The following is a 288,358-nucleotide window of genomic DNA, read 5'->3' on the forward strand; positions in this document are numbered from 1 at the left end:
TTATAGAGCTCAGAGTGGGATTGCTGACACTGATGACAGTAAGTTGTACAAATTTCCCACTTCGCTACGACTTGTTTCGGAACACGTGTCATGATCCCAATCCATTTACGCACGGTATCACACAGTGAAGTGGCTAACTGTTTGGAGAAAAATTCGAGAAACGATCGTTAAAAGGCGTTTAACATTAACCTGATATTGTAATACATGAAGGTTAAATAAATTTTAATTGGGATATAAATGAAACGTATCACTTGAATTTCTAACTTGAACATCAGGTAGATTTCGTATCACCTTCTTTAAAATTTATTCACTATTTCTTATCAGTGGGAACTAGAATTAACATACAGAATTCCACAAAATAAGTTTAAAGTTCCAGCTGAAGTAATTAGTAATGGTTGTGTATATTAGACACAATGACGATATGTCCGTTAAAAATACCGTATTGTCAGACTACGAAAGACATTTTGAAATCTCTTCGCTAGGAAACATTTCTCTTGTATTTCCAGGGACAATATTATATAGAATTTTCTATGCGTGACTACATTCGAAATTAGATTTAAGTTGACTGCAAAAAGAGGCAGAAGTGGGGAGACCTCCTTCGTTTACATAGAAAATTAAGTGTCGTATGTTTTTCTGTGTTGATAACGTCTGTTACTGATTCAAAAACATTTCTGAAAAGTGATAATTTATTAACAAAAAAAGTGAAATGATCGTCTGTCATTTTTCACCGTGAGATCTCATCTGATGTTGTTAGATCGCCTTGTGCAAGTCTTTCTATTCAACATCACGTAGGTGCTTTGCACGTAGATGATGACGAAACACCCTGTCAGCGGGAGAATCAATCTCTGACCCGGGCGGGAATCGCAAACGGGTCCTCTGTGTAGTAATGAGCCGCGCTGATCACTCAAATACGGCGATGGACAGTTTATCAACGTAGTTTGTGTAACACGAAAGTACAGTTGCATTGAAATATTTTTCAAATGGTGTACATTTCCTTTGCTGTTGTAAGTTATGTCCTTAACGAAGTACTGAAAATGAAGCAGCTTCACAGGTGACACAATCTCCTCGGTGTCATTTTCAAATTATTTGGGCATTACTTTTACTCTCATTTATCACCTCCCACTGGCTAAGTTCGTATCTACCTATTTTTTAAAATTTTATCGTCTTATTTATGAGTACAGGAAAGGCAGTATAGTATACATAAGTAACCAAAAATCTATTCTTGAGGATTTTATTATAAAAATTGACATAAAATACAATTGTATGTACGTACAGTTACTTGAGTGTGTAGAGGTATGATAAACTCTTTCATATATATTCGTGATTATAGTAGACAATGGAATACATAGTGGACTATATATTCAGACTTCTGCGACGTAATTGATAGAACTATACAGGTAACATTGGAAATACTATAATTTAAGTAGTAACGAATCTCTTTGGTATACTGCAGTCCACAAGAAAACTTAAATAAGCAGTTATAATACTGTTGTGTTGCAGGAAACTGAGATACTTTACTCTGAAATATTCACCCCATTCTTGGTATTAGGAAAACTGTTGTATTTTACAGTAAAGAAACTGTTTCACACTAAAAGCGTCACTGAGCGCTGTTGAGCCCGTTAAACGGAATTCGAGCATTGTACAGTCACGATGAGGAACAGTGCCACTACAGTCCTACCGTAATATGATGTGCAACACCTTACATAATATTTCATGTGTGGTCTATTAAATCGAACACTTTTAGGTGCGATTACGTAAACTACTTTTGATGTGTAGAATATCGAGTTATTGTTGACTGCATGAACGCCATGTTCTATTATATCAAGAGACTTTTCGTTATTCTTGCTGAATATTTACGATCATACCAAAGTGAGAAAAAGCCTTGTACGAATGCTCGGCGCCAATAAATCTTGCATTTTTACAGAGTTGGCACTTTGTCGAAACGATTCTGCCACGTTGTAACTGTGGCTTTTAGTAATGAGTTGGCTATCACAGTGTCCCCAGTGCGAAAACTTTGTCATACTCTTCTGTGTGGGGTGGTAGTTACTAAGGACAGCATTGTCTCACACTATCAGTACAACAAAACTTTTTTTACGTGGTAGAGCTTCACCCATCTTCTGAGAGCACTCGCAGGAAATTAGGAAAAGTCCTTCACTGGAGTGACCTGTTCGAAATGTTTCCCCCTTGTCCACTGAAGACAGCAGAAAATGTGTCCACAGAGATGTGAAGCACGCAGTATGTCACGTAGATTCCCGCAAGAAATATGTATCGGGGGTGGAGCGCAACATCGGATGCATGTCGTAAATGCGGCCTCTGGTAGTTGAGGCGGGAGAGAGAAGAGACCGCTGAGGTTACGTGACGTGACTTTCAGTGCAGGGCGACTTTAATGGACTGAAGCCACCTGCAGCGTGGCGCTCTATCGAGTGAAACAGAGGTCGCTCCGCGACGAGCGGCGCGTGTCCTTCTGCGCGACTTCGAGCCTAAGAGAAGCCTCCGGTATTTTTGGTCTTCTGCGTCGCCACTTCTGCCGCCACGCCAGTTGTCGCGTGCACCGGCAGAACGAGGGTTCCCTGAGCTGCAAGCCGACGCTCCAGTCGGCGGCGCTTGTGTTGTCGTGGGCGTCCGCCGTTTTACGGCGTCTTCTCGTCCGGCAGAAAGCCACAGAGCGGCTAATTATAGACGCGCAGCGCTGACGAAGGTCGGGATACCACGCTCTTGCTCTCCACTTACTCTCTCCGGCGATCGGACCTCTTCTGCGCGCGTTTGCGTTGCGGCATCGGAAGTAAACACCCGTGGACATCGTTAGTATCACAAGCTGGTATGAGATGGCGCCGAAGGCAGAAGGACTGGAACTAAGCGCCGGGAGCGCGTAATCAAATATTTAGGCCTGCAGATAACTCCTATAGTAACGCTTTTGCTGAACTGGTTGTGTATCGTGCCGAGCTCGCTAGAGACAGAGTACAAGCCCGAATTGTAAAAGTAGAGAGAATTGTATCTGTCGCCTCTTTTTAAAGGCACCGTCCGATAATTTGCCTCAAACGGTTAATGGAAAGCACGGAATGTATATGGGTAACTGAAAGTCCATATCAAACCAGACACTCTCAAATGCAATTATAGCGGCTTGAGTACTTACTCTCTACGCCGAATTGCTAAATTTATTCTTTTCTACGGCACTATCCGATAAACAGGTGTCATTCGGTGACATTCGTTCAACAATATGGGCTGTGAAAGATTACGCCGGAGCTGCTTCTCAGCCGCATTTTTCAACTACAGTTGATTTTTAAACTTGATTTGTGGTGACAGTGCGAACTAAACCTCGCCCTATCGCACAACATCTGCTAGAAATTGTCATTACTTCGCCTTTGTAATAATGTCCTATGAGGCTGCCTGAAACTTCGGCGGATTGTGCATCAAGAAACAACAAACACTTTTCTGCCGTGGAGAATCATTTTATTCTGAATTTGAATTCAGTCTATTCACCGTTCCAAAGGCACGTTTCTCGCAGATTCTCTCTCTAGTATTTACAGCTCAGTTAATTGAAGTGCGGCACAGCGCAAATGTAACAGCGCAGTAGGTGATTAAATCTGTATGGCAGCATGTAGTGTCGGCTTACGATGTAAAAGATCGGTAGATGTTGCTGTAAGTTGACAATGCCAGCGTAGAAGATTTAATGAGAAACTGACCGCCTCTCCCTTACCTCACACAGTATCTCGACTTTTTGGTAACTCTTAACCGGAACTTGGTGCAACATGATTTTCAAACACGTTTGTGCAAGAAGAAACAAAATTCCATGAAGTAAGTTTTAGATTTTTCCCCGACTAGGAAGAACGAGAGTGAGATGTGAGCACATCCGACCGAAACTGACGTCACATTGAAATTCTGTGCCGGGTTTAAATCTCATCTGGATACTTGCCTCTTTTGAGCTCCAGCCTATCGATGACTAGCAATTAAAAATTAGTTTCTTTCCCTGCTTTCTCCCTTACAGACACAAATAATGAATGACAGATTTCATTCGAGGTGGCCGCAAACACAATACATTTGGAGCATAGAATATGTCCTGCTTGTGCTACACCTATTTTTCGTAGAGAACTGGCGCAGTCAGAGTTATGCTGTGTCACTGCGTAGAAGGAGAAGGCGGCTTTCAGCTTCACAGTTCGAAAGTACCTATATCCTGAGCTAAGCGAGGCCACTGAAATGATAATTGCACCTCGTTCGTGCTTAGAACTCTATTATGCACAAAGCCTCCGTGGTAGGCCCTTTATATGACGGCTATTTCCGACACGTCTACAGAGAGGGACAAGTTCGGAGATTTCGCCGACAGTGCGTTGGAGATGCTACACCAGCGGTGCGAACAGCACAGAACTCAGACCATCTGCCCGCTAGGCAGCTCCAGCACCGAGCCGATGCTGCACCCGCTCATCTTCTTGGCGAACTTGGCACCCGAGGCGGTGACGTAGCCGTTGGCGCGGCCGCTGCTGGGCGTCCGGTTGGCGATGCCGCCGAAGGCGTCCGCGGCGTTGGACTTGCTGCCGCCGCAGCCGCCGCCGCCCCCGCCGCCCCCGCAGCCGCGCATCAGCTCGCGCTGCCGCCGGCGCCGGCCGCGGCCGCCCAGCCACATCCTGGCGAAGCAGGCGCGGAAGTTCTCGGAGAGGACGCCGTACAGCAGCGGGTTCACCACGGTGTTGAGCAGCGCGACGAGCAGCGACCAGACGAAGTGGTGCGAGCGCAGGAAGAAGGCGGTGTCCTCGTTGGGGCGGCTGCCGTCCACGTAGATGAGGAACATGATGACGGTGATGGGCAGCCACATGAGCAGCACGACCAACACGTTGAGGAGCAGCACGCGCACGACGCGCAGGTGCTTGCTGAGGCGCAGCTCCTCGTGCTGCGACAGCGAGCCGGCGCGCGCCTGGTGCCCGCCCACGCCGCCGCCCGACGCCTGGCTCGCGCCCGACACCTTGCGCGCCCACGGCATCACCAGGCTGCCCACGAAGCTCAGGTCGCTGTCGCGCCGCAGCGCCTGCGCGCTGCTGCTGTTGTTGTTATTGTTGTTGTTGGTGGCGGTGGGGGTGCCCGACGAGTCGCAGTCGGGCGCCACGTTGACGCCCCCGCCGCCACCGCCGCCGGAGCTGGCGACGCACGGCACGGCCCAGCGGCTGCGGGAGGCCAGCAGCTTGTTGAAGATGCGCTGGTAGTGGTAGACGAGGAGGCCCATGGGGAGCAGGCAGGCCACGATCAGCACCGGCACCGTGAAGCACAGCGACAGGTTGACCGTGTCCGAGCGCGGGAACACCAGCGTGCACACCGACAGCTGCTCCCCGCTCTCCGCCTCCACCGGCTGCTCTCTGAACCTGCAGCACGACGAGGACAGGCGTGAGCCACTTGCAAAGTAATCAGTGCAGACATTGGCACAGTACGCTCACAGCAGTTGCGAGAAGATCACTTGTTGCAGAACAGATTTTTTTGCTGCCCTTTTTTTGTAAATGAACAGTTTCCATTGACTTCAATCACTATCAGATTTGAAACTTACTGGCTGATTAAAACTGTGTGCCGGACCGAGACTCGATCTCGGGACCTTTGCCTTCTACGGGCAAATGCTCTATCCAAGCACGACTCACAAGTTTCATTCAGTTTTACTTTGTTATCCTGCTAAGTATCATGCAAGTTTCGCTGGTAATTTGGACGCACCACGTTTGTAACCGATGCAATCGAATCTGATAATGATTGAAGTGAACCGAAAGTGACGATTTTATAAACGTTATGGGTAGATAGATGATGACAATAAACCTGGTGTGAACAAGTGGTCTGAAACTCCCTATCAGATTAAAACTGTGTGCTGGACCGAGACTCGAACTCGCGACCTTTGCCTTTCGCGGCAAATGCTCTACCAACTGAGCTACCCAAGCACGACTCACGCCCCTTCCTCACAGCTTTACTTCTGCCAGTATCTCGTCTCCTACCATCCAAACTGAGCTGTCAGGACGAGGCGTGAGTCGTGCTTGGGTAGCTCAGATGGTAGAGCACTTGCCCGTGAAAGGCAAAGGCCCCGAGTTCGAGTCTCGGTCCGGCACACAGTTTTAATCTGCCAGGAAGTCCCGTAACAGCGTACACTCCGCTGCAGAATGGAAATCTCATTCATTATCAGATTTGATTGCATCGGTTACAAAAGTGATACGTCGAACTTACTAGCAAAATTTGCACGCTACTTTTGCAGTATAAAAAAAAATAAAACTGAATTAAATTTTTTTAAGTTGAACCGTTTACTCTTGTAAGCGAGAAGTCAAAACTGATAATCAATCATTTGAACCGAAACCGCTCATTTTATTCAATTAAAGGAACGTAGACGAACAATAAAAAAATTTCAGAATGCGATTTTCACTCTGCAGCGGAATGTTCGCTGATATCAAACTCTCCTGGCAGATTAAAACTGTGTGCCGGACTGAGACACGTAAAGTTTCGAGGGTAGGAGACGAGGTACTGGCGGAAGTAAAGCTGTGAGGAGGGGGCTCAGTTGCTAGACCACTTGCTCGCCAAAGGGAAAAGTCCCGAGTTCGAGTCTCGGTCCGCCACAAAGTTTGAATCTGCCAGGAAGTTTCATATCAGCGCACACTCCGCGGTAGAGTCAAAATTTCATTCTAGAAACAACTCCCAGGCTGTGGCTAAGCCATGTCTCCGCGATATCCTTTCTTTCAGGAGGGCTAGTTCTGCAAGGTTCGCAGGAGAGCTTCTGTAAAGTTTGAAAGGTAGGAGACCAGGTACTGGCAGAAGTAGAGGTGTGAGGACGGGGCGTGAGTCGTGTTTGGGTAGCTCAGTTGGTAGAGCACTTGCCCTCCATAGGCAAAGGTCCAGAATTCGAGTCTCGGTCCGGCACACAGTTTTAATCTGACAGGAAGTTTCAGACCATTTGTTGCACAACAGGTTTGTTGTCATCATACTTTTATAAAATCATCAGTTTCGGTTCACTTCAATCATTATCATATTCGACTGCATCGGTAAGAATCGTGATGCGTCCAAATTACCAGCGAAATTTGCATGATACTTAGTAGGATAAAAAAGTAAAACTGAATTAAACTCGTAAGTGGGCTGTTTAGGTTTTTATGTTGATAACATCGCGTAGCGCTCTGTATGAAAATCACTGACTGTGCTGTGTGCAGTCTGTGGCTGGTTTGCATTGTTAGAATATTTGCTATTGTAGTATTGGGCAGTTGGGTGTGAACATCCCGTAGCGTTGTGCAGTTGGAGGTGAGGCGCCAGCAGTGGTGGATATCGAAAGAGAGATGGCTGAGTTTTGAGAGCGAGCGATCTAGACGTGTGTCCGTCAGGAAAACGAAATTTGTAAGACTGGATGTCATGAACTGATTTTATATCTATATATAGGGCCATTCTTTTGTAGGGATTTTTGAAAGTCAGATTGCGTTGCGCTAAAAATATTGTGTGTCAGTTTAGTGATGATCAGAATAAGTAAAGCGAGAAATGTCTGAGTACGTTCAGTTTTGCCCAGCTGTTTGAAAATCAAATTACATAGAGGTTTTCCAGCACTGCCATTTATAATTTTTTTCTAAGGGGATGTTTCAAACTTTGTTATTAAGTTGAACGGGTTACTCTTGTAAACGAGAAGTCAAATCTGATGATCAATCATGTGAACCGAAACCGTTCCTTTTGTTCAATTAAAGCATTCTAGACGAAGAATAAAAAATTGTTTTGGGAAATAAACACCCCACTCAAGTTTTCTTGGTGTGACAGTTAATTAATGTGTTTCCTCATGTTTTTGATTCCATTTCATGCACCTTATTTCGACCACCAAACAAGTTGTACGTATAGCAGCCAGTACCTGAAGAATACTGCGTCAGTCGTAGACATATTGAGCGCGAAATGAAGTCAACAATTCCGCTGAACCAACTTCCTTATTTCCCGTTTATTATCACAAAATTGTTTGGTCCTTAGATTACCGGTTACAGTCAGCAATGAACATCTTCAGATCTGTTTTAAATCATGTCCTGATAGAATGTAGCTTTAGTGGCATCGTCAAAAAATACAAACAAAATTAGCTTAGCATCGCGACAGACATTCAAAATATATCGTGAAGTAGACCACAGAGCCGCCAAAGTCATGAGACTCCTAACTGAAAAAGCAGGAGGAAGATCAGGGATCAGTGTTCCGTCGATGACGAGATAGACTTTGAGGGAAATTTCGGGTTGGTGAAGGAACTCTGCCCTGAATTTTTCAAAGGAGTCATTGCAGTATTTACCTCAATCGATTTATAGAAAACACGGAAACCCTAATTTGAATTGAGCACCATGCGTTTGATGGTTCAGTGTCTTACCATTGCACCACCTTGCTACTCCAAGTGAATAAGGACTCATGCTGTCAAAAAGAGTAGCCTGCAAATTTTGAACAAGGATTCACGTAACGCAGTCCGTAGCCGTTTCCACAGGTGCCAACAAGGCAAGTGGAGCGATATATGCAACTTGACCTGTTGTTCTCTGAGTTGACAAAAATTATGGGAAAGCTATATGCTCATGCACTGATGGCGGTAGTATCGTGCACACAAGGTATAAAAGAGCAGTGCACTGGTGAAATTGTCATTTGTACTCAGAAGGGTTTCCGACATGATTATGGACGAGCGGCGGTAATTAACAGACACTGAACGCGGAATGGTAGTTGGAGCTAGGTGCATGGGACAGTCCATTTCGGAAATCGTTAGGGAAGTCACTATTCCGAAATCCACAGCGTCAAGAGCGTGCGGAGAACACTAAATTTCAGGAATTAGCTCTCCCTATGGACAACGCAGTGGCCGGCGGCCTTCACTTAACGACCGAGAGCAGCAGCCTCTGCGTTGAGTTGTCAGTGCTAACAGACAAGCAACACTTCGTGAAATAACCATCGAAATCAATGTAGGATGCACGAGGAACGTATCCGTTAGGACAGAGCGATGAAATTTGCTGCTAATGGGTTAGCAGCAGCAGACGACCGACGTGAGTGCCTTTGCCGTTACATGACGTCGGCTGCAGCGCCTATCGTGGGCTCGAGACCATATAAGTTGAACACTTTTTTTTTTTTTGGTCATCAGTCTACTGACTGATTCGATGCGGCCCGCCACGAATTCCTTTCCTGTGCCAACCTCTTCATCTCAGAGTAGCTCTTGCAACCTACGTCCTCAATTATTTGCTTGACGTATTCCAATCTCTGTCTTCCTCTACAGTTTTTGCCCTCTACAGCTCCCTCTAGTACCATGAAAGTCATTCCCTCATGTCTTAGCAGATGTCCTATCATCCTGTCCCTTCTCCTTTTCAGTGTTTTCCACATATTCCTTTTCTCTCCGATTCTACGTACAACCTCCTCATTCCTTACCTTATCAGTCCACCAAATTTTCAACATTCGTCTATAGCACCACATCTCAAATGATTCGATTCTCTTCTGTTCCGGTTTTCCCACAGTCCATGTTTCACTACCATACAATGCTGTACTCCAACGTACATCCTCAGAAATTTCTTCCTCAAATTAAGGCCAGTATTTGATATTAGTAGACTTCTCTTGGCCAGAAATGCCTTTTTTGCCATAGCGAGTCTGCTTTTGATGTCTTCCTTGCTCCGTCCGTCATTGGTTATTTTACTGCATACGTAGCAGAATTCCTTAACTTCATTGACTTCATTGACCATCAATCCTGATGTTAAGTTTCTCGCTGTTCTCATTTCTACTACTTCTCATTACCTTCGTCTTTCTCCGATTTACTCTCAAACCATACTGTGTACTCATTAGACTGTTCATTCCGTTCAGCAGATCATATAATCCTTCTTCACTTTCACTCAAGATAGCAATGTCATCAGCGAATCGTATCACTGATATCCTTTCACCTTGTATTTTAATTCCACTCCTGAACCTTTCTTTTATTTCCATCATTGCTTCCTCGATGTACAGATTAAAGACTAGGGGCGAAAGGCTACAGCCTTGTCTTACACCCTTCTTAATACGAGCACTTCGTTCTTGATCGTCCACTCCTATTATTCCCTCTTGGTTGTTGTACATATTGTATATGACCCGTCTCTCCCTATAGCTTACCCCTACTTTTTTCAGAATCTTGAACAGCTTGCACCATTTTATATTGTCGAACGCTTTTTCCAGATCGACAAATCCTATGAACGTGTCTTGATTTTTCTTTAGCCTTGCTTCCATTATTAGCCGTAACGTCAGAATTGCCTCTCTCGTGCCTTTACTTTTCCTAAAGCCAAACTGATCGTCACCTAGCGCATTCTCAATTTTCTTTTCCATTCTTCTGTATATTATTCTTGTAAGCAGCTTCGATGCATGAGCTGTTAAGCTGATTGTGCGATAATTCTCGCACTTGTCAACTCTTGCCGTCTTCGGAATTGTGTGGATGATGCTTTTCCGAAAGTCAGGTGGTATGTCACCAGACTCATATACTCTACACACTAACGTGAATAGTCGTTTCGTTGCCACTTCCCCTAATGATTTTAGAAATTCTGATGGAATGTTATCTATCCCTTCTGCCTTATTTGACCGTAAGTCCTCCAAAGCTCTTTTAAATTCCGATTCTAATACTGGATCCCCTATCTCTTCTAAATCGACTCCTGTTTCTTCTTCTATCACATCAGACAAATCTTCACCCTCATAGAGGCTTTCAATGTATTCTTCCCACCTATCTGCTCTCTCCTCTGCATTTAACAGTGGAATTCCCGTTGCACTCTTAATGTTACCACCGTTGCTTTAATGTCACCAAAGGTTGTTTTGACTTTCCTGTATGCTGAGTCTGTCCTTCCGACAATCATATCTTTTTCGGTGTCTTCACATTTTTCCTGCAGCCATGTGGTCTTAGCTTCTCTGTTGGACGCTAGACGACTCGAAAACCGTGGCCTGGTCAGTAAAGTCACGATTTCAGTTGGTAAGAGCTGGTGGTAGCGTTCGAGTGTTGCGCAGACCCTACGAAGTCATGGACCCCGGTCGTCAACAAGGCGCTGAGCGAGCTGGTTGTGGTTCCATAATGCTGCGGGTGTGTTTACATGGAAGGGACTGGGTCCTGTGGTCGAACTGAACCGATATTGTTGATTCCATACCACGTCGATGTGTTGGACGATGACCGGAAAATAGAGGACAGACACGCGTTAGTTGGTATCACATGACTTCTGTCCCCTTAGTGTAGAACTGAACGGCAGCACTTTATGTGGCCAAATATGACAAAACTTGATACCTTATAGAATTTGATCCCTTGGCTTTGCTTGATAATTTTGTTTAGTTGGTTAGTTGTTATATCCCAGATCTTTTATGCCATTTTGAATTTTTTATATCAGACGTGACAGGTTAGCTAGCTCACGTCCTCTCTCATTTACTCTGTGTATGGACATTTCTGCGTAAGTTATAACAGGTTCAGTATGAAGCTAATGCTGGAGACAAATGAAGACACGGAGATAAGGATTTATAATGATAGTTATATCTGCCTTGTTTGCGTATCGTGTAGATCATAGCGTTACACACTTCAAGGCGACACTGTCGTTTCACCGAGACGCCGCAAGGGATGGCATCGAAGTAGGTAGCATGTAGGCATTTGACAAGAGGTACATTTACATACGAAATGACTCTGTGGCGTGTTTTGACTGCAGCCCGGCGTTTCGTCTTCTGGTCCACAGCTGTTTTCATCAGCAGCAAATTCTCCCGTCTTTCGGCGAACAGAAAAAGCAGAGTATCTACTCCCTCTCCTCACTATTGGCCATAGCTGCCATCATGAAGTACCCCTTCACATTATGTAGTGACTTAGGAGGTACTTTAACTGCTGTTGGAGATATTTCCGGGGCGACAAGCTTAATTGTAAGGAACTGTTACTTGATCAAATATTCTGGTAACATCTAGTGAGACATGGCCGAGATATTAACCAGATGCAAAGATTAATTGGTATTGGAGATATCATCTGGGGATGGTAGGCTTATCTATGAGGGAGTACTACTCTATAAAATATTGTGGTAACATCAAGTGAGATATGGCCGACATATTGACCCGATGCAAAAACTAACGATTTGTTGTTAGCGTAGAGTAAAGTAAAATTGCACTAACCGATCCCTAGCTGATTAATGTTTAAGGGCTATGGCAACCACGGATATAAGGCTTTCGCCACATGAGCTATGTTAAACTAAGCGTAAGCTTTCTAGTTTCGTTATCACTTCCACCGTGAGGAAATAAAAATTGGATTTTTCTTTTTCTTTGCGCTGAGGACACTGGTAGTAGTTCCAGAAAGTCTGAATTTTAACTTCAATTCACTGCACCTTTTGTAGTATGAACTTTAACTGTAGTATCCTTCGACTGTAGGATTAATGAGTAACAGCTGGAATCAGTCCCGCTATAAAAATATCTAGGAGTAACAATGTACGGGAATATGAAGTGTTCAAATGGTTCAAATGGCTGTGAGCACTATGTGACTTAACATCTGATGCCATCAGTTCAATATGAAGTGTAACGATAATTTGTGCTCATCCGTGATGGAATCAAATACTGGGTTTCAATTTCTTAGTCGTGAAACTGCACTTAAACATGCATGAACGAGATTACTTACAAAGCTCTAGTACAATATTTACCGAAATACAAGTGTATTCATTTCAGATCGTACTAATGGGGGAAATTGACGATTTGCAAAGAACAGCAGCGTCAGTAGTCACAGGCAGTAAACACGAAAATTAGTTTAGTAATTGTTTGCGCAGAGATATTAAAGAAGTTATTCTTTCTACGCTCCGTACGTGACTCTATCTGAAAGAAACTAATATCCCGTACAAAAATATCATTTGCCACGTAGTTTATAGCTATTCACAAGGTGTAGGTCACGGTGTAGGAGCAAATGTCTTGAATTCCTTCATCTCTTCAGTGATGCCTCATTGGATAGGTGAGCAGACATGATCAGACCTCTCTTCATTCAGACTGTGCACAGTTTGATGTAATCATTGTCTGCTGCTATTGGTAAACCGAACCTGGTCTACTCAACTTTCTGTGACTACAAACCTATTTGAAGAAAAAAGCAAGAACATTGACGCACAAGTCGAAAAGATCCCGCATTGTCGTAAACTACATGAAGTTGGTTGTTTGTTTTGGGGAAGGAGACCAGACAGCTAGGTCATCGGTCTCATCGGATTAGGGAAGGATTGGGAAGGAAGTCGACCGTGCCGTTTGAAAGGAACCATCCCGGCATTTGCCTGGAGCGATTTAGGGAAATCACGGAAAACCTAAATCAGTATGACCGGACGCGGGATTGAACCGTCGTCCTCCCGAATGCGAGTCCAGTGTCTAACCACTGCGCCACCTCGCTCGGTAAACTACATGAAATAATTATTCTTTTTCTGTCATAAGTCTGATCACACGCCAGACATGGTGAACTTGTGTGCTCCTTACGGTAAGCTAATTATATGTACCCACTGGAAGAACCAAATCAGTCCATTTCTTAGAATAAGCAAATAAAATTGCAAAACCAATAGGGAGTAGAATAAACATAAAGGTGGAGCCGCTATAAGAGCAGGCACGGTGATCTGGAAATGGCTGTACACCGTCCTTTCAAGGTATCTCTTCCTCATCCAAGTGTCACTTGCTACAGATAACGATGAGTCATACCGTGTGTTCAGAGTTCGGGGTGATCTCACTTGTGAATCATGCCCGCAGCCTTGTTAAACTTTCCTCAATGAATCTCAAGGAAAACTGCTTTTAACTGACACATATTATCTTTTACGGGTATACAAGTATGTAACGTGAAAGCATAGGATGTTTGAAACCATAGGATGTTTGATTGCAACTCGACAACTTTGTACATGTCCCCTCAACCGCCTAATTACTCACGCGAATATAGCATTAGTCGACTTTTACCCTCTCCAAAGAATCTGAAACACAGATAACGTACGCAAAGCGGCCTTTTCACGTATTTTAGATTCTGTTCTACTGTGTCATTAGCATGTCCGACAGAACAGACATCTCCAGTGATGACGCGGCTGGTACATACATTTGTGTGAAATTGAGGATAGGAAACGGAAGGGTGTGAATCTGTGGCCTCCAGCCGCACAGGACACTGAGGTGAAGCTATGTCGAAAGTTGAAAATTTGTGCCAGACCGGGACTCGAAGCTGGGTGCTCCATTTCTCCAAGGCATTTGACTTAACCGCCTCGGCTATCGGGCACGATTTTTGTCCGACTCAAATTCAAAACTCATCGCACACTGCAATGCAACGTCCCTCGTCCATTAGTCCCGCACTCGCAAATTATTGATTCTCGTAGGAGTTGGGACGAAGTTAGTGCATCTGCACTGAAACAAAAGTTAAGGAGCCGTAGTGCTGTTACAGAGATGCTTCTAGAGGTTGTAGAAGGGACTTAGTATATCATGTTGTACACAGGAACCCATATTTGGAAACGCCATCCAATGACGCTACAAAGTTTCAAATTTATAGGTGCCGGCGACTCTATACATATAAACACGCGATGATTCCGTGACGATGTTACAAACTATCAATAATGATGGATACATGTATCAATTTGAGATAACGGACTCTGGTTTGGAAACAAACGAGTCGAAAGTAAAAAAGGGACAACCGGTTTGATACTTCTGACAGTGGAATACATGTACAGGTACTGTTGTTGCTAAGACTGTATGGTATGCGACTCTCAGAGGAGACAGTGCGGACCAAAACAAGAAAAACTATCTATTAAACATGGGCTATATATTGCATACCTTCTAGCTATAAACACTTATTCAGTAGAGCAGATGTGTTTCACACTAGGGAAGGTTAACAAGTGCTCTTAGTTCTTCCGGCATGCCGGCCGCTGTGGCCGAGCGGTTCTAGGCGCTTCAGTCTGAACCGCACGACCACTACGGAACCAATCTTACGGCATGTCCATGTTTACTGCACATTTGTTCTTGTCTTGGTCCATATTATACTACCTCTGGAAGTTGCCTATGCTACATTCTTAGCAACTGCAGTAGCGGTACTTGTATTCCACTTTCAGAAGTATGAGAATGATTTTCGCTTATAACTTTCGACTCGTTCGTTTCCGAACCAGGGATCCAGACCTCAACCCGATACATGTATCCATCACCCTTGATAGTTTGTGACATCATGACGGGATCTCCGTATAACATCTACATTAGAGGCGCCGGCGCTCCGTAGCGTCGTTGGACGACATTTCCGAACAAGGGGTCCACCGTCAAACTTGACCTACTAAGTCCCCTCTACAACCTCTAGAAGAGCATAACATGAATTATGAAACACTTCATACATATATTTGCGTCGTGTCCAAATAAACAGACCACCTAGAAGATGGATGCAAGCAAAGAATCCGAGGGTCCTTCATGAAGCTGAGGACAGGAAGACAACGACTGTTGTAAAAAAAGCTGTCCATATACAGGGTGAACCAGAACTCCACCGACAAACTTTCAGAGGTTGTTCGGGGATACCTTCTGAGTATGTTTGTATAAGAGGCCCATGTGTTTCAACGCCTCACAAAAGAGTAATAGGTAACGTTGTTACGATTTATTCGGCTTGTTACTGCAATAACCCTTGTTGAAAATATCTTCGCAACAAAAAAGAGTAACACAGTTACCGCCTGTCCGAGAAACTACTGTGATGAGGTTACCGTCAGCTTGGGAACAACTCAGGACAATGGCGTTATGCCATTCTTCCATTGAATTCGGCGAACGCATACAGGAGGTGCACATCGGCCAACTCTTCATTCGTAAGCCTATCCATAGTACTGATGTGTATCACTATTAAAGCACAACCGACACTGCCGGAAAACAAAGTGCTAGACAGGACCGAGCAGTACTGAATGCAAACTTGAAGCCAACGAGATAAAAAAAAAGGGCCTTACAGACCGTGAGCGAATGGAAACAAGACCCGCTGCGCATACCGTCGACATTTGCACTGTTGGGCACTTTTTTCAGCGCAGTACAGTTACTGGAGCAACAAGTCAAGCGAATACCTCTGTAACGAGCAGCCGGAGACCGTGCATACCTTATACCAAAATAATCAGAAAATATCCTGAAACAATCTCTGAAAGTTTGTCACTAGAGTTCTGGATGTGGTTCAGAGATACAGCATTACCCAAAGGTCGGGAATAGAGTTCTGCTCCACCAAAACTACGGTTCGCTAGTCTTGGTACAGTATATAAATGACGCAGTAGGCGCTAGGATTAGCGGTAGTATTGGTAGCATTGTTAGAGAAAGAAACGTGAATGAATATGTTAGACAAACAAGGACCCGACGACTTCTTTGTTTTTTTTTTAATTGTTTGGTTGTTTGTTTTGCACATACAGGGTACGTTCCGAAAGTAATGCAATTGAATTTCCCGCGCCGCTCCTAGTAGTCGGAGTGGGAGCGGGCCACATGGAGTAGGTGGGGGGGGACGCCAAGCTTTGCCGCGAAACCGGTTTCAGTGCTCTCCGAGCTGTGGAAGCGGCAGGACGTCTATTATTGTAAACCTCTGCGCGCCGACCGTGTCACGGAAAAAATGGAATCGACGATCGAGCAACGTTACGCGATTAAGTTTTGTGCTAAACTGAACAAATCTTTTGAGGAGACTAACAAAATGATTCGTGAGGCTTACGGGGACTCTGCTCTGTCCTACTCACAAGTTTCGAGGTGGTTAAAGGCCTTTAAGGAAGGCCGGGAAGAGGTTCACGACGAACAACGCTCTGGGCGGCCGTCAACCAGCAAAACCGACAACAATGTGGCTCGTGTGCGACAACTGTTGGACTCTGACCGTCGATTGAGTATCAGGATGGTTGCCAATGAACTGAACTTGTCGTCTACTGTTGTTTTTCGCATTGTTACTGAAGATTTAGCGATGAGGAAAGTGTGCGCCAAGCTCGTGCCCAAGGTGTTGTCAGACGACGAAAAGACCAACCGAGCGGAAATTTCAAGTGAACTTTTGCAACGTGTTGAAATTGAACCTGATTATTTGGACAACGTCATCACGGTGATGAAACCTGGGTTTTTGAATACGACCCAGAAACAAAACGCCAAAGCTCTGAGTGGCACACTGATTAGTCCCCCAAGCCCAAAAAGGCAAGAATGAGCAAATCAAAAGTGAAAACAATGCTCATTGTCTTTTTCGACAGCAAAGGAGTGGTCCATAAGGAGTTTGTTCCTCAAGGACAGACAGTTAACGCTGCCTACTACGTGGATGTGCTGGAAAGACTCCGCAAAAGGGTCGTCAGGACGAGAAAGGACATCTCCGCTACCTGGCAACTCCATCACGACAACGCGCCTTGCCACAACGCGCTACGAGTCCGCGAGTTCCTGGCCAAACACCAGGTGCCAACGCTGCCCCACCCCCCCTATAGTCCTGACCTCGCCCCAGCTGACTTCTTTTTGTTTCCTAGGATTAAGTCAGCCCTGAAAGGAACCCGTTTTTCGTCCATAGACGAGATCCAATCCGCCGTGACGAAGACCTTGCGAGAGGTCCCAGAAGACGCCTTCCAGGGCGCGTACCGCTCATGGCAGAGTCGCTGGAAAAAATAAGTAGAGGCCCAAGGACAGTACTTTGAAGAATTTTAAGTGTTTGTGCAAATCTGTTCAATAAATTACTTTAAAAAAAATAATTGCATTACATTCGGAACGCACCCTGTAATTACGAGCGCAAGTCATTCAGTGTTAGTCTATTGTATATTTTATAGGGTTACATAATATAAATTTCATTTTATAAGTAATAAAAATTAGTTGATCGTGCAACTTCTGCGCTTTCATGCAACCAAAGCCATTATTTTTTATGCAAGTACAGTTTACATGCACAAACACAAAAAATATATAATAATTGTTGTTATCTGGCATTCAATAGAACGTTCTTCATTATGATAAAAGTTAAGCGTTTCCTCTTATTCCGCGAAAGTTCTTTGTAGCAGAAACACATTTTATGTGATTTCGGCGAAATATTTTGGTTTTGTGGTTTTTTATTTTCCTTTTTTGTTGAGGAAATAGCCATTTTAGAGCTATAAAATAAATCTGTATTGTTTTTACTACAACATCTCTCTGTTTCACTCTACAAATCAACCATCTTCGAATAAAATTTGATTTAAACACTAAAAATTTCAATTTTGCTGTGACTACCATTTACCTTTAAGTAACAGACAGGAGTATAATTATGTAGAACAAAATTGTTCCGTGGGTTACGAGGCCGTGTATGTATCTTCACTCTGTTTCTAGGCGGTTCATCGCTTCCGGTTTTCAGGGGAATGTAATAATACGCTGGTCTCACACGCAAAGAAAGCGATAGTTACGAGGTAGCGTCCGACTGGTATGCAAGACACCTAACGTAAAGATTACGTGGGTATGACCTTAACTGACTAAAGCTACTAGGATTATACCGTAACCTAGGCCGGAGGCCCCTCGAGAACGATAGGCTGTGGCGCAAACGTCACACCATGTGACACGGCACCTCGTAAGAGTGCCAGTAGCCGTCTCCAGATGAGATTAATAATTCTTGACTGTGCGTTTAAATGCATGCAACCTCTCGATGGCACTCGACAAAGTTAAGATCTTTAGTGAGTGCCCAGAAAGTAACTCACCCCTTTTTTTCTCAGCCGAAAACAACCCCATGAATACGAAACGTTACGTATGTGTTATTTGAGTGAGCACGCCAAGCTACCGTCTCTTCCGAAAGATAGCGTAGCTGCAGGACAGTTTCAAAATGGCGTCTGTAGGTGATGTACGTTACAAGCAGTGTGCCGTCATTTAATTTCTTACTGCAGAGAAAGAAACTGTGGCGAATATTTACAAACGCTTGTGCAAAGTCTATGGAACATCTGCTGTCAACTGAAGTACAGTGAGTCGCTGGGCACGGATGGTGAGGCCATCATAAGGCGGTTCGGTGGAGCTCCACGATTCGCAGAGGTCGGGGAGCCATCCACTTGACATGTTGCAGCAGGCTGATGTCATTCGCGAGGACAGAGGCATTACGACTCGGCAGCTCGCGCTGCATCTGTCAAAAGAGCTGATTCACACAGGACAAGGATGGGTACCGACAGAGAATAAACGTCCTTATTTCGCGCTGGAGGAGGGCTATAGAACGGGATGGAGATTACGTGGAAAAATTGTGTGTGCAGAGAAAACACCATTCTTACGTGTGTGTAATTCTCGTTATGTTCAATAAAGAATTGTTGAAGAAAAATATGCGGAGGATTACTTTCTGGGCAACCCTCGTACATACTGATTTCTCGTTGGTCCTGGACGGGTCAGACGGTTCGAGAAGTGTGGTGGACAAGCTGAATAGTATGACGTCACAAGTTCGTTACGAGGCCCGTATTTTACGAGGGGCCCGATTTACGCAGGCTTATGATAGCTTACAACTCTAGTCGGAACATTTGGCGTCCCACGAACACTCATGCTCATAAATTAAGGATAATTGCAGAATGTGGAGCCACACGACGTGGCACTACACAAAAGTGGCGCTAATAGCATAGGCACCTAGGGAACACACACGACACAGATCTGTAAGTCCACGGTATTGGTGATAAGTTGACAAAACAGTCCCGAAACACATGTGCTACCAAACGCTACTGTTTCCTGCGCATGTATCCCGACATGAACATGGGATATGATCACCATGCACACGTACACAAGACGCACAACGGGTTGGCATACTCTGGATCAGGTGGTCGAGCAGCTGCTGGGGTATAGCCTCCTATTCTTGCACCAGTGCCTGTCGGAGCTCCTGAAGTGTGGTAGGGATTTGAAGGCGTGCAGTGATGCGTCGAACGAGAGCATCCCAGACGTGCTGGATGCTGTTTAGGTCTGGAGAACAGGCAGGCCACTCCATTCGCCTGATATCTTCAAGGTACATCTTTCCAAAGTTTCAAGGTACTCCTCCACGATGGGAGCTCGGTGGGGTCGTACGTTGGGAAGGTGGGACAGACTGCACCCCTGTGAAGGTGGACATACTGGTGCAAAATGACGTCCCTTACACCTGACCTGTTGCAGTTCCTCCGTCAAAGACATGTAGGGGTGTATTTGCAGCAACCATAATGCTACCCCACACCATCAAACCACGACCTCCATATAGGTCCCTTTCAAGGACATTAATGGGTTGGTATCTGGCTCCCGGTTCACGCCAGATGAAAACACGGAGAGAATAACTGTTCAGACTATACCTGCACTCGTCCATGAACATAACCTGAGACCAATGTTTCAACGACCGTGTAGTATGTTCTTGACACCAGGCTTTATGAGCTCTCCTGTGACGAGGGGTCAGTGGGGATGTGACAACGCACCTTGCAGGTCTCTGGGCGAATAAAACTTGTCTGTGCAGTCGTCTGTAGACTGTGTGTCTGGAGACAACTGTTCCAGTGGCTGCGGTGAGGTACCGAGCAAGGCTGCCTGCAGTACACCTGGCCGTCTGCTGGCACTGATGGTGATATTTCGGTCTTCTTGTGGTTTTGTACACTGTGGACGTCCCGTACTGTAGCGCCTGGACACGTTTCCTGTGTGCTGGAATCGTTGCCATAATATTGAGATCACCCTTTGTGGAACACGGTGGGCCCGTGCTATGACTTGCTGCGTTTTACCAGCCTCTAGTCGCCCTAGTATTCTACGCCTCATAACGTCATCAAAATGTGTTCTTTGAGCTATTTTCAACACACAGTCACCATTAGCACGTCTGAAAACGTCCGCAAATCGCTGCAGCGTACTCTGACGTGCACCAACACCCCTCTGCGTATGTGGACTGCCGGCAGCGCCAGTGTGAGGTCAAATGCACCGCATGCTCATACACCCAGGTGATTTAAACCCACAAACCCGCCCACCATTCAGTATTATCCTTAATTTATGAGCATGAGTGTCGCCCCGGGAAGTCCAGACACCCCCCGAAAGTCGAGGCATTTGGCAACAGTACTACTACGAGTCGGCGTGCCGAAACGTCAGCCACACTGGGCAGGCACGCGCACTCACCAGAAGGCGACGGGCAGGAAGAGCACGGCGGCGAGCAGCCAGGTGGCGGCCGTGAGCAGCGAGGCGAGCCGCGGCGTGAGGCGCGAGCGGTACGGCGGCACCACGATGCAGCGGTGCCGGTCCATCGAGATCAGCGTCAGCGTCCACAGCAGCACGAAGCCGCACACGAACTGAAACACACCGAGCCCAGTGGGTCACGCCGCGGGCTCCCACACTACGCAGTCCTCTGCGCTGCTCTGCATTGGACTGCGGAGCTCTTAGCAAACAGGACACAGGGTGAAACTTCCTGGCAGATTAAAACTGTGTGCCGGGCCGAGACTCGAACTCGTGACATTTGCTTCTCGCAGGCAAGTGCTCTATCATCTGAGCTACTCAAGCACGACCCACGCCCCTTCCTCACAGCTTTACTTCCGACAGTACCTCGTCTCCTACCTTCCAAACTTTACAGAAGCTCTCCTGCGAAAGGCAAAGGTCCCGAGTTCGAGTCTCGGTCCGGCACACAGTTTTAATCTGCCAGGAAGTTTCACATCAGCGCACACTCCGCTGCAGACTGAAAATCTCATTCAGGACACAGGGTGTCATTTTTAACGGAGAGATATCTTCACACGTAATAGTATTTTGGGGGGGACCACTAAGGAGCGTTACATGGTCATTACTGTTCCAATACACACACGTTTTAAATAAGGTCTCTTTCTCTATAACTTAGAAACAAAATAAGTGAAAGGAATATTTATTTCGGTGGCTAGAAGGCAGAAACATTACTAAAAATGTTCAAATGTGTGTGTAATCTTATGGGACTTAACTGCTAGGGTCTTTAGTCCCTAAGCTTACACACTACTTAACCTAAATTATCCTAAGGACAAGTACACACACCCATGCCCGAGGGAGGACTCGAGCCTCCGACGGGACCAGCCCCACAGCCTGTGACTGCAGCTCCCAGACCGCTCGGCTAATCCCGCGAAGTCAAACATTACTCTTTCTGAGAAGTTATGGACATTTTATTTTTAGTTCTCTACTGCGTATCACTACACAGGGTTATCAGAAACATTCTGAAAAGCTTGCAAGGCAGTTGCAAGGTGGGTTATGCTGAGCAATAATTGTTGAAAAACATCTGTTCGTTGCGACGTTTCCGGTCTAATTTGCATCTAATTTAGTCAATCACTTTGTTGTCCGTGCAAATTCAAGCGGCCGACCCGATTCGGTGTTGCCAAACGCGTCCTTGTGTGGTTTCCGTAAGCCGAAAAAGAGGTCTATACAAAAATTACACATGGGACCGTACTAAGGATCGACAAAGCCATCGGCTGTGCTATGAGAAAAACTGACACTACGCTGAGGTGACAAGTCATGGGATAGCGATAAGCACATGTACAGACGGCGGTAATATCGCGTACACAAAGTGTAAAAACGGTTCAAATTTCTCTGAGCGCTGTGGCACTTAACATTGGAGGTCATCAGTCCCTAGAACTTAGAACTACTTAAACCTAACTAACCTAAGGACATCACACATATCCATGCCCGAGGCAGGACTCGAACCTCAGACCGTAGCAGTCGGCGCGGTTCCAGACTGAAGCGCCTAGAGCCGCTCGGCCACTCCGGCCGGTCATCGATGAAGATCGTTTTGGACAATTAGAACAAATTCATCTGTACAGCCCGGCATGGACTACCATCGAATATTTATGGCACATAATCGAGAGGCGATTTCGTCCCCAAAGTCCTGCATCGACAATATTTTGGCAATTATGGACGGCTATAAATGCAGTATTGGTCAAAATTTCTGCAGGAGACTTGCAATGACTTAGTCCATGCCACGTCTTGCACGTTGCCTGGGAAAAGGAGGTCCGACACGGCATTAGGAGGTATCTCAGGACTCTTCGCACCTCAGCGTAATTGGATTTGGGGCGCCGCTTAAATTGCGCCGGCAGTTGCCTGACTGACGGCGCTACATGACGAGTTTTTCAGTTATCTCCCAGCACAACCTATCCTTGAACATCCTCACAAGCTATTGAGACTGTTTCTGACCACCCTATATATATAGACAAGATGTTGTTTAATGTTGTTCCAAAAATCTTGAAAATTCATTGACCAATTTGCTTCAGATTTGTACACGATGCTGTAATAAACCCTGGGTATTTATTAATACGTATAATACATAAATATACAAAATATGTAATGGGAAACATTGTTACCAAAATCTCAAAAAGTTATTGACCGTTTATATTTTTACGTGATCTACTGAACACCAAAACTTTGGAAAGTTCTTGACGGATTTACTTGAAATTTTTACACATTACACGTAACACATTTTCAGACAGACATGGGCCATAAGTACTTTATTTTAAAATAAATGTATAGGTTTTCTGTTGAAACTGATTGCGGGTAACAAAATTCTGGTCTGTTCCTTGTTCTGAAAACGTGCTATTTCATTTTCTTTCCTGCAGTCAGTTTTAACTGCGATAGGATGGCATTTTACCCATTAGACCATATTCGCTAAGGATAGAAGCTGAAGTAATGAATTAAAATTTGTGCCACTAAACAGAAAACACGAAACATTTATTCACAGTTTATTATTTTATGATCACTATACTACAACGGTATCTGAATCGCCTGAAACTTTGTAATCCCACCTGCTCGCAGAGTAAAACTTTGTGAATTACTGCACTGAAGCTACTATACTCACAGATACAGCTGCTGGAGAAGTCTCTCTTCATTCTCCATACACCAATAATCTCAACCTATTTGCTCACATCTTAAGCAACTTCGGTTCCCAGTCAAAGTTTTGTTTTCAATAGCAGTAAACAAGGTACAAGGTCACACAACGAATAAGGTGAAATGTTGAAGGGAGTGGGGGGGGGGGGGGCAGGAACTGGATATAGAGAGGGGGCAGGAGGACATAGGCAGAGAGAGGGGGGGGGGGAGTAAAGGGAAGGAGATGGACAGAAGACATGGAGAGAGAGACAGACAGAGAGACAGAGAGAGAGAGAGGGACAGGGAGAGAGAGGGAGATAAATGAGGTGGAGAAGGAGATGGACAACATACTGTACAAAATCGGCTGGGATGAGACATGTTCTGGCGATGGAATTTTCATTTAACCGTGGTCCTGCGGACAGGTTATCTTACAGCGTAACCATTTGGTATCCGCGACAGACTGAAACGCCCTTCTTTGTGCATTCCGATGTGCCTTTGTATGTAGCATTGTAAGGACACCACCTACAGTGTAACGGAAAATGACTTCAGCAGCACATCGAGGAAGTTCGACGCTTCGTTACACCAATAGTTTTACATGCAGAGGTTACAAGAGAGTAATTATCCATCAGCTGATGATGTCAAGTACCCAAAATGAATGTTAGATGACTGTTCGGCGTGTTATTTTTGTGTTAAGATACTGCTGACGATGACGCGCTAGAGTCGCAAACGGTGTAAGACGTACGTTCTTGCAATGCGGTCAACTAAATCGTGAGCAAAAAAGCACTTTCCAAAGTAGATGGCGTGCTCTAGTTCGCCAAAGTCGAACTTCATCGTTACCGAAACATTTTTATATATCAGTCCCCATTGTCAACCAAAGTCGTTTGCATGTGCTGCAGGTACTAGCTGTGGCGTCAAATTCGCTTGCACATACCTCACATTTCTGGCATTTTCTAAATTCAAGGTCAATAAACAATTAAACTCTGAGAACCTGTGTTATTGCGCCACAAATCCATTTTTATGGCTTTTATCAACAAACAGGGATGAATGACAGCGACTGCATTCCATTTTAGGAGTTGGGTCTCACGTTTCTCTTGTGCTGACACTGTGTTCTACGTACCAAGTAATAAGTCAAAAGATGTCTCCATAGAGTTACATAGTTCACAGACACAGTCACAATATTAACAGGCATCGGGCATGTTTTCCCTGTAATGCTGTTACAAAAATCAAGGTACTGTCGGTCAAAACGACCTACTTCACTTTAAAACGACCTCTGAACTGCCTGTGAGGTCTCTTAAAAATTTGTATATAGATTTGGGTCTCCCCACCAGTTTAATGAATGTGTGTTCACAAAAACCAAGTATAAATACGAACCTCATACGAGAATTAAGCTGTCATTAGTTCAGTTTATATTAATTTCAACGTAAAAGAGGTTGCCCTTCTTATATTAAATTTATTTTCATATATATTAATGTGGCAGCAACAATATTCGAGTCAATATTTCCTCCTCTATTCGTTCCACCATCTTCGTAAAAATGAAGTTTAAAAGTATAGGGATATTATGTGTAAAACGTCTTCAAGGAATTTTTGAGGTGATTCCAAAACTGGTCTTACCGAGTCTAATATTTACGAATTTTTCGGAAAATATAATATTATCGGTTTTACTTTATTGATATTTATTCACCTGTTGACTTTATGTCACTGTTGTATGTGTAAAACTGGCTCTTTTATTCTCTGTGACTAATTGACTGAAATTTAGATTTGAAAAAGTCGTTTAACTGAACATCAGTATCGCATCGTAATGTTTTCGTTAATACGTGACACAAATAATTGGTTAGTTGATGTATCGGACGGGGACCAAACAGCGAGGTCATCGATCCCATCGGATGAGGGAAGGATGGGCAACAAAGTCGGCCATGTCCTTTCAAAGGAACCATGCCGGCATTTGCCTGAAGCGATTTTAGGGAAATGACGGAAAACATGAATCAGAATGGCCGGACACGGGTTTGAACAGTTGTTCTCCCAAACGCAGGCCCAGTATGCTAACCACCGTGCCACCACTCTCCGTCACACAAATGAATAGATCCTCCATGAAACTTATCGTCCTCTAAAATCTTTAGTTGTTTGAAAGCCTGAGGTCACGGTATCAAAAGATGGGACGTTGAATGAAAATGCTTTCAGTATTCGAAATATGGGCTTCTTCCATAAGTCCTAAGATACGATTTCAGAGGGATTGTATGTCATCTATAGAATCGGCAGTGTTGTGCTGTTGTTACACTACTGGCCATTAAAATTGCTACATTAGGAAGATGACGTGCTACAGACCCGAATTTTAACCGACAGGAAGAAGATGCTGTGATGTGGTAATGATTAGCTTTTCAGAGCATTCACACAAGCTTGGCGCCGGTGGTGACACCTACAACGTGCTGACATGAGGAAAGTTTCCAACCGATTTCTCATACACAAACAGCAGTTGCGGGCGTTGTCTGGTGAAACGTTGTTGTAATGCCTCGTGTAAGGAGGAGAAATACGTACCATCACGTTTCCAACTTTGCTAAACTGCGGATTGTAGCCTATCGCGATTGCGGTTTATCGTATCGCGACATTGCTGCTCGCGTTGGTCGAGATCCAATGACTGTTAGCAGAATATGGAATCGGTGGGTTCAGGAGGTTAATACGGAACGCCGTGCTGGATCCCAACGGCCTCGTATCGCTAGCAGTCGAGATGACAGGCATCTTATCCGCATGGCTGTAACGGATCGTGCAGCCACGTATCGATCCCTGGCCGGATCTGAGTCAACAGATGGGGACGTTTGTAAGACAACAACCATCTGCATGAACAGTTGCACGACGTTTGCAGCAGCATGGACTACCAGCTCGGAGACCATGGCTGCGGTTACCCTTGACGCTGCATCACAGACAGGAGCGCCTGCGATGGTGTACTCAACGATGAACCTGGATGTACGAATGGCAAAACGTTATTTTTTCGGATGAATGCACGTTCTGTTTACAGCATCATGATGGTCGCATCCGTGTTTGTCGACATCGCGGTGAACACGCATTGGAAGCGTGTATTCGTTTTCTCCACACTGGCGTATCATCCGTCGTGATGGTATGGCGTGCCATTGGTCACACGTCTCGGTCACCTCTTGTTCGCAATGACTGCACTTTGAACAGTGGACGTTACATTTCACATGTGTTACGACCCGTGGCTCTACCCTTCATTCGAAACCCTGCAAAACCCTACATTTCTGCAGGACACGACCGTATGTTGCAGGACCTGTACGGGCCTTTCTGGATACAGAAAATGTTCGCCTGCTGCCCTGTCCAGCACATTCTCCAGATCTCTCACCAATTTAAAACGTGTGCTCAATGGTGGTCGAGCAACTGGCTCGTCACAATACGCCAGCCACTACTCTTGATGAACTGTGGTATCGTGTAGAAGCTGCATGGGCAGCTGTACCTGTACGCGCCATCAAAGTTGTGTTTGATTCAATGCCTAGGCGTGTCAAGGCCGTCATTACGGCCAGAGGAGGTTGTTCTGGGCACTGATATCGGAGGATCTATGCACCCAAATTGCGTGAAAATGTATAATATGTTTGTCCAATGAATACCCGTTTATCATCTGCATTTCTTCTTGGTGTAGCAATTTTAATGGCCAGTAAGTGTATAAACATGTCTAACGTACAAAGAATAGAATTTACGCAACGTCAGGTTAGGTTCAAAGAATCTGTTGCCAGTGGTTGCGATCGATTTTGCCTTAACAAACAATAGTGGACTTGAGATCATATCAAACATAACAATTGTTTGTTTTAGCAGGACGACTTAGGAAACTGTGCATATTCCGACTCCGTATCCAGATATTGGCGCCACGAGCTGCCACTGTCTCACTGTACGTCCCATTGCCACGTCAGCGCCTAATGGGATGCGGCAGCGACAGCGGTGACGGGACAGAGAACGATGCTGAGTCTGGCGGCGCTGGTGCACCCTTCCCAAGGATTCTGCTTGCCGCAACGTATCAGTCGGCGATAGCGCCCTCTCCGACAGAGTGCGTCGCGGGGCAGATAACCTGTGCAAGCAAGCAGGAGGCGCGGCTGCGGCCGCAGATAACGCAGGAACGCAGCAGGGCTGCGCCGCGTCCGGCAACAACCCGCAGGCCAGGAGGCGAGCCACGTCACGTCGTCATCGCAACGCTCCGAGGGAGCCAAAAGCTGTCCTGAAAATCTGCTCCAGCTGCCGGATACACCATTTCCGTGGTCGCTGGAAACAGGCACTGTAGCCGTGCGTCCGATTCCCGATTACATTCTTTTCAGGGTTTCGTACCTCAGTCGGTAAAAGCGGAACCTTTATGAAATCACTTTGTTGTCAGTCTGTCTGTCTGTCTGTCTATTTGTCTGTCCGACTGTAAAAAAACTCTATTTCTCAGGATAAGTCTACACTTATCAAGTTGAAATTTATGTCAAGTACTAAGGTCTATGGTACCTTGACGCTGTAAACAACTCGTGCTTATATTTAATCCGAAGATACTGCCAAATATATCACTTTTTTTTTTTTTTTACTCGAAAACTCATCAGGCCTCATAGGGTACCTCCATGTACGTCTACATCTACATATATACTCCGCTAGCCACCAAGCGGCGTGTGGCGGAGGGCACAATTCACGTCAAAGTCATATCCCCCCCTCTGTTCCACTCGCGGATCGCGCGAGGGAAAAACGACTGTCCGAACGCCTCAACAAGAGCTCTTATTTCCCTTATCTTTGAATGATCATCATTACGCGATTTGAAAGTTGGTGCTAATAATATATGCTCTTTGTCCTCGGTGAAGATTGGTTTTCGGAATTTAGTGAGTAGCCCCTTCTGTTTAACGCGTCGTCTATCTGCAAGTGTGTCCCACTTCAAACTTTCTATGAGATTTGTAGCGCTCTCACGATGGCTAAATGTACCAGTCAAGAATCTTGCCGCTCTCCTTTGAGCCTTCTCAATCTCTTGAATCAGACCCAACTGGTAAGGGTCCCATACAGACGAACAATACTCTAAGACGGGGCGAACTAACGTACTGCAAGCTATTTCCTTTGTTGAAGGACTGCATCGCGTCAGGACTCTACCAATAAACCGCAATCTAGAGTTCGCCTTATCCGTTACTTGTAATCTGATCATTCCATTTGAAATCATTTCGAAAAGTCACACCCAGATATTTGACTGATGTTACCGCTTCCAAAGACTGATCATTTATTTTGTACTCATACATTAATGGGGATTTTCACCTTTTTATACGCAGTAGGTTACACTTACTAATATTGAGAGATTACTGCCAGTCATTACAACACGCATTTATTTTCTGCAAACTCTCATTAATTTGTTAACAAATTTCGTGTGATACTACTTTCCTGTAGACTACAGCATCATCGGCAAACAGTCTAAGGCCGCTGACAGTACCATCAACCACATTGTTTATGTAAATCGTAAAAAGCAGAGGATCTACTACGCCGCCCTGGGGCACACCTGAAGTTACTCTTGTTTCTGTTGAAGTTACCCCATTCAGGACGACATACTGCTCCCTGTCTGTTAGAAAACTTTCTATCCAACCGCATATGTCACTGGATAGACCGTAAGCGCGCACTTTTTGTAGCAAGCGACAGTGCGGAACTGAGTCGAACGCCTTTCGAAACTCGAGAAATATGGCATCAACCCTGGAGCCGTTATCTAGAGTCTGTTGTTTATCATGAATCATGAAATTTTGCGCGAAGCAAGGATTCACAGTTCAAGTAAAGGAAAAAATCAGAGATCTGTTTATTTCTAACTACACCACACAAAAAATATTTCTTCTTTCAATTGTTACACAACTTTGAACTTGATGCTGAATTATTCTCAAAAGACTTGAAATTCCCAGGAGCGATATCTTGCCAGTATCAATGTCGATAACACGCAAAAATCGTCGAGTTCCTAGATCCCCTCGGAAGGATGAACCTTCTATAATCATTATTAAGTTTATGCGGAAAACTGTGAGCGTGAGTTCTACTCGCACCTGGGTAGTTTTTGGCTAGTAGCTGCAACCTACAACGGAAGCAGCCTATCATTAGTTTCGTTAAGATGATGCATTGGGGTACAATAATTTTGTCGCCAAAATAATTAGCGATGCGAGGCATGTAATAGATTGCTTGATGAATGGCAGATACGGGCAACCTCAAGCTCATGTTAATATGAAAATTGTGAGTCGAGACGAAAACCATGCGATGTGGAGCAATGGCTAAAGACGCTGAAATCGCACTCTGGAATACAGTGCTTCAAATTCCCGTCCGGCCGTCCGGAATTAGGTTTTGTGCGGTTTATCATTATCGCTTACAGTAAATTCCGGGATGTGTTCTCCGGAAAGCAAGCGGGCGACTTTTGCCAATCACACCTCGTGTTCCATCTGTAGCAAATTCGTCGTAGGCGGGATAAACCGTCAGCTTCCTTCATTCGCAAGAAGTAGCCTCATTTTCGTTAAAAATTTGATACAATATTGCTTATTTATTTAAACCAAATGTCACCTGCATGTGTAAGTCTTTCTGAGACTACAAGTCGGCGCTTCCTAGTGGAAATGATCTCCTCCATAAGTCGGAACATTCACAAAGTTTTTATCTTTTTAAATCCTCCCACTAATGTCTTAATATTTGAGAAGTAACAGTGTACTACTTGTGGCGAAAAACGAAAAACTGTCATTTTTTTACCTTTTCATTGTTCTGCATCCCGTCGATGACTATGTCATTTGATGCAGAAATGCTAGCAATAGCTCAGGAAAAACATTACCCGGCAATAGTGGTAAATAGATGGCTCAAATTGTTCAAATGGCTCTGAGCACTATGGGACTTAACATCTATGGTCATCAGTCCCCTAGAACTTAGAACTACTTAAACCTAACTAACCTAAGGACAGCACACAACAACCAGTCATCACGAGGCAGAGAAAATCCCTGACCCCACCGGGAATCGAACCCGAGTACCCGGGCGTGGGAAGCGAGAACGCTATCGCACGACCACGAGCTGCGGACAATGTTAAATACACCATCTTCATATTGACCTAAAGCCCATTTTGGTAAAACACAGTAAATGCATACCAGAATATCCACCCCTGTTTTATGTCTGAAGGCGATGTCAACCTCAACCTGAAGGCACACGGCAGTTACAGGGTGGGCTCGAGAACGTTTTTCCACACAAGCGTCTCATCATTTGGGGCCACCGCTCCTTCATCCCCGCTTTTCCTTCGTACACTTTCATTCGTGTCAGTTTTCGCTGCTAACCGTGGTACACAATAAATACGAATGTTGCACCTGGGCGCTCCCGGCGCTCCTCTAATCTTGGCGCCCTAGGCGCCCATTACTATTGTCCTGTACACAAATCTTAAAATTGTGGCGCCTCTGGTTCCCCTTTCAGCTTGCTGTCCCAAGAGGCTTGGACCTTAATCCTTTCACTACATACAGGACATATGTGTTTCACGACAGATGCAGTTGGAATTTGTTGCATATTTCTGCTACATGCCAGTGTCCCATTGATAAAAGGTTGGCACAATTCTAATAATAACAGATCGCACATGTAGGTTGTGCTGTCCTCAAGTTTCATTGTTAACCTTCGTCTCCGGATTGTCACGTCCAATCAGTCGGCACCTGCAAACAGGCAACCCAGTAAGAAGTTTCGCAAAGCGGGCTGCCTTCGCGCCTACAAGGGACACATCGGGTCTACGACTTGTACTCACGAACTGACACTCGTGACGTCACAAACGAAGCCCATATGGAGCACCTGCAGTGTGAGTTACGAACTTCGAGATATGCTCTGTCCACTGATGTGTGCGTGTTTTCAATATATTTACGTATATTTACAAGTGGGGACATTCAGCCGCCAAATAATTGTTAGAATTCATGGCGAAACATTCAGCTATCATTTATTTTGCACAGTTCGCTACTAGTTTCGGTCAGTGCGTTGCTGGCTGTCGATGTGGAAACGCTTCTTAATGATAATTATCGTTGCAGTTATTATTGTGAGAAACGTTTTTTACGTGCTTGAAGTGTTTAAAAGAGCAAATCATTTTTCTTCAAATAATGGTATAACTTTCCTACCGTTTATGCCAGATGAGCTTGATAATGGTCACTGACCGAAGCCAGTAGCGAACTGTGCGAAATAAATGACAGCTGAATGTTTTCAATATGTCTCGCAGTTTTTGCGCAGTCGTCTTCTGAAGCCCTGGAGGTACCTATGAATAATCGTGTATGCCCTACCATCACTCACAACCCACTTCGAAAACGGGACGGATGGAAATTGTTTTTAGACATTAATTAAAATAATAAACAAACCTTAATGTTTTTAAAGAAAATTGTTAGTCAAAGGGTCAAAACGGGTACAAAGCAGTACACACGACAGCTCAACTTCTTATCATGATTTTTTTTCTGACTGTACTGTTGAGAAGCAGTACGCAACTCAGACTTCCTAATCTAGGTTTTACTGTTCTTTCTAGGAGAAGTAAGGAGAACTGTTGACTTGACATTTTGCGCAACCAGATGTGTGTTGTGGTCGTAGAGCAATTCTTTTATGACTTTTATGAAGTTTGTTTCACCGACCTGATGGAAAATGTTCGGATAATTTGTTGTAACACTGCACGTGAAAGATGGATACTACAACTTCTCTGTCATAAATATTCACGCAACATGTCGTTTAACAGTATCAATAATCTTCAGTTCTCGGTATTCAGTTCTGTAGATCCTAGCACTGTTGTAAGTAGGCTGCTTACATTTCTATATTGGTAACGCCACGTTAAGTAGGCTGTTTAGGTTTTTATATTGGTAACGCCACGTAGCGCTCTGTATGAAAATCACTGGCTGTGCTGTGTGCAGTCTGTGGCTGGTCTGCATTGTTGCAATATTGCTATTGTAGTGTTGGGCAGTTGGCTGTTAATAGCTCGTAGCGTTGCGCAGTTGGAGTTGAGCCGCCAGCAGTGCTGGATGTGGGGAGAGAGATGGCGGAGTTTTGAGAGCGGATGATCTGGACGTGTCCATCAGAGACAGTAAATTTATAAGACTGGATGCCATGAACTGTTATGTATATTATGACTTTTGAACACTATTAAGGTAAATACATTGCTTGTTCTCTATCAAAATCTTTCATTTGCTGACTATGCCTATCAGTAGTTTGTGCCTTCAGTAGTTTGAATCTTTTATTTAGCTGGCAGTATTGGCGCTTGCTGTATTGCAGTAGTTTGAGTAACGAAGATTTTTGTGAGGTAAGTCATTCATGAAAGGTGTAGGTTATTGTTAGTCAGGGCCATTCTTTTGTGGGGATATTTGAATGTCATATTGCGTTGCGCTAAAAATATTGTGTGTCAGTTTAGTGTTGATCAGAATAAGTAAAGAGCAAAATGTCGGAGTACGTTCAGTTCTGCACAGCTGTTTGAAAAGCAAATAATGTAACAGGTTTATCAGCACAGTAATTCATTAATTTATCTAAGGGGACGTTTCACATTTTATTGGCAGGACACATAGAAAACGTAACAGACCTACTAAGGAGACTGCCTACTCTACGCTTGTCCGTCCTCTTTGAGAATACTGCTGCGCGGTGTGGGATCCTTGCCAGATAGAACTGACAGAGTACATCGAAAATGCTCAAATAAAGGCAGCACGTTTTGTATTATCGCGAAATATGGGAGAGTGTGTCACAGAAATGAATCAGGATTCGGGCTAGCAATCATTAAAAGAAAGGCGTTTCTCGTTGCGATGGAATCTTCTCAAGAAATTCCAATCACGAACTTTCTCCGCCGAATGTGAAAATATTTTGTTGACACCAACCAACATAGGGAGGAACGATCACCACAATAAAATAAATCAGAGCTCGTACGGAAAGATATAGGTGTTCATTCTTTCCGTGCGCTATACAAGATTGGAACAACAGAGAAATGTGAAGGTAACTAGTTTGCTCTCTCTCTGTGGAAACGCAAGTACAGGCAACGACCGTTTGCAGTCTCTCCTAGAGGTACGAATAGGTATATGCCATGAGACAGGTGAAGAATACTCAGATAATTCTTTACTGGCAGCACTCACGTTTCATCAGTGAGGCAGGAGTCGCTGTAGCAGATTGTTGGAACGGTCTAGGCTCCATCTTTGGACTCGCATATCCCAAACGTACCACGTAAACGAAACCGTTCACGTACCAGGCTAAACTGTGGAGCTGTCAGATATCTATCTAATGTTAAATGTACCTCGACGTCATGTCTAGGCACAGTATTCCGGCACATTTATGGGATATCTGAGCACATTTTTCAATAAATCAAAATTCGAAACTAGTCGATTCCGAAAATTAAAGAAAAACGGCCGTACACGACATTACGCCACAAATATTACAAGCAGTAACCGATCATAATTTTGCGTTACTTTCCATCCAGTATATATGTAAAAGTGACCGCGAGAACAGTTTCCCAACAAAGCGCATGTGTCTGGCACAAAGCCACGCCCAGATTCCCTGCAGCAACATGCAACGTGCCGTGAGGCGAGGCACAGAGTACAACGCAAACTGCATACCGTAATTTCCGCTGCTGTCGCGTGAATCAGGTGTGGAGTGACGTGAGGTTTCAGGAATTTAGCACATTAGCTTACCGCACCCGCGAGGCGCGCTAGCTCATACATCACGTGTGAGAATGTAAGGAGTGGGAAGTTTCGTCACTTTATGCTCCCCAAGAATGAAAAAAAAAGAGACTATTTCGGAATTTTCTGGAATGTTGCGTAACAGCTTGGAAAGTTGGTGAGTTAGTGAAACATAGGGCTGCCATTCGGGGCGAGTTGTGTATAAATTTCTAAGGTACTCAGAATAATGCGAAACACTACAAATTACCTCGTCTCAAAGTGTATTTCCTCTTGAAATGTAGCTTTTTACTCTGTGGACCTAATTAATTCCCTCCTCACGCGAAATACTGCTATTTTATTCATCCGCATAGGATAAACAGCGCGGAGGTGATAACATACTTGCGTGGAAGAAGCCCTATAGCAAACAGTATGAAATGCTGACAGGTGAGCAAATGAAAAGAGGAGAGAGAACTATATTTTGTTACTGTAACATTGAAAAAGTTCTGCGACAGGCAGTTCTTTGTTGATGTGTGCTGCTACTTATGGTTACATAGGAACTGACGACAATACTTCAGACGAAACAATGTTTTGTAAAATGACATGAAGATGAAATCCTATTGCGATTATAATGAAAACGGCCGAAAATAGGCTGTCTGATTGAGAAGGTGGCAGAGTGAAATTTTCTGTTGTCATCCTCGTACCTTTCTTGTTTCTAATTGATTCATGTTCATTTATTGCAAATACCCTTCTTACTTCCATAATCGTTAGCGGTGCTACCGTTTGTAAATTAGTACGGTGGCAAACGCAGGACTGCCAATGACATGCAGAAACGGTAACTATTTCGCATTTGCTATATGCAATGTTACGCCCAAAAGTGTACAAAAATAGGAACATTAATTGAATCAGCGACAAAACAAAACAGGATAGCCAGTTTTAAGTGTCATAAATGCGATATTTTGCACACACCTTTCTGACGGAAACTTTCTTATCTGTGTCCGATATTATTCTTTCCATTACAAAAAAATTCTAACGGTTCTCTTGACTATCCCCACCACGTACAATATTTCCTTTTGCATCCGATTTTTGGCCCATCATTAGATCACATTGTTAATAATACGAATGTTTCTTAACTGTATGAGTGCCATAATAAGAGCTGATTAGCCTTGTATATCTAATAGGAGACGTTTCTAAAACAGATTTTCAAGAATTGAAATTATAGTTCTCAGTCGAGTGAAACTAAAAATCTGCGCTGTTTCGAACTTAACTGTTAAGCTTTTCACGCGGAATTTATTTTTCTGGGACTTTCTGGCATACATTGTGGTCAGATCGATATTTCTCAAAATGTTTCCGGATACATCATAAGCGTCTCAGACAATAACGCTAAAAATAAGAAAATATCAATTGTATACACATTTTAACTTTATTGGAAAAAAGTAAAATACTGAGACAGAACAAAGAGATGGTAACATTACACTGCCTGACTTTGGAAGTGGCGTACGCTCTGCCTTTCAGTCGAAAACTGAAATACTGTTTACGAAAGACAAAGAGAGCAAAGGGAGTATACGGTGTTGCGAAACTATACGGCGCATCTTTTTAACGAGTGATGTAGTAGAACAGTTTCCACTACTGGGTGAAAACATTGCAGCAAATCATATGGGCTAATAGAACACAGAATGTTTTCCTCAACAGAAACTGGATTGTATTTGATACCGACAATTGCAAATGAGTGTAAACCAACACTGCTTGTCAAGCGGCCGTCTCTACAACATGCATGTTCATGCGTTTTATGTAAACAGTGATTGACCAAAAACACTTAGCAATGAATGAACGAAAATTTGGGACGATTTAAATTTACCGTCATGTCAGGATGTCGATGTAACAAATAGCCCCTAAAAAATAGCTCTTGCTGTCTTTCTTTGCAGTTACTGTGTTACTGTCCACGTAAGTGCAACCTATAAAGGATATTTATTGTGGACTGTCTCTTTGGTTCACATCTCCACTTCACTGGCGAATATAGCACTAAGATCAACATTATTTATAGCTCTCCACAAGCGTTAGTAATTCATGGGTAAAATATGAAAAACGTTCGTTAATTATGCATGGCACCGACTGATGCGGAACGAGTTATATACACATGGGTGCGGTCAGACAGTGACCTGTGGTGGTGTGGTGTGTTATGGTATGGGTAGGAAACCGCAGAACGCATTCAGCAGCGGGCTGTGGGCGTGGCTTCACGTGTTACCACAGAACGCAGGGCGCTGGTCCGCAGTCGAGTGCTCTTTTCACGCACTATTTTACACTGAAAGGCCGGTGTCGTTGAACTCTGGTATTAGCGTAGTTTCCTTATTACGACCAACACAAAATACTTTCTAAACCGAAAATTACAAGTTTTACGATATTTAATGAAGTTCTGATATGGCGGAAAGTAACAAGAGTAAAGATGTCCAGACATGAGCAATATTTATCGCACAATACTGAGTACGGCGCAATAATATTCACCGTCCGAGAGCGATCTTTACTGTTTGTGCAATAAATTGAAGGAGACTGCAAGCTTTAAGAATATTGCCAGTTGATCAGTATACTGTGCCATTATCGGGCGGCGCAAGGGGCAATACTGCGTAATAAGCAGCAGCTGCTTCTGGGGCCGAAAGAAATCCAGTTCGCTCTGAACGAACTTCCGCAAAGAACTGAAAAAAGTAAATAACAAAACATCAGGAAGTGTGCTGGGGGTTGTATACTGAAGCACTATGGGGTACTGTGAGAAACGAAATTTGACTGTTGACGAAACGCTAAGATTCTTTGTTGTCCACAGTAGGACAGGCATTTCAAGATATGAATGTAAGCGGAAATATTTATTTTATTTCTACCAGTTTAGAGAACTGGCAAATAAGGCCAGGTCAACTGTCCAGTGACCATACATGTGTTTTTATTTTTTTTCCCTTGCAACAGTTGTAACACCATGGACATATTATCGTACAATTTTCAGTCAGTAATCAGTAAATAATTGTATAATTTCGTTTGCAGCTGTTGTTACAGTGGAGCACTATGCGACTCTGAGCACTATGCGACTTAACTTCTGAGGTCGTCAGTCGCCTAGAACTTAGAACTAATTAAACCTAACTAACCTAAGGACATCACACACATCCATGCCCGAGGCAGGATTCGAACCTGCGACCGTAGCGGTCGCTCGGTTCCAGACTGTAGCGCCTAGAACAGCACGGCCACTCCGGCCGGCCACTTAAATAGTTAATTGTTTTAATTTGTAATTAGTAGAATTAATTCTTGTTGTTGTGGTCTACGAACCTATATTGCAGTGACTAATCCCCGGGTGCATTGTAGTGCTCACTGAAGGTTTCCAGACTTATTTTGGTCTTTCTGCATAATTTTTGCTTGTGTTCTGCAAGGCAAACAACTCGGCCGCAAAACATGAAAGTTCCACATCCCCAAGCGGCGACATGTTCGCTACGAAGGCAGAGTTCTAACTGATGCGTCTCGGGTACAAATAATGCGCAGTAATATTACGTCTTTCGTGACCTCGCACTTTCGCGCAGTGTTCAGGGTGTCCGGGTTAAAAATATAAAATGTAATAGCTTGAGAAGTAATTGAGATCTTTATTGCCAGTACGTTTCCACAAGAATGGTAACTCAAAGTGCATGCCGAATATAAGAAACTAATACAATTCCCCATCTTCTACGGGAGTTTCGTCATGCCGAGACGGCGAGATTCTCACAACAGAAAAGTAAGACAGCACCACTGGTTGAACAATTAGTCTCTATTTGTACATCTAAATCACAATAAAGCACGTGGTAGAGGCGCTTTGCCTTTTGTTAGCCTATAAAGTCCATACATACACCGTAGGAAAGAGAGTCGGTGGAAACCAGTTTGGGGGATGTTAGCTGCTAGAGTGATTCTTGCGCTTTTCTGAACAAAGAAGTTGATTTGCGATCGTATTCGAATGTCAATCAATCCATATTTTCAGCGGTTCCGCTACGGTCTGCGAGTGAAACAAGCCTAATTTCATCCATGTTACCCTCCTTTGTATTTGTTTGACAGAAATATTGAATTGGATACGGTTCACACTTACTCTCACCGAGAAGGAAAACCTACCTTTACAAGCTAAAATGAAAATCGTTTCTGGGAGGGTTTGTGTGTTTTTGGGCTAATTTTAGATTGTCGTACGTAGTTTGTGGACTTCAGTCCTATGACTGGTCGGATGCAATTCTGCACGCTAGTCTATTCTGTGTAAGCCTCTTCATCTCAGCGTAGCTACTGCTCCGTTCATCCATTTGAAACTGCTTACTTACTTGATCTTCCTTTACTATTTCACTAATTTCCATTCGTTACCAAACTGATGATAATTTGACGCCTCCGAATATGTCCTTTCAACAGATCTCTTGTTTAAGTCGAGTTGAGCAATAAATTTCTTTTCTTCTGTTCATTAATTAACCGATATACCCTTTATAATCATCAACAGCGTTCTGTTGTGTCACATTTCACTGACTTCCCTTTTGAGTTGTTCATCATCGACTAATCATTTACGCACAAGGCGACGCTCCAGACAAATACTTTTTAGAAAATGCGCCTTAGAACTTAAATTCCATGCTAGCAAATTTCTTTTTTTCAGAAAAGCTTTTATTGGTTTTAACTTTTGTATCCACTGTGCTTCGGACATAGTCAATTATTTTGCTAGCCAATTAACGAAACTCAGCTACTACTCTCAGTGTCTTATTTCCTAAGCTTGTTCCCTCAGTATCGCCTAATTTAATTCAAATGAACAGTGCACAATCTTTATTTTAGTTTTGTTGATGCTTATCTCTTTTCAAGACACCATCTATTTTGTTCAGTCGATATTACTAGTCCTTCTCGGTATCTTACAGACTGCAGCATCAGCGTCATACCAACTTTTTATATCTTATCCCTAACATTCACTTCCTTTTCCAAATGTGTCGTTGGGTTGGGGATACGGATTTCAACTCGACGGTCAATAAAGCTACTTATTACTACTGGGAATGTGAATGCACGTATCCTAGCACTATAAGGGCGGCCACCTGGCAGCCATGTAACCGAACGTCTGTTCTCGGTCATGGTTCACCTTGGCCTAGCTTCGCAGAAGTCATGTGACATCTCATCGGCATGAGGCTGGGACACGGATGTTGCTCCGCCCTCCTGTGCTGGTTGAGAATCATTCGCTTCTGGACACTGGGATGAGAACACAACAGCTGTGGTGAATCTGAGCCACGCCATATTGGCCACACTGGTTAACTTCACCGCTTTGACATACGTAAGTATTATTTGCTCGTGACCTGCAAAAGAAGCCGGTATCCAGCTTTGCCCTACAACTTGTCTAGATCTTGTTCTCCCATGAAACCAGCCAGGTTCGGAGACTGACGCCTGTTTCTGTTTTTGCTTTGATTAGGAAGTCATCTTTCTACACGACGCGGTTGTCCAGCTTTCAATTGTTGTCACTTTCCTATGGAACCGACCTTGTTCGAAACCTGGATCGCAATTTTGTGCTTTTAATTTTGTTATCAACTTGTCTTTGTATTTCGAACTCTTGGTATTTTTCTATTGTGAAAATTATTGCAATGCTAACTTGGCACTGTTGTACCTACTGTTGGTTGTACTCGTATATTTTACACTAAGATCTCGTGTTTTACGTCGGACTCTTTCTTTATTGTTCTACTCGGGAAATTGCAAATATGTTAATATGGCAGTTCTGTAACTACTGTTGGCTGTATACTATTTCCTGCCCATGGCCGAAAATAAGCACATAAAAAACGTGTTGTCGAAGTCCAGATCATTAGAGATGAGCAGGAACACAGAAGACAGAATGAGATTTTCACTCTGCAGCGGAGTGTGCGCTGATATGAAACTTCCTGGCAGATTAAAACTGTGTGCCGGACCGAGACTCGAACTCTGGATCTTTGCCTTTCGCGGGCAAGTGCTCTACCAGAAGGCAGAAGTAAAGCCGTGAGGACTGGGTGTGAGTCGTGCTTGAGTAGCTCAGTTGGTAGAGCACTTGCCCGCGAAAGGCAAAGATCCCGAGTTCGAGTCTCGGTCCGGCACACAGTTTTAACTTGCCAGGAAGTTTCAGGAACACAGAATGTTTCAAGTGTGGGGACTGAAGTCGGCCGTGCCCTTTCAGAGCAACCATTACCGCATTTGCCTCGATAAATTTAGAAATTACGGAAATCCTAAATCTGATGGCCGGATGGGGCTTTGGACCCTTCTTCCTCCCGAATGCGAGTCTAGTGTGCTGACTTCTGCGCCTCCTCTCTCGGTGATTAAAACATCGTACACTCCCCCGGTGGGAGCAGGCGCCCCTAATTGGCCCGTAACTCAACGCCCGCTATTAGCTGATTGTAATGGCGCGAACTCGCCGGCTGGCGGATCGCGTGGTCTGGCAGACTCAGACCAGGCAACTTGTGGAATGCCCTAGCCCAGCAAGTGCCTTCCTCAGTACGGAGGCATAGACCTACGCTGATGGAAAAAAAACTGCAACACCAAAAAGTAATTAATGTAGAGTAATGAAATCTCTGGAATACATTTGTCTAGGTAAATTTGCATGCATTGTGTCGTACAGGTGCCGGATGTCAATTTGTGAAATGCAGTTCCATGTCTGACGGTCAATACAGGAACAGTTAATGCTGTTTGTGGGTAGCGCTTGAGTTGCCGCTCTCGATTCGAGACAGATCTGATGACCGAGCAGACCAAAACAACATCTCGGCTCTCTGTAGGGCACGTTGAGTTACAATAGAGGTATGTGGCAGAGCGTTATCCTGTTGGAAAGCATCCCATGGAATGCTATCCATGAATGGCAGCAGAAAAGGTCGAATCACCAGACAGACGTACAAATTTGCAGTCAGGGTGGTTGGGAAAACTACGAGAGTACTCCTACTGTCATACGAAATCGCACAGGAGATCACAACTCCAGGCGCAGGTCCTGTTGTGTCCAGAACTCAGGCAGGTTGAACTTAGGCCCTCAACCGGTCTCCTCCTGACCAACAATCCGCCGTCACTGGCACCGAAGCAGAACCAGCTTTCATCAGAAAACACAACAGACCTCCACCCTGCCAGCCAAAGATATCTCGCTAGACACCACTGAAATCACCAATGACGGTGGTTGAGGTTTCTGGCTCGGACATGATCAATCTGTAAGAGATCTGTGTTACTGTGGTGTTAACTGCTGCTAAAATTGCTGCTGAAGATGCGCTGCCCTGCTCCAGGGCCACACGCCACACACTCTGGTCTTCCCTCTCGGTAGTGTCAAGTGGCTCTCAGAAGCCCGGTCTTCTTGCACCATACAGTATCGTGACCATCGCTGCCAGCGATCATGTACAGTGGTTACATTCCGGTCACGACTTTCTGCCATATCGCAGAAGGAACATCCAGATTCTCGTAGCCCTACTGGGCACGTAACGATGACACAGACTGAATAACCAACGACATGATAACGCTCTACGAAACGGAGCGCGGAATGCAAGAAATTTGGACATGTTAGGGAAGCTAGAATATCTGAAAAGGAAAAAGGCTCAATCTAGTTACAGTACTCAGTGAAGTGAAGTGGAAAGAAGGACGTTTGGTCCCGCGAATACAGTGAATATTAACGGCAGCAGAAAATAGTGGAACGGGAATAGAATTCTTTATGAATAGGATAGTAGGGGGTAAAACTGGTTACTGTGAACAGTTCAGTAATTGTGTTGTTCTCATCAGAATCGACAACTGACTAAGACCAACAACAATATTTCGGGTATTGTTCAAATGGCTCTGAGCACTATGGGACTTAACTTCTGAGGTCATCAGTCCCCTAGACCTACAACTACTTAGACCTAACTAACCTAAGGACATCACCGACATCCATGCCCGAGGCAGGATTCGAACCTGCGACCGCAGCAGCACCGCGGTTCCGGACTGAAGCGCCTAGAACCGCTCGGCCACAGTGGCCGGCTCGGGTATACAAGCTGACGTCACAAGTAAGAGATGAAGACAGAGAAAGTGTATGAGGGTATCGAACGGGTAATTCAGTGTATAAAGATGAAAATGTAATAATCTTATGGGACTGGAACGCGCTTGCCGGAAAGGAATAGGTGACAATGTTACGGGAGAATATGGACTTGTCTGTAGGACTGAGAGATGGGAAAAACAGTTCAGCAACAAGTTTCAGCTAGTAACAGCGCGTACACTGTTCAAAAATGAGAAGAGGAAGAGATATACTTTAACAGGCTGTGAGACACGAGAAGGTACAAGAAGGATTTCAGCGTCATCAGACAGAGCTTCAGAAATCGGATATTGGGTTGTAAGACGTACCCAGGAGCAGATATAGACTGAGATCACACTTAAGTAATGATGCAGTAACGAATTGAAGTTTAAGAAAATCCCTCGGAATCTTGAGTGTGGGAAGAAGTGGGATACTAAAGTTCTGAGCAAGGCTGAGATGCGTTTGAATTTCTCTAAAGCTATAGTTACTGCGATAATGCACAGTACAAATGTCAGTACAGTAGAAGAGGAATGGAATATCTCTAAAAACGGTATTCACAAAAGTCGGACAAATACAGATGCAGAGAAGAAACCTTGTATAACACAATAAATACTTAAATTGATCGCTGAAAGAAAGTACAAAAATGCTCTGGAAAATATAGGATACAGCGAATGGGGGGGGGGGGGGAAAGGCCGGATGCGGTGGTCCAGCGGTTCTAGGCGAGCAGTCCGAAACCGCGCGACTGCTACGGTCGCGAAGGTTCGAATCCTGCGTCGGGCATGGATGGGTGTGATGTCGTTAGGTTAGTTAGGTTTAAGTAGTTCTAAGTTCTAGGGGACGGATGACCACAGATGTTAAGTCCCATAGTGCTCAGAGCCAATTTTTTTTTTTTTTTGGAAAAAATAGGAAGGGCGGAGAAGCCAAGGTGAAATGGCAGCAGCACACATGCGATGAAACCGAAATAGAAGCGGCCTCCCGAAGCAATAATTCAAAACGTCGAAGACACAAAAACTATATTTGTTAAACTAAAAGTAAGTCGATATGGAAGACATAGGGCATCTAGTATTATAGTCAGACTTTATCAGAGCTCTGAAAGACTTGCAATCAGATAAGGCAGTAAAGAGAATTAACACAGCTCCAGAATTTTTAAAATCAGTTGGGAACATGGGAACGAAACGATTATTCAAGTAGATATGCAGAATCTATTAAACTAGAGATATACCAACAGACTTCCGGAAAATATCATCCACAATCCGAAAATAGCAAGGGCAGGTAACTGTGAAAACTAACGCACAGCCTATTTTATAAGAAATATCCTGGCAGATTAAACCTGTGTGCCGGGCCGAGACTCGAAATACAGACCTTTGCCTTTCGCAGTTTAGTGATCTTCCGACTGAGCTACCGAAGTATGACTCATGACCTATCCTCACAGCTTTGCTTCCGCCAGTATTTCATCTCCTACCTTCAAAATTTCTCAGAAGTTCCCCTGTGCAAGCAAAATTTCCGAGTTCGAGTCTCGGTCCGCAACTCAGTTTTAATTTGCCACGAAGTTTTATATAAGCCAACATTCCGTTGCAAAGTGAAAAATCCAGTGTGCTCGGGCTGAAAAGGATACAAGACCGCGCTGCAGACCTCCTCTACTGTTCAATCTATACACCCGAGAAGTGGGCTTAAAATATGGTTGAAACGCTGATGACGTTGCTATCCTCACTGAAAGCGAAGAAGACTTGCAGGAACTGCTGAGTGGACTGAACAATCTTACGAATAGTCTGAGAATCAAACGAAGAAATAGTAAAGTAATGAGCAGTAGCAGGACCAAGAAAATTTGTTGAGCACGAAGGAGACGAAGGATTTCTGTTACCTTGAAAGCAAGACACACATGAAAGACGAAGCAACTAGGACATAAGGAGCTGAACAGCGCAGGCAAAGAGGGCATTTCTGGCTGAAAGAATACCTCTAGCATCAAACGTAGGTCTTATACTGGGGAAGAAATTGTTAATAATGTACTTTTAAAGTACAGCTTGTATCGTAATAAGCCATGGACTATGAGAAGACCGGTAAAGAAGAGAATTGAAGCGTTTGAGATATGGCGGTGCAGGAGAATGTTGAAAATTGGGTGGACTGATAAGATATTGAATGAGAAGGTTCTCTGCAGAATCGACGAGGAAAGGAACATATGGAAAACGCTGATAAGAAAGAGGCAAAGAATGATAGGATGAGTGTAGGAGGGAATAATGTCCATAATAGCATACAGAGCTGTTGTTGGGAAGAACTGTGGAAGAAGACAGAGATTGGAATGCATTTAATAAATAACTTATGGAGCAAGTGCTACTCTGAGACGAAGAGGTTGGCACAAAAGAGGAGTTCTTGCCAGTTCCCATTGAATCAGACAGAAGAATATGTTGCGTTTGGGACGCGACTGAGTACACGTTGAGGACTGCTTGAAAGAAATGAAAATACTGATGATTACCCACACGGAAACCAGGAAATAAACTTTGTCTCATAAAAGGGAGGGATGTAAATATTTACCCTGGAAACACAACAATAAAGCTGTCGGTAATGGAAGAATCAGTCGGCCTTAGTGTGCGTGTCTGGTTCAAAAGGGCAAGGCCGGAATGAAAGGTGAGTCGGGTCTCATTAGGGCGCCAGAGCTGAGTGACGGCGGTGGCAGTGGCAGTGGCAGGTGGCGGCGCTGCGGCGGCCCAGGGCATGCCCGGCTACGTGGGCGGCGTGTGGGAGGCGCTGCTCTCTGTGGATGACCTCCCGGTCAACGGGACACCGTCGGCGACAGTGGAGCGACAGCAACGACACTGTGACAAGTGGCAAGCTTCACACGCGCAACTAAAGTGACACCAGCGTTTCTGCTGTACTACAGTGGCACCGCACCACAGGTGCCATTGTGAACACCTTGTTTCTGTGGCATTATTTCAGCGGAGCCATACCACTAGAAGCTAAACCCTGTCCTTAATGACGCCACTAGCTTTCACACACCACTGAACAGCACGATTCAGCTGCTTCCTGGTGGCTGTATTATGAAACACTAAACCAGGATTCTGTCATAATCTTCACGAATTGAATGCTGCTGTCGTTGGTTCGATTTCAGAATTTTTCGTTTTATCACAAAAAAATCGTGTGAAGGAAGCTGTTGACAGGCTGAATTTGACGCTTATTGGAACTAGAAAGATATTTGGATGAATAAAAGCAGAATAAAAAGTGATTCCATGAACAGTAGGAACTATAGGTTGCTTGCCTCCGAGTTTGTTGTGTAAGTTAAATACAAGAAAATGCTGTTAGTAGATAATCCATTCAGCTGTTTTATTGATAGTATTTAATTCACACGATCGATTTAGAAATTATACAATTTCACCCGCAGACCTCCTTGTGGCAGGAAACGTAACAGAAATATTAAAGTGCATAACATGATGCAAACGTAACCACATCGAAAATTTGTAGGGCTACAGAAGAAGCTACGAAGAAGCAAATTATAATACCAGACAAAAAAAGTGAAGCACCGAGAAGACAGGGTGGTATGTCAGTGCAACTTTGTACGTATACATACCATAGGCGGGCATTAGAGTTGAAATTCTCTGTGACAGAACGGCCACCAGAGTGTTGAAATTTTCTGTCAGATTAAAAACTGTGTGCCTGACCGAGACTCAAACTCTGGACCTTTACCTTTCAGGGGTAAACAGTCTAACGACAGAGCTACCCAAGCACGACTTACGACTCGTCCTCACAGCTTCCGTCCGCCAGTACATCATCTCGTACCTTCCAATCTTCACTGAAGCTCTCGTGCGTGCGAAGCTTGCACGACTAGCACTCCTGGAAGAAAAGATATTGCGGACATGAGGCATAGTAACAGTCTAGAAGATGTCTCGAGAATGAAATTTTCCCTCTGGAGCGGAGTGTGCGCTAATGTGAAATTTCCTGGCAGTTTAAAAGTGTGTGCTGGACCGAGATTCGAACTCGGGAGCCTTGGAAGTTAGACGATGGCAATGGTGGCAATGTAACAGTAAAATGCAGCAAAGAAATGTTCCAGTTCGTGAAAAACGATTGCTGTATCAACGGGACCATCATTGGCAAATACTGTCCTAACGTGTGAACGAGAGAATACCGCTTATTCTTGCTCTGCACAATGCTTGTGCTTCTTACCTGCGCACGTAAAGAACACTGGTGATCGGTAATGCCTGGCACGCGAGCAATGTAATAACATGTAGATAAGACAATGTGGCGTATGAACTCTCTTTAGTTCAATAAAACTGCGTAATCCTCCCTTTTTGTGTTATATACTAATCTTGTACCATAAAAACTGAAAAAAATGGATATAGTGAGATAAAGTTTGACGTCCCTCTCTCTACAGACTGCTTAGCTGTCAATAAGTGTCTACGGCAGAGCCTACCAAGTGGAATGTGTACCGTTCCAGCCGCTTCGAAGGTAAGAACTCAGAACTGATCTTGCCCAGTGGCGGAGTGACTCAGGCCATTCGAATTCCGCTAAATATTTAAAAATTCCAACCGAAAGCCATCAGTCCTTCAGCGACCATATTTCTTGAAATATTTACAGCCAAGCTCTGTAGCTAGACTGCCGTGACTGGGAAAAGAACACGAATGAAATATGTGAAATAACATACAGCAAAAACTGCTCGATGAAGATGATATCCATGAGCACCGAAATGAATGTTACACCAAGTGGTATAGAGTGGGTGTTTACGTTAGTTACTTTAAGACGATACCATCTCAGGATTAGTGTCTCCCAGTAGGATATTCGCATCAGAAGTTGACAATCGGAACTGCGTGAAAAGTGACTAAAACTGTTATGCTTCACAGAAGCTGTTTTGCTATCATGAACGTGCTTAAATGAAAACATTCTGGGTCTAACTTGAGGTTGTCGTCATTAGAGACGCAACTCCATTTTGAATGGGACATAGCTACAGACTGCCTGCGGATTCTCTGAACGAATCAGTGCATAATTTTCCAGATATTTCTTAGACATACACGGATAACTTAAATCGGGGAACAGAGGTCCTCTCCCCCAGAACACCACAGTCCTAATAAGATATATATGAATATAATAGAGGGAAACATTCCACGTGGGAAAAATGTATCTAAAAACAAAGAAGATGTGACTTATCAAACGAAAGCGCTGACAGGTCGATAGACACACAAACAAGCACAAACAGACACACAAAATTCAAGCTTTTGCAACCAACGGTTGCTCCATCAGGAAAGAGGGAAGGAGAGGGAAAGACGAAAGGATGTGGGTTTTAAGGGAGAGGGTAAGGAGTCATTTCAACTCTTTGCCTTTACAAATGTCTGCTTGTGTCTGTGTATGTGTATGTGCGGATGGATATGCGTGTGTGTGCGAGTGTATACCTGTCCTTTTTTCCCCCTAAGGTATGTCTTTCCGCTCCCGGGATTGGAATGACTCCTTACCATCTCCCTCAAAACCCACATCCTTTCGTCTTTCCCTCTCCTTCCCTCTTTTCTGATGAAGCAACCGTTGGTTGCGAAAGCTTGAATTTTGTGTGTCTGTTTGTGTGTCCATCGACCTGCCAGAGCTTTCGTTTCGTTTATATATATATGTATTAATCTGTCAAGGCGAACGTGTCATGTTGTTTTGTGGAGCTTCTTCAGCTTAATGTCTCTCTGTCTAGTGGTAAACGTCAAGGATTTCAGAATTTTTTATATTGGAAAGGTTCAGGTGGGTTTACTCAATTTTCTGCAACTGAATGATAGACAGCGCGATTGACACGCGAACTTTCAAAGAGGTGCTATGTTCACATAGCAGACTGCGCGCCAGAGCAGCGAAAAAATTTTTGCTCCTAGTGTGAAAATTTGAAGCAATCTTGAGTTAGACTTTAGGCATGCCGTCCCAAGAGACTATTAAGTTGAGGAGTGCTTCAGGGCTAACGCCAGGCAATACGAAACGTTTACATGTTCGTAACTAGGCCTGGAGTGAAGTAATTTTCTTCAGCCACCTGAAGAATGCCAATACCTCTCCGCAACAGAACAGCCTTATGTGTTTCGCAGCTTCACTTTTGTAAATCGTAGAAGGAAGCATAACGGAAATAACCACCAGTGCTTAATTTATTTTGTACATTCTCGGTGTCTTTGTGAATGGAGTATAAGTAATAGAAAATTCTAGAAGACACACCAAACAGAGGTGATTTTTTTTTCTCTCGGTAACAGAGGTGATTTTTTTTCTCTCATTATGTTTATTTTCCGATAAGCTAGTTTTCAAGGTTCAACAGATTAGTCATATGTTGGCTTTTGCAGTATACTGCCTCGTAAACAATCTTCAAATAATTGCCAAAGTTACAGCAGCGTTGTTGAAGTGAGAAGGATGTGCAAAATTTTTTCATCCTATTCATAGAATATAAATACGTCGAAGGAGAAAAGAGCGTTTGATTGCTGGTTGTTCTAGAACCATCCTCTGTCATCACGTATACGATGTATGTTTGACACAGACGCGCACCTCAGCGCATCATGTCCGTAGGTCGGGACACAGAAAGCAGGGAAAACGCAACACGGCAGGTGGGTTTCCCGTCGATGCAACGGAGACCGCGGAACTTCCGTCTAAATCAGTCTCAGAAATGGGGCTAAAAATAGCTTTTATTGTCGTTATTTTTGTGCTGGCTGGCGTCAGCCCAGTGTTTATGCGACTGACAGGCTCGAAAGATTGCATCGCGAGGGTTCGACGTGCGTCGCCGGTGAGGAGCAGTTCCTTTACGAATTTAACAGCGACGCATGGCGGTGGCACAAAATCATTCCAGAAGTGGATACCAGAAAAACCGATTCTTGCTGGTATTCATTAACACGAGACACTTCGCAATTACTGCTAAGTTTCAAACTGCAAGGGGCAGTCAAATGCGTTAGCCTATTAAAGATGGCCGGAGAACTTCAAAGTCGATTTTCTCGAGAAATGCATTCAATAACTTCAGCAGATTTATATTTGAGTTCTGAACTTCACATACATTTTATTTATTTATTTATTTATTTTGACCCATAAGTCTTCTGACTGCTTTGGTGCGGCCTGCCACGATTTCACCTGCTGTGCCAAACTCTTCATCTCTGAGTAGCCATTGGAATCTACTTCTTCAATTATTTGTTGGATGTATTCCAATCTTCTAATAATTTCCGGGTATGCAGCCGGATCCCGTCGACTGCACCTGGGCTCTTCAGTAGTTGTGTACTCACCTGATGATGGCCGGACGTCTCTGGGCCGAAATATCGTGGCAGAATGTCGACGGGATCCGGCTGCATACCCGGAAATTATTAGAAGAACAAATACGCCGGGAAAATTTCAGAAGTCACGTATTCCAATCTGTTTCTTCTACAGTTTTCACTCTACAATTTCCTCCGTTACCAAGGAAGTCACTCCCTGGTGTCTTAACCGACGTCCTATCAGCCTGTCACTTCTTCTTGTCAGTGTTTCGACATATTTCGTACCTCGCCAATTCTTCGGAGAACCTCCTTATTCTTTACCTTATCAGCCCACCTAATTTTCAACATTCTTCCATAACACCACATATCAAATGCTTCGATTCTCTTCTCTTTCGGTTTTTCCACTGTCCATGATTCACTACAATACAATGCTGTGCCCCAAACTTACATTCTCAGAAATTTTTTCCTCAAATGAAGTCGTATGTTTGATACTATTTGACTTCTCTTGGCCAGGAATGTCCTTCTTGTCTGTCCTAGTCTGATCTAATCCTTGCTCCGTCCGTCATGGGTCATTTTGCTGCCTCGGATGCAGAATTCCTTAACTGCATCTACTTCGTGATCACCCATACTAATATTTAGTTTCTCGCTGTTCTGATTTCCGCTACTTCTGACTACTTTCATCTTTCTTTGATTTATTCTCAGTCCATATTCTGAACTCATTAGACTATTCATTCCATTCAGCAGATCCTGTAATTCATCTTCACTTTCATTTAGCGTATAGTAAAGCCATCAACGAATCTAATCATTGATTTCTTTTCATCTTAAACTATAATTCCACACTTTAACCTCTCTTTTATTGCCATTATTCTTCGACGTATAAATTGAACAATAGGAACGAAAGACTAAATCCTCGTTTTATAGCCCTTTTAATCTCAGCACTTCGTTCTTGGCCTTCATCTCTTATTGTTCCCTCTTGTGTCTTGTGAATATTGTACGTTACCCGTGTTTACCTAAACCTTACTACTATTTTTCTCAGAATTTCCAACATCTTGCACCATTTGACATCGTCAAACGCTTTTTCCAGACCAACAAAATCCTATGAACTAGTCTTAATTTTTCTTTAGTCTTCCTTCCATTATCAAGCTCAACGGCAGGGCTGCCTCTCTGATGCCTTTACCTCTCCTAAAGCCGAACTTATCGTCATCTAACGCATCCTCAATTTTCTTTTCCATTCTTCTGTATATTATTCTTGTCATCGAATTCTTTATGTTGGTCTAGTGATTTCACATGTATAATTGATATTTTCCAGCTTGCAATCAACATCTGCTGCTTCTATGTATGATATTCAGCCTCTGCTCACTCGCTCAAGGTGCCGATGATCAACTTGATTCCCACCAGTAAGTATCCCACAAGGGAAACTAATTTGATTTCAAACACTGAGATTTTAAGGTCGTGACTGTACAATTTACGTAAAATAGTTGTAAGATTATTTATTACTGCGATGTTATAACTTGACCGCAAGACTTGAAACAAAATTTACAACGCTTTCTTCATTACAGTTTAGAGTGTCATCTTTTATTTTGTAATACAACTGTTTATTTACAGATTTAAAAAAATGGGTATAGAATTTCTCTGAAGTACGTACTAGCTTTTGCTGTTAATAAAGTTTTATCTTCTTTCTGTATGAATATTTATACATCTGCATACGTTTTCTACCATACTTCAATGAAATTCGTAGGGATATTACTTAACTCCATTATTTCCCGAAGTTTTCTTCTGTCTGTGCAATGAGAAGTCATCAGATAGTTTGTTGCCAGTCTGTACGTATTCACTGCACGCATGTTCCTTGTCTATTAGTTTCCTTACGTAGTCACGTCTAATCAGTATTACAATACATGAAGGGATATAATAGATAATGTTCAGAGCAAGTTGGAAACTATTTCTCCCGAGGGTCTTGGGAACCGGAAATTACACACCTAATGAGCCGCGACCGCAGGACTGCCGTGCCTTGGATCTCTCAGTAATAGAACAGGGACGCTACTATACAATGTCGATGGAGAAGCCGATCTGACGTTCATGAATATGACAGCAAGCTCATCAAGACACCAGTGAGCTAACGTTTACTGAGACGTCAGTAATAGCCGTTAGACGTGTACTGCTCGAATCATTACAATGTTTTGTAAAACTGATGAATAATTGTTAACATCAGTCCATCAGATCAAAATTAATATCAGTTACTTTTAGTTTTGAAACATGGTTCTGAACAAGTAATCGTACAAGAATAAGATTTCTATAATACAACCAACCGGTTACAATAATGTTTACACTATGTGATCAAAAATATCCGGAAACCTGGCTGAAAATGAATCACAAGTTCGTGGCGCCCTCCACAGGCAATGACGGAGTTCAATATTTTGTTGGCCCACCCTTAGTCTTAATAATAGCTTCCACTCTCGCAGGCATGTATACAATCAAGTGCTGGATGGTTTCTTGGGGAATGGCAGCCTATTATTCACGGTGTGCTACACTGAGGAGAGGTATCGATGTCGGTCGGTGAGGTGTGGCACGAAGTCGGCGTTCCAAAACATTCTAAAGATGTTCTATAGGATTCAGGTCAGGACTGTGCAGGCCAGTCCATTACAGGGTTGTTACTGTCGTCCACAGACCGTGCATTATGAACACGTGCTCGATCGAGCTAAAAGATGTAGTCGCCATCCCCGAATTGCTCTTCAACAGTGGGAAGCAAGAAGGTGCTTAAAATATCAGTGTAGGCCTGTGCTGTGACAGTGCAAGCAGTACTACAGGTGCAAGCCCCTCCATGAAAAACAAGACATCATAACACCACCACCTGCAAATATTCAAACGGTTCAATTGGCTCTAACAACTATAGAACTTAACATCTGAAGTCATCAGTCCCCTAGACTTAAAACTACTTGAACGTAACTAACCTGACATACACATCCATGCCCGAGACAGGATTCGAACGTACGACCGTAGCAGCAGCGCGGTTCCGGACATAAGCGCCTAGAAACACTCGGTTACAACGTCCGGCTGCCTCCGAATTTTACTGTTGGCACTTCACACGGTGGCAGATGACGTTCACCGGGCATTCGCCATACCCACACACTGCCATAGGATCGCCATATTGTGTACTGTAATTCTTCACTCCACACAACGTTTTTCCGGTGCTCAATCGTCCAATGTTTACTCTCCTTACACCAAGCGAGGCGTTGTTTGACATTTACCGGCGTGATTTCTGACTTATGAGCAGCCTGTCGACCATGAAATCCAAGTCTTCTCCCCTCCCGCCTGTCATAGTACTTGCAGTGGATCCTGACGCAGTTTGGAATTCCTGTGTGATGACCTGGATAGATGTCTTCCTTTTTCACATTATGACCCTCTTAAAATGTCGGTGGTTCCTGTCAGTCAACAGACGAGGTCGACCTGTCGCTTTTGTGTTGTTCGTGTCCCTTCAAGTTTCCACTCCACTATCACATCGGAAACAGTGCACCTAGAGATGTTTAGGACTGTGGAAATCTGGCGTACAGACGTATGACAGAAGTGACGCCCAATCACCTGACCACATTCGAATTCCTTTAATTCCACGAAGCGCTCCATTCTGCTCTCTCACGATGTCTAATGATTACTGAGGTCGCTGAGATGGAGACCTGGCAGTAGGTGGCAGCACAATGCAACTAATATGAAAAACGTATGTTTTGGGGGGGGTTTTCTGATACTTTTGATCACATAGTGTAGCGTTACCTTGTTTCAGCACATACTGTGAGTGTCTTCATCAAAGGAACCTATAACAGGTACATGTACAAAGTCATTAGCGTAGAGGAAAACTACGAATAGATTGCTATTATCCTGAACAAATATACACTCCTGGAAATGGAAAAAAGAACACATTGACACCGATGTGTCAGACCCACCATATTTGCTCCGGACACTGCGAGAGGGCTGTACAAGCAATGATCACAAGTACGGCACAGCGGACACACCAGGAACTGCGGTGTTGGTCGTCGAATGGCGCTAGCTGCGCATCATTTGTGCACCGCCGCCGTCAGTGTCAGCCAGTTTGCCGTGGCATACGGAGCTCCATCGCAGTCTTTAACACTGGTAGCATGCCGCGACAGCGTGGACGAGAACCGTATGTGCAGTTGACGGACTTTGAGCGAGGGCGTATAGTGGGCATGCGGGAGGCCGGGTGGACATACCGCCGAATTGCTCAACACGTGGGGCGTGAGGTCTCCACAGTACATCGATGTTGTCGCCAGTGGTCGGCGGAAGGTGCACGTGCCCGTCGACCTGGGACCGGACCGCAGCGACGCACGGATGCACGCCAAGACCGTAGGATCCTACGCAGTGCCGTAGGGGACCGCACCGCCACTTCCCAGCAAATTAGGGACACTGTTGCTCCTGGGGTATCGGCGAGGACCATTCGCAACCGTCTCCATGAAGCTGGGCTACGGTCCCGCACACCGATAGGCCGTCTTCCGCTCACGCCCCAACATCGTGCAGCCCGCCTCCAGTGGTGTCGCGACAGGCGTGAATGGAGGGACGAATGGAGACGTGTCGTCTTCAGCGATGAGAGTCGCTTCTGCCTTGGTGCCAATGATGGTCGTATGCGTGTTTGGCGCCGTGCAGGTGAGCGCCACAATCAGGACTGCATACGACCGAGGCACACAGGGCCAACACCCGGCATCATGGTGTGGGGAGCGATCTCCTACACTGGCCGTACACCTCTGTTGATCGTCGAGGGGACACTGAATAGTGCACGGTACATCCAAACCGTCATCGAACCCATCGTTCTACCATTCCTAGACCGGCAAGGGAACTTGCTGTTCCAACAGGACAATGCACGTCCGCATGTATCCCGTGCCACCCAACGTGCTCTAGAAGGTGTAAGTCAACTATCCTGGCGAGCAAAATCTCCGGATCTGTCCCCCATTGAGCATGTTTGGGACTGGATGAAGCGTCGTTTCACGCGGTCTGCACGTCCAGCACGAACGCTGCTCCAACTGAGGCGCCAGGTGGAAATGGCATGGCAAGCCGTTCCACAGGACTACATCCAGCATCTCTACGATCGTCTCCATGGGAGAATAGCAGCCTGCATTGCTGCGAAAGGTGGATATACACTGTACTAGTGCCGACATTGTGCATGCTCTGTTGCCTGTGTCTATGTGCCTGTGGTTCTGTCAGTGTGATAATGTGATGTATCTGACCCCAGGAATGTGTCAATAAAGTTTATCCTTCCTGGGACAATGAATTCACGGTGTTCTTATTTCAATTTCCAAGAGTGTATGACGTGACTCTACTCACCGTCAGATGAAAAGAGGTTTACGAGCAAAATGCTCTCAACGTATAAAATAACGTCTTAAGATCATACTCACAAACCATAGAAAAATTACAGGTATTGCAAATCGACATGACGATGGTATTTGTCAGTAAAAATTGCTACATGGCGCAGCGCACTGTACGCCTCTAAGGGTTGTGGAGGAAACAGGCACTGGAGGTGTTATCAGACGAGCACGCTCACAGGCCGAAGTTTTCACAACGTGGACACGAAACACGTCGCGCCATCTATTAACAATCGAAGAAATCAGCCGTTTATACTAACCAAAATATTTTAAACAGGATAGTATTCATCTCGAAATTCAACATCCAGTATTGTGGAAAATAAAAAAAATTATACAGGACAATGCAATAGCAAATATTCTATGCATCTTGTGTGAAAGCGAATTACAATACAGTAACTGAAAAGAATAGAGGAAGACGATATTTTAGAGTCTGCTCTGAGGGACATGAGGAGTTAATTTTAGGCGTTTCTAAGTATGGGCTTTATACCATTAAAAAAACTTTTATTACGTAACTGCAACTGTTCATTCAGAACGAAGCCGTCATGAAGAGAAAAGTGTTTAAAAATTTCTAATTCTTCTAGGATATTGAGTTTAAAGCCTATTTTTCTGTGTGCAGGATACTGATATCATGAACGACTGTTTCAAACGTCGATCTCGCAAACTTTGTAGAATATTTGCTATTGCATTGTCCTCTATAAATTTTAATTTTGCGTAATACTGGATGTTGTCTTGCGAGATGTTGACTTTCACTTATATGCTTTTTAATACATTTTTGTCAATGTAAGCAGCTGATTTTTTCGATTGTTAACAGATGGCGACACTTGTCTCGTGTCCACGGTGTGCCAACTTCGGCCGGTGATCCTCTTAGTCTGATGCCACCTCCACTATCTGTTTTATCCTTCAGCCCTCAGCAGCGTACAGTGTACTACATATAGCTAAAATTTCTACTGATAAGTACCATTTCATGTCGCTTTCCAATATCTGTAATTTTTATATTCATTTTGCACGTGATTTTAAGAAGTTACTTTATGCGATGTGAGTATTTTGCTCATAAATCTATTTTCGTCACTCCCTACATGTGAGTATAGTCACCTCATAAATTAGTTATGTGTAATAACCATCCATGGTTTTGCTCCATTTTAATGGTTTTATAATGTTTATAGGTAATTGTTTTTGGTTGTTCTGATGAAGACTCCCACAGTCAGTGTCGAAAATAGGTCAAGTTAAATCTTGTTGGAACCGACTGGCTGTACTATAGAATTCATATCCGTTGCTTTACTACAGATACTACTGCAAAATGATTTAGACAAGTCAGTATGGTGCAAAAAGTTAGAACTGACTCTAAATAATAAAGAGTGTGAGGTAATCTCCACTAGTACCAAAACGAATTCGTTAAATTTCGGTTACACGATAAATAAGAGAAATCTATAACTGTCAGTTCAGCTGAATACCTAGGGACTATAATTAAGAACAACTTAAATTGGAACGAGAGCATAGATAATATTGGGCGTAAGTTTAACGCAAGATTGTGTTTTATTGGTAGAACAGTTAGAAGATGCAGCAGGTTTCCTAAGGAGACTCCCTTCACTACGATTTATCCGTCCTATTCTGGAGAATCACTGCATAGTATGGGATGCTTACCAGGCAGGTTTGACGGTGAACACCTAAAAACTTCAAACAACTAGGGGAGAGAGTGTCACAGATGTGGCGCTCTGTCAGCCACTTAAGTGTGAATTGCAGAGCAGTCATGTAGATCTAGATATACGAAATTAAAGTCTCCCGCCTCGGTTTTCTGCCTGTGTGTCGAAGCTAATCTCAGGAACTACTTTAGTGATTTTGATGCAGTTTTCACTTCTAGACTTATTTACGAGGAAGTTTTGTGTATATAATCCGTTAGCGTTATTCAAGACAGGTCGTGGACTATAGATACTTAATGCTTCCCGCATGAAACAGGTGACTGTAGGTATTTATCGTGTAAACGATATCTATTACTCATCTGAATGCCTATTATTCCATTGAATTTGATTTTGTTTCTTAATCAAAAAATTTTCATTATGTGTTCACCTTCCTTTAGTGTCTTACAAAGGAAATTATTGTTATTAACCTTATGTGATAAAATATTTATTGTTTTATGAGTTCTTTAATTAGGTAAGGCTTCATAAGACCAGTTTTGGATTAATTCGTCATTTACGTTAATTATATGTAAACTTTATAGCTCGAACTACTAGTTTTATCTGTCCCAGCTCTTAAATGTGCTCCTGGCGCTTCTGTTTTCCTGTTCTGGCTTAGAAATCACGCAACGTCCTTGTGCTAAAGTTTCCACCGTTCTGCGCTGCACTACACCACGCTTTTAATACCTACCACGCTGACCGATGTGTCGCGGCAAGTTGCGATGCATATAAGGTACAGATGGAGAGAGGATGAAGAGGCTGAGAAAACATGCGATAGTCTTTTGTGTGTGTGTGTGTGTGAGTGCACGTGTGTGTGAGTGTTGAGATCACGATTCAACTAGATAAACCTAAACCTCTTGCAAAACACGCACGTATGCTCTATAAAGATGTAATCATACGAATGCATTTAGTAGCACATAGGAGTGATGGCGCAGACACACAATAATTTACTTCGTAAAAGTAGGGTAGTGGATTCGATACTACGGCTACGTATAAGGAACTAAGAAACAAGGACTCGCTGGCTATCCGTGACATCAATGGACGTGGTAACAAGTAAATGGTTAGACAGACTGACCCAAAATCAATGGAGGAGACTGAAATTTGAATCAATAAGAAAATTTAGCATATAAACCAATGTTTGTGAAAACTGCAGAGTTAACGAAACATACGAGTAACATATAGTAATTGGAATGTACAGATCCAGAGCAAGTACAGTGCCTAGGGAGATTATAGCGAGAGAGAGAGAGAGAGAGAGAGAGAGAGAGAGAGAGAGGGGTGTATAGATGCATTCAAACTGATAACGAAAGGAGATGAACCGTTTGAGGAAATTAAATGTCTGTATACTGGAAAGCTATCAGTTGGCGCCGTAGAATAAGAAGAGCAAGATGAAAAAATAGTTAATATAGTAATGTGATCAGAATTTGAGAAAACACTCAATCGTGTGATCCAGAAGAAATAAATAGGAGTTGAGGAGATGCCTTCGGGTTTACTAAAAACAATGGAATGTTATTGGATGTAATACAAAAATTTTCATACTCTAAGCATTATCATCATACTACCAAAGAAGACATCTGGATACATGTCAGACTATGTGACCATGAGCCTGACAATCTGTTTATCACCGGACTGTTAGATTTGTTCTCTGTAAGTATAAGGATTAACTTAAAAACCACTACATTTGATCCGTAAGGTGGATCTTATAAAAAAAAAATACGCTACCGACTTGAGCAGTGTACAGAATACTAGAAAAAATAGTTGAGGAGTACTGCAGAATATCAGTCTCCTTTCAGAAAAGGTAACTGAGATGGAATTCTTTCATAGCGGTTAGTGATGGAAGGAACAACAATGAGAAGTTAGGGTACCTTCATAGTATTTGTGGACTTAGAAAAACCCTTTGAAAGGATAAGGTGGATCATATGTTGGATCTCCAGGGTCGGATGGGAATAAAGAACCGAGAAAGTAGAATAATCAACAGCACATTCAAACAAAATGAGAAATGAACAAAGATTTTGAGAAGAGTAGACGACAACTGCCAGTACTGATCAACGCTTACGTCTCAGAAGCAATATAAAAGCACTAGATTCATGTCGGAATTAAAATAATATGAGCGACCTATACGAATGTTAAGTTTGCCGGACGGCTTGATATGGATTAAGAATACTCAAAACTAAGAAGAAGAATATGAGGAGTGGTATAAACGAAAATAACACGGTTAACATTAGAATTAGTAAAGATAGAGCAAAACTGTGCATGATGGACGACGCAGGGATGATATCGGCGATAAATTAGTACAACTGAAGAAACTTTTCATCAGCCAAAGAATTCCAGTCACGTCAAATACTGACATGGACTTGTGGACATGGTCTCTGGAAGGATGTGAGGCACAGAATTGTATGGAAGCGGGCACACTGTCTCTCCAGAGCCAGTGTAAAATGTTTGCTATGGCCAGTTTTACACTATAACCACGTTGACATATAGGTTGCTGTAAGACTATCCCAGAGGGGGATATCTCGATTACTGCGAAAGTAGGATTCGCTCCGGACTTTCCTCTAAATAAGGATCCTACATACATCATTTTGAAAAATAGCTCTCGCATATGAACATTACTGACGTGTCACTCGATTCTTACTTTCGAAATTACAATCAGTCGCCTGTCGTACATCTGCTTTGTACGCAAATTTCTTTTACGCTGCTTCTGTATTCTTTCCCTAAAGAATTTTTCATCGACGTAATATAAAATACAAATGTTCATCTCCACAGTTTCGTGCCGGAAGCATTGTGCTGTGGAATAATCTGTCTCTTAACATCAGAGAAGTTACTTATTTTCCCAACTTATAAACTAAACTGGTAATCTTTTGAAATGACAGTGGCTCAGTTTTCACTCTTCACGTTCACACGAACTAAAATTCTAATCATTTGCAATTCAAATTCATCTCTTTGTCTTTTCTTTGTGGTCCTTGGGAAAATTTCTATTTTTCTGTTACGATAATAAGATACAATATAAACCAATAACAAACGTTAGCTGTTAGTTCACACATATATGTTGCAAAATATGACGATCTATTCCAGTGTAAGAGAGCACCCGAAGGAGGAAAGCTGTCCCTGTTTAATAACCGAATAACTAAATAAAATAACACGTCTCACAATTTTAAGCATTTGTGAGAGCAGCAACCGCAAATAATTTATCAACGTATAAGATTGTAAACGTAAGTGATGAGCTTAAGTGAAATAGTAGAAAATAGAGAGTAGAGTTGTTACAAGGTATAGCTTGTTAAAAGAGCAGACAATGTCTGGTATTTTAACAAGTTATACCTTTCATGAATTACCTCGAAGAAAACGGTGTATTGACAGACAGTCAACAAGGGTTTAGAAAACATCGTTCTTGTGAAACATAACTAGCTCTTTATTCGCATGAAGTGTTGAGTGCTAGTGACAAGGGATTTCAGATCGATTCTGTATTTCTGGATTTCCAGAACGCTTTTGGCCGTGTACCACACAAGCGGATTATAGTGAATTTGCGTGCTTATGGCAGATCATCTCAGTTATGTGACTGTATTTGTGACTTCCTGCCGGCCGCGGTGGCCGTGCCGTTCTAGGGGCTTTAGTTCGGAACCGCGCGACTGCTACGACCACAGGTTCGAATCATGCCTCGGGCATGGATGTGTGTGATGTCCTTAGGTTAGTTAGTTTTAAGGAGTTCTAAGTTCTTGGAAACTGATGACCTCAGATGTTAAATCGCTCAGAGCCATTTGAACCATTTTGAGACTTCCTATCAGAGAGGTCACAGTTCGTAGTAATTGACGGAAATGCATCGAGTAAAACAGAAATGATTTCTGGCGTTCCCCAAGGTAGTGTTATAGGCCCTTTGCTGTTTCTTATCTTCATGAACGATTTGGGAGCCTATCTGAGCATCCGTCTTAGTTTTTTTTTTTTTTTTTTTTTTTTTTTTTTTTTTTTTTTTTTTTTTTTTTGCTAATGACACTGTCGTTTGTCGACTAATAAAGTCATCAGAAGAACGAAACATACTGCAAAACGATTTAGAAAATATATCTGAATGGTGCGAAGATTATCAGTTGACCCTAAATAACGAAAAGTGTGAGGCCATCCAGATGAGTGCTAAAAGGAGTCCGTTAAACTTCGTTTATACGACAAATCAGTCAAATATAAAGGCCGTAAATTCAACTAAATACCTAGGAATTACAATTACGAACACCTTAAATTGGAAGGAACACACAGAAAATGTTGTGGGAAAGGCTAACCGAAGAATGCGTTTTATTGGCAGTACACTTAGAAAATGTAACAGATCTCCTAAGGAGACTGCGTACACTACGCTCGTCCGTCCTTTTATAGAATACTGCTGCGCGGTGTGCGATCCTTACCAGACAGGAGTGACCGAGTACCTCGAAAAAGTTCAAAGAAGGGCAGCACGTTTTGTATTATCGCGAAATATGGGAGATAGTGTCACTGAGATGATACAGAATATGAGCTGGACATCATTAAAAGAAGGCAGTTTTCGTTACGACGAAATCTTCTCACGAAATTCCAATCACCAACTTTCTCCTCCGAATGCGAAAATATTTTGTTGACACAGACCTACATAGGGAGAAACAATCACCACGATAAAATAAGCTTCACGAGATTCGAATAATGGAGATTCGAATAATAGAGAATTGTGAAGGTGGTTCGATGAACCCTCTGCCAGGCACTTAAATGTGATTTGCAGGGTATCCATGTAGATGTAGGTGTAGATGAACTATGTGTGCTATTTTAACAAGCCATACCTTGTAACAGCTTTTACTGTTTCCATGGAGGACTTTATGCCAGACTTTCTACTGTTTGAATCGAGCTCTGTAGCTCATCACCTATGTTTACTATTTTAACGTCATGTAATTTACGTGACTCCCTCAGTGGTATCGAAACCTGGTCAAGATTTTTATATTAAACTTACACAAGCGGTTGCAGTATACTTTATATTGAAAAATAACAACAATTTGGAGAAAGTCAACATACGCGTTCGCTGTGGCCAGGTGTAAGTAAGCTGTTTAGGTTTTTTTATTGGTAACGCCGCCGCCACGTAGCGCTCTGTATAAAAATCACTGGCTGTGCCGTGCGCAGTCTGTGTTTAGTTTGCATTGTTGTCTGCCATTGTAGTGTTGAGCAGCGGGCAGCTGGATGCTAACAGCGCGTAGTGTTGCGCAGTTGGAGGTGAGCCGCCAGCAGCGGTAGACGTGGGGAGAGAGATGGCGGAGTTTTGAAATTTGTAAGAATTGGTGTCATGAACTGCTATATATATTATGACTAGTGAGGTAAATACATTGTTTGTTCTCTATTAAAATCTTTCATTTGCTAACTATGCCTATCAGTAGTTAGTGCCTTCAGTAGTTTGAATCTTTTATTTAGCTGGCAGTAGTGGCGCTCGCTGTATTGCAGTAGCTTGAGTAACGAAGATTTTTGTGAGGTAAGTGATTTGTGAAACATATAGGTTAATGTTAGTCAGGGCCATTCTTTCGTAGGGATTTTTGAAAGTCAGATTGCGTTGCGCTAAAAGATATTGTGTGTCAGTTTAAGCACAGTCTTGTATAAATTGTTCAAAGGGGACGTTTCATATGTCGACCCTTAGTCGAGGATACCTCACTGGAATCTTCTGATTTTTTTCTTGTAGTTTATGTAATTAGTGTAGCTTTTGTTTATTGCTAGCGCGTAATCATAGAATTTCCTTTGTAGTTGCAGTCTTTCATTGTTTTACAGTAAAACAGTTGTGGCATGCATGTAGTTTTGCACAAAGTATTTCGCAGCTACGCTTGCAATTAACTAGATATTATTTTCAGTGATATGTTAATGTGTTCTCTTATTTTTGCTTTTCAAATTGTGCTTTTTTTGTGTTGTCGTGTGAAATATTGTGACAATAATGGCGTGTGAAAAACGTAATACTAGGCTCCAAAGTAAACTGAGAAACGACAGTGAAGACGAAAGCAGTGTGTTAGCGCCACCATGTAATGAATTAACTAATGTTCAAAGTAGTAATTTGGTAATTGTGCAGAGGGAAATGGAGCGGGTTGCAAATAATGGTGTAGGCAGGAAACAATTAGTGAACAGGAAAGCGTTATCGATCGATCGGTCGGCAACAGTTCGCCTCAGGATTCCGAAATGACAGGACACAATATTGCAAATACTGTACATTCAGGTTTTGCGTCCTCACCATTTTCTCAAATAAGTCAAGACACATTTTCTGTTTTTCAAACTGCGAATATTGCCGGTGCAAATGCATTGCCGAATAGGACTAAGGAACATGTTTCAGACACCAGTGCATTGTTATTACAATTAATGCAACAAATGGGACAAAAGCTTCAAAAGTTAGACACAATGGAACAAAATCTTCAAAAGCTAGACACAACGCTTGAACAAACACGTGAAGATTTAACTACTGAGTTACATAACATTGAATCGAAATGTCAAAAAATCTGTAATGACGTAAAAACACAAATTTGTGAGCATTTTCAACCTATTTTTTTCACGGCATGAAAACTCATTACAGAATCACGAAGCAGCCATAAAAGAACTGCAAACTATTGTTCATGAAAATCATGAGACCTTGCAAGCTAAAATTGACTCAGTTGCATCTACCGATTCGGTTATGCAACTTGCAAAAACTCAAGCGAACTTAAAGGACACAGTAGATACTCTGAAAATTGGTTCAGAAAGACACACAGAGGAAATAATTTCACTGTCGGATAAAGTAGCCGAACTTTCAGATCAGTTCACTAACTTATCTACGAAGGTAGATGATGATCTGAATGACACAAAACCTGTAGCCTTCACTGACACTCAAGAGTATGAACAAATTAGGAAATTCAAACAGAATCAAAATCAAATCAACACACAGTACAAAAGAGAAATGCGGGAAGTACAAGATCAGTTGGCTCAAGTAATACAAGAATTACATATTTCAGAGGACAGTCGCGCTCCAACACGGGAAGAGGGACTTATAAATACGGAAAAGCCACAAAATAATAACACAGGGCATTTCTGAAATCATGAAAGTAATTGGCAAGGTGCACCGAATTTTGAGATGGAACCGCCGATACGACGTAACAATGACCGATATGCTACCCGCCGACACGATGATTTTGACTATAAGCTGTTCATTACTGCACGTAAATTCAAAACATTTAAGAATTCTGGCAACGACATTCATCCACAAGCGTGGCTCCATCAATTCTCTCATTGTTTTCCTCCCAATTGGTCATTAGAACACAGATTAGAATTTATGTGTGGCTACTTAGAGAATGAACCAGCTGTAAGAATGCGATCGCTCATTCACGATTGCCACAGTGAAGGAGAATTTTACCATGCCTTCCTCTCAGCATACTGGTCCCAAGCCACACAAGACCGAGTAAAACATAGCATCATAATGATGAAACATTTCGAACAATCTGAATTTTCCAGTCTTGTCAAATATTTTGAAGACATGTTGCATAAGAATCAGTATCTTTCTAACCCATACAGCCCCTCAGAACTCATCCGCATGTGCTTAATCAAATTGCCTGAACACTTACGACACATTATTTTGGTAGGAAGTTGCAAAGACGACACTGAAGCTTTTCAGCGACTCTTACAAGAACTGGAAATTGACACTGACAATCGCAGAACGCAAAAACAGAAGCACAACAATTACAGGTCATATCCCAACTTTTCACAGGTAGCTACGTCCAGAAATCGAAAGCGATTGGCGCTAAGGAAAATAAAAATATCACGAACGCAAATGACCGACTGATGAAAATGATATGATGGCTGACACGCCTAGACGATGCGAAAAAAATCACCAGTGGCGCAGAAAACCGTTTCACTTAGGATCTCGTTTATCGGACACATTCTACATTTACATCTACATACATACTCCGCAATCCGCCATACGGTGCGTGGTGGAGGGTACCTCGTACTATAACTAGCATCTTCTCTCCCTGTTCACTCCCAAACAGAACGAGGGAAAAATGACTGCCTATATGCCTCTGTACGAGCCCTATCTGTCTTATCTTATCTTTGTGGTCTTTACGCGAAATGTAAGTTGGCGGCAGAAAATTGTACTGCAGTCAGTCTCAAATGCTGGTTCTCTAAATTTCCTCAGTAACGATTCAAGAAAAGAACGCCTCCTTTCTTTTAGAGACTCCCACCCGAGTTCCTGAAGCATTTCCGTAACATTCGCGTGATGATCAAACCTCCTAGTAACAAATGTAGCAGCCCGCCTCTGAATTGCTTCTATGTCCTCCCTCAATCCGACCTAATAGGGATCCCAAACGCTCGAGCAGTACTCAAGAATAGGTCGTATTAGAGTTTTGTAAGCGGTCTCTTTTACAGATGAACCACAACTTCCCAAAATTCTACCAATGAACCGAAGACGACTATCCGCCTTTCCCACAACTGCCATTACGTGCTTGTCCCACTTCATATCGCTCTGCAATGTTACGCCAAAATATTTAATCGACGTGACTGTGTCAAGCGCTACACTACTAATGGAGTATTCAAACGTTACGGCATTCTTTTTCCTATTCATCTGCATTAATTTACATTTATCTATATTTAGAGTTAGCTGCCATTCTTTACACCGATCACAAATCCGAGTCATCTTGTATCTTCCTACAGTCACTCAACGACGACACATTCCCGTACACCACAGATCATCAGCAAACAGCCGCACATTGCTATCCACCCTATCCAAAAGATCATTTATGTAGATAGAAAACAACAGCGGACCTACCACACTTCCCTGGGGCACTCCAGATGATATCCTCAACCCCGATGAACACTCAACATCGAGGACAACGTACTGGGTCTTCGAGCCACTCACATACTTGGGAACCAATCCCATATGTTCGTATCTTAGTTAGGAGTGTGCAGTGGGGCACCGAGTCAAACGCTTTCCGGAAGTCAAGGAATCCATATGATACCCTTCATACATTATGTAAAATCCCATACAGTAGTCCAGTAAGAACGTAATATTTCTAAGTTGTTTGTTATGTACCAAATTTCTATTTTCTTTATATATGCTCGTGGCAGAGCACCTGTTGTGCACATAGTTCCGCGTAGTCAGCGCGTACACAACTTTCCCACTAAAGCACGACAGTGCAGGCACAGCGCTCGTACGTTTCCGCACTACGAGATGGCGCTGCCATAGAGACGGACCAAATTCTGCTTCTGCCCATCTGCGTATTAATATGTATGGCAGCCAATGAGATTGCTGCTAGCGTAGAACCTTTTCTCCTCGCGGATCACAGCCGCGCAGTGATACATGAACGCGCGAGGTATTAACACGAGCGTACAGACCTCCGATTAGTCTGTCAGCATTTGTCCGCACCAGTCTGTATCAGTCTGTACGAGTTCTACATTTGTCTGTACCAGTCTATAGTAAAGTTTCAGTCTGTGCCTAATAAGATTACCATATTCCTGTTATAGCCATGAAGATAAACGTGTAGACACTTTTGTCAGTTATCAGAGATATATGTGAGAGTAAGACTAACGTAACAATACCAAAGCACCTTCAGATTGTCAATTGTAAAGAGCATCCAGAACCAAGTTAAGTAATTTTTATGCTTGTTATTATTTTAATAAATGTCTGTGAAAATTTATCAAGTTCTGTTTAAAGTTGGTTACCGTCCATCTGCTACTCTAAGCGTGCAAGTGGAATTTCTATCGTCTGACCTAACGGCAGAAGATAAACACGCCACTATAAGACCACGAGACATATTGCTGACACTCGCTTACTTCGTTAGAGCGACAAGTCAAATAATCTGATGGTGTGTGTATTGAAGGTCTTACAATACGCTCACCACAGCATCCGTCACTTATCAGTTCGGAAAGTATAAACAGCGTGAAAAAAAAAGATGGTTCAAATGGCTCTCTGCACTATCGGACTTAACATCTGAGGTCATCAGCCCCCTAGAACTTTGAACTACTTAAACGTAACTGACCTAAGGGCATCACACACATCCATGCCCGAGGCAGGATTCGAACCTGCGACCGTAGCGGTCACGTGGTTCCAGACTGTAGCTCCTAGAACCGCTCGGCCACACCGGCGGGCAACAGCGTGAAGAAAGGAAGCGCTTTCACATGGCATAAGTGCAAGACAGAGCATTAACAAGAAAGCACCGGCGCAGAGGGTTTCGGCAGGCAGATGCTGTCTGTCAGTCTCGGCCAATAAGCAGGACGGGAGGACACTGCTCGTAAAGGCGGCCCGTGCCTTTGCGTGTGGCTGCGTGTGTGGTGTGAGGCAGCCTTGCGACGCTCATAAACGCCGAACAATGGCCGGCCGAGCGCGCAGCTGCTGTCCGCCGCTGCGCCGGGAAGGTTATGTCGCGCAGCGCTGTGCAGCCAGGCGCTCGTCATAAAACCGCAGGCTGCGTTTCGCCAGGAGCCAGCGGGGGACGAGGTTCGGCGACATCATCTGCTCTATGATGTCGCAGGAAAAGCAATCAGCGGTGATTTATTGTCGCGAATGTCTCGCCATAGCGGCTATCTTGCCAAAACCCCGACGGTGAAGCGAACGGAAACCTTAAACGTTCTTCATCTGTGTTTTCAATAGCGTATTTTATTCGTCAATGATCATTCCGAAGTCAGTTCCATCCTCAAGGCTTCACCGGTATATCTCATACTCCTTTTCACGTCAAAGCAAAAGAACTGAGTAACTGAGCAAGGTTACAGAGCGTTTCCGACAGAAATTCGCGAAATTATGCTAGAAAATATACAAAATTGCGGTGTAACATATGCGCGTTTTGTTAAAAACTCGTTAGATGGCTGTCATTTTTTGATAGGTTTAACAGCAGACGTTATCGCAAATATATTCCTCGTGTTAATTCAGCGCCCATTAGAAAATGTATTGTGCAATATTACTGAAATTCTTGCCACAATGCTCAACGATATTGTGCAATAATATTGTGGTTCGGAATATTGATGATAAAGACGCTACTGCTGTTATTACTGTCCTATTTTGTTGCCAGTAGAAAAAAAAAGATCGACGAAAAATGTGTTCAATGAGCGTCAAAAAACACTCACTAAAGTTTTTTCTAGAACAGAGGTTGAACAGAAAAAATAAAAGAAATGTTGAAATGTGTGTCAAATCTTATGGGACTTAACTGCTAAGGTCATCAGTCCCTAAGCTTACACACTACTTAACCTTAACTATCCTAAGGACAAACACACACCTCCATGTCCGAGGGAGGACTCGAACCTCCGCCGGGACCAGCCGCACAGTCCATGACTGCAGCGCGCAGACCGCTCGGCTAATCCCAGAAAAAATAGACTATCGTAACTTTTCATGTGTTTACGACCCAATATTTGATAGATCAGTTCCAGTATTTTCTGAGCAGAAAATCGTACGAGTCATTCTTAACACTTCTGTCTATGTGCTCTTCTGCCCTGATGTCCAACAATGCCAGCAATGATTTATACGTTTCGATGCACTCTAATAATACCGCTCTTTCGTCTTGATTTGAACTCATTCTCAGCACAACAACAACGAACAGCGAATACAAGGATATCCAGCGTATGTAGCATGTGAGAGACTGGCAAACATATTGTGGGTACTGCCCACATACAATAATACTTCGAAGCAGCGCAATATATTTCAAAAGTTTTTGATGTGTTCAATATTACTGTGCAGCTTCTAAATCTCACTAATACACATTCAGTATTATTGAGCACCCAGAAATATTTCACAGTAATATGGACCGTTTAGCGGCCGCTTTACACACATATGTGTGCACACCCATTTTCAAAGGCGACACTAAACCTTTCAAATGGTATCGCTAATTGAAGGTATGTTTCAACTGTTCACACATCACAAACAACTTACCTCTTAGACGTCTAAGGCATAATCTGCGAACAAATTTTATGTAAATATTCTTAGTAATCTCATTTACTCTTGTTACACATTAAAATAAGCATGAAAATTAGTATCACTGGTTACGAAACATACGTTTATTATTCAAGTCGACTGCTTATATTGTACGCTACACAAGCAGCAATATTCAGAGGTAAAGTCTGAGTTGTTAACAAAATATGCCGTTTTGCGTGTGTTTTGCCGTAATTTCGCGAGTTTCACTTCGGGACGCTTTAGCACTTCCACACACGCGGGCGTATCTGTCCCACTGACATTACATGAAAGTTTCGCATCTGAAGCCCTGAAGACGATGCCTTCTTCGTGTATTCTGTCAGTTGCTAGCTCAAGTGAGGCTCATCACCAGAGCGTGGCACCAGTGAACCATCCGCAGACTGTACTCAAACGTGTAACGATGGCACAGAACCAAGAGAGTCATGTTATATTTTATGATCTCGATAGGAAAGGCACTATGACAACATCCATTATTCAGTGTTTTTCTTATACGTCGTCTAAAGTACAATTTCTGGATTCTACGACATCGCTTCAGCCATGACGGCAATCCGCATATGATTTAGAAAACCATGTTTCTGTCTATGCAACTATGTTATAATGGCTCTGTAGAGGATCTGAAGACCATTAGTTCGTGGTGGAATAAATATTTGAGGATGTCGTGGTTCGCAGAGAACCAGAAGAATTGAAGGTTACGTACACAACAAATTTTTAAAGTGATGTTGGAATTCTCAAAGCGCATCCACACGCGTTTAAGCAAATTCAAAAATGGCTACAGAATGACATCTTCCTGTTTAAAAACAGTGTTTAAAGCCCAGCGAAAATCACACACACTAACGAGATTTTGAAACGTAGAAGAAAATAGAAACTTCTGAGAGATACAGGTTTCAGGAGGTCATTATTAGAAACTCCTGCGTGTTTTTTGTGACAAATTTCATATGAGAATATTATCCTACCTAAAACATGTTGCAGCATATTTGTAATACTCATGCTTTTGTTCTCAAATACTTATCTCCTTTATTTCTTGCCCTCTCCTCATGCCCCTTACCTCAAATTAAAACTGATAAGCGTATACTAGGGGATATGCTTCTGGGGTATTAACAGTGTGAACGTCACTCGCACGGATTATATATGCTATATGAAATAATGCACCATTTATAGGAAACATTTAAGGCATATAACCGTTCGACGAAATGGTAAAGGCTATAACCAGACGGAACGGGCAGGCTTTAAACAGTTCTTTACGGTGCCTGCCCTAATGGGAGAGATAAAGCATACACGAACGGACTTGCGTGGTAAACGCTGTGACTTACTGCTGCTAGTAGAAAGCTGCCGCATGGTGATGGCGGACGTTTACAACACACCTAGTAGAGGGAGTACATCAACATCAGACTACTCTGATCGCAGAGCAACTACCAGCGAGTAATTTAACTCATTACGTTCACGGTATCTTTATAGCGTCTGGTACATATCATTCGACTGAGAAAATAATTTTCTTTATCAAAAAATGGATCACATGGCTCTGAGCACTATGGGACTTAACTTTTGAGGTCATCAGTCCCCTAGAACTTAGAACTACTCAAACCTAACTAAACTAAGGGCATCATACACATCCAAGCCCGAGGCAGGATTCGAACCTGCGACCGTAGCGGTCGCGCGGTTCTAAACTGTAGCGCCTAGAACCGCTCGGCCACTCCGGCCGGCTGTTTCAAAGAGATCGGCCTTATATACAGAAGGATTGAAGCTTCAGTATTCATCTGTCCGTCTTGATTTAGGTTTTCCGTGGTTTCCCTAAACTGTTTCAGGCAAATACCATAAACGTTGCTACCATGAGGCGAGGGCGAATACCAGTGACCTATTCGTCAAATTAGAAATGTCAGTATGTAAATGCCTGTGTATACGAGGGCTCTTCGGGAAGTAAGGTCCTATTGATCGCCAAAAGGAAACCACAGTGAAAACCAGAAATGTTTTCTTTGCAACTGTTTGCTACACCTTGCGCATACTTCTCTGCGTATCCGCCGCCCCGACTTAGACATTTCTCGTAACGTTGTACCAACTTTCCAATACTGCCGTCATATAAGCAGCCGCCTGTGCTTTCCGACAATTCTCTAATCTGGTCTATAGCTCGTTTATCTGTACCAAAACGTTGTCTTCATAGCCAGCGGTTCATGTGAACAGAGATGAAACTCAGAGGGAGTCAATTAGAGGCTGTATTATAGGTTTCACACACTTCCTATCTAAAACGCTGAAGGAGCGTCTTCGTTGCCCCTGCAGAATGTGGCTGAGAATTTCCTTGAAGAATAAAATGCATGGCAGTTATGTGGGCAGCGTAGCTTCAGGCGAAATTTCCCACCAGGTTCTCGTTTTTGGCGGGAAACACTATTCCTTTGGGTATCTTTAGGTGCTCACTGTAGAGCTCAGAATTGAAAAGAGCGATGCGACGCGATCGACGGACATACAAGAGATATTGCCCAACACATATGCGCAAACCTTCATCGGATTTTCCCCGTGGTTTCCATTTCGCAACCGATCGGACATTATTTTCCGAACACCCTCGTACGAATTATGGGTTTTCCTGGTTTTTAATGTGTAATACCATGACATAGCCCACATCCTTATAAAAGTAGTCCATGGAGGACATGGAAGGTGCCTTTCCGAATATTGTAGAAGCTACAGTCCGGCGCCCCACGTATAAAGCTGTAATATTGGCAAATTGTTCCAAACAGGAACAGAATGTACGTAAAGAAACACATGTGCAAGCAGTCGTTCTGAGGACCAACCACATACAGGATACAATTCAGTTAACATTATATATTACGAATCTGTCACTTAAACACTGAGTCGATCTCGCCAAACTGAACGGGTAATTTTGCACATGCAGACTCCAACCAAATCCAAGCCACAGCATTCCATATTCGCAATAAAGAGGCACACAAAAGCACACGCGTTATTTGGTTGGGTCGAAGTACCTAAATATCTGGTTGTCACCCTCGATCGGATATTGTCATTTAAGCAGCACTCCACAAACCTTTACAGGAAGCTGTCTCAAGGGTAAACGCAGTTCACAAAATAGTCGGTAACATCTGGGGATTAAATGCGGATATTCTATGCCAAGCTGTAACTTCACCTGTGCACGAAGCTGCTGAGTACACTCAAAAACGTAGCCCCTACGACTACGACACACGCGCGTCTGAACGACATCATAAGGACTATTACTGTCATTATCAAAGTCCCCTCCAATTCAGTTCTATCCAGTACTGCCAATCCGTATCTCAGAAGAAAAACTGCCAAAATGCAAATTCTTAAGAAGACAGCTGCGTAAGAACTGATATCTATTAATCCATCTGCTCTACGCCTGGATTAACGCAAGCTACCATGGCTCGGACTTCGGCTCGTAGACCTGTTATATGTCACCGAGAAGGGAAAAGACGGCTGGAATGAACATCTACTGCAGAGGGCGCACCTAATTCACAAGCCAACGGCGGAAGTTGCATGTTTTGATCTTCAGCTTTGTGAATGACCAGTACTCAACCTCACCCGGACAGGACAAGGGAGACGTGACCAACCCCTGAAGAAGTGAAGGTATCATGGTCGTGCTACATGTGAGTGTCGTGTGGCAGGAAAACAACATGTGAAAAACTGCCTGCTGCACGCTTTTAAAGGTGGTCTAAAGTACTTGCAGAAAGTCACACCGACTACTGCGATCTGGTTGTCAAATTTAAAAATTAAGCTGTACATCCACTGCGCATGTATATCTTCTGTAACGCTAAACGAAAATAATACATAATAAACGGGTGATTGAAGCTAATAGTATTAGTACACTGAGGTCCCAAAGAGCACGGGACACCTCATACCGTATCGGACCTTCATTTGTCCAGAGTAGTGCAGAAAGTCGAACGAGCGTGGACTCAACAAGTCGTTAGAAGTAGCCTGCAGAAATATTGAGACATGCTTCTTCTACAGCCATCCTTAATTGCAAAAGTGTTGGCGGCGCATGATTTTGTGCACGAACTGGCCTCTCGATTACGTCCCAAAAAATTTCGATGACATTCATATAGGGCGATCAGGTTGGTTAAGTCATGAGCTCGAATTGTCCAGAATGTTCTTCAAACCAACAGTGAACAGTTGTGGCCCAATGACACGGCACATTATTATCCATCGCTGTTTGGGAATCTGAAGTCTGTGAATGGCTGGACGTGATCTCCCAGTAGACGTACATAACCATTTACAATCAATGATCGGTTCAGCTGGACGAGAGGGCCCAGTCCATTCCATGTAAATACAGCCCACTCCTTTATCGAGCCACCAACAACTTCCTCAGTGCCTTGTTGACAACTCAGGTGCATGGCTGCGTGGGGTCTGCGTCACACTCGAAGCCTACCGACTGAAATCGAGGCTCATCTGACCAGACCACGGTTTTCCAGTCGCCCAGGGACCAACCGATATGGTCGCAAGATCAGGAGAGGTGCTGCAGGCGATATCGTGCTGTCAGCAAAGGCATCGGTCGTCTGCTGTCGAAGACCATTAACGCCAAATTTCGCCGCACTACCCTGTTGTTGTTGTGGTCTTCAGTCCAGAGACTGGTTTGATGCAGCTCTCTATGCTACTCTATCCAGTGCAAGCTTCTTCATCTCCCAGTACCTACTGCAACCTACATCCTTCTGAATCTGCTTAGTGTATTCATCTCTTGGTCTCCCTATACGATTTTTACCCTCTACGCTGCCCTCCAATGCTAAATAGGTCATCCCTTGATGCCTCAGAACATGTCCTAGCCGGCCGGTATGGCCAGCGGTTCTAGGCGCAACAGTTTCTGGAATAATACACTTACGTCCCAAACTTGGCTGTGTTACCTCGTTAATGGGCTTCGCGAGGTATTTTCGTATTGTTGATTCTGGTATTTTGAAGCCCCTACCGACTTCTCTGCCCGGCCGAGGTGGCCGAGTGGTTCTAGTCGCTACAGTCTGGAACCGCGCGACCACTACGGTCTCAGGTTCGAATCCTGCCTAGGGCATGGATATGTGTGATGTCCTTAGGTTAGTTCGGTTTAAGTAGTTCTAGGTTGTAGAGGGCTGATGAACTCAGATGTTAAGTCCCATAGTGCTCAGATCGATTTGGACCATTTTGAACATGTCCTACCAGCTCTAGCGGATACGTTAATCGTACATCAGACAGTGATTTCTGCGATTTCACGCGGTGTTGCTTGTCTGCTAGCACTGGCTACACACACGCCGCTTCTGTCGGTCATTAAGTGAAGGGCGTGGGCCACTGCGTTGTCATTGGTAAGAGGTAATGCATGAAATTTGGTATTATCGGCACACTCTTGGCGCTGTGGATCTCGGAATACTGAATTTCGTAACGATTTCCGAAACTGAATGTCCCCTTGCATCTAGATCCAACTTCCATTCCACGATCTAAATTAAATCCCGTCTTGCAGCCTTAACTGAGTACAAATAACAACTCCACCAAGCTCTTCTCTTTTATGCCTTGTGTATGCAATGCTGCCGCCATTTGTATTTGTGCTTGTCGGTATCCGGTGACTTTTGTCACCTCACTGTATATCACCTGGAGACCTGAATCAAAACATAACTCGAGCTGAAGACCACAAAATAACACAAAAAACTGACAGAGGGAACCGACAGACATGACTGTACCGTCAATACTCTGTCTTAATACAGCAAGACGCGTACTGTTCGTGCAGAGTGGCGACTATACAGGGTGTAAAGTATTTAAACCGACAAACTCTGGGAGGTTGTAGGGGACATCAAAACAAATATTTTTCCCTAATGTAATACTTTCCTATGAAGAGTATTTAAACCGGTAGAGGAAGATTTCTCTGGCGGCAAATTAATTAAACCAACAAACATTTTTCCATTTTATTATGACGAACAGACAACACATTAACACAACCTAATTTCAATTACAGTAGATTTTCAAAAATGCCTCCATTGACACGTAAACAAAGGCTACACCGTTGGATCATGTTCTGCCTGACACGGGCAAAAAACCCCAGGAGTGTCCTGAATTGTTCCTGCTGCTGTTACTTTCCGGGCAACCAGATCCTCTTCTGATGCAACAGGAGTTGCATAAACAAGGTTGCGCATCTCTCCCCACACAAAAAAGTCCAGAGGGGACATATCTGGGGATGGAGCAGGCCATGGTACAGGACCACCTCTGCCAATCCACATTTCTGGAAACCGTCGGCCCAGGAATCGACGCACACGACGACTGAAATGTGCCGGCGCCACTTCATGTTGGAACCACATGCGTTGTTTTATAGGGAGCGGGACGTCTTCCAGCAATTCTGGCGAGAAAATTGTAGTAGTGCCTGTTATTTAATAGCTTAGGTAGCAGATACGGCTCAATTAAACAGTCCCCAACAACACCGACCAACACATTAACCAAGAACCGCACTTGATGAGCGCTAGTAACTGTCCCTGTCCAGGTAATCTGCTAAATGACCCGGTCTCACGCAGACGTTGGTACACAGCAGCAAAGGTCGTATGATGCAGAATATGGCGATCAGGATATTGTTGCTGATAAACCTGCTGTGCAGCTCGTCCGTTGTGGTGCGCCAAGTAGTGCGCACCAAACATATCAGTGTACTCACTCCAGGTGTATAGTTCCATTAGTAAACAGAGACAATGCACTACTACACTGGTGGACAGCAGTTGCGTTCAACTGAAGAACGTAATACGGCCTCCACCGGTTTAAATAACCCTCATAGGAAAAAATGACATTAGGGAAAAATATTTGTTTTGATGTCCCCTAAAACCTCCCAGAGTTTGTCGGTTTAAATGCTTTCCACCCTGTAGAAGACGGCGGCGAAATGTCTCGCGGGAGGCAGTCGAGAAATGGCTGTCGGGAGGGCAGCGCCCCCTGGGAGCTCGCAGCGGCCGTTCGTTAATCAGACAGCACGCGCTGCCTGCCTCCTCGCCTCGCGGCGCCGCGTCGCGTAAACTGACCTTGCGGGGTGCCGGCCGGTCGGCTATTCCAGCTGGCCGCAGCCACCCAAGTTCACGAGTCGCAGCGCGCGCGCGCGCTCTCGGCGACCCAGATACGCACGTGGCGGCCGCGGAGACGCGCTGCTAATTTGAGGGCCCTGCGCTGTGCCGCGCTGCCCTCGCTCCTCGGACAGCCCTTTGGCGGGTCCCGTCACTCTATGGGCTCCCCGCCGGAGGTCGCCACCGACACAGTTCCGCTGCCCCTGCCTCCGTGGCCGCTGCTTACGTCAGCGCCTGTCAAATGACTCGCGCTTCGCGTTTCCGATCCGGTCTGTGTTGCTACAACGTGCTTCGCGTAAATTATTTACATACAGCACGAGACCTCGCACAAGATCGTATCAACAAATATATCGACACTGATCATCTTGTGAACAGTCTATCCCTGGTTCTCCTTTGCTTTCACAGTACAGGGTGCGTCAAAAAGGACTTTACAACTTTGGAAAGATTCTCCCCCCCCCCCCCTCCACCTTCTCTCTTTCCTCTCTGACCTCCCTTCCCGTGGAACGTCCTTCCAATTGTAATCCAGTTACTCTCGGTCGGCGGGCCGCTGGTGGCCGAGCGGTTCTAGGCGCTGCAGTCTGAAACCGCGCGACCGCTACGGTCGCAGGTTCGAATCCTGCGTCGGGCATGAATGTGTGTGTTGTCCTTAGGTTAGTTAGGTTTAAGTAGTTCTAAGTTCTAGGGGACTTATGACCTCAGCAGTTGAGTCCCGTAGTGCTCAAAGCCATTTGACCCATTTTGAATGCTCGGCCGTGTTTTTGTGGCCGCCGTGTATGTTACGTAGTGCAGTGTGTTCAAAAATGTGTGAAATCTTATGGGACTTAACTGCTAAGGTCATCAGTCCTTAAGCTTACACAGTACTTGACGTAAATTATCCTAAGGACAAACACACACACACACACACACACACACACACACACACACACACACACACACACACCCATGCCCGAGGGAGGACTCGAACCTCCGCTGGGATCAGCCGCACAGTCCATGACTTTAGCGCCTAAGACCACATTTTTAAAAAATTCTTTGTTGATCTCATTTTGTTCTATTTTGTTCGTTGTTTATGTTCGGGGCGGGCGTCTCATGACACCCGTTCAGGTTGTTCGTTGATCCGTTCACTCAGTTTTTTTTTATTTTTTATTACAGAAGGTAGCTCACTATCTTACCGAACACGCTGAGCTACCGTGCAGACATCCGCTCGGCTAATCCCGCGTGGCGTGCAGTGTGTGTTCAGTGTCGTCGTCCCATACTGAGAACGTCGTTTTCAACTCTCCTATTCCTGCCGCCAGTGTTTATGTGCTACGTCTTCGTTGAGTATCATTTTAATTATATGTGGATTTTGTGTAAACGTCCCTCGTCAAACTACTCCTTTTTTGTATATTTTAAATCCAATAGCTTCCCCCTATCACGTGTATCCGCGTATTTTATGTATGAGGGTTTGAACTTAAATAGTAACAACTATTTATTCGCAACCAATACAAAAGAGTTACATGTCTGCACCTATTACTGTCCTTCAAAGTAGTCACCAGCGTTGTATAAAACTCGTTGGTGCTTCAAATGGTTCAAATGGCTCTGAGCACTATGGGACTTAACTTCTGAGGTGACCAGTTGCCTAGAACTTAGAACTACTTAAACCTAAATAACCTAAGGACATCACACACATCCATGTCCGAGTCAGGATTCGAACCTGAGACAGTAGCGGTCGCGCAGTTCCAGATGTAGCGCCTAGAACCGCTCGGCCACTCCGGCCGGCGTTGATGGTGGAAATGGGGCGGTCTACTGCCTGCCGAATCTCTGGAACAGTTCTGAAGCGAATGCCACGAAGTGGTCCCTTCATTTTCAGAATCAAATCAAAGCCACAAGGACTTAATCCCGGGGAGTATGGTAGATGGAACAGTACTTCCCAGTCCCATCTACCGAACAGAGCAGCCACAGCTTGCGCTCTATGCGCCCGCGTATTGTCGTGAAAATGATGGGTGGGTTGCGCAGAAAGTGTCGCCGCTTATTTCGAAAAGCTGGTTACAAGTGATGCTCCAAAAACGAACAGTAATACCGGGTGATCAAAAAGTCAGTATAAATTTGAAAACTTAATAAACCACGGAATGATGTACATAGAGAGGTAAAAATTGACACACCTGCTTGGAATGACATGGGGTTTTATTAAAACAAAACAAAAAAAACACCCCATATTGCTAGACGCGTGAAAGATCTCTTGCGCGCGTCGTTTGGTGATGATCGTGTGCTCAGCCTGCCTCGGGCATGGATGTGTTTGATGTCCTTAGGTTAGTTAGGTGTAAGTAGTTCTAAATCTAAGGGAATGATGACCTCAGACGTTAAGTCCCATAGTGCTTAGAGCCATTTGAACAATTTTGTTTTGTAAAACACAGTATTTCTTTTACAACACAAATAACAAACAGAATGATCACTCATGCCCAATCATGGATAAATCAGGCGACAGGTTTCGGATGATTGTCAGGATATTGCGAAAATTCTGTAAATAAGCGTAGGAGCCTGCATACAAAATACTTATCCCCATCCTAGAAAATTGCTCCCGCGTTTGCGACCAATACTAAATAGGACTAGCAGGAGATATGTGTCGTACAGAAAGAACGGCAGCTCTACGCGATGGTTGCGCAGTCAGCGAGGCGGATTGCTGAGCGAAGGGGACTGGGTTCGATTCCCAGCCGGTTTGGAGACATCTCAGTCGGGGACTGGGTGTTGTGTTGTTCTTACGTTCATATCGTCATAATTAACTTTCCACTATTGAGATGGCTAAATGGGCACAGCCTGAAAGCCAATAAATTGAAGAAAAAAAAAGGGACAGCACGAAAGGTCATAGGTTTGGGTCACGGAAATGCTGAGTGGTCTTATTTGACGGAGCTTGTCAATAGACGCCAACATTCACGTGAAAGCGTGCTGATAATTTCAGGAACCAGAATAAAATGACGAATCTGGAGATAAAACCACGCACACACATACTCATACACCAAATGAAGACACATCGGAACAAATTCAAAATCGCGGCCAACGATTGGAAACAAAGCAGTGAAACAAACGAGTATCAAGAAATTATCTGAAACGTAAATCCGCAGTTAAACTGTGCCTAAGCCACAGCAGAAAAAAAAACTTTAAGGTTCGCCGATGACATTGTAATTCTGTCAGAGACAGCAAAGGACTTGCAAGAGCAGTTGAACGGAATGGACAGTGTCTTGAAAGGAGGATATAAGATGAACATCAACAAAAGCAAAAATAGGATAATGGAATGTAGTCGAGTTCAATCGGGCGATGCTGAGGGAATTAGATTAGGAAACGAGACACTTAAAGTAGTAAATGAGTTTTTCTATTTGGAGAGCAAAGTAACTGATGATGGTCGAAGTAGAGAGGATATAAAATGTAGACTGTCAATGGCAAGGAAAGCGTTTCTGAAGAAGAGAAATTTGTTAACATCGAGTATAGATTATGTCAGGAAGTCGTTTCTGAAAGTATTTGTATGGAGTGTAGCCATGTATGGAAGTGAAACATGGAAGATAAATAGTTTGGACAAGAAGAGAATAGAAGCCTTTGAAATGTAGTGCTACAGAAGAATGCTGAAGATTAGATGGGTAGATCACGTAACCAATGAGGAAGTATTGAATAGGATTGGGGAGAAGAGGAGTTTGTGGCACAACTTGACAAGAAGAAGGGATCGGTTGCTAGGACATGTTCTGAGGTATCAACGGATCACCAGTTTAGTATTGGAGGGCAGCGTGGAGGGTAAAAATCGTAGAGGGAGACCAAGAGATGAAAACACTAAACAGATTCAGAAGGATGTAGGCTGCAGTACATATTGGGAGATGAAGAAGTATGGAGAGCTGCATCAAACCAGTCTCAGGACTGAAGACCACAACAACAACAAGCCACAGCAACATACTACCATCAGAAGCAACCAAAGAGCACTAAATAACATCAGAAAATGCTGTTAAAGATCGCTAGATTATCCATAAGTAACAATCCATATCAAATACTTTCCCATACAAAACCTCAAGAAATGTTCATCAGTGTCCATTGGTTATATGAACATTAAAATAATAATAGAAACAAATTAATTAGGCAAATAAAATCCAAGTACAGCTCAGGGCAGGTCATTTACGGCAATGGTAAGCGTCAAATAAGGACCATATGCCATGATTTTGCTGGAAAGGGTAGTTTAGTGTTTATATTCTAAACAAAAATTCAGTTCAGACGTCGCCCTAACATCCTCATGTTGCAGATGATATCATATATTAATTTAGACTTTTGGCTAAATTCTATGGGCAGCCACAGGGCACATATAATATAAAAGAAGTAAAAGGCGTATATAATCTAAACAACAAAATCTGATGTGAATATATTTCTAACCTACATAGAATTTGTGTGTGTATATTTAAGAAACAGTAAAATAAAAACGCACTGGGGATGCCACAGCTGTGGTGAAACATGTTTTGGCATTAAAATTGTGCTATTGCAAAAAGGAGGGCCCCCTGTAATTCATTATTACAGGAAACAGCTCGCAACGTATCGCTCCCGCAGGAGCCACAGAACAAGATTATGTTAATTACAACGCGCACAGAAGCACTGAAGCTGTCACTCTTCTGGCACTCCACACACTATCTGATGGAGAAGAAACCCTGACACGCGCCACAATGCTTTGTATTCTCTGCCACGCACTTCGCAGTGGCTTGCAAAGTGTTGATGTAAATGAAGATGGAGATGTAGACATTAAACAAACGTATCTTAGCCTCTCTAAGCCAGCGTTAGTTGGTATTTTTGTTTACTTTATTACTCTGTGTCGTTATGTTTAATTGCTAGAGGCATTATTTTCGGTGTTGCCGTCCTATTACCCAAACCCTGTGGATTTACAGTGAGCCTAGAAGATAAAGGTATCGATGATTGCTTCATCTCTGTGGCCGTCGGATCGGCATTTTGGACCAGGTCAGTTTTGGATGGTTTATGGCGCACGGTCCCCGTTGCAGATTGCATGGCTAAGGGCTTTCAGGGGGCATTAAGAACATGATTTTCACTATGTCATGTAACTGTTGACCGAATTCAGAAATTAAAAAATCTGTGGCAATGTACTAATTAATTCCGTTAAAATATCAACACAGTAAGACAAGTATTAAAGATAGAAACTCCGTCAATGTAACGCACGGCACGCCAATTACCCAGGATATAATTATTCATCCAGTATTTGAGAATGAGAGTACTTAGCGACTCCCAACAAACATTACAGATGATTGCAAGCAACTCTAGGAAATTTTTTGCGCTGAGAACAACCAACACCCCTCCCCCCCCCCCCCCCTCACACACACACACACACACACATACGCACTTCACATAATGATAAAGGGAAAGGAGTGTACCGCATACTAAATTTTTGCTGTTCATCCAGTAAAACTTCAGCATCCAGTATGAAGTTTTATTACCTATTTACTACTAACTATGTCACAACTCATTTAGCAGACGGTATGCAAGTATACAATATCATTGTACGGCGTATAGCTAGGAGAAATAATGTCATAAACTCTGCGACCACCATCGTTCATCTCCTAACATCGAATAAGGAAATTTGCGGTGGCCGCTTCCCGCTGGTGATTCTTGGTTGAAAGTTATATTTTTATGGACGTTGCTGCAGCACTGCGGGGAGAAGTACTAGAGGAACGTAATATGGGACCAAGTGACGGTGCAGTTAATCGGAGCAGTTCAACCGAGCGAGATGATGCAGTACGGAGTAATTTGCCTTGCATCAGTCGGGAAGATGGCGGTTCAAAATACCCCCTCCGGCCTTCTACACCTAGGTTTTACATAGTTTCCATGAAGTGCTGAAGGCAAACGCTAGGATGCTTCCACCGACCGATCCTTCTCAGTCTGAGTTTAGCCTCTCCCTCCGCTGACCCTGTCGTCATCGGGAAGTTGAATCCTTATCTTCCGTTATTTCTTTATTATTTTGGGCGATTCAGCTGTGGTTGCTCTTGTCGTACATATCGAAATCACCCGATATCAAGAGGCCTTACAGGCTGGAAGCGTAATTTTTAGTATTAGCTTATTAGAAATTTTATTTTATTAAACCGGAGACCTAAAAATCACGGGGAGGCTTCGTCCCGCCGTAGCTTTAGTGTTTCACGACCCCACAACAGGCCACAGCAGTCCACCCACCCCACCGCCCACCCACACCGAACCCAGGCTTATTGTGCGGTTCGGATTCCCGTGGACGACCCCCCCCCCCTCCCCCTCCCCACACCCCCCAGCAACGTCTCATACCGGATTATTGTGATCCCAAATGTTTGCGTGGTAGAGTAATTATGGTGTACGCGTACGTGGAAACGGTGTTTGCGCAGCAATCGCCGACACAGTGTAACTCAGGCGGAATAAGGGGAACCAGCCCGCATTCGCCGAGGCAGATGGAAAACCGCCTTAAAAATCATCCATAGGCTACCCGTCACACCGGACCTCGACACTAATCAGCCGGGCCTATTCCTGCCGGGGACCTGCACGCCTTCCCGCTGGGGAAGCAGCGCGTTAGACCGTGCGGCTAGCCTGGCGGGCTTACTAGAATTTAGATATTTTCTTAATTTAGTTTCAATTAAAAACCAAGAAAGAGCAAAAAATCTCGAAGTAGATTGTAGAACCTAAGTAACGCAACGCCCGTATAATAAAATTAGAGCAAACTACACCTTCTTTTTTGTGTAGTAGCATAGGTATTCGGCATACCTCATGTTTTATGGCAGTTAAATAAACGAACAGGCGAGAATAATTTTGGATCAAAATAGACCCAGCAGACATGTGTGGAGAAGAAGCGACCATAAAGAGCTTGACTAGAGACTGCCCCTTCGCGATTTCCCAAACTGCCAAAGTGTAAGCTCCACCGTATCGTGTCTAGAATCGGTAGGAATACAAGGCGCTTGCTTTAACTTGTCACAATTAACAACCTTGAAAACGGCGCATCGTACGAAAAAAATGTTGTAAATGAAATTAGTATCAGTAAAGGGACTGAACTACAACAGTCCATCTCCGAACAATACTTCCCGCGCGGTAAGAGGAGGGGCCTACCTTTATTGCGTAGAGCTGTTCGGATTCTACGCCAAAAATATGTGTGGTCTACTCAAACCATTGTTTGCCACTCGCAACAGATGGCACTGTGTCGATAAATGTCGAGTGTGGACGTTTTTGCAGTTCAGAACCGACGCATCTGATTCTGCATTTCATTTACGATGTAAATGTAAACCTTTGTGTTCTAACGGTTGATACTGATGTTCAAACGTAATTTCTAACCAGATATTGTAACGGCTAAGCATTTTGTGCTGTACAGTTAAATTTGCAACACTAAAGTAAATTTCGGTAATCAGTATCAAGCTTTAGAACATAAAGGTTTACATTTAAATAGTAAATGAAACGCAGAACCAAATACGCCGGTTCCTAATTGCAAATACAGCCGCCTTTCATTTTTGTCCATTACAGCACCGTCTACCACGAAATGGGAAACAATGGTTTGAGTAAACCGCACTTATTTTTTGGCGTAGAATCCGAATAGGTCTCTGCAACAAGAATGGGGGTTTCCCATTTCAAAATGCAAAACACACATACACAAGGCTTTCGATGGAGCACTGTGAGGCGTAATGACCAACTAATCAGTGACAGAAACAGAGAGATATGTGAATGGTTCCGTAACAGCAATGTCGTGTATGAAATAACACTGTCGTGTATGCAGTTTGCAAACACTCCTTGTTATCTTATCTACCTTCTACAGTCGATTACACTTTATGGAACTTTAGGGGAGCGTTAGCACCAATCTCAAAGATAACCGGAACGGGAGTTGGCAAGCTTTTTCCGGAACAGAATGAATCCCCGTACCTTCGCGGAAAAGTGAGAAGAAATGGCGAAGTCATTAAAAGAAATGACTGTAACACGGTAGACGATTCGGAACTACCCGGCGGTATCTATGAGAAAGTCTATGGGAAAGGAAATTTCGTGTCACTGAGTATCGCAGACAGATAACAACCGTACCGTGTCCCGAACCTAGTATTTTGGCATTATTTTTCCTCTACCGAACTGATCGATAAGTTTAGAAGCGTCGAACTGTGTTGAAACTTCGAATGATAGATAATACTTATACAAATTTGGTTATTAGGCTGTATTACTTGTTTACTTTATGAAGAGCGACGGCCAGGTGATACATTGGAATAGCTGTTTCGAATCATCAGCCAAGCTAGGCAATCATAGTTAACAGACGAAAATGTGTTCAGCACGTTTACACACTTATATAGAAAAACTGACCAACACTGACGTAAAGGCCACAGATAAGTTATATGTAATTGAATATGAAATGGTTTAAACTTGTTAATATGTTCAATGTATATACTCAGTGAACTGTGGATGAAGCCCGACCAACAGGCATTACATGCATTGATCAAAGATGATAGTGCATTGAGAATGGCTAGTTTCTAGTTGAAATCTAGATCTGCCAATAAAATTTCAAAAGGACGGCTGATGGTTGAAATATATTATTTACACGTCAATAGCCGGCCGGAGTGTCCGTGCGGTTCTAGACGCTACAGTGTGGAGCCGAGCGACCGCTACGGTCGCAGGTTCGAATCCTGCCTCGTGATGTCTGGGTGTTGTGTAATGTCCTCAGGTTAGTTACGTTTAAGTAGTTTTAAGTTCTAGAGGACTGATGATTACAGATGTTAGTCCCATAGCGCTCAGAGCCATTTGAACCATTTGAACCAAGCCACACACGTCAATATAACAGTCGCTGCGTGCAACAGCCTTCTGAGTGGGGGGTAACCTGATGATATCTGGGATGCCTTGCAACATACTGTTCAGAAGAGATCTTCGCTATGTCGTACTGTTACGGATTTATGGAGAGCCCTACAGGATTCATGGAGTCAATTCCCTCCAGCCCTACGTCAGACATTAGTCGAGTCTATGCCACGTCGTCTCGTGCCACTCCTGCGTGGTGGTGGGGTCTCCTACACAGGGGTCTCCAAACCTTTTAGTCGACGGGCCACATTGAGTCCTCCACGAAGTAATAAGGGCCAAGATCTGCCTAGTGGGATTAAAGCAGCCTAGCACTCCACGATCACCGTAATGTAAGGCTAAAGGAAAGATGAAATCGCAAAAATCTAAGGTTGTGGGAATAGCTAGAACTGAAACGAACTACGATTTTTATTTAATTACATAATTTTGATTGGTGGACGTACCTGACCAAAATTCTGGCGTGTTTTATTCTGGCGAATCTCACCGACAAAAAAGTATGTCACTGCACATTCTTCACGAAAGCGTCCTGCACAGTTAACGAAATCTCAAAATCATTGTTAGTAACACTATTACTGCAAGACGTAACAGAGGTAGAGGATGTCAACGCATTGTTATTTCAAGTGGCGCAACAATAAGTTTAGTTATGTAGTCTTGTAGCGAGTAGCAGAGCCAATGTCGCGGTGTATTGGTCGCGATAGGCCTCGAAACTCAATTGTTGGCAGTATAGGTACCACCCCAAATATTTGGCGGGCCGGATACCGGGGATGTACGGCCAACTAACGCGGGCCGGTTTGCTGGCCTTCGCGGGCCGGTTTCGGCCCGCGGGCCGTAGTTTGGAGACCCCTGTCCTACACGATATTGGGCAGGTCCACCAGTTCTTTGGCTCTTGAGTGTATAAAGGGTGCAAGTTTTCGATAGTTAAATCGGTACTCGGAAAACAACTGAGGACCGTGTGAAATACGTGTGCAAATATTCCATGCTTTCAATTCTGAGATACTCATTGCAATTTCCGGAACTATGACAACTGCGGTAAGCTGCGGCAGAGTCCCGCGTCCGAAAAGAGAAGATACTGCTCAGTGTGCATCTGCCGACAAGGTCGAAGGTCGTGGTCAGTGTACAACGTCCAGACATGCTACGGTCTTCGCCACGCGCCCGCTGATGTCTCGGGAAGGCTGCTGGCGCCGTTGCGTTCACGTCACTGTTGAAAGTGACTGCCGGCGGCCCCTCAGTAGGCCTCACACGAATGCCGGCGGCAGCTGAGGAGAGTAGCAAGGCCAGCGAGCACGTGACCTAGCACGAGGTCATCGTACGTGGGGCGTCGCGACGAACAGGTGGCGGCCGCCGGCGGCACGCCCACACGCCGGGGTTCAAAGGCGGCGCGAGCGGCGCGGCCACTGGCCACTGGGCCGTCACTTCAAACGCCGCCTGCCGCGTGTGGGCGGCGGCCGGGGCGAGCGCCGCGATACCTAGCCAGTGGTGCCCTGCAGGCGGCCAGCCTCGTCGCCAGAGTCCGCCGACGAGCGACCAGCAGCCGAGTCACGCGCACAGCCTGACAGGGACATTGAAAGCCTCGGCGTTCCTCGTTAGTTCAGGCGAGTATCGCCGTCGTCGTTCACGCGTCTGCATTCAGCTCTACTTCACTTGCCTTGACCGTTGTTAATGAAATATATCATTTCCTAACCTCGTCGGGATCAGGCTTACATATTCTGCCTCATCAAAAGTACCCGATCAGCCCTGAGGAATGCGAAACAGGGTACCAGATGTAGCGAAAGGCGTAACCACCAATATACACCACTGGCCATTACAATTGCTACACCACGATGATGACGTGCTACAGGCGCGAAATTTAACCGACAGGGCATTGGCACAAGGCTGGCGCCGGTGGCGACACCTACAACGTGCTGACATGAGGAAAGTTTCCAACCGATTTCTCATACACAAACAGCAGTTGACCGGCGTTGCGTGGTAAAACGTTGTTGTGATGCCTCGTGTAAGGAGGAGAAATGCGCACCATCACGATTCCGACTTTGAGAAAGGTCGGATTGTAGCCTATCGCGATTGCGATTTATCGTATCGCGACATCGCTGCTCGCGTTGGTCGAGATACAATGACTGTTTGCAGAATATGGAATCGGTGAGTTCACGAGGGTAATACGGAACGCTGTCCTGGATCCCAACGGCCTTGTATCACTAGCAGTCGAGATGAGAAGCAGCTTATCCGCATGGCTGTAACGGATCGTGCAGCCACATCTCGGTCCCTGGGTCAACAGATGGGGACGTTTGCATGACAACAACCATCTGCACGCACAGTTAGACGACGTTTGCAGCAGCATGGACTATCAGCTAGGACACCATGGTTGCGGTTACCCTTAACGCTGCATCACAGACAGGAGCGCCTGCGGTGGTGTACTCAATGACGAACCTGGGTGCACGTACGGCAAAACGTCATTTTTTCGGATGAATCCTGGTTCTGTTTACAGCATCATGATGGTCGCATCCATGTTTGGCGACATCGCAGTGAACGCACATTGGAAGCGTATATTTGTCATCGCCATACTGGCGTATCACCTGGCGTGATGGTATGGGGTGCCACCGGTTACACTTCTCGGTCACCTCTCGTTCACATCGACGGCACTTTGAACAGTGGACGTTACATTTCAGATGTGTTAGGACCCGTGGCTCTGCCCTTCATTTGATCCCTGCGAAACCCTACATTTCAGCAGGATAATGCACAACCGCGTGTTGCAGGTCCTGTACGGGCCTTTCTGGATACAGAAAATGTTCGACTGCTGCCCTGGCCAGCACATTCTCCAGATCTCTCACCAATTGAAAACGTCTGGTCAATGGTGGTCGAGGAACTGGATCGTCACAATACGCCAGTCATTACTCTTGATGAACTGTGGTATCGTGTTGAAGCTGCATGTGGAGCTGTACCTGTACACGCCATCCAAGCTCTGTTTGACTCAACGCCCAGGCGTATCAAGGCCGTTGTTTCAGCCAGAGGTGGTTGTTCTGGGTACTGATTTCTCAGGATCTGTGCAGCCAAATTGCATGAAAATGTAATCACATGTCAATTCTGGTATAATATATTTGTCCAATGAATACCCGTTTATCATCTGCATTTCTTCTTGGTGTAACATTTTTAATGACCAGTAGTGTATTACCTATTTGCAGACAATCAGTAACAAATAAATGGATCTGTCAGGCACTGGATGCCACCTAATAACCAATCCATCAGGAACATTTTAATCAATCAAACGCGCCCCTCCAGAATTGACTGTTCGTCACTTGATGCTGAAGTAGAAACAGTAACGAACAACCACAACCAAACCAAAACAGACTCACATCATGTACTGACGGGTTTCGAAGAGAAAAGATTTTTTATAAAACGCAAAAGTCATAAAATCGTAGTAATCAATATTTCGTCTTACTTTGGGACGAAATACGAGAAACAGTTATTTTATGTAAGTCTGCAGGCTTTCGTGGCCGCTGTCACTGAAGTTGAAATATTCTGGGTTATTAGGCCGCGTCATATTTCGTCTAAAATAATCGACGTTTCGACTACTCTGCTGGGATCTTCCTCAGGATCTTCCGGTGTCCGCTACTGCTAGAAGTAGTGGACTCTGATAGATACTGAGGAAGATCCCAGCAGAGGGGTCGAAACGTCGATTATTTTAGACGAAATATGACGCGGCCCAATAACCCTGAAGATTGTATCTTCAGTCAACAGTTATTTTACTTCTGGTTATCCATCACTGTTCGGCAGCTAGCTCTGCGGGCATAAATTCTTAAAGGATTAGTTGTCATGGTTAAATGACGAAAGGGAGAATTTTTTCCCTTGTTCTTCAATTATTTTTGAGCAATTCCGATATTAACGTCCAACATGTACTCAGTAAATTATAATATGATGCCGCAATAATATTTCATTAAATTACGCTTTCGTAAAATGGCCGTTAAATACACAAATCGCAGCTCTCCGAAAAAGCTTTTAGCTTATTTGACTAATGAACAAGATCTGAGAACTAATCTCTGAATTATCTGCGTCTCCGCACAGAGGAAGGCAACTGAAAATCGAGAGATTAAAAACATAAATCACTGCCTTGCTAAAACTCGCAGATGACTAATTACTTAAAGTATGTCGTAAGACAAATGACTTTTACTCACGCTCTAGGCGTTAAAACGAAACTCAGATGGTACACAGGGACCATCAAGCGTTACGGGGGATGAAAGTACACCAATAACACGAGGGCGTATACAAAAGCTGCCACACCGAGGAATCAGAGGCGAAACGAAGAATTGCACTTCCTGGAGGACGGAACCCGACTACCCAGTTCGTTAGTAGACAAACAGAACACATGATGAGTGTATCTATATAAGTTCTTTTAGTTGAAAATGATACTCCTTTTATTGGAACTGGCCAGAATTTAAAGGCTGAACTTAGATAAGCACATTATATACATACCAATTTTACTACAATTGTACTTTTTCTACTATGAATATGCTTAAATAATAAATCAAATTTGACAGTTATCACTAATGTGTATAAATTATATTTGACTGTATGGTCACGAAACCGAAAACCAATAAATAAATAGGTAAAAAAACTTCATCTAGAAATTACGATAGTATGTCGCTGTGACAGTTACTCAGCTGCGAGCATAATCTGTTGTCGCCAACCGGTGGCACTGACCTTGGTTGGGTGGTTGATTGATTCGCGGGAGGGGACCTAACAGCGAGGTCATTGGTCCCAACGGATTAGGGAAGGATGGGTAGGAAGTTGGCCGCCCCTTTTCAAAGGAACCATCCCGGCATTTGCCCACTGACCTTGCCCATTGGTGGTTGATTTTTGTAACCTTTCGGAGAGGGCGTATTCGCGTTTCCACTACTTGCTTTACCCCTTTGTCTCAGATTCATATTTTGTCTCCCAGCACTCGTCCACGGTAATCAATCGACTAAAAGTGTCACCTGGACTGCCCTGACACAACTGCAAGTTGTCCGCTATTCCTCGTTCCGGCAGGGCATCTCACTGTGTGTGAGCAGTCACGCAACCCAGCGGGAGGCGACCTTTATTGTATACAAAATGTTGTGCAAGATGTTGAAAACTGATCCACGACAGACTTTCCTCTTTTTACAGCGTCACATCGAATGCAATGCCCCGGCCTCCGGCCTCCGAAGCGTATACATATCTTACGATTCCCGATTCTTCAGAGAGAGGTGGTCTACCACTTTATTCTGGGTCGCTCAGACTTATTTGACAACACCTGGTGCGTCATATCATAGTCCATTGTGGCCGTACACTTACACGAACATGACATGCATTTCTGTAGCAGAAGACAAAATACCGCTCGATAATCCGCTTTATGAAGTTGCACCATTCTATTTTCTGCTACGATAATGTGACATTGGAATTCCACTGTGTAACAGGACAGCAAACAAACCTATAGTTAATTACATTATTCTTTCGAGGAGATAGTTAAAAGTTAATCACTACTCCTCGCAATATCCATTCCATTTTAAGTGTGGTGCAACAGATTCCCCGCAGGATGGGCGTAATTTCTTGTCATCTTGATGGCTGCTGGCCGTGGTCCGGAACAACGTGCTGGCGCCATTTCAGGCAGCGGCTCGCCTCCTTTGTGCACAAAGATCAGGCAATACGATCGATTTTATATAAGCTGACAAGGGGTTGCCTCTCCTCCGGAAGAGTGCCAACATTCGCCTATCAACCACATGAGAGCTCAGAACCTTCGCTGAATGGGAGAAGATACGACATGGGAAAAGCTTTCACAAGCCTGTGGGGATCCGTGTTCCTTCCTCCCCCCCCCCCTACCCACCATCTTCTCTCTCTCTCTCTCTCTCTCTCTCTCTCTCTCTCTCTCTCTCTCTCTCTCGCTCTCTCTCTCTCTCTCTTTCTCTCTCCGTGTGTGTGTGTGTGTGTGTGTGTGTGTGTGTGTGTGTGTGTGTGTGTGTGTGTGTGTCTATCTATGCTCGGAGTACATGGTACCCAAGCGCTGTATGCCCAGGCCTGTTCTATATGTTCTATGCTATGCGTTGCTGCGAGCAGTCACACCTTGCTAGATGTCTATCAAATAAACCCATAAAACAAGGGGGGGGGGGATACTGTAGCTGTTAGGTAACTTAATGTGCTGCTCAAACCGACGCGACTCTGAAATGCTGAAACTAGGGTCTTGAAACATATATCAACGGTAAGAATATATGCTTTGTTTTCACATCCATGTACAAAAGGTCCACGGATACCTCGTTATGCGACGTCGTTTCATTGAATAGTTTGTAAGAAACATTTACGTTCTAAAAAAAAGTGGATAAGTACGAGATTGCGAATCTGAAAGTTTGGGATTGTAGACCCAGGTGGACTTTTTTTTGTCACGTGTCGCTTCTTTCAACTCTGGCAATGACTTATTACCGTGAAAAATGGCGTCACACTATGATTTGGACCTCACGACTATGTCCTCGTCCTCTCGTGACAGGCTGGTAAGTAAGACGGCACAAACGCAAACCAAGTCCAGCGGGATCAAGTGCAGCTACTCACTGTGGTGTTCAAACTGACTTCCGCATTGATGTTGGCTATAGTTTTTGCGATATAATTCGTAAGGGAGTGATTCCGTTGTGGAATCACCAAAAGGAGTTCCATTTACGACTGAACGTCTTTGATGTTTTGTAGACTTCTGCCTCTGGAAATACCTTGTATTCTTGAAACATGAAAATTGCAGAAAGGTAAGGGCATTTGCTTTCTGGAGAAATATGTGCCGTTAAGTCACTATACTATGGTTTTCGAATCAACGTCCTGGCTACTTGCACACATATTCGTTCTGATAATGCATAGTATCACCAGATAGCAAGAGCAATAAATTCTAAATCACTACCACTTTTTTATCTCATTAGGTTCCTTCAGTACCTGTTTCACTGTTATAGATGACAGTGGCAAAAAATATAAAGAAAGAAAGGAAGGAAACAACACTAATTAATTGCCATTTGTTTGATTCAGTATTGTCCATCCTATTACGTGCAGTTTCCAAACTAGTAAGAGTGTTCCGAGAAACTGGCAACAATTGTTAGTTCTCATCTATAGTGCTCTCCTTTTAGTCAATTTCAAACCGAAAAAACACGGAGATTTTTTACCAGAGTTTGTTATTCACAAAATGGTTCAAATGGCTCTGAGCACTATGGGACATAATATCTGAGGTCATCAGTCCCCTAGAACTTAGAACTACTTAAACCTAACTAACCTAAGGACATCATACACATCCGAGGCAGGATTCGAACCTGCTGCAGTAGCAGCAGTTTGGTTCCGGACTGAAGTGGCTAGAACCGTTCGGCCACAGCGGCCGGCGAGTTTATTATTAGCCTAAATCTCAGTATCTTCACGTTTTAGTCTATAGGTACTGTTATTTTTGCCGTAAGATGGACATGGTTTATATATTATTTATTATTAAAATTCAGGAAAGCTGGAATAGTTTTTCAACGACATTTAAAGAAGTACCTGTTACAGACAATTACAATGGGGGCAAGCTGCCACGCTATAATGAAATCTAAACTTCTCACTTTTGCTCCCCATATTCCTGATGAAATGTTGACGTATTCTTAATTTTGTGGTGGAAAGGATGCTACATCAGCCTGTCAACGCTTATTCTTACCTGCGCACCAACAGTGCATCTTAATTAAGCACTTGGTTTAGTTGAAAATATGTGTTGTTTCTATTCCAGACGAGAAGATATCTGTCACATGTATTGTGAAATCCTCCACTACAGCTGCGTGTGACCTAAACGATGGCGTGGTCAGGCGCAGGAAACCGCATTTACTCACACACAACACTGGCACATCCGTCATCTTACTTTTCTCTGAAGAACGTTCGCGGCTAACTTATCTGCAGCATGTTTCATCCTGAGACAAGGCGGGCTCCAGATTACTTCTTTCCTGCTAGCCTGACGCACATGAGCCAGACCCTCGACGAATCACAAAATACGGTGCAGTGTTTCTTCAATGAACTCACATCAGGTATTTCGGAAATAAGTAAGTCAATATGATAAAGTTTCGCGAGCAGTACGAAGGCGACTTAACAGTGGTCTTGGCAGCAGTCGTCGATTCTCACTTGGTATATGTACCACTTAAGAAGGTGGCAACTGAAGCTTCGTTCTATGATAAGCACATTTTTGTACTTGGGGATAATTTATATTGTTGATCCTACACATAGAATATGTAACAGCGTTTCTTAACTTGGTACACTAGGAAGGAAACATCCACGTTCCTAAGAAAGTTTATTCCTAAATATCTCTTCATCCTCAAGATTTCGCTCTTTTCATCACATTGCTAAAACAAAATAAAGCAGCGGAAAACGTAAACAGTGCGCTGGGTAGAGTTTTTTTTTCTAAAGAAAGAACATTGTGAAATATAAGATTATATGAAAGCCAAAGACGGTAAAAGCACAAGGCATGTACAGATAGAAATATTGACGTAGTTTAGAAACATGATGTCGCCCATCAGACCGAATAGTTCACAAGACAAAAGATTGGCTGTAGAATGTGGCGGCAGTCTCGGAACGTGTATTTTGGAGATCTTTGCTATTCGAAGGTAACCGACCAAAATCATGAAAACGCAACGCACTACAAAAAGACAACACAATAGTCAGCTAAATAGATCTATCCTAGGCAAAAGAAGTCACAAAGCACATGTACTCTCATATTGAGCGACCGATTATAGGTTTGTTTCAGCACAACGAGAAGCATACTCGCTGTATGTAGAGCGGCGAAAGGCAGGTGTCATCTCTCAGCATCACAGAACATCAGTGTAGTCCGAACAGAACATCTAAGAAGGAGTGGTCCTAATCTAGAAGTTAATGTGAATGGATTCCTCAAAACGCAAGATAGTAACTTTGTTTACATTGTCGATGCTGCTGTATTAATTAACAGCTCCGTTTTCATATTGTGAAGTCTGTTCAGCGACCCACGTTATCTGAACCTCCGACGATTGTTTCCTTTGACAGCAATATTCCTACTTCGCTAGCACTCTTACAGGATTTACACGCACTAAACAGACAGCTTACTACAGCGCAGCCATTTAGTATGTTCCGACGGGCACTTCTTGGTATCACCTGAAAATCTCATCGAAGGCCGAAACTGGCCAATTAATCTTTCACCATTAGCAAAAGCTTACAAGCACAGCTGTATTATTGTTTTTACCTTTTCTATGTTATAGAGTAGTAACTATTTCCGAAGTAAGTCTAAAGAAATGCAAGTCCCCCACATGAGTCTCAACACACTGAATGTGCAAGTTCGGCATGCATGCCTCAGAATGGTTCCGTTTTCAGTAGTGGACATTAAGTGTACGAACTCCTCAGCTTACTGCAGTTGCCACACACCAGTAAAAGAGTTTAGAGAAAACAGAATTTTCTCTCGGCAGAGATGAAGCAATCTCCCACGTGAGGACGTCTTGTAATACTAAGGGCACCTTAGAAAGCCCAGCGAACCGCGTGAGATTATCTCTCACGGGGACCAGTGGAGGGAGCGAGAAGAAAGCTCTACCAAAAGCAGAAACAAGACCGCTAGTCACTTCACAGTTACAAAATCCAGCTTACGAACCGTGTAGCATGCTGTGACAACGCGTATTCAGTCCTCATCTTTAAGAGCCAGTACTGTGAGACAGCCGTAGAAATTATATGACTCATATAATGTATCAAAATCGCTTACTCTGGTAGTCGACCCACAGTCAAATCCGTAAATTTCATTAATTACTGAAGAGTTAAATAAACTCTGGGACAAATGACAAAACTCTTCGGCCTGTCACAGAGACGGCGTTGATATCAATGAAACTTTTCTGTTGTTATATTGATACACATTGGTCAGTAATGCAAGTCAAGATTCCTGCGAAGTAGTTTTGTTTATAAATCTTTAAAAGAAGCCGTGTCATGACTGTTATCATCAAATGAATAAACCGGACTACAGAGGCGTGTTTGTGGCTGATGGTATATTAAGAACGAGAAGCCATTCGAAATTGGAGAAGATTCGTTATGATTCTGGGCATTCGCTTTCATAAATTAAGAAGTAGATGACTTAATTCAAGGTGTACCTTCTCGATAATTATCTACGCAAGAGGCGTTCGGAAACTGCAACCACACTTGGAAACACTGATAATGTGAACAATGTATTAATCAAAGATGTGGTAATGAGATGACACTATAAATATTTTAGAAGTAAAGGCGCAGACGATAAGGAAATGCTGCGCTTTATCATCTCACGATATTGCTTCTAGCGTTGATGAGCGAATGTCACGCAAGTGTGGAAGCGATGGGTAGAAGAGGGTAACACTCAGCTTCATGTAGAACCTCAGCGGCTCTACGCGAGTAGCGCCTGAGAGGACCGACATCCTGTTCATTCAGACGTGCACGGAAATACAGCTAAGGCACATGCCTTGGGAATTACAATATTGTTGTGACACGGCAACAAAGATAAGAACTCCGACTGTGGTTCGCCCAGCTTGTAGTGGGGGCTCCAAGGAGAACGGAGAACGATCGTCTCCAGTTTGCTTTCAGCATCGTTACATAGGTCCAACAGCGGCTTGCAGGCAGGGTTGCCACTGCGTACACAATACCATCACCTCTCGTTATCACAGCCGGCAATTTGGACAAGTGCTAAATTTCTGACGTGTAAAGGCCGGTGGTTGTGCCCTGTCTTCCAGATAGCCGACATATTATCTTTCAACAAGATAATTCAAGGCCGCATGTTAACCCTTCTATTTTAATCTGTCTCCATACGAAGGCTATGGAATGTTAGTTTGAGCAAAACGGTCTCCAGGTCTCTCACCGACTGAAGTGAACTGGATGTGACCATAGGTTGGCGAGAAACTGGCACGTCACATCTCTCCACGCACCGCGTCTGATGAACTCTACCGGCCGGTGTGGCCGAGCGGTTCTAGGCGCTACTGTCTGGAACCACGCGACCACTACGGTCGCAGGTTCGAATCCTGCCTCGGGCATGGATGTGTGTGATGTCCTTAGGTTAGTTAGGTTTAAGTAATTCTAAGTTCTAGGCGCCTGATGACCACAGATGTTAAGTCGCTTAGTGCTCAGAGCCATCTGATAATGATGCTTACGCCGCGAAACTAGTTATGTCTAAACAAACAGAAAAGTAAAATAATGCTGTTAAATATTTATTTCCGAAAATACTGGACGTCCCACGGGAAGTACTGCATTTTCATTTGGCTATTAAGAGCTTTAGCGTGCATTTACGCAAATACTCGTGTGAGCTATAAATAATAGTTCTACACACATTGCAATCACTGAAAATACAAAGAGAATTTATTTCTTAAAAAATGCATCACACAAATAGCTTCCACCATTGGCATGCATTGCTGAAGACGTTCACGGAAGATCCTTACTATTTTCTCAATCTTATTGAGGTACGACGTCTATCTTTTGCCGGATTGAGGCTTTCAGCCTATGACCTTCAGGTTTGTGTTCAACTAAAATCAATATTTTTTTGTTGTTGACGAACGCATTGAGATGAAAGTTTCTTTCAGTAGACATCACAAGATTTGTCATAAATGCGCCATTATGGTCAGTTCTGTCCTGTAATGTTCTGCAAAGCCAACGACCTCGCCGCAGTCATAACACCGGTTCCCGTCAGATCACCGAACATAAGCGTTTTCGGTCTGGGCTAGCACTTGGATGGGTGGCCATCCAGTCTGCCGAGCGCTGTTGGGAAGCGGGGTGCACTCAGCCCTTGTGAGGCAAACTGAGGAGCTACTTGATTGAGAAGTAGCGGCTTCGGTCTCGGAAACTTACATACGGCTGGGAGAGCGGTGTGCTGACTACATGCCCCTCCATACCCACATCCAGAGATGCCTATGGTCAGAGGATGACACGGCGGCTGGTCGGTACCATTGGTCCTTCATGGCCTGTTCGGGAGGAGCCTACAGTACTTTTCTCTGAAAATATGGAGAAGAACATAAAGTGCTCTGATAATTCACAGAACCCATACTCAGACTGATCGTATTTAAAGGCTCTTAGTGGCTCGAAAGTTAGAATCCAGGCCCAACGAATGAGACCTGAACTAATACTGTGGGTTTCAAATCAAAAGCTGAAATGCTTAAATCTATCTTTAAATATTCGTATACGAAGAAAACCCCAGGTGAACTGCCCCAATGAAATCCTCGCCCCGCTGAAAAGATGAGTGAAATCAGTATTAGTGCTAGTAGTGTTGAGAAACAGATGAAATCGTTAACACTGAACAAAGCTTCGACAGCCGAAGGAACCCCTATGGGATTCTATACTAAATAATCTTGGAACATGTTCTGAGCTCAAACATAATGAGGTACCTCGAGCAGAATGTCCTCCACCGCCGGCCGCGGTAGTCTAGCGTTTCTAGGCGCTCAGTCCGGAACCGCGCGACTGCTACGGTCGCATGTTCGAATCCTGCCTCGGGCATGGATGTGTGTGCAGTCCTTAGGTTAGTTAGGTTTAAGTAGTTCTTAGTTCTAGGGGACTGATGATCACAGATGTTAAGTCCCATAGTGCTCAGAGCCATTTTAACCATTTTTTTGACCTCCAACACGCCAACAAACATGGATTCCGAAAATATCGTCCATGTGAAACCGAACTTTTCTCACACGACATACTGAAAGTTCTGGATCAAGGCAGTCAGGTGGGTGCTGCATTTCTTGATTTCCGAAAAGCATTTGATTCAGTACCACACCTTCGCTTACTGTAAAAAATACGTATTGGGTATCAAGTGAAATTTGTGACTAGATTTAGGACTTTTTGGGAGGGAGGACACAGAATCTTATCTCGGGCGGAGAGTCAACGTCAGAAGCAACTTTGGGTATGCCAAAGAGAAGTGTGTTGGGACCCTTGCTGCCCATGTTGTATATTAATGACTTTGCATACAATACTAATAGTAAAATCAGGCTTTTTACAGGTGATGCAGTTATCTATAATAAAGTACCGACTGAAAGAATCTGCGTAAATATTCAGTCAAAAAAAAAAAAATGATTCAAATGGCTCTGAGCAATATGGGACTTAACTTCTCACGTCATCACTCCCCTAGAACATAGAACTACTTAAACCTAACTAACTTAAGGACATCACACACATCCTTTCCCGAGGCAGGATTCGAATCTGCGGTGGCGCGGTTCCAGACTGTAGCGCCTAGAACCACTCGGCCACTACGGCCGGCAATATTCAGTCAGATCTTGATAAGGCTTCAAAGCGGTGCAAAGACTGGCAACTTGCCTATGTAAAATTGTGTTCACAAAACGAAGAAACGTGGTATGCTGGTGCTATATTATCAGTGACCCATAGTTGCAACCGGCTAACGCATCCAAATTCTTGGGTGCAGGACTTTGTTGGGAGATGAAATGGAATGATCACATAGGCTCAGTTAATTAGTAGAATACTGGTGATGTGCAATCAGTCTACAAAGGAGATTGCTTCAATATCACTTGTGTGATCCATTCTCGAGTACTGCAGAAGTGTGTGGGATTCGTACCTAATAGGACGAACAGTTGGTATTGAAAGTATACTGAGAGAGTCACAGGGATGGAAAAGAAACTGGACTTGCAGACTCTTGAACATAGGCGGAACTAAACCGAGAAAGTCTAGTACCAAAATTTCAAGGACCAGCTTTAACTGTCGACTCTAGGAATATACTACAACCTCCAGCGTATCACTCAGATAGGGATCGTGAGGACAAGATTAGAGTAATTTCAACTCGCACAGAGGTGTTCAAACAATCATTCTCATCACGCTCCATACGTCATTGGAACGGGAAGAAACTCTAATAACTGATACAACGGGACGTACCGTCTGCCATGCACTTCACGGTTGTTTTCAGAGTATAAACGTTGATGTAGATTGAGGACCGCAGGCAAAGCAAACTGAGAAAGAAATGGGCATACTATCCGTGAGCTATGTCCCTACAGTGTCACTCGCGTGTTCGATAATTGGCGCATGAATGATGTGGTTGCGTAAATGAAAGTATTAATAGCAAGGAAACAGCGTTGACGGAGAAAGGGGTCGCTGAAAGGGGGCCGCGCCTCGCTGACGTATCGGCTTTTGGGAGTCCCTAACAAAGGCGCCGCAGTCGACAAACAGGGCAGGTAAGTGGGTCACAGGCGGCACACGACGCGCCCCCACGCCAGCCGGCCTTTAGCTTCCGGTAGTACCTGGAAAATTAACCAAAGCCGGCCGACGCAGCTGGGTTTCCGATCGACTGCCCCTGCGTGGCGCCGGTGCGTTGCGGGCTGCCGCCTCGCAGGCGCCCCCGGCCTCCGCCAGCCACTGCCTGCTGAGACGCTGCTATTCGCCGGCTCGGAGCTGATTACCGTGTCGCGGAATTTGACGGCGGGGCCAACGCTCGTCGCAGCTGGTGGGCAATTCACTGTGCACTCAATCAAGCACTATTGAACCGTGCATGTTTCTCCGAAGCAGTGGCCGCTCCGGTACAACCTAAACAAGACTGCCTGCAGTGACTTAGATCAGCCTTGTGTCTCACTTAGAACTGGATGCGTCTACTTTGTGCGCACAGGATAAACATCAATAAACCCGAAAACCTGCAGCGACGTATTCCTGACTATAAATGAAGGGAATCTAGGTCCTATGAAGATAAGTCCGGAAACAGACGGTGTGCATGAAACGACAGCAAATCGTCCTGAGACACACAGTACAGAGCTGCAATCCCATCCACGACACAGTAGATGTTCATAGTGCCCTCCATGAGATTCAATGCACACGTTCACACATACCTGTGATGCAGGATATACATAATCGTACTTTAGCTTTCACCATGTTGGCGGGCCACTAGCCTGGAGCTTCTACTAGGGTTCGTCTTAAGTATCCTGTAGAACACGGTCCTCCATATTTGGTGTACGCACAACACGCCGCCCCATTCCTCACCCCCCCCCCCCCCTCCCCCTGCACGTTCGTCTGCCTGAAAGGGCCAATTATCCATTATCACACAAACGCCCAGAAACTGTTGTATGATGTGGCTGGTGTCTGTTAGGGTAATTTTTTGGTATAGCCGTGCTGCCTTTCGACCATTTTCATCTGCTTGGCCGTTCACAGACACCACCTCGGCTTGTTCCCGACCTGAATACCGGACCATTCTGTTGCTTACAGTACGCTGCGTCAATCACACAGCCTGCAACACGGAACCTTGTCAGAGCAACTGTTGTACTTCAGTACTTACTGTGTTCATAAGACCTTTCTTCCTCCATTTCCAGTCAGGAATGCGTCCCAGCAGTTTGTCTGTTTTGTTAATGCTCGTCCTGTATACCCTGTGTAATAACCATTACTAAGTCAATAGCCGGCAGGAGTGACCGAGCGGTTCTAGGCACTACTGTCTGGAACCGCGCGACCGCTACGGTCGCAGGTTCGAATCCTGCCTCTGGCATGGATGTGTGTGAAGTCCTAAGGTTAGTTAGGTTTAAGTAGTTCTAAGTTCTAGGGGACTGATGACCTCAGATGTTAAGTCCCATAGTGCTCAGAGCCATTTGAACCAACTGGAAATTACAATTACGTTTTTCAGAGAATATTTAATAATCCGTATTGCTAAACACGTAAACCGCTCATCGGCGCTTCTGCTGCGTACCCGTCCAGTCCCTCCTGATGTGCCGCACCTATAACGGCTCCATTTATCAACTCGCTTTCACTCCGGGGCACACTGTTGGTACTATGCACTTGTTAATTACTCTGTTTTATGTATATGAAAAGTCAGTGTGGAATGTGCTCTCATTACATTAATATTATTTACAGAACGTATGTGAAAAAATAATGTGATCTTTGGCTATTATGTTGCTTTCCCAAGCGTCTGCTGGTTGTGCAGATTACCATAGTAACGTTTTTATCCTGGTACACAGAAGATCGGAAGACGACACGTAGTCTCTGTGGAAACCAGTCTTTGAGGAAATGATATATAAACATAAATATTACAACATGCGATCTTGGCTGCCAAGTATTCTTATTTACTACATCTAAACTGAGTAGGTTTAGAAAGTAGTACCAATGCCGCATGAATATTGCAGAGACATGGTGCACACAATGGCCCAGCAAACTTAATGGAAGGAGCTGTAAGTTTCGCTAGGCGATGGCCTAAGGAAATTCTTTTCAATGGGTTTTTAACTCTGTATCTCGTTTCCCGATGTGCCATAAAAATAAGATTATGCTTTAAAATGGGCATTTTCGCGAGCATATGCAGATTGATCATGCACAGAAACTAGAGCCGCTTGATCGCATGTGACAGTGTTGGTACTAAGCTGAGTTTACAGTTGACAGACACCTACCTCCGCAGCCGAGATCGAGAAAGCACGCATGAGTTGTGGCGTTCGACTTTCAGGTAAGCTGATTCAAATTATGTTGGTGAATGATATTTTCAAAGAAATGGTTCAAATGGCTCTGGGCACTATGGGACTTAAGATCTGAGGTCATCAGCCCCCTAGAATTTAGAACTACTTAAACGCAACTAACGTAAGGACATCACACACATCCATGCCCGAGGCAGGATTCGAACCTGCGACCGTAGCGGTCTCGCGGATACAGACTGTAGCGCCTAGAACCGCTCGGCTACACCGGCAGGCTGAAATTTTCAGTCACAGAATTTGGGCGGCAACGGGAGGAGAGGTGGAGGTGAGAAACTGCTCATCACCGGCCTTTGCGGCAGTGTCATGGATTAAATTCCAACTTCTCCGCAGTGAAATGAAATGAAATGTCGTGTGGCTAGGGGCTCCCGTCGGGTAGACGGGTCACCTGCTACAAGTCTTTTGAGTTAACGCCACTTCGGTGACTGGCGCGTCGATGGGGATGAGATGATGATGATGAAGACAACACAACACCCGGTCGCTAAGCGGCGAAAAATCTCCGTCTCAGCTGGGAATCGATCCGGGCCCCTTAGCATGGCATTCCGTCGCACTGACCACACAGCTGTCGAGGTGGAATCTCCTAGTGTCTCATGAAGTATGAGCATGTGACGTTCTTGATGGTGATCGTTCCTTCGGTTGGGTAGGTTAAGCTCGGCGATCCCCTTGCTGCTATTCTAGAGGAGTACACTATGTGCCGGCAGCGGGTTCCACCGTCTTATTTCTGTCAACGTCATCATACAAGAAGCCACAGTATACGCACATCAGTTACGCCCACCTACACTGTACAACTTTGTGTATGAAAAAACAGTCACATATCCGAAAGGAAGGGGGCCATGAAGGTGGAAGAAGAACATCCTTCCTGACAGGCAGATGAACCCAGCCCATAATGCCATACGACTTCTTTATGTTTTATTATTATTTTTTAGAACTGACAAAAGTATACAACGCAGTTATTCTCCAGAGAAAACATTTCGCCTACAACTCTTTCCTGGTAGCAAATTTCTGGATGAACCAAAATGTTTGTAATTGCTGGCGAAATACCATTGTTGGTATCCTTTGTACGTCCATCCCTGTAATAGCTGTTGACAAGACTTCGGCGGTTCAATATGAAATGAAAATTAAAACACATGCAGCCACCTCGACTCGTCGGTGGATGATCGAAGTCACAGTTTCGAGCAAACCAGAGATCTATGGACAACAGTTATTTAATATCGGCAGCTGTTATGACTACACGCTTTTTTGGGTTTCTTCCAATTTCGTTGATCAAGGGACTTGAGGATGATGTAATGGAACACCGAAACTGGTTGCGTCAATAAATTAAATACATAATATATGGTTGCAGGTGTTTTAAATATCATTTCGTTGTTGGTAATGTTGGTGACCGGTTAGCGCCAACATAGCGGCGTGAAAAGAAATCGGTTGCTGCGAGGGGAGATAAAAGAGGGATGAAGAAACAGGGATGAAAGAAAGGGGATGAAATCGTCTCCTGACAGACACATCCAGAACTGTTTCCTCATAGGGGGTTTTACGTCGTGCTGCTGGCGCTCACAATCTGTGTTACTATAATTTGTATTGACTAGTGTACTTCTGGTGGACGAATGTAAACTGTTTACTTGTATTTACTATTGTACTGCTCATGAACGAATGTAAACTGTTTCGTTTTCTTTCCTTCTACAGTACAGTAATTTCTAATTTTTGTATAATGTTGTATATTAGATTCACTTATTACTTGCTTATCGTAATGAATGTAATGGAAAATGTCTGGTTAGATGTAAAAAAGACCTGAGGGCTGTAATATTAACAGGTGACATAAATAAACAGATAAATAAAATCAGTGTTAAGGAAGGTGAATCGAAGACATTTTGCTGAAAGCGGTCTTGGAAAATTCAATGCATCTATGAAGGAAGTATTGCTCCAGTGTCTGGAGCCCTTATTCAGGAAGCATGACGACATTCATCATACGAATTGAGAGACGAGGATGTAACCATTGTCAATGTGTAACAGAAAGGCTGGTGGAACTTCACTGAGATTTCCTGAAGTAAGCCTTCGAGTTCTGACGGAATCCTGTTGGGTAAAATTAGAGAATTTGTGTCCAAGGAAGGCTGTGCGAGAATTCTGGTGTCATCGTATATCTCGCGTACGGGTTATGGAACAAGATATGAGAGATCAGAGCTGATACAAAGGTATATAGGTGATCTTTTTTCCTCGCTCGATAAGTGACTAACAAGGGCAGGAATTCATTATTATTGGTACGACGTACCCACCGTCACATACTGTACTGTGCCTTGCGGAGTACATGTGTAGATGCGGAACCGGTGTTGAACAAAGACTTTTTACAGTTAACCCCTGTGCACAATGTTCGACATGATAGTTTCTCCATTGCTAATCCTATCACGTCATTTACTTTAAAGACATTTAACCGCCGAAATTACTGTTACATTTTGCTCTTTTTTAATCGGTGAAAACACTTTTAGGACGTCCTTGACCTGGACCAGCCTGAGAAAAATGTCCGTTATATTTGCACATAACTACTTTACTGACGAAAATTAAGAAGCGTACTCCCTGAAGCTCCAGGAATTTTCGATAAATTTGCAACGTTGATAAGCGATTCACTCTAAATAATTTCATCATAGCACGGAAATCTAGGTTAACCATTTGAACGAAACACTCACAAAATTTCTTTAAAATGCAGTGCAAATATAGATTTTCAACAACTCATTTTGACTTGTGTTATTGTATAACAAGAACCGCCGTAACAAAAGCGAAATTCCATTAACATTAACGACGTCTCTTTGCCATGTCGCGAACATTTCACTTTACCATCTTGTCCTCGTTTGTGTGTGTGTGTGTGTGTGTGTTTTGTGCAAGTCTAGAACGCTGTTCCTCTTGAGAGTAAGCTGTACGCCACTCTCGGGAACTGGATCACGGACGGGGCGTTATTAAGCGAGGTTCCATGTCTCGGCAACACGCTGCACTGCTTGCCCCAGAAACGTCACCCATGTTAGCATAGGCTTCCTGTGGACGTAGCAGCGGGACTCAGCCGCCATTTTCTTCCGTATTGTTTGAGGCCGCTTTCACTGACAGTCACTTTCTTACGGCATTCATGTATCTTGCTGGAGCTAGTACACGAAACAAGGTCTCCGTTTTGAGTTACTGAAACTCTTACTTTTCAAATGTTGTCGAAACTGCTAAGGAACGATCACTTAACATACTTTAATTAAGATCAGAGAAAGTACAAACTACTTACACAATATTGGAATACGTATCACCGGCGGAACTAATTTATAGAACGAAGAATATTATCCTCGGAGTTACATCATTGTTTGACAATAATTATTGTAACCCTTTGATGCATACAGTTTGCTAGAGATTGCGGCCGCTATGTATATTTTTGCATTATCTGAGTATGTTTGGGAGACACCCAACGATGTTATCCCGAAATTTCTGTAAGTGCAATGAAATTTAATGTTGTCAAATTGGAGCAAGCGATCTAGTTTGAAAAATATTTTGTTATTCAACTCAAAATGATCTTAATTGACGACAAACGGTCGCTACAGGTCTATTTGACTTCTTACCTTCGTAAGATCATACTGTATATTCTCTTCCCTTTATCTTCCACGTATCAGTATATTTTATGACGTTTCATATTGAACTTTTCATTTCAAACTTAGCGTTTTTATCTTGCCTAGAATCTTAGTTCTGATGGTGACTCATTCAGTCGAAATCGGTACAGTCATAATTCCATCAAATACGATCAAGCGAATTGTGAAATGCATAATGTACGTTGACTATTTCAGAGCAATTTTCCGTTCACGAAGAAACCAAGGCGATCGCGTGAAACACGGCGAAGTTATTAGAAGTAAAAAAGTGATGAATTTCAAATCTCGTTTACAAATTATTCAGCACTTTATGGGTTGTGAGTGATCGTAACTAATGTACACGAACAGTCGTAATCCGGTTTCTTGTACTGAGAGTACCTGAAAATATATCAGCAGGCGACAGTGACCGTAAAGCTTTCATCTTTTGTTGCTGGACACGGTTGGATTCACTGCGTCGCTGGTAACTTTTTAAAGCGTTGCCCTCGAACATCGTGCCTGCTTATTCAACCGACCGACTTTGCTATCTACCGTACAATATTAACGTTGTAACGTCTGTGCTATATGTGAGAAAACTGAAGGAAGACGACAGTGCGTATGCATGCCGAAGCAGCTGCAGGCTACACTGTCGTGTTACTGGCGCTGCTGCCTGGAGTCTGTCGCCGTCCGCCAAGTGCGAGCATCCCTACTGTGGCCACATCCTCACGGCCGAAATTGCTCGAGGTGCACGAGCAGCTGACGCCCACATCTCAGATTTAATTAACGGACTGCATTACCATTGCAGATTATCTATCCCAAGGCTGCAACTGGTGAATATCAATCACCTTCCTGGGAACCTTCGCATCTCGTCCTCAATGAAAGTCCCTGACTCACTATTCAGAAAAATGCCAATTCTCTCTGCAGCCAACTGCTTCTCTCCATAACTAAATAGACGTATGGTATTTACTCACTTTGCGTCTTCGTCGTTATGGGCACAGCATATGTTTGCCGTGAGCCACGATAAGGAAAATCAAATACAAAGTAGTACCGAGAATTTTTTTTTTCGAGTACCTCTGTCAAATCAACTAAGTACTGCTTTGAAGATGTTCTACTTGGCAAACTGAAAGTAGCAATAAAAAGCAAAGAATACGTGATTTGAGGCGGTTTCCCTTTACATTATTTCCTAAAGGTCGCTGTGTTCTTTGACGGCGATGTCTACATTGGCTAAATCAACAAGGATTGTTTATTTCGGATTTGTCGCTCTTAACTTAATGGATGGCTCTTCTTCGATCGTCAGTAAATTCTTTTTCATGTAGTTAATATCACATTTCATCCACGGTAAGTGTGGAACTTTGCGCATTTTTGAAGATGAAATAATGGAGAAAAGCGAATCTTTAGAGCTAGAAATGATTTTCCAGTGTGAAAATCTACATCTACGTGATAGCTTTGCTATAGACAACAAAGTGCTTGGTAGAGAGTTCAATGAACCACCTTCAAGCTGTCTCTCTACCGTTCCACTCTCGAACGGCGCGCGGGATAAACGAGCAATTAAATTTTTCTGTACGAGCCCTGATTTCTCTTATTTTATCATGATGATCATTTCCCCCTACGTACGTAAGCGTTAACAAAATGTTTTCGCAATCGGAGAAGAAAACTGGTGATTGAAATTTCATGATAAGATCTTAAAAAAATGGTTCAAATGGCTCTGAGCACTATAGGACTTAACTTCTGAGGTCATCAGTCCCCTAGAACTTAGAACTACTTAAACCTAACTAACCTAAGGACATCACACACATCCATGCCCGAGGAAGGATTCGAGCCTGCGACCGTAGCAGTCCCGCGGTTCAAGACTGTAGCGTCTAGAGGCGCTCGGCCACCCTGGCCGGCTCATGATAAGATCCCGTCGCAACAAAAACCGCATTTGTTTTAATGATTGCCACTCCGATTCACGTATCGTGTCTGTAGCACTATCTCCCCTATTTCACGATAATACAAATCGAGCTGCCCTTCTTTAACTTTTTTGATGTCATCCATGAGTTCCACCTGACGCAGATCCCACACCGCACAGCAGTACTCCAGAATAGGGCAAACAAGCATGGTGTAAACAGTCTCTTAAGTACACCTGTTGCACGTCCAAAGTGTTCTGGCAATGAATCGCAGTCCTTGGTTTGCTCTACCCACAACATTATCTATGTGATCGTTCCAATTATGTTATTTGTAATTGTAATCCCTAAGCATTTAGTTGAATTTACAGCCTTCAGATTTGTGTGACTTATTGCGTAATCGAAATTTAGCGGATTTCTTTTAGTACTCATGTGAATAACTTAACACTTTTCTTTATTCAGGGTCAATTGCCACTTTTCGCACCATACAGATATTGTATCTAAATTATTTTGCAATTCCTTTTGGTAATATGATGACTTTTACAAGACGGTAGATGACTACATCATTTGCAAACAATCTAATAGAGTGCTTAGATAGTCTCCTATGTCCTTAATAAAGATCAGGAACAATAGAGGGCCTAGAACCCTTCCTTGGGGAACGGCGGGTATTACTTCTGTTTTACTTGATGACTTTCCGTCTATTACTACGAACTGTGACTTTTCTGACAGGAAATCACGAATCCAGTTGCACAGCTGAGGCGATGTTCCATAGACACACAGTTTGGTTAGAAGAACCTTCTGAGGAACGGTGTCGAAAGCCTTCTGTAAATCTAAAAATATGAAATAAATTGGACATCCCCCGTCGATAGCCCTACTACTTCATGAGTATAAAGAGCTTGTTGTGTTTCACAAGAACGATATTTTCTGAATCCGTGCTGACTATGTGTCAAATCGTTTTCTTCGAGGCACTTCATAACGTTCGAACACAGTTTATGTTCCAAAACCCTTCTGCAAATCGACGTTAGTGATATAGGCCTGTAATTCGGCGGATTACTCTTACTTCCCTTTTTGTGCATTGGTGCGACTAGAGAAATTTTTCAGTCTTTAGGTACGGATCTTTTTGGGAGCGAACGGTTGTATATAATTGCTAAATGTGAAGCTATTGTAACAGCTACGACAATTTACAACTACAATACCGCTCTTTTCCACTTCTACCTTACTGTGTTTTGTCTGCCACCTCTTAGACGGACACCCATTCTGTAGTTTCCTGAGACCCTCAAACCTAAAAAACCACCGAATCCCTCCCACACAGCCCCCGCTACCCGTGTAGCCGCGTCCTGTGTGTAGTGGACTCCTGACCTATTAAGCGGAACCCGGAAACCCACCACCCGATGGCGCAAGTCAAGGAATCTGCAGCCAACACGATCACAGAACCGCCTGAGCCTCTGACTCAGACACTCCACTCGACTCTGCACCAAAGGACCACAGTCGGTTCTATCGACGATGCTGCAGATAGTGAACTCCGCCTCAGTCTCGCAAACAAGACTAGCAATCTTTACATTTCCGCTAACCACCCAAACCAGAGAGAAAGTGACACGCGTCATTGGTACCGACATGAGCCACCACCTGCAGTTGGCTGCACCCTGTACTCTTCATGGCATCCGGATGCATTCTTTCCACATCCTGTATGACTCCCCCCGGTATTCACACGGAGAGCACACTGGCTTCCTTCCCTTCCATGGCAGTCACGTTCCTACAGGGCCCCATTACGCGCCTAACGTTGGATCTCCCAACTACCAGCAAACCCACTCTCTGTGAATGACCAGACATTGTGGGCTGAAAAGCTTCCTCTGGAACAGGGCGGACGATTGTATCCGGCCCAGAGACCTTCGTCAGCCATAGATAACGCCCAAAACCTGTTCTCAAACGATCTGGGGAAGCCCTACGATTGGACACTCGGAAAGTCTTTCGTTGCCTGCCAGACTTTGGAATGGTCTCCCACTCGACCACTTGTGAGGGGTCAACCTCAGTGCAGGCAGCACCTGGGGCGGCCTCAGCAATGGACCGATTGGGGGACACGTGGGACGGGCTCAGCGTCCCTCGCATCCCACGTCCGACCCACCACAGTGATGCCCCTTGGCAGCAGCCTCAGGCTGTGTGACAGAAGCCAACACTGCCTGGAGCTGTGAGCGAAGTGTCACCAACTCAGCTCGCATCTGTACAGCAATCACAGTTCCTATCCATTAGTGAAGTCGCTCCTGTCTGAAGCTCGTAAAAATGTGTAACAAACGAACGGTGTACTCGGCTTATTTGCAGCAGGAATTCGAAGTGCTCTCTCACTGACAATCTGTCCAAAACTAAGCTATACCAACCAAAAGAAACAAAAGCGTGTACGATACGAGGGTCGGTACAAACGTCGATAACAAAGGTGGTACAGTACGCTACAGTGTTATTAAAATAAACGGTTGCGCCTAGTAAGAACTCAAACACGCAAGAAATTACAAAAATAAACTAGTAACTACACAGATATCTGTAAACGTAAGTCGCTCCTGTTGGAAGCTCTTAAAAATGTATATCAAATGAACTGTGAACTTGCCGTATTAGCACCAGGAACTCAAGTTGCTCCCTCACTGACGGTCTAACTGTAATGTGTTCATTACTCAAGTGCTAAAAACTCATGTGAATACACAAAACTGATCTGACAAATCTGACTCACTGAAGTGGTCTTTCACCGTTGTTTATGGCAGATCATTTATATTTTACAGAAAGGAGGACTTACTTGCTGCGTCGATGTACTCCTACTGCTGTTGGACGCCATCTCCGTAACGATATTTCTGTGATGTAGCATTCTTCTAGAGCTAAAAGCTTAGAAGAGGAAAGGGAAAATTGAGACCAGAAATACCCCCAGTCACACAATTTTATTTGGTGTGTGTGGTGTGCGTATTGTAAGACCTTCCGTACACACACCATCAGATTATTTGACTTGTCGCTCGAACGAAGTAGGCGAGTGTCAGCAATATGTCTCGTGGTCTTATCGTGGCGTGTTTATCTTCTGCCGTTAGGTCAGACGATAGAAATGCCACTTGCACGCTTAGAGTAGCAGATTGACGGTGACCAAGTTTAAACAGAACTTGATTAATTTTCACACACATTTATTAAAATAATAAAAAGCATAGACATTACGTAACTTGATTCTGGATGCTCTTTACAATCGACAATCTGAAGTTCCTTTGGTCTTGGTACGTTAATCTTATTCTCACATATCTCTTGTACTAGACAAAGTGTCTATACATTTCTCTTCGTGGCTATGTACAGGAATATGATAATCTTATTAGGCGCAGACGGAAACTTGGCTATAGACTGGAACAGACTACTGCAGACTGACTAATCGGAGGTCTGTACACTCGTTATAATATCTCGCGCGTTCAGGTATCACTGCGCGAGTGTGATCCGCGAGGAGAAAAGGTTCTACGTTAGCAGCAATCTCATTGGCTGCGTTACATATTAATACGCGAATCAGCGGAAGCAGAATTTGGTCAGTCTCTATGACAACGCCATCTCGTAGTGCGGAGACGGACGAGCGCTGCGCCTGCGCTGTTGTGCTTAGCTCTAGTGGGAAAGTTGTGTACGCGCTGACTACGCGGAGCTATGTACACAACATCGTGCGCATTATATATGTGTAAAATGTAGCTCTACGGTTGCTACAAGGGAAATTTTGTAACCAGAAAAGTATACGTCGTTTCGTTTGTTCTTGTTCAAAATGGGATTTTCATCAATTGGACTTTTAGCCAAGCAGCACGTGACAGCTCTTTAGTTTGCAAAAATGCTAGGGCCTACGATGTTTCTTCTTCTTCACCATCTCTATTTCCTTTTCCTGTTGTCGCTGTGGGATGACACGTAACAGTGCAACTGCTTTCACTTTATATTGGTGACTGTGTGGCCCTACGACCCGCATCCCGCCACGCCGTGAACGTGATAATAGTGCTTGGTATTCCAGCCGGAATAGTAATTAATCAAACGGAAGGGCGGAAGGTAGGGCGGGCGGTAGCGGAGGGGGGCAGGCTTCCGGCGCCAGGTGAGGACGCCGGGGGGAAGCTTCCCCTCGTCACGCGTGCAGCTGAGCAGCTGCAGGCGAGCGTGCATCTGCCGCTGGGGCGGGGGGCGAATCACGTCAGACGGGCCCAGCCACATTATATCCACCTCGAGCCCCAGCAGAGAGCACAATAACTCGGGGCGGGCAGCTGGCGCCACGGCGAGACGGGTGTGGCATTATCCGCCGAATGGGCACATTCCGGGCCGGCATCTAGCAGCGATATTACGGCTAGCGCGGGATTATGAGCTCCCTAGAATAGGTCACCGGGGCGATCCGCCTGGCCTCACGGCATCGGAGGGTTTTCCATAGCCCTTTCCCTATTCTCATTTCGCCAGCTGCCATCATCGCTTGGCAAAAGATAAATGTAACCCTCCGATGTTTGCTTGCTGACTCTCGCAGCCGTGTTTCATCACATTATCAACCGTATTCATACGCGTACCTGAATGGTTCAAATGGTTCAAATGGCTCTGAGCACTATGGGACTTAACATCTGTGGTCATCAGTCCCCTAGAACTTAGAACTACTTAAACCTGACTAACCTAAGGACATCACACACATCCATTCCCGAGGCAGGATTCGAACCTGCGACCGCAGCGGTCGCGCGGTTCCGGACTGAGCGCCTAGAACCGCTAGACCACCGCGGTCGGCGGTACCTGAGTGAGTAGCTGATATGGAATGATCACAAAGGCTCAGTCAATGATCTTTGCAGTATCATCGTTCACATTATACTCCGCCTCTACAATTAGGTCTTGTAAAAATGGAAATGATCGTATGGCGCCTGTGGCCGAGAGTTCCCAGGCTGGACGTTCGGCCTCCAAGTGCGAGTCTTATTGAGTGCGACGCCACATTGGACGACTTGCGCGTCGACAATGGGGATGAAATGATGATGAGAGCAGCACAACACCCAGTCCATGAGGGAGAAAATCTCCCAACCCAGCCGGGATTCGAACCCGGGTCCCCGCGCGTGGCATTCCAACGCGATGACTGTGGTGTCACCGCCACACACCACACTTGCTAGATGGTAGCCTTTAAATCTGCCGCCGTCCGTTAGTATACGTCGGACTCGCGTGTTGCCACTATCAGTGATTGCAAACCGAGAGCTGCCACACGGCAGGTCTAGTCTAGAGTGACTCCCTAGCACTCGCCCCAGTTGTACAGCCGACTTTGGTAGCGATGGTTCACTGTCTACATACGCTCTCATTTGCAGAGACGACAGTTTGGCATAGCCTTCAGCTACGTCAGTTGCTACGACCTAGCAAGGCGCCATATTCAGTTACTATATGTCTTCTGAGCAGATAATATTGTGAATCATGTACCGTCAAGAGCGACGTTCATCATTAATGGATTAAAGTGAAGTATCAAACTAATTACGTCCGCTTTCTGAAATCTCATTCCTTGTCATGTTCCAGACCTCACGTCAGTATAGTTCTTCCCTCCTCACGCTAGACTGCGTGAGCTAAAACGCGTGCATTTCGGCCTCCACTCATAACACGGTGTTGGCTCTTCCGCTGACACGAAACTGATCATTCAGCTATTGGGGCGGACAACAGTCTTGTAGATATGAATGCACGATGCACTGTCAAGGAGGCAGCACGGAGAATGAGTAACTCGCGACAGTGCAGACAGGGTGACGTCAGTGCCAGCTTAGGTTTATTGGTAGGATACTGGGAAAATGTAGTCACTCATCAAAGGTTATTGGTGATTACTTACAAGCCACTCTTGCGACTCACCCTACAACGTTGCTCAACCCTGAGAATCTACCAAATAGGAATAAAAAATGGTACAGAACAATTACATTGAGCCGGCCGGAGTGGCCGTGCTGTTCTAGGCGCTACAGTCCGGAGCCGAGCGACCACTACGGTCACAGGTTCGAATCCTGCCTCGGGCATGGATATGTGTGATGTCCTTAGGTTAGTTAAGTTTAATTAGTTCTAAGTTCTAGGCGACTGACGACCTCAGAAGTTAAGTCGCATAATGCTCAGAGCCATTTGAACCAATTACATTGAAACGTAGCAGAAATGGCGGTAAATCTGAGTCACGTAAGAACACAGAAGTTATGAAAAAATATGATGTGGTGAACACTCGAGGACAGACTTCCGTGAACGCCTACTTACAAGGTTTAAGGAACCAGTCTTAAGCAAGGAATGTTGGAGTAATCTACGAGCTTTTAAGTACAGCTCTGGTAAGGACTACCAAAACAAACTTAGGCTATTTACAGCGCGAACAGAGAGTTTTAAACAGTCCTTTTCGCTTTACACCATACGTGAATGGAACCTGATGACACCCTAATTCGAGTTACCATGGGGAATACCCTCTTCGATGCACTTCACGGAGGTTTACACACTATGAATGTAGGTTCAGATGTACACACAGACAAAGATACCCCCCCTAGGAGGTTCAAGTCCTCCTTCGGACACGGGTGCGACTGGCACCACCCAGGGAAGCCGCACCGTACACTGCATGCAGACAAGCTCCACACATCCCCCACACAGTGAGCTGATCTACGGCCGATCTCCCACTACTGTATAACGATCTTGATTGTTCCAGGAATATAGCGGCTGCAGCAACTGGGATACATCGCCATCGCTTGCCACGGTAATGATGTATGATACCCATACTAACAAATCCAACCTTGCATGAACTATCGCAGCTAGTAAGCCGCTACTGTTCTTACTAACCATCCCACTGTCGCAAAGGTTTTTTTTTCCCACGGCACGAGCCTTGGCACTTTTTTCCCTCTGCTCTTCAAATCGCTACCCTCCCTCGCGTTTCGTCCACTATCTATCACCTGATGGACCGTGTTAATGCGTAGTCTTACCCAGACGCACGGATAAATTCACAGCCCAGCATCCTGTGATCCACTTACTAGAGCCGGCCGGGGTGGCCATGCGGTTCTAGGCGCTGCAGTCCGGAACCGCGGGACTGCTACGGTCGCAGGTTCGAATCCTGCCTCCGGTATGGATGTGTGTGATGTCCTTAGGTTAGTTAGGTTTAAGTAGTTCTAAGTTCCAGGGGACTGATGAGCTAAGATGTTAAGTCGGATAGGGCTTAGAGCCATTTTGAACCACTTACTAGATAACTAACATGTTGACGGAGGTGACAGTATAAATTTTGGTTTGGTCACCACGTTGGTGCGGGCGTGGAGGGACCCCATCTCGGGTACGTTTGTTGTCTTTAGCGTATGTTAGATTAAGTAGTATGTGAGCCTAGGGACCCATGACCTCAACCGCTTGAGCCCATAGGAATTTATAACAAATTTTCAGTTTTCCAGAAAAGCATTGATGTAGTCATAGATCTATTCAAAAGCATTCGCTGCTGGCCATTTAATTGGCAAAATCATGGAGGCGGCCAGGAACAGAATTTAATTAGCACTGAGTCCTTCGATATGAAAATGCCTTGCATTTCAGCGTAGCTGAACGAAGTAATAACGCATTCTGTACAAGGAGAGATTCCGCAGCGGGCGTCCCAGTCAGATATAGCATGTAAGTGTGGTTTGTTTGTGATAGATGTTAAAAATAACTTAGATGGGAATCTTTGGACTAGGGAACCTGCATCCGACGAAGAATGTGCCACAATTCAGTTGCCAGTATTATGTCTTTCGCATACAGATCGCGAGAATCAGATAAGGAATTTTAGGGGACGTACGGTGGTATATAGATATTTATATTTCACTCGCTCAATACACGAACCGAATTGATCTAGAAATCACTAATACTGGTACGAAGTAGCCTTCGCCACGTACTGTATAGTGCCTTGCGGAGCATAACCTCTGACGAATCAAAATATTATCAACACCTGCTTAACAACATTTTGCTAATCTTAGGAAACCATTACAACAGTGATTCTGAGAGACGTGGTTTCGACAAGTCTTAGATAGGTCTATGGAGATGTATTGCATCAGCCGTTTACGCACAGGTCACGCAGTTACCGTGATTTACGAGCCGATCGTTAGTGCGTGCGTCCCAGATGTGCACCACCGCAGTCAGATCAAGTGAATTTGGTGACTATCACATCAGCGTGAGTTCGCTATCATGATCCTCAAACCAGTGCAACACGGTTCTGGCTTTGTGACACAGACAGTTAGCCTACTGGAAGATGACATCGTTGTCGAGAAAGATATCAAGCTTCAGACAGTCCGGAGCTATCAGCCCAGGTGAATGCTCCCCACAGCACAACACTGCCTCGTAACTCATCCGTATTGTTGTTGTTTAGTTCCTAACTAGTACGTATCTTCACGCGAGTTTCCACCAGGCGTTCGTCTGGTGACGACCGTCGACTTGATGTCACAAGAAACGTGATTCATCCGACAACGTGACACGTTCCCAGTGATTCACCGTCCAATCTCGATGACCCCGTGCCCAGAGCAATTGCAAATGCCGATGTCACTGAGTCAACATGGGACCAGGAAAGAATCGTCTGCTCCTGAACCCCACGATGAACAATATGCGCTGAACTGTGGACTCTTAAGCACTTTTGCCTGCACCAGAATTTTCCCCTGACATCAATTCTCCCAAAGGGTGGACAAGCCTCCGACTTCCATGTGATGTGATGAGGCGTGGCCGTAAAACGCCTTGTCGCCTAATCGTGGTTTCATTGTCTTTCAATCATATTCCATAGATGGAAACGACTGCAGAACGCGAACAAACGACCAGCTTATCCGTTTCCGAGAAGCTCTTTATCAGACACTGGGCCATAACAATCTGCCCTTTGTCAGGTTTACTTATGTCAGTGTGTAACATCACAATAGGTGTAGTTACATAATTTAAAAATGAGTGTAAGTAATTAATCTCACTCCCAACAACCGCATGCTCGTAGAAGCAAGATGGGTCTACACATTTTTTTTTCATTCTTATGTGCATGTCGTGTGTCCTGATTTCCATTTTTCACCCTCCTGAAAGTGTGTGGCCAACTGCGAATGATTTGAATGCACTAGCAGACGAACCAGAGAAGTGGCGGGTTTCTTAATCTTCTACCAACCTAAGCCGCCCGTTGTGGCCGAGCGGTTCTAGGCGCTTTAGTCCGGAACCACGGGGCTGCTACGGTCGCAGGCTCGAATCTTGCCTAGGGCATGGATGTGTGTGATGTCCTTAGGTTAGTTATGTTTAAGTAGTTAAGTCTAGGGGACTGATGACCTCAGATGTAAGTCCCACAGTCCTTAGAGCCATTTGAACCATCTACCAACCTAAACGGTGTCGATGGAAGGCAGAGACCAGAACAGGAGGGCTTGGCCAAAGATGAATGAAGGAAAACGTTTTCGTAGCAGAGGTTGGTCATGGGTCTCCCGCATCACCTCAGGCTGTTCGGATAGAGCTCCGCCCGACGCTTACAGGAAGGAGTTGTTCCGAAGACAGGTATGCGACCAGACGTTCCCTCAGAACGTCTATATCGGACAAGGGACAAAATGTATTTGAACCTGTTAATAATAATTTGTTGATATCAACTATTCCTTCTCGTACTCATTTTTTGAATTACCATTTAGGTTCTGCTTATAATTTTTTTGTTCAGTTAATCAGTGTCATAATAGGGTGATTTCCGTTAGACGCGACCACGCGGTCTATAGATTCAAAGCGCAGCCCAAGCCTCAAAGTTACTGCTTACCATATTATTTTATCTGTGCGGGACATTAAATTATCAATAAAACTGTACAGAGCGTATATTCGGCAAAATGAATCGATTTGATTCCAAGCGCCTCACACAAAGATATGCAGCCACCAAAATCCTGTTCGATGCCAACCGCGAGGTGCATACAATTCTTCCCACTAATAAATGCTGTCGACATTTTGTTTGCCGTGTGAATTAGTGCATGTGAATGTGTGTGTCACAAACCTGAGCAGTGACCACGTGCTCCCCAGATTTTCCCTCACCACAGGACTCTACAGATTGAGGCCAACGTGGCTTATTCTCGCATGAGAAAGCCTTAGGATCGTATATAAATGAACCAGGAATATTTTGTCCATCGATTAAATACAAAAAATTACTGTTAACATGCGAAATATTAGTCAAGAATAAACATTTTATCATTTGAAGTTATTTCCCTGATCGTTAATTTATTTTCAATACTCCCAAAATACTGTCACATCTGTAGTATTGACGATTTCGCTCCTAAAATCCGAAGTGCTTGGCTCGAGTTTAACTAACGGTTCGTAGCTTTCTCTGACTGACCCATAGAATACGATTGCGTTATCCGTTGCGACCTTAATAAATTGAATCAGTGAAGGAATTGTTCCTAAAATTTAGATGGGCCTAAATTTATTTCAAATAATGGGCAAAACTATTCAGAGAAGGTTACATCGCCAAAGAAAAATAAGAGCGAAGGTGGACAGGATATGCCATCATAGCAGCCTGGAACAAAAGAAATAATAATAATCAAAAGAAGCTCCTGCTAATGAAAGTAAGTAACCATCCATAGGTTGCCACTCAATGAATAGTAAGAAAACCAGTGATGAGTTAAAAGTGTATTTCCCCATTTTTCGTCCCGTATCGTCGCCACAGTGATTCCACATTTCGTCTCTGGTCCTCTTACATACTTGCCTTACCACGTTAGGTCCCGCAACACCACCACGCTGTGTTCTAGAGTAATAAAGTTTGGCTCATCATTGTGTGTAAAGGTGAATCGCGTAAAATGTGCTCATCGAATGGACTCCATATTGACGTGCCAAGTAAAAATCGACTATCGAATGCAGAGGGACTTGCAGAGCGTAGAGAGCAAAGCGCGGTGAGGCAGTTTCCACGTACCGCTTTCAGCCGCTGCTGCTCTCGCAACTTCCCCCGGCAGCGGCATTCCAGGACCGTGCACTCGCCGGCTGTGTGATAACAAAGCGGCAGCCTATCAAAACACCGGAAGGGTGGCGATGGCTGGCCCGGCACTGCGGAAGCGCGCAGCGCTGCTCTCTCATCAGCCCTACCACAGCAAACCACTTCATACAATTAGGACGATATTCAATAAAAGGGAAAAAGCTATTTGCAGTAAAGAAAGCCACTTCTGACAACTGCAGTGAACAAGATTTGCAAAGGTTACGTAGAGTTCCAGAAACATTCAGTGGAGATACACTACTAGCCATTGAAATGGCTACACCAAGAAGAAATGCAGATGATAAACGGGTATTCAATGGACAAATACGTTCAACTAGAACTGACATGTGATTACACTTTCACGTAATTTGGATGCATAGATCCTGAGAAATCAGTACCCAGAACAACCACCTCTGACCGTAATAACGGCTTTGATACGCCTGGGCATTGAGTCAAAAAGAGCTTGGATGGCGTGTGCAGGTACAGCTGCCCATGCAGCTTCAACACGATACCACAGTTCATCAAGAGTAGTGACTTGCGTATTGTGACAAGCCAGTTGCTCGGACACCATTAACCAGACGTTTTCAATTGGTGAGAGATCTGGGGAATGTACTGCCCTGGGCAGCAGTCGAACATTTTCTGTATCCCCGTACAGGACCTGCAACATGCAGTCGTGCATTATCCAGCTGAAATGTAGGGTTTCGCGGGGATCGAATGAAGGGTAGAGCCACGGGTCGTAACACATCTGAAATGAAACGTCCTCTGTTCAAAGTGCCGTCAGTGCGAACAAGACGTGACCGAGACGTGTAACCAAAGGCACGCCCATCACGGCGGGTGATACGCCAGTATGGCGATGACGAATACACGCTTCCAATGTGCGTTCACCGCGATGTTGCCAAACACGGATGCGACCATCATGATGCTGTAAACAGAACCTGGATTCATCCGGAAAAAGTGACGTTTTGCCATTTGTGCACTCAGATTCGTCTTTAGTACACCATCGCAGGCGCTCCTGTCTGTGGTGCAGCGTCAAGGGTAACCGCAGCCATGGTCTCCGAGCTGAGAGTGGATGATGATGCAAACGTCGTCGAACTGTTAGTGCAGATGGTTGTTGTCATGCAAACGTCACCATCTGGTGACTCAGGGACCGAGAGGTGGCTGCACGATCCTTTATAGCCATGCGGATAAGATGCCTGTCATCTCGACTGCTAGTGATACGAGGCCATTGGGATCCAGCACGGCGTTCCGTATTACCCTCGTGAACCAACCGATTCCATATTCTGCTGAGAGTCATTGGATCTCCACCAACGCGAGCAGCAATGCCACGATACGATGAACCGCAACCGCGATAGGCTACAATCCGACCTTTATCAAAGTCGGAAACGTGATGCTACGCATTCGTCCTCCTTACACGAGGCATCACAACAACGTTTCACCAGACATGAGAAATCGGTTTGAAACTTTCCACATGTCAGCACGTTGTAGGTGGCGCCACCCTTGTGTGAATCCTCTGAAAAGCTAATCATCTGCGTATCACAGCATCTTCTTGCTGTCGGTTAAATTTCGCGTCTGCAGCACGTCATCTTCGTGGTGTAGCAATTTTAATGGCCAGTGGTGTAGTATTTGGCAAGGTAAATCACTTGTATCCTCAGCACAAGGGCGAAATTCTCTGATGTCTTCGTGGTAATTACGCCATATACAGCGTAGTTCCATGATGATTTTGTGAACTTTCAGGAATTATGGAGAAGAGTAAGTGTATCAATTCGAGGCAACCGATCCTGGTCTGAAAACATTCTGACACCTCTGACACTGGAATACATGTCAGGTACTGGTACTGTGGTTGCTATGATTATAGGATAGGTAACTTTCAGAGATGGTATTGTGGACTGAAAGAAGTAAAAAATGTCAATGGAACATGGGTTCTAACATTCATATCTTAAGAGCTATGACCACTTTTCATCTTCGCTGCTTTGAAACCCATATTTTCTATGGAACAAGTGTCAGTTGCTCTTCAGGTGAAGATGAACTGTTTACGATTTTTTTTTTCCTGCTTTGGTCCACACTACCATATGTGGCAATTACCTACCCTACAATCATAGCTACAGGGGTAGGGCAAAATAATATGAACACCTTACATATACACAATATTTACTTGCTAATAAGGAGCTGGGCCACTATTGGTTTTGTGGACAGCTGCATCTCTTCGCGGAATAGCGTCTTTCATTCTTGTACCAAAATATGGGCCAATTTCTGGAACGATGTTGGGGTTGCAAACGTGGTATTCGTTCTGTGCTCTAAAACTCCCCGTAACTTTTCAATTATGTTGAGGTCTGGCATTTGTGCTGGCCATTTCATTGATCACTTGCGTTCACTGTCGCAGAACAAAGTGTGTAAGACACTGAAAGGGAACCTCTAAGACGTGTCACGTCAGCTGCGCACAGCAGCCGAGTCACAGTATTTACACGTGTGTAGCGGTACCAACTTGCAGCACGATGTACTATATTGCATGATGTTCGCATTTTCCCGTCCACCCCCTGTACATCAGTTCCGGTACATGTATTCTACTGTCAGTGGCATCAAAACGATTTTCATCTCTTGCACCAGTTTGATACATTTACCCTTCTCCAACATTCCTGAAAGTTTGCGTTAATAACACGATATCACCCTACTTATGTACTGCAAGATATAAGATCTTGACGAGTATAGAAACGCGAGTTCTCGAATTTTCGAGAGAAGACTCTCTCCTTGGCTGCAGCCAAGATGATGCACAACGTTCTCTTACTAATGTCTCCGACTTTAGTCTGCTGCGAATCTTTGTGATGGTCTGACGCTACTTAAAAGGAACCGAAACGAATCATGACTCTCGTCTTTGAATCTCTGCCTGTTCTGCTCTGCTAAATCGCCTCCAGAGCACTCGAACCAGTGTTCAGTAGAACTCCGCCTTTCTTGCGTCAGTGCGTCTTCATTCACGATGACTGGATCTGCGTCAGTCAGCGATCATATTTTTCAGTAATCCGCAATATCAAGCGAGCTTACACAGTGGTTAATGCATTGTATGGTTTCGCCAGAATGAAGTTCAAATCACCGTCCGGCTCCGCAGATTTAGTTTTGACATTGTTTGTCCAAATCCTTTTAGGAGAATGACAGGGTGGTTTCTTTGAAAGGACATGGCTTATTTCGTTCCTTTTCCATCTCCCATCCGAACTTGTGTTTCACTTCTAATGACTTCTTTGTTAACTGTAAATAAATTAAATCTCATTTTCCTCCTCCTTATCTCATTACGAAGCAAGTAGTTTCAAAATAAATTCTGGGGAAATAGGCGAGCGCTACCTGGAACGAAATTTGCAAGTATTAACTGGCAAGTAGCCACAGATTGAGTGCAGCCACAGGCTTGTCAGGAGTACTGAAACTCAAAGACACCACCGTCTACGACCGCTCTTTTAAGACACATATGTGTATGAATAGATTGATCACCTCAGCAAACTGTATCCTTATAGAATTCGTTGCACTTTTTTAACCCCTTAGAACAGTACGAAAGCAAGAAACGACATAACGATACAGGAAAATAATAGTCTCAGTCAAGATTAACATAGATATAGTTACCAAGGTAATGGAAATGAGCGTTTGGCGTCATTGGCCGGGAGGCCCCTTGTGGGTCTGAGACCAAAGAGCAGTGTTGACTGCAGTAAGAACTGTGTGTTAGTAGGAGTAAGTTGTTGCTAGCGAGCAGTCGTGTCTGGTGTATCGTGTTAGCTGGGCCGGTCGTGTGCAGCGAAGGCAGAGCCTGAGGGTTGTAGGATAAGGTAAAAGCAGCCTCGCGCATATGTAGTATTGTTACATCAAGTCCCATGTAAATGTTTTTTAAAAAAAATCTGTTAATAATAATCTTTCTCATAAAAAGTAACTTTTGACATTCATCTCAATTTAAAGAATTCACTAATTTCTCCAATCCTTGGCCATCCCGATTATTGAAAAGAAAAATCAGTTCTTTCCTTTTATATAAGACAAATCTATCGGCCAGCATTGCACTTAGCTGCGCCAGGAAAAATCTTACCTTAAGTAGATCGCCGGATAACACATATATATATCTGCTCCTATAAGAAATTTTCCTGGCGCAGCTAAGTGCAATGCTGGCCGATAGATTTGTCTTATATAAAAGGAAAGAACTGATTTTTCTTTTCAATAATCGGTATGGCCAAGGATTGGAGAAATTAGCGAATTCTTTAAATTGAGATGAATGTCAAAAGTTACTTTTTATGAGAAAGATTATTATTAACAGATTTCTTTAAAAACATTTACATGGGACTTGATGTAACAATACTACATATGCGCGAGGCTGCTTTTACCTTATCCTACAACGCTCAGGCTCCGCCATCGCTGCACACGACCGGCCCAGCCAACACGATACACCAGACACGACTGCTCGCTAGCAACAACTTACTCCTACTAACAAACAGTTCTTACTGCAGTCAACACTGCTCTTTGGTCTCAGATTCTCTTACAGCTTATATATCGCAGGCAGCGCGAGAGGAATACATCGAAATTACTTCAGCTCGAGTGCGCTAGCAACAAATTCTTTAGCTATGGACCTCTTACAATATTTTTACACATCATGTGTATACTGTCATATTTTTACAAAAAAATACCACAGCAAAGCAGAAAAGTAATTGAACACTAAAAAGATTAATGTTTTATAGTATGAAGATGAGCTCCATAAATCATTCTCTTTCATTTAACATGGAAACAAACCTAAATATCCACGATAATGTAATTCGATAGTTCGAATGGCTCTTGGAAGTAAGACTTGCTTCTTAGATTGGGTAATTCATCGTCATTAGCTGTCACATAACCTGTAACATGAGATAACCACCTGAGGTACGTGCTCAGTCGGAAAGCAGGGCTGGCAGTCAGCTCACGTGCTAGAAGCGCGTGGCTGGCATGCACGGCACCTCCTGAACACCGCCGGTGTGACGGCACCGGCCCGAATTACCTCTGGCACGCATCTCAGTGCTTCTGACAGTCCGAAAAACGTCCAAATACTACTTCTCAATTGACGCTAAAGCCTTTGGTTTAGTACTTCAGCTTTCATAAAAATATAAGCTCTGAAGTGCAAACTGCCTTATCTAGACTGCACACGTCATCACTCTATAAAAGTTGTATTTTCAGGCGAAACGATACCAGTGAATAACGGAATCATGACAGAAGAAGAAGGGTGGGCTGTTGTGGTGGTGGTGGTGGGTGGGAAGTCGGAGGGAGGATGGAGCGGGAGAGGAACGAGAAAAAAAGATGAATAATGGGTGGTTCAGTAAGGGAACTGAATAATCAAAAGCGTCTATTTAGCAATTTGTACTCTTAATTTGTCACTTCTCGTAAGTCCATCTTGATTTCGAGTAAATATTCTGTGGAGCAACCCGATAACCATCATTAGCAACAGAAGACTTTACAAAGATGTAAAATGTATACTCTTAAGCAGAAGAGAACAAATTATGTAGATATTCCTAATAACTGTTCGGTGCACACAAATGCAGACAGACATTGTGCATCTTGTATGCCGTTGCACACAACCCACAGAAAATTTGGTTTTGGTACTGGGAATGACAAACGACCTCTGCATTCAGGCTGTTGTAACATGTCTATAAACATCCCGATATACTTTCTGGCCTTGAAGCGATATCATCGCTTTCGAGGGCTCGCGATGTTCGGCCGAAACTTGTTTAATGAGTTTTCTGACGTATCGGGCAAGGCAAGTGGATAGCATTGTCAATCATCCTCCATTTATGATGGAGTGCGGAGGGTGAATCTTTGACTGTGCCACCCTCTAGTGTTGGCCAAACGTCAGAAAATTCATTAAAAAAGTTCTTGCGACAAAAGTTAACAGGTAACCACGTCAGTGACCACGGAAGATTCAACAGTTGCATTCGAAGCCTTTCATTCTGGTACTCTACATATACTTTTTAGCTATCTTTCTCTGACATTTATACCACCAACTATGATTGCTGATAACACGTGAATAAAGAAACTGATACGAGCACTTGTAAAACACAGTGTGACAAAAATGGTTGAGTTACCATGTTGTTGTACATAGAGCAAATTGGGACACGATCTTGAAAGGTGTTACTGTAGTTTGGATCCTTCCGTGATATGAGAGAATATAGCTACTTTTTCCTTGTAATTAAGAGTGATTTGAAAATGACATGAAATACTGATCTTACAAATGTGTTTCAGAGTGACGCTTAGTCGAAGTTAGCTAATTGCACGATTAAATAAACGTCACGTTACAGCCTACTGTGGACCATGTTTACGTTGAGTAACCATCTGGAAGCTGTGAATCCTCACAAATAATTTTTTTTAAAAAAAATTGTTGGTTCACAGTATACGAAGTTTCCACACAGCAGCTCACATACCTATAATATTATACTCGCAGATAACGCAAGGACAGTGAAACAAAAGGCACTTAGCTATGGCACAAGGGTTTCACTTACGCTTCTGTGTCGTGTGAAATAGAAGAAAACAGAAAAAGCTCTATTCTCTACTCACTGGACCGTCAATGACCAACATTTAACATAGAAAAATTTTGAAAGTTGTCCGTGTGCACTGTAGCACGTAACAGAATCGTTACAATATTGACACTCTGGTGTTTACTTTCTCACTGCTGTATTCAGTCACATGGTGATCCACCCTTCAGTGATTTGAATGACAGCGCCTAGGTATTGGTCAGCAATCTCTACCTTCATAAGTTTTAACATTGTTCTGTAATTTTAAAATTCAGTACTTTTCATTATTCAAGTGCTTCTGGTTACGCGAAGGGCTATCTCCCATTTCCATAACCAAGAATACGTACGGAACCACAAAGAGGATAACATTGTTAAAGTCATATTAATGCTACAGCGTTTTAGCTTCATCAGGTAACAAAAATTACATGTATTCAGCGGTCATGTACGCAGAAATTGTATTGCCTTGGGGAAGTAATCTCACTGGCGCTCTACTTTGCTTCGAAATTCAGCAAAGCACCAGCGACCGCGACTAACCGGGACGTGCGGAGAATGTGGTCTGCGCAGCTGCGTCGCCTGTCAGCTAACTCGACATCACAGTATGACGCACGGCCCAAGAACAATGCACCCCGTAAACCGTCACAGCGTCACCAGAATAGCAATGTCCAAATATAAGCAAGGACCTGTTGGTTTCTTGATGCACTTGGAATAGCTAAGAAGACAGGAGTGTAGCTTAGGATCCCAGATTCAGCGTCGGGCAGTTTCGAGGCTGCCTCGCACTCCCAGTTCACTCCAAGCGGATGGAGACAAATCTGTAGTACTATACCCAGAACGGGTGCTAGGCGGTTTCGTGTCTGCCTCATTGCATTTCAACCAGTGGCCGAGTCAAGGAAAGAACGGGATTTTTTCTCCCAATGTTCAGTACTAGAAAGATCAGTTCGTAAAATATTTTCGTAGATTGGGTACCAAAACTAACGAAAAACTTTCAGAGACAGTCTCCAGTGGCTCTTTGCTTACATAACATTGCCTTTGAGAGCATAAAGTATGAATTTCCACCGTAAAAATAAACTGGCCGTGTATTCACTACTAAATAATGTGTCACTTGCACAGTAACATATTACCAAACTTGAGTCGAAAGTAATCGATTAAATGACAGGCAAAAGATATAAACCTCTAATAAATTGGTTACTGAGCGGGATGATTCAGTGGTTAAGTCGCTGGATTCAAACGGGAGAGGACTGGGGTTCAAATTCTCATTTAGGTCTGCAGAATTACATTTTCCACTGTTTTCTTAATCGCTTCAGGCAAATGAAATTTCATGGCTTCTCACTGTTTTATCCCATCTTCGCGGCCAATTTCTAACGAGGACGAAGTCCACGGTGAATTTATCCTATGCTTCACTTCTTCTTTTTCAAAGCGCTGTGTTATATCTGTCCTCGTCGCTATACTTTACAGCTATTTAGAATGGTGTCCATTGCTACCACCAAAGATGATGTCCGCTACTTAGTCAAGACGTTTTATAAAGGCGATCCTGTAGTTCGTTTCACGATGAGAGTTTTATGAAGCAATCATCAATCAAACATTCAAATACTGCACCTTTACTTGAGACTTAAACTCTAAACAAATGCTGTCAAAACAAGTATATTTAACTGAAACGATATTTCGACCTCCATGAGTCCAGGGAGGAGATATGTAAACTCATTTCATCCAGTCTACAAGAGCTTGGGCAACGACGCTAACGATGCAAGAGCACACAGTGAAAATAATGCTAGACAGTGTTCGTTGCGCAGCCCGAACGACTGTCATCGGGGGAACAGTGTGTCGAATTACCAATTAAAAGTGTGTCCAATTACAGCGCTACAGATCTCCCTCGTGACCTACTTGGTGACAGTATTGCTGCGTAGATTTGTAATCACGTCGCACGGATAACTCTCAGACACATTACCTCTCAAGCACATCTGAGAACACGCAGAGCGCCATGGTGCTGCAGCATCAACAATTTCTAAAACATTCCTCAAGCTATGTGAATTTTTTGACGTAGGACTGTTTCTAAGGTTCAAATGGTTCAAATAGCTCTGAGCACTATGGGACTCAACTGCTGTGGTCATTAGTCCCCTAGAACTTAGAACTACTTAAACCTAACTAACCTAAGGACATCACACACATCCATGCCCGAGGCAGGATTCGAACCTGCGACCGTAGCATGTTTCTAAGGTTATGACATCTCAAACGACGATTTGAAACAATAGAGATTATTTACTTTGTTGTTTCTAGGCGTTTATCACCTTTATCATTAGTATGAATCAAATTTGGACATAATTGTATCATATATTAGATTCTTATTCTGTTTCTATTAATTTTTATTTCATTGATGATTTCTCTCTGCTTGATTCCACCGCCCAAATTTTTCAAGTGATAAAACAATTTGATAAAGTGATAAAACCATTTGATCTTCCACCTTCGCGTAACACAATAATAGTTATATAGTATTCTCGTATTCTTTTTTTCTCTTTATACGTCTCCCTTTATGTCTGTATGAATGCGGTTCCTCTGATGTGATTATCATACATTTTGTGGAGCACGTCTCACTCAATTGTGCTCGATGAGATTACTCACTGAGTATACCCGTGTTCCATAGTGTACATACACTGAGGCATGGAATACATTGTGGTGCATTACATCTCCAAAATTTAGCAATCATATACAACCGCTCGCTCGATGGAGGATCCGTGCCTAATGACTGGGAATTTGGACAGGTCACGCCATTTCACAAGAAAAGAAACAGAAGTAATCTGCTGAATCTCATGAAGTGATGAGTGCTATCTCCCATATTTCTATACGTCCAGACTCTTTTTGACACCAGTTTCACAAGTGACCTCGAATCAAATTGCTTACCTGTCGAGTATCGACACGGTTGTGTGGCTGGTTTCGTAATTTCTTGTCAGAAAGGTCACAGTTCGTAATAACTGATAGCAAATCATCTAGTGAAAGGAACTGATTTCTCTGGTTCCCCAAACAGGCATTACAGTTCCTCTGATGTCAACACGTATAAACGATTTAGGAGACAATCCGAACAGCCCTCTTAGATTGTTTCCAGATGATGCTGTCATTTTCCGTCTTGTAAAATAATGAGAAGATCGAAACGAATTGCAAAATTATTAAGGCATGATATCTGTGACATGTGAAAAGGGGTAATTGACCCGAATGGTTGAAATGGCTCTGAGCACTATGGGACTCAACTACTGAGGTCATCAGTCCCCTAGAACTTAGAACTACTTAAACCTAACTAACCTAAGGACATCACATACATCCAAGCCCGAGACTGGATTCGAACCTGCGACCGTAGCGGTCTCGCGGTTCCAGACTGTAGCGCCTAGACCCGCACGGCCACTCCGGCCGGCGTAATTGACCCAAAACAATAAAAACGGTGAGGATCTCCACGTGAGTACTAAAAAATATCCGTTTGATTTGAATTACACCATAAATAACCAGTGTTTAAAGGTTGTCGATTTAATGAAATACCTAGAAATCACATAGAAACGGTGGGGAAGACGAAACAAAAGACGGCTTTTTATTGGCAGAACACTTAGGAGATGCAACACAGTTACTAAATATACTAAGTAGACAGCAAATTTACATCTATATGTCCTGTTCTGGAGTACGGCAGGGCGGTTTGGGAGAATTACCAGATAGAAAACTGAACTCCGGCCGAACAAGTCAGGGAGGCCGGCCGCCGCGTCACCCTCAGCGTCCGTACTCCCGACCGTATGTGAATTTCCGATAACGGAGCCGTTACTTCTCAGTCAAGTAGCTCCTCAGTTTGCCTCACAAGGGCTGCGTGCATCCCGCTTGCCAACAGCGCCCGGAAGACCGGATGGTCACCCATCCAAGTGCTAGCGCAGCCTGACAGCGCTTAACTTCGGTGATCTGACGGGAACAGGTGCATTGCCCATTACCAGATAGTACTGCAAAAATGTTCAAAGAAAGGCAATTCGTTTCGTACTGTCGCGAAACAGGGCAGAGAGTGTCTTCGACATAATAAGCGAGTTACGGTGGCAATCATTATAACAATTCAAGAAATTTGAATCACCAACTTTTTCTTTGTAATGCGAAAATATTTTGGCGACTCTCACCTACATAGGGAAAATGACCATCAAAATAAAATAAGAGAAATTAGAGCCCACGCAGAAAGATTTGTGTGTTCATTTTTCACGCGTGCTAATCGAGACTGGAACGGTCGCGTAGGGTGGTTCTATGTGCCAAACACTTAAGTGTGAACTGCAGAGTAGTCTTGTACAAATACATCGAAACAATGGAGCTATCCTGCATGTTGCGTGTTCAGAAAAAAGCTATTCGTGTACTTTCAGGAGGAAAGGAGTTACTACGTCGTGACGGTTGTTACTCAATAACTTACACATAGATATTGAGCAAGCAGTAAAGGAAAAAAAAGAAAAATTCGAAGTAGGTATTAACATCCGTGGAGAACAAATAAAAAGTATGAGGTTCACCGATGACATTGTAATTCTGTCAGAGACAACAAAGGACTTGGAAGAGCAGTTGAACGGATTGGACAGTGTCTTGAAATGAGGATATAAGATGAACATCAACAAAAGCAAAACGTGGATAATGGAATGTAGTCGCATTAAATCGGGTGATGCTGAGGGAATTAGATTAGGAAATGAGACACTTATAGTAGTAAAGAAGTTTTGCTATTTGGGGAGCAAAATAACTGATGATGGTCGAAGTAGAGAGGATATAAAATGTAGACTGGCAATGGCAAGGAAAGCATTTCTGAAGAAGAGAAATTTGCTAACATCGAGTATAGATTTAAGTGTCAGGAGGTCTTTTCTGAAAGTATTTGTATGCAGTGTATCCATGTATGGAAGTGAAACATGGGTGATAAATAGTTTGGACAAGAAGAGAATAGAAGCTTTCGAAAAGTGATGCTACAGAAGAATGCTGAAGATTAGATGGGTAGATCACATAACTAATGAGGAGGTATTGAATAGAATTGGGGAGAAGAGGAGTTTGTGGCACAACTTGACTAGAAGAAGGGATCGGTTAGTAACACATGTTCCGAGGAATCAAGGGATCACCAATTTAGTATTGGAGGGGAGCTTGGAGGGTAAAAATCGTAGAGGGAGATCGAGATGAATACACTAAGCAGATACATAGGGATGTAGGTTGCAGTAGGTACTGGGAGATGAAGAAGCTTGCACAGGACAGAGTAGCATGGAGAGCTGCATCAAACCAGTCTCCGGACTGAAGACCACAACAACAACAGATTACTGAGTGTAAATGAAGGCGTTTAACCAGAAGAGAAAACAAAATGCTGACTACTTAGGAGTCTCTTCAGGAGTAGCAGTAGTTCAAATGAAGCACTGCAGTAAAATATGTTAAATACAGCTTGGATAAGAATTATGGAGCAAAGGGGGTGCCACCGTGTGAAATAATGTAGCGCCCGACGCAATCATCACAGGCAATAGAACAGCTTCACTTCTACCATTGACCGTACGGAGACTTCCCGCTCGCTTGTGCGATTAGCTCAGCTGCTTGGTTAGCACAACGGGCGCAAAGAGACAGGCGCAGCTGGTGTGTAGCTTGGCAGTCGCATCAAAGCGTCGACTCGCGAATCCACTTGAGACGATGGCTCCCAGCGATATTTCGACAGCAGCATTGTTTGCTCTACTGATTGAGAGACTGTAAATACTCGTTCAGCAGTCGCAAACAGGCGGCGGGAGCGCTCGTTAGTCAGCCTTCATCTCCTCTTTTCCCGCGCGTTGGTTACGGCACCAGGAAAGTCCGAACCGCCGACAGAACAGGAAACGCGGAGCGCACTGGTTTACCCAGACAACAAGCGGCAGTAATACATCAGCACTCGCCTCGTGTTATCCGTAATGAGGCCAGTGCGAATCTGCAGATCTTTAGAACACAAACCAGTTAACAAATAATCAAAGTAAACAGCGAAATTATATTTGTATATATGATGTTACCATTCTACACAACCGAATTATACAGCATGAACACCTAAATCGATCGCCAAAATTTGCGAGCATGCCCACGGATATTTTCTGAGTATTTTGATACGAGTGACCATTGGACTCCGGACGCTCATTACAGAGTAATAATATATTTTTTTGTGTAATCAGTTTGGTACGACAGTTACTACTGTTTTGTGAAAATACTTTCACAACAGCAAAAGCGTACTGTCAGTATTTTCCATTCTACCTTAGATGGACACAGTCTCAGTAGGCGCCCAGGTACAGAAGAAAAATGGTTCAAATAGCTCTGAGCTCTATGGGACTTAACTTCTGAGGCCATCAGTCCCCTAGACTAAGAACCACTTAAACCTAACTAACCTAAGCACATCACACACATTCACGCCCAACGCAGGATTCGAACCTGCGACCGTAGTGCTCCCGCGGTTCCAGAATGTAGCGCCTAGAACCGCTCGGCCACCACGGCCGGCACAGAATAAAAATACTGTGATATGGCTACCGACGCACGTGGGAACAGTTCGGCATATCGTGGTTGTGTGGCTCTTCCATTGTAATCAGTTAACCCACATAAGAGGTGCATATCGGCCAACTCTTGGTCTCTAAACATCTTAACATACCCACATCCGCAATTACAAACATAATCCGCAAGCGACCGTATTGTGTATGACAGAGGGTAATGTACATCATTATTATTTTCCTTTCACTCGCAAATGGAGCGAGGGAAAAACGACATTCTGTATGCCTCCCTACAAGCCCTAATTTATTTTATATTGTCTTCGCGGTCTTTACGTGATATCATTTGGCGGGAGTAGAATCGTTCGCCAATCAGTTGCAAATGCCTGTTATCCAACTTTTCTCAATAGTATTCCTCGAAAACGTCGTCTTTCTTCCAGTGATTCCGATTGAAGTTCACAAAGCGTCCACTAAACACTCGCCTGTTGATCGAACCTACTGGTAACAAATCTAGCAGCACGCTTCTGAATTGCTTCGGTGTCTCCCTTTAATCCGACCTGGTGGAGATCCTACACACTTGAACAGTATTCAAGAATGTATCGCAAAAGTGTTGTACATGCGGTTTCCTTTCTAGTTGAGTTACACTTTTCTAAAATCTCCCGACAAACCGAAGTCAGCCTACAATAGTAGGAAACATTAACGTTAATAAGGTAATTTAAAAAAAATATATTATCAACATTTCGACATTTATAATGCGAGGTGTTTGTAAATAAATATCGGGGTTTTAACGCTTTATAATATTTATTATATTAAACATACAGTAATAAATGATATTTCAAATGTAAGAGCAACTCAAACAGTTTTACCAAGAACTTTACAAATGTCCAATGTAAGCACAATTTGTCACACGGCGCACATCAAGTCTATAGTCGAGTTCCTCCCAAACGTTGATAAGTGTGTCTTCAGTGATTGTAGTAACAGCTGCGTCAATCCGGTTTCCTAATTCAGGGAGGTCTGCTGGTAGCTGAGGCACGTACACACGATCCTTGATGAAGCCCCAAAGGAAACAATCTCATGGCGTTAGGTCGGGTGAACGTGGAGGCCGTGCAAAGCAAGCCTGTCTTTGGGCCCCTTGCGCCCTATTCAGCGCTTGGGAAGATCTCAGCTATAGACTTGATGTGTGCCGTGTGACAAATGGTGCTCACATTCAACATTTATAAGGTTCTTGGTAAAACTGAGTTGCTCTTTCATTTGACATACCATTTATAATTGTACGTATAATGTAATAAATATTATAAAGCGTTAAAACCCCGATATTCATCTATAAACACCCTGTATATACCTACTGCATAGTTAAATAAATACACACGCTGCTTGTTGGCTCAGCATACTACACGTATATGTCACTTCACACCTGTGGCCAAATTTCCTGCCTTCCATTGTAGCCAAGCGGTTCTAGGCGCTTCAGTTAGGAACAACGCTGCTGCTACGGTCGCAGGTTACAATCCTGCCTCGGGCATGGATGTGTGTGATGTCCTTCGGTTGGTTAGGTTTAAATAGTTCTAAGTCTAGGGGACTAATGGCCTCAGATCTTAAGTTCCATAGTCCTTAGAACCATATGAACCATTTTTGCAAAATTTCCGGTTTTGTAACGCTTAAAATGAAAACCCGCAGTCAGAGATTCCAGTCAAATAGTACAAGACGAATAGCACCTTATAAAACTGTTACTCTTCCCCTTTTGTGTTTGTTTTCAGAAAACTGTTGCAGTTTATTTTCTGAGAATGCCTTTAAGATCTTGAAAAGTCATCAAGAGCGCTTTTAAAAATTAGACTATTACACCCAATTGTACCCGGATCAGCGGTCATACCCACCAATGTGCATTCAAGAGGGCGCTCGATAATGAAACATTACAAAGAACTATTCCTGGTGGTTTACTCTTTTATTCCAGCATTATTTGTGGCACCAATAGCGTTCCTCCAGCACAAGTATTCCACGCCTCCTTTGTTACGGTTGCCTGCTCGTCAGCTGCCGTGGACGGTACCAGAAGCAAAGGTCGCTAAAAGGTTGCCTCTTTACTGGAACCTGACTCCAAAGGAGACCAAGAATATATTACAAACATATGTTATCGCAAAACACTGTTCTGTTCAAAAAAAAAAAAAAAAAAATAGTTCTACTGCGTAGACCCTAATACTGACCGTGCGCTGTCGGAGCAACGCCTTCTTATACCGAGTATTATTACAAACGAATAAATCTCGTTTACGGCTTCCAGAAAGAGAGAGAGCGTTTATTTCAATGTAATCACTACTATTATTTTTACAGATATCACATCTAGCCATTTAATTACCCCAGAGCATTGATGTCATTTACTCGAAAACCTGCACACAGGCGTACTGTTTGGACAGCAGAAAATCGTACAGTAAGGGGAGTTCTCCTTTTGTGTCGACTGTGTACTCCTTGAGATGTTTGTTGTGAGATACTGAATCTTGAAAACAAACTTTGGCGGAAACCGCCGTGTGAAGTAATCGCTCTGATAAAGAGACCGAGATAAGGGAATCCGTTGTCGAACTTCCAGCGTGGAATGATGAAAACGCACCGTAGTATTCTGGAACTACTTAGGAAGATAATACGAAGAAACAGTAGAGGATGGTGTATGAGGCATTTTATTATTTCTTCGTGGTAATAAAGAATAAATTAGTATTACAATAACTGAGCAATTCGCGGTACGTTATTGACAACAGCCTACCAATTTCTTTTGAAACATTCGGTCTGGAAAAATATTGCGCCACACGTCTGATAACAACGTCTGTAATCACGTCCAATATTTCTTCAGTCGCTACTACGTACCTGTACAACACTTTTGCGTGGAAGACAAAGAGCACGTTCTTTTTAGAGACGAACTCTGAGGACATTAACGCTGTTTTCCGAAGACGCTGTCTTAATCCGAATAATTACCCTGTTAAAGCCCCTGCCAAGATTCTCCTTTCCTTTTTCTCAGAAAAGAGAGAGAGAGAGAGAGAGAGAGAGAGAGAGAGAGAGAGAGAGAGAGAAGGAGTGAGGGACGGAAGGAGAGATAGAGAGAGGGAGGGAGAGAGAGAGAGAGAGAAGCAGTGACAGACGGAAGGAGAGATAGAGAGAGAGAGAGAGAGAGAGAGAGAGAGAGAGAGAGAGAGAGAGAGACGTAACTAGGTGAAACTGCTTAGTCAGTTATAAAGGTAAGTTGTCATTACAGGCAGCTAAAGAAGGAGCATTGAAACAGTTTAGCTGATTTATGATAAACAGGGAGGTAGGAAGGCGATGTATTCTGGTTTCAGACGACTTTCTTGTACGTATCTAGTGTGTTCTTGTGAAACCTATATCATTATGGGTGAAAGGATTTAGCTCCTAATTCGATCATTTTCTTTGTTGTGCGACTGGATCAAAATTATGTAACCTATTTTTATCATTTAATCTTCATCAAATCCTTCGTCAAATGAATTTGCTTTGAGCTGACGAATAACGTGACGTCACTTTCTATTAGTGAGATTCTTCTAATTCTGTAACTAGTTTTTTGTGTTTTCAACTCCTCGTCGCTTGTACATAATTCGTAGCGTGAGACTGGGAATAAACGAATCAGCAGCCGAACAGCTTAGGAAAATTTGTCGTACGAGTCTCGTCTTTGTGTGTCGGTAACTGGGAACATTCCTTACATAATTTGTCGCAGAAAGAAGACAGTTTGAACACACACTGAATGTCAAATTGCTTATTAGCAGCCATTTCGATTTCGGTCAGTACCAAACTTATTTAGTTCTGACAATGTCGACTCTGATTCAGAGGCTATCATTGCAAACACTCTCAGGAGAGTTTACTAACAGAACGTACGTCCATTAGGTTGCGTAAATTAATAGGTACCGACATAAGGCTGAGGCGGTGAGCCAGAGCCTGAGCAAAGGTATTACTGTGTATGGAAGACTTGTTAGAATATATAAGGGTGTATTAGCAACTGAACACCCTCGAATGTGTTTATCTGATAGCGTACGTGTTTCACAAGAAAATCAGTCGTTTTGCACCATACCTTCTCCAAAATTAGCAGAAATCAGACTGAAACTGTAAACCAACAATGTAAATTTCGCAGTAATTCCACAAATAAATGTTGGCTCATTTTCCATACCGCACAGGCAGTAACCAGAGAACAGCTCTGTCACTGCACCTTACCATAATCGACGATGTAACTAACAAAACGAGGAAATCTTTCAAAATATGCTAAAATTGCAGGCGTCTTATCTCTCTTCATAGAAAGTAAAGAAAATCTGTTGAGTAGAGTGGATAGTATACTTAGCTCAGAATATGCATTAAGGATAAACCAAGATAAGAAGAAAGAGACATAACGTAGAAGAAAGAGAATAACGAATTTCTAGACAGAGAACCAAAGAAGGATACATTATTAGTAGAAGAGCAAAAACTGGTTAGATAGCAAGTTCACAGTGGGCACCAAACATGCGAGGTATCGGAAGTAAAGTTTCACAGGCCTGTAAAGCTTTCATAAGTTAATGAGCGTTTCTGGACTCAGATATTCATATGGATTGAAGGTAGAACTTCCTGAAAGTGTACGTCTGGAGTAAAGAACTGTTCGGTAAACAACCTTCATCTTAACCCATAATTACAAGACAAGGTTAATGTACTGGTGGTTTGCGAGAAAGTTATACTTGTTTGTCATTTCATCATTTTTGTAGCATCTTCTTCGGGTAAAAAATACAACCAGAGCAAATATTGTACTCTTTTCACTACCAGATATAGTACAAGAGCGTAAATTAAATGAAACGGATATGGCCCGGCCTTGTAGGGGATTGTAAACGCCATCTCTGAACAATATAAAATTTATATTTGCGTCTACGACACATTTCGAGAATTTTTAACACCAACTCTTATTAGTTCTACACCTTTGATTGCAGCGTACCTCTATTTCTATTACTATCAGAAACCAAATATCACATGAGTCTGTTCACTGAGACAGCTTCTAGAAATCTATCCGCCATTTTTACATGAATATGTATTATGTGCAACGGTTCCGTCATGTTGCTTCCTTCTTTTCTTGTCATTTCCTACGAAAGTAGGCAGGGCCGGCTGTTGTACTACGTTGTTGTGCTCAGCCTTATACCGGAAAACTGAGGATGGAGCTAAGAAAGAGGCTTATCAGATTAACCCTTACCATATAGGCAAGGACGAGGAACTTTCAGAAAACCTTTGTCAGAATTAGGGTACAGGCGCTAATTTTGCTTCAGGGATTAATAGTACATACCAAAAATATGGAGTTTGTGAGTGTATACCGTGTTGCTGGTGATGATGAGAAAAGAATGGAGACGGTACAAACCCACGTAACCTGATCCTCTGGAAGAGTACCAGAGGAGGCGCGAAACCCTACTCCTACTACACAAGGGCCACTGCATCAATTCTGTCACATGCATTCGCTGCGTGAAACATTAACGAGGAGAAAGCGGCAAGTGCCATAACCGGATTTCGCAGAAATTTCGTCCAGTGGAAGGCGGGTCGAAATAAGCGAATACGTGACTTATCCGCAGATACTCCACAGTTCCGAGAAAACGACCGTTAAAGTTTTCAGTGTAATTTAGGTGCCTTTTAGCAGGCGGTCAACTCAGACGAACTGGCGGTCTACATCTATTAGGTTACTCTGTAATTCACACTTAAGTGCGTGGCAGAGGGTCATCGAACCATTTTCATACTACTTCTTTACTCTTCCATTATCGAATGGCGCGTGGGAAAAAGGCACACCCAAATCTTTCCGTTCGAGTTCTGATTTCTCTTATCTTATTATGATGATCATTTCTCCCTACGTAGGTGGGAGTCAACAAAATATTTGCGCATTCGGAAGAGAAAGTGGTTGATTGAAGTTTGGTAAATACATCTCACCGCAAAGGAAACCGCTTTTGCTTCAATGACTGCCACCCCAACTTGCGTATCATATCAGTGACAGCGTCGCGACCTGTAGCTTTTTCGTGCAATGCCTGTTCTAAACCCGACAATTAATTTTATTTATTTTATTCTATTTTTTTCGTTTGTCTACCCGAATCAGTAGCAGGTTACTACACCAATATTTCTTATCAACTTAGGGGATCCAAGAGCTCTATATTAACTGTAAAATCACATCTGAGTTTCAAAATAAATGTCCTATATTATTACTTAATGTACATGTGTATGGTATTTTCACGGGTTACAATCTTATTACATTCTCATTCCTCTATGAATTCTTAATGTTTATATTTTATTGTTATGTTTGTTCCTCAGCAATGTTTGGTGCATTCTCTTAGCTGATACGGATCGTAGAAACATTCCAAACATAGAAATTCCGCACACCAGGAACATCGTGCAAAGGCGACATCTCTCTCCATGATTTTCACTCTATGAATTCTTAATTCTTATATTTTATTGTTATGTTTGTTCCTCAGTAATGTTTGGTGCATTCTCTTGGCTGATACGGATCGTAGAAACATTCCAAACATAGAAATTCCGGACACCAGGAACATCGTGCAAAGGCGACATCTCTCTCCATGATTTTCACTCCGAAAATTAACGTCATTAATACTGCTGAAGATTTCACGCGTTGGTAATTTCTTCGCAATAATTTCGCTGCCAACCAACAATAAATGATAAATTTTCCGAAAAGTGACGCTTGAAATTGATTGTGAATAAAGATACTTTAGAGGAATTTCATCTAAAACAATTTCAAGTAATTTTTCCAATCATTTAGTTGTTCTTTCAACTTTTTTCTTTTTTTTGAAAAAAATCATTCATAAGACACCAAATTAGTAGACGAATGAGGTCAACAGTGTTTCAGAATACATTGGAAAACATTCGTGTAGCAATCTTCTACGGACGTAGGTGGATAAATGAAATATAAAAATATAGATGATGATTTCTGAACGGTGGGCTCCATATGGTTCCTAAGTTGTGCAGCTACCGTAAACCATAAAAATACCAAATAAGCAGCAACCAGTCGCAAAATAATGTTTTCTTTATTTCCTTTTGCAAATCAATTTCAACTGATTAACAGCCATCATCGGTGTTAATCAGTTGAGATCGATTTGCAAAAGTAAATAAAGGAAACATGATTTTGCGACTGGTTGCTGCTTATTTGGTAATTTTAAAGATGATGATAGTATTTCGAACACGGGGCACTAAATTTTGAATCCGCTACGTTAGCCACTGTGGCACTGTTTCAGTTGGACTCTCTTCCCATATATGGCGAATAAATTACCTCGAAAAATTTGAGAGTAGTTTTCGTAGAAGCGATCGTATACCTACGAGTAAGTCGAGACACGTGTCCGCTGCCGGCCGGTGTGGCCGAGCGGTTCTAGGCGCTTCAGTCTGGAACGGCGCGACCACTACGGGTCGCAGGTTCGAATCCTGCCTCGGGCATGGATGAGTGTGATGTCCTTAGGTGAGTTAGGTTTAAGTAGTTCTAAGTTCTAGTGGACTGATGACCTCAGATGTTAAGTCCCATAGTGCTCAGAGCCATTTGAACGATTTTGAACGTTTCCATAATGAGAATTCCACTTTGCAGCGGGGTGTGCGCTGATATGAAACTTCCTTGCACATTAAAACTGTGTGCCCGACCGAGACTCGAACTCGGGTTCTTTGCCTTTCGCGGGCAACTCTATCATTTGAGCTACCAAAGCACGACTCACCCCCGGTCCTCACAGCTTTACTTCTACCAGTATCTCGTCTCCTACCTTCCAAACTTTACAGAAGCTCTCATTCTGGAAACATCCCCCAGGCTGTGGCTAAGCCATGTCTCCGCAATATTCTTTCTTTCAGGAGTGCTAGTTCTGAAGGTGTTCACAGGAGAGCTTCTGTAAAGTTTGGAAGGTAGGAGACGAGATACTGGCAGAAGTAAAGCGGTGAGGACCGGGCGTGAGTCGTGCTTCGATAGCTCACATGGTAGAGCACTTGCCCGCGAAACGCAAAGGTCCCGAGTTCGAGTCTCGGTCCGGTACACAGTTTTAATCTGCCAGGAAGTTTCATTTTGAACGTGTTCGCTTACTTCGACTCCTCTTCGGCTGAGCAAAGTTTCTGCGAAATCGGTTTACGGCGTTTGCTGTGTTCTCCTCGTAAACGGCGCAATAATATTTAGGAAACGAAACTGGTACTTAGCTTCATGGCTAGGAAATCACGCCATCAGCTCTGTTTAGACCACCAGAGAGAAAAACTTTTTCCGCGCCAGGAAACGAACGGGCTATGGAGGCAGATGGCTGCTACAGGGCGATAATAAATGGTTCAAATGGCTCTGAGCACTATGGAACTTAACTTAGAACTACTTAAACCTAACTAAGCTAAGGACATCACACAAATCCATGCCCGAGGCAGGATTCGATCCTGCGACCGTAGCGGTCGCGCGGTTCCAGCAGACTGTAGCGCCTAGAACCGCTCGGCCACCCCGGCCGGCAGGGCGATAATACTTCCCCGTAACTTCCAAATCGTCACACCTCTTACCGAAAAGCAGAGGTCAGAGGGAAAACAAATGAACTACTGCCGTCAACTACTGTGTAACTGCCAGCCCGTCTGTGGTGAGTGCGACCGTCACAAAGGAGAACGTCGGAGCGGCCGCCGGCCGTCGCGCCGGGTCGGCCCTTCCGCCCTGGTGAGTCGCTTGTGGCACACCGCACGCGCCCGGCTAGCCTGGAACGGCGACGCCTGCGGTCTCCTTGCGGCACTGCGGCACTGCGCCGCCGACGCTGCGGCGTCGCCTCGTGCGACGCTTCCAGTGGCGTCACGGCGGAGATTTAGCGCCTGCTTCCTGGAAGTGTGGTATTTACCGGGCCCGAGCTGTCGGCCCCTGTAGCTCTTCTGCCTCCTCGCGAACTGTTGCAGCTGGCCGTCTCTCAGCGTCGCCATAATCCACCCACGCGCCAGCAGGAAAAGAGCGCCCGCTCCCAAGTTCCCTTACGCAACTGGCAGGTTTGCTGCCATGAATTCGTATGACAAACGCCTGGATGTTGTTAGAATTAGTGAAAGGAGTCTGAGTGGTACAGGAGAGAAGAATGGTAGGTTTGGTTTAACATGTTGTCGAATTCGATACAGACGGAACACTAGGGAAGTCGGTGAATGACAGGCTAAGGACAGTTAGGCTTTAACGTTCCGTCGACGACGAGATAATTAGATACGGGCTAGGAACTCGGATTATGGATGGAGAAGAGCAATATCTGCAGTGTCCTTTTCAAGGGCCCCGACCCGACATTTGCCTCAACCGACGGAAAATCTAAATATGAATGTTCTGTGTCCATCCTTATGATTGATAGTTTGCGCGACTTCGAGTCTTCATTTACAAAACACCTAGAGTCGTCGTTTTGATGTTATTTTATTATAATGCAACCAGTTTCGGCTACTCAATACACCATCTTCAGGCCTATATGCCTAAACAGTAACTAAAGTATCGTCAACATACCAACCGTGCAAATACAAAGACAGATTAAAAACATAACAATAATCAAGGCCAGTTCTTTGTAAGTGAACTTACAGCAATCATTTCATAAGAACCGACAGCAATATATCTTTTGTCATATACCAACAACAGACCGCCCCGGTAGCTGAGTGTTGCCGGCACGGTAACTCCGCGTGTTCGGTCAGAGAGGTGGTTGGCCTCTGTAATAAAAAACTGAGTGAAATGATGAACAACGAACGTGGACGGATGTCATGTGACGTCCGCAACGACCAAACACAACGATCAACAACGAACAAAATGCAGAAAAAAATATAAAAAAGAAGTGGTCAGCGCGACAGTATGTCAATCCTAAAGGCCAGGGTTCGATACCCGGCTGCGTCAGAGATTTTCTCCGCTCAGGGACTGGGTGTTGTGCTGTACTCATCATCATCATTTCATCCCCATCGACGCGCAAGCCGCCGAAGTGGCGTCAAATCGAAAGACTTGCACCCGGCGAACAGTCTACCCGCCGGGAGGCCCTAGTCACACAACCTTACTAAATATAGAATTTATGTTTATATCATAAAGAATTTCCTCTCTATACGTTGTAAAATTGTACTGTTTGTTAATAAGATCATTAATTAAATATTCTACTATTAAAAACTGGTCAGTTAGATGATGGACTAAACTGCAAAATAATGTAGTAACCCACCAAACTAAAAAAATATATGTAAAAAATGATACGTGTATGAAAGCAACTATAACAACATCAGAAATAAGTAAACCAGAGAAATATGCATCTCTATCCAAATAATCAGCAACTAGTTGCATAAAAGAAATTTAATTTCTTTTATTCAGCCGGTTGCTGGTTATTTCCATACATACAACTACAGTCGCTGAGGATGGATAAAATACTAAATATACATCTACTTGAAGGTAGTCCTCATAAAAGGACAGCATCAACAGTATCAAAATATCAATACAGATAAAGCTATCAGAATGGGAATATAAATATATCTATGCGTCATGTCGAAGTTATACAATGCTGTCATTACAGTTTGTGCATACAGGCCTGAAGATGGTGTCACCGAAACTGGCTGAAAGATAATAAAATAAAATTAAAATGACGGCTGTAGGTGTTTCATTTTACTACGTAAATGTGGATGGTCGGTCGAGCAACTGAACCACCATCCTCTTGAATGTAAGTCTTCTGTCCTAGCAGTGCATCACATCGCTCGGCGGTTAAGTCGTAGAAAAGGAGAGAAAGAAGATGACCGTCGCCTTTCTAAGGAACCACCCACCACTTGATCTACAGTCATTTATGGAGAGTACGGAAATTCTTATTAAGGGTAGTCGGACAGATATTCCACAAACGCTTGTTCTCCGTTCTGTGTGTTAAGCATTGCGCCATTTCCCTCGTTACTGTCCGATTTGCTGTCCACAATATGCACGGTAACCACCCGTGGGCTAGCCAATTTACATATTTATATGCCACAGAAGACACTGGAGAAGAGAAAATGCGACTCAGGATAGTTTTGTTTCTGGAGCGCAGATGTTGATATCTTTGCCATCGATCTGTAAGAAGCGATGTTCAAATCCCGGACTAAGCATCTCGGCTTCATCAAATCGGTTATGGCAAACTTGTGGACTGTTGCCTCTGTAAGATAATGTTTTCTTCGTGAACTAATAGCATATGCACGGGATGGTAGCTAAGTCACTGCAGTTTTTAACCCGTTGGCCGTTACTTGCAATTCCGAAAGTATCGTAATATACACGGCCCAGTCACATTAATGTGACAACCAACTGCGTTCGACGTCGTCGTACAATAACCAGACGCCAGGTGACAGCACCAGGAGTGGAAGGTATGTACAGCTCGTCCGAGGGACGCGAGAAAACAATGCATTCGTTGTCGTAATGAGGAAATGGAGCGATTTATCTGACGTCCTAAAAGGCATAATTATTGACTTCCGGGCCAAAGGTGGAAGAATTCCGAAACGTCAGATTTTGTAAACAGTTCGCATGTCACCATGATTAAAGTATACTGTTCATGACAAAATGATGCTATCCAGAATGGCGCCGAGACAACTGTGGTCACAACATGCCATCAATAACAGAGGTCAACGACGGCTGTGGAGATGTGTATGGGCGAAAAGAAGTGCAACTACTGAGCAACTCTACAACCCCTCCGCTCCCCCCCCCCCCCCCTCTCCCCAGATAAACCAAGGGGCGACCAACAGTGTCTCCTCAGAGATCGTTCAACGAACGTTGCTGCGCATGGGCTCCGTTTCTGCACCCAGGCTGACCTCTGTACATCGGCGACGAAGGCTGGAATTTGCACTGGACGCACACTCATTGGCGACTGGTGGCCTTTTCAGATGAATCACGTTTTATGCGTCATCGGACAGATGTCCATTGGCATGTACGACCCTGACACAATCGACGAAAGCGCTACAGGACGGACGAAGGAGCATTAAGGTGGTCTGAGGAATGTTTTCGTGGCGTTCCCTAAACGGTCTCGTCAACGTGGGAGTTACAATGGATCAACACAAGTACGCATCTGCTGTTCTTGGTGACTATGTCTACCCCTAAATATATGTTGTTTTTTCCTCGGCACAGTGGCATCTACCAGCAGGGCACTGCAACCTCACACAGCTAGCTGTCTGCTTGTGTGGTTTAAAAGAGCACCAGGTTGAGTTTACTGTACTTCCCAGAACAACAGACTTCGCGGATGTAAACCCATTCGAGAATCTATGAGGCCACCACGATCCTCAAGAGAGCGGATCCTTAACAGAGAGACCTAGCCGAAGCTATCCACGGTACTGAAGTCAGTATGGCTCCATATCCCATTCCAGAATCTCAGTGACTGTCCTCCTGCACTTTCGTGCTGCAAAAGACGGTAATTCAGTAATTCAGGCTTCTGACAGGTTTTCACATTAATGTGACAGGAGCCCGTATAAAATTAATTATTTGGATTATAGTTTCAAGTTGGTTGTGTAGTTTACACAAAGGCAATGACAAGGCTAAAACGAAACTAAAATTCAGCATTTAATAATGAATGAAAACTATAATTAAAACTGTACCTTATGGAAATCAAAACAAAAGAAAATAGAACTTAATTTTTACCTTGCTGCCTCACAGGTCGTAAAAGAGTGTATGCTAAAGAAGAGAGTAAGTCTGCTCATGCTTTACCAGCGATCCACTTCTAGTGATAGTGCCAGTGAAAAAACTGTTGTTTCACTGATGATGAGACTGCGAGATAATGACCACTAGCTTGGATGCAGTAGGGATGGTGAAGGAATTCAGGATTTTAGGTAGGTTCCTGCACCGTCACGATTGTTTCGATTCTGTTCAATAGTAAATTTAGCATTCCCGTACAGCGTTCATCACTGGTGGCAATTTACACACGTAACTGATATCAAATTGCACCTTGAGTACGAGTTCTCAACAATTTCTTTGTAACTGGGTTGTTGGAGCACATTAGAAGTCCCAGAAATGACACTGGTACATTTCCGCTAATGGAACCTTATCTGATGTTTACGATGTTGAACCATGAATGCTTTAATTACTTTGCAATACGTTAGTGCTATGTAATGGAAAGTGAAGGAAGTATTAAATAGGAATGAAGTGAGAAAATAAGGGTTAAAAAAAAACAATGAAAGTCATAGCAACATGACCACACTGTAGCAGATATTGGAAAACTCAAACTGGGGGAGGGGGTGGGGGGCACTTTGCTCGCCTTGGCAGTTCACTTATTGACAGCATTGTCCATGAAAGACTCTGATTCCAGTCTTGCATGTTCTATAATTATGTCAGTTGTTCCCTAGCAATAGGTCGGTGTGCGAAGGTAGCCAACTGCCAGCCAACGGAAGAAAGCCATCAACACAGCACTGTCAGATGAAAAAAACTGTTTCGGATGAGCAAAAGATAGTTCAACTATGTTATTTGGTCACCGTTAAGATAACTAGTCTGTGAAATTGCTTCAAAAAATCTTTTTTTTTTCACCTTAAATATATTTTCAGAGTTTTTTTTAACAGGACGATGATTGAAAGAACTGTATTGAACATCAGGTAGTTGTTTGTAAATCAGCTTATGAAAGCTCTCTCTCGGTATTTGTCCACACCCATGTTTCCACTGCTTTCACACGTCAGTGTTGCCATTAGACTCCTGTTCGAGAAACATATGCTATACAAATGTTCTGCAAATTGGCAGCCCTGTTAAAAGATACGCTTTGCGATGCTCTTCATGATCCCCTTTTACAACTGGTTTTCCAGCGTTTTTTTTTCTTTTTTTCCAGGTGGGAAGTTCTAGAATTACTGGGAATATTTTCCGGGTTTAATATGAGAAAATCACTGTTGCTAATTGATTCCATGAGAGTAGCCGAAGGTGAAAATTGGGTCCTTGAGGTAATTGAAGAAGCCAGAATAACAAGGATCAACAAGAAAAGGAAGACAAATAAGATGAGAAACATGCACAACAAGATCATGCAACTCGAACGTATAAGAAAAAACAGAGGTGAGTCAGAGATCAAATGTAGTTTTCAACTGAATTTTCGGACAGTTAAATTTACTGACAAATTTGTTTTACGAAAAAAAAAAATTGATTGAGCTAGAGGTCTGAAAGTTTTCAGTGCAGTATTTAGCGGACACTAATGTGCCATCAACAGGAAGGAAAATACATCAGGTTAATTATGAAACGTATCCTTAATTTTCATTATCAGGTGTAAATATTTTTAGAGTAAAGACTTGTGGCTGAAATGACGTGAATGTAGTCTACTATTTACATATGCAAGTTGTTAGAGTGTACTTATAGTTTCAAGTATCTAAGTAAGGCAGTCAGTGTATACATTCAAGTATGCACCGGCATATAAAAATATAATTTACTGATCTTAATAAAAAAACTGTAATAAAGTCAGCGCGAAAACTAATATGATTAATATATATCAAAACATTCAGCAAGAAACACTCCTATTGTCCCTTAATTTTCATCCTACAAGAATTCACGTTTTTAATTAGAGCCGTATAGCCTTTATGACGGTTGTTACCATTTTCCCAGGCGTACAAAGGCAAGTTGCCTTAAGTTAATCGCGGCTTCTGTAAATGAAACAGAGGTTGTGTGAAAATGAGTTTAATGTGGACTTGATTACTCGATTTCCGGTGGCAACATTCAATAAATCCTGTGAGTGATCCATGGGCCTTAGCGGAGACAAATCATCCTTCAAGACCAGCAGCGAGAGCTGTTTTTCTGCGTATGCTGATTCACTGCGGACGTGCATCTATTACCATGAAGGAAAAGGAATTTTGTAACACAAACGCAAGGCCGGATTTCAAGCAGACATGGCCGTAACAGAACGGATTAACTAGTGACCCGAAGCGAACAGCGGCGTTTACTTGTGTTGACGTTTCAGCAGTTCTGGGTAAGGCCAGGAATTTTGTAGTATATCACTCTTACTAGACTGTCATTAACAAGAGAAGATGCTGCAGATACACATACCACTATAGCTAAAAATTAAATTTCCCTTGCTGTTCAATGCTGTAAAAATAGCTCACTGTTTTTGAAAATTGTAGTAAAGTGGAGCATACAGCTGACGTGAAGCAAACACAGTATTAAGAACAGGGATTACAACACAGTAGCACTGAACGTTTTAAGTCAACTCTTTTTTTTTTTAGATGCAATTTTAGGGGTATGTACAGCGTGGCCAGTGTTTAATTTTATCAGCTTCTCTGACCGAGAGGAGAAAAAAAAGAGAGAATCCCATTTCGAGATGACCTTTATAAGTTTGAAACGTGTTGTACCCGCACTTTATCACGTTCGTAATTTTAAGGGCTCTACCCACCCCGATAAGTGTTAAAGCGCCGCTTGCTGAACGGGGAGGAGCTCCGTCCCAGGATTGAATCCGTCGGGCGGATTAACAACTTAAGGTCGGTGTGCCGCCCTGCCTGGATGTAGTTTTTAGTTGGTTTCCCACTTCCCGTTAGGTGAACCGGGCTCGTTCACGGGAGGGTGGAATTGAGCGAGGGGGGGGGGGGGGGGGGGATGTCATGCCAACCCTGCGGCCCATGCGGGACAGAGGCACGAGAAATGCACTTGATATAAGCTAGCCTAATCTCACAGGATACAACACCTTCACTGTTCACAGGAGTATCACGAAGTAAACTGTTGGTTTGCCCCCACAATAAAAAAATATGAAAGTTGAGACGCCGCGTCGGATTAGCCGAGCGGTCTAAGGCTCTGCAGTCATGGACTGTGGGGCTGGTCCCGGCGGAGGTTCCAGTCCTCCCTCGGGCATGTGTGTGTGTGTGTGTGTCTGTGTGTGTGTGTGTGTGTGTGTGTGTGTGCGTGTGTGTGTGCGTGTGTTTGTCCTTAGGATAATAGAGGTTAAGTAGTGTGTAAGCGTAGGGACTGATGACCTTAGCAGTTAAGTCCCATAAGATTAAAAAAAAAGTTGAGACGTATTAGTGCTGTCACAATTTTATGGAGATTATAGATTTTTATCTCAATATACGACATCTGTGCTATTGCAATAAGCAACCTGAACGAACCTTTAATGGTGTACTACCGGCCTCTTTCTATTTCATGCTCTCACTGTGGTCATGGACAAACGACGAACAACGACATTACTTTTTCCAAAGAATCCCCCATGTGCAAAAATCTCTAATAATATCGTATTTTATTCAGCAAAGTTCGTTTCGAAACACATTTTCAGTTTTAGCGGTTCAACTCGCTCTACATCACAACCTGAGCTTCAACTTGCCACAGACGACTTCAGAGTCCCAAGTTTCAATATATCACTTTATAAAATTCCATTTGCTTTGCTTCAATTTGTAGTATACTCTAATATATATTTAACAAGCTGAAATGTTCCGTGTGTTCGAACATCAGTTTCTGACAATTTCTCCACTTAAATTCTAAGCAAGCTTTAACATATATGAGTTTTCATGACTGTGAGGAATCTTCAATTCCTACCTGAACGGGATGAAGCTGAGCGTCTAAATACACTTTAGCAAATGAAGTACACAATCGAAAAATTTCTCATTTAACTTCCGGTTTATTTCATTATGTGGGACGGAGAAGAAAAATCGGTATTACAGTTTCCATATTAATTGACTGAATTTATTCAAAAATGGTTCAAATGGCTCTGAGCACTATGGGACTTAACTGCTACGGTCATCAGTCACCTAGAACCTAGAACTACTTAAAGCTAACTAACCTAAGGACATCACACACATCCATGCCCGAAGTAGGATTCGAACCTGCGACCGTAGCGGTCCCGCGGTGATGGGACACATCCACAACGCTATAAAGCGCCGGCTCTTCGCCTACATATCCCTAGCCCATAATTTACAGGGACTGCGTAGACACCTGGTGTTATGACACTCCATACTTTCGGAAACCTGCCGAGAACTTACTGAATCCATGTCACGCAGAATGGCTGTTGCACTGCGTTCCAAAGGTGGGCCATCACACTCTACCTTGCGAACTGCGGAACATATGAGCAGAGTCTTAGAACGGTCAGCGCGTTTATTGGCGTTTTAAAGAGACAGGTATAGCACTCAAATGCAAGCTGATCTGTTCTTCGTTATGTGACGCGGGATGCTGCCCTCACATTATCTATTGGATCGTAATCTAGTCCGCTCGTCAGGAACATAAACCCGGAGAAGAGATCTTGGGTCAATTATAGGTCACGTGCGAGTGCACCACACAAAGAATCAGGCACACCACCTACGTCCAACACAGAAGTTGTTGCTGGGAAAGAAAACTTCATTTTATGTTAAGAGTCCATCATTGCTGACACCTAAAGATTTACGGCGAAAATGAAAAACAAATCAAGGTGGTCGGTGTGAAGGAGGGAAGGGTGTGTATTTGGAGGGGGCGTTACGAGGAGGGGATTGAAATCCGTTCCCTGATCTACCTTCTTCACTTCCCGTTCCGTTCCTCTTTGAATCTACATTTATACCTTAGTTTGTGGTGGTGTATCATTAGCGCTTCTTCCTTTTTTCCCTTCAGTTTGTGATTGGTGTGCGGAAATAACGACTACCGATAAGGTTGGGTTGGGTTGTTTCGGGGAGAAGACCAGGCAGCGAGGTCACCGGTCTCATCGGATTAGGGAAGGATGGGGAAGGAAGTCGGCCGCGCCCTTTCAAAGGAACCATCCCGGCATTTGCCTAGAGCGATTTAGGGAAATCACGGAAAACCTAAATCAGGAATTGAACCGTCGTCCTCCCGAATGTGAGTCCAGTGTACTACCGATAAGGCTCCGTGTAGGCTCGAAACAGACCCACTCATATTTCAGGGCACGGTCATTTCACGTGGTTTTACCGGAATAAGGTAATCATTACTTTACATGACGCACACAATTCTTGTAGCGTCTGACACTGCTATACAGGCGTCTGCGTAATGGTCTCACACTTCTTAAACGAACTCGTGACGAATCTCACTGCTCTTCTTTGTGTCTTCTCTATTATTTCCACCTTGTGACGTACCAGACTGACCAGCAGAATTCATTAATGCAGGACTGTTCCAACGAAAGCCAGTCTGACATCCACTACTTCTAGAACTGGTTTTATGCAGTCTCCCCGCCCTGCTGGGTGAATATGCTAGATATTCAACTACTGGTGCCGTTTCCACTGATAGATCGACAATTATGTAATGGCTCCATAAAGAATCTTCCTGCCTCTCTACTTCAACAAGTGGCATTTGTTTACATTAAGGATCTACTGCAACATTAGCACTCAGAGAGGGCCCTCTCGAGGTCCTCACCCATACCGCTACAGTTTTCTGGCGTTGCAGCTTCCCCGTTTGCAGCAATAGCTTCCTCAAGAAGCTTCGAAACTTATTCACCACATCCTTTTATAAAGGATGAACCAGAACTCAACCGGAAGACTTTCAGAGAAGGTAGTATGGACTAAAAGAGGACAAAAATGCACATGTATTCTAAAATACATACCTGAATAGCTATGAGCAACTTTCTCCGCTACTGTGAGACATATCTCTTCTACTGAAAGCTTTTCTTTCTATATTTTGCGGTGTGGTAGTATGGATTCAACAAGAAAAAAATGACAAGTAAAAAATGGTTCAAAAGGCTCTGAGCACTATGGGACTTAATATCTGAGGTCATCAGTCGCCTAGAACTTAGAACTATTTAAACCTAACTAACCTAAGGACATCACACACATCCATGCCTGAGGCAGGATTCGAAACTGCGACCGTAGCGGTCGCGCGGTTCCAGACTGAAGCGCCTAGAATCGCCTGGCCACAACGGCCGGCGACTAGTAAACGTGGGTTCTAGAGAGCATATATTACAAGCTATGAGACGTGTTGATCTTGGCTACTGTGGAAAAAAATCTCTTCTACTGAACACGAGCTCGTAACTCTTAAAGTACACACTTTAGAGCCCATGTTTACTACACATATTTTCCTTCCATTGGTCCATACTACCACTTCTGAGAGTTTGGCTATGGAGTTCTGATTCCCCTGTATACATCGTGTACAGTTAAGTGATAGTGTCTAAAATATGACGATTTTTCCCCCTAAAATGATTTACGTGTTGCTGTAATGCAGCAAGTAGGTAAAATATGTACAGTTATGAAATACAGATGCCACTGCAACTGATAGGGTAATTTTTCAGAGAAAATCAGTATTATTCCCGAGAAAAGTCTGTGGAGTAAATCTAGAGGTTCAACAATGGAGATAGGCTGAGCCACATATCTGTTTCATTCATCATATATTTTGCGTAGGGAAACACTAGAATTAGACTAGTGATGGTATACAGACATGCAGCTACTGAGTCACTTCTCTCTCGTTCCATATGTGACTGGAATAGTACATTGGTTGTACAGTATCTGTATAGATGTGGAATTAACAATACCCATGACAAATGGAACAATGAGAAGAAATGTGGAAGCTACTAGTACAGCAGAGCACAAGTTCTAATCGTACCAGGTCGATTCATACCGGGCGTCACATTACATCATTCCACAATGCATCTCAAATGGTGGCGTCCGCACAGAGTCAACTGAACGTGACGCAGCATTGCCGTCAAGGTTCCACGGGTAGAAAGTTTTGCCGCTCACCGTGTACGATGGCGTCACCTGCTAATATCAGAAGTTATACTTGCCGTGCTCACTCATGTTATGGCAATGAGTTTTGCCCCTCTTTGTCATCTTAATCTTTATTCTATTACTAACTTTGTTTTCTGACACAGTGAAACTTGCAAGAGGATATTTTTATGCGAATGTTTTTGAACAAATAATTGTTAATGGTCAGAAATGTTTGGACGATACTTTTCCTATTCTTTCGTTTCTGAACAATGCGAAGAACTTACTAATATATTTTACAAATCAGTTCTTCAAATACTAACAGGTCCATATCCAAAACAACTTCATTGCATGACAGTAATCTTCCACACTGGCTTTCGTTACCTGAATATGTTTTTTTTCATTTTGGCTTCACCACTAGTACATTGATTCGAAAGTGTTGCCATTTTGAAGGCAGTATGATATAACCCGCCCTAAGGCTAGAAATGTGTTGACTCAAAATTTTTGCCTGATGTTTCATTGTTAGAATGTAGTAGGTTTGCCAGCGACTGAAACCAACAAGACACCAAGAGTTTCCTGAACAGCAGTGCTATAACATACCATTTACAAGTGTCAGAGCGTCCAGTCCGATGTAAACCCACTACATTTTAACAATACATAACTAGATTAAATCTGTGTGCCGGACCGAGACTCGAACTCGGGACCTTTGCCTTTCGCGGGCAAGTGCTCTACCAACGGAGCTACCCAAGCACGACTCACGCCCCGTCCTCACAACTTCACTTCTGCCAGTATCTCGTCTCCTACCTTCCTAACTTTACAGAAGCTCTCCTGCGAACCTTGCAGAACTAGCACTTCTGAAAGAAATAAAATGGTAGAGCACTTGCCCGCGATAGGCAAAGGTCCCGAGTTCTAGTCTCGGTCCGGCAAACAGTTTTAATCTGCCAAGAAGTTTCATATCAGCGCACACTCCGCTGCAGAGTGAAAATCTCGTTCTGGAATACATAACTAGACATACAATTTGACAGTAGCACAAATTGGCGGATTATACTAGCTTGAATTGCCTACACAGCTGAAACTGTGCGGTAGTGGAGAATCCGAAGTAAAAGGCTTTTTAATCACGCTAAAAACAAACAGTGTAGCAGGTTGCTGTCATTTATCAGAACATACGCTATGAATTTTGGTTTGGCCATTAATAAATTCTACTACTACTTCCTTACTACTTCCTTAATGCCGCAAATGTATTCGGACTTTTTAGAACATGGATGCATCCTCGAACGTCACCGTTTAGGGCTGGAATATATAGAACTGAATATTTGGTTGCTTGTTTGTTTTCCTACACCATTCGTCTGATTACGATGAAATTCCGGGAGAGGTTGTACACGAGACTTGGGTAATTTCTGGATTAGTATAGCCCTACGCAGCCACCCTCTTTGCGTTGGTGGGGGTGGGGGGTGGGGGGTCCAGAACCCATCACATGTAGAAATATTCGACAACGACCGATATTACGATCGAATAGATAGTTTTCGGGAACTCTAGTCATTGGTGACAGTTCACTGAAAGAGACGAGGGCGGTTGTGTGGGGATGGTATATACAGTGACATTACTTAGACACCCCAAGCAGCCCTATGCCTAATGTCGGTGAAACCAAAAATCAGGAAGCGCTAGAGCAATTTTAGTATGTACATGACTCATTATTTGTATAAAAATATTGTGGGACTAAGAAACCTCTATTACATGTAGGGCTGAAGGCGGTGTCAGAATGCACGACAGATAAAAATGTTTGACAACAAACTGTTGGTGTTTATTTCCCGATTTAAATTACTTGAAATATTTTAAAATCATGAAGCGAAAATTGTATTGTTAAATACGCCCACCAGTAGTCAAAAATTAGCAATGCAAATAGCCAATAACTTTGCTAGCATGTTTTAAGGCCAGATACAGTTGTTTGTCATAGTAAACTTTATAATCATATCTAGAGTCACATGGTATAAAACTCTGGAGAATCAGACAATTTCCTTAGAATTCAGGTGAAACTGAATGGAGATATTCGCTACAGTTATAGCCTACATCGAAACGCCAGAAAAGAGACATGCGCATATATCAACAGGCTGAATACGGCGCTGCTGTCGGCAACGCCTATATAAGCCAAGTGTCTGGCGCAGTTGTCAGATTCGTTACTGCTACTACAAGCTTTGGTTGTCAAGTTTTAAGTGAGTTTGAACGTGGTGTTATAGTCGGCGCACGATACATGGGACACAGCATCTCCGAGGTAGCAAACAAATGGGGATATTCTCGTACGACCATTTCACGAGTGTACCGTGAATATCAGGAATCCGATAAAATATCAAATCTCTGACATTGCTGCGTCCGAAAAAAGATCCTGCAAGGAAGGGACCAACGGCGACTGAAGAGAATCGTCCAACGTGACAGAAGTACAACGTTCCGTTCAAGTTTTAAGTGAGTTTGAACGTGGTGTTATAGTCGGCGCACGATACATGGGACACAGCATCTCCGAGGTAGCAAAGAAATGGGGATATTCTCGTACGACCATTTCACGAGTGTACCGTGAATATCAGGAATCCGATAAAATATCAAATCTCTGACATTGCTGCGTCCGAAAAAAGATCCTGCAAGGAAGGGACCAACGGCGACTGAAGAGAATCGTCCAACGTGACAGAAGTACAACGTTCCGCAAATTTCTGCAGATTTCAGTGTTGGGCCATCAACAAGTGTCAGCGTGCGGGCCATTCAACGAAACATAATCTATATGGGCTTTCGGAGCCGAAGGCCCACTCGGGTACAGTTGATGATTGTAAGACACACAGCTTTACGCTTCGCCTGGGCCCGACAACACCGACATTGGACAGTTGATGACAGGAAACATGTTTCCTGGTCGGGCGAATCTCATTTCAAATTGTATCGAGCGGACGGACCTGTACGGGTATGGAATCCATGGACTCTACATGTCAACAGGGGATAGTTCGAGCTGGTAGAGGCTCTATTTTGGCATGGGACGTGTGCAGTTGGTGTGATATGGGACCCCTGATTCGTCTAGACACGACTCTGACAGGTGACAAATACATAAGCATCCTGTCTGATCACGTGCATCCACTCATGTCCATTGTGTATTCAGGCGGACTTGGGAAATTCATTGATGCGACACCCCACAGGTCCCAGAACTGGTACAGAGAGTCTCTGGAAACACCCTTCTGAGTTTAAACACTCCCGTTGGCTACCAAACTCTCCAGACATGAACATTATTGAGCTTTTCTGGGGTGCCTTGCAATGTGCAATGTACTCTTACGGATTTATGGACATTCCTGCAGGATTCATGGTGTGAATTCCCTCCAGCACTACTTCAGACGTTAGCTAAGTCCATGCCATGTGGTGTTCCGGCTTTTCTGCGTGCTCGCGGAGGCCCTACACGATATTAGGCAGGTGTGCAAGTTTCTTTGGCTCTTCAGTGTATATGAGAACAAATATGTGCAATGCGGGAAGATCCCATTACGCTGATAAATACAGAGGACTAGCTGCAGTACCTGGCGTTGCCCGTGATGTTTAATATGGGCGACACAAAGTGATTGACCCTGTCCGTATCAACATTTTTAATTCATTTCTTCAAGCAAATTTTCGCTAGCTTTGTACTTTCCCTGTATGAGAAGATTATTATGTGCGCCATCTATTATTACATTTTTGCATTAAATACCTCACTGTGTTTTTGGAGACTTTGTTTTCTATTGTTTCAGCTCAGTTTTCACTCTTTCAAGTGGGGCTGAGTTTGTGCACAATTCGAACTGATAGAACAATTTACATCACAGTTCGGGAAATCTCTAGTCCTGTGCAATCTATTGTTCGGCTCGCGACGTTGTGACTTTTGTTGGTACCATATACACGACGAGTCTTAACGTTTGTACGGGACTGTGGTTTTTAATAATATAAATAACTGTGAAACACAGAGTGAAATATCTTCTAGCGTATATGCCGTACATAACAACTGCCACTGATCAATAAATAGGAGTCTGCAGCCATGTTCCTGTCAAATTCTCGAGATTTCGCTCGTCCTGCGATCCAGTGATACGTGATAGTACCATCTCCAAGACTGGTAACGTCGGAGTAATTTATGCTCGAAATAGAAACTATAGACAGTTTACAGCGACATATTTCATTCGTAAGGCATTGAAGTTTTCATTAGTTTTCTTCATTTTTTTCATCTGAAGCAAATCGGTCAAGAACCTATAAGTAAATCGGAAAAGTTCTTTTCGAGATGTTTGGTAGGAAAGTTTCTTTCATATATAGCGGATATTAAAAATAATATATAGCCTATGTTCGCCAAAATGTTCATTAGGTGATTGTGTAGAAATACGAAGTAAATCGGCCAAGAACTTTTACAGATATTTGTAGACAGTTATTTTCCTCTTGTCATGAAGTAAAGCGTAGAGAATTTCATGGAGTTTGCAATAAAAGTTCAGATTTTTAAAAATTACAAAGAAGGAAACGGACAGTCTGGTTTATACACAGTGTGTTTCATAATGCATGTTACACACTTCTGGAGGTTGTAGAGGAGGCTTAAAAGGTTGAAATGGCTCTGAGCAGTGTGGGACTCAACTTCTGAGGTCATTAGTCCCCTAGAACTTAGAACTACTGAAACCTAACTAACCTAAGGACATCACATACATCCATGCCCGAGCCAGGATTCGAACCTGCGTCCGTAGCGGTCACGCGGTTCCAAACTGTAGCGCCTAGAACCGCTCAGCCACTCAGGCCGGCAGAGGAGGCTTAGTAGATCAAGTTTTACATAGAAACGCATGTCTGGGAACATCATATCCAACGACGCTACATAGCGACAACGTTAAAGGCGCCGACGCCCGTAAGTGTAGATATATACGCGGTGATTTCGTCATGATGTTAGGAAGCTTCTGGGATGTAGGAGGAGGATAAATGAATCAGTGTGAGGTAAGAGTCTCTGGTTCGGAAGCGAACGAATCGAAAGTTAAGAGCAAAAACCGTTCTGATACCTCTGACAGTGGATTAGATGTATCCATACTCTTGTTGTTAAGATTGAAGCGTAGGTAACTTTCAGAGGAACAAGACAAGAAAAATTTTTCGAGTAAACATGAGGTCTAAAATGCGTAGCTTAAGAACTATTAGGTCTTGTTTAGTAGAGCAGATGTGTTTCACACTAGCGACGGTGAGCAAGCACTCATAGTTTCTCAGCTAAACATGTTAGAGTGCATGTTCACTCGACATTTTTTTCTTGTCTTGGTCCATACTACATCTTAGCAGCATGAGAATCAGTACATGTATTCCAATGTCAGAGGCATCAGAATGATTTTCGCTTATAACTTTTGGCTTTTCGCTTCCGAATAAGCGACGCTCACCCCAAATTGATGCATTTATCCTTCTTCAATATCCGAGAAACTTTGTAACATCATGACGGTATCACCGTGTATACAGGGTGGTGCATTGATCGTGACCGGGCCAAATATCTACGAAATAAGTGTCAAACGAAAAAAATTATAAACAACGAAATTTGTCTACCTAGAAGGGGGAAACCAGATGGCGCTATGGTTGGCCCGCTAGATGGAGCTGCCATAGGTCAAACGGATATCAACTGCGTTTTTTTAAATAGGAACCCCCATTTTTTATTACATATTCGTGTGGTACATAAAGAAACATGAATGTTTTAGTTGAGCCACTTTTTTCACTTTGCGACAGATGACGATGTAATAGTCACAAACATATGACTCACAATTTTAGACGAACAGTTGGTAAGAAGTAGGTTTTTTAAATTGAAATGCAGAACGGAGGTACGTTTGAACATTTTATTTCGGTCGTTCCAATGTGATACATGTACCTTTGTGAACTTATCATTTCTGAGAACTCGTGCTGTTACAGCGTGATTACCTGTAAATTAATGGCCGAGCGGTTCTAGGGGCTTCAGTCTGGAACCGCGCGACCGCTACGGTCGCAGGTTTTAATCCTGCCTCGGGCATGGATGTGTGTGATGTCCTTAGGTTAGGTAGGTTTAAGTAGTTCTAAGTTCTAGGGGACTGATGACTTTAGATGTTAAGTCCCATAGTGCTCAGAGCCATTTGAGCCAACCACATTAATGCAATAAATGCTCAAAATGATATCCGTCAACCTCAGTGCATTTGGCAATATGCGTAACGACATTTCTCTCAACAGCGGGTAGTTCTCCTTCCGTAATGTTCGCACATGCATTGATAATGCGCTGACGCATGTTGCAGCTATGTGCCGGACATCCATCATGTTGGAAGTACATCGCCATTCTGTCTTGCAGTGAAACGTCTTGTAGTAACATCGGTAGAACATTACGTAGGAAATCAGCATACATTGCACCATTTAGATTGCCATCGATCAAATGAGGGCCAATTATCCTTCCTTCCATAATGCCGCACCATACATTAACCCGCCAAGTTCGCTGATGTTCCACTTGTCGCAGCCACCGTGGAGTTTCCGCTGCCCAATAGTGTATATTATGCCGGTTTACTTTAGCGCTGTTGGTGAGTGGCGCTTCGTCGCTAAATAAAACGCGTGCAAAAAAATCTGTCATCGTCCCGTAATTTCTCTCGTGCCCAGTGGCAGAGCTGTACACGACGTTCATAGTCTTTGCCATGCAATTCTTGGTCCATAGATAATATGGTAAGGGTGCGATCGAAGTTGATGAAGCATTCTCAACACCGACGTTTTTGAGATTCCCGATTCTCGCGCAATTTGTCTGCTATTGATGTGCGGATTAGCCGCGACAGCAGACAAAACACCTACTTGGGCATCATCATTTGTTGCAAGTCGCGGTTGACGTTTTTCATGAGGCTGAACATTTCCTTAAATAACGTAAGTATCCGGCGAACGGTCCGGACACTTGGTCCATGATGTCGTCCAGGAAACCGAGCAGCATACATAGCACACGCCCGTTGGGCATTTTGATCAAAATAGCCATACATCAACACGATATCGACCTTTTCCGCAATTGGTAAACGGTCGATTTGAACACGGGTAATGTATCACGAAGTAAATACCGTCCGCACTGGCGTAATGTTACGTGATGCCACGTATTTATACGTTTGTGACTATTACAGCGCCATCTATCACAAAGCGTAAAAAGTAGTCCAACTAAAACATTGATATTTCTTTACGTACTAGACGAATATGTAACAAAAGAAGGGGGTTCCTATTTACAAAAACGCAGTTGATATCCGTTTGACCTAAGGCAGCGCCATTTAGCGGGCCAGCAATAGCTCCATCTGGTTTCCCCATTCAAGCTAGACGAGTTTCGTTCTTTGTAGTTTTTTCGTTTGATGCGTATTTCGTGAGATATTGGGCGCGGCAACCTGTATACATACATTCACAGGCGCCGGCGCTCTTAACACTGACGCTGTGTACCGTGATTCTTTGACGTTCCCGGGCATGGGTGTCTATGTAAAACTTCATCTACTAAGTCAACTCTACAACTTCTAGACGCATGTAACATACATTATGAAACAACCTGTGTATAGACCTTTGAGAGAGTTATTTATCGGTGAAGTAGGGGCTATGAGACAAGACGTCCTGTCGACGCTCTGTCTAGTGTGGTAACACAGCACAGCGTGACAGCGCGGTGTACGTGCAGCGTGACTGGAGCCTGCGTTCCTACCTGCGAGTAGGGGAGCGCGCGGCAGACGCCGTCGCCCAGCTGCCAGCCGCGCTGCAGGCGCGACACGGCGACGGCGGGGATGCCGAGCGCGAAAACGACGTCGGCGGCGGCCAGGTTGAGCAGGAAGCAGTTGGTGACGGTGCGCAGCTCGCGGTAGCGCAGCACGGCGGCCGCGATGCCCGCGTTCGCCACCAGCGACGCGAGCAGCGTCAGCGACAGCAGGCACACCTCGGCCAGCGCGGCGGCGCGCCGCTCGCCCAGCTCGCTGTAGAACGAGAAGAAGAAGCGGCCGCCCCAGCCGCCGGGCGCGCTGTCGTTGCCCCACAGGTACGACGAGTTGTACGACATGGCGCGGGTTGCGGCACGTGCGCGGATCACACGCGGACGGGGGACGCAGGCGGTGACCGACCGCTGCTCCTCTGTGAATCGCACAACCTACACACGACACATCCCGTCTGAGACCACATCTTCAGGCGCTTTACAGCGATCTGCTATGTCTATTACTCTCACTGTCCTCAGTTCTGTACTGTTTTAACAGTTTCTTTTACACTCCCAACTTAACCGCAAACTCGGAACAATGTTTTCAGTTGCAAATCAATAATTCCAGTTCTCAGTTGCGCTTCTACACACTATGAAGGCCTCTCCACACTTCAGCTGTTAGCAGTAACTGCTGCAGCAGTACGAAGTAAACGTTACTTTACCCTTACAATAGTTCTTCATACGCAAGTATCCACTTCTACAGTGGAAATATTATTGTTTCAATGCTAGCTACTACTACAGTTTGCACGAAATCCAGTGGCAAAACCGTGTCTCAAAAACATATAATTAAATACTTAAGTGGCGTCTTGTATACTATTATTCGTTTCGAGTTCCCTTAGGCTAGTACTCCGACATAATAATCAGACAAGTACCTCAGTCCTAAACAGTTGTCTGCGTAAGTGCAGCAAGTTTGACAACGAAATTAGATTACCTCTCAAATTACCAAATGAAGTGGAATGAGTTTGAAGTTCTCGATTCACTATCTTCAGACACACGAAATATGCTATCGTCATTCACAGTGTTTAATCACCACAATATCCTTTGATGCATTTCCAAAAAAGTTTCACACGCCACAAAAAACCAACAACACTCTGTGCAGTCCTATTCAGCCATGCAGATCGCCTTCGACCAAGAGCTCTGATAGTTCTATTATCACAGTAAGGCGTCACCTGTTGAGGACAAAAAAGGGTTTAATTAGATACTATACAACGGCCAGCACGATGGTAAAAAAACGAGAAGCGGTTGTGTGACGCGTTACCTGAGACGGAGCGCAGATCGGGTCGCTGCGTCGTGTTTACGTGCGGCACGTGTGGCGGGCGGCAGACAGCGCAGCTGGCAGAGAGGCGCGTCCGTCTGCAGCGGCGGCGGAGAGCCTACTGGCTGCTGGCTCCCGCGGCGCGCCCACCCTGCCGCCTGGCGGCACCTCGTGACGTCACACAGCCCGCGGCTCGGCGCTGCGCCACCTGCCGCCGCGCGCGCTCATGAGCTGTCACCGCCGGCAGGGCCGCACTGCTCGTAACGCCCCTCTCACACGTAAGGTCGAGTGTCTGGAACCAGTGAGCCACTACTTACATGTTGTTGTTGTGGTCTTCAGTCCTGAGACTGGTTTGATGCAGCTCTCCATGCTACTCTATCCTGTGCAAGCTCCTTCATCTCCCAGTACCTACTGCAACCTACACCCTTCTGAATCTGACTAGTGTATTCATCTCTTGGCCTCCCTCTACGATTTTTACCCTCCACGCTGCCCTCCAACGCTAAATTTGTGATCCCTTGATGCCTCAAAACATGTCCTACCAACCGATCCCTTCTTCTAGTCAAGTTGTGCCACAAACTTCTCTTCTCCCGAATCCTATTCAATACCTCCTCATTAGTTACGTGATCTATCCACCTTATCTTCAGTATTCTTCTGTAGCACACATTTCGATAGCTTCTATCATCTACTTGTCCAAACTATTTATCGTCCATGTTTCACTTCCATACAAATACTTTCAGAAACGACTTCCTGACTCTTAAATCTATACTAGATGTTAACAAATTTCTCTTCTTCAGAAACGCTTTCCTTGCCATTGGCAGTCTTCATTTTATATCCTCTCTACTTCGACCATCATCAGTTACTTCTCTCCCCAAATAGCAAAACTCCTTTACTACTTTAAGTGTCTCATTTCCTAGTCTAATTCCCTCAGCATCACTCGACTTAATTCGAATACATTCCATTATCCTCGTTTTGCTTTTGTTGATGTTCATCTTATATCCTTTTTCCAAGACACTGTCCATTCCGTTCAACTGCTCTTCCACGTCCTTTGCTGTCTCTGACAGAATCACAATGTCGTCGGCGAACCTCAAAGTTTTTATTTCTTCTCCATGGATTTTAATTCCTACTCCGATTTTTTCTTTTGTTTCCTTTACTGCTTGCTCAATATACAGATTGCATAACATCGGGGATAGGCTACAACCCTGTCTCACTCCCTTCCCAACCACTGCTTCCCTTTCTTGTCCCTCGTCTCTTATAACAGCCATCTGGTTTCTGTACAAATTGTAAATAGCCTTTCGCTCCCTGTATTTTACCCCTGCCACCTTTAGAACTTGAAAGAGAGTATTCCAGTTAACATTGTCAAAAGCATTACGTAAGTCTACAAATGCTAGGAACGTAGGTTTGCCTTTCCTTAATCTTTCTTCTAAGATAAGTCGTAAGGTCAGTATTGCCTCAAGTGTTCCAACATGTCTACGGAATCAAAACTGATCTTCCCCGAGGTTTTTTTAGAAATTGATATTTACATACTCTGAACTGCTGGAATGCCAATGTTGTTTTTTAAGCCTTGCTGCAGAGCAGCCCTTCAGTTGCTGATAACGTCCATAATGTATAGAAATCCTCAGCAGGTAGACATATACTACTGGCCGTTAAAATTGCTTCACCACGAAGACGTGCTACAGACGCGAAATTTAACCGAAAGGAAGAAGATGCTGTGATATGCAAATGATTAGCTTTTCAGAGCATTCACACAATGTTGGCGCCGGTGGCGACACCTACAACGTGGGTAAGTTTCCAAACGTTTTCTCATACACAAACATCAGTTGACTGGCGTTGCCTGGTGAAACGTTGTTGTGATGCCTCCTGTAAGGAGGAGAAATGCGTACCATCACAGTTCCGACTTTGATAAAGGTCGGATTTCAGCCTATCGCGATTGCGGTTTATCGTATCGCGACATTGGTGCTCGCGTTGGTCGAGATCAAATGACTGTTAGCAGAATATGGAATCGGTGGGTTCAGGAGGGTAATACGGAACGCCGTGTTGTATCCCAACGGCCTCGTATCACTCACTAGCAGTCGAGATGACAAGGCAACTTATCATCATGGCTGTAACGTGTCGTGCAGCCACGTCTCGATCCGTGAGTCAACAGATGGGACGTTTGCAAGACAACAACCGTCTGCACGAACAGTTAGACGACGTTTGCAAGAGCATGGACTATCAGCTCGGAGACCACTGCTGCGGTTACCCTTGACGCTGCATCACACACAGGAGCGCCTGCGATGGTGTACTCAACGACGAACCTGGATGCATGAGTGGCAAAACGTCATTTTTTCCGATGAATCCTGGGCCTGTTTACAGTATCATGATGGTTGCATCCGTATTTGGCGATATCGCGGTGAACGCACATTGGAAGCGTGTATTCGTCATCGCCATACTGGCGTATCACCTCGCGCGATGGTATGTAGTGCTCTTGGTTACACGTCTCGCTTACCTTTTGTTCGCATTGATGGCACTTACAACAGTGGATGTTACATTTCAGATGTGATACGACCCGTGGCTCTACCCATCATTCGAGCCCTGAGAAACCCTACACATCAGCAGGATAATGCACGACCGCATGTTGCAGGTCCTGTACGGGCCTTTCTGGATACAGAAAATATTCGGCTGCTGCCCTGGCCAGCACGTTCTCCAGATCTCTCACCAACTGAAAACGTCCGGTCAATGGTGGCCGAGCAACTGGCTCGTCACAATACGCCAGGCACTACTCTTGATGAACTGTGGAATCGTGATGAAGCTGCATGGGCAGCTGTACCTGTACACGCCATCAAAGCTCAGTTTGACTCAATGCCCAGGCGTATTAAGGCCGTTATTACAGCAGAGGTGTTTGTTCTGGGCACTGATTTCTCAGGATCTATGGGCCCAAATTCCGTGAAAATGTAATCACATGTCAGTTCTAGTATAATATCTTTGTCCAATGAATCCCCTTTTATCATCTTCAATTCTTCTTGTTGTAGCAATTTTGATGGCCAGTAGTGTATTTCGGAACTGTGACAATTTACACTCCTGGAAATGGAAAAAAGAACACATTGACACCGGTGTGTCAGACCCACCATACTTGCTCCGGACACTGCGAGAGGGCTGTACAGGCAATGATCACACGCACGGCACAGCGGACACACCAGGAACCGCGGTGTTGGCCGTCGAATGGCGCTAGCTGCGCAGCATTTGTGCACCGCCGCCGTCAGTGTCAGCCAGTTTGCCGTGGCATAGGGAGCTCCATCGCAGTCTTTAACACTGGTAGCATGCCGCGACAGCGTGGACGTGAACCGTATGTGCAGCTGACGGACTTTGAGCGAGGGCGTATAGTGGGCATGCGGGACGTACCGCCGAATTGCTCAACACGTGGGGCGTGAGGTCTCCACAGTACATCGATGTTGTCGCCAGTGGTCGGCGGAAGGTGCACGTGCCCGTCGACCTGGGACCGGACCGCAGCGACGCACGGATGCACGCCAAGACCGTAGGATCCTACACAGTGCCGTAGGGGACCGCACCGCCACTTCCCAGCAAATTAGGGACACTGTTGCTCCTGGGGTATCGACGAGGACCATTCGCAACCGTCTCCATGAAGCTGGTCTACGGTCCCGCACACCGTTAGGCCGTCTTCCGCTCACGCCCCAACATCGTGCAGCCCGCCTCCAGTGGTGTCGCGACAGGCGTGAATGGAGGGACGAATGGAGACGTGTCGTCTTCAGCGATGAGAGTCGCTTCTGCCTTGGTGCCAATGATGGTCGTATGCGTGTTTGGCGCCGTGCAGGTGAGCGCCACAATCAGGACTGCATACGACCGAGGCACACAGGGCCAACACCAGGCATCATGGTGTGGGGAGCGATCTCCTACACTGGCCGTACACCTCTGGTGATCGTCGAGGGGACACTGAATAGTGCACGGTACATCCAAACCGTCATCGAACCCATCGTTCTACCATTCCTAGACGGGCAAGGGAACTTGCTGTTCCAACGGGACAATGCACGTCCGCATGTATCCCGTGCCACACAACGTGCTCTAGAAGGTGTAAGTCAACTACCCTGGCCAGCAAGATCTCCGGATCTGTCCCCCACTAAGCATGTTTGGGACTGGATGAAGCGTCGTCTCACGCGGTCTGCACGTCCAGCACGAACGCTGGTCCAACTGAGGCGCCATGTGGAAATGGCATGGCAAGCCGTTCCACAGGACTACATCCAGCATCTCTACGATCGTCTCCATGGGAGAATAGCAGCCTGCATTGCTGCGAAAGGTGGATATACACTGTACTAGTGCCGACATTGTGCATGCTCTGTTGCCTGTGTCTATGTGCCTGTGGTTCTGTCAGTGTGATCATGTGATGTATCTGACCCCAGGAATGTGTCAATAAAGTTTCCCCTTCCTGGGACAATGAATTCAAGGTGTTCGTATTTCAATTTCCAGGAGTGTATTTGATTCGTTTTTTAACACAGTGTTAAGACGTTACGTAGTCAAAAGTATACACTACTAGTTCAAAAACATCCTGACACTGATCAAAGGAGATTAACATCGGGTTTGTGCAACCGTGGCCTTTACGAATTCCTTAACTCTGCTATGGACACTTTCAGCGTAGTATCTGAGGAGGAATGGCAGTCCATTCCACGCCCACTGTTGAAACCGGAGAAAGTACTGGTATTGCAGACTGGGGTGTGGAACGAACTATACGTTCTAACTCATTCCAAAGTCGTCTAGTTGAATTCGGGTCGGGCGGAACTCTGGGCATATAAGTCCATTTCAGGAATGTTGTTTCCCACGAAGCATTGTCTCACAGATGTTGCTTTTTGACTGGATACTCTATTCTGATACAAACCATCATCATTTCCAGACTTCTCCTCCACTGTAAGCAATATACGGTGCTATATAATTTGTTCATAATCCTTCCACTTTTAGCGTATTATTAAGCACAGTAAGTAGATCAGACCCTAACAACGAGCGGGCCGGAGTGGCCTAGCGGTTCTAGGCGTTACATTCTGGAACCGCGCGACCACAGGTTCGAATCCTGCCTCGGGCATGGATGTGTGTGATGTCCTTAGGTTAGTTAGGTTTAAGTAGCTCTAAGATCTAGGGGACTGATCACTCAAAGAGCTCAGAGCCTTTTGAACCTAACAAGGAAAAGCACCCCATACGGAAACACCACGTACTCTGTACTTCGCTGTTGGCGCTATATACGACGCCAGGTAACGTTCTCCAGCTACTTGTCATATTGAGATCCTTCCATCGAATCTCCACAGTTTACAGCGTGATTGAACATTTAAATAATTTGTTTCCAGTGGTTGCGTTCATTACACCACCGCAAAAATTTTCAAATGTGTGTGAATTCCTAAGGGACTGAACTGCTGAGGTCATCGGTCCCTAGACTTACACACTACTTAAATTAACTTACGCTAAGAACAACACACACACCCATGCCCGAGGGAGGACTCGAACCTCGGCGGGAGGGCCGCGCAATCCGTGACAGGGCGCCCTAAACCACGCTGCCACTCCGCGCGACACATCTCAAGCGCACGTAACACTGGCTACAGAAATGTGTGCTTGTGAGGAACTGCCCGACTATTCTAATCCATTCATTTTAACTCCCCACGCAACCACTGTGCAAGCTGGATTGCTGGTAGCAGTGTAAACTCACGAGTGATTTCTTCAGCTGATTTCATGCGATTTTTTACAACTACGCACTGCAATACTCGACGGTCCCAGTCCGTTATTACAAGAGGCCCATCTGACGGTTCCTTGGCGTTTCCACTTCACTATCACACCACTAACAGTAGAGTTGGGCAGCTTCGGAAGGACAGAAATATCCCTGATGGGTTCGTTACTACGGTGGCATCCAATGAGTAGTCCACATTCGAAGTCACTGAGTTCGCCTGAAGAGACCAATGATCTCAGCAGCTTCGTCTCTTAAGAATTTACACCCATCTTAGTACTCTTGAGAGACCAATTCTGCTGTTATTGCTCTTCTTCTGACAACACAATACTGCTCATCACCAGTGTTTTTCACTGTGTATTGATATAATGTTGTCCTTATTCCTCTACTAATTGTATGTCAGAGGAATGAATAAAAAACCGGAAAATTATGGGAAATTGTTTTCCATGAAATTTCTGTAATTCATTCTGATTCATAAACAGTTGAAAACGCGAGTGGTCCGTTATGCATGATTTTGCCCCGCAATTATTGACAACGCACGAAATGCAGCAATGTTAACGACGTTTCACTCCCGAATGAGATTCATGCGAAGAAGTGTCACTATGGCAAATCTCCCTTCGAGCGATGCTAGAGGTGTTGCATACCTGCATTTCGAATGTTCGTACGGTCGTTATCGTTCAAGGGAATGCACCACATCTTTCCCAAGGATAAACATAAGAAATAATATAACAAGTGGTATGAGAATGAAATTTCAGAATATGAGAATTTAAAAGGTTTATAACTTCTCAATATACCATAAACGCATATATCACAAAATAATTTATGATCCGTATTGTGAAATCCAGTTATATATTTAAAAATAATTTAATGTACTTGTATCCCTAATTTGATAAGAAGCATTCTTGTACACTACTGGCTATTAAAACTGCTACACCAAAAAGAAATACAGTTGATAAACGGGTATTCATTGGACAAATATATTATACTAGATCTGACATGTGATTACATTTTCACGCAATTTTGGTGTATTGGTACTAAGAAATCAGTACCCAGCACAACCACCTCTGGTCGTAATAACGGCATTGATACGCCTGTGCATTGAGTCAGCCGGCCGCGGTGGTCTCGCGGTTCTAGGCGCTCAGTCCGGAAACGCACGACTGCCACAGTCGCAGGTTCGAATCCTGCCTCGGGCATGGATGTGTGTGATGTCCTTAGATTATTTAGGTTTAAGTAGTTCTAAGTTCTAGGGGACTGATGACCACAGATGTTAAGTCCCATAGTGCTCAAAGCCATTTGAACAATTGAGTCAAACATAGCTTGCAAGGTATATACAGGTACAGCTGCCCACGGAGCTTCAACACGAGACCACAGTTCATCAAGAGTAGTTACTTGCGTATTGTGACGAGCAAGTTGCTCGGCCACCATAGAGCACACGTTTTAAATTGGTAAGAGATCTGGAGAATGTGCTGGCCAGGGCAGCAGTCGAACATTTACTGTATCCCGAAAGGGCCGTACAGGACCTGCAACATGCGGTCGTGCATTATCCTGCTAAAATGTAGGGTTTCGCAGGGGTCGAATAAAGGGTAGAGCCACGGGTCGTAACACATCTGAAATGTAACGTCCACTGTTCAAAGTGCCGTCAATGCGAACAAGAGGTGGCCGGGACGTGTAACCAATGACACCACATACCATCAGGCCGGGTGATACGCCAGTATGGGGTTGACGAATACACGCTTGCAACGTGCGTTCACAGCGATGTCGCCAAACTCTGATACGATCATCATCATGCTGTAAACAGAACCTGGATTCATCCGAAAAAATGACGTTTTTGCCATACGTGCACCCAGGTTCGTCGTTGAGTACACCATCGCAGGCGCTCCTGTCTGTGATGCAGCGTCAAGGGTAACCGCAGCCATGGTCTCCGAGCTGATAGTCCATGCTGCTGCAAACGTCGTCGAACTGTTCGTGCAGATGGTTGTTGTCTTGCAAACGTCCCCATCTGTTGACTGAGGGATCGACACGTGGCTGCACGATCCGTTACAGCCATGCGGATAAGATGCCTGTCATCTCCACTGCTAGTGATACGAAGCCGTTGGGATCCAGCACGGAGTTTCGTATTACCCTTTTGAACCCACAGATTCCATACTCTGCTAACAGTCACTGGATCTCGACCAACGCGAGCAGAAATGTCGCGATACGATAAACCGCAATCGCGATAGGCTACAATCCGATCTTTATCAAAGTCAGAACTGTGATGTGTACGCATTTCTTCTCCTTACAGGAGGCATCACAACAACCTTTCACCAGGCAACGCCGGTTAACTGCTGTTTGTGTATGAGAAATCGGTTGGTAACTTTCCTCATGTCAACATGTTGTAGGTGTCGCCACCGGCGCCAACCTTGTGTGAATGCTCTCAAAAGCTAATCATTTGCATATCACAGCATCTTCTTCCTGTCGGTTAAATTTCGCGTCTGTAGTACGTCTTCTTCGTGGTGTAGCAATTTTAATGGCCAGTAGTGTATTAGCCTTCTAGAGACATGGGTAGATATATGAAAAGAATAAAAATAAAATAGATGAAGACAGAAATCGTGTTTCGAACAGGTGGCGCAATGTTAAAAAAGCGGCGACACAAGTTACTGAGCCGTCACATCGCCTGAGTACATCGTGCGCTAAGAGGCACATAAAGTATCTCGGAAATACCGCGAAAATTTTGACCATCGTCTGTTTAGGAACAATCCAGTATCTACCGATTTGCTGACACACATGTTGGCATATTTTGATTCTTCTACTGAGCGAAGTTCCCGGGAAATGGGATGATGGCGCTTCCATGTTCCCCTCGTGGGATAAGTTATCAGGGTCAGGGCCGACGTTACTCGATGTCGGCATCATGTTTCCGGAGGTGACCACCTTTCTCATCATCTGGTAGGTAAATTTTCACCTGTCTGTCTCTCATATTCAGCCCGCATCTCTTGGTCGTGCGGTAGCGTTCTCGCTTCCCACGCCCGGGTCCCGGGTTCGATTCCCCGCGGGGTCTGGGATTTTCTCTGCCTCGTGATGGCTGGGTGTTGTGTGATGTCCTTAGGTTAGTTAGGTTTAAGTAGTTATAAGTTCTAGGGGACTGATGACCTAAGATGTTAAGTCCCATAGTGATCAGAGCCATTTGAACCATTTTTATCTTATATTCAGGACGAGTCAGTTACAAAATGATTTCTATAGATGAAGTTGCTACAAGCGTTGTCATTATGAGGAAACGTAGAAACATAAATGAAAGAATCGGTGCCAGTCAATAACTAACTAAAGATTACGTTTAGGTGTTTTCCATTGCCATCAAGACACCATTCCGTGTGGTGGTTTTAAAGGAACGTAAGCTGCATCGGTTACAAACTGCTGATCAACTGTAGCGAAACTATTAGCAATAATTTAGCAGCCGACTGCTTCAGTCCTGCTGGAGAGAGTAAATGTCAATATTTCCAAATTTAAGCCTTAAAAATTGTAATAATCGAGAATGATAATTTGTAACTTTTTGCACTTACTTTACAAAAATAAAAACACAGTAGAACGTATCAGTTATACGTTTTTGTATGGCCGATACCTTGCTATCGTTTAATAAATACTTTTATAACTGATTATCTACGATTTTCTTCGCTTGTGATGGAAAGGTGACAAAACTGTATTATATATTCTACATATTTTATTCCAAGCTTCGGACTTCCTTTTCATTTGTCTGAATAATCATTTGTGGAACCGCTCTCATTTCTCTCTAACGAGAAGCTCCGAATTTAAACTCCCTACTTAGTGTACGACATACCTTTACTATGATATAAAGTGGGCATTTCTAAAAAGGACAATAACAGAACTTGGACAGAAAAACATAGGGACAAGAAAGGCAACTGCGAAGAAATATTGGGTAGCAGAAGAAATACTCCACTGAGCGTCGAAAGAAGGAAGTACAAAAATGATCAGATAAAGACAGGAATACAGCAATGTAAGTCATTTACGAATGAAATGAGTCGAAAGTGCAGGGAGGCCAAGGCGAAATCGCTTCAAGAAAAATGTAAACGATTCGAAAAAGAAATCGTTTCCAGAAGGTCTGAGTCAGCATATACATAAGTCAAAACAACGAAGGGAACAGATAGTTGCAAGGAGCACATTGTAGGGGATCCAGTTTAGGGTCAGAATTTAACAAGGATTGAGTAAGGCACAGGGACAGAGAATATTCCTTCGCTGCCAACCGACCTCATGGTGAAGAGATGCCGGAGCTGGACTTCAGCTAAGTAGTTTTATTAGACATGACACCACGGTACTATAGGTTTTACTTTTAATGTTGACTGTGCCTTACTTTGGCATGGCTCTAAGCATCATGGGACATCTGAGGTCATCAGTCCCCTAACTTAGAACTACTTAAAACTAACGAACCTAAGGACATCACACACATCCATGCCCGAGGCAGGATTCGAACCTGCGACCGTAGGAGTCGCGCAGTGCCGGACTGAAGCGCCTAGAACCGCTCGGCCACATCGGTCGGCTTTACTCTGGCATATTATAGTAATTTTATGCTTCTGAAGAAGGCTAGATTAATTTAGACGAAACCTGGTAAAGACCAGACAATTTGCGCAGCTGAGGCTGATTCCTCAAGATATTAAAATATTTTTGGTCACTCGTTGACGATCGGCTTCATAATGCTCAACGTATGTGAGCTGCATAGACTATTGGGTAGGTCGCACGCCGACGGTACTCACCGGCGACGGTGGAGCTCCTTAGCTCTCCTAGTAGTTAATAGTTTCCTGTTCCGTTAGGCGTACGAGTAAAGAATTCTAAGAGTCGGAGGCGAGTGACTCTTGGCGGGCAGGACATTGTGTGAGGCGCCCGGCCTTGGAGGCCGCTGTGCTCGCGAGTCAGCCGGCGCCTCGCAGTCACTGCGAACTCACAGGGCTGTCCAAGTGTGCAGCTCCTGCTGGCGCATTAGTGAGAACTGCGCTACTGCTCTCGAAGAGCTTTCTCTCTTTACACACCGACAAAGTGCCTCCTGAATTCCCGAGTATCTCAGCTTAAAAAGTTACATAGTTATCAGAAAGGTAGTCGATGTAATCGGTCACGGCATTACGAAATTCATCCTGGCACTTACTTGAAGTGATTTTAGCAACATAAACGTAGCAAAGGATGACAATAGAATGGTTTAAATAACACTGATTGTAGTTAGGTTTCCTTCACGTTATCCGTATACTGTTCCGTTTGGTGACTCCTTGTGTTTGGATGATTGGTTTGTTGGGGCGCTCAACTGCGCGGGCATCAGCTCCCATTCAAAGTCCCAATTTGTTCACAGTCCAATTTTTACACAATCGAATCTAGGACTCCTTGCGTGAACACCTAGAACCTTCGTGCCCGATCTTCCCTGTTAAACTTTATTATTATTACTGTGTCCAAATCAGGGTTTCGTCAATGAAATCATCTTTCAGGAGCCTGTTGTCGGAACGGTTGCATCCAGAAATAGGTGCAGACATGGGGGCCCCTGGAAAAGTGCGTAAAGTGGGGCACCTGCTCCTCTCTAGCCGCTCTCTTCCCACGAGAGTTTTAAAAAAGGAAATAAGTAAAATAAACTTAAAAAACAGTCCAGTAACTCGGGCGACTGCAGCCGGGCAACGTCATCAAAAATCGCCAATATTTCGACAGGTGTGCACCCTGTAATTCTCACAGCCCCGGATCTACGATACTTCCGCACCGGGGCAAAAATCTGATACTGGCGCCGCCCCTACCCCTCCCCCCACCATCGAGCATTGAGACAGGATGTCCTTCTGAAGAGTATGCTATGTAAAAAAATATAAGTTCGAGGAAATGTAAGACACGTTATTTGGCCTTAAGCGTGCCAAATTGCACTGCCACGTCTTCAGATAGCATTCTACTATCGCATGTCACTGTATTTCGCTCCGCGGAATTCAAACGTGTATATTTTGTAATGGAAGCCACCAAGCCTATTTTCAGGACAGTGGAAATTAAAGCGTCCTGAAATGCCTCTCCAGCTCCCAGTCGGCTGGTTTGACACCCTACCCCATTAAAAAAAACTAATTGCCTATTAGCTAATAACTTTCTCTTTTTTGTGATATAAATTCAAATGTAGGAGACACAAAGCCAATAAAGGCAAGAGAAAAGCAAGACAGTAGACTCTTTTCAATCCTTAGATCGCAGAAGTTTTTTTCTCTGTAATATTACTATAGCTCTACACGGCATACTTTCCTTTCTGTGAAAGAATCTATTACATCATCAAATTTCTTCAAACCTTTTTCTGCATAAAAAATTAAAATGTCGTTGTCTAATACCAAAAGTACTGTTAATACGAATAGCGCCTATTCTGGTGTGGTTTCTCGATTTCATTACGCCTATTTCGTCATTATCTGCTAGATAAAACGAAATAGCTCTTTCTAATATTGCAGCAACTGAAACACGCCAAAAGAGTGACAGTGGTTTGGCACAAATCTACCTCATTTGCATAAAAAACACGATAGGATAAAGTTCACTTAGTACCAATATCAAATGCCTATTAGACCTACTATAAGCAAAAAGCTTTATGATAGGAAATAGTTTAACATTTCATTCAGATGCTCCAATTTCTCAAGAACGAGATCGCAAGTATTAGTGCATTTTCAAGGCACAAACTCAGCAAGGAAGCGCAGAGTAAGGGCATACAAAACCTTGGTACATAGAGCATTTCCAGAAAGATTATACACACACACACACACACACACACACACACACACACACACTACACACAGTAATAACTACCGCAACTACACTACCAAAGAAGACCAAAGTCACAATCTACCGATAGCCAAATTTAATAACCAACAGGTGAGATAGCATTAAATCTGTTCTCTGTTTTTTGACAAGGGAAAGAGTAGCATTCCGGGCAGAATTTAAGCAAAAACCTTCATCTCTATTACTTACTAATTTAATTCCAGCTGCTACCTTCATAACTTTATCCCAACAGGTGGAAGTGCATGCGACAATCTCCGTTTCGTTACATTCCGTCGGACGACCGGCTCCAAAACAGTGTTCTGCAGTAGCATATTTGTTCGGCTGTTGTATGTGCGTATGTATGTATGTATGTGTGTGTGTGTGTGTGTGTGTGTGACGTTTCTGCTCAGTACACCGGTCCTTCGCGGTCCTGATGATGTGGTCAATGTGGGGCATGCCACAACTGCAAGGATTACAATAGACTAAGCAAACCCGATCATCGTTTACAAGTCTTAATAGGAGATAATCTTAAATCGTGGTCCAAAAACACAGTTCACATCATTTTTCTGCGGAGTGCGACCATTACTATTAGAAATGTTTCCTGCGTAAGGCAATAAGGCCGTAAACCTTGGTGCCACCTCGTAGTTATCATCACTCACCTGGTGCACGGCTGGTCGATAGCGCATCACAATAATCACAATAATCGTTTCAAAGCTTCTGTTAATGCTAATAATTAGACACCAGTGCCTACGAGCTTTAATGTGTACGCTAAATCACTGAAGATGATCATTATGTGATAGAAAATCGATTTTGCTGTTAATAAATCATCAAAATTACGGCCAATTCTGACCTTCTTTCTAATTTTATTTATCGCATGATCGTTGTGCACACAGCACTCTATGGAGTCGCCAATCAACTCTTTTCTTGATAAACTATCATAATTCAGGTGTTTGCATCGCTGGGTCGTGACGTCATCAGACCACTGCCGAAGATGGTCGAGTCTCACCGAAGTGTATGTTTGAGTTTGGAGCTGTTTGATTTATTTAACACTAAGCCTCACAGCTTGTCCTGTTTCAGTCTTCCTGTTACAGTATTCTTTTCTGTTCAAGTTATGTTTGTGCTTCTGTCGGATTAAGATTAGACAGTTGTGGGGGTAAATGTCACACAAACTAGCAGCGAAACAGTTTGGCATCCTGAGCTTGTTTGGCTTTGAAACTGCTGAGTCTTTATAAGGTCTAATGACATCTCTAGCATTCAGAGACGAAACGTTGGGCACACAAACATACCATAGCCTAATGTCCATTAAATATAAATTAGTTAAGTAATTTTTTCCCTGTTGTTATATGTTTAGCAAAAAGTTAATAATTCGTGGTTTCATTTTCTGCATAAATTTATATATCTACTTCTTAATCTTTACTCTGTCGATCACTGTCAACTGTGTGGCAGAGGATACCTTCTACTGAATCATGAATTTAAGTCTGCTCTTGTTTCATTTGCAGATAGATTGTCCGAGAATAACTGTTTCTACGCCTCTGTACGAGCCTCATTTCATCTGTACGACCTCTACAGGAAACTTACGTTGGAGAACTAAAGAATGTCCGTGGTTCCTGCGCTGAAAGATGCGTCTTCGAGTTTCCTAAGCAGGTTCGTGAGAGACGTACGGCGTCTTCCCTCTGCTCCTACCAGTTAAAATTTTTCAACATTTCTGTCACACGTTCTCAGCAATCAAAAAGGCCTGTAATCACTCGCGCCAACTTCCTCCTACTGAGAGTACTTCGAAACCAGACAACCATGCCAGCTCACTGTATTAAAAGAAATAGCGGGGGAAAAGAACTTTCAGTTTTTGCAAATGGCTGTCACTTTTGCTCGATACATCAGCCGCGCGAACCGTGACAAGGCCCCTGAAACCACACAGCTACCCCGCGTGACCCGACATCATCTCTGTTAAGTCTTGTACACGAGACCTTTTCTTGCATTTGTGCGTTAGATATGTTTCTTATCAGTATTAACTACACTGCACACACACACACACACGAGAAACGGTGAGAGAAAATATCTTTGTAAAATTGAAGCAGTTTACTTTTAAGTCAGAGATAATAGATTTGTATTACATACAACATTTCTTAAAACCAGCTATTTAGTTTTGAATAAGCGTTTTCAGTCATAGGATTAAAAAAGTGTTACTTTATGTCCGCTTACGGGCTCTGTCAGTCTCTTTCCTTGTAAAGCTCGTTGAAATGCCTCTCTACTGTTAGGGGGCCTTCAAAAAGAAACGAGCCCGAGGCATAATTACAGAAACCAGTGCTGTATGTTAGAAGTATTGACCCTGGCTGTTGAGACGCTTGCCCCACTGTGACACAAGGCGGTGAATGGTTGTCTCATAAAATTCCCGGGGCTGCGATTTTAAGCAGTTCTGCACCTACACCTCGACGTCGCAGGAAAAGTTATGTTGTCGTTCTTCTTTGACCAAGATGGCTCCCTTCTGATTCGCTACCTGCACCACGGGACAACAGTGAATGCCCAGCGTTACTCGCAAACCTCGACCACTGTTCGCCAAGCAATCAAATCAGAGCGACCAGGCAACCTCACCTGTGGGATCATTCTGCTCCATGACAATGCAAAACCTCATACAGCCTACACAGTCGCGGCACTCCTGGAAAAATTCAAATGGGAGGTTCTCGGCTACCCTCCATACAGTCCGGACCACTCTCCCTGTAATTACGCCATTTTTGGTTCCCTTAAGAAGGCTCTGAGGGGCAAACGATTCACCTCGGACGACGACGTCCAGCTGTACGTGCGGAAATGGTTAACATCGCAGCCCCGGGAATTTTATGAGGCAGCCATTCACCGCCTTGTGTCACAGTGGGCCAAGTGTCTCAACAGCCAGGGTCAATCCTTCTAACATACTGGTACTGATTTCTGTATGCCTCCGGCTCGTTTCTTTTTTTCGTTTGTTAGGCAGTCGCTCATATTTCATGGACCTTTAAAGGTGCGCCAATTAGTTTGTCGTATGTCCCTTGATACTAATTATTTCTGACAGCAACCGAGCAATACCAGGCGCTTCAAAAGAAAAGAACAGATTTCAGTTATTTGTTACAGACAAACTATAAAAGATAAAAACACATTGCGCATGTCACTGGATGCAGAATGGTTCAAAGTTTTGACACAGTTGCGCTGTTGTTTGTTTACAGCAAAACGGTGTGTGATTAATTTGCGCGAAGCCTATCCACTGTTCAAGTGCGATTCAGCCAGAAGCCACGTGCGCACAAGCAGATTTATGACTGGCGAACAAAATTCTTGGAAGCTGATTGCATATGCAAAGGGAAGAGCTCTGGTCGGCCACGCACATCTGATGGAAATTTCGAGCGTATCTGAGATGCGGTCCCACGGAGTCCACAAGACGAGCAGGCCAGGAACTTCAGCATCTTCGCACAATGGTGTGTCGTGTTCTGAAACGATGCCTCCGTGTGAAACCTTCCAGGTGGCAGCTGTCGTAGCAACCACGTACCAGCGACCATAGCAGAAGGAACGAATTTCGCATTTCAGTTCTCCAGGATTTCCGAACATCTTAACGTTTTGGACGAATTGACGTTTCATTCATCGGGTAAAGTAAACCACCGTAATGTACGAATTTCCTGGCGCCGTCGTCGAACATGAAAGAGACTCACCGAAACTGAATGTGATTTGTGCGTTTTGTTCACAAAGCTTATGTAACTTCCTTTATAGGAGGACACTATGAGGGGAATATCTTACCTGGACCAAACTGATTGTTTCAACTTTAGGAAGATTCCTATTATTTCATTTTTATGCATGATGGCGCCCCGACTCACTTTCACCTAGAGGTGCGGCCTTATCTTGACAACACCACCACACAGTGGTGGATTGGAAGAGGTAGACAACAAGATCTTGTTCATTGCTTTTGGTCTCGCACGTCACCCACCAGACCTTACACCTTCCGATTTTTTTTCCTCTGGTGGCTGCTTTGTCCCACATATGGGCCCGGTCTAGGAGTAGCGTCTTTGACTAACCTCGAAACCTGTCACCGCTTAAATTTTGGTTAATAGTCAGCACTGACGGCCGAAGGCTTCCGATATGTCCCTTCGCTACCGACTACAGGTGAGTTAGCGCCATTACAGAGGCGTAGGTGCCACAATGTAGGAACTTTGTCACCAGTAACGTTTCTTATTTTAGTTAAGAACCAAACGCAATGTAAGGTCCCAGGGCACGTATTCTATCTCTTATTGTAGCTTGAGATGTTGAATGTAATGGTTCTGGTTTCACTAGATTTGATCACTTCGTGATGACACACTGCCATGAATTCATTGTTTGCTCGAGGTTCCAAACTCCTCAAATTCTCCACTTGTCAAAGAGGGCGGAGAAGCGGAAAGAGTTTCAGGGCATTCTATTGTCCTTGGGGTGTGAAACTGCCCGTAAAGGTGGAACAATCAGCTATGATCAGCGGCATGAGAATGCAGAAGGGAATTGAGACCACTGAATCACAGATACATGATAGGTATTAATAGGAACATGTGGCCTGTATTTGAAAAAAGTGTTACAATGATCTCCCCATCAGCAAAAGATTCCAGAATAGTCCCACATTCGGATCTCCTGGAGGGGACTGGCAAGAAGGAGGTGACCACGAGGAAAGGGTTGAATAACCAACGAAAGAATAACGTTCTGAGAGTCAGGGTGTCGAACGTCCGAAGCTTTAACCTGGTAGGGAAGCTCGGGCCGGTATCTTGCAAGTATCAATGTCAACTAAAGGCGAAAATCGTCGAGATTCTCAATTCATCGAATGTATCAACTGTTTACAAATATAATTAAGTCTGGACCGAACCCTCAATGAGTGAGTCCCTCTTACTCTTAAGCAATTTTTTACTATATTTTCATTTGTTTTCAGAGGCAACTTATCCTCCGAGACGTTGCCGCGGTTGTCCCGACCTAGTTAATACGTCCTCGATGTTACTGCTGGATAGTTTCCCTAGTTATTGTACGCTGATTATCTTCCGCACGTCCTCTTAGACAGAGTAAAGAACATATCGCGACGTAACGCAGTTCTCAACAATACAGGGGTCTCCGCAGCGGTTCGCGCCGTATCTTAGAGTCAGTTTGAGACGCGGCGCCTCGCAAGCAACGTGAATGTGTCCTTATACAGTGAGCAAGACCTTACGAAAATCATGAAATGCATGAAGAACACAGAGCAACGACACCAACCAGAAGGTAAGTCAACCGAGTTGCCCCCATCAGTGACACCCAAAACAGGCGTCAGATCGAATGTCTTTTGCGCACACATAACATAAATTCTCACACTGTTATACACAGTAGTTTGCTTTTACGAACAAGACATCTAGACTGTTTAACAAGTCTCGTATAAGGCAGTATTTGGTGGAAAAGCATGAATTTTATACATCTTCGAAATACAAGACAATCAGAACACTACAAATTTTACATTCTTCTACGAAGTTTCCATGCTAAGTGATTTCTGCATTCGCCCGAACAGATATCGTTCGATAAGTCGAGTTTGTCAAGGTGTTTCTGCAGAACAATACGTCGCAACCAAGCCCAGTGTCCTCCTGGACATGTTTAGTAAAAATGGTTCAAATGGCTCTGAGCACTATGGGACTTAACATCTGTGGTCATCAGTCCCCTAGAACTTAGAACTACTTAAACCTAACTAACCTAAGGACATCAGACACATCCATGCCCGAGGCAGGATTCGAACCTGCGACCGTAGCAGTCGCGCCATGTTTAGTAGAAACATGACAGTACCCGATATAAAATTGTCAACATTCAGCTCAGTGCAGCGGAGAACCACGAATTCTCCGTACACAGAGCTCCATCATTTCTCGTATGGAAGAAAAGCAGAGTCCAGTCGCTGATTTTTCTCCAGAAAGTGTAGTCTGGACAACAAATTTCCCGTCCATTTCAACCTTCGCCTGAGAGATACCGAGAGCAGCCAGGAGAATCATATGGCCAGAAAACGTATGTCTTCTTACCGTAGGCCAACACTGGTCCCTCCAAGAATGGCAGGATCTTTGACTCGTGTGCATGCTCTAATGGTCTCCCTTAAACGACAATCTAGGTGCAAGGCGATGAGGAGTTTATAGGGCATAGTGCCACTGCGGGAAATCTTGCTGCAACTAAGTTTAATTTCAGAAACTTTTAAGATCAGAAGCGATGAACACTGACGTCACTCACGATATGGGGAACTCAAAGAGTCTGTGGCTGCCAACATCATGTACGTACGGAGCGAGAAACAGACTACACAAACTAAAAATAACTCAGTACTTTCTGGGATTAGGATGTAAGAGATTCTCTTAATCCGCAGAGGCGGTAATTTAAGTAACGGGGCAAAGCGTGGGATCTGACAGTGGGTGTGTTAAAAGAACGATGCAGTAAGAGAAGTAAGAAAGTTACTATTTCGCGCCTTAGGAATATGCATATTAACTGGAGGACAATACATTTCCGGGGAGTGCGCTTTTGTCAGGACAGAGGAGCTCAAGACTGCCGCTAGGCATATGTAAACTCGTGTCCCGCAATAACCTTTAACCCTGTAATGGAGTCTTCCATGAACAGGCATCAACACCTACAGAAGGCGACTACATGTTCGTCGAAAAATTTTAGCGATCATCAGCATCAAAGACATTATTGGGACTTATTTGGCAAGACAGTACAAAGACATTTTGCGAACTGTTTCGCGATTGTGTTACGTAGCTGCTTATGGGGATTTCAAACTGCAGTTTGTCAGACAAACCATACTGCCTAGTTAGGCATTGAATTTGAGAATTAGACATACGAATAGAAACTGTACCATGTGTCTCATTTATCTTGCCCACCCCCAAGGCTGCTCATTCTACAGAGTACGTAAACTGTAAAGTTTAAAACTGGTACAGTGCTGTACTACATGCAACCGTATTGTAAATAAGGAAATATTATTGCAGTTACTATACTAGTAACTACATTCTGCACAGATGAGTAGCATTTCTGTCTTCTCCTCATTCCTGTAGTCTATTCACACAGATCTTCAAGTGAACATAGTTGACTGATGAACAGTGTGCTTTTCCCTGGCGTTTCTATTTGTTTGCTGTCAACTCCAGCAAGCGGACGAGTTACACTGTCCCGAGTACATACACTTCGTGCAAGCACAGCAGAGTCAAAACCAGTTTTTTATAACGGTTCTAGTAACGTCATATTCACGTGAATTACCATACAGTTATCATACAGTTCACCATTGAAACACAAGTGTGATACGTTGTTGAAACGGTCTTGAGGAGATAAAGTGGTTTACCAAATAAAAAATATGAGGTGCTGTTTAAGTATGGCTGATATTCATCACAGAGCAAAACTACTTCACGTTCAACAACAGATTTACCCTCAACAAGATGGACTGCGCATGGGATCCCCAGTCAGTGGCCTCCTAGCTGACATTGCCCTCAATCAGATAGAAAAACAAATTATTGACAAAACAGTTATACCAAAGCAGTACAAAATAATATATTGGTACAGATATGTAGTTGACATATTTTGCTTAATATGTGAACCACGGCCTTGCATATAAGAACTTCTTAACAACGTAAACTCCACACACCCACCATTGAAACACAAACAGATGGAAAGCTTAATTTCTCAGATCTCACCAGGAAAACATGAATTCACAATATACAGGAAACCCACAGCCACCAGCACCATTATTCATAACCAGTACAAACACCCCATAACTCACAAAGAAGCGAGCTTCAGACATTTACTAAGCAGACTGAAGGAAACACACAAGAACAAACACGATTACACACAAGAACTGAACACAATAAAACAAATTGTACAGGAGAATCGATATCATGGAAATAGAGTAGATAAAATACAAAAAACAAAAACAAGTAACACATAACCATGAAACACACACAAACACAACACAACAAACAACAAATCAGCAGTCAGTAAGAAACAAATGGTACATAATGACTTACAACAGCAAAGTCAAACTTAGGCTGGGTAATTTAATGAAGAAACAAGAACTCAACACAGCATGCAGAACCAACAACACAATACAAAGCAGACTTGGAAGAAATACCACCTACACTGACAAATACAGCCAGTCCACTATATACCAAATTACTTGCGACTGTTGTCAATCTATATATGTGGGTCAAACATGCAGGAATTTTAGAACCAGGTATACGGAACAGCTCAGAGCACTGAAAAATAATTGCTCACACACAACATTCGCAGATACCCTGATAGCACACAATCACTAACCGACAAACGTTGAAACGGAATTACAGATCCTTAAAACTACTAGCACCTTATACAAAAAATTAACTATAGAAGAAAACTAACACATCCAAGAATCAATAGCCCAAGGAAAGAAAGTACTAAATGAAAACACATCACTGTGCAATAAATCCCTCTTTGTTACAATTGAAGAACTATGCAAATAATACCCACATCAATAATACTCAAAAAATTCTCTCTCTCTCTCTGCCCCAGTCCTGAACACTCAAGCACACACACACACACACACACACACACACACACAAACACAAACAAACAAACTCTGCGCATGTTTGAAAATTCATAGCAAGTACGTTGTCAAAATACCATAAGTCACAGAAATCAGCGTATTCACCTCGCCAAAACATATGAGAAAACACTACAACATCAAATCCGTAATGTAGACGCAAACAAACATGATATATGCCCATTTCCGTTCGTATATGAATAATAAACAGGAAAATGTAAATTACGTTTTGCTGTCTGCATATGACAAGTTGTAGATAGTGTAGCAGACTAGCTACCAACATAAATACCCAATAGTGTCATGTAAAGTATGTAAACTAATACATACATGCACTCTTTTGCCAGTTAAGCTATAACACGAACTTTAGACATAATGTAATAAACAACATACAGTGCATCAGATCGTTAATACTTACCTCAACTGTGAACTGTAAACAAATGATGTATTATTCGTTCACAATTGTAAATATTTTGTACCAAAAATATATTTAAATGTTGATGTGTAACAACAATTTTACAGTTAGAAAATAAAATAACCCACAGAAGATAGCACAAAAAGTACTGAAACGTGTCTGAGTGAAACGAAACTGAAAGGGTGTCTTGCATAATGAAAATTGTTTTTGTGGAAATTTGTCTTTTTGCACATAATTAAGTATAGTTTATGGCAAGGACGAAATAATATTTAAGCTTTCGCCACTCTCCGTTTCTCATTTTTGTGTAAGTGGGACTTTTCGTACTTTTCTATTTTTTCGGTCAAATGTACAAAATTCCTAAATCATATATTAGTTAACAGTCTAACATCTTGGCTGAAAATCAGGCATTCTTACATTCCACCCACACAAAAACTTACGCCTATTATGCAGTTCTTAGTTAAATGTTAGCTTGCAGTCACGCCTATTTGATTTCATCACTTTCTCGGAAACGGATGTTTGGAATGCACTAGTTTCTTTACGGTTAAATTTTCTTGGTAATTTTGTTTTCTGTTGGCGCTTAATACAGGTTCAACAGAGTTCATGTTGACACTCCACAGGAAACCCTATTCCTGTGCAGCAGACAACTAACTCAAACACAAACTGCCGTTTGCGGAAGCAATTAAATTCAATTAGTACTATCTACCAACAAGGTCACTTGACTAGAGTACACATGAGGCTCTGAGAGCCATAAGGGCCAACAGCACTCTGTCTTCGACCCCCCATACTTGAGTAAACATCAGAGACAGCTTCTCGTGAATGTTCATATATACGTACACTACTGGCCATTAAAATTGCTACACCACGAAGATGTACTACAGACGCGAAATTTAACCGACAGGAAGAAGATGCTGTGATATGCAAATGATTAGCTTTACAGAGCATTCGCACAATGTTGGCGCCGGTGGTGACACCCACAACATGTTGACCAGACGTTTTCAGTTGGTGATAGATCTGCAGAATGTGCTGGCCAGGGCAGCAGTCGAACATTTTCTGTATTCAGAAAGGCCGTACAGGACCTGCAACATATGGTCGTGCATTATTCTGCTGAAATGTAGGGTTTCGCAGGGATCGAATGAAGGGTAGAACCACGGGTCGTAACAGATCTGAAATGTAACGTCGCCTGTTCAAAGTGCCGTCAATGCGAAAAAGAGGTGATCGAGACGTGTAACCAGTGGCACCCCATACAATCACGCCGTGTGATACGCCAGTATGACGATGACAAATACACACTTCCAATGTGCGTTCACCGCGAAGTCACCAAACACGGATGCGACCATCATGATGCTGTGAACAGAACCTGGATTCATCCGAAAAAATGACGTTTTGCCATTCGTGCACCCAGATTCGTCGTTGAGTACACCATCGCAGGCGCTCCTGCCAGTGATGCAGCTTCAAGGGTAACCGCAGCCATGGTCTCCGAGCTGATAGTCCATGCTGCTGCAAACGTCGTCGAACTGTTCGTGCAGATGGTTGTTGTACTGCAAACGTTCTCATCTGTTGACTCAGGTATCGAGATGTCGCTGCACAATCCGTTACAGCCATGCGGATAATATGCCTGTCATCTCGACTACTAGTGATACGAGGCCGTTGGGATCCAGCACGGCGTTCCGTGTTATCTTCCTGAACCCACCTATTCCATATTCTGCTAACAGTCATTGGATCTCGGCCAACGCCAGCAGCAATGTCGCGATACGACAAACCGCAATCGCGATAGGCTACAATCTGATCTTTATCAAAGTCAGAACTCTGATGGTACGCATTTCTTCTCCTCAAATGAGGCATCACAACAACTTTTCACCAGGAAACGCCGGTCAACTGCTGTTTGTGCATGAGAAATCGGTTGGAAACTTTCCTCATGTCAGCAAGACGTATGTGCCGCCACCGGCGCCAACCTTGTGTGAATGCTCCAAAAAGCTAATCATTTGTATTTCACAGCATCTTCTTCCTGTCGGTTAAATTTCGCGTCTGTAGCACGTCATCTTCGTGGTGTAGCAATTTTAATGGCCAGTAGTGTAAATGCCTTTGGAACGATCACATAGACTTTGTTGTGGGGAGACGAAGCGAAGAAAGCGTTTTATTGATAGAGCACTTAGGATATGGAAATATCCGCTAAAGGGACTGTGTACAAAACGTTCGTTCTCCGCTAGCGTACTGATGAGCGGAATGGGATGCTTCCCAGATAGGATAGACGGAGAGCATCGGAAATGATCAGAGGAGGGCAGCTCGTATTATCGCGAAATACGGGGGAGAGTATCACTGATATGATAAGCGCTTTGGGGTGGTATTCACAGAAAACAAAGACTTTTTTTTTATTGCGGCAAGATATTTTCAAGAAATTTATATCGCCAAGTTTCTGCTCTGAATGTGAAAATAGTTTCTTAGAAGTGTTTTGTTGATACCTATAGATAAAATGGTTTTGAGCACTATGGGCCTTAACTTCTGAAGTCATCAGTCCCCTAGAACTTAGAACTACTTAAACCTAACTAACCTAAGGACATCACACACATCCATGCCCGAGGCAGGATTCTAACCTGCGACCGTAGCGGTCGCGCGGTTCCAGACTGTAGCGCCTAGAACCACTCGGCCACGCCGGCCGGCACCTATGGATAAATGATCATCGTAATAAAATGATAGCAGTGAGAGTTCGCACGGAAAGATTTAACTGTTCGCGTTTCCAGTGCACTGTTAGGGACTGGAACAATACAGAAATATCGCGAAAGTGGTTCGGAGAACTCTCCTTTAGGCATTTGTGTGTCAGTTGCCGAGTAGTCATCTAAACGTAGATATACAAAGCTGAAAAAATAAATTCTGAAGTAACTGTTAAGGAAAATTGAAATGGGTGGTATTTTGAGGTATTCGGTCTGAGCAGGAATAACAGAAGTTGAAGTGCCTGGTGGCGCTTACGCACGTCGATTTCTTTGGATAAGAGGCGCTGAGCTATTTGGCGAAGCGGTGAATGGCCCGTGTCTGGCACGCGCAGACGGCGATAAATCAGGCGGACGTATCGGAGCCACCGGAGCAAGCCGGGCAGCTAGCTAGACGGCTGCCGGTGGTACCAGTCGGGTGAAGTACAAGGCGCGAACGAAGTGCAGAGGATGGGCGGAGCGGAGCGTGGAAGTAAACAGCCGCCAAGTGAGGGCCGCCGCAGGTTCAGCGGCCGGCCAACAGCTGCGGTGTCCCTCGCCAGAAGCTGGACGTACTGTGAACACGATCTCTTGCTCATCACTCTCTGTAAACTTCACCAACAGCCGTATACTTTATGATATTTTATTTTATTCTCAAAGCGACAAGCTTCGGCCTTTCATTTTGTCATCTTCAGATCCCATACGCTCTTATGCAGATAAACGAACTTGTCGTAAGCACCATAAATCACTGGATATCGTGAATTCCAATCTTTATACAACTGCTTCGTACGAAGACATTGAAAGTCGCGAGCTCTATCTTCTTATCTCGTGTTTTCTACTGAAAGTCTCGTGCTTTAGTCCTGTGCGCAACAGATAACTTACTTGGTCTTTCTGCTGCCACTGCTTGATCTGCTGCATTCCATCAATTAACAAAAAAACCTGTTATTCATACTGAGTGCAATGCATGTTCTGTATGGCGGCTCCTGCCTGCTGTTGCTGCAGCTGCTGCTGCTTACTACAACTACATAGAGGGTGTTACAAAAAAGTACGGCCAAACTTTCAGGAAACGTTCCTCTCACACAAGTAAAGAAAAGATGTTATGTGGACATGTGTCCGGAAACGCTTAATTTCCATGCTAGAGCTCATTTTAGTTTCGTCAGTATGTACTGTACTTCCTCGATTCACCGCCATGATTTCGTACGGAATACTCTACCTGTGCTGCTAGAAAATGTGTCTTTACAAGTACGACACATGTGGTTCATGCACGATGGAGCTCCTGCACATTTCAGTCGAAGTGTTCGTACGCTTCTCAACAACAGATTCGGTGACCAATGGATTGGTAGAGGCGGACCAATTCCATAGCCTCCACGCTCTCCTGACCTCAACCCTCTTGACTTTCTTTTATGAGGGCATCTGAAAGCTCTTGTCTACGCAATCACGGTACCAAATGTAGAGACGCTTCGTGCTCGTATTGCGGACGGCTGTGACACAATACGCCATTCTCCAGGGCTGCATCAGCGCATCAGGGATTCCATGCGACGGAGGGTGGATGCATGTATCCTCGCTAACGGAGGACATTTTGAACATTTCCTGTAACAAAGTGTGTTTGAAGTCACGCTGGTACGTTCTGTTGTTGTGTATTTCCATTCCATGATTAATGTGATTTGAAGAGAAGTAATAAAATGAGCTCTAACATGGAAAGTAAGCGTTTCCGGACACATGTCTACATAACACATTTTCTTTCTTTGTGTGTGAGGAATGTTTCCTGAAAGTTTGGCCGTACCTTTTTGTAACACCCTGTATAATTCAAGAGAAAGGGTTTGGTCAAATCTAAATTCGATAAATGATAACCCAAACAAGTAATTCCTTTTTTTTCAAAAACTATATTCTGGAAGCGATTCTTTCTCATTCAATTAACAAAACGCTAGAAGCTCTATGAATAATCGCTTCGTATGTAAATCTGCCTCCAGTGTCAATAAAGGAATATTACAAATTAATCAAACTCCTGAGACAGACCGAAATACTTCTCAATTAAAAACATAGTGAAACAATTCCCTGGCGGGGGTCAGGGATTTTCTCTGCGTCGTGATGACTGGGTATTGTGTAATGTCCTTAGCTTAGTTAGGTTTAAGTAGTTCCCCGTTCTAGGGGACTGATGACCATGGATGTTAAGTCCCATAGTGCTCAGAGCCATTTGAACCATTTTGAAACAGTTCCCTGTCAGTTACAAAAGAAATCAATGACAAAAATCAATACTTAATCTTCTATTCGCCTAACAATGGTTTCCCTTAAGAATTTAACTATCATTATCAAAATTACCGTCTGCTGCTACACACGTACACAAACCCTTTTCTTTAAATTAATAAGCGCGCTTCAAATTATAAAAAGTATCGACTAAATACCAAATCCTGTGTCGCTGCTGGCAGACACGGCATACGGCAGCTCGGCGACGACCCCTCGCCCAACACACGTGCGCACCACAGCAGGCGGGCTCCTACACTGGCTTCCAAACTGCCACTAGTTAATCCTTGCGCTGCTAAGCGCGACAACAATATCTTAGATTCCAGAGCTTGTGTATGCGCTCTGTAGCCAACCTTTAAATCCTAAGAGAGTATTGCAACTCTCAACATGACAGCAACTTCAGTTGTATGATTGTATAACGATTGGAATTCACGATATCCAGTGATTCATGGCGTTATACGACAAATACTTTTATTTGGATAAAAACGTATGGGGCCTGAAGATGGCAAAATGGGATGCCGAAACGTGTTGCTTTCAGAATAAAATAAAATAAAATATCTTAAAGTATTCGGCTGTTGGTGAAGGTTATTGACTATGATCACCTCGCATTATATAAATACAACGATACTTTATCCCTATGAACCTACTTGAAAAATCAACTGCTGCGCACATCAGAGGAGGCTAATTGATAAGCTCCTGAACTAGTCAGAGCCTCGCCTATTGCTTATGGTTGGAGGATCCGCGCATTTCCATTGAATATTTTAATTCAGTGGTTGCTGAATGATAGAGTGTGATCAGGACAAAATAACATAATTCAAACTCTGTGTAAAAATTACTCATGACTAGAGAGACCGGATTATATGCATCATAGAAACCTCAAAACATGCATGCAAATATGCATGAAAAATGTTTAAAATGGGTGAAATGTGTTGGAATACGTAAGATCAAGTAATAAAAAAAAAACATGGTAGTTACTGCTTGCATTATATCTCAAAGTCTAACTTGTGCATATCAGTTACGTTTAGAGCACTGATATAATTTTCTGAATCCTTTCTGGTAGAGGTTTGGGAGGAGACCTTTCTGGGACAATGTTCCAAAAATTTGCAAAATGGGGACGCTTACCGTGTTTCAACAATTCTTTCTTCTTTGCTATTGCTGTCTGTAACAAGCGGATGAAATGCGAGTGAATCGCAGCGAAACAATCTATATGGATAGGATCAACTTCGAGATACATCACACATAGACGGGCATGCTCAAAAACTCCGTAAAATTTTATTTAAAAAACAACATACAATCATGAAAATTTTTCAACAGTATTAACTTTGAATTAATACTGTTGTATCAAAGCATCATTTACAAATTATTTTACATTTTTCTACTACTGAAAACATAAACGACCAAGGACTGTTGCTTATATTCGATAATAAGATTGTGTCTTCGATCACTCAGAATATTTTTACAAACGGAAAACGACCGTTCTACATCAACTGATGTAACTGGGCAGTATTTGAATTTCGGTGCTGTGTTGGCACTTACTGTTTCTGGTAGAAGTTTATCCGCCCCATTAATAAAAGTATCGCCGGCCGTTGTGGCCGAGCGGTTCCTGGCGCTTCAGACCGGAACCGCGCTGCTGCTACGGGAACCGCGCTGCTGCTACGGTCGCAGGTTCGAATCCTGCCTCGGGCATGGATGTGTGCGATGTCCTTAGGTTAGTTAGGTTTAAGTAGTTCTAAGTCTAGTGGACTGATGACCTCAGGTGCTAACTCCCATAGTTCTCAGAAAAAAACTATCAATTTGGCACAGAGTTCAAAGCCTGGGTTATTGTTTAAAATGTTTTCAAACTTTTCTTTAAGTTTTCTTGGGAATACCTCCAGCAATGAGTAGTTTACTAGAATAATTTTATTCATTAACTTAATAGATTCATTCAACGCCAAACCTTGAGTTTCAAGCTTTTTAATACTAGCAAGTATATGGGAAAAATGAGTGCTAATCACAGCAATGTCTTTTTTAATACCGTAATTATTAATAGCTCCCTTGCACTGACAAACTGCCGAAGCCTCTGCACTATCGAAGTCGTTTACTACCCCTCTAATGGCCTCGAAATGTTCATTCTAAAACAACACAGCTTCGACCCACGTACTCCAACAGGTTACCACTGGTTCGGGAGGTAAAGGCACATTTGGTAGTTTTTCTTTGCAGGTCTTGATGCGAGCAGGAGCCCTTAGAAACATTTTCTTTGTGGATGAAATCAGTTTATTTACATTCACAAACATGGAACGTACTTCTTCATCAAGGCGATGTACTCCATGAGCAAAGTACGCCACATGAATCAAATGGGGATAAAATACTCGGAGGGCTTTTCCTGCTTTGATCATATAGGGAGCAACATCTGACGTAAACACAAACATCCTTTCATCTGTAGAATATTCTGGAAATATTTTTCTAATACCCTGATTCACAAATCTGGCGGTCGTAGAACGATTTACTTTGTTAAGTTCTTGCAGGCCGCTAAACAGGAAGAATAAGGCTCTACTTTTGAAGCACCAACAATTAAATCTGCAATGCAACGGCCACAAGGGTTTGTAGTTTCGTCAACTTAAACCCAAATAATGCTATCGTTAAGTTCATTGCGTATTTCTTCCAGAATATTTACGTAAATTATCGGTATGAGTCGCGAGGAATGGACGCGCAGTTTTAGGCGCCATGTCACGGATTGAACGGCCCCTCCCACAGGAGGTTCGAGTCCTCCCTCGGGCATGGGTATGCGTGTTGTTCTTAGTTTAAGTTAGTTTTAGTAGTGTGTAAGTGTAGGGACCGATGACCTCAGCAGTTTGGTCCCTTAGGAATTCACACACGTTTGAACATTTCTCGGTATGTAATTTGTATTCAATGTTGATTCATCTGGTAGATTTTGATTTAAACAATATTTGCGAAGGAAGCCTTTGAGGATAGGGTTTGTAAGATTGTGAAGAGAAATATTGCTTGCAATAATACTTCACTGAGATCCATGTTAAATCGACTTTTATGGTAACATTTGGACAAATCCCTCTTACTGCAACATGCTGTTGTCAGAAATTGATGTCGTGGTCCTTTCTTCTGCAATCCTGTGATATGAAGTCCTGCCTTGACATGCTGGTCTATTTGAAACATATTTTTAACCAAATGTTTTTCTCGCAAACTCGACAGTATAAAACAATTCCGCCGTATGTAAACGCTCCAGGATTTTCAGCTATCCACGAAACGACGTTTCTTTTTTTCGGGCGGCATGGTGCACAACACGTTACACAATACACATGACAGCGGAGGGAATTAAAAGGGGGCGCGGTCGCAGGAGCATTGACTCTGTCAGCCTGTTCCTGTTCGGCCGGCCGTGGTGGCCGAGCGGTTCTAGGCTCTTCAGTCTGGAACCGCGCGAGTGCTACGGTCGCAGGTTCGAATCCTGCCTCGAGCATGGATGTGTGTGATGTCCTTAGGTTAGTTAGGTTAAAGTAGTTCTAAGTTCTAGGGGACTGATGAACTCAGATGTTTAGCCCCGTAGTGCCCAGAACCATTTTTGTTCCTGTTCCTCTTCTGTACTGATTTCCCTAGGCAGTGGCCTCTTCGTCAGCAACTGCACGCAGTTTTAATTCGCGGTCAATCTGTGAGATATCAACACAAGATCGAGCTAGAGACCGCCCGTCTTCAAATGTTCAAATGTGTGTGAATTCCTAAGGGATCAAATTGCTGAGGTCATCGGTCTTACACACTACATAAGCTAACTTACGCTAAGAATGACACATACACCCATGCCCGAGGGAGGACTCGAACCTCCGTCGGGGGGAAGGGGGTGGTGGCTTCGCAAACAGTGACAAGAAGCCTCAGAACGAGCAGTTACCCCGAGGCGGCCTTGAGGATGCATTTACACAATAAAATAGGACAATGGTAAGAAAATAATGGTTGGTACGGTCGCCACCAGCATGATGCTGGACAATTACGTTGACACTGAGCGCCGATATACAGGGTGATTTTTTTCCACGGTCTACAAACTCTAGGGATTGATTGACGAGAGGATACAGAACAAAAATGGTCTAATGATCTGATGTCCGAAAGTGCATGGTTTCCACGCTAAGACGATTTATTCAATCATACATTGTTACAGATGGATGGATGGATATGGTGGATATGGGCGCTCAACAGTGTAGTCTTTAGCGCCCGAACGGAAACAACAACGGACGAGTGTCACTAAAATGCAGCAAGTGCTAAAATAGGACTAAAATTAAAAGTGAAAGGCTACATAGGCAGTTTGCAAGTCAACAGTTGCAAAGTGGAATGCAGCACATAAAGAGGATAACTGCAAGAGAACGTAGCTGAAATTGTTAAAATGAAGCACATAGCACATGTTTGGAACTGGCCTATTACAAGTATAAAAAGGAGTGGTAAGCCACTCCGCAACACACTAAAAATTCCAACTTAAAATTTTTGGCTGAAGCCCAGAAACATCACAGTACCTTAAAACTTTCTTGACACTCGCCTCGTCATCGGCTAGAATCGAGGGCAGATCCCCACTAATATTAACTTCCGCCCTGATAGAACGATATAAATCACACTCAACTAAATTGTTACAGTGAATGCAGTCTAATATGCGCTCTACCATACAGCCACAGTTACAGTACGTGCTGCAAATGGTTTCGATTTGCCTCAATACGTCCGTGAACGCGCCGTAGTATGTTCTGTGTCACACGTTCACATCGGCCAGGCTACATCCGGGCATTGTCAAAGGCAGCACGGATACGCTGCCCCACCGTCTCCACATCTGGAATGGGCTCTGCATATACGATACTTTTGCGATGGCCCCATAAGCATAAATAGCACGGGTTGAGATCCAGTGAACATGCACACCCTGCAACTGGACCCCCTGGTCTGACCTGTCGGCCAGGGAAGACATGACTGAGATGCGTCCGGACATTAACGGCGAAGTGGGCTGAAGCACCATCATGGAGCGGCCACATAAACCTTCGAATCATCAATGGCACATCCTCCAACAGAGGAGGCAAAACCACTCGCAAGAAACGCCGATAGTGTGGGCCTGTGGGCGGCGTGGAAGGAAGACTGGTCCCAAAATACGGTCCCCAATTGTCCCGGTCCACACATTCCACCTGCACTGATGCTGATGGTTCGGTATCACCATGCCATGGAGGTTCTGAATACTATTCCGCAGATGACTTCTTATGAAAGTGGAAGATCAACTCCATGTAAAGGTGGTCTCACCTGTGAATAGGATGGATGATGCAAATCTCGGAATCATGGTTGCCTGCTGGAGAAACCAGCGACAAAACTGCTCCCGATGTTGAAAGCCTATCGCCAGCCGTTGTAGCCGAGCGGTTCTAGTCGCTACAGTCTGGGACCGCGCGACCGCAACGGTCGCAGGTTCGAATCCTGCCTCGGGGATGGATGTGTGTGATGTCCTTCGGTTAGTTAGGTTTAAGTAGCTCTAAGTTCTAGGGGACTGACGACCTCAGATATTAAGTCCCATAACGCTGAGAGCCATTTGAACAATTTGAAAGCCTATCGCTAGTAAATTGTGGAAACGCTGTATGTGATAAAATTAGTACCGTACAGTAGTGTATTGTATATTAACCGGGGACCTAGAAACGATGGAGTGGCTCCGTCCCCGCTGCAGCTGCAGTGGTCCACGACCCCACGACGACTACCGCAGTCCACTTCACCCATCCGCCGCTCCACACCGAACCCAGGGTTATTGTGCGGTTCGGCCCCCGGTGGAGCCCCCCAGGGAACGTCTCACACCAGACGACTGTAACCCCTATGTTTCCGTGGTAGAGAAATAGCGGTGTACGCGTACGTGGAGAACTTGTTTGTGCAGCAATCGCCGACATAGTGTAACTGAGGCGGAATAAGGGGATCCAGCCCGCATTCGCCGTGGCAGATGGAAAACCGCCTAAAAACCATCCACAGACTGGCCGGTTCACCGGACCTCCTTCCCACTTCGGAAAGCCGTGCCTTAGACCACACGGCCAACCAGGTGGGCGATAAAAGTAGTAACTTGACACGGAGAATGTTCCACACGGTCGTCTGGTTTACCCTGTACTGGCGGGCCAACTGCTTGGTACTGACACGGCGGTCGCCTTCCATAGTGTTAATCACATTTTCGTCCAGATCTGGTGTCCGAACATTTCGGGTACGTCCTTCATGATTTCCTGTTTTCTGAAGCGACGCTGTCTCAGATAAACGGCGAACCATTGTTGCCAACATTAATGCTGTGGTTGTTGTCGGCGGGGGTACGTCTCCTCATACAACCTTGCTGCCCGGCGTCCGTTGCCAATTTCCGTAAGTAAACACCATGTCCGCAACCTCTCGATTCGAATACGGAACCATTGTGTACAACGCTGTATCATATCCGCTACAAGGTGAGTCAGGAAGAGAGTGAATCGCACACAACATTACCAGTTACTATGGCAGGCGAGGGTGCTAAGGCACGACTTACGACCAACAGTACCACCCTCTAGGAGGAAACCATGGCTACTGTAACTGGATGCATGGTACAGCATACATTAGATCGCAATCTGTGTAATAAAGTATGATTGAATAAATGGTCTCTAGCATGGAAACCATGCATTTCCAGACATAAGTTGATTAGACTTTTTTTTGTTCCGTACCCTGTCATCGATCAACCTTTAGAAATTGTATACGGTGGGCTTCAGAGAGGCACCCCCCACAGTGTTTTGTAGCCAATCCCAGAAAAGTCTTAAGTGCTACTCCAATCAGAGATATGTAAGTCTGCTCCCTAGCTTCCAGCATAAAAGTTAAAATGTATCCGCCAATGAGATACGTGTACATGGAAACGAGTGTCACCCTGTTCCTACGTCCAGACTTGTTTGTCAGAAAATATGGAAATTTTGTTTGGCTTTGCTACCGTTCCCAAGGGAAGCGAGAAGTTTGGAAATTTGCAAACACACGAGTGGCTATATATTTTGCTTGAAGAGACGTGTCTGGGGACCACTCACAGCAACATAACGGCAAGTTGACGGCTGAGGACTCCATCCGAAGTATACTAATAAGTCAAAGTTCTTATCCCTTTCGTCAGTGGTTTCCCGTTCTGCTATTGAGGACACCATCCTTCCGTTCCGCCAGTCACTGTTCACGAAAGCTTAGCCAAGAGGATAACCCCTACAAAGGCTCGTCTGACTGTCTATGATAGCGTGATAAGCTACACGCTAAATACACAGCAGGTCTTCCAGAACATGCGAAAGTTGCTCCCGTTTTCGTACCACGGCAAATGAGTTTCCCTGGTCAAGACCAGATTCATTTACTGGAAGAAACTACTATAACAATGAAATGTTAGAGGCGTGGGTTACCTATATTGATACACGCTACCCCCTAGTCACTCATGGAAACAAGACGCACTACAGGTGAAAAGCCGACAAATAAAATTGAATCGGAAAGTAAATGAAGCAAGAGAGTTTCATACGCAAATTCAGTATGCAAATCGGATAAAATGTACCAAAATTTAAAGTTAAAGGAACATAAACTCGTGTTAGAAAAATGCCTTGAATTCTCTTTTCTCTCTGACAAGATCGATTGCAGGCTCTCGGACTGTAACTAATCGACTGCTTGAGATGGAGGCTCTTGGTACACCACAACCTAAAATTTCACGTAATAGAAGTCGTTTCCGATGTAACATCACAGAAACTTTCAGCTATAACCATTTTGTTATTTTCTGTCGTTCTACTGACATGACAGAAAATCTAAGAAGTTTTGGTCTTTTATTAAATGAGTTAGCAGATGGAAGCTACAGACACTCAGTGACCATAACTGCTTCGAAACGGAGGATGACACAGAAGAGGCGGAATTACTAAACGTATTTTCCCAAAACTGTTTCACAGTGGAAGATCGAACTGTAGTTCCTTCTTTCAATCGTCGCAGTAACGACAAAATAACTGTTATCGAAATAAATGACCGAGGGATAGAAAAGCAACTGAACGTGCTCAACAGATGTAACATCATTGGACGTGACGGGTTACCATTCGATTCTACGTAGAGTATGTGAAGAACACTTGTCCCTCTTTTAGCAGCAGTGTACCGTAGGTCTCTGGAGGAGCAAAGCGTTCCTAATGATTGAGAAAGAGAAATCATAAGTCATTCCCACTTTCAAAAAGGGTTGTCGACACCTTGCACAAAACTACAGCCCTACGTTTAGAATTTTGGAAAATCATTTATGCTTGTGTATTAAGACACATCAGTAGACCGAAACTCTTGTCCGCAGGTTCAGAAAATATGACCGTATAAAACCTAGCTGTCTCTGTTCGTCCACGAAAACCAGGAAGCAGTAGATAGAGGCGCCCAGGTAGACGCCATTTTCCTTTATTTCCGAAAAGTGAATGTGTTGAAGAGTATATAATTATTTATGAAATGACGTTGTTTCCTCTTGTATTCTTTTATGTGACATTGTTATGTGAAAATATTAAATGCCAAACAAATATTTTAGAAAATAAAGAAAGAAGTTATTAGATACGGTTCCACGTTACTTCCTAGAGAAAAACACAATCAAAATTATGTGTGATTAGATTAAAGAGTTTCTAGCAAACAGAACACAGCGCGTTACTTCCAACTGAGAGAAGTCTTCTGCGTAATAGTTACTTCGGGTATGTCCTAAGAGAGTGCTACAGGACCATTACTTTTCACAGGACCATTACTTTTCACAATAGCCTATGTATTGCAGACAAATGAAAAACTGTTTGCCTCACCTCGGTTCCGATAGTTCCGGAACCTGTACAGAAAATTGGAATAGAGATCAACATAAACTTTACTACCGTCCTTTTTATTGCTCATGAAAACCACACATTTCATGTTGTACCGCCATACAGCGAGACCTTCAGAGGACGTGGTCCAGATTGCTGTACACACCGGTACCTCTTAATACCCAGCAGCACGCCCTCTTGCATCGATGCTAGCCTGTATTCGTCGTGGCATACTATCCAGATTGTCCCAGTCCTAAACGGCGATTCGGCGCAGATCCCTCAAAATGGTTGATGGGTCACGTCGTCCACAAACATCCCTTTCCAGTCTATGCCAGGGATGTTACATAGGGTTCACGTCTGTAGAACATGCTAACCACTTTAGTCGAGCGATGTCGTTATCCTGAAGGAAGCCATTCACAAGATGTGCACGACTGGGGTGCGAACTGTCGTCCATGAAGACGAATACCTCGTCAATATGCTGCCGAAATACTTGCACTGTCGGTCGGAGGATGGCATTCACGTATCGTACCGCCATTACGGTGCCTTCCATGACCACCAGCGGCGTACATAATGCCACCCCAAAACAGTAGGGTACCTCTCTACCTTGCTACACTCGCTGGACAGTGTGTCTAAGGCGTTCAGGCTGACCGTATTGCCTCCAAAAACGCCTCCGACGATTGTCTGGTTGAAGGCATATGCAACACTTATCGGTGAAGAGAACGTGATGCCAGTCCTGAGCGGTCCATTCAGCATGTTAATGGGTCCATCTGTACCGCACTGCATGGTGTCGTGGTTGCAAAGATGGACCTCGCCATGGACATCGGGAGTGAAGTTGCACATCATGCAGCACAGTTTGAGTCGTAACACGACGTCCTGTGGCTGCACGAAAAGTATTATTCAACATGGTGACCCTAGTACCAGGGTACCTCCGCGCCATGATCGTACTTAGCGATCATCCACAGCAGTAGTAGCCTTTGGGCGGCCTGAGCGAGGCGTGTCATCGACAGTATCTCCTCCATTTCCGCACAACTCGCTTTGTTTCACTTAGAGACGCCTGGACATTTGCCTTGTTGAGAGTCCTTCCTGGCGCAAAGTTACAATGCGGACGCGATCGAACCGCGGTACACACCGTCTAGTATGGTTGAACTACAGACAAAACGAGCCTGTACCTCCTTCCTGGAGGAATAACTGGAACTGATCGTTTGCCGGGCCCCCTCCGTCTAATAGGCGCTGCTCGTACATGGTTTTTTACATCTTTGGGCGGATTTAGTGACATCTCTGAACAGTCAAAGGGACTGTATCTGTGATCTACAGTCAACATCTGTCTTCAGGAGTTCTGGGAACCGTGGTGATGCAAAACTTTTTTGGTGTGTATATAAAGACCTATTAGATAAAGTCGGAAGTTCCATGCAGCTCTTCTCGGATGATGTTGTATACAGAAAAGTTGCAACGCTAGAAAATTGTAACGAAATGCAGGAAGATCTGTGGAGGGTCTACGGCTGGTGCATAGAGTGGCAATTGACCCAAAACGCAAACAACTGAAACGTATTGCGAAAACATAGACAGAAAGACTTTCATTGTGATGTTTACATGATTGCAGTACAGTTACTGGAAGTAGTTTGTTCCATAAAATATCTACGAGTATGCTCACGGAGCGATTTAAAGTGGAACGAGCACACAAAATTAATAGCTGATAAGGAAGATACCAGACTGAAATTCATGGGAAGAAACTGAAATTCATTGGAAGAATAGGCCTAATCAGGAAACATAGTCCATCAACAAAGTAAGTAGCTTACAACATGCTTATTCGACCAATACTTGAATATTGCTCTTCAGTCTGAGATCCGTTAACAGGATTGTTAGAGGAGCTAGAGGGGATGCAAAGCAGAGCAGCAGGTTTCATTACAGGTTCATTTCTTAAAGCGCGAAATCGTCAGCGAGATGCGCAGAAAGTTCAGTCGCAGACGCAGCGAGACCGGCGTTCTGAATCTCGTCTATTGAAGTTCCGAGAGCATGTGTTCCTAGAAGAGCCAGCCATTATATTGCTTCCTCCTACGCATATCTTGGAAGGAGACTATGAGAAAAAAATCAGATGGATTTGGCGCACACAGACGCTTACTTGTAACCTCACGCGAATTGTTAGATATTCTTTAGTCGTTTTCGTATAATAGTAATAATAATAATAATAATAATAATAATAATAATAATAATAATAATAGTAATAGTAATATTATTATTATTATCATCATTCTCTTTCCTGTCTCAGACGTTATGTCTGGTTAAAAATGGAAAGTAGTGCGGAACTTGATCAAGCGTGACTTCCTTTTAACTGTACAGTATATGTTACATTGCATTTAGGAACATTCGGGTAATTGAACATGTATCAATAATTACAGATTTCTGTAGTTGAATATATAAGTTTGGATGTAGCTGTATTGCGTTGATGTATTGGTGGATATTGTGTGGTATGACTCCTGTGGTTAATAGTACAATTGGTATAATGTCAACTTTATCCTGATGCCACATGTCCTTGACTTCCTCAGCCAGTTGGATGTATGTTTCATTTTTCCTCCTGTTTTTTTTTTGTATATTTGTTGTATTGTGAATGGATATATCGATTAGTTGTGTTAATTTCTTCTTTTTATTGGTGAGTATGATGTCAAGTTTGTTATGTGGTGTTGTTTTATCTGTTATAATGGTTCTGTTCCAGTCTAACTTGTATTCATCATTCTCCAGTACATTTTCTGGCGCATGCTTGTATGTGGGAACTTGTTGTTTTATTAGTTTATGTTGTATGGCAAGCTGTTGATGTATTATTTTTGCTACATTGTCGTGTCTTCTGGGGTATTCTGTATTTGCTGGTATTGTACATCTGCTTGTTTCTATTTGTTGTTTGCAAAGTCTCCATTTATCTGTTGTGGTATCCCAATAATATGCTTGCTGTAATAGATGGCGTTTATTGTTTGATCCTGTATTGCAATCATGAATCCTTCTGTCTCACTGTATATATTGCCTTTTCTTAGCCATGTGTTGGATGCGTCTTGATCGATGTGTGGCTGTGTTAGATGATACGGGTGCTTGCCATGTAATGTTTTCTTTTTCCAATTTACCTTCTTCGTATCTGTTGATGTTATGTGATCTAAAGAGTTGTAGAAGTGGTCATGAAATTTCAGTGGTGTAGCCCATGTATTTATATGAGTGATTGATTTATGTATTTTGCTAGTTTCTGCTCGTTCTATAAAGACTTTTCTTAAATTGTCTACCTGTCCATAATATAGGTTTTTTATGTCGATAAATCCCCTTCTTCCTTCCTTTCTACTTAATGTGAATCTTTCTGTTGCTGAATGTATTATTATTATTATTATTATTATCATTTTCTTGGACGTGTTACCCACCAATTCCACTAAATAAAAGGGTTTTTGTCTTGGGGACACAGCGTTTCGCTTCCCTTTATTTTCTAAGCATAATCGTTCACATGTGATGCATATTTGTTTATGCATATGACAAATGTGTTGTAGAGTGATTATATATATATTACTTCTTTACAGTTTTTCTCTTTATTCTCTTATTCTTGGGTAAGAAATAACTTTTAGGAGCATAAATTTCGTAAGGCTAAAGCAATATTTGATTCTACTTCCGATATTTTCTGATATTGTTATCACATAACGTGCTCTCAAAACGCCGAAAATCGGACATGCTGGTGTACGCAGGACAAAAAGGTGTAACTGCAGGGCTACACGTATGTAATAACAAGACCCCCAAAAATAGTACGTAGAACCAAACAGTAATTTTACCTTACGAAACAAAAAGAGAACAAACAGTAATTCTGCAATCTTTCTGTAAAATATTATAAAATATATTAATTGTATGCATGCAAGAAATATGTCTTGCAGGCCACTGATGATGCTTCGTAAATAAAAGGAACTGACAGTCGCGTGGCTTAAAAGTAAACATCTTTTCAATTAGTTGCAGAGACGGTTAGTATCTCCAAGAAGAAAATAATAATAATAAGGAAAAATTATCCGACATTAACCGCCACAATTAATACCCGTTTTTTTACTTGTATTTTATTTTCTTTACAGATACCACTGTATGCTTCAAGTGTTCGCTTTTGGTTTTCTTTCTAGAAACTCTGATGAACATTATCAACAATTAACTGAGACTCAAAATCAGCTGTTATTCGCACGGATAGCTTCACTGAACTAGTCGCGTAATTCTTTACACTTTCATTTAAAATCACTTTGAAGTAATTGTGCTACTTCAGTCGAAGAACCCAGAGAGAAGTAACTTGTATTGTTTTAATTACTATTAATTAAAACATCGATAAAATGTATAGATAACTATCAAGATACTTTCCCCGGACAAAAACAAGATTGCAGATCTGTAGTCTACTAATCAAATGAAACTATTTGATACGTGTAAAGGGCAGTCAAATGAAAACAAGAGCTATGTAAAAAGGAAGTAAACGGTTTATTGTTTCAAAATTAATTGCCATAACTGTTAATACATTTATCCCACTGTGAGACAAGACGGTCAATGTCTTCATGGAAAAATGTTTGCTGTTGCCTACGGTGCCATGATTGTACTCAGGCATGCACCTCTTCGTCCGAAGCGAATCGAAGGTCACGATTGTTTTCCCTCAGGGCTCCAAAACTTTGCAAATTGCAGGGGAGAAATCGGTACTGTATGGAGGATGCATAAGGGTTTCCCAGCGAAACTTCTGCTGCGTGCTCGAAACAATCTTGGCAGCATCTGGGCAGGCACAATGACAAAAGCAGCTTCAGCGTCGCAATGGTTCCTTTTTTGCACTTGGATTTCAGGTCCGAGGTAGTATCTTGATGAAGCTCAAGGGTGCGAAATTAGCTCCTCTCCATATAAAGAGGTAAAGTGTTTATTTCAAATACAACAGCCTACGCAGCAAAATGGTTTCCACCAAGAACAGTTTATTTGTTGAAGGTAGTAGCGTGTACAAGCTCTAGTGGTAAGCGAATGCAGATTACAGAGGTTTTTGGTTATCTGAAAATTGAAGAAACACCACAAAACAGAAAAAGGTGGACAGCATCATGCTAGTCGAAAGGCTAATGACATTTAAAAAAGTAAGACAGTTAGAAATGTTCTTACAGACGTCCATAGTAAGCACTATCAAATAGGTGTGGAACGACAAATTTAGGATATTCCTAACAGTAGTGTGTAACTGAAAATTTAACCTGTATTCCTCAATGAAAGAATACTTGTACATTTTTTTAAAAATGGTTCAAATGGCTCTGAGCATTGTGGGACTTAACATCTGAGGTCATCAGTCCCCTAGAACTACTTAAACCTAACTAACCTACGGACATCACACACATTAATGCCCGAGGCAAGATTCGAACCTGCGACCGTAGCGATCGCGTGGTTCCAGACTGTTGCGCCTAGAACTGCTCGGTCACTCCGGCCGGTATACATTTTAATCTCAATGTTATACTAATACGTAGAGTGTATTACAAGAGAAAGTAATACTGTTTCTAACGACATCAGTTACACGTAACGAATAGTTTCTTGCCTAATCCAAAACCTTTGGCGTACATTTCTCCTATAGACATTTCACTTGTAGTTATATAATTTCATGTATTACAATTGTATCAGTGATACAATTTACATTATGTGGGAAGTGAATTGTTATACAGACGAAAGAAGTTCGCGAAATTTAACGATACACCACACACTGCTAACGATTAGGCAAGTTCCCTTAAAATGAACGTGATGATGAATGCGTTGTTCATCAAATAAAACGTTAAGTGACTGAAGAAGGATTTCTTAACCTAAACATTCATACCAATAACTGTCGTGACACAATAGCTAACAATGAACAAATCGGTATTCTCCAACATCTGCGGGAACAGCCAGCAAGGAAGTTCACTCTTCGTGATCGCTACTATTATTTTTCAAGACAAGGGTAGCGGGTCCACAGTAACTAGGCTAGTAATTCTAACTTCTTCGTGGCTTACGCCATGATTTTTAACGACATATTTCTGATTCCAAGCAAAGAACTTTTTAATTTATCATAACAAGAGAAAAAGAGTCATATGTATTTGATTTGTGCGGCTAGCGAATGTTTTACAATCTGAAAATAAGATCACCAGTCATTGTCGCACAAAAAATGACGGCTCATCTAATTTTACTTCAACAGAAGCACTTAGTAAAACGCTGAGGGATACATTGCGTCAGCGGCAGGCGCGGCGAAATGCACTTACCTCAGAGTGGTTCATGGCACAAAGAATAATTACCTCCTAAATTTCTTCCTCTCGTTGTCTTTAATCTTCAGTATGCTTTTGTGAGCGGTACTTTTCGTTGTCACAGTAAAATGCAGTTTTTAAAATGCCGAAGAAACTTACAGTCTAGAGTCCTGTCACAATAGTTTAGTGATTTAGGCTCTGTTGCCTGCCGTCCAACAAGGACGAGTTCACCTATACTCACGAGCAGAATACGACGAGTGCTATAATCGGATATCCCAGCAAACTTCGCTCAATGGAAGAGAGATAACAATAAGCGAACCCGCGTCTAGCCTTATTCGTAGATACTCGATCGTTTCTGAGGAAACGACGAACAAAGCTTTTGAGAAGGAACGGTACGTGCTTTCTAGCGAGTAAATAGTTCAACCTAAGTGGTGGCGTAGTGGCTAGCTTCGCGGCTTCACGCTTTTGCGATTCGTGTCCGAAACCCTATTATCACTTTTATATTTTTTTGTTTGTCTATCCATGTCTATAAAAGATTACTTCACGAATGTTTTCCAACGTATATTGAAATAACGCTGTCCTTATTTGTCTGCTAAATGTGGGTTTGGTGAATGAATTTTAAAAAAGAAACAACAAATGAATGAGAAATTGGTTTTTTTGGTGAAATTCCTGTAGTGTATCTTGTTTCACAATCAGCTACAAGTGGCAGTTTTCGGAAAAGCGGTGCGCTGTACATGGTTTGAGGCGAAATTATTGCCAAAGCCCGAAATCGTCAGCAATGTTAGAGACGTTTCGTTCCCGAGTGAGATTCATATAAAGAAATATCACTATGGCAAACCTATGATGGTCGTTGTGTTCGGAATTTCCATGTTTCGGATGTTTGTATGATCGGTATCATCGTAAGGAAAGCACCAAATCTTTCTGAAGAATAAACATAAGAATGAGATCTAAAAGTTGATGTTGCAACTGATATAAGAATATGAGAATGTAAAAAGATTGTAACTCTCGAAAATACCGTACACACGTGCCTTATGTAATAAAATATATATATGACACTTATTCTGAAATCCAGCAGTAATTTTACAATTAATATAACGCCCGTGTATCCCTTAAATTGCTAAGAAACGTTCTTGTAGTAACCTTCTACGGACATAGGTAGCTAAACGAAAAAATTTAATAAAAACGATAATAGGGTTTCAAACATGGGACACAGAACTTTAGAGCGCTCGATGCCACCATTTTGGCAGAGACCATCATCCTCTAAGCGGCATCGAAATAACGTCGAAACCTTTGACCGTCGTTCTTTAAGAAACGGTCAAGTATCTACGGGTAAGGCGAGACATGTCTTCGCGTATTTTGACTACTCTTCTATTGAATTCAGTTCCTGGGAAAACGGGTTATGGCACTTGCCCTACTCTCCTTGTCAGCAACAAGCACCGTTTATTGCGTAGCAGAGAGTACTTTTTTCACGGAAGTATTTAAATATTCTTCCCACTCCATTCATTGGTGGGAAGTGGGAATCATGTCTACTTTTTTATCTCTTAAGCGAACTGCTAACAATCAAAAATTATTTTCACACTCTCTATACGGCAGCCTCCTGTAATTCCGACTCCACATTCCAGCAGGTTCAAATGGCTCTGAGCACTATGGGACTTAACATCTCAGGTCATCAGTCCCCTATAACTTAGAACTACTTAAACCTAACTAACCTAAGGAAATCACACACATCCATGGCCGAGGCAGTATTTGAACCTGCGACCGTAGCGGTCACACGGTTCCAGGCTGCAGCGCCTAGAACCGCTCGGTCACTACGGCCGGCATTCCAACAGGGGCTAATGGTCCTCTAAAGGCCACTACAGTACCTATGAGGGCAACGCCTGGTAGAAATCTGAAAAATGGTGTCTACCAAAACTACGGATTCTTTTGGATCTTTTAGGATCCGTAATGAGTTATGGAGACAATCGTGACAGAACATCAGGTTTCTCAGGGAGCCTTAAAGTGGCACACCAATACCCGCTCACCACGAGTTTGGTAATTTGTTACGAGGATTCTAAAACAAATTCGACAACCTGAATTAGGTAGCCAGATCGACCCTGTGCGTTCTCATCGTAAGCATTTGCAGTTCCGTGACCTATAAAGACCGCCTGTAGTGTTTTAATATAGGGAGAAATTCTCTTATAGCAGACAACAATGTCATTTACCTGTCAGACGAAACAAAGTGCACTTCTGAAGTGGGCAGCATGCAGACGTGCTACATCACTTTCAGTGAACCCGCACTGCAGCAGTTAGTTATCAAGCACGACACTAATGTTTATCCAGATCTTTGGCATGAACTGCTCGATTCCGCTCTGGTTCAAGTACTCCATTGAAACTCCGCGTTTTCTCTTCGATAACGGAAGCACATACGGCACACACACAGGAACTTCAGGGTAGGAGAGCAGACACGTCCCCGAGATTGAAAATCATTTCAAGCTAGGGTGCTTCCCTTGTTAGTTATAAACTAGCAGTCAGGTTACAAAGTTCAAGTTATTTGCTCGCGTCTTCCTCGGCATCATTACGACAATGCGTTCCGTTTAACTACTGCGTCCCTTTCACCTGAGACATTTTTCAGTAAGGCCGGCACCGCACGACAAACAATCTGGAGAACGCTCCTATAAAACGGCGGAGGTCACACAGCTGCCCTTCTCACGCTGTAGCAATGTACTGTAGACGAATCGACCTTGCGGCAAGGCCCCTGCTCGTGACGTCAGCCAGCAGGTATGACTGGCACAGCTGCCCCTCGCCCGCAGGTGTTTAGTCAGCGCCGCTGAGGCAGTCGCCAGGAATGCAGACGAGCCGCCGATGACGCACCGACAGGTTTCGCGTTGTGTTTGTCCGTTTTCGGAAAAAAATACCGCCTGCACCACTCAGCACACGGTCGGATTCATGAGATACTACTTCCAAATACGTGAACGATTCGTCATCATTATTTACAGTGGTGTCGTGCGCTAAGATCAGTTGCGCTGGGTGAGCCTATCAGTTTATTGACATTTCGTGGGAGTTCACGTAGCTAAATGGAAACACATACAAAAGAAGTATTTCTTGAGGGACGGGATATCCTTTGTGTGCAAAAAATAATGAATCATTAAATGCCCATGCGTTTTAATCGCAAGACCCTCTAACCAAAAGTTCAGTTTAAGTGTTATTAACCATTTAAAACTGACATTCTGTAATTATGGATCGTCACGCCGATCTCTTTACCAGTTGAAATTCATGGGTACCGCTCATATAATGGACACTTGGCGTTCATCAAAACTTCCTGCCCACCTTCTGAATCTCCAGAGGACAAGCTGCGAAAGTTATTGAAAAACGGCAGCGTAAAATGACCGATACACAGTTATTAAAAGTGGACTGGGTGATTAAACGGAGATTGTAGAATTGTTGAACAGTAAACCTACAATGTCACTGGTGATGTTATCTTGAATGAATATCAGTGGATAGCCTTCAATTATTAATTACACATTTTTGTAGTTGTTAGCATTGGCTATTTTGTTTCAAATATCTACTTCATGTAGCATTATCATCGACATATTTATAAAAGTTAGGAGGTTATAGTTAATTTATTTACTTTGTCTGTGCAGAGACAGCATTGACAGTTCTTTTCTTCAGCCTTCACTTCATCTCAGGCATTATTACTATATTGTTATTAACATTTACAACCAGTGAATAGTTTTTGCTGCAAAATGAGCAACACTGAGCTATTTTAATACAGTCAGAGTGCTTCATTGACATGCCCTCCCCATTGAAATGTTTTGGCTTCAATTTTTCTTACTTTAGCCGGTTCTTTCAGTAAAATATAAAGACAATAATCTATATAACTCTCACGACATTAGTATTGCAGTGTCCAACGGATCGAAATATTTTACTTAAGATTTTGAGTTCTAATATGAGTAATTTAATTTTTTCTTGTTTTTTGAAACTACTGGTTTCAGAACTGCTGATTGAAATTGGTACAAATAACGATATACGTATGAGCAGTTTCGATTTCCTAGGAAGTAAATTGCCTTCGAAAACCATCCTAAGGCCATAGTGATTTTGTTAGCCTTTTGAATTCAGATTCTATCGCAGCTTTTATGGTGTGAGAAATGAACAGGGTGCCAAGATAGTAAAATATAAGTTTGTAGAATAGTTGTGTTATTAATTTTTAGTGTATAATTGTTTTCCGAATGGCGAATTAAGGTGAATTATATTGTTTCATCTATTTTCCTATGAAGACGTATGACGTTTGTAACATTTGTCTGTTGCGTTTTGAGAGCTTTTAATACACTTTCACTGTCGTCTGATAGAGAAATAAGGTCGGAATATGTGAGGATATTATCATCGCTGTTTAATTGTGCTCATTTTTTTCAATAAATTTACATGCTCAACTACTATATTAATGATACTAATAAATAAAACTAACAATGGTATTTCCGTTTCTTCGACTCCTGTTTTGAACTCGAAATCTGCAGAGAGTTTGCTTTCAACGTTCATTTTATATTTTTAGTTACAGTGCAGTGTAGAGACTGGTCTTTAATTGATGAATTACATGAACAAAACTAGGGAAAGTACTGCCGATTATCGTTTTTCTATAATACATTTAGTAACACTCACTTGCTAATTTTCTGCCATGGACAGTGAAGGTTTCTTCACTTGACAGGTGTTTCATCCCCGAATTTGTAGTTTAATTTGAAGAAAACAGGGCGTTTGGAAAGCTACAGAGTAATGGTTGCCAGTAAATACGATTAAATTTGAATATATTTATATTCCAGAAAGACACACAAGTACGAGGTAGCATGTCACAGTGTTTTACAGAAAGCATTCACAGTTCTGAATGAACTGGCAAGATGCTGCCTTTAGTAGGAGAAGAGATGAAACTAAAAAAAAAAGACATCAAACACAGTGAGAAATCGAAACGAAAATAGGTCCGGTCCCTAAAGAGAGTGAGGAATATTTAACTCTAATGAATCAAGAATCTGATGACTGCTAGTCACTAGTTGCGTACTACTTGCGCCGAGACAGGGGCCGAATGACAAAGAGGTCGCAGATGTCGATCAGTGGAGCCGCGATGAGGGAGTCGCTGAAAAACGGCGTGCTGGCACCAAATCCACCACCGTAGTTGCTTCGCGTTTCCTAGCAAGAAACATGCTGACCAAACTAGACGCTCTTCACGCAAGGGTGCTCTCAGGGCGGTGGATGATAACGCTTGCATACAAAGACGGCGGTAACTGCTGCATTCCTGCTGTCTTCGACGTATACTCGTCCAAGAACAGCAGACGAATGGGGCTGTAGAGTGCCTCTGCGTGCTGTTTGTATGCTCGGACGCCACACTGTACTCTACGTCCGCAGTTAACAAATGTCCACAACCAACATGACGTGGGGAGGTAATCAACTGTTGGTACAGCCTGGCTCCGGCGCTTGGATCAGTCTCTCTGACTCTCAAATTTAGACATTTGTGTAAGCGACAATTCCCCGAATGAGGTAGCAGCAGGTACGTCTCTACCACCGCATGGCTTCAACTTATATTCAAATGGAATGGCCGGAAATTTATGAGAATTAAGCCATTTTGAGCGTGTTCTACATTAAGGAAAAGGATGGTTCTCCATGTATGCAATCCATCGGTGGTACCCACTGCGGAAAATTAATCTAATTGCATAAACTGATCGATTAAGTTTCATGACTTCATAATTAATTATCCCTCTTGTCTGAGATTATTATCAATAAGCTCGATGTTTTGTAGGTAACTCAAATCTGTAGTTGGAATTGCGAAATTAATTTTATTTGGATCTCTTTCTTTGTGGCAGACATTGGTCTAGACAACTGTTTGGCTGCGACATGCGCTCTTTAAGAAGTCTCCGCGCTATAGCAGGATGTTATTAAATCTATCAATTTTTTAGGACTATAATGTTGCCTCACGATTTTCCGTGCGTATTTCTTATTAGAACTACCAATAGCTTTTGTAAGCTAAAATACGGGAATTCTATTTAATTTTGACCACTTTTTTGTTTTGTTTTTTTGTTTAGGTTCGACTGAAAGTGCTTTGAATCAGACTTTTTATATGGGTTTACTATATATTTTTTCCTTTGTTAACTGACTGATCTAGTTTTTGTAGCGCCATCTCTTGATTTCTATGTCTCTCTAAGTACCTGTACGAATACTAAGTGTGTACTTTCAATCGGTGGGTTCTTGAAAGCAGTAAAGTTTAACAGTTTTATCCATTTTCGTTGTTATGTAGTCTGTGTGATCCAGTTGTGCATCTACTATGACTCTTTCGGGGTACCTTGGAATTGAAATTACCAAGTAACATTATAATAGAATATTTTGTTTAGTTATACTATAAGTACTCAAGTTTGTTGTGAGAATCCTTTAGACATTATCTTCTTTAATTTGTGTTAGTAAACGAAAATTTATTATACTTAAAATACTATCCTTGAATTGAATCGTAATACGAGTAATTCATTCATTCACTTATTGTATATTATAAATCACGTCCCTAGCGCATGCATTTATGTAACAGTTCCGTCATGTATAGCGTGAAGAAAAAATCGAGCACTCGAACTTCGCAGCGCGATTCCTCACATAGTAGCAATACAAAAATGTTTGTCACAAAATTTCGTCCTGCGTATATTTCCGGCAGTAAATGAATCTCCATCATCATTCAGAAGTAGTTCTGTAAGTTGGTGCAGTGGTTAGTGTATTGCGTTAGAACGAAAGATGGCGGGCGTTCGATTGTGGGTTGATGAATATTGCTTTTATTTGCCAATTTCATTCTGCCATACAATACTGTAGTATACATCGTTTCTTAAGCCACAAGTATTCGACATTTACACAGTACAGTGTTTTGTAATAGTGAACATAACAAAAACGTGGTCAGACTAATCAGAAATAGACAGATGATACAAACGACACGTCATTGGACAGGATAACTACAAAAACATCATCAATTTCGAGATGCTAAATAAGACTGCTCAATTAAATAACCCAGCATATATTAGTCATTTATGCTACGTGCAATGCGACCGCCCAGATGTAACATATTAGCAACCAGTGTCAATAATAGTTTCCATATTAATGACCACATGACTTTCAAAAAAGAAACATTCTCCTCAGAGCAGATGCTCTAAGTGGCTACTCTGCACGTCCAAACACAGTGCGACGCGCTGTATCATACAGCTTTGGACTCTTCGCAACATGGCTGCATCCACAGATACAAGCGCAGTATGAACACGCGCTACCAGTTCTTCAACATGTGTCGGCGTGGGAGAATATTCGTGTTCCTTTAAATGTCATCACAGGAAGAAATCCAGAGGATTTAGATCAGGTTGAAATGAGTCTACTCGGGCACACTTGTATGTGGCACCAGAATAAATTAAAATGAAACTAATACACTACAAACGATGAATGTCTCTGACGGGCTTGATAATGCGGATGGCTGACTGTGCTCGACCGCACAGCCAAAGATACTGCTTCTGGTCTGAGACTTAGTCTAGGCTCATAGTTGTAGGTAGCTGTCTGTGAGAGAAAGATGATGGAGAGGGCAGTTTTTGTGGTGTGCTGTCAGAAGCCACCAAGTGTTAGATCAATTTAGGTATGTCAATATTGTTTAACTTGGAAGCAGAAGTCTTCATGCAAGCAAGGTAAAAATGTTAAATAATTATGATTTTTGTTTTTGTCAGCGCGTTACTATAGATGAGTTGGCTGATAATTTGTAATTGTTGAGTAACCCCAAAATGTATGTAAACAGTTTTGATAAAAAGGCTAGCTAGGTGTTTCACATTGTAATGTTTCTAAGACTTATTAACAGAGCTATATTTAATTTGGCGATTTGTATTTATACTGGTTTAATGAGGTTAGATCATATTTGCTGTTTAAATCTCACTGTTTGCCAATCAATTGTGAATAATGTAACCACAATTTTCAGACGTTTTTGAAAAGCCAAAGTTAACTTGCAATATAATTTTGCTAAAAACCTCAGTGAAAGTAATTCACCATAATCAGTACTGCCTCCCTGTCCAGATCACATATATTTTTAATGAAGTTGGCTTTTCTGAAATGTTCTCGTTTATCAGCCAAAAACTTGCATGTGCATTTCAAAGTATTATGGTCAGCATTGGACACTGCTGAGCCTGTAGCTATCATTTATATTATGAGAGACCAGAGTATATCTCGTTACACCGTTGCTGCTCTGAGGTAAGACAATTTAATTTATTTGTTGTGTGCACAGGGACCAAAGTTATCAGTTTTGAACAGCGCCAGATGATTCAGTGCCTAGGGGGCTGAATGTATTTTGCAGTGTCTATATTTGTTTATTGGATTTGGGAGTGGCATTGCTCAATAAATTTGTGTAAATTTTTGCTAACTATAACACTGAATTAGCACGCCACTTCCACTTACAACACACAACACGACAATTCGAGTTCAGTACTCATTCCACAGATGAGAGATACATTCAACACAGTCGTAAAGGTTATTATTTAATTTTTTTAAAAAAAGTTAGACTTGGCGACCCTGTCAGGAATACCAAAAGAAACATTATTTGTATTAAGAGAAAATATTTTGAGAGCGTTACATTTGTCGATAGCTCTGCCAGTCATTGCTTTGTGAAACTGTAGATACTAAAATAGTCAGATATATATATTCTGTTCTCTCAACCACTCTGTAGTAGTAATAGTAGTAGCAGGTAGACCGTTCACCTAGTGCAAGTCTTATGAGTTGACGCCACTTCGGCGCTTGCGTGTCGACAGGGATGAAATGATGATGATATGGACAACACAACACCCAGTCGATGAGCAGAGAAAATTTCGGACCCAGCCAGGAATCGAACCCGGTCTGTGAGGTATGACATTGTCGCTCTGACTACTCAGCTACCAGGGGCGGACGACAACAATGTTGAGGGTGACAGTAACCACTCTGCGGTGCAACAGTTGCAAAGTACCACAGAAAACGTGATTTCAGCTTCCCAGAGGTATGCACAGTTTCCTGACAATATGATTTCACCCAGTTTACCATCTGCTCTGATTGTAGATTGCGGCATAGCGGAATACGCTGATATAATACGCAGATGTCAGAACACGATTCTTTATCGAATCAGGTCAACGAAATTCCCAATTCTTCTACAGTCAATGAGAGTACCAACAGTATGTCAGAGGACACAATAGTGCAAAGCACTAAATCTGTTTTTAAAAATCCGTCAGATTCCACTAACGGTAATTAGGCACATCATGCAACAAACGAGACATCCATGGTTATAGATGTTGTCTCCACACCACAAAGCACAACGCAAGTGACGCCCGACGCAACAATTAAAAAGAATACGGAATCGATGCTTCAAAATTTCGTGCAAATGATGGTTAAACAGTTTACTCAGTGTAATGAGCGATTTAATAAAAGTAATGAACAATTTTCCATCACACGGGAAGAACGATTTCCTATCATAAAAGAAATACGAGACATAGAAGCTGATACCAGGAATCAGTTATGACAAGAAGTACGAGAAATACAAGTTGACACCACCATTTGGTTCAATGAACAATTTTCCACCATACTTGACGAACTTAAATCGTACAAAGAAACGACTGATAACCGTTTCAAACAGGTAGATATAGATATTAAGGCCAGTGAAAAATGTCTTTGATGTAAAATTGAAGCCATAGCCAGGCAGTGAGCAGATGACATTAATGCTTTAAGACATCAATGTAGTGAAATTATAAAAAGCTTACAGATGAAATCCACTCCTTTAATGACAGAATAGATCAACAAAACACTCGATTTTATGCACGCCATAAAGTTCACACTAAGACCTCAGAAAAGCGATACAAAAGACTTTCTCCGTCAACACACAGAGGAAACCAATCAGTTTTACAGTCGTTAGCTGTACAAAAGGAGGAAGTGGAACAGCTGTTGCTCACTACTCTTACAACCCATGTTGACGCTTGTGTAGATTCCGTTACAGACGTTGTTACGTCACAAGAGCTCATAATCTATTCAAAATTCTATCGACAATACAGAGCAATTAACTATGACCTCTATTAAGCGACAAGAAATTGTCAGTTTTTCCTCCGACGCTACTGTCAGCAACAGCAGTGCGATAGTCTGGAACTGCGCGACCGCTACGGTCGCAGGTTCGAATCCTGCCTCGGGCATGGATGTATGTGATGTCTTTAGGTTAAGTTAGGTTTAAGTAGTTCTAGGTGACGGATGACCTCAGATGTTAAGTCCCATAGTGCTCAGAGCCATATGAACCACATATATATCTTGGAAAACATTCGTGAACCAATTGTGACTACCAAATTTGATAACAAAGCTAAGTGTCCCACTTCAGAAATGTTGTTACTTTTCATTGATACTAACGACAATACTGTCTGGAGTGAGGCTCATGACCTCAATGTTGAGCCATCCATGCAGTCTAAAACGGTTAATAGTGAACTTATCAAGGCTCATATTAAGCGTGATGACACTAACAGTAAAGAAGTTTTCTGCCAACCCAAAAATGGTACATACAACGCCGCCTTTTGGCATAAAAACCTTCCGTTCACACCACAGTTATTCGCTCCATCCTGTGCGAACACTTCTGCTTTAATCAAACTTTGTGCTGGCAAATGTTATTTCCCATCGATGGATTTGCAAACCATATTCATACAGCAAAATCAAACCTCACTGCGTCACAACGTTAAATTTTTTGAAGAACATGATTTCCCTTACACTGGATCTTTGAATTGTGCAAATAATACTGCACAAAAGCAAGCTGTGTATACACCTCAGAGCCCACTGACATACTTAGCAGTCCGTTCTGAGAGGCGAAATTTTTATAACTATACTTCTGTTCGATCAGTTTATCTCTTTCAAAGCAGTTACGTATAATTATGACAACCTCCACTCAGAACGCAAAATTAACCGCTACAAGAGATGACATCCATTACTGCATAAAATAAAACACAGCAACTTCGTGAAAGTCATATACAGAATTCCAGCACGGATGCAGATGTTATTTTGAGCAAACAAGAGTTCTATTATTGACGATAAGCCAGCCCAATCGGCTATCACAGCCCGTAAGAATGATGGTCACAAGAATTCGAATTTACTCTAATTCTAACGAACAGCATATTCACTCTTATTACGTTAGAGAACTACAATTGAGAGCAGCTTTCATAAAAAAAATTATATTCTGGCACAGTTGACTTTACACTGTTAAGTAACATTTGTGATATTTCAGATAAAATTTGTGAAACCGCTCAGAATAGTACTATCAGCACCAACACAGAAAAGCCTCAGTCACGAAAGCAACGCCGTAGGAAGCACATTCAGGAGACCAGCATAATGCAGATGTCATTTTATGTGAACAGGATTTTATTATCTGTGACATATCAGTTCTATCTAACGAGACAGCCCGTCAGGATAATGCCAAAAACAGTTTCAAATTTTTTCCCAACAGACTACCCAGAGGGAAGAAAATATGTTATATTCAGTCTACCTTTTATTCAATACAAGCAAACACGCAGATTCCGATGTAGCGATCCCGCAAAGTTACCCTACAAACTGCAAACAGGCTCTGATAAAGCTAAGATTTCTCATATGTTACAAATTTGTCAAGGTCAAGGGCAATGGGTAGCACAGTCTGTTGAAAACATAGAGGCCACGGACAAAAAAAAAAAAAATGGCTCTAAGCACTATAGGACTTAACATCTGAGGTCATCAGTCCCCTAGACTTAGAACTACTTAAACCTAACTAACGTAAGGACATCACACACATCCATGCCCGAGGCATGGATGTGACCGTAGCACATGCGCGGTTCCAGACTGACGCACCTAGAACCGCTCGGTCACATCGGCCGGCCAGGCTACGGACAGACAGATTATATCTGCAATAGGTAAATGCCTTCAACCCAGCAGCGACGCGATCAACATTACCGTCGGGCCGCACAGTGGCACGCGACAGCTTACTTCAAAGCAATGTAGAGCTACTACGACCAAAACAAAACTATGCTCCGTATATATCAGGCCCGCTGACGTCAAAGCTACTTTCTTTTACTCGTGGATCCAATCTGATTTAACAGCAGTGGGCAGGTCCTATAAGATTAGTCGCCAAATCATCAACAGCAAAACAGTCCAGAATAAAATAACCAGAAATGAATACCACCAGCACCAAACTGTCAAGCACATTTATTTAAGAACATCGATTTCCAAAACTAAGCACATCTACATTAATCTCAAAAATATTATGCCAAGCCAAACATAGAGCTGGTTCAGTTATATTACGCTAAGTAACTACAATATAGCAGATTCTGCCATCACATAAATTACCTTTTATCCGATTTTGCTTTCCCGGACTGCGACGTTACACACGGTTTTCGCACTGATACAGTGAACTTGATCATTTTTTACATCTTTTGTAGCCATGCGACATCTGAATAATATGTACCGAATTTCAATTTCCATCGTATAGCAATAATACCAATAAGGTAAGTTTTAGCGCCAAGAATACGGCTGCGATTATGAATGAAATTACACGCACGCTTATTTCAGCAGGAAGAATTTGAAAAGAAGATTTTATGGCATTTATTTTACGGAATTTCTGTGTAACTAGCTACTTTATTGACACTACAGAATGCACCAATATTGACGACAAATTATTTCTTCACTTCGATGTCTTGCACTCTGAAGACGTCACACTACTGCTATTTATATATATATATTTCTTAACTGAAAGACCTGAGTCGGAACAAGGCCCCCGGAGTAGACAACATTCCATTAGAACTACTGACGGCCTTGGGAGAGCCAGTCATGACAAAACTCTACCAGCTGGTGAGCAAGATGTATGAGACAGGTGAAATACCCTTAGACTTCAGGATGAATATAATAATTCCAATCCCAAAGAAAGCAGGTGCTGACAGATGTGAAAATTACCGAACTATCAGTTTAATAAGTCACAGCTGCAAAATACTAACGCGAATTCTTTACAGACGAATGGAAAAACTGGTAGATGCGGACCTCGGGGAGGATCAGTTTGGATTCCGTCGAAATGTTGGAACACGTGAGGCAATACTGACCTTACGACTTATCTTAGAAGAAAGATTAAGAAAAGGCAAACCTACGTTTCTAGCATTTGTAGACTTAGAGAAAGCTTTTGACAATGTTGACTGGAATACTCTTTTTCAAATTCTAAAGGTGGCAGGGGTAAAATACAGGGAGCGAAAGGCTATTTACAATTTGTACAGAAACCAGATGGCAGTTACAAGAGTCGAGGGGCATGAAAGGGAAGCAGTGGTTGGGAAAGGAGTGAGACAGGGTTGTAGCCTCTCCCCGATGTTATTCAATCTGTATATTGAGCAAGCAGTAAAGGAAACAAAAGAAAAATTTGGAGTAGGTATTAAAATTCATGGAGACGAAGTAAAAACTTTGAGGTTCGCCGATGACATTGTAATTCTGTCAGAGACGTCAAAGGACTTGGAAGAGCAGTTGAACGGAATGGACAGTGTCTTGAAAGGAGGATATAAGATGAACATCAACAAAAGCAAAACGAGGGTAATGGAATGTAGTCCAATTAAATCGGGTGATACTGAGGGAATTAGATTAGGAAATGAGACACTTAAAGTAGTAAAGGAGTTTTGCTATTTAGGAAGTAAAATAACTGATGATGGTCGAAGTAGAGAGGATATAAAATGTAGACTGGCAATGGCAAGGAAAGCGTTTCTGAAGAAGAGAAATTTGTTAACATCGAATATAGATTTAAGTGTCAGGAAGTCATTTCTGAAAATATTTGTTTGGAGTGTAGCCATGTATGGAAGTGAAACGTGGACGATAACTAGTTTGGACAAGAAGAGAATAGAAGCTTTCGAAATGTGGTGCTACAGAAGAATACTGAAGAAAAGGTGGACAGATCACGTAACTAATGAGGAGGTATTGAATAGGATTGGGGAGAAGAGAAGTTTGTGGCACAACTTGACTAGAAGAAGGGATCGGTTGGTAGGACATGTTTTGAGGCATCAAGGGATCACAAATTTAGCATTGGAGGGCAGTGTGGAGGGTAAAAATCGTAGAGGGAGACCGAGAGATGAGTACACTAAGCAGATTCAGAAGGATGTAGGTTGCAGTAGGTACTGGGAGATGAAGAAGCTTGCACAGGATAGAGTAGCATGGAGAGCTGCATCAAACCAGTCTCAGGACTGAAGACCACAACAACAACATTTCTTAACACTTTTCAGCTCTGTGTAAATTCTTTTGCTACTTTTCAGTAAATATGATGCATGTAATTTATCTTGCAGAAGTCATTATTTGCATTACCAACCAATAAATCTCAACTTATTCTTATTTTGGTTCTACATGCGAATCCACATGTAAGACACACCAGACCTTTTGCTTGACACATTTCCCACGCTGATACAAATTCTGTTAGTACCTTGTTTTCACGATAATTTGATTATTCAGCATTTTATTAGGTGGTGACGTGCCTGGCAGGGAGAATTTTGCAGGTCGGTTCTCTTACCTACCATAAGCAAAGGCTTTGCACATTTTTCTGTAATAAGAATTGGTGTTCTTTTTGTACATAGTCTCTATATACCTTATGATCATTTATTTCTGATGCTATTTTGTCTTTACTGAAACCATGAAATGTGTCGCTTTTTTTATTCTATGGTACTCCACTTTGCCATTATTGCACACCCTAGGCAAGACAGTATTACTACTGACATTTATGCTATCGTCTGATGAATTATTATTACATTTTTTCTTGGGTTAGCCACTCTTTACTTGATAATGTTGCCTTGTTTTTGTAATCCCCAGTCTTGTGCTCTCATTTGCTGTATATCTCTTGTACTTGATGGTGTCACTAGTTTACTTGCTTTCACCTATGTAGATTTAAGAAGTCAATGTACCCTGTTACTCGTGTCCATTATATACACACATCCATTTTGTATATTTTGCAGAACCAGTGTACCAAAGTCTCATTGTATCCAAACGAGACATTATGCTCACAAACATAAGCACATGAAAGTGCAGGAAATTCTCTACTTAGAAAGCATGACATACGCAACTTATTTGGAATACTAAACACCATTGCTACTTCTCACACTATTCCCTGGAAGGCTTTTATAACTGCACTCCTGGAAATGGAAAAAAGAACACATTGACACCGGTGTGTCAGACCCACCACACTTGCTCCGGACACTGCGAGAGGGCTGTACAAGCAATGATCACACGCACGGCACAGCGGACACACCAGGAACCGCGGTGTTGGCCGTCGAATGGCGCTAGCTGCGCAGCATTTGTGCACCGCCGCCGTCAGTGTCAGCCAGTTTGCCGTGGCATACGGAGCTCCATCGCAGTCTTTAACACTGGTAGCATGCCGCGACAGCGTTGACGTGAACCGTATGTGCAGTTGACGGACTTTGAGCGAGGGCGTATAGTGGACATGCGGGAGGCCGGGTGGACGTACCGCCGAATTGCTCAACACGTGGGGCGTGAGGTCTCCACAGTACATCGATGTTGTCGCCAGTGGTCGGCGGAAGGTGCACGTGCCCGTCGACCTGGGACCGGACCGCAGCGACGCACGGATGCACGCCAAGACCGTAGGATCCTACGCAGTGCCGTAGGGGACCGCACCGCCACTTCCCAGCAAATTAGGGACACTGTTGCTCCTGGGGTATCGGCGAGGACCATTCGCAACCGCCTCCATGAAGCTGGGCTACGGTCCCGCACACCGTTAGGCCGTCTTCCGCTCACGCCCCAACATCGTGCAGCCCGCCTCCAGTGGTGTCGCGACAGGCGTGAATGGAGGGACGAATGGAGACGTGTCGTCTTCAGCGATGAGAGTCGCTTCTGCCTTGGTGCCAATGGTGGTCGTATGCGTGTTTGGCGCCGTGCAGGTGAGCGCCACAATCAGGACTGCATACGACCGAGGCACACAGGGCCAACACCCGGCATCATGGCGTGGGGAGCGATCTCCTACACTGGCCGTACACCTCTGGTGATCGTCGAGGGGACACTGAATAGTGCACGGTACATCCAAACCGTCATCGAACCCATCGTACTACCATTCCTAGACCGGCAAGGGAACTTTCTGTCCCAACAGGACAATGCACGTCCGCATGTATCCCGTGCCACCCAACGTGCTCTAGAAGGTGTAAGTCAACTACCCTGGCCAGCAAGATCTCCGGATCTGTCCCCCATTGAGCATGTTTGGGACTGGATGAAGCGTCGTCTCACGCGGTCTGCACGTCCAGCACGATCGCTGGTCCAACTGAGGCGCCAGGTGGAAATGGCACGGCAAGCCGTTCCACAGGACTACATCCAGCATCTCTACGATCGTCTCCATGGGAGAATAGCAGCCTGCATTGCTGCGAAAGGTGGATATACACTGTACTAGTGCCGACATTGTGCATGCTCTGTTTCCTGTGTCTATGTGCCTGTGGTTCTGTCAGTGTGATCATGTGATGTATCTGACCCCAGGAACGTGTCAATAAAGTTTCCCCTCCCTGGGACAATGAATTCACGGTGTTCTTATTTCAATTTCCTTCCTATTGTTGTACTAGGTAAATTAAGCAGATTGCAAATAAAGATTTACTGTTAAGGATATTTTTTCTCTGCATTTTGTGTTAGGTATAAGAGTAATGTTAGAAGAGTGTTAATGCCCTGAGCTGCAGTCCAATGATGAGGATTATATTGATATATTGATGATTTTTCTATAATCATAGTGTGTGATGTTAATATGTATTTTGTGTATATTGTGTCCTTTCTAGGGTAATCTGTCTCAGCTTGTTCCACATGACCTAAAAACATTTTTTTCGCCATTGTTTCTGAGACTGGATATGATACTGCCTTCTTATGTTAGCATCCATGACTTCTTTTCTTTTTCAGTTTACTAATCACACTTACAGGTTCCACTATTTTTGAAATTCATTCACATCTTTGCCTACTGTGATGTGCTACATTTATCTAGTCAGTAAGCTATATTGCCCTTAGTACTCTGGTCTTTATGTTTGCATATACTATAATCTCACTTTTCTTTGCTTCGACCATAGCAGTTCCTGACTGAAGACGAATGACGATTGCCTGTTAATCATTTTCTTTACTGATTAAGTGCACTGCCCTTATCAATCATTCCCATTTCCTTCCCCTTTAAATCTGTGCATTATTAGAAATATAGGTCATTTAATAGATAATTTTATGAATCCCTGACGGGGCTACACAACCTATAAATTTTGTGTCTTTACTCACATGATACCGTGCCTTGATTCTCTTTGTCTAATATGTATTCATAAGGGCCATACAGAGTCGTACTTTCACATAATAGTGCTATATATGCACTTTGTTCTTGTGAAAGTAATATCAAGTTACATATTGTAATTGTGAACTATGGTTGGTTTGTTGATTTGGGGTATGGAACCAAACAGCGAGATGATCGGTCCCATCAGTTTAAGGAAGAACAGGGAAGGAAAACGGCCATGCCGTTCCTAAGGAACCGTGCCGGTATTTGCCTGAAGCAATTTAGGCAAATCACGGAAAACCTAAATTACGATGGCCGGACGTGGGATTGAACCATCGTCCTCCCGAATGCGAGCCCAGTGGGCTAACCACTACGCCACCTCGCTCGGTACGTATTATACATAGGCCTCTGAGTGCACTTTCTGAGCTTTGATATTTATGCTATGCAAATCTAGACCACCTTGAGCCAGGAAGATGTTTTCTGTCACATTTTGCTATTAAACTCAGCATTTATGTATGTTAAAAGGCCAGTTGGAGCCTCTGACTGATATTTTCCATTGAATTGTTTTAGATATGTATTTCATGTACTAGGCCAAATGGAGCCTCAAAATTTTATAGCTACTAATATCAGCACTTGTGTATCTAGAAAGGCTACTTGGAGCCTCTAATATTTTCTATATAATTGTTTTAGTTATTAAGGTTCGCATATATTCCAAGTAAAAGGCCACCTGGTGCCATTCAATTCATGATTTTGCTGTTAGGTTCTCTTAAGTAATTATGTCTCAATATTGTATTTATTGTACAAGGCCACTGAAAGCAACAGTACGATATTATGAACCAGTGATATTCTCTATCATGTTAGGTTATTCTATGTCTAATTGGTAGTCTCATGCCACAATTATTGTTGTTTTACTCAGAATTTACTTTAAGTTTTGCCTATTCACTCTGATGTAAAACATTGTTGCTTCATCCACGTGGCAATTTCGTTAGAATACTGAACTTTTTCTTATCAGATAGATTACTCGATGTTGACATAGGCAGAAATGGTCATATTCCACTACCTTACCTTTGCTACTTTTTTGTACCTTCCATTATCCAGTCTCCCACCTCTGTTCATGGTATTGGAGCAATTTATTGCTGGTATTCATACTTCAACATGATTGACTAAACATGTTGTTTGGATCTCAGACGTATCTCTACTATGAAGAGCAGTGATGATACTGATCATCACGTTACTGATATCACGGTAATCGCCAACAACGGTTGTTGGCAATCGGTTACCGAGTACCTCTTGTGTCTCTGCACATGACTGACGAATATAATACAGATTTCAGATGTATTCGTAAACTGAATGCAATCCATATTGGTCACTACTAAGTTGTTGGACGTTATGACGCAGTCACTTCAACATGCTCATATGCTTCAGCCATGACTCTTCCTTTCCTTTGCCCAATCCTGTACCATTGTCTTGGCGTTTACGATTGTAACTGATTCTGCTTTACATGATCTATTTGTAAGCAACCTCGTTTGCGAGACAATTTACTCATATTACAACCAGATTATGATTTATACTGGTGCACCTGAGTACTATCAGTTCTTTCAAGTCTAATTATGTTACAGAGTTAGATAAATTAACACACATTTGTTGTACAAGGTACTTCCAAATGTGTGCCAAATTTGTTAACACCACTGGAGGATTGTGAAACGAGTCTATTGGGGCACACTTGTATGTGGCACTAGAATAACATAAGAATATTAATAAACTAAAATGAAACTAGTACACTATAAACGATGAATGTCTCTAACAGGCTCGATAATGCGGATGGCTGACTGTGCGCGACCGCACAGCCAAAGATACTGCTTCTGGTCTGAGACTTAATCTTGGTCCAAGAGAGGGTTGGGCACACAGTTGTAGGTAACTGTCTGTGAGAGAAAGATGATGGAGTAGGCCGTTCTTGTGGTGTGCTGTCAGAAGCCACCAAGTGTTAGATTAATTTAGGTGTGTCAATATTGTTAAATTTGGAAGCAGAAGTCTTCATGCAAGCAAGATAAACATGTTAAATAATTATGATTTTTTGTTTCTGCCAGCGCGTTAGTATAGATGAGTTGGCTGATAATTTTTAATTGTTGTGTAACCCCAGAATGTAAGTAAAGAGTTTTGATGAAATGACTAGTTAGATATTTCACTTTGTAATGTTTCTAAGGTTTATTAACAGAGCTACATTTAATTTGATGATTTGCATTTATACTGGTTCAATGAGGTTAGATAACACTTGCTGTTTAAATCTCATTGTTTGAGAATCAAATGTGAGTAATGTAACTTCAACTGTCAGATGTTTTTGAAAAGCCGAAGTTAACTTACAACATAATTTGGCTAAAAAAACTCAGTAAAAGTAATTCACCGTAATCAGTACCGCCTGCCTGTCCAGGTCATATATTTTTAAAGAAGTTGGATTTTCTGAAATGTTCTCGTTTATCAGCCAAAAAAATTTCGTGTGTATTTCAAAGTATTATGGCCAGCATTGCACACTGCTGAGCCTGTAGCTAGCCTTTATATTTTTTTTTAATGCGAGACCAGAATATTTCGCGATCCACCAATGCTGCTCTAGAGGTAAGACGATTTAATTTATTTGTTATGTGCACACGGACCAAAGTTATCAGTTCTTGACAGGACCAGATGATTCAGTGCCTAGGGGACTGAATGTATTTTGCAGTGTCTGTATTTCTTTATTGGTACTGGGTGTTTCCTTGTCCAATCAATTCCTGTAAAGTTTTGCTAACAATAACACAGAGTTAGCACACCACTTGCACTTACGACAATTCGAGTACAGTACTCATTCCACAGATCAGACATACATTCAACCTAATCGTAAAGTTTATTATTTTCTTTTTTGAAAAAGATTACAACGTGAACGCAGAGGTCACACAACAGGACCTCCACATTCGAGCCATTTCTCCGGAAATGTTATGTCTAAATACTTTTGCCCATTAATCCGCCCATTAATCCCAAACTCTGGAGGTGGGCTATCATGTTGGAACAATAACCTCTCCCAAATATGAGCTGGAACGTTTTCCAGTGCATCAGGCAAATAGTTTGAGGAGAATGCATGGTACCTTCGTGGAGTCAATCTGTCAGGCAACAAGCAGGGGCGTAAACCCCTCCCTCCCAATATCCCAGACATTGGTGCCAACGCGAATTTCATATCCACGGTCGCGGTTGACGTGCGAACTGACGTCACACCAATGGAGGGAATTATACAAATTGTAGAAACCTTCATGAGTGAAATCTTCTTCGTCCGACCATATTACAGTATTTATGAAGTCGTCGTTGGCTTACTGCTGCTGTCGAAACCATTCACAGAATGCATCCACAGACGGCGATCTGCAGGATGCAGGTGTTGCGTCAAAGAATAGAGACACAGGTGTAGTCCATGCTCGTGCAGCATGTCAACAGCCATGCGTTGCGAGACACGCAGCTGCCTCGCCACGCTGCGTGTACTTCGCTGGGATTCTTTGTGTATGAACTCCACAATAGCTTTCTTCGTAGCTGGAGTCCGTAGACGACCTCTGTCACGCGATGGAGAAAAGAGAGAACCAATCTCCCGAAAGCGATTCTCTAGATCACGAAACACATTTTTATCTGTATGACGGCGACCAGGATATCTAGCATCACGGTTATCAGGTGTATCAGGGACCAAAGAATGTTCGCATATTCATAGTTTGTGTATGCTTACGTTTCTCTCACTGTTTTAGAACAAAATAAGAAGAAATTACGATACGTGTGCGAGAGTACACGGAGTCTGTCACAAACGCGTTACTCTGCTGGCAACCAGCACCTGTCTGCTCCGCTGCGCCTGCAGTATAAACACGTCATTAGTCGCAGCGGTCTGTTCCACCTAACGCGTATCAGCTTTTATTTTGTGTGATTCATCTCGACAGTGCTAATTGTGAAACGTTCGTTTTCCATTTAGACTGTTTTCCTAACGGTAATAAACGTGATGTTTCCAAATTTCCATCGATAATAATAATAATAATAATAATAATAGTAACCAATGAAGGTACTAACTATATATGAGGGTGAGTCAAATGAAAGCCTTAAAACCGGCCGAAGTGGCCGTGTGGCTCTAGGCGCTGCAGTCTGGAACCGCGAGACCGCTACGGTCGCAGGTTCGAATCCTGCCTCGGGCATGGATATGTGTGATGTCCTTATTTAGGTTTAACTACACTCCTGGAAATGGAAAAAAGAACACATTGACACTGGTGTGTCAGACCCACCATACTTGCTCCAGACACTGCGAGAGGGCTGTACAAGCAATGATCATACGCACGGCACAGCGGACACACCAGGAATCGCGGTGTTGGCCGTCGAATGGCGCTAGCTGCGCAGCATTTGTGCACCGCCGCCGTCAGTGTCTGCCAGTTTGTCGTGGCATACGGAGCTCCATCGCAGTCTTTAACACTGGTAGCATGCCGCGACAGCGTGGACGTGAACCGTATGTGCAGTTGATGGACTTTGAGCGAAGGCGTATAGTGGGCATGCGGGAGGCCGGGTGGACGTACCGCCGAATTGCTCAACACGTGGGGCGTGAGGTCTCCACAGTAAATCGATGTTGTCGCCAGTGGTCGGCGGAAGGTGCACGTGCCCGTCGACCTGGGACCGGACCGCAGCGACGCACGGATGCACGCCAAGACCGTAGGATCCTACGCAGTGCCGTAGGGGACCGCACCGCCACTTCCCAGCAAATTAGGGACACTGTTGCTCCTGGGGTATCGGCGAGGACCATTCGCAACCGCCTCCATGAAGCTGGGCTACGGTCCCGCACACCGCTAGGCCGTCTTCCGCTCACGCCCCAACATCGTGCAGCCCGCCTCCAGTGGTGTCGCGACAGGCGTGAATGGAGGGTCGAATGGAGACGTGTCGTCTTCAGCGATGAGAGTCGCTTCTGCCTTGATGCCAATGATGGTCGTATGCGTGTTTGGCGCCGTGCAGGTGAGCGCCACAATCAGGACTGCATACGACCGAGGCACACAGGGCCAACACCCGGTATCATGGTGTGGGGAGCGATCTCCTACACTGGCCGTATACCTCTGGTGATCGTCGAGGGGACACTGAATAGTGCACGGTACATCCAAACCGTCATCGAAACCATCGTTCTACCATTCCTAGACCGGCAACATAATCTCACCCACTCTCAATGCAAGTCCTCTAGCGCTTACAAAGTGCATAAATTCCTTTAGAAAAAAATTCTTTTGGTAGTCTGCGCAAACACTCATGCACTGCATGGTGTACCTCTTCATCAGACCGGAACTTCTTTCCTCCCATTTCGTCTTTGAGTGGTCCGAACATATGGAAATCACTTGGGGTAAGGTCTGGTGAGGACGGTGGATGAGGGAGACACTCAAAATGAAGGTCTGTGATTGTTTCAACTGTTCTATGGGCAGTGTGGGGTCTTGCACTGTCATGTTGCAAAAGGACAACTTCTGACAGCAATCCACGTCGCTTTGATTTGATTGCAGGCCTCAGATGAGTTTTTAGGAGATCTGTGTATGATGCCCTGTTGACAGTGGTGCCTCTAGGCATGTAATACTCCTAAATGACGCCTTTTTCGTTCCAAAAGAGAGTCACCATAACCTTCCCTTCTTATGATTCTGTTCGAAACTTCTTTGGTTTTGGTGATAAGGAATGGCGACGTTCCTTGCTCGCTCTCTTCGTTTCCAAATGGTGGAAGTGAACCCAGGTTTTGTCCCCAATAACGATTCTTGCAAGGAAGCCACCACTTTCTTGTTCAAAGAAGTTCTTCACAAGCATCAACGCGTCGTTCTCTCATTTCAGGAGTCAGCTGCCGTGGCACCCATCTTGCAGACACTTTGTGAAACTGGAGGACATCATGCACAATGTGGTACGCTAACCCATGACTAATGTGTAATCGTGCTGCAATGTCATTCAGTGTCACTAGGCAGTTTTCCTTCACTATGGCTCCAACTGCTGCAATGTTCTGTGGAGTCACAACTCATTGTCCCTAACCTGGACGAGGAGCAACTTCCACTGAAGTCACTCTACTTGCGAACTTCCTACTCCATTCGTAGACTTGCTGCTGTGACAAACATTCATCACTGTAGTGAAGCTTCATTCGTCGATAAATATCAATAGGTTCCACACCTTCATTGCGCAAAAACCGAATAACAGAACGCTATTCTTCCCTGGTGCTAGTCTCAAGTGGGGCGGCAATCTTTATTCTGATACTGCGACGGTATGTGTGCATCTGCACTATGCTGCCACCTTCAGGCCATTTTGCGCTCTGACTGTAGCACACTTACCAACTTACAGGATAACGGCGCGGAATTTCGATTTCTTATTACAAATTTAAGGTTTTCATTTGACTCACCCTCGTAGTATGAGCTTATCAGAGTCAATGCTGAAAGGCATAATTAGTGGTTCGATGGTGGTAACACATACAAATAGTAACCGAGTTCGGAAATTATTTGCAAAGCACGTTACTAGCGCTATTAGTGACGTAAGGCTCAAAGGAAGTGTAATGGATCTGAACGTGACAAATATAATTGTTGGTACTATTTGGGGAGGGTACAGGGAAAATAGGTTTCGAATCTAGTAGATGCAGTAGGGCGAAACAATTCGCATCCACGACGTGCTAAAGACTTCTTTAAAAGCTAACCAATGAAATCGATTGTACTTTCATTCTGTCTTCATAGTACGTTCGTGAAAATGTTTAGTAGAAGACCAACTGTGATCGATGTTTGACGATGAAGGCGCCGGACTATATTTACCAAATAAAACAAACACTCCTCTACCCAAAATCGAACCCTCGACCTCCTGCATGCTAACCCAAAACGCTATCTGCTGCACCAAATGCACAACGCTGCTCTGACGTGCTGACAGAGATAGTTACTGTACATGTGATTACAGTGTTGCCAAACTGCAAATCTTTTAAGTTCATTTACTGCAGGAAATACGCGCAGGACGAAATTTTCTGACAGACATTCTTGTAGTGCGCTGCGAAGCCCGTGTCCGCGAATTTTTCTTCGCCCTCTCTCTCTCTCTCTCTCTCTCTCTCTCTCTCTCTCTCTCTCTGTGTGTGTGTGTGTGTGTGTGTGTGTGTGTGTCCGTCTGTCTTCTACCTGTCTGTTATGTTTCTTTTTACACTACTGGCCATTAAAATTGCTACACTAAGAAGAAATGCAGATGATAAACGGGTATTCATTGGACAAATATATTATACTACAACTGACATGTGATTACATTTTCACGCAATTTGGGTCCATAGATCCTGAGAAATCAGTACTCAGAACAACCACCTCTGGCCGTAATAACGGCCTTGATACGCCTGGGCATTGAGTCAAACAGAGCTTGGATGGCGTGTACAGGTACAGCTGCCCACGCATCTTCAACGCGATACCATTGGAGCTCCAATGTCAGGCGCGTAATGGGGCCCCTTAGGGATAGGGCAGCAAGAGAGAGGAAGAAAACCAATGTGCACTCCGTGTGCATACCGGGGGGAGTCATTCCAGATGTGGAAAGGGTCCTTCCGGTTGCCATGAAGGGTACAGGGTGCACCCATCTGCAGGTGGTCGCTCATGTCGGCACCAATGATGTGTGTCGCTATGGATCGGAGGAAATCCTCTCTGGCTTCTGGCGGCTATCTGATTTGGTGAAGACTACCAGTCTCGCTAGCGGGATGAAAGCAGAGCGCACTATCTGCAGCATCGCCGACAGGACTGACTGCTGACCTTTGGTACAGAGCCGAGTGGAGGGTCTGAATCAGAGGCTGAGATGGTTCTGCGACCGTGTGGGCTGCAGATTCCTCGACTTGCGCCATAGGGTGGTGGGGTTTCGGGTTCCGCTGGATAGGTCAGGAGTCCACTACACGCAGCAAGCGGCTACACGGGTAGCAGGGGCTGTGTGGCGTGGACTGGGCGGTTTTCTAGGTTCGATGGCCTCGGGCAAGTACAGAAAGGGCAACAGCCTCAAAGGGTGCGGGGCAAAGTCAGGACATGCGGGGACTAAGCAGTAATCGGTATTGTAATTGTAAACTGTCGAAGCTGCATTGGTAAAGTACCGGATCTTCAAGCGCTGATAGAAAGCACCGAAGCTGAAATCGTTATAGGTACAGAAAGCTGGCTGAAGCCAGAGATAAATTCAGCCGAAATTTTTACCAAGGCACAGACGGTGTTTAGAAAGGATAGATTGCATGCAACCGGTGGTGGCGTGTTTGCGCTGTTAGTAATAGATTATCCTGTAGTGAAGTAGAAGTGGATAGTTCCTGCGAAATATTATGGGTGGAGGTTACACTCAACAACCGAGCTAGGTTAATAATTAGCTCCTTTTACCGACCTCCCGACTCAGCAGCATTAGTGGCAGAACAGCTTCGAGAAAATTTGGAATACATTTCACATAAATTTTCTCAGCATATTATAGTCTTAGGTGGAGATTTCAATTTACCAGATATAGACTGGGATACTCAGATGTTTAGGGCGGGTGGAAGGGACAGAGCATCGAGTGACATTGTACTGAGTGTACTATCCGAAAATTACCTCGAGCAATTAAATAGAGAACCGACTCGTGGAGATAACATCTTGGACCTACTCATAACAAACAAACTCCAACTTTTCGACTCTGTAAGTGCAGAACAGGGCATCAGTTATCATAAGGCCATTGCAGCATCCCTGAATATGGAAGTTAATAGGAATATAAAAAAAAGGGAGGAAGGTTTATCTGTTTAGCAAGAGTAATAGAAGGCAGATTTCAGACTACCTAACAGATCAAAACGAAAATTTCTGTTCCGACACTGAATGTTGAGTGTTTAAGGAAAAAGTTTAAGGCAATTGTAAAATGCGTTTTAGACAGGTACGTGCCGAGTAAAACTGTGAGGGACGGGAAAAACCCACCGTGGTTCAACAACAAAGTTAGGAAACTACTGCGGAAGCAAAGAGAGCTTCACTCCAAGTTTAAACGCAGCCAAAACCTCTCAGACAAACAGAACCTAAACGATGTCAAAGTTAGCGTAAGGAGGGCTATGCGTGAAGCGTTCAGTGAATTCGAAAGTAAAATTCTATGTACCGACTTGACAGAAAATCTTACGAAGTTCTGGTCTTACGTTAAATCAGTAAGTGTCTCGAAACAGCATATCCAGACCCTCCGGGATGATGATGGCTTTGAAACAGAGGATGACACGCGTAAAGCTGAAATTCTAAACACCTTTTTCCAAAGCTGTTTCACAGAGGAAGACCGCACTGCAGTTCCTTCTCTAAATCCTCGCACAAATGAAAAAATGGCTGACATCGAAATAAGTGTCCAAGGAATAGAAAAGCAACTGAAATCACTCAACAGAGGAAAGTCCACTGGACCTGACGGAATACCAATTCGATTCTACACAGAGTACGCAAAAAAACTTGGCCCCCCTCTAACAGCCGTGTACCGCAAGTCTCTAGAGGAACGGAAGGTTCCAAATGATTGGAAAAGAGCACAGGAAGTCCCAGTCTTCAAAAAGGGTCGTCGAGCAGATGCGCAAAACTATAGACCTATATCTCTGACGTCGATCTGTTGTAGAATTTTAGAACATGTTTTTTACTCGAGTATCATGTCGTTTTTGGAAACCCAGAATCTACTCTGTAGGAATCAACATGGATTCCGGAAACAGCGATCGTGTGAGACCCAACTCGCTTTATTTGTTCATGAGACCCAGAAATTATTAGATACAGGCTCCCAGGTAGATGCTATTTTCCTTGGCTTCCGGAAGGCGTTCGGTACAGTTCCGCACTGTCTCCTGATAAACAAATAAGAGCCTACGGAATATCAGACCAGCTGTGTGGCTGGATTGAAGAGTTTTTAGCAAACAGAACACAGCATGTTGTTATCAATGGAGAGACGTCTACAGACGTTAAAGTAACCTCTGGCGTGCCACAGGGGAGTGTTATGGGACCATTGCTTTTCACAGTATATATAAATGACCTAGTAGATAGTGTCGGAAGTTCCATGCGCCTTTCAGCGGATGATGCTGTAGTATACAGAGAAGTTGCAGCATTAGAAAATTGTAGCGAAATGCAGGAAGATCTGCAGCGGATAGGCACTTGGTGTAGGGAGTGGCAACTGACCCTCAACATAGACAAATGTAATGTATTGCGAATACATAGAAAGAAGGATCCTTTATTGTATGATTATATGATAGCGGAACAAACACTGGTAGCAGTTACTTCTGTTAAATATCTGGGAGTATGCGGGCGGAACGATTTGAAATGGAATGATCATATAAAATTAATTGTTGGTAAGGCGGGTACCAGGTTGAGATTCATTGGGAGAGTCCTTAGAAAATGTAGTCCATCAACAAAGGAGGTGGCTTACTAAACACTCGTTCGACCTATACTTGAGTATTGCTCATCAGTGTGGGATCCGTACCAGATCGGGCTGACGGAGGAGATAGAGAAGATCCGAAGAAGAGCGGTGCGTTTCGTCACAGGGTTATTTGGTAACTGTGATAGCGTTACGGAGATGTTTAGCAAACTCAAGTGGCAGACTCTGCAAGAGAAGCGCTCTGCATCGCGGTGTAGGTTGCTCGCCAGGTTTCGAGAGGGTGCGTTTCTGGATGAGGTATCGAATATATTGCTTCCCCCTACTTATACCTCCCGTGGAGATCACTTTTGTAAAATTAGAGAGATTCGAGCGCTCACGGAGGCCTTCAGACAGTCGTTCTTCCCGTGAACCATACGCGACTGGAACAGAAAAGGGAGGTAATGACTGTGGCACGTAAAGTGCCCTTCGCCGCACGCCGTTGGGTGGCTTGCGGAGTATAAATGTAGACGCAGATGTAGATACCACAGTTCATCAAGAGTAGTGACTGGCTTATTGTGACGAGCCAGTTGCTCGGCCACCATTGACCAGACGTTTTAAATTGGTGAGAGATCTGGAGAATGTGCTGGCCAGGGCGGCAGTCGAACATTTTCTGTATCCAACAAGGCCCGTACAGGACCTGCAACATGCGGTCGTGCATTATCCTGCTGAAGTGTAGGGTTTTTCAGGGCTCGAATGAAGGGTAGAGCGACGGCTCGTAATGCATCTGAAATGTAACGTCCACTGTTCAAAGTGCCGTCAATGGAAACAAGAGGTGACCGAGACGTGTAACCAATGGCACCCCATACCATCACGCTGGGTGCTAAGCCAGTATGGCGATGACGAAAACACGCTTCCAATGTGCGTTCACCGCAATGTCGCCAAACACGGATGCGACCATCATGATGCTGTAAACAGAGTCTGGATACATCTGAAAAAACGACGTTTTGCCATTCGTGCTCCCAGGATCGTCGTTGAGTACACCATCGCAGGTTCTCCTGTCTGTGGTGCAGCGTCAAGGGTAACCGCAGCCGTGGTCTCCGAGCTGAGAGTCCATGATGATGCAAACGTCGTCTAACTGTTCGTGCAGATGGTTGTTGTACTGCAAACGTCCCCATGTGTTGACTCAGGGATCGAGACGTGGCTGCACGATCCGTTACAGCCATGCTGATAAGATGCCTGTCATCTCGACTGCTAGTGATACGACGCCGTTGGGATCCAGCACGGCGTACCGGATTACCCTCCTGAACCCACCGATTCCATATTCTTCTAACAGCCATCGGATATCGACCAATGCGAGCAACAACGTCGCGATACGATAAACCGCAATCGCGATAGGCTACAGTCCTACCTTTATCAAAGTCGGAAATGTGATGGTACCCATTTGTCCTCGTTACACGAGGCATCACAACAACGTTTCACCAGGCAACGCCGGTCAACTGCTGTTTCTGTATGAGAAACCGGTTGGAAACCTTCCTCATGTCAGCACGTTGTAAGTGTCGCCACAGACGCCAACCTTGTGTGACTGCGCTGAAAAGCTGATCATTTGCATATCACAGCATCTTCTTCCTGTCGGTCAAATTTCGCGTCTGCAGCACTTCATCTTCGTGGTTTAGCATTTTTAATGGCCAGTAGTGTACTTGGACTGCAGCTAATTCAATTTTGTATTTTAAAATCTCATGTATAACATTTATTAGAAATCCAGAATGGGATACACTTCATACATTTACACTCCTCGGCTCAAAATCATCAATGGCTGCACATTCGTCGTCAAATTCTGTGACCCAGCATTCTTCTCAGTGGAAAAGTGTTTTTTCCTATTGGCTCCTGTGATACAGTTGCCCGCCCTATGCACAACTTCCAGCTTTTAGAACCAGGATTTTGATTCTGAGTTTCGCTAATCTTAGAGCAGTTTCCTTCACCGAAGTTCAAGAGCGCAATCTGTGCGACCTGTTCGCCTATGGGAAGTATTTGTGATTTCTCCCCACTTCTCGTATTTGTCGTATTTGAGAGGCATTCTCTGAGTTGATTCTTGGGGAAACGTCCTCTAGAAGTTTCAAGCTCTCCTAATGGTATGTCGACTTTTTTTTTTTCGAGTTCCTGACAGGTTTGATGTGGCCTATCAATAATCCCTCGCCTGCACCAAACTCGTGAACTCCGAGTAGGACTTGCAACCTAGGTGCTCAACATTTGTTGAATGTATTCCAATCTTTATCTTCCTCTACAGTTCTTACGATCCACAGTGGTCGTCAGGCTGTGGCTCTCGGGTCGCTTGCGGCCTGAATCGAGTGTTCGTGCGGCCCGGGATTCTCAACCGTATTTTATAACAATACGGACCAAGTAACTAACAGCTGAATCCAAAAAGCGAGCCAAAGATAAGAGCAACTTAAGAGAGTAGGTTTCCTGCTCAGTAACAAACGAAAATACTTACAGAGAACTAATATTTTAAGATGGGATTACTTTTACTCGACATTGTTGAGTTCGGCCGTGAGCTGAGTAAAAGTTAGTCGCTTATCTAAGGAACAGAGGGGTAAGCAGCGCGGCCAGTGTGAAGTTAGAGGATGTGAGAGACGGAATGATTTATTTCTTGTCATCCAGTGCTGACAACTCACGAATGTGCTTAATTCCTACTGATAGCTGCTGTGGTGGATTTGCGAATACACACTATAGAGAGGGTTATCCTCAAATGCTTTCCGTATTTGTAGCAAGGATTATGAAATTAAATTAACCCTGTTGTAATACAATGCAATGAGTACAAGAAAAATGACATTCCAAACGTTTAGTACGCTTTCGAAGAGTGGCAAAGTAAAAGGTTTCATATTCCAGATCTTACATTTCTCAGGAGAATCGAAAAACAGTGTCTCTCTTTTTGTATATGTCTTATTTGTATTCAGAAACCTGAGAAGGTATTCTGATACTATATAATTATGATGCCCGCCTTATTACTGCAAAAATAATTAGAGAAATGAAAAAATTAATACTTTATTAAGAATCTTCTTAGTGCCATACCAGGAAACTGACTCGTTCGAAGTACTACTAAGAAAGTTTTAGTTTCATGTGCCTTTAATACAGGGGCACTGTGTTTTATTTGTGATAATCCAAGTAGATAAATATACAGAAATGTTTTACTGGTAAAACTGAGGCCAATAAAAACAATCTCTCATTTCTTATATATAGGTATATTACAATTTAAAAAAAAAACAGTCTCAGTATTTCCTTGTTTATTATTCTTTGAATAAGATGCTGCAAAGCGTACTGTAAAATTCCCTGTGCTGCTAAGGAACAAATAGCAACATCGCCAACGCGTGTTCCTCTCGTGCTACTGATAAACAGGGGTGAGTGAAGTATGGTCAAGCATACATCAGGCATGGCGTTTCCTCTTATGAATACAAAGACATATTTCCATTCGTTGAGGTTAAGAATTTTTAATAGGTATTTTAAATGAATCAATTCCAGACACTGTGATCATAATACTTTTGACATCTTAGTCCTTGTATTAGCAACAATGTTTGAGCAGCACCTTTAAAATCATACGAATTACATGAAATGGGTTAACACCTTTAGATAAATCGACAAGCTTCTGTAAATCTTGCGGAACAAAGGCCTCGCTTACTCCTCTTCGTTTCCCTATCATTAAAAAAAATCTCTGTCGCAACTCAGAAAGCTCTGCTCACTCAGCAGTAACTTGTATTTTCGTTTCAGACCATCCGAGGCTAAATGGAGGAGACATTGACGCACTGAAGCCGTAAATCCAGAGGGAAACACTGCTTAACACAGAGGGCAAGCTCCATCCAGTAATGTAAGTTTGAAAAATTTTGGATCAATTCTTGGCCCATGCAACATAGTGCCGAGGTCACTAAAAGCGCGATTCTTGGACAAAGGGCACATAGAGGGTTCTCCATTTCTCCTCTTCATTTGTGATCGTGTCAAATATTCCATAATGTATTCCAATATGAGTACAATACTGCTATAAATCAATCATCCGCTCACACAGCCAACGCAGTTAGGGTGTCACAGCTTTCGGATCGCTGAGGGTGGCAGCAGTCAGACACAGAACAGTCGCCGCAGTGTTCCAAATTGTGGCGACTTTGAGCATGACGCACAGGTGCATTTTATTGCATAAAACTGTCCACTGTTGTGGCTGTTTATTTCAGACGTCGAAATATTGCATTCGCGTTCATAGGGGAGGCGGGCTACGTTTTAACTGCGTCACCCTGTGTTTTTCAGCATACGAATGCAGCCAACCACCAACCAGCATTGTCTGGCCACGCGACCAGTGCGTGCGTAGCCATGGCTACAGTCTGTTCGTTGCCAGGGAACACTTTGAGGAACAATTTCTGGAGAAAAGCTACTGTACGAGGAACAAGAGGCCCCTTCCCACCCTGCTACCGAGATCATGAGCAAAGAGCGCGGCTACGAAAGAGATGATGCCTCGCAAGCGTTTGTACATGTGCTGGTCTGTAGACCCGCTAAGACCGGCACACAGCATCCCTCTGATTCGTAAGTGACTCCAACAGGGATATGAACGATGGGGCACGTTTCAGGAGACAACTGGGGTCACAGCAACGCCAGCTAGTGCCGACGGCCGCAGCGAAGTGGGCGCTTTCTAAGGCCCGATTCACACAGAAGTGGCGTGACACTTCCTGTTCGTGCCACCTTCGTCTGTCGAGATAAGTGGCGTGCCGAAGGGACGCATGGCGGACACGTCGCACAGCTTGATAGTGAACTGGTTTTATTTTCGTTATCACCAACAGTTATTGAGATACTTCTCAAATATGTAAATCGCTGGGCGGTGAAGAATGTAGTTCCTAGACAGTTTACATTTGGTGGGTTTTAGAACATAGGCTGCTGTACAAAACACAGCTAACATGAAGAAATTGTTTCTATCGGTGGAGGGAGAGCTATATCCTTTTTCCAGTGCCGAGTAAATAGCTACGAAGCGCAACACTCGACGTTATGGCAGCGCATTATGCGGATTAGTGGCTCATGTTTCTCTTTCGCATGTGGTTTATGAACTCAGTTACAATCACATTTTATATTAATAGTACATTAGGAGTCATTCTAATTTTAAAACTAGAGGTAGACAATCGCAGATACAGTGGAAGCGTTCGCTACGTACTGTATACGCAAATTTTTGTTGTCTACACAGTTTCGTACACGAAACTTTCAATAACTATTTTCGTTCCCATTCTGTGGAATAAAAGGCTTGAGTTCCCGCGAGCAATGAATGAGATAGGGATTTTTCTCTTTTGATATAACTATAGTATTCCGTGTTCTGGGTGTTTCATGGTTACCTATTTCATGCATACATATTTGAGCCTACTTGATCCAGGCGTTTCATATGAGGTAAAACATCATTTTCACATTTTTCAAACAGCTATTATGCAATTACTTATGCTGTCTTTGAGAAAATAGCATTTCGTTTTTTATCCTGGGCGAACGACAATTACAGCGTTCTGTTGCTGGAACACTCTAGTTTTTCTGTGTTACTTAATGCAAAATATAATCCTTATTTTGAGAAAATACAACAACGTAGCTCAAAAGACATAATGTTTATTGCAATACAAATGTACTCAAGCAGCAGCAGAAAATACGGAAAGATTTAACACTATTCCTGTTGCAATTACGCTAAACATGTACAATCTGCGTTACAGTTGCTGTCCTCAGTCAAAGGGTTTTGCCAGACAGACACGCAAATCCTCTATTCACATGGTACTTACTCACAGAAATTTCGCTTTTCATCTGGGATATACCGTCACGTGTCAAGTAAGACTTATTACTGACAGAATTTTATCACAGAGGGTAAGCAAAACTGTAATTCGGAAGATTTCTTTTCCTACCACCTCTCAGCTCCCTTGCAATGCTTTTGAGAAGTACACGTCTGCTAGACGCTACTTCTTTTCCTTCCCCTTAGTGTAGCAGTGTTGTCAGGTGAAATGTGTAGCCAGGCGTAGTTATTTTGAATGAGCCTCTGTGCAACCCATGATCTATGCAGACAACCTCGGTTTCCATCATGCGCAGAACGAATCCATTGTGATTGGCGCTGGCAGTTACTGGAATCGAGTTTACTGGGTGAAAGGATATTTCGTTCTTCTCTTTAAGGGAAAAGTCTGTCAGATGGTAGGAATCTACGCTCTCTAATGGAGAATTTCTGGTCGAATGATCAGATTTTGTAAAAGTGTCGTAATATTTTGAACATCTCTCATAGAACCAGCATTGCTTATGCTTTCGTTCAAACGGAAACTATGTGGAAAATAGGTATTATGATCAAAACATTCCAGTTTTGCTGCTTTTCTCCGAATGCTGTCCTTTACTTTGTCTAAATGAGTATAGAAACACTTTTGCGACATTCAGTAAGAATACTTGAAACATCCCCTTAGAAAAAATTATAAATTACCATGCTGATAAACCTCTTACATTATCTCTTTTCAAACGGGTGAGCAGAACTGAACGTACTCAGACATTTCGCTCTTTACCTGTTCTGATCAACTCTAAATTAACACACAATATTTTTAGCGCAACGCAGTCTGACTTTCAATAATCTCTACAATAGAATGGCCCTGACTAACAATAACCTATACCTTTCACAAATTACTTACCTCACAAAAATCTTCGTTACTCGAACTATTGCAATACAGCAAGCGCCACTAATGCCAGCTAAATAAAAGATTCAAACTACCGAAGGCACTAACTACTGATAGGCATAGTTAGCAAATGAAAGATTTTGATAGAGAACCAACAATGTATTTACCGTAATAGTGTTCAAAACTCATAATATATATAGCAGTTCATGACATCCAGTCTTACAAATTTACTGTCTCTGATGGACACGACCATATCATCCGCTCTCAAAACTCCGCCATTTCTCTCCCCACATCCAGCACTGCTGGCGGCTCACCTCCAACTGCGCAACGCTACGCGCTGTTAACAGCCAACTGCCCAACACTACAATGACGAATCTTACTCCAACAATGCAAACCAACCACAGCCTTCACACAGCAGTCAGTGATTCGCATATAGAGCGCTACATGGCGTTACCAACATAAAAACCTAAACAGTCTACTTACACAGTTTCGTTGCTTTTCTCCGAATTCTGTCCTTTACTTTGTCTAAATGAGTACAGAAACACTTTTGGGACATTCAGTAAGAATACGGTTAACGTTAGGGATACATGTTTAGTTCCTTCAAATTGCCCTAACATCTGAGGTCATTAGTCCCCTAGACTTAGAACTAGTTAAACCTAACTAATCTAAGGACATCACAATCGTCCCTGACCGAGGCAGGATTCGAACCTGCGACCATAGCAGCAGCGCGGTTCAGGACTGAAGCGCCTAGAACCACTTGGCCACAGCGACCGGCTTAGTTTTTTCATTATGTCGAAAGTGCCGTATTTCTTCCCTTTTTTCAACCGTAACGGATGTACCCAATATCTTCTACGCTGCTCACCATTTACGAGTTACGTAAGATCCAGTGCATCTGTATCTTCGTCTGATGAAGACGAAAGTTATTATTCGTTCGTAGCACAACCGTCACACGTCTCTCTGACAGCCCCACCTCAATGTGAACTGCTCACGGCCCGTGCTCGCCATGCCGCTGACTCACCGCCGCCAGGCACCCACGCTACGCCATTTCTATGTGAATTTTGCCCAAGGACCCTATTGTGAACACAGTGCAAAGCAGGACTCCCAAGTGTGTCTCACCTGGGCCGTTTCCTCATCTATCATGTGGCACAAAACATTCTAGATCGTACACATACAAAGAATTTAACAAGAGAACGAGAAACATTTGGAAACTTTGTAACAGATTAAAACTGTGTGTTGGACTGGGACTCAAACTCGCGACCTTTGTCTTTCGCGGGTAATTGCTCTACTCAGAATGAGATTTTCACTCTGCAGTGGAGTGTGCGCTGATTTGAAACTTCCTGGCAGATTAATACTTTGTGCCGGGCCGAGGCTCGAACTCGGGACTATTGCCTTTCTCGGGCAAGTGCTCTACCAACTGAGCCACCCAAACACGTCTTACGCCCCGTCCTCACAGCTCCACTTCTGCCACTGCCTCCCCCCCCTACCTTCCAAACTTTACAGAAGCTCTCCTGCGAACCTTGCAGAACTAGCACTCCTGAAAGAAAGGATATTGCGGAGACATGGCTTAGCCACAGCCTGGGGGATGTTTCCAGAATGAGATTTTCACTCTGCAGCGGAGTGTGCGTTGATTTGAAATTTCCTGGCAGCACTTTCCCGCGAAAGGCAAAGGACCCGAGTTCGAGTCTCGATCCGGCACACAGTTTTAATCTGCCAGGAAGTTTCTAATTGCTCTACTGACTGAGCTACCGAAGCATGCGCTGGACCCGTCCTCAGAGTTTTACCTCCGCCAGTACCTCGTCTCTGGAAAGATCGATTTTCTTTATGTTTGACTAGAATTGACTAACCATTGCCTGACAGTCAGGTGGGAGCATACATGAGGTACTATAGCTTGATATAATTGTTTATGTCGCTTAAGATCGCTATTCTCCTCCATTCTCTACCAAGTTGGGATAAGAACCATAATATGAAACGAGTCGGTCTGTTAATGGTGAGACTCTAATTGACCGACTTCGTTCAAAGTATGATCTGAGTTAGATTGTCGTCTGGACGGTTTTCACATGTCAAGTACAGGACAGAGCGAACAATTGTGAAAGGTTATGGGCCTTTTGAAAATAAAAACTTAGTGGTACTAAGCGTAAGTTAAAATTCATCATAAATTTCCTTTTTTGTAACTCTGTGCACAGAATGATTCGCCACCAGGGCTAGTTTAAGACCCAAGCTACACAAGCGGTCGCTTGGGGTGCCAAGCTGACATAGGCGTCAAATTTATACACAAGATATATCGTAATTACTAGCGGAAACAACTCATTTCAACGCTCATTAGGTTTAAATTTGATTTTAAAACTCTTACCAAAACGCCACAAGTAACGGCAGTTGAAGTTTGAGGGAGGAAGAGACATGGCAGAAGGGTGTGTGATGCCAAATTGTAAGTCGCTTGTACAGAAAAATCAGGGGAAAGAGACGCCAGATGAGTACGTCGCTTGTGTGGAAAAATGTCGTCGAACCGGTCCTGTTCACCAGTCCGTATCTTTAAAAGCGTTAATGATAAATTACATTGTTTTCTTGTAAGACATTTTGACGAGTCGGACAACATGCCTTCGGATCAAATGCGACTCGTGCGGCTAGTTTCCTCCCCACGTGCTCCTCTCCGGTACTTGCTATTCTTCGATGGTATCGGAGTGCGGCTGGGCAAACAAATGTAGCCCATATAGAGAAATAAAAGACAGGAAACCCTCAGGCATACAATTATCATTTTAAAACGTACGACAAAGGATTCTGAATTCTTGATGCGGACGATTCTTATGGCCGTACCTTGCCCAGCGCGCTTTTCGGAGGTAGCATTCTATTCACGATTCCGTCTCGCGTGGGTGCTTCCTCGACCTTCAACTTGTTGCCACTACCCACTGGCGCCGGTACAGGAGTTTCTACAGCGCGTATCCGAGCACTAGCATCTCGTTAGCTTTTTTTTCTATTTTGAGTCGTCAGTCTCCTGACTTGTTTGATGCGGTCCGCCATCAGTTCCTCTCCTATGCCGACCCCCTCATCTCAGACCAGCACTCGCGGCCTACGTCCTCAGTTATTTGCTGCATGTATTCCAGTCTCTGTCTTCCTCTACATATTTTGCCCTCTAGAACTCCCTTTAGTACCATGGAAGTCATTCCCTGATGTCTAAGTAGATGCCTTATCATTCTATTCCTTTTCCTTGTCAGTGTTTTCCATATATTCCTTTCCTTTCGGATTCTGCGCAGAACCTCCTCATTCCTTACTCTACCTGTCCACCAAATTTTCAAGATTCGTCAGTATCACCTCATCTCAAATGTCTCAATTCTATTCTGTTCCAGTTTTCCCACAATCCATGTTTCACTACCATACAATGCCGTGCTTCAAAGATACATTCTCAGAAATTTCATCCTCAAATCAAGGCTTATGTTTGGTACTACTAGAATTCTCTTGGGCAGGAATGACCTTTTTACCAATGATAGCCTGTTTTTTATGTCCACCTAGCTTCATCTGTCACTGGTTATTCTGCAGTCTAGGAAGTAGAATTCCTTAATTTCAATTAACTTCGTGACCATCAAACCTGATGTTCAACATCTCGCTCTTCTCATTTCTGCCCTTCTCATTACTTTCTTCTTGCTTCGATTTACTCTCAGTCCGTATTATTTACTCATTCAAATGTTCACTCCATTCAGCAGATCATGTAATTCTTCTTCATTTTCGCTCAGGATAGCAATGTCTTCAACGAATCGTGCCGTTGATATCCTTTCACCTTGAATTTTAGTTCCACTCCTGAACCTTTCTTTTAATCCCATTATTGCTTCTTCAATGTACAGATTGAACAGTAGGGGCAAGCGAATACATACCTGTCTGAAACCCTTTTTAATTCGAGCCCTTCGTTCTTGGTCGTCCACTTTTAGTATTCCATCTCGGCTATTGAACATATGTTATATAACCTGTCTCTCCCTATTGCTTACCGCTCTTTTTCTCAGAATTTCAAATTTTTTGCACCATTTCACGTTGTCGAACGCTTTTTCTAGATCCTATGAACGTGTCTTGATTTTTCTTTAGTCTTGCTTCTACTATCAATCGCGACGTCGGAATTGCCTCTCTCGTGCCTTTACCTTTCCTAAAGCGAAAAGGATCGTGATCTAGCACATCCTCAGTTTTCTGTTCCATTCTTCTGTATATTATTCTTGTGAGCAACTTGTTTGCATGAGCTGTTAAGCAGATTGTGCAATACTTCTCTCACATGTCACCTCTTGCAGTCTTCGGAATTGTATGGATGATACTTTTACGAAAGTCAGATGGTATGTCGCCAGACTCATACATTCCACACACCAATGTGAATAGTCGTTTTGTTGCCACTTCCCCTAATGATTTTAGAAATACTGATAGAATGTTATCTAACGCTTTCTGTCTTGTTTGATATTACGTCGTCCAAAGTTCTTTTAATTCCTGATTCTAATACTCTATCCCCTACCTCTCAGAAATCGACTCTTGTTTCTTCACATCAGACAAATCTTCGCCCTCATAGAGGCCTTCAATGTACTGTTTCCACCTATTCGCTCTCTCCTCTGCACTCAACAATTTCCGTTGCAGTCTTAATGTTACCACTCTTGTTTTTATTTCACCGAAGATTGTTTTCACTTTCCTATATGCTGATTCAGTCTTTCCGATAATCAGTTTTTTTATTTTTTCACGTTTTCCAAGCAACCATTTCGTCTTAGCTTCCCCACATTTCCTATTCATTTCATTTCTGCAACGACTTGTTTCGCTGTATACCTGAATTTCCCTGGACATGTTCGTACTTCCTTCCTTCCTTGATCAACTGAAGTACTTCACCTGTTACCTACTATTTCTTCGCAATTACCTTCTTTGTACCTATGTTTTCATTTCCAATTTCTGCGATTGCCCTTTTTAGAGCTGTCCATTCCTCTTCAACTGTGCTACCTTCAGAGCTATTCCTTATTGCTGTATCTATAACCCTAGGGAACTTCAAGCGTATCTCTTCATCCCTTAGTACTTCCGTATTCCACCTCTTTGCATATTGATTCTTCTGACTGCTCTCTTAAACCTGAGCCTACTCTTCATCAGTACAAGTTTGTGACGTGAGCCTATATCTGCTCCTGGGTGCTCCTTGCAAGCCATTGTCTGATTTCGGAGTCTCTGTTTGACTGTGATGTAATCCAACTGAACTCTTCCCGTATTACCCGGAGTTTTCCAAGTGTACCTCCTCCTCTTGAGATTTTTGAACGGAGTATTCCCAATTACTAGCTAAAATTTGTGGCAGAACTCTGTTACACTTTCTCCTCTCTCATTTCTTGTCCCAAGTCCATACTCTCCTGTGACCTATTCTTGTCCTCCTTCCCCTACAAATGCATTCCAATCCCCACGACTATTAGATTTTCATCTCCCTTTACGTACTGTATTAACCGTTCAATATCCACATAAACCTTATCTCTTCATCTTCAGCTAGCGGCGTGAGCATGTATACCTGAACCATCGTTGTCAGTGCTGGTTTGCTGTCGGTTTGATAAGAAGAACCCTATCACTGAACTGTTCACAGTAACACCCTCTTCGCGCTACCTTCCTATTCATAACGAATCCTACTCCCGTTATACCATTTTCTGCTGCTGTTGATACTACCCTATACTAAAAATCTGACCATAAATCCTTGTCTTCCTTTCATTTCACTTCACTGACCGCTAGTGTACCTAAATTGAGCCTTTGCATTTTCCGTTTAAGATTCTCTAGCTCCTCTACCATGTTCAAGCTTCTGACATTCCACATTCCGACTCGTAGATCGCTATTGTTTTGTTCAAGTGGTTCTGAGCACCATGGGACTTAACATATGAGGTCATTAGTCCCAAAGAACTTAGAACTACTTAAACCTAACTAATCTAAGGATATCACACACATCCATGCCAGAGGCAGGATTCGGATCTGCGACAGTAGCAGCAGCGCGGTTCCGGACTGAAGCGCCTAGGACCGCTCGGCCACCGCGGCCGGCTATCGTTTTGTTAGTTATTCAGTCTTTTTCTCATTTTCACCTCCCCCTTGCCAGTCCCATCCAGCAGATCCGAAAGGGGGACTATTCCGGAATCTTTTGCCAATGGAGAGATCATTATAACACTTTTTCAGTTACAGCCCACATGTTCTGTGGATGTATGTTATATGTGTCTGATGGGTGGTTTCCACTGCCTTCTGCATCCTCTTATCGCTGATCACTGCTGATTTTTCCGCCTTTAGGAGCAGTTTCCGACCCCAAGGACAAGGGAGTGCCCTGAAACTCTTTCCGCTCGTCCGCTTCGTTGACAAGACCGTTGGAATAATGAATGTGACTTATGCCGGAAATCTTGGGCCGCCAATACTGATTATTAATCAAAATTTGAACAGTGGTTCGTTCTGAAGCCGAGATCGAGAATGCCTTGATTACTAATCAATGACCGTACTTCTAGACCACGGGTCTGTCCCGGAAAAGGAGAAATCTCTCTATCTTTTTCTCACACGTCCGCATTTTTATCATTGCTTCCACACACATGTACGCAAAAAGAGGGGAAGGAGAGACCGACTCCGCGATTAAGATTTCTCAGAGAAATACAAAATGATGAAGAATCGACGAAACATTACTGAATGAAAGCAGAACAGATCTTATATTCCAATTTTGCATACTTTTTACTATTTACGTATGTCTACATTTAGACAAATACTAAATGTCACTGGAGAAACTATTACGTATTCTGGGAGGAGGTATAAATAGTAGTCGGCAGTAACAATAAAATGCTTTCCGAACCGTATTTTCACAGTGTTCTAAATATCTAAAAAATTCAATTGCATATCTGATCAGCAATCAGAACAATCAGAAATTGATTTCGGTTTGGCTTTTTCCATGCCTCCCAGGTTCTGCTAGGCAGGACGTGAATGTTTCTAAGATTGTGTCTGTTCAGAAGAAAGTACAAGCGTTTCTTTCCAATGTCGAGCTTCCGTCCTCAAGCAAGATTACTAAAATGTGTGATAATTTAACTTTGAATGGAAACTGAAATTAAACAGTAGAACGAAAACTGCTAAAATTAATTGGAGCAGACGGCCATTGTTAATGGTGAATGCATCGTTGTTAGTGGCCAAATTGACTTCTAGAAGAATGCTATAAAATTTAGAGAAATCGCCATCAGTTTTGCGGGCAAGTATCTTTAATTTACGGGCGAAATGGAATCATAGCTTGGAGACTGCGGCCACATCGCTTACGGTTTTCGCGCTTGCGTCGTTGTTTTCAAAACGCTTCGTGATAAACGGCACTTATCCTTGGGGACGCTGCAGCAAGTTTCAAAAGAATAAGTGGCGGAATACTTATTGTGTTTGGCAAATGAATTTCCACGCCACGATCCGTAAAGCTCATATTGGTCGTTGGCTGTAACAATAAAACATTAAAACATTTCATGTATCATATTTCTACTAGGACAACCGTTAAAATGACAACTCATGGGACTTAACTAATTTACATTAATTTAACTGCAAATTGTTACAAACCTAATACATGATACTTACATCGCATTTGTCTGCGCAAACGAAACTTAATTAAAAATAACTAAGGGATGTAACTGTAGTGCCTCCTGTCAGTATAAAGGCTAACAGACAAGAGACAGAGATCCGAGAAGGAACGCTCTTCACTAACTTTCTAAAACAAAAGAAAGTATTACAATCGATCGCAATCATCCACAGGCTGATTACCATTATATAGTTAAAGTATTATTTATGAAATAATAATTATGTTTCACAAGATTACATAAGTTATTTAGATTTTAAGTTATTTAAGGTAAAGAAATAGGTAAGTTCACATTTTTGTGCTTTCCGTCTTTTTTTGCAACGCTAAATATATTTGAAATTATGTGCGTCTTTCTTTGTAATGCTTCAGGCAACAGACGCCTAAAGGATAAAAGCACGGTGTACACATTTCTGGATACAGGGAACGGGGGTTAAGTACGTGTAGGGGATAGCGGATATACGCCGGAATCTCTTCACATAACAAGGAAATCAAATCAGCCGACTTCTAGGAAACTTCATATGCCAGGAATATCTCCGCGCACTGTCCCCAAAAAGACATTAAGAGTGTAAAAGTACAAAGTGCAGTTCTGCGTATGCTGATGCCAACAAAGAAGCCATAGCGATACATCTTTGTATGTGACAGGCTGAACAACACTGGCAAATTACGAGAGCGTGCTGAAAATTAATGTCTCCGAATTGTTTATGTGAAAACTTTTAAAGCTTTTAAAATAACGAAAACTTTATTAACGTTCTGCATCTTTATACTCCGTGTCTACATATTTATTTCTCAAGGTAGTTACTCTGGCGAAGAACAGATTTTCTCCCACCCAGGGACAAGCTTGTTGATGCCGTCACTATAAAATGTCGACTTTGTTCAATCCACCTCTGCTTGAACCGCTTCATCACCGTCCAAGTGAAGTTCTCCAAGACGTTAATTAAGTTATGGAAACAGATGAAAATCGTATGGGACCATGTCGGGAATGTATGGACGGTGATCGATGACAGAGAACTCAAGGCGTCGGATTGTTGCAGATGTCGCAGCGCTTGTGTGTGGTGAAGCATTATCATTCTGAAGGAGAGGGCGCTCCAAGTGTGGACGAACTACTTGAATTCGTGCTTCCAGTTTTATGACGGTGTCGGAGTACCTTGCGGAGCTTATCGTGCCTTTAGGCATGAATTCCAAATCTATCAAACCCTGAACATCCCACAGCACTGTGAGCATGACTTTGCATGCTGATGCTCAAATAGTTCAAATGGTTCTGAGCGCAATGGGACTTAACATCTGAGGTCATCAGTCCCCTAGAACTTAGAACTACTTAAAACTAACTAACCTGAGGACATCACACACATCCATGCCCGAGGCAGGATTCGAACCAGCGACCGTAGCGGTCACGCGGTTCCAGACTGTAGCGCCTAGAACCGCTCGGCCACCCCGGCCGGCCATGCTGATACCATCGTCTTGAAAACTTCCAGCATCTATGATCTTTAGTGTTAGAACTCCATTGACGCTCTCTTGTTTTCGGATCAAAATTGTGAATCCTCCTATCGTCACCGGTCACAATGATGTTAAAGAATCCATCACCATCACGTTCAAAACAACTCACATTCTTCTATAGACTTCAGTTAGAGGCAATCTTTGTGCAGCTAGAAACTCCAGTCTAAAAAAAAATCACTCTGTCTTCAGGCCACGAGTGGCCTACCGGGACCTTCCGGCCGCCGTGTCATCCTCAAAGGAGGAAAGGACGGGCGTGGGGTCAGCACACTGCTCTCCCGGTCGTTATGATTGTATTCTTGACCGAAGCCGCTACTATTCGGTCGAGTAGCTCCTCAATTAGCATCACGAGGCTGAGTGCAGCCCGAAAAATGGCAACAGCGCATGGCGGCCTGGATGGTCACCCATCCAAGAGCCGAACACGCCCGACAGCGCTTAACTTCGGCGATCTCACGGTAACCGGTGTAACCACTGCGGCGAGGTCGTTGCCAGAATCTCGATTATAGCACGCATTTTCTCGCGCGTCGACACATTTACGTTACACGGTAGTATTTGGAGCCGGCCACGGTGGCCTAGCGGTTCTAGGCGTTCAGTCCGGAGCCGCGCGACTGTTACGGTCGCAGGTTCGAATCCTGCCTCGGGAATGGATGTGTGTGATGTCCTTAGGTTAGTTAGGTTTACGTTGTTCTAAGTTCTAGGGGACTGATGACCACAGATGTTAAATCCCATAGTGCTCAGAGCCATTTGAACCATTTTCCTATTTGAAGCCCTGTGGTGGCGGAGGGTTGCAGCTTGCGTCAGCGGAGCGGGAAAGTCGACCTAGTAATATGCGTGACATATAATGCCTCAAACGACATTGACAACTGAATAAAAAATTTGGAGGCATTACTTTTCAGCACGCGCTTGTATTGCCTCCAACGTTCACATATCTGGAACAGTTGTTCGGTTCACAACATACACATTATATTCGGGAATACATTTCAGATAGTCCAGTATTAATATTTGGCGTGAAATATATTGATCTAAAACACGTTTTTACAGTTTCCTATTGCAGCCGTACATTTGGGCTCAGCACAGTAGCACGAGGTGCCTTTGATGAAATCAGGGAGGGTGATGATGACGATGCTTAACTACAACGTTGTCATCACTTCCCCTGAACATCACGGCCCACAATGTATATTTCTGCGGCTACATCAGGAATTGCATTTATGTCACTAGCATCCTTGTCTTTAAGAACTCAGGAAACAACGCTGACGTTGTTATAAACTGGGAACATTCTTGACAACTGTCGTGCAACCGGTGTGGCCTATGCTAAATACACAATCAAAAAATGTTTCGCATCACCTCGGTTCCGAGAGTTCCGGAAGCTGTACAGAAAATTGGAATGGTTCATGAAAACCACATGATACGATAAGATCGAACTAAAGACACGTCAAAACTGTACGCAATGAACATGTCTACCCCTTATGGTACAAATAACGTCAGTGCAAAGCGGGCGTTAAACACATTCACGTGCGATTTTACTGATGAGTTATCTTTGAGTGCCATAGAAAGGAAAAAGCCACTGTCTTTGCAAACTTCCTTTCCGTATAGCAAGGCTACAGCAACAGCAAATACTCTAGAAAGCATCTCCAAAAAGCTTTGTAGGATTCGCATCAGCAGGTTGATATGGTCATTGCATGTAGTGAGCTTTTGAAACTCACTGTATGTGTAATGTTACCCTGAACCAGAAAACTAATTAAGAGCCCAATAACGAGAAACGCACACATGGCTGTCCAGTAGTGGGCCCCTTGATGCACACGTAAACCCGCCAAGGCAGGGTGTCGTTATAAAGTCCCAACCACATTACATAACGCCCTTTGATATCTAAAAAACTGCCGTTTCTGCTCCGTCTCCTTGACATCACTGACAAACTTAACAATGGCGCATTTTCACACCCTGAAGCTAGCACTGTATCAGATGTTCTCCGAAATTAGAAAGGCGCTCATGATAATGAAAACCGTGTTTGTTTCAAAAACCGTGAGATGCTGATCTTCAAAAGGCTCTGCGATGGTACCTGACGGTTATTGCTGAATAGTTGCTCTTTTAGTCAGCATTCCATACGAGAAAAATGGTAGAGTCTTTGCCTGAGATTAGTCATACTTCAGGTACTGGCGCTTTGCAGGGCTCCGTTTAAAAGGAATAGCTCGGTGTAGTTGCAGAGTCGAGCAGCGCACGTCTGCTTTCATGCCCTGCAGCTAATTACTTGTAGATAACAACCTTGTAGTTGTGATCCTGCAGTCAAACATTCTAAGCATTGGCTAGAATTGCGAGTTAATAAAATACGCAGAAATACAAAATGAAAGTTAAATGAATCATTTAATGACAAGGGTTCCATTCTAACATCTGCAACTCTCAGAGAATTCTATTGAATAACGGTTATTCAAGAAAGGACATCTTTGATAAACGGGAAGTGGCTCTTCGATATTTAATCAAAATACAGGCAGAAAATACTCTTAATAAATGCACTAAAGTTATGTTGAGAGTGTTGCGACAATGGTAGCAAAATCCGTAAACTAAATAGTTATCAAAGATACCCGAAAACTAAGTCCTTTTCCTGATCACAATAAACGAATTATTCATCAACTCAAAAAAGTTGAGAGTTCAATATGACGATTTACAAACTAACACACTTATGATGACGAGTAGATAGACATACTCTGTCGTTCCTCAACCCCGTATTGCAAATGGCGGTATAAAGTTGGTTGAGAAACTAAAGTATTTTTCCGCCCATAATCTCACCCACTCCATCAAGCATCACACAACACACAGGCACGTGTGCCTTCTCCCAGAACGAAAATCATAATATAACCAAAGTGTGTCCTCAAAAGTTAAAATATTACAGCGGCCATTCACCGTCCGCTATCTATCACTTATATGTCCAAATCAGGCACATTACAACAGGTCTGCCTTCTTCCAGCAGTAATGAAAAAGAGTCCAGAATCGCTCCCTTGAGCTCTTCACTCGAGAAAGTTCCAGTCTCCACTTGACTCCCAAGGTGTTCCGCTACTATCTGCTTCTCCATTGGCTGAAGGACATACCGCCAAAAATACATCGTTCTTACGTGCTACAGACATAATTTGTCTCACCCCGACCACTTACCCACACTAAACTAAACTTACACAATAATTAAATAAAGAAATGTTATAAACGTTTTATCACACTCAGAACATTCGCGATAAATATAAATACAGCTTTTCCATAAATAAATTAGCCAGTGTTCTTGCACAAGTACGCTCACATTAAATGACAACGAATTGTAAAATTTTATGTAAACAATTATTTATGCCTTCTTTCCTTCTTTTATTTGCGCCTTGTCGCCTTTGCGCTGCTCCTCCCCCCCCCCCCCCCTACCCTTCCCGCCGGTGGTTCGAGTTTAGTTACATCTTTTATTTCTCTTTCAATTGTGGTGTCTGTCAATACGTGTCCTTGACCATTTTTAAATTAGCAGAATTTTTAATTGTACTTGCAGTCAAAAACTGAATAAAGTTAGTAAACTGTTAGTAAACTGCTCATTACATAAATACACAAGCAAGAAAAATATGAGGTATTCATGCTGTATTTATTTGCTGTGTAATTGTGGCAGGCAGAGACGATGTTCTGAGAAACATTTGCATACTGAAACAGATATAAAAGGCATTGTAAACCAATAAATAAAATAGATACAGGTATATAGAATTCAGGGATGATACCTACAGTGCAATGCTATAATCTGAGATATCGTTTGTTGAAACGCATGAAGTGATTAAAAGTTGTTAATTCATAAATTCATCGTGCAAATTTTTATTCACTGTGAAATATTAACTTCTATGGTTTTAGAAATACTGGAATATTGTTCCGCCGTTGGGTGTGCCTCGTTTTTCTTGGATCGCCGGTGAATACAGAATTACATTAACATTTGATTGTAAATTATTGTAGACTCTCAAAGAACTGTAAGAAACCATCTTTCAGCTTGTCTGACACTCTGCGAGTTCTTGGAGCATCACTTGTCTTTTTAAGTCTCGAAATTCCCCGTACTGTGATTTTCCTGTGTCCGGCCATTCACTCCTTGTCTGCATCTGGACTCGCCTGGACCTGTTGCCTAGCAGGACCTGCTGCGACGTGCCCTTAAACCTGGGCCCACTAGCGTTTAGCTGTACAATAATTCCAAGTTACCTTGTTCCAATTATAGGCGACAGATTAAGTCTCCTAATACGTGTAACAGCTCTCTGCAAAACATGAGAAAGCACCACTCTTCTGCTGCGAGAGTCGCCTTTCATCCTCGTTTCGGCCACTGGCCAGGTCGTGTTGTCAAACCTTCAGTGGTCTGTTACTCTCTCCGGTTTACGCTGGTGTCCCGACTTCCACTGAAACAGACACTTGAGACTTCAGCCTGGGCTGAAGGCAGAATGGCCTCCTGCCCCTAATCGAGCACAGTGTGCCTTCCCACTCACACAGAAGTAGTCCAGAAAACATGAAGTCCAGCACTAGGTAGACGGAAGCAAATGAAACTCAGAGTAGACCGTTACGAACGGTCACAGCGATCAGACGATATACGTTAATGAAAAAATTGATACTGGATTCCCCTCCATTATCATCTCCAGTTACTGAATCATCCTCGAATTGAATGGGAAAGACAGGAGAATTTGCCTGCCTAGTTTCAGACTTACAACTTTCGGAGGTATTTGTTAATAAGACTAGCTCTATGTGGGTGGGTGATGTTACCTTACAGCAGGACTCATCAACTATTGCATCGACGCAATATCGAAATCAATGTCAGGGATACCATTTCTTTACGTATCCAGAGTTTCGCGTGGAAACGTCTGGAGGTTAGTGCGTCCATTAAAGACAAGTCTCAGATGCAGACGGAATCCTTTGGACGACGGTCTGTGGTCACAGGTAGTTGCCTCAGCATCTGAGGAACGCTTTCCAACCTTCGTCTCACCGACAGGAGTACTTTACCTTAAATCTCTCCAACGAAAAAGTTTACGAAAGTCTACGAAAGGCTTCAGTAGAGGTGCAGGAAGATGACTTCAGAGATACGTGGAGGAATGTAAAGGGCTGCAGCACGTCAGACTATCTGCTGGATTATCACTTTTTGCAGATAGCTGTCTATGTATTTGGTACCGTTCCTGGAATAAATTGGTGTTTACCGTATTACGTGTTGGTACGAGGTGAAACTGTATCCCTAAAACTATTGTATAGATTCGTAATAACTATGGCACAGGTGGTAAAATAATATTACGAACGTTTGTTGTTGCCTCATTCTTGCTCTTTAAATTTGGAATGTCAAATTTTATTTTGAAAATTTACGTAGTTTGCTGGCAGTGTAAATATTGATTAGTTCCTAAGAGCTGACCATCCAGATCTACGTTTATACTCTGAAAATATTTGCAACGTAGTTGAGAAACATATTAAGACCTATCGTTCGGTAGGAACAATTTTGACAATATAGCTTATTTATTTATGTAAAGAATTCGGTGGGAAATCGATTGAAATTTTAGACTATTGTTTAAACAATTTAGAGAATGTGTGGAATACTGTTTATTTAAACAATATTTGGGATACGAGACTATGTATGGAATATAGTTTATTTATTTATGTGGATAATTTGACTGGAAATCGGTTGCAGTGTATAGAATATTGTTTAAACGATTTGGACAATGTGTAGTATATTGTTCATTTTAACAGTTTACGGGATAGAGTGTGATATAGGGAATATTTAAACAATTGCGATACTTTTTCATTCCGTCATGCAAGGAATACGTCATGAAACGCCCATCACAAGTAATTACACTGTTAAAAATCTATCGATCGCAAAGCACGCACTGTACACTGTCCCCTGTCTACTGGACCACTCCCAATGTCAGCTCGCGTCACCGCACAAGCAGCTCGCTAAGGGTTCTGCAAGTGAAGTGTCACACGCCTGTCCAGGAGTAGCCGATCGGGCCCTGCTACTGACAGACCGTATTTTACGCTAATCCTCGAACAAAAGAATCTGAGAAATTCCCTTCAAAACACTTGCTCTTCCTATTTTTCTCCTTCTGTAACGTGCCGCTCCTGGGTCTACATTTGCCATCGTTCGTGGTCGGACTGAACCGCAAACAAAGCAGCGTTTACCTCGTAAACATCAGTGGGATACCAACGCACACAAGACACCTTCCTTCCAAGGCAATTTCCTGACTGGGAATTGATTCTGTCCTTGTCTCTAAGCTGCTGTCTGTGATGGAGAGAAAGGGCCTCAGACAAGAAATTCAATTACATAGCATAGGATATATTTGCTGGCGCTGTATCTCAGTTTTCTTTGGTGGGAAAAGCTAATACCTAGAAACTAAATGTTCTAATTACATAATTACACTGCAGTAGACTGATGTCATCTTATTGTAAAATTATCCTGTCTGCACTCACCTTGAGATGCAGGGATCGACTGAGCTAGTGCACAGTGCCACCACCAGAGGACATTCCACCTGCTCCACTCCCCTCCCCCCCCCCCCCTACACCTGGCCCTGTTCCTCTCCACCTCTCCCAAAAAAATTGCTGGGAAAAAGATTCACTCTGTGCCGGAGAAGAAGAACATCATGACACGAAATTCAATATACTGAAATTCAGTAAATTGATACATCTTATTTATTTAATCAGTTTGCTAGAGAGGGGTTCCCCACTGAGGTAGGCATCATGACTGCACCCCCGCACCCTTGCTCCCCATGACATAATAACTGTAATCACAGTGGAATGGAATGAAGTGTGATACGGTAGCCACTATTTGGGGTTTCCCACGTCTGTGTCCATTATCGGGTATGATTTAGTGGTAGACTGATGATGCATTTTGATGGGAGAGGGAGATGTTGCTGCAGATCATTTGACAACTTTTTTTCCGTTATTCTGTTGCGATGCATCAGTTGTGCGACAACCTTCATTCGATTCGTATATAACTGCGTGTTCTGTGTGTGACTTTGAGCACTGTCTACTTGCGATCGTTAACAGCAAACATCTCAGTCATCAAAGGACTTCCATCTCAAGTGTAGTAAAACATGTCCATCCTGTTTCCACACATTCCTTTAAACGAACGAAGATTTATGCGGCATATTCCATTCCCCTGCTGAATCTGGTGATTCTAAGTTAGCAACAGGTGTTTGTGATGTATTGTAATCCCCGTGTATACATCTGGTTGACGGATGACTTGTTTACAGAGTTAATGGCAGCATGACATGTAATTTCACATGTCAAATACTACTGCTAAGCGTTTATCTCTTTCTTTCTAAGAGGTATTCTCCGTTACCAAAGTTCATTTTATATGGAACTGATGCAATTTAGTATAATTTCTGAACCTGATCAGATGTGAACAATGGGTGCTATACATCTCTAGAAAGCTATATTGTTCATGCATAACACAGAATCGATGTTTTAAACTTTTTCATTTTACAATTTTTCAGCCTAGTTCGTCGCAGAGAAATCTGCAAGGAGAATGTTTGTCATGCTCTTGAAATATATTTCTTACATTGGAATATTAACAGCATTGCATTCCACATGACTAATAGGTTGTTTTAAGTGCAGAGTTTTGTAGCCTTAGGAGTGCATATGTTTTATGTTCTCTCTTAACAATACCTTCCTGGTACTGATTCCAAACACTAAAACTATACTTTAGAAATTATAGCCTAGTTGATTTATGCAAAATGCTTCAAACTCCATCCACCTTGAACTCTGCTGTGCATAAAACTACCCATTTCTTCTTCTTTTTAACCATCTGCTACTACGTCAAAACACTTTCATATCTACTACTATACACCGATAAGGGGGGCTAACCTCACCGACATGTGGGTGCATGAAGAAATCTTGTGCTCTTGGATGGGTGCGGAACAGCAGTTATGGACTCGGCTCGCTCTATTCCTTCATGAGACGCGGAACGTAGTGGTCTACTTCTGGTCAGCTGCATATAAAATCTGTGACAGTGTTGCAGGGAGGTAGGTCAAAGACACTGTGAGGAGATCTTTCAGTCTCTAACTTTATCCTAAGTAAGCGAGAATTCCCTGAGACTCTCGTCTGCATAGAGAAAGATCGTTAATTACGCACTGTGCTCGAAGTGCTAGAAATATGCAGATCACTGTCTGGTATACTGTGATTTACGAGGGTTGGAACTTTAATAGTGGCAACTATTTGTCTACAGCTCGTTCAAAATAGATACGTGTTTCAAAGGTTTACTGACGTTCAGTCCGCAGCTCGTGGTCGTGAGGTAGCATTCTCGCTTCCCGCGCCCGGGTTCCCGGGTTCGATTTCCGGCGGGGTCAGGGATTTTCTCTGCCTCGTGATGACTGGGTGTTGTGTGACGTCCTTAGGTTAGTTGGGTTTAAGTAGTTCTAAGTTCTAGGGGAGTGATGACCATAGATGTTAAGTCCTATAGTGCTCAGAGCCATTTGAACCATTTTTTGAACTGACGTTCAAAGTAGTCACCAGCATTGTGTATAACCCGTTGTCAGCGATGTGGAAGTCGTAGGATACTCTTATCAGTGCCAGTTGTGTTGACAGTTCGAGCGGCGAGGTCTATTGCCCGATGTATTTGTAGCAGTTCTGAAGCGAATGCGGTGAAGTGCTTCCTTCAGTTTAGAAATCGAGTTGAACTCATTAGGGCTTAAGTCAGGGGAGTGCAGTAGGTGGTATAGCTCTTAGCAGCCCCATCAGTCAGACAAATCAGTAGCAGCTTGCACTGTAGGTGCTTGAACACTGTCCTACAAAATGATGGTCAGGTCCTGTAGAAAGTGTCATCACTTCTGTCTTATGCTGTTTATTTTTAGAACACAACCTGAGACCAACTTAGAGACAGAAGTGATGACACATTCTGCAGGACCTGACCATCATTTTACAGGACAGAGTTCAAGCACGTACTGTGCAAGCTGCTCCTGATTTGTCTGACTGATGGCGCTGCTATGTGCTATACCACCTACTGCTCCCTCCTGACTTAAGCCCTCGTGAGTTCAACTCAATTTCTAAACTGAAGGGAACACTTCACGGCGTTCACTTCAGAACTGATACAAACTCGTCGGGCACTAGACAGCGATGCTCGAACTGTCAACACAACTGCCACTGCTAAGAGTAGCCACGACTTCCCCATCGCTGGCAACGGGCTGGTGACTAGTTTGAAGGTCAGTAAAACCTTGAAACACATATATATTTTGTACGAGCTGCAAATAAATAGTTGCCACCATTAAAGTTCCAACCTTCACATATGTTCGGGAATTAACAATGAATGGATGCATTGCACAGTCATCCACCTACATTCGCAATGGTACTCGCAAAGTAGAGGCGGGGTAGTTTAGCGATGATACAAAAATTCGGAATCATGCTCGCGTGTAAATGGCCGGTGTTGAAATTATGGTAAAATTGCTTAAATTGATTGCACTATCAGCCGTGATGCTTATTACAGTACATTGACGGTGTCTTTTCCTTCCCATCCGTTCACTGGTATGCTGTTGATTATCACATAATGACTGACCGACATCGCTTGTTTAAGGTGGAGAAAGAGTCTTCATAGAAGGTTTAAAATAGTTCAAATGGCTCTTAGCACCATGGGACTTAACATATGAGGTCATCAGTCCGCTATAACTTAGAACTACTTAAACCTAACTAACCTAAAGACATCACACACATCTATGTCCGAGGCAGGTTTCGAACCTGTGACCATAGCGGTCGCGCAGTTCCAGGCTGAAGCACCTATAACTGCTCAGCCACACCGGCTGGCTCTAGATAGAAGGGGCAACATCTTATGGGGATGGCTAGCACCGAAACAGTGATTGTATACATGACTGCAATATGAGGAATCAGTCTATACAGAACACCAAGCCATCAGCTATTCCATCTCTGTGAAAGGTGTACAGGTCATCAGTCAGCTTCAGACAGCAGTTTTGAACCGCTCCACAACACTTCAAAACTCATCCAGTTTCCTTATGTTGTGATTGTTCTTTATTTAAAATCATCCAGTATGAATGTTGTGGTAGCAGCAGCAACATGATTTACACTGTGCGATGTCCAGTTTTCTGTGAGAGGCAATGGTTCAAAACGTGTTAATGTCAGTTTAGAACCTGACACAGACCTCGAAGTCATGGTGGAAAAAAATGCATGGCAGCAGAAAATGAAACAATGTATCAGGCAACAAAACAGGGAACCTCACACGCAACTGTTAGTCTGTGGCATACGATCCTCCTCCATTACAGACGATGAAACTGTACACTGGTCTGTGGAAGCAACTTCCATCACTGGACGCCTGCTCCAATAGATCAATACCTGTATATTCAATAGGATCACCACATATGCTTGATGCTAGCACGCAGACAGTATTTGTTGTCAATATATCAGAAGAGAGAGTTGCAGAAAAAATCTCATTGAGTTCTCTGTTGGAGCTTTCATAGTTCGTAATTTTTTTTCTTTCGATGGTACAGAATGAAGATGATAGAATGTATGGATGATAGATGTGAATGGAAGCTGAGGGACGCAGATATGCTTCAGACTGCAGCACCTCTATGCTGTGGAGTCTTCCTAATTTTCACGATAAGAAACAACATCATAACCATTTGTACTGTCTTTTATATTACCTCATGAGAGGCTTTATTTGGCACTGATCTTATACATTGTGGAGGAACTATGACAACATGTGCCCATTTCCACTGGGTGATCAAAGAAGGTCCTGTTGCAATAACTCAGCTCATCTTGTTGATACACGCGTTGCAGGAGGTGGTGAATCTCTGACTTCCAGTCAGTGCTGACTTAAATTGAGACGATCACATGGTTAAAGCTAGATCTTGTAAACTGGTGAGTCTATATAAGGACGGGATTGTGTAGAACTATGCCATACATCCAAGCTGAAGCTTCTTGATAATATTCTTCTCGGGTATGCAGCCGGATCATAACGTCTTCAAGACACAATATTTCTGCGGTCCAACTGGCCTTCGTAGTCACATCTGAAGCTTCTTGTTTCGCAGTGCATCACTGCTGCCTGAAAGGGTGGTCACGAGGAGTGGGCAACTGGAAGTACCAGATTAGCTCAGACCTTGACATGTGCAAAGAACGTGCCTACCTGTCTGATCCCACCAATGGCAGTGAGGGCTGGAAAAGTAACCAGCATACTGGGCGAGCAAGACAGAAGCAGACATGTATGTGTTATGTGAGACAACATTCAAAATGATGGACATTTTCACTGGATGTATTGATAGTGTGTGGATTTCTACCCCTCCAATCATCCTCAGATCCCCTCCGTGGCTAGGGGTGGTGCACTCTGCTACATGTGGATCCACGATTGCGACTGTGACACTGCGGAAATTTTCACTGTCCTCTTTACATCAGCACTGTTGTGTACATGGAGATTGGGGGCACTGCATGCACCCCAGGACCGAAGAACATGGGGATGTGCGAGTGTTTTTAGCTCTCTCCAACATCTAGCCCTGACAGCTTATTGCTATGGATTGGATCGTGGTTTAAGTGTGTCTAGTGCTTCTCAACACATCTCAGTGGACTCTGTTTTGCTGTGGTATTTGCTGTTGTCTCTAATCTATGACACAGTAGAACCTTCCTCCCTCCTTCTGAATTTAGTGGAGAGAGTCACTTTAGGAAGTTTGTAGAACTTTTAAAAATCAAATCGCAACATCGAATTCCCAATTGATGAATTCATTTCTTCCGATAGTTATATTGTGTGCATGCATGTGTTCGGTGTGGGCGGACATGGCTGGTGCAGATGTGGGTCTCTCTCTCCCAGTTAGAGCAGACAGGGGCTATTCTCTGTCTGTTGACAGCATACGCCTCTCGACTGCTAGCATCTACGGCCATCACAATTTTTTTTTTGCCATACATGTTTAGTGGAGACGTAGCGCGTTGGAGGAGGTCATGTACAAAGCCTCAGATGCATTTAGCGCTACAATATATTCGTAACAGAAATGTCACTACTTGATATGCATAATGTTTGCATGTGATACTCAAACGTTGAAAATATATTTTATTGTAAAAAAAGATCATTATAAGGAAGAAGTGAGTATTTTAAGCAAGCTATTTGACTCCTGTAAATTGTTAAACTATTAATTTGACAGAGTAGTGCAAATGGTTTATTTCATTCTATTTTTGATACCAAAATTGTATCAGCTTTCCCTTTGTCTCCAGCATAAGCCAATAGCAAAAACAGTGTTCTAAGGAAAGATACAAAGCTTAATCTTTATGCTTGGAGACATTGGTTCCCACAGACAAGCAAGGAGTGACTTCTTGTGAGCAACAGAGACAAGAGGTGGGTTTGAAATTGGCTGATCAACAGAATGCTGTTACTTGATACTTTGTTTGGGGGCGGCGCAATCACAGGAGGCTGATATCCAGTACATGGCTGGCAGTATTTAGTACTGTGATCTGTAACTACGACAATGAGCTGCTTTAATCTTCTTGGTGGCGCCCTGACGATAGAGACGAACGTGGGAGACCCCAAATGGTGGCTACTGTATCGCACTTCATTCCATTCCCTTATGATTGCAGTTATGTCATGGGGAGCAAGGGTGCGGGGGTGCAGTCATAATGTGTATCTAAGTAGGGAAGCCCATCTTTCACAAACTGATTAAATAAGGAATATATACCAATAAACTGAGTTTCAATATATGGAATTTCATGTTGTGAGCTCCTTCTTCTCCAGCACAGAGTGAGTCCTTTTTCTACCAATGTTTTCTGGGAGAGGTTGGGGGAGGGAGGTAGGGGTCAGGACTGGAGCATCCTGTGGTGATTGCACTGTGTGCTACCTCTGTCGATCGCTGCATGTGAAGGTGAACACACAAAGGAAAATTTCCAATGAGATGACACCTTCAATCTGTCACAGTGTCATTATGTGATTATGACATGTAGTTGCTGGATATTATCTTTTCCCAACAAATAAAAATGATATCCAGCACCAGCAAATTGAATTTTATAAATAAACAGTATATCCTATGCTATGTAATTGAATTTCTTGTCGTGGAACCCTTTGTCTGCAGCATGGACAGCAGCTTAAAGACCGTGACGGAATCCATTCCCAGTCAGGAATTTGCCTTGGAAGGAAGGTGTCTTGTGTGCATTGGTATTCCACAGTTGTTTACCAGGTAAACGCTGCTTGTTTGTTGTTCAGTCTGACTATGACCGATGGTGCGTGCAGGCCTGGCAGTGCAATCTTACAGAAGGAGAAATAGAGAAAGAGCATGTGTTTCGACAGGAATTTCTCAGATGCTTTTGTGCGAGGATTAGCGTGATATCTGGTCTGTCAACCACAAGGTCTGGGCGGTCACTCCAGGACAGGCGCATAGCGTGTGACTTTTCAGAATCCCATTGACCTGTGTGTCCAGTGCTGCGAGCGGCCTTGGGTGTGCTCCAGTGGACAGCGGACGGTGCATGCTTCACAGTCGAAAGATTTTTAACAGTGTAATTACCTGTGATGTGTGTTTCATGACGGTATTCCTTGCATGATTGGAATTAAAGAAGCATCACAATTGTGAAAATAATACTTCAATTGCTTAAATAAACAATATTCCACACAGTCTCTACATTTTTTTAAAAATGGCTCTGAGCACTATGGGACTTAACATCTGTGGTCATCAGGCCCCTAGAACTTAGAACTAGTTAAACCTAACTAACCTAAGGACATCACACACATCGATGACCGAGGCAGGATTCGAACCTGCGACCGTAGCAGTCGCGCGGTTCCTGACTGCACGCCTAGAACCGCTAGACCACCGCGGCCGGCTCTAAATTTTTTAAGCTGTAGTCCGTACACTGCAATCAATTTCCCGCAAAATTTCTTAAATAAGTAAACTGTGTTGTCTAAAGAGTTTAAACAATATTTTATTCTCTGCAATCGATTTCCATCTAAATGGCTATCCAACTGAGTCTTTTTCCCACCAATTTTTGGGATGGTATTGGAGGGGGAGGACTGGGGTCTCCCCAGAGCGGAGATTTGATTAACTGGCCGATTTAATTAATTAGTCAATCAAGCTGATGTCAGAAGTGTGCTTGTATTAGTGAGGCAAGTTCCCAGAGGGATTGGCGAGGAGGAGTGGGAGTGGTGGGGGAACGATAGGTTATGGACCTATCAACCAAAATGATTATCCCCAGGGGGTCTTATCGTGTCAATCAAAAGGATGGATTATCCCCAGGGTGTCTTAATCATCTTTGCAGAACAGTAGGTTAAGGACCTGTCAATCAAAGAAGAGCAACAGGTTTGTCCCTGAAAGTATACCCACCTGTGATGTGGGCAACGTCCACTAACAAAATGCAACAGCACCCCTCTCTCTTGTGTTGTTTGGCCCAATGGAGACGTGCAGATTAATATGCCGAAGTGAGCAGTGGACTTTTACCAGATACCTTGCACTTAATGCCCATTTCACGCATTTCCCTTGCAATTTTCGCTTGCAGACTGCTTAACAGGGGCTTACATTCATTAAAAGCAGCAATTCCTGTCTACTATGAAACCGACTGTCTCCGACAAGGCATAACACTCGTCAGTGATCCCTTTCGGTTGGACTCTATACGGCCAAGATTCTCATGCTGTGGCGACGCATCAGTAAATGGGCAATTTTAGCCTCGGTTTGGACACTGTCACGTGCAAATGCGACAGCTCCTTTCTGTTATTCTGAAACGTCTCCACGTTGCCACATTCGCTGCGCTCTTTCCCTACAACTGACTGGTACACAGCCGCCGCATGACTGCAATGACGTGATTGCTTTGAAGACTCACATGGGCCCCTCCTGCCACTACTACACCGTCCACAGCGCTCCAGAGTGGCTAGCGTGCTTTTTTAATGGTGTCACTAACGGTATATGGTGTGAGCTTATGAATGGGGACAGCCGGGGTTCCTATAGAAACCACGAGGTGTTCCTTTGTTCAGAATACTGCAACTGTTATCCTGTGGCATTCGAAAGAATGGCAATAGGGTAACGGAAGGAAAAAGAAGAAACATTTTTTACGCTCCTCGAATGGCAGGGCCAATATAAGCGACTGTACTATTTGCATGGTATCAAGCACGAAATAAGCATACAGGGTGGTCCATAGATAGTGACCGGGCCAAATATCTCACGAAATAAACGTGAACAAAAAACTACAAAGAACGAAACTAGTCTACCTTGAAGGAGGAAACCAGATGGCGCTATGGTTGGCCCGCTAGATGGCGCTGCCATAGGTCAAACGGATATCAACTGCGTTTCTTTAAATAGAAACCCCCATTTTTATTACATATTCGTGTAGTACGCAAAGAAATATGAATGTTTTAGTTGGACCACTTTTTTCGATTTGTGATAGATGGCACTGTAATAGTCACAAACATTGACTCACAATTTTAGACGAACAGTTGGTAACAGGTAGGTTTTTTAAATTAAAATACATTACGTAGGTACGTCTGAACATTTTATTTCAGTTGTTCCAAAGTGATACTTGTACCTTTGTGAACTTATCATTTCTGAGATCGCATACTGTTACAGCGTGATTACCTGTCAATACCACATTAATGGAATAAATGCTCAAAATGATGTTCGTCAACCTCAATGCATTTGGCAATACGCGTAACGATATTCCTCTCTTTTGTGGTTGGCAGGAGAGCCAACACCGTGTTACTAGAGGAGGCCGAAAGGCACGCGATTTAGCTCACGTATGCTGGCGTGAGGTCTAGAACAGGTCCAGGAAATTAGAATTTAGAAACAACGGACGTAGCTGGTGGAATACTTAACTTTAATCCATTAATGATGAACGTCGCTCTTGACGGTACATAGTTCACAATATCAATAGTAACTGATAATGTCGCCTTGCTAGGTCGTAGCAAATGACATAGCTGAAGGCTATGCTAAACTATCTTCTTTGCAATTGAGAACGTAAGTAGGCAGTGAACCATCGCTAGCAAAGTCGGCTGTACAACTGGGGCGAGTGCTAGGAAGTCTCTTCAGACCTGCCGTGTGGCGGCGCTCCGTCTGCAATCACTAATAGTGGCGACACGCGGGTCCGACGTGTACTACCGGACCGCGGCCAATTTAAAGGTTACCACCTATCAAGTCTGGTGTCTGGCGGTGACACTACATTCCTCCCCCGCAAATCGGCGTACGGTTGTGGCATAAGGCTTCCGCCCGCCGTGGGGACGACCCCATGTTGACGTATGCGACGAGGTGGGGAGCCTAACAACATGCGACGCTGTGCCATCCGCACCCTGCCATTAGGACCGCGGGGTAGTAGGAAACGCCTGAAAACCTGCTCCAGGGTGCACGCCAACATGCGGTGTATGCGCCCGTAGAGAGACAGGAGGGGCTGAAGGTCGACCGCCATCGGGCCGGGGCACCCGACGGGCGAAGGGCAAGAGTTCCATGTCGGAGGACAACTGGTCACGGGAAGCGATCGGCGGCGCGTGACCCAAGGAGGCGTCCGGCGGCTGCAGCGAAGCGTTCACTGAGGGCGTCGCCGGCGGGAGAACAGGCGGCGGCGGCGGCGCGTCGCCATGGGGCAAAATGGAAGGCAGCGTCGGTAACACCTGAGGCTGAGGCGAGCCAGTAGATGGGCCCCGGGGCGCTGACCGGACGGCACCGTCGCTGAAAGCAGACGGCGAGCGGCAGATCCCGTGCGGCGACAGAGGCGCAGCTAATTGAGGTGCCGACGCACCTCACCAGAGGCCCCCAAAACCAGATACATAGCGCTGCCGAGGCAGCGAAGAATGCGCCCTTCGAACCAACGCCGTGAACCTCGATAGTGGCGATAGTAGACAACGTCACCTGGAGCAAAAGCAGGTGTCTGCCGCTGCACAGGAACCTGATGCGGCGTATGTAGCAAAGACATCAAGGTTCGATGATGACGACCGTGGAGCAACTCAGCCGGCGAGCGACCATCTCGGCGCTGAGAGCGATACGAGGACAAAAAGAGCAATAACGCGTCCTCCAGAGAATGCGACTCTTTCAACTTCAACATCTGTGACTTGAAAGTCCCGACCAATCGTTCAGCGGCACCGTTTGACTGTGGCGAAAACGGCGCGGACGTCAGATGTTGAATACTATTGGCCTTGCAGAATGACTGAAATTCTGCGGACATGAATTGTGGGCCATTGTGGGAAACAATAGTCTGTGGAAGACCTCCAATGCAAAAGATAGAGGATAACGCTTGGATGGTGGTAGATGACATCGTGGAAGACATCCGGACAACAAAAGGAAAAATACTGAATGAATCTATCACAACCAACCATCGAGCATTCCAGAATGGACCAGCAAAATCAATGTGTAAGCGTAGTCAAAGGGAAGTGGCCTTTGGCCATGCAAAGAATTTCCGCGGTGGTGCTGATTGTTGTTCGGCACACACCATGAAAGAAGAGCACATATTTGTAATCGCGGCATCGATTCCGAACCAAGTACAGTGCTGACGAGCAAGTTGTTTCGTTCTCACTATACCCCAATGTCCTTGGTGGAGAAGCTGTAAGACAGAGGACTGTAACGTACGTGGTACCACGACCCTGGACTGATCTTTATCAGAACGCAACAGCAAAACACCACGTCGTACAAAAAGTCTCTCCTTGTGAGCAAAAAAACGGCGAACCAACAGATCCCCGATCCGTGACTTTGAGAAGGGCCATTGCGTAGCAACAAAACGTAGAACGGGAGCAAGGACAGGGTCGGCAGCTGTAGCTGTAGCTACACGACGAAAATCAATCGTATACGATTCGACCACGTCATCGGTTTCGGCATCAATGAACATGAAAGCAAGTTCGGAGGAATCGAATACCCTATCCTCAGCAACAGGAAAACGGGACAACGCATCGGCTTTTCCGTGCTTAGCAGTGGACCGATACAAGATATCGTAGCGGTACTGCGAGAGGAAAATAGACCAGCGAATGAATTTCTGCGCTGTAGGTGGAGGTACAGGCTTTGTCGGATGAAAAAGCGATGTCAAAGGTTTGTGGTCTGTGATTATGGTAAAGTGACGACCATACAAGAAATCATGAAACTTTGTAACACCAAATACGAGAGCCAATGCTTCTTTCTCGATCTGTGAATACTTTCTTTGAGCAGACGAGAGCAATTTGGACGCAAAGGCAATAGGGCGATCGTGAGATCCATCTTTGTGCGCAAGCACAGCACCGATCCAGAAATCTGATGCATCCACCATCAACAAGAGGGGCTTCTGGGGATCGAATGGCGTAAAGCAAGTACTGGGAAGCAACGCCGATTTCAACTGGTGAAAGGCGCGGTCGCATTCCGTCGTCCAGACGAACGGAACACCCTTACGGAGTAAACGATGAAGAGGAGCTGAAATGGAAGAGGCATGCGGCACATAGTGATGGTAATAATTTATTTTTCCCAGCACACTCTGTAGCTGCTTCAAATTCTGCGGCGAAGGCAAGTCTTGTATGGCGCGAAGGTGGGTGGGACTGGGATATCTGCCTTGGGCATTGAGTCCCACGTATGGCAAATCACGAGCAAAAACACACATTTATCCTTCCGCATGCGAAGACCATTTTGTCGCAAGACCTGAAATAATGTTCTGAGATTGTCCAAATGTTCTTCTTCGGTTTTTCCAGAGATCACAATATCGTCCAGATAATTAGCTGCAGTAGGGACCGACGCAGAAACAGTTTGTAGATATTGCTGAAACAATGCAGGGGTGGATGCACACCGGAAAGGCAGTCGTTTGAATCGATACAAACCAAGATGCGTGTTAACCACCAAAACGCGCTGTCTTTGTCCATCGGTATTTGCAAGTACGCATCTGCTAGTTCCAACTTCGAAAAATATTTACCCGGGCACAGTTTGTCAAAGATCTTCCGGGCGGGGTAAAGGAAAAGTTTGCAATCACTAGTTGTGGATTCACTGTTGCCTTGAAGTCCACACAAAGTCTCAACTTTCCGGAAGGTTTTGGCAAAATTACTAAGGGTGATGCCCAGATAGAAGCCTGCACACGTTCAATTACACCTTGTGATTCCAAATCGTGTAATGTTTTTGCGACCTCATCACACAATGCGTGGGGAACATTGAGCGCTCTGAAAAATTTCGGTTGCGCGTTTACTTTCAGTTCCAAATGTGCTTTATAGTTGTTAGAGCAACCGAGGCCCGGTGCAAAAATGTCTGAAAATTCTTCACATAGACGAGAAACACTGTCTGAAGGCACCGTCTGGTTCACTGACAGGACCTGATTTACTATAGACAAGTTAAACAACTGAAATAAAACGAAACCAAACAAGTTCACTGCAGAAAAAGAACGAAGGACGTAAAATGACACAAGTTTTGTTTGTCCTTTGTATGTTGCAAGAAGGCTGCACTGTCCTAACACAGGGATCTCTTGACCTGAATAGCTAGTTAACATTTGCAGCAGGCAACGGAGGTGTGCCCAGCAGTTTGTAAGTGTCTTGATTGATCAGCGAAACTGCAGCTCCGGTATTGAGCTGGAATGGTATCACTTTGCCGTTAATGTCCAAGTCTACAAAAAGTTTATTGTCCTGCTGACGACAAGAGCGACTGTCTCGTGCAACGTGAACTGACACTGGTACATAATCACTTGCGACTTGACGGGAGTTCCGGCGATGTCGACGCACACTATTTTTGGGACGAACACAGTCACTGTTAGAGAGAGTGGCACTGCGCGGAGTGGAATGAACTACATGAATTTCCATGGGCGAAGTTTCGCGAGCCTGAGTATCCTTGGTTCGATTCCGATTCCGGCGCGAAGCAAAGGGCCTGGAACGGTTTTGAGCTTCCGATCTGAGCTTTTTCTGGCAAACACTCTGAACATGTCCTTTTTTATTACAATAAAAGCAAATAGCTTGGCGTGACAGGCAATTCTCACGCGAATGTTTAGTAGCACACCGCGGGCATGATTTGATCACTGCATGTGCATGCCGGCGGCAGCGGCGCGGCCGGGCGCGAGGGCTCTTTACTGCTCCGTGCGGCTCGCCCGGCGGGCCGGTTAACCTGACACACTGCTGGCGAAGTTTCAAATGAGTCCTGAGCAAAGTCAAGTGTGTCCTGCCGATCCAATATGTCCATCACTTGTTGAAGGGAGGGATTTAATAGTTTCTAAATCTGTTGCCTTATACGAACGTTCTGTGCAATTGCATCACATACCATAGTATCTGAATAAGGGAGTCCACATTGACACTCAAAAGCACAATCCCTGGTAAGGCCTTGCAAGGTTGCAAACAACTCCCGATTAGTCTGACGTGCCGTACGTGTTGTACGAAAGAAGGTATACCGTTTGGCAACTACATTGACTGATTCTTTGGAATATGCATCTAATGCAGACAAAAGTTCTTCGTAGGACAGAGTTACTACGTCGCGGTGGGGAAATAATTTGACTATCACACGCTACCTGTTTACCCCGACTGAAGATAACAAAAAAGGCTGCCGCTTGTTACCTTGAATTCTGTAGGCGGCGAGATGGAGTCCAAACTGGCGTGACCACTCCGTCCAGCTTTCCAGTGCAGCATCAAAAGGTCGAAAAGTTGGTGCAACAGCGTGTTGTGGTTGCGTTAGCGATGAAGCGGCTGCATCGAACGTTGACCCTGGACGAGCTATCCAAGGGCACCCAGTAAGGTCTACGTCTGCTGATTCTGTAAGCGATAAAATTCGGACAATATATCTGGAGATTGTGGCGAAGCCATTACACAAGTAAATCAAGGCAATATCGATAAGAACGCGGTTGTGCCTCGTCGCCAATTTTGTGGTTGGCAGGAGAGCCACCACCGTGTTACTAAGAGGAGGCCGAAAGGCACGCGATTTAGCTGATGCAGGCTGGCGTGGTCTGGAACAGAACCAGGAAATTAGAATTTAGAAAGAATGGACGTAGCTGGTGGAATACTTAACTTTAATATATTAATGATTTACGTCGCTCTTGACGGTACATAGTTCACAATATCAATAGCAAATGATAATCGCGCCTTGCTAGGTCGTAGCAAATAACGTAGCTGAAGGCTATGCTAAACTATTTTCTCTGCAATTGAGAACGTAAGTAGGCAGTGAACCATCGCTAGCAAAGTCGGCTGTACAACTAGGCCGAGTGCTCTCTAGACCTGCCGTGTGGCGGCGCTCGGTCTGTAGTCACTGATAGTGGCGACACGCGGGTCCGACGTATAATACCGGACCGCGGCCGATTTAAAGGCTACCACCTAGCAAGTGTGGTGTCTGGCGGTTACACCACACTCTCAACAGGGAGTAGTTCGCCTTCCGTAATGTTCGCACATGCAATGACAATGCGCTGACACATGCTGTCAGGCGTTGTCGGTGGATTACGATAGCGAATATCCTTCAACTTTCCCCACAGAAAGAAATCCGGGGACGTCAGATCCGGTGAACGTGCTTCGACGACCAATCCACCTCTCACGAAATATGCTATTCAATACAGCTTCAACCGCACGCGAGCTATGTGCCGGACACCCATCATGTTGGAAGTACATCGCCATTCTGTCATGCAGTGAAACATCTTGTAGTAACATCGGTAGAACTTTACGTAGGAAATCAGCATATATTGTAGCATTTAGATTGTCATCCATAAAATGGGGGCCAATTATCCTTCCTCCCATAATGCCGTACCCGCCAAGGTCACTGATGTTCCACTTGTCGCAGCCATCGTGGATTTTCCATTGCCCAATAGTGCATATTATGCCGGTTTATGTTACAGCTGTTGATGAATGACGCTTCGTCGCCAAATAGAACGTTTGTAAAAAATCTGTCATCGTCCCGTAATTTATCTTGTGCCCAGTGGCAGAACTGTACACAACGTTCAAAATCGTCGCCGAGCAATTCCTGGTGCATCGAAATATGGTACGGGTGCAATCGATGTTCATGTAGCATTCTCAACACCGACGTTTTTGAGCGTCCCGATTCTCGCGCAGTTTGTATGCTACTGGTGTGCGGATTAGCCGTGACAGCAGCTAAAACACCTACTTGGGCACCAACATTTGTTGCAGGTCGTGGTTGACGTTACACGTGTGATTGAACACTTCCTGTTTCCTTAAATAACGTAACTATCCGGCGAACGGTCGAGACAGTTGGATGATGTCGTCCAGGATACCGAGCAGAATACATAGCACACGCCCGTTGGGCATTTTGATCACATCAACACGATATCGACCTTTCCCGCAATTGGTAAACGGTGCATTTTAACATGGGTAATGTATCACGAAGCAAATACCGTCCGCACTGGCGGAATGTTACGTGATACTACGTACTTATTCGTTTGTGGCTATTACTGCGCCATCTATCACAAGGCGAAAAACGTGGTCCAAATAAAACATTCATTTTTCGCATTCATGGACGACAATTTGCGCCCCCATCATGCACATTTTGTCAATGACTTCCTTCAGGATAACGACATCGCTCGACTAGTGTGTCCAGCATGTTCTCCAGATATGAACCCTATTTAACGTGCCTGGGATAGATTGAAAAGGGCTGTTTATGGACGAAGTGACCCACCAACCACTCTGAGGGATCTACGCCAAATCGCCGTTGAGGAGATGGACAATCTGGACCAACAATGTCTTGATGAACTTGTGGATAGTATGCCACGACGAATACAGGTATGCATCAATGCAAGAGGACGTGCTACAGGGTATTAGAGTGTCAACGGCAATCTGGACCACCACCTCTGGAGATCTCGCTGTATGGTGGTACGACATGCAATGTGGGGTTTTCATGAGCAATAAAATGGGCGAAATGATGTTTGTGTTGATCTCTATTCCAATTGTCTGTACGAGTTCCGAAACTTTCGGAACCGAGGTGATGCAAAATCTTTTTTTTTTGTGGATGGTAATTGTGGGTGTTTCTGCAGTGATTTCTTATTAGGATGACTGTGGAATGAAAATAAAAGAAAAGAGGAAATGCGATACTAGCATAAATCCTACTTCTTCGACATTCTCGCAAGCATGACGCCTAGAAAAGCGTCTGTTGCATTACCACCAACAACGTCAAATGTTGACACTGCGTTGATTTCTGAGATGCAACGCTGGACGTTGATGCACACCACTGCGATCAGACCAGTACGCCACCGGGTAAGCGCATAGGTCTGCTTCTTCTTATCGTTCAGGAGGACCTCTCGTCTCGTACCGGAAGCGCACGACCTAGGAAAGCACGTTAAACGTGGCTGGCGTCACGCAGCTATCATCTGATGTTACGTACGCGCATTCCTCGAGTGCCGACTTTCACAACGCAGGAAGCGGAGTCTTACCTCACATCGCGGTGCTCTCTACCTTTCTTTAAAAGCGGCTCTCTTAAGCGCGGAATTCTCTTACGTCACATATGGCATCATGTCTATTTTATCTCCGCATTCCACATAGCGGAAAGGGCAGCACCTTGCCGTACCACTCTCTCATGTGATATGCAACTGTACACGTGGTGGACAAAGCTACAAGAACGCCTGTGGTAACGTGGAGATTTTTTTAAATATGATATTCGGTAACTAACAAAGAGGTACTAAATTGTGAGTTAAGCAGCGATCTGTGTTATCGTGCTTTGATGTGTCATGTGAATCCTTTATGTCTATCCTAATCCTGGGTGCCATACAGTAGCGCCAGTAGGATTTGCGTGACATAAGAAGAAAACAGTGACATCACAACAGTGTAATATGAATCAGTTTTGTGGTCTACTGTGGACTTCCGCTAATACTAAGAGCCACTTATACTGCCTCTTTCGACTGCACGTTGCATGCGAGGTGTGACTTCCGCAGCCGTGGCTGGTTGATACACCGAGAGGTTCCTCGAACACCTGGGGGCCGCTGGCATAAGCCGAAAACTTGAAGTGCGGCAATAGGTCGCGAACTAGCAGTTACAGAATAATAGACAGCCGCACTGTTCCACTATTTCCTTTTTATGCTAGTTAATCTTCTGAATAGAGATAATCTTCTTCTCAACCAATGATACTACTCATGTGCCCTGTCGACTCGATTGATTAATGGTAGGCTCACAGATCGCCAGCCGAGTTGTTGTTTCCATATGATGCACAACATTTCAAAGACCGATCCAGCCTTCTTCTTTATGTGATGCGAGATTTGGTGATACGTGCACACACAAGCAGACCGTGAACTATTTCGTTGGTCTCGCACCGCTATTTATAGCCGAGTTCGACTCCCGGCGCAAATACGCCCTTTGATAATCTTTTGTTTTTTATGGCTAACACTGAAATTTGCTGAAACGCAAATTCTGTCAGAAGTTTCAAGCTCTATTGGATGTGATGGCCGGCGGTGAGATCTTAATAAATTGACAGACTGCAAGCCTTGTTCAAATTGAAACATCCGTCCCCGTTTATTAGGTTTTCTGACACCTGTATTTCGAGAGACTCCTTAATTATGCTGTCCCTGAAAGTGTTTGCACCAGGATACTGGTCTTATCGTATTTCATGATTACTTCGCGATTCATGGTTATGCTCCACCCAGTTCTCAGAAAACCGTTGATTTGCTTAACTGTTTTTGTCTGCTGTGTCGCTTACGTCCCTTTCATTTCCCGTCTACTGCTCCCATAATCTGCTTCGCGTAACCAACGGCACATTCGAACGAAATCCCACACACAGCAAAACACGCTACACCTGAAGACGACGGATGGCTCGGTCGTCGATACATAGTGCATAAAAAACGATTCGACAGAACACCCGGAAGCACACCCTTTATGTTATTGTTACGGACTACGCATACCTGATGATTTAAGTAGTTGACTGGTTAGTGGTCTACGGCGCAAAACTGCGAGGTCACCAACGCCCTAGGTTGAAATAAATGCAGAAGACGGTGGTGGAAAGCTATTAAAAATAACAAATTTGAAAATCAAGTTAGATCCCCTCACAAGCATTGAAAACACAACCCTGACATAGTATGATTTGCAAAATACCAACCATTAAAGACAGAACACAGCGGAATATCCAGATAAAGTCGAGAATAAAATACCAGGATAGCCACAGTAAAAATGGAGAGAGATGACCGTGGCTGGGTGACCATTTGGAAATAATAGTTGACAGAGCCCCTTTCTGACGCACTAGGACCTGACATCCTCAGCTGTTGAGGATGTTCATAGCCATATCGATGTTTAGTGAAAGAATTCACCTTTTTAACGACCGATGAAAAGTTGGAAATTTAGGTTTGTTATTCTGACCTTAACGTTTTGTTATTGTGGGGGTTGTTGCTTCATTTGTTGTGTTTTATGACTTATCATCTTACACTCCATGCTTTACCTGGAGTTTCGTCTTTAATAGGAGGGTAATCCCAAAAGTAATTTCTACAATGGTTTACATCTGTTTACAGCTTGTACATTTAGCTACTTTTCGACATAATCACCATTCCTGTCGATGCATTTTTGTAGACGTTGTGGCAGTTTTTGTATGCCCATGTCATACCAGCTCGCCGCCCATGTCATACCAGCTCTCTCGCCACAGAGTTATGAACCTCTTCTTTCACCTAGTCGTCATAGCTGAATCGCTTTCCGGCCAAATGTTCTTTTAACCAGTCCAGAAAGTTGTCCTGTTCGGCTGCAAGGTGGTGAAGAAATGCGCGGGAAGCATAAACTGGTTGCCGCATGTGGTCCTCAGTCAGCATGCGTGTCACCCATCTTGCGCACACCTTCCGGTAGTTCAATGTTTCCGTTAAAATTCTGTGAGCGGTGCTTCGGGAAACCTCAGGAACCAACGTACAGAGATCATCCAGGGTGATCCACCAATCTTCACACATGCTTTGTTCGTCATGAATTTCTGTCTGACCAGCTGCAAACTCTCTACACTACTTACTTTTGACAGCTATGCGCGACTCACCATACACTTCCGTCCATTGGTGATGGATTTCAATCGGCGCAGTGCCCTTTGCATTCAAAAACCGAGTAACTGCGCGCACTTGGCGGTAACATCCAACGGCAGCTCCTTTCTCAACGGCTGCCAAGCCAAGACTCACCGTCTGAGCGCGGCGTGTGCATTTTTACAAAAATGTTCAAATGTGTGTGAAATCTTATGGGATTTCATTGCTAAGGTCATCAGTCCCTAAACTTACACACTGCTTAACCTAAATTATCCTAAGGACAAACACAAACACCCATGCCCGAAGGAGGACTCGAATCTCCTCCGGGACCAGCCGCACAGTCCATGACTGCAGCGCCTGAGACCCCTCGGCTAATCCAGCGCGGCACACATGTTTACACACAGCGCGTGAAGCACTCTTCATAACAGTGTGACCAACTGCCACACAAACAGAGTCCTGTACTTATAAAAAATAGGAGACCATGCTTTTGGGTTTACCCTCGTATATCTTTCATGCAGTGACACTTTTTCGAAACTGTCAATGTACAAGGCTCCCTTGTCACTTTTCATGGCAATTTGCTTCTGCTCAGCGCTAATCTTTGACCTGTGTTTATTAAAGTAATGGCATGCAGGCTGGGAATATCGATTTTGACGATTGAACGCCAGAGGTTAGGAGCTGAATACATTTTAAGTTTGCACTCTGCGACGTACTTCAGCTATCGTATAGAAAAATATTTTACAAACGCTTCTCAAAGAGTAACTTAACTGGCATTATACCATTTTTAATCGTAGGATGGCCTGGTAATAGTACTTAATATCAAAACTGCCTAATTTGCCGGAGGCAAAGAACAGGACGGAAGGGAGATCAGAATTTACCATCCCGTCAGCGACACAGTCATTTGAAGTGGGACACAACCTCGGAGTTCTTGGCTCATAAAATCAGAGATGACTTGTACAAAGGAACAGTCCCAGCATTCGCCTTAAACAGTTTAGGGAAACGATGGGGAATTTAAGTCAGTAGGGCCGTAAGGGTGTATAAAGCTCACACCCACAGACTACAACCACAGTCTCACATAACAGTCGCAACACTTCGCCTCGATTTTGTTGCCTACTGTACCAGTAGCGCCCCAAGCGGCCAGTAACTTTTTTAGGTTTCCTAAAGATCCTGAGAAGTATATACGATCATGTTACTAAATTGTATCGTCAGGATTCATTTACAAACTATATGTGTATTAATGATTAATGTTTCGTTTTAGGAGCAGAAAATGGCTGGTTAATAGCAGACGAGAACATCTTATGAAAAAAGATCCAGTTTACCTGTATAATAATATTAGTTTTTGTTCGCTACATTTCGAACAAAACTAGTTCATGAACGGAGGCAATAATAAACTCGTGTGGAACGCAGTACCCACGCTGTTTGACATCCCTAATAAGCCCCCTCAGCTGACGATGAAGAGGAAACTGCCACAAAATTCGACAGTCCATCTAAAGCTGTAAAACAGTGCTATGACACAGAAGAAGACAGCTCAGCTCTCCATGTACCAGTGCCAGAAGCTTGTGCATCGTCAACACAGACCTGCTTTGACGATGAAGTGGTTTGATTAAGTGCAGTTATTCGTGTCTTACAAAATCGTAATGTTTGGTATGTATTTAATTCACATCTATCGTTAGTCACATAATTTTCCTTGCTTCCTTCGTGTGATGACATTTTGTTAGCACCTTGTTCACTGACAGATTGTTTGAAAATTATTCAAATATTTGATTATGCGTGAAATGTAATGTAATCAGGTCATTATAATATTTTCAACATATTTTACCCACTATTTAGCAGTTGCTTGTCCCACTTAGAATGATATAAAGATGAAGGTCGTACTTGTGGTTACAGGCGACAATGACCTACAGAACTATAAATGAGCTGTCGATCGCGTTTGCATGTAGAGGTACATATCTGTGCTTCTTATGTGTGAATCGGTGTGTTTATATTTTTTGATATTGTGTACATAGATCCGCGTAGTCAGCGCGTACATGACTTTCCCACTAGAGCGCGCCCCACTAAGCACAACAGCGCAGGCGCAGCGCTCGTCCGTCTCCGCACTACGAGATGGCGCTGTCTTAGAGACGGACCAAATTCTGCTTCCGCCGATCCGCGTATTAATATGTAACGCAGCCAATGAGATTGCTGCTAACGTAGAACCTTTTCTCCTCGCTGATCACACTCGCACAGTGATACCTGAACACTCGACGTATTATAACGAGTGTACAGACCTCCGATTAGTCAGTCTGCGTCGGTCTGTATTAGTCTGCATTTGTTTATAGTCAAGTTTCAGTCTGCGCCTATTCAGATTACCATATTCCTATACACAGCCATGAAGATAAATGTATAGACACTTTTGTCAAGTATCAGAGATATGTGAGAATAAGATTAATGTAACAAGACCAAAGGACCTTCAGATTGTCAATTATAGACAGCATCCAGAATCAAGTTACATAATGTGTGTGTTTTTATTATTTTAATAAATGTGTGTGAAAATTAATCAATTTCTGTTTAAAGCTGGTCACCGTCACTCTGCTACTCTAAGCGTGCAAATGGCATTTCCATCGTTTGACCTAACGGCAGAAGATAAACACGCCACGACAAGACCACGATACATATTGCTGACACTCGCCTACTTCGTTAGAGCGACAAGTCAAATAAACTGATGGTAAGTGTGTCGAAGGTCTTACAGTACGCACACCACAGATATCAACGAGATAAACTGCAATTCTATCCAGCGTCACAAGTGTTACTTCACGAATGTGTTGTAGCTTGCCACTCGATTCATGGTTCTTCTCCGTACTTGCACTAATTTTAGAATCCGTTTTAGAAACGTATATGCCTTCTGATACTACACAAACCCTTGGAGGCAAGAAAATAACTCAAATATTTCGTAAATTACGTAGAAAATGGATGGAAAACAAACATTATGCTAACGACGCTTCTGATGTTCACCTTACTCGCCGCTTGGAGCGCTAGTGTCATTCCATCTGTCAAACGGTAACAACTTTGTCGCGACTGTTATGTTCATAGAGTAAATATCTCTGGAGTGAGCATTCACATGCGCAGAACAGATTTTGTGTTGTCAACATACATTGCCGGCGTGGCACGTGTTGTCGGGACGTCGTGTGTTTCTCAGCATAGCGCCCTGTATATTACGAATGTCACTACATCCCTAGTGCAAACGGAATCTTTTCGAGCGTGTCGTGGATTATTTATATATGTTGCGCAGACATTCAACAGTACCCATTTGATACCGGGAATAAACCAGCTACCTACCTTTTAAGGGCAAGATAAGTGTCACACTTCAGATGCACTAGATTTTTGGTTGTTTTCGGTATGATACGGCGCTTTATAGTATTACAGGGCCTGACGTCCATTTTTGCAATGATTGTCTTGCAAAACGACTTGACAGTAAGCAAATACTTTTGCAAGTGTCCGAAAAACACTGAATTTGCCACACATTAGCGATTATATCCCTGCTAATTCTTCCTTTTTTCTGCTATTTCTGCGAATTTATTTTCTCGTTTTTGCGACCGAAAGCACAATTTTTCCTACTGGCGACACTTTGAAGTATTTATTTAACGCATTTTACGTACTTGCTCCCAGTTTACTAAATAAAAAGTAGACTGCGTAATCTACATACATAATCGACAGGTCACTGATAAATGCATGGAGGATAGTATCTGCTGAAACAACTAACCATTCCCTTTCCTGTTCCACTAGCAAATTTACGAAAGGAAGCGATTGTTTGTAAGCTTTTGTACGAGCCGTAATATCTATTATGTAGTCATAAAATCGTAGAAAAATAGATCTACAGAATCAAGCCTTAATTATAACGCGTCTCGAAATTTTTAAATGTATACAGTGTCTCTTAATAACATGATAACTATAATTAGGGCTACATGGTATGTTTCCATGAAAAGTTACTATCCCTCCTTTCACATATTTTTCTTTGCATCCGTAGCAACAACAGTAATTAACCATCGCTATTGCACTATCAACAAACGGTGAAATACAACAAAAACTCTTGACATTATAAACTTCAAACGCTGCAGAAAGCATACTCTCACAACGAAGTTGTAAGGTGTCAGGCAAATACAACACCTTACATGAAAACCCTGACATGATAAGCAAATCCAGTAGTATGTCACATAGCTCGGAATAAATCGTGACATTAAATTAACCAAAGTAATACGAGTAACGAGTGAGCAAATGGAATACCACAGACTAACACAAGAATGCCTAAATGCATGTCGTACCTTCCCACCGTGAGGCAGACGCAGTTCCGAGGGGAGAAACGAGGACAGAAGCCGAGAGCAGAACCGTGTTAAGCTAGATAAGGTAGGGGCTGGGCACCCACGCCGCGAGCCTACCTGTACAACTATACAACCCGCACGTTTTAGTGTCAGGCTTTTTCGCGTCTCAGGTATGTCAAGGACAACCCCCAGCCCATGTTAAAAGCTAGAGCCCTCCAGAAAAGCAGTATAGATCTTACGATAACACAAAAAGGGCCACTACCACCCGCAAGTTTTAGCGTGAGACTTTTTCGCGTGTCTGTTACATTAGGATCACTCCCCAGCCCGTGTTAAAAGATAGAGCCCTCCAGAAGAGCAGTATAGATCTCACGATAACGCTAAAAGGACCACACTAGCTGCAGGTTTTAGCGTGAGACTTTTTAGCGTCTCTGTTACGTTGCAAACTTTAAAAACATTGCCCCACCACGAAAAGTATAACGTTTCCCATTGGATAGACAGAATTTTTGTAGGCGGAGCGTAAGGTTAACATTGAGACCCTGATTGGTCAGATGCAAACACAGCCAGATAGCTTTTTTAAACTAACTTCGGTAAATTGTAGTAAGGAGAAGTTCGAGAGTTGGTTCCGAGACGACGGGCTGGATGGCTGCTGCGCCGGCCGCTGTCGCCCTGACGCTGCCTAAACACCGACAAGGTAATGAACGCACGCGATGCCGCATTTTTGAGCGCATAAGGCTTCACTCAGAACTGCAGAAGACTCATCTGTTACACCCCTTTTAGCGTAATACTAGTGTCGATCGTTAATTAAAACTCATGGTGTTCACATTTGCCACTTGAAGTAAAGATCTGAAACGCGATGATTTTTCTATTTTATAGTTATTGAGAAGCCACATCAGCTACTGTAATTTACGAGAAGTTAGATAAGTAATTGAAGATAATTGAGGGTCACTGTAGACCATTTTGATAGTTTTCTCTTTTGTGAAACTTAATTTAAACCTAGATTATAGATGTGATATGGCATAGGTCATCCTTCGATCGATTGTAGAACTTGGAAACCCATTTAGGGAATATTCGTTCACATTTTTGTTGAACGCAGTTGGTTTTTACCATCCTGTATTAAAACATTTCCTTTTATCAATAGTGCAATTTATAAACGATGTTTTGTGATTAGAATAAATTTCCAATGGTAAACTTAACTGCTTTTTCGACGTTATTTTACCAGCTAACTAAAAATAGGAAAGCCTTGAACCCTTTCCACTATATTTAGTTAGAATTAAGATTCTTTTACAGGAAGTGCAGTGGAGCTGACGCTGAGATCATTAAGCATTTGATTATATCATCGCTAGTCTCACTGAACTCTTCTGAATTCTACATGTCATGTGTGGTCTGGCGTCTCCTTACCAGCAACAGGTCCCAGGTTCAAACTAGTTAATTCCCTAAAAAACACGCTCAGAGCGTCGTTGCGCGAAAGTGGTAGGGAGACACGATATAGAACAAACAGACACCACCATGAATGTTTAGAAAGTCCCGAAAAACACGTGACAATCCCGGTTTCATGTTGACAACATGCGCAGAACGCATTGCTCACTCCAGAGATATTTACTCTATGGTTATGTTAGACTGCGCTACAACTCGACTGCGCCTGCCGCTGCGTATCGCTGCCCCGTCCCGGTATGAATGGAGCGGCTAGGCAACCAGTGCACGAGTGGGTGGGTGCGCTGGCGCGGCACGCGATGCAGACGTCACTGCTGACACGGCCGGATCGCGCCGCGGACACTGTAAACATTTACTCTGGACCGCCGGTCGGGCGCCGCGCGCGGGCGTTAATTACGGCAGTGGGACAGCGCCGCCGCGACAGAGGGTCGCGTGCAGCTGAGAGGGGGCCAGTCCACAGAGGGAGAGCACACGCAGCGGCGCGCCGCCTGGCCGACAGGTGGCAGCGCCCAAGCGGCAGAGGGCGGCGCCAAAAACAGTCCTCAAGGCTTACACTTACGTTTACGGCAAACCAGACAGTTCGCATCCAAGGGCAATCATTTTTCAATATCTCTGACTTAAGCCTCTCGTACCCCCTCTAGAGATCTGATACGAGCGCAGTATACTCGCTTTGAGGGTGTGGTCTTGTTTGAACGCATGAAAACTAGGAGATTTTAGTGATTTCTTAAGTAAAATAAAAAGTAATGCTGGATCAGACGATAAATTTATATTCCTTACACTTTTACCTGTAATGAATCATTCTTGTGTCCGCATCGGACGACCGCTGTAACCGCTGCACAAGGTGGAACGACAGAACATTGGGCGACGGCGAGAATTCCCGAAACCCGCGTATTGGACCTGTGACAAAATAACTCTGTACGGTCACTCTTAAAATATTTTCTATCAGTATACAGGGTGTTACAAAATGGTACGGCCAAACTTACAGGAAACATTCCTCACACACAAATAAAAAAGGTGTTATGTGGACATGTGTCCGGAAACGCTTAATTTCCATGTTAGAGCTCATTTTAGTTTCGTTCTTCCACCTACGCTCAATGGAGCACGTTATCATGATTTCATACGGGATGCTCTACCTGTGCTGCTAGAACATGTGCCTTTACAAGTACGACACAACATGTGGTTCATGCACGATGGAGCTCCTACACATTTCAGTCGAAGTGTTCGTACGCTTCTCAACAACAGATTCGGTGACCGATGGATTGCTAGAGGCGGACCAATTCCATGGCCTCCACGCTCTCCTGACCTCAACCCTCTTGACTTTCATTTATGGGGACATTTGAAAGCTCTTGTCTACGTAACCCCGGTACCAACTGCAGAGACTCTTCGTGCTCGTATTGTGGACGGCTGTGATACAATACGCCATTCTCCAGGGCTGCATCAGCGCATCAGGGATTCCATGCGACGGAGGGTGGATGCATGTATCCTCGCTAACGGATAACATTTTGAACATTTCCTGTAACAAAGTGTTTGAAGTCACGCTGGTACGTTCTGTTGCTGTGTGTTTCCATTCCATGACTAATGTGATTTGAAGAGAAGTAATAAAATGATCTCTAACATGGAAAGTAAGCGTTTCCGGAGACATGTCCACATAACATAGTTTCTTTCTTTGTGTGTGAGGAATGTTTCCTGAAAGTTTGGCCGTACCTTTTTGTAACACCCTGTATATAGGACTAATGAAAAAAATCAATATTTAGTTCTAAAAAATAGTCCTTACGTGATTGAATGAAATGACACTTTCTTCGAGCAAAAGGGCGAGACAACAGCATGCAACAAAGATAGACTTTTTGACGATATCGCAAAAAGACTACGCACGCTGAAAGTGAATTCAATTTAGAATTTTCGCATCGCATTTCGATCAAAATCGCACGTACCTTTATCTATCTATGTTTCCTGACAATTTTAAAGATACCGTTTCAGGAGAAATGCGGTTAAAGTAGTGGGTTACACTGTACGGTGGTCAGGTCATTTTGATTTTTGTGTGGTGCCGACGTTCGTGTCAGATAGAGACCAAGTTGTATTACTGTTAAACAGTCTATGGCCCAATCTTGGCCTCTGCGCATTTTGATTCATTCTTAGTTGAAGCTAGTAGATGATGGGCGTATTTAATAGTGCTGTGTGGACTCGTTTTGGCATCTGTTAGATGAAGAAAGGACAGCAAGGATGAGTATGATGGCCGGCCAGAGTGGCCGAGCGGTTCTAGACGCTACAGTCTGGAATCACGCGACCGCTACGATCGCACTTTCGAATCCTGCCTGAGGCATGGATGTGTATGATGTCCTTAAGTTAGCTAGGTTTAAGTAGTTCTAAGTTCTAGGGGACTGATGACCTCAGAAGTTAAGTCCCATAGTGCTCAGAGCCATTTGAATCATGAATATGATGTATACAATGAAAGGTGAAAGGAATACAAATTTTGATCAATGTTGACTGTTCTTGAAGAGAAGAACTTTGAGTTAAGACTGCAGCACTCCGCGCCTAATTTGTCGTAATTATTATTGTCAGCTAGTTAACTTGCTCAGAGCTGAGATCATGATTGTCAGCTAGTTAACTTGCTGAGAGCTGAGAGAAAGACCAGCCTACTTCCCTGAGTCATGTTTTGACATATTAACTGACTGAGCTGTTTGGTTTTTATAGAAATTCTCTGTTAACATTGCAACCTTTTAAAATCATTGCTCACTTTGATAAGCATATTATTTTTCAGACCAGTGTTATGTGTGAAGATCACGCGAAGTTTTGCTCTGTTGTTCTGAATATATGTATGATTCAAACATCGTTGTCTTGGAATATCATTTCATAGGAATAGCTACTCTCCCCATCCCACCGTTTGTCATTTAGCATTACCCCGTGTAACAGTTTGAATATATATTTAGAAACAGAAATCTAACTTGGTCGCTGCCTGCATATTGTTTGCTGTTGTACTTTCGAGGGTTCTACAACGGCGTTGTCAAGACGCGAGGTAAGTAGAAATTTCTATTAGGGCCAGGTAATTGTTTTACTTCCGTTGCGCATTTAATACAAAGACAAGCTGCATTCAGATCAGTTACGGTTCAAATCAGATAAGATTCTGTGTATTCAGAGGTTAGCATATGAAAGTAAGTTGGATAACAGTTTGTGAATACATAGGTTCGTAATGGGTAGACTGCTATAGAGTGGGAGGTAAAGTTGGGCTAAATTCCATACAGAAACTAAATATAGAGAACAAAAACCTGTAGACCTATCTGTCAGGATAGTTCGTACTTCTTTTGGTAATACGTAGTCAGATAGTGTTGGATTTCTTTAAAGCAGAGAACCCGCTGCACTAATTTTACTAATGTTTGTACTTCTTTTACGGGCAGTTTATTAAAAATTTTATGTTCAATTTGTGAAGTTTTGTGCCTTGTGACGATTATCGATTACTTTACTACGTAAACAGTTAGCATAATAGTACAGGTTCTGTGTGAATTTCTTTCATTGTTGAGTATTTGCGGGCCCTCAAGTAAAGTTTGTTTTTGTTTCTTTCGTCATTCAGCAGTTTTGTTTCCCCAAGAAATAGTGTTTCATCATATTTGCTACAACAAAAAACGATATGAAAGTTCGTCGTAGAACAAGACAACAGAGGGCCTTGCAAAATAACGAGTCGGTGCAAAATGGGATAAACCACTTGGAGCAGTTAGCAAATTCCAGTAGTTTACATGAGATATGAGGAAATCGCTCGGATCCACAATTATTAACCAGTTTAGGGAACAATTATGAAACAAACAAACGATGCGTAGTAAAAACGAAAATTCTGAAACGATTTTGGCACAGTCGTGCGAAACGTACGACAAATCGTAACAGACACCTCAGAATCAGGTTTTGCGTCTATGTCTTTTGAACTAACGCAACACATATCACCTTCAATGAACAATTATGTAGAACCACACTGCACGAATCCGACAAATTTTCTAGAATCAATTCGTCATATGCTTAAAGAAATCGAAGATGAAATAAGTACGACAATCGACGAAACACAAGATGAAAATAGTAAATCACTTAGGGAAGAAATAAGAAAGTCACAGGAAGAGAACAGGAAATCGCACGAAAAAATTAAACTGGAAATACAATATTTATCAGTTGACATTAGAAAAGAAATTGAAAATGACCTTCAACCTATAATTAGAAGTTGTGCAAGTAGATTACGTGATCTTGAAACAGAACACGGAAAAATGGAAACAAATCAGCCTAACGACAAGACAATTTGTTAGCTAAAATTAACACTGTAGTTCCAAGCGCCATAGTTACACATGTAAAAGAACACAGCGAACCTCTCGACACAACGATAAAAGAAAGTAGCCAACCAGTGGAAACTTTGGCACTGAATTCAAAAGGATAAAAAGACCAACTCTAGACGTTAACAAACAACACATCATTAGCCGACATGAGCCTAAACAGTGAAACAAATCCGCGCAATGACAAAGTAAAAATAGTATGTAAAGAAAACAATATGATGCCTGCTATCGTTGCAACTCATGGAGAACAAGAAATCGAACATCTAAGTATCCAAATCTGTGAAGAAAACGAACCATAGCTATCATTTCGAGTAACATATGCCGAAACTCAGATAACATTTTACTAGTTTTTTTGTCGAGTATAAAAAAAACATGAAGCTTTGAAAGAGCATATAGACGGTCATGTAAGACTTATGGAACAACAGTTTACTAATAGCGAAAGTGTCTCGCAGTCGAAACAGTGAACAGTCTTGGCACCATACTAGCTACGTTTTTTGGAAATAAAATGCTTAGAGTTACGTTTACAAACATTTTCAAACAGATAATTTAGACGATTATTTTGTTAAACAAAAATGCTCTTACGCATAGGACAGTGAACAGTCCGCGCGCAATTATACTGATCACTGGAGCAAAATTATTACGAAAAGAAGTGACAATCTGAATTACACGCATTTTATTACGTTCACATGAAGGTAGAGGATCGGTTATACTTCTTTGGATACATCAACTGGCGTACGACGCCCTCCCGAGCTGAATGTTTAAACTATTTTGCAGTTTCTTGGTACACTCGTCTTTCTTAATGTCCTCTTTTTTTCGATAAGTACAACGAGCTTTCTTCTACTATCCTAACGTAAATATGTTGATACCACATTGGCGCCACAGTTCATTCCGATTCTGATAACTGAAAATTTTGATTACAAACATCTCATGATAGTAAAAAATTTTACCCGGTAATATACATTAAAATGAAAAATCACTCGCATTCAATAAATATTTGATCCCATTAAGAAAAGATGTAGTGAAAAACAAGCGGCATTTTCATTGAAGATCGACTGTGGCACATACATAACAATACGCGACAGGAATGTACTGCCGACAGCGACTTACAATTCCGGCAGCAAATAATGAGTTACATTACACAAAATATACCGCTGCTACAGCGCTGAACTTAGATCACTTACAGAAATATTTGGCACATGTTACTGATCGTCCCAGCAATTGTGCTCTCAGTAAACATTTTCTAATACGAAATTATTGGAAGTGAAACACGGATTGGTGAAATAAGTACACAGCTTTGAACACCATCACTGTTACAAACAGCAGAATCGGTCATGAGTTATAAAATGAAAGATTTAGTACCATTTTTGCTGAGATACGCAGATTCATGAGATAGTAGTTGTGTTGCCCAATTAGAAAGTCTGTGTTGCAAATCATGTTGGTATTGATGAATTGTCAGTATATGAAGGATTTTATACAGTTCAAGGAATAATTACGGGTTTTTAAAGGTAAGATTGTGTTGTCTGAAGGAAATTATTAGTTAATATGTATTTTTGTGGAGATTTTCTTTCCGTGATTAGTTGTGCAGTAGTGAATGCTTATTTGCTCAGTAGTGTGACTGTGGACTGTTTCACTTGTAAGGATTGATTAATGAAACAGAACAGAGAGAATTTAGTATTTATTACTTTCGAGATTTGAGGATATTATGAGATGTGTGGTTATGATGATGATGATGTAGTAGAGATAAATCTGTTGACGGTCTTAATGATTGCTGCTGCTGATGAAGATTATAAGGATAATGAAGACAATGTAGTAGAAAGACGCTATGGTTAGGAATTAAGATCCATTAGGTGGAATGAGTAGATAATAATATGTTTGGGTCCCCGTTTTTATTGAAGATGATTTTTATTTGCATCGATATATTTCATTCGCTTGCATATGGTAAAGGGACGGTGATTATCAACAATGTGGTCAGTAGCACAACAGAGAACTTAAATGGTGACACCAGTGTGGATAAATTCAACACATTATTCACTAAAGTGGGACCCAGATGAGAGAACTACGTTCACCTGTTTCTTGGGCTATTTAGCATAACTTATGGTTGTCTTTGTTTTGGGAAAATAAATGTTGTCAGTAAACTATATACTGCATATATTTTCAATTAATTTTTTATAACAGCCCACAGAGTTATCTTTCAACGTTACAGTTTTTTTTTGTAGTTTACTTAACTCTAGCCAGTTATTCTTGTACCATACAGCAATCCTTCCAGATCTGGAAGGAAGCCCTCTTCCATCCTCTTCGTAGCCACGGTGATCCTACAGGCAGGCCTCTTTGGCAACTTTTATAATTATCTGCTCTGTTCGCTCGATGCACTTTTCATCCGTTTCTGTGCAGGAGTTGTAACAGTTTGGTACGATTTAAAGCACATCAATTATCTTCATAGCGCCTATTAGGTCGTAGTTTAAGTTACATGGTGACGTTTCTTTTCAAGCTGTAAACGGTTTCCGAGAGACACTTTCCCATAAGTCGGCTGGTAACTCGATAACGGAGTGCGTGGTGAACTTGGAATGAATACTCAACGAAGCAGACATCGCGGAGAACATTGCCAAGAAAAATCTATTTTTGAATTTTTCAAAGAGTACTACACTCTTAATCTCGCCAGCGGATCCTATGACGTCGTCTCCAGACTCGCTTCTCGGAGTCTCGACGTGCGACACTTGGCCACTGGCCATTTATAGCCATGGTCTCGTAGCTTGAGTCTTGACGAGTACAACAAAACCTTACCAGCCAACAAAGGGACGCGAGCTCTAAAACTCGACAGTGTAACGAAGGAGTCTCGGCATTGCTAATACGTTAGCAACTGTTGGGCACGACGATTATTATACAGCAATACAATGAATTACTGGTTAGCAGTAAATATTGGTATGTTAGAATGTTATATTATGTGCGATTGGATTCGATCAGATCATGAAGAGCAGTTCTGTCTGAATCTTCGGATTTTACAAGCAGCTCTATTTTTTTCTCCTTGTATCCTTTTCTTTCTTCAGTGCGATTTGTTAGTGGTCTGGTGCTGAGTGCATTCTCTGGCAGTACTTTACATTTGCTAATTTTTTGTGTGTATGAGTTTTTGTTGAAAAATCTGATGGACTTGCATGAGCCTTTTCTAAATCCTTTTTGATCCAACGGGTCCAAGTTTTATACCGCTTCTCATCTCAATCCCTCCGCCTCCTCATCCCCCAAATTCTATAGCTGTGTACAGTGATTATATGAAAACTATGCCAACGAAATTTGCGAAAACACAAACACATTGAAATCTGCACCCAATATACCTGCCAACTACTGTTCAGTACGTCACTGACTGCCTGTACTCTGAGTGTTCTCGTTCACTGAAACATCCCATTTGGCTTGTGTAAGGTGCTGTGCCTCCCTGTCCGACCGCCTTGATGGCGCCATACAAATGAGCAACTGCTGGAAATGGAGTGCCTCCACTGGGCGACATAATCTTCTACGATATGCCTTCTTATATACGCTACATGCATATTGCACTGATTCTAGTTCTTTCAACATATCAGTCCTGCTTTTCCTTATCTTGACGCATACTCTGCCTTAATATGAAACATCATGTTATGCATGACCACCTTAAAAATAGTTGTATCTTATTGCATAAGAGATTTTCCCATGCATACTCTGTCCTTTTACAGAGTATTCCACTTAATTTACGATTTTATAGCACTCATATATCTCCCACTTGGCAATAAGGACAATGATATGCTGAATTATAGTCATAAAAAATTATTTTCATGTTTTGGAGACACATGCAGAGAACACACATGTAGCGGCCGGAGTGAGAGGAGAAGCTGATTACAGTTTAAGTAACATACATACTCATATATATATACATAATCCTGACCTTTTAGTTAGTATGACAACGTTTCTCATGTTCATTAAATGTGCCAACTGCTGATTCATGGGTATGGGCCATATTTTACTTGAGTATGTTTTCTGGAGTAGAAGAGCAACGATTTTCTAATTCTATACTTGTAATTTAGTTTTTACGGTTTTCGTTTGAAGTTTCCAAAGATGAATTCATATGTAAAAATTTCTGTGATTGCATTCAACATACAGTAAAAAATTATGATCACATCAATTTCAAAAATATTAGCATTTGAGTTCTCATTCGATAATTTTCAATCCTCTACATCAGTTTACCACTTAAGTGCTCTCAGCTCTTCTACCTGCTGGGAAAGCTACAGAGTACAGGCAAGGGGTTTAGTGGACCTTTTCTCGTTCTGTCCAGGCGCAAATTTCACTAAACAGTTGAGAGGAAACCATGGTGGGTAACGCATCGAAGTATGGTGGCGCTTTGCTCTAATTTAGGCTTTTCTAATCCCGATTAAGGAATTATTACGATTTGCATTACTGACAAGGGGAGGGGAGGTGACAGTGTTCCTGATGAGAAACGTGTGCAGCATTTTTCTTGTGTTTTTATTAAACTTGTCCACTAGGTTTCTTGGAATTTGGGCAAATGACAGCGCTGGTCAGATGGGGCTGACAAACTTGTAGACTAAAAATGGTTCAAATGGCTCTAAGCACTAATTCAACCTAACCTAAGGACACCATACACTTCCATGCCCGAGGTAGAATTCGAACCTGCGACCGTAGCAGCCGCATGGTTCCGGGCTGAAGCGCCTAGAACCGCTTGTAGACTACCTCGGTAGTATTCATGAGGCGTATGTTAGGTGCTGGCACAGTGTGTAAGCCTCTGCCTTAGTGTCACTCCATGCTCATCCTTGTAAAACGAAGACAGTTGTGCAGCACGCAAACATTCATCACAGACGTCTGCATGGTATTAATATGCTTGAGAATTCTATACAGATCTAAAAAGATAATGGAAAACTATCTGCAACACAGCCTTGTCCACAACACCACTGCAGGATGTCTGGAATTTTGTAAATCCTCACTGAAGTACATAGTTACATATGGATCGCTTCGAGTGTTTTTTGCAGTTATTTGTCAGACATTATCTTTCAAGAATATTACAAATAATCACCCCTTATGTGAATTATCTTATCGGGTTACAGCAAGGAAAAATTACAGCTGTGAACTATGACGGAATTTGATTTGAGAGCAGTGAATTTATTAGTATGGGTCTTTATAATAATGACAATGACTACACCGCGATTATAAGGTAAAAGCTGTTATTAACAAAGGAAGCATGGAAACATTTTATGGTAAGCAGTACGTATGCCCCAACATACTATAGGCACAAGAACGACGTTTCTGTTAGACGTTATACAAGACGGCTCTCGATGCTCAAGCGAGATATCAGCGAAATCTTGAAAAGGGGAATCGTGAGCAATAGGTTTTGGGAGGCGCGAATCGTAGACACTGAATGACTACTACTCTCAGCGTTACCACTTTGCCTTAATTCAGCGGAACTGATAAAAATTATTCTGACATTCCGAGAGTAAAACGGGTCTGTTCGCTTTGTTCCCCGTTACTAAAACAGCAGCACCTAGATGAGTAATGTTCACTAAATATGTGAACCAGCTGGATTGATTTAGATAACACTTGGATTGACATAAGCTTCAATTAGAGTTTATTCCTTTAAAAAGTTCTCATTTAATAAAACTGCACCGTTAAATTTATTGAAATTTCAACATAGTTCGATAGTCCAATTCCTATTATTGTTGTTCATATGAGATATTGCTGCCCAGACCAGCTCGCAATTTTTACTAAGTCCCGCATGCAACTAGCTCTAAAAAGTTTATAAGTGTCGAAGTACTTTAGAGCATCGACAGTACTAGCGGAAGCGGTTGAATCACAACCCAGATCACCGTACGTCGACCGCTGCTACCAGTTCTGCCAACCAACTACGCTACATCCACAACACTCCCTGGGATCTGCAAAAGCAGTCGCCTTCGTCTTTTGTAACTGCCTTCCTTTAGTCTGTCGGAAGTCCTTGGATTCTGACTCATAGATGTGCGCCAGAGCGCACATTACCAGTACAATTTTTTTAAGTACGTGACTTTCGTAAAAGCTAAGTGGCGCTGCATACTTGTTACCAGGACAAGAAAAACAAGAGGAATAGTTCAAATGGCTCTGAGCACTATGGGACTTAACTTCTGAGGTCATCAGTCCCCTTTCGGGGTGCACTCGGCCTCGTGATGCCAATTGAGGAGCTACTCGACCGAATAGTAGCGGCTCCGGTCAAAGGAAACCATCATAACGACCGGGAGAGCAGTGTGCTGACCACACTCCACTCCTATCCACATCCTCAACTGAGGATGACGCGGCGGTCGGATGGTCCCAATGGACCACTTGTGGCCTGAAGACGGAATGCTCATCAGTCCCCTAGAACATAGAGCTACTTAAACCTAACTAAACTAAGGACATTACACATATCCATGCCCGAGGCAGGATTCGAACCTGCGACCGCAGCGGTTGCGCGGTTCCAGACTGTAGCGCCTAGAACCGCTCGGCCACTCCGGCCGGCAAAACAAGACAAGTTGGTAGATTATATTTTATGAGCTTAACTGTTTGTAATGGTATTCGTAACTGTGCAAATTCACTGCGTAAAAAATGTACCGAAATTCGACTGGAAGGCTTGTGTGGCTCAGGTGGCAATTCGTGTACTGAGCTGACGGTGCAGAATCTTTTACTAAAGTCGGGAGGTAACGACCCTTCGTGACTAACAAAGTTACTTTCCAGATATCGAAAGACTACAAAATGAAAAGTGCCGGCCCGTACTGGTGCTTGGAAATGCGTTTAGGCATTTCCTTTTTTTTTCTAAGCTATAGTTGCCAGTTGAAGAGTGCCCGACAGTAAGGGGCATAAGCCTATCGCAGCAAGGAGCATTATCAAGCTGGAGGTAGTGTTCAGTGAACGAAGTGGACTTGGTAAAGCTAAATCGAAGCCACTAGATTCCGTTCGTTTATGTGTGTTCTTGGGTGTGGTGTTTCTGCGTCACTTTTGACCCATTTACTTTGCCCTATTTCCTTGTATTCCTGTTTTGTGTATGAGGAGTATTTCGGCCGAATTTGTTAGGAGCAATATGGAGGTGGTGTATGCCCTGTTAGCGGTGTACTTATAACCGAATCGTGGAATTTTCCAGAAAATAATCAGATAACTACAGAGTTTTAATTGATTAATTTTGAGTTGGAGAAGCTACTAGAACCCTGTCTCGCGGGTCAAGGCGCAGCCTTCGGCATTTAATAACTCTGTACTGATAGCGTAAAATTGCAGAGGTCTAATCCTAGTTTGTAAACACACGTTCCCAAGTACATTTTTGGACCAATCCGTCGCATAATTTATCCCATTCGCCGCACATCACTAAGGTAGTGCGGGTTCTAACCGAAGCTGTTAATGGAGTTTTGCTTCACTGTGCCGAATCTCCGAGGACGGACGAGGGAACGGTCCAACCGTACACGGCATAATGAAGTACCAACTTATATTACTTTACAAATTGAATTAACAGGTGTTACCAAACGCCTTGTAGGTTGCTAACCACTGAAAGATATAATTATAGAGTTGAATATACACTACTGGCCATTAAAATTGATACACCAAGAAGAAATGTGATGATAAACGGGTATTCATTGGACAAATATATTATACTAGAACTGACATGTGACTACATTTTCACACAATTTGGGTGTATAGATCCTGAGAAATCTGTACCCAGAACAACCACCTCAGGCCGTAATAACGGCCTTGATACGCCTGTGCATTGAGTCAAACAGAATTTAGATGGCGTGTACAGTTACAGTTGCCCAAGCATCTTCAACACGATACCACAGTTCATCAAGATAAGTGACTGGCGTATTGGACGAACCAGTTGCTCGGTCATCATTGACAAGACGCTTTCAATTGGTGAGAGATCTGGAGAATGTGCTGGCCAGGCCAGCAGTCGAACATTTTCTGTATCCAGAAAGACCCGTACAGGACCTGCAACATGCAGTCGTGCAGTATCCTGCTGAAATGTAGGGTTTCGCAGCGATCGAATGGATGCAGCGTCAAAGGTAACCGCAGCCAATGTCTCCGAGCTGATGGTACATGCTGCTGCAAACGTCATCGAGCTGTTGGTGCAGATGGTTGTTGTCTAGCAAACGTCCCCATCTATTGACTCAGGGATCGAGACGTGGCTGCACGATCCGTTACAGCCATACGGATTAGATGCCTGTCATCTTGACTGCTAATGATACGAGGCCGTTGGGATCCAGCACGGCGTTCCGTATTGCCCTCCCGAACCCACAGATTCCATATTCCGTTAACAGTCATTGGATCTCGACCAACGCGAGCAGCAATGTCGAGATACGGTAAACCGCAATCGCGATAGCATACAATCCGTCCTTTATCAAAGTCGGAAACTTGATGGTACGCATTTCTCCTCTTTACACGAGGCATCACAACAACGTTCCACCAGGCAACGCCGGTCAACTGCTGTTTGCGTATGAGAAATCAGTTGGAATCTTTCCTTATATCATCACGTTGTAGGTGTCGCCACCGGCGCCAACCTTGTGTGAATGCTCTGAGAAGCTAATCATTTGCATATCACAGCATCTTCTTCCTGTCGGTTAAATTTCGCGTCTGTAGCACGTCATCTTTGTGGTGAAGCAATTTTAATGGCGAGTAGTGTACTAAGTAGCACATAAGTCGTAGTGGTAAATGACGAGAGGGCTTTTGCTACGTATTGCAAGCAGGGACTAGCAGTAGTATTGAATTACCAGGTACACAGCGAAATTATACTTACGAGTGAACTTCACACGAAACGAAATGCTTCAAGACGAAAACGAATCGCTGTGGATTACGAATTTGTAATTAAGAAATTCGGTGTTACATTTAACTTTATGTAATGTACACCATTAGCTGTATCTAGAACTACACATAATTCATTGCTCGTAACAGCTCATTTGCCTTTACCTCTGCCTCCCAAAGTCAATATAGTTTTAACAGCCGAGATAAAATACTACGTATTTTGCGGTTCTTGATTAAAAGACACCCAACCTGAAAAAACGTGTAGCATTCAGGAGGAGGAAACGACATGAAACTCCATATGCTGAGAGAGTATGACTGTCATTGCAGTAACTACAAAATCGAGACAAACTGACTTGGCAGTGTGAGCGAAGTTTGGTGGTGCATTTCCTATGGAGTGGATGCATATACTGATTCAGGTGCGAAGGGCTTCATAAATCCATTTTTTCCTTTCCTGTAGCACGATGGCCCACAGCTGTTGTAACTGGTCCTGGCAGTGGGATGGGGTTCATGTCCTAGCTGATCCCACGCATGTTGTTTCTGGGACGGGTATGGGGATCTTACTGGCCACGGGTGTACGTTACTCAACATCGAGCATACATTTCATAGAGACGCGCGCCGTGTGTGAATGAGCATTTCACTGTCGAAAGATGGCACTACGACACTGTCACACGAGATGTTACACATGAGGACGAACAACGTCCGTGACTTAGCCGTTGTGTCAGCGGGTCCTCACAGTTTCTTGCGTTGTATGATACGTCACGACAGCATCCCACAGTTTTCACTCAAGCTGGTATGCGTTTCTAGTCCTCCAGTGGCTCTACAGCGAGCCGCCACGTATCGCAGTTTACTTTCTAACACGAATGCTTATGGGTAGGAAACTTGCGGCCGATTACTTCTCATTCAAGTTGTATTTTCGTAACACATCATCACGGTTTTTAATTATTGATTTGTGACTGAAATTCAGTCAGTGATTTTCTTTCTCCGAGTCTTTTTAATTGGATTTTGGTTTTATCTTAGATACAGCCTTCTATAATTTTTGAAGGAAGTATCACTACCGAAGTAAAAGTGAAATTCTCAGTAAAATCAGTGTAATTATTTTACCCATTTATTCACAGCAAAATTACATGGTTTAAATGGTTCAAATGTCTCTGAGCACTATGGGGCTTAACTTCTGAGGTCATCAGTCCCCTAGAACTTAGAACTACTTAAACCTAACTAACGTAAGGACATCACACACATCCATGCCCGAGGCAGGATTCGAACCTGCGACCGTAGCGGTCGCGCGGCTCCAGACTATAGCGCCTAGAACCGCTTGGCCACTCCGGCCGGCCAAAATTACATATGCGGGGAACTTCAAGCCACCGCTTGATTCAAGCAATCTGCTCTCCACTTCATTCAAGCTACCTGC

At 43.5% G+C, this 288,358-nt stretch overlaps 1 protein-coding gene across 1 annotated transcript; it reads right to left on the minus strand.

The window, feature by feature from the left end:
• Positions 1 to 1,215: 1,215 nt before the first annotated feature.
• On the minus strand, positions 1,216 to 158,150 carry LOC126343191 (cholecystokinin receptor type A-like). Its single transcript, XM_050001919.1, has 4 exons — positions 158,048 to 158,150; positions 156,751 to 157,958; positions 20,911 to 21,080; positions 1,216 to 5,348 (listed from the first exon to the last, which is right to left on the minus strand). The coding sequence occupies exons 2-4, from the start codon at positions 157,096 to 157,098 to the stop codon at positions 4,364 to 4,366; spliced, it is 1,503 nt and encodes a 500-aa protein (XP_049857876.1). The 5' UTR covers positions 157,099 to 157,958; positions 158,048 to 158,150; the 3' UTR covers positions 1,216 to 4,363.
• Positions 158,151 to 288,358: the final 130,208 nt, after the last annotated feature.

Source organism: Schistocerca gregaria, chromosome 1, assembly GCF_023897955.1.
Source record: "Schistocerca gregaria isolate iqSchGreg1 chromosome 1, iqSchGreg1.2, whole genome shotgun sequence".
In the NCBI taxonomy this organism is placed as follows: Eukaryota; Metazoa; Arthropoda; class Insecta; order Orthoptera; family Acrididae; genus Schistocerca; species Schistocerca gregaria.

Coding starts and splice junctions, on each gene's coding strand:
- LOC126343191 (XM_050001919.1), bottom strand. CDS start 157,098: ATGTCGTACAACTCGTCGTACCTGTGGGGCAACGACAGCGCGCCCGGC. Junction 21,081..156,750: donor GCGCGCTCCCCTACTCGCAG/GTAGGAACGCAG, acceptor GGTGTGTTTCAG/TTCGTGTGCGGCTTCGTGCT. Junction 5,349..20,910: donor TTCCTGCCCGTCGCCTTCTG/GTGAGTGCGCGT, acceptor GTCGTGCTGCAG/GTTCAGAGAGCAGCCGGTGG.